At 43.0% G+C, this 288,358-nt stretch overlaps 3 protein-coding genes and 1 pseudogene across 8 annotated transcripts in view; 1 reads left to right on the top strand and 3 right to left on the bottom strand.

The window, feature by feature from the left end:
* Lmo1 (LIM domain only 1) overlaps positions 1–1,026 on the bottom strand; it is a 79,456-nt gene extending 78,430 nt beyond the window's left edge. Inside the window, exon 1 of the mRNA XM_060367080.1 lies at positions 813–1,026. The gene's annotated coding sequence lies outside the window, so the exon portion shown is untranslated. The remainder of the gene's footprint in view (positions 1–812) is intronic.
* A 59,520-nt stretch (positions 1,027–60,546) lies between these two features.
* On the bottom strand, positions 60,547–236,926 carry Stk33 (serine/threonine kinase 33). 4 transcript variants are annotated; one of them, XM_060367074.1, is made up of 16 exons: positions 232,353–232,596; positions 172,805–172,848; positions 166,324–166,466; positions 130,976–131,332; positions 130,200–130,307; positions 129,940–130,053; positions 127,100–127,213; positions 124,648–124,752; positions 118,626–118,764; positions 116,511–116,599; positions 114,666–114,753; positions 112,297–112,372; positions 107,667–107,779; positions 107,002–107,087; positions 95,902–96,102; positions 60,547–62,124 (listed from the first exon to the last, which is right to left on the bottom strand). In XM_060367074.1, exons 4-16 carry the CDS (start codon positions 131,186–131,188, stop codon positions 61,933–61,935), a joined length of 1,638 nt encoding a protein of 545 aa, XP_060223057.1. In that variant the 5' UTR covers positions 131,189–131,332; positions 166,324–166,466; positions 172,805–172,848; positions 232,353–232,596; the 3' UTR covers positions 60,547–61,932. The 4 variants fall into 4 exon arrangements, with proteins under 4 accessions (XP_060223057.1, XP_060223055.1, XP_060223056.1 ...); XM_060367072.1 differs by lacking the exons at positions 172,805–172,848; positions 232,353–232,596 and adding an exon at positions 236,723–236,926; XM_060367073.1 differs by lacking the exons at positions 166,324–166,466; positions 172,805–172,848; positions 232,353–232,596 and adding an exon at positions 236,723–236,926.
* On the top strand, positions 218,886–219,488 carry LOC132646975 (ubiquitin-conjugating enzyme E2 C-like; annotated as a pseudogene).
* Positions 236,927–244,584: 7,658 nt separating the features above from the next.
* Trim66 (tripartite motif containing 66) lies at positions 244,585–287,921 on the bottom strand. Of its 3 annotated transcripts, XM_060367071.1 has the most exons (22): positions 287,671–287,921; positions 286,964–287,132; positions 286,642–286,744; positions 280,852–280,955; positions 279,359–279,506; positions 278,414–278,549; positions 277,963–278,079; positions 276,803–276,917; positions 276,155–276,301; positions 273,075–273,192; positions 270,779–271,689; positions 268,460–268,621; positions 256,262–256,783; positions 255,923–256,115; positions 254,301–254,361; positions 253,731–253,905; positions 253,150–253,439; positions 252,648–252,774; positions 251,789–251,863; positions 251,373–251,525; positions 250,756–251,004; positions 244,585–249,932 (listed from the first exon to the last, which is right to left on the bottom strand). In XM_060367071.1, exons 4-22 carry the CDS (start codon positions 280,858–280,860, stop codon positions 249,873–249,875), a joined length of 3,768 nt encoding a protein of 1,255 aa, XP_060223054.1. In that variant the 5' UTR covers positions 280,861–280,955; positions 286,642–286,744; positions 286,964–287,132; positions 287,671–287,921; the 3' UTR covers positions 244,585–249,872. The 3 variants fall into 3 exon arrangements, with proteins under 3 accessions (XP_060223054.1, XP_060223053.1, XP_021491956.2); XM_060367070.1 differs by lacking the exon at positions 287,671–287,921 and having other exon boundaries at positions 286,964–287,664; XM_021636281.2 differs by lacking the exon at positions 287,671–287,921 and having other exon boundaries at positions 250,786–251,004; positions 286,964–287,664.
* Positions 287,922–288,358: the final 437 nt, after the last annotated feature.

Here is a 288,358-nt window from a genome sequence, read left to right as displayed (position 1 = left end):
CGCCCTGACTCTCCATCCTCTGACGTGCATGCTCTTTCTTGGGGTTGTCGCGCACAGCAGGTACCTGTGACTTTTATGTCAGAGGCTTCAGACTTGTTTGTGTGGGGAGCTGCAGCCTAGGCCTCCCGCCTAGGCCTCCCGCCTCCCACCACCTCTGTGCCTTGGGTAATTGGATTGGGGCAAAGGGAGTATTATTTACTGGGCATGAGGACATGTTTCTCTTAAGCCCAGCCAGCTTCAGCCCCCTTTGCACTGCCTTGCCAAAGAACAAAGATTGGGGATGAAATAAATTTGATAATAACCAATAAGGACCCCCAGAGAAAATAAAATGGCTTTTATTAAACTTCTTCCAAGACCTTTTGTGCTGAGCCTCCTTGGTGGAACCCTCTCAAGCCTGCCTCCTTTCCTGGCCAGCAAGGGGAGCCCCTAGCCCCTAGTGTCTCCCTGATGGCCAGCCCTAAAAACAACCTCACGGTAACTCAGGGCCTCTTTCTTCCTAAGGTTGTCCCAAATCACCTTCTTGAAAGACAGGACAACAACAACAACAACAACAACAAAACACTCTCTGAGCTAACTGTGTTCTGAGGTTCTGGTTGGAGGGGCCTTCCATGCCAGGCCAGGCCAGGTCCCCAGCTCCAGAAGAGACCAAGTAGAGGACTGAGCCTGCTGCCATTCATCCCAGGAGCCATCTCTCCAGGTTGAGTATGGCACGATTTAATGCCCCCCATTCCTCCATTCCTGCTCTGCATGACAAATTGTTTTAATAAACATAAACCGAGTAATAATAAAGTCATAATAAGCCCGCGACTCACCTTATATCACTGCAGTTAAATCCTCCCATAAGCCGGCGCTGGTTACAATGACAATTATGGCCGGGCCAATCCGCAGGCAGGCCTGCGTGTGGACAGATTTAATATCGTTTGTAAATATGATTAGTGGGCTGTCATGTTATTGCGAGCTGCTATTTACATTTCTCTCCGGGGTTATACACTCCGCCAAATCAACATTAAGTAGTGGGTCTCTCTTTCCTCCTTAAATCATGCATTCCCTTTGCCTGCGCGGATCCTGCGTAATGAAGAAAGGGAACCTGACAGCAAGCTGGGCAGGATGGAGCAGAGCCTGGGCATTTTCTGAAGATGGATGGGTACCGGCGTCCCTATGAAAGCTCAGCCCGAAGACTTTGGTGGGTGCCTGGGCCTGGCCTCAGCAGCCGCCCCCTCCCACTGCCACCCCTCTCCCTGCCTGCTGGCTTATGAAAAATGTTCAAATAATGAATGGTTGTTGTTTACAGAAGTAATTTCATGCTACATTTCCATTATTGCCTGGATTTGTTTAGCTTCGCACACTACCCCATTGCCTACGATGAACTTTTAAGGAAATATTGCCTGCGCTTCCCTCTCTGCCGTTTCGCTTCTAATGGAACCCGCTTGCATTGGAGACATATCGTGACACTTCATAACTGTGTGCAAATAAGCATTCTTAAACTGCTAGGGCCTATTAATCATTGTTGCAGAAGCTGGTGTGCTCTGGGGGCAACAGAATCCACCCTAGTGGAGAGCCAGGGTGGGCAGAAAGGGCTGAAAAAAAAATGGATGCAAGGAGCAGGGTAGAGAGAGCCAGGTGCACAGGTGTGCTTTGAGATCCATCCTTAGTCAGAAGAGGCATCACAGGCGGGCTCTCCTGCTTCCACAGTAGCTTAGTTCCTAGGCCTGAGGGTGTAGAATAGCTATAGTGAGGGCCTCCTGGAGGATTTAGATTAAAAAGGAAGACCACAGACTTTCCTAAAACAGCACTCTAGCCAGGACCTAATCATCAGGTGCTGGTTAAGGTCATGAAGCGATGTGCACTTATGTTTGAGGCCATCCTGTCAACAGGACTGTCCTAAGTAAGGGTTGCTATTGCTGGGCTGAAAGTAACTTGGGGGGGGAGGGTTTATTTGGCTCTACATTTCCCCATCACTGCCGATCATCAAAGGAAGTTGGGACAGGAACTCAAGCAGGGCAGGAAGATGGAGGCGGGAGCTGGTGCAGAGACCAGTGAAGGGTGCTGCTTACTGACTTGCTCCCCTTGGCTTGCCGAGTCTGCTTTTTTATAGAACCCAGGACTACCAGCCCCGGGATGGCATCACCCACAATGGGCTGGGCCCTCTCATGGTCATCACTAACTAGTAAAATTACCTACAGGCTTGCCTACAGCCTGATCTTATGGAGGCATTTTCTTAATTGAGCCTCCCACTTCTCAGATGACTTTAGCATATGTCCAGTTGACATAAAACTAGCCTACACAAGGGTTATACATGTGTTCAGAGAAATGGCCCAGGGCTACGTTTTTGAGTTCTGCAGGTGGACACCTACATGGTTTCTTTTTTATTTTTAGATATATACTGGGCCCCAGGCCACAGCTGTCAGGGCTTCTGCCCCTAATGTCTTCACTCACCTATGCTCTTCTTGATCCTGAGGGCTTAGAGACCAGGAAGTCAGCTCTGGAGAATGAGGACCGGAAAGCAACATTGGGACTTATATGTGAAGAAGAGGCAGTGGACTTCAGCTGAAAGCACTGGAAAGGCCTGCAAGTAAAGCTTGGGCCATTAATTTCATTCAAAGCATTTTGTTTCTTTCCTGGTTCTTGGCTGAGCTGGAGCCAGGAGAGGAGCTGGATGGCTCTGAGAAGCTGTATCTGCAGGCAGTTCCTGCATTTATTCAACAAACACTGGGTATTTTGGGCACTGTTCTGAACATTGAATCCACTCCTAGTACTTAGTAGAGTTTAGACTTTAATGAAAGAGCGCTTTCTGTGTTGGGTCACAGGGGTTGCACACTACGCAAATCTGAGACATGGATCCAGGGCATTAAGACTGTGATGTGTCTAGTGCTCTCTGAAATCATGCGGTACTGGAGCCCCAAATGCAGATGAGACAGAGTCTGATGGTTTGCGAGCAGGATAACCACTACAGAAGGAAGAAACCAAGTGCACAAAACAAAAGTCAACTGGGAGCATGGAGTCCCTTCCTTCTCAGAGAAGGTGAGGTTTCAGCTCAGATTAGAGCCTCCACAGGGCACGTGTGCAAGTCCTCACTGAGCATACACACATGCAGACATGTGCACATTTTCTTCTTTATTAATGACTCCTGAATGACAAGATTTCTCTTAATGTCCACAGTTGCCAAGCTTCGCATAATACATATTTATTGTTTTAATAAAAAGAAATGAAGATACAGGGTTTGTTAAGGTCAAGAAAGAGTTAGAAACATTAGGGGAAGGGTTTCATCCTAAGGGTTAAAATGACAAAAATGGCCATGCGGTTCACTTTCTGGAGGATGTGGGTGCATCCGCCCAAAAACAGGATGGTAGACCTGGGGGTGCCCCAGGTTAGAGGCAGTGTAAGACAGACACAGGACACAGCCCCATGTCAAGGGACCTCCAGGCCCACACAAGCTAGAGCAGAGTCCATTGCCTTGGCCTGTAATCTTCTGGTTCCTAGCAGCAGGGAGAAAGTTTGAGCCTTCTTAGTGAAGGAGTTTCTTGAGCACTAGAAGTAGAAAGCGGTATTGATTTTCCAGTGCTTGGATGCTCTAAGACCATGACTGCCAGGCAGACTCTGCAGGAACCACTCCTCGCCTGGAGTGCCCCCTGCTTGTTCTGCACGGTCACTCCTCAAGGCTGCCCAAACTACCCTTGCTGCTGAGAACCTAGTGAGAGGCCTTGCCTTTGGCCACCTGAGAAAGTCACCCCCCAGCCCCCATTCAGAGAGTAGGACAGAAGTACCTTGGACTGGCACAGCTTTGAGTCTGGCCGTTCTGCTTCCCCTGACCCAGTTCTGCATTTGTTCCCTGAACTACTACAGTGGCCACCAGGCTCCCTAGCACTCAAGCCTGAGAAAAGGACAAGTTCTGCTTATCCTCAAGGAAGTATCACTGTGGGTTGGGAGGGTATGTGGGGGTGTTCGAATTGTTGATATAGATAAATATATATGTCTATCCTGTTTATTTTCCTAAGCAACTTAAGACAGCCGAGAAGAAAGAACACATAGTGGAGTTAGTTTCTATCATGATCCCCTAAATCAGTTAGTTCACTTCCAAGACCTGTGGAAAACAGACCCTAAGCAGGTACAGAGTAAGATCCCAGCAGTGGTTAGAGCTGGCTGAGGGCAAATCAGAGTGAAGATGCATTGTGTGAAGTCAGGGTGGGTTATAGGCGTGGGGGAGCGGATCAGGGTCAGATGAGACAGGGTGGAGATATAACTGGAAGGAGGGAGATGGAGAAATGAGATTAGGGTTCATAAAATCCCACAGGGAGCAGGCTAAAGTGAGAATTACTCTGGTGGGGGGGGGGGGTCAGGGTGGAGTCCGAAAGGTGCAGGCACTCCCTCTTGGTGATGGTGTTGAGAGCCTCCCTGACTGTTGCCCCACCTCTGTGTCTCCTGAGTACATTTATGCAGTGTGTGACATGGACAGTATAGGCGTGTGGCCTGTCTAGTGAATGCACGTGTGTGTTCACTTGTGAATGTGGCACATGGGAGCACATTTTAGACCCTGTTGGTGCACACGTGTTCTTCTTTCTTAAAATTATAAAATGGATCAAGAATTCTGCTCCAGAACATAAGCGGCCCGCAAAGGTCTGACTGAAGGTGGAACCCCACAGCTGCTCAGTATTGTTACATTTCTAGGCTGTTTATTGAAGCCAAAGGCCTGCTGCAGCAAGGCCAAGAGGTGCCCTCTGGCCCTTGATGGCTTTAGAGGGTTAATTCCCAATCATTGGCTGTGGGGAAGGCAGCAGCTGGTGAAGAGCTGAAGTACCTGGCTCTGGAACTTTCTGCTCATCACCTTACCCTGCAGCTCTCAGGCTGTGATGGGGGGCGGGGATCTTGATTGTCAACTAGACTGGATCTAAAATCAACTAAGAGGCAGCCTTCGGTGGGGCTCTGTGAGGACATTTCCAGGAAGGATTGACTAAGGAGTGGAGAACCTCCCCTAGAGAAGGCAGCACCCCTGCCAGTGGCTCAGATATAGCCAGAGGTCCTTGGTGAAAGCAGAGTTGCTTGCTCGTCTTGCTGCTGACATCAAACCTTGCCTCTTTGGCCTTCCATGTAGATGGAAGATCAGCAGATTTTCAGGAATCCCCTAGGCCTTCATGCTTGGATCTTCTGTGTGTAGCTGAATAGAGTCCCTGCTGGCAGCAACGGGTTCCCATCACTAACAACTCCACGTCTGGGTCACCAAGGAGCAAAGGACCTTTACAGTTTTCCTGGATGAGGCACAGATAAGCTACATGAGTTTTCAAAATTAGGCAGGTTCTGTCCAGGCTGTCCCACCACCCATTCTGACCCCACACTTTGCTGTGTAGCCACTCCTTGACATATTTTGCAGGTGTCAGATGTTGCGGGGCCTCTGTGGGCTCAGTTTCTGTGGATTTGAACACTAAGAAAGCTCTTAACAGGGCTGGTCATGTAGCCCAGCTGGAAAAATACTTAGCAAACATCAAGCCCTAGATTCAGTGCCCAGAGCCTGGAGGCAGGAGAATCAGAAGTACAGGATTATTCTTGGCTACACGGTGGGTTCAAGGCCAGTGTGGGATGCATAAGACCCAGTCTTAAAAATAAAGTAAAATAAATGGCTATTGTGCCACCGCTGTGACTTAAGTGCTTTCTGGAACAACTGAAGGTTTGACCCTGCTGTGCAGCCTCCTGGGACCCTAGGCAAATCATTCAACCTTTTCTGAGCTTCTGACTGTCTGTTGAAGAGGTTTGGTAATAGCACTGACTGCTTGACATTGTTACAAGGATTAAATTAAACCCTCAAATTTGTTTCATACAGTGTATGACATTGATTGGACCACTGAATAATGATAATTATATAGGCAGTCTTCTGAATCTACAAGGTCCAAATCTGCAGATTCAACCAATGATGGGTGGAAAATGCTTGGGGGAAAAAAGCAAAAACACAAACCAACTACGTCTGTACTGAACAAACACAATCTTAATTTCCTTACATTGCTCCCTAAACAATACAGAACAACTATTTACCTAGCATCTACATTGGCTCATGTGTTATAAATAGTGTAGAGATGATTTAAAGCATTTGGGGGGATGTTTGCGGGCTATGCGCAAACATTGTACCATTTCACCAAGGGACTTCAGCCTCTGGAATTCTGACATGTGCTCTAGGCTGCTCTCTATACCTGTGATAGAACATTTGGAGCAAAAGCACACTGAGAAGGAAAAAAGGGTTTGATAGGCACAGACCATGATAGAAGGAAGTCATATCAGCACAAATCCGGAGGCAGGAACTGAAGCAGAGGCCACAGAAGAGTGCTGCTTACTGGCTTGCTCCCCATGGCTTGCTCAGCCTGCTTTCTTACAGCAAGAAGGACTACTGCTCACGGTGGATACCACCCACAGTGACACATCAACCATCAATCAAGAAGATGACCTTCTGATGAGACCTGATAGACTAGGGTCAATGGAAGGGGAGAAGGACCTCCCCTATCAGTGGACTTAGAGAGGGGCAAGGAGGAGATGAGGGAGGGAGGGTGAGCTTGGGAGGGAATGAGGGAGGGGGCTACAGCTGAGATACAAAGTGAATAAACTGTAATTAATATAAAAAAATAAATATTTAGTTAAAAAAAGGAAAATGACAGATTTGCCTAGAGGCCAAATGGGGGGCATTTTCTCAGTTGAAATTCCCTTTCCCAGATGTCTCTAGCTTGTTTCAGGTTGACAAAAACAAAACAAACAAACAAACAAAAACAAACATCAACATAGTATCCACAGGGGTGGAAGAGAAAGGCCCTGGAACTAATTTGTATAAGAGTAACTGTAATGACAGCTGGTGTTGTGTCATGCCTTGTCCTGTTTTAGTAATATAAGTATGTGTGTGTTTTATGTATATGTATACACACACGTATAAAATATATGTCAATCCATTTCATCCTTATTATTGCAAGGTAGGACCTATTCTTTTTTAAAAAGTTCTCTCTCTCTCTGTGTGTGTGTGTGTGTGTGTGTGTGTAGGTACCCTCAGAGACCAGAGGTGTTAGATCCCTTGGAGTTACAAGTGGTTGTGAGCTACCTGACATTGGTGCTGGGAACTGAACTCAGGTCTTCTGGAAGAGCAGCAAGCACTCAACTCCTGATCCATCTTTCCAGCCCTAGTCTAGTCCTATTCTCTTGTTTGTTTGTTTGTTTGTTTATTGCTTTTCTGCGACAGAGTTTCTATGTAAAGCCATGGCTGTCATGTCACTCTGTGGACCAGGCTGGCCTTGAATCAGAGATCCACTTGCTTCTGTCTGCCAAGCACTGGGCTAAAGGTGTGCACTACCACAGCCTGGCCTAATGTTTGGGTTTTTTGTTTGTTTGTTTTGAGACATGGTTTCTCTGTGTAGCCTTGGCTGTCCTAGTACTTGCTCTCTTGGTCCTTTTTCTTTCTTTCTTTCTTTCTTTCTTTCTTTCTTTCTTTCTTTCTTTCTTTCTTTCTTTTATTTGACCTAGAATCCTTACTTACTTTTTTAATTTTTTTTAATTTTTAATGTTAATTTTTATTAATTATACCTTATTCACTTTGTATCCCCCATAAGCCCCACCCTCCTCCCCTCCCGATCCCACCCTCCTACCTCCTTCTTCACGAATGCTCCTCTCCAAGTCCACTGATAGGGGAAGTCCTCCTCTCCTTCCTTCTGATCTTAGTCTATCAGATCTCATCAGGAGTGGCTGCATTGTCATCTTCTTTGCCCTGGTAAGGCTGCTCCCCACTCAGGGGGAGGTGATCAAAGAGCAGGCCAATCAGATTATACACAATAAGGACATTTGCTCAACCATGTTTGTAGCAGCCTTATTTGTAATAGCCAGAAGCTGGAAACAGCCCAGATGCCCCTCAACTGAAGAATGGATGCAGAAATTGTGGTACATCTACACAATGGAATACTACTCAGCAATGAAAAATAAGGAAATCATGAAATTTGTAGGTAAATGGTAGGACCTGGAAAGGAACATCCTGAGTGAGCTGTCCCAGAAGCAGAAAGACACACACATGGTATATACTCACTCATATAGACATGTAATATAGGATAAACCTACTAAAATATGTACATCTAAAGAAACTAATCAAGAGAGAGGACCCTGACTAAAATGCTCAATCCCCATCCTGAAAGGCGAAAAGGAAGGACATCAGAAGAAGAAGAAAACAGGAAACAAGCTAGAAACTCAACACAGTGGGCCTCTGAAAGGCTCTGCCCTGCAGACTATCAAAGCAGGAACTTATGGCCAACTGTTGAGCAGTGTGCATGGAATCTTATGTAAGAAGTGGGAAATAGTAAGATCTGGAGAGGACAGAAGCTCCACAAGGAGAGCAACAGAACCAGAAATTTGAACACATGGGTCTCCCCAGAAACTCATACTCCAACCAAGTACCATACATGGAGATAACCTAGAACCCCTGCACACATGTAGCCCATGGCAGTTTAGTGTCCAAGTGGGTTTCATAGTAATGGGGAGAGGGACTGCCTTTTTTTTTTTTTTTTTTTTTTTTAATGTATACAGTGTTTTGCCTGCATGTATGCTTCAGGCCAGAAGAGGGCACCAGATCTCATTATAGATGGTTGTGAGCCACCATATGATTTGCTAGGAACTGAACTCAGGACCTTTGGAAAAGTAGCCAGTGCTCTTAACTTCTGAGCCATCTCTCCAACCCCACATGGTCCTATTCTTAAATACCCATTTTATAGATAGGAAGCCAAGAGCCAACAACATTAAGAATAAATCTGAATTCATGGAACTGGTAAATGGAGAACCAGGCTCATAACCATAGGTTGTTTGGGATTTAATTAATTAATTAATTAATTAATTAATTAATTTTTGCTGGGCTTGGTGGTGGGCACCTGTAATCACAGGACTCAGGAAGAAGAGAAAGGTTCCAGCAGTCAGGACTCCCCTAGTAAGAAGTAGGCATTCTGTGAGGTATACCCTTTACTTTCTCCCAGAACTCATGAGGCAGAGGCAGGTGGCTCTCTGTGGAGGCTAGCCTGGACTACAGAGTGAGTACCAGGACAGTCAGGGCTACACATTCTCCTTGCTCAGAACTCAGAGCAAGAAAAATGCAAACCTTTATCACAATGTGGGATGGTTAGGGAAAAGCCCAAGTGCACGCTTCCAAGGGGAGAGTAGGAGACAGTGGATGTGAGCCCCTTTCAGGGTCCCAGTTGACCTGTGTTCTGGTTAAACTCCAGTGACAGGGAACTAGAGCCTTCTGGAGAAACAGCAACAATGCAATTTGTCCGCCTGATGTCCAATCTACTTTGCTGCTGTTACCTTCTCCGATCTGACAGGGTCCCTTGCAACCTCTCAAGGCTTCTAAGATCCTCCTGTTGCTTCCTGGGATCGGTGGCTCTCCTCCTCCACCACCAATTCAAGACCTTCTGTCTTTTACTAGACCTCCTCAATGGGGTCATTCTTACAACAGGAGCTTGAAACAGGAACACACAGGGCCCTGAAGACAGCAGTCCACTGGAGTCAGAAATTCTGCAAGCTGGTCATCAAATGTTTAAGTCCTTAAATAAGTTACTGTGGCAGTATAACACCAAGGAAACTGGCAAACCAAGGCTGTCCCTCCTGGAGGGTTGGTTTAGTAATGTCCCACTGCCAGAGGAGGCCCACTGCCCGTGAACTAGATGCACAAGTTGCTATGCATGTGTATGTATGCATGCATGCATACCTTTAAGTGTGTCATGTGCATATGTGTACATACAAATTTGCTCGTGTGACTTTTTCTGTATGGATCTGTACCTGCGTATGTGTTCTAGCAAGGAGCTGTACATAGAGAGTGTGTCCACGACTGCAAAGACTCATAGCACCCACACACAAAGGTCTTAACACATATTTTAACTTTTAAGGGTTTGGGTAGTTGTACAGATAAATCAGTTTGTCCAGTAGCTACTTGCTCTGTTTGGCCATTCTGTTCTGATGATATTTATTTATTTATCTATGTGGAGCTGGAGATGAAATTTAGGACCTTAGACATGGTAGACAAGCACCCCACCATTGAATCATATTTTCAGTCCCATGATGTGTGTGTGTGTGTGTGTGTGTGTGTGTGTTTTGAGATAGTTTTGCTATGAAGCCCAGACAGGCCTTGGAAGATGGCTATGCTGTCTACTATCCTCACCACTATACCACCAATGCAGATCCAAACTGGCCTTGAACTAGTGATCAGCCTTTTGAGTGCTGAGATGACAGGCATGTACTACCACACTTGGTTATTATTTTTGTTTTTAACTTAGCAGTCACAGGGAACAAAGTTTGGTTCCTTTGGAAAGTCTTAAGTAGGAAGCAGAAAGGAAAATGAGACTCCTGGAAGTTAGTTAGGGGATAATCTAAGCTCCCAAATCCAAAGCTGATCAATGGGAAGGTGGGGATGGACTGGTTACTATGGCAACAAGCTTTTCTGCTTACTAGAAGAGCAGGGGAGATGGCAGAACTCAGTCAGGCCTGGCACAGGGAAAGACTGAAAAATTTTCTCTAGATCAAAACAGGTCAACAGACACAGCTGGAGTGCTCAACCCTGGGAGGGCTGAGGGACTGGCCATTTCCCAGCATAAGAAAAGGCCTTGGTTGTGTTGTGTATTTGGCACTTTTGTTGTCTATATAAGGAAGAGACAAAAGGCTGAGATGCCCCCATACCTTGGGTACCCAACCCTGCTCCGAGTGCAGGATACTCTGCTCTGTACTTCATGCTCTGAGTGCATGAACTCAGAAATCCAGCCTCCTCATCTACCATCTTTCCCAAGAACCTTGGAGGGAAGCAATTTGTTGCTGTGGCCCTGTAAGAGTCCAAGTCTCTACCTGTAGAGGACAGGGACCAAGAAAGGGTGTAGAGAAATTTTAATCCAGAAACATGGCTGCTGTGCAAGGGATCACATACAAAGACCTGTGATCCAGCTGGAATGTAGACATGCCACACACTTTTAATCCCTCTGTCTGGAATATGGACACCTTTTATACACACCTTTAATCCCAAACAATGAAGGTAATATTAGTTTATAGAAGGAAGCACTGGTTTTTGAAAGTGATGTCTAACTGAGGGGCAGACAAAGTGACAAATCAGAGAAAGATTTGACAGAAGAAGCCAGATATAGAAGATGCCCAATTCTCACTAGAAGAGACAGGAAAAAAGGTCTTAGGAGAGCAGCTGGGGGGGGGGCACGTTTTATTGGAACAGTTGTACAAAGACAGATTACAGAGAGAGAACAAGCTAGACACAGGTGAAGACAGAATGAGCTAGAGAATGAGAAGGAGCCAGAAGATTAGAACATATTGCCAAAATTAATAATTAGTACGAAGCCAAACAGAGCAATTTAGTCAGAAGCTGAGAGAAGCCAATTTGAATCAGTCAGTTTGGAGAGAAGTTTGAGCCAGAACAGCTGAGTTGAACCAGCCAGCCAGAGTTCAGAAAGAGCTAGAAAGGGTGAGCTTATTCAGCAGGCTCAGAGACTGAGAACATTCTAGGCCTACATTAGATTGTATGGAGGCTAGAAGCTTCCAGGACAATTAACTCTGGTGGATAAAAGTTGCTTTTACAGTAAGGACCCTAGGCCGGGTCCTTTAAACCCTTTAAACTCTTGCTAGTAAGTCCTTCTTGGGAACGCTCAGAGAAACTAGCTGTAAATTTCCTGAGAAAGAAGCAAACCCCCAGCTGGAGCCACCCTCCAGTCTGCACATATGGTCCTCAACACTGTTGGAGTGGTTTTGGCTCTGCCTCCATCAATGAGCACCCCGAACTCAGCATCACCTGTACTGTATCCACAGAGACAGGCTCTCAAGAGGGGCAACTCCAGGGAGCTCAAGATAGAAGATCAACTTCTATTGTCTGCTCTTGGTGAATGATGCTATGGGAGGGTCCCCCAGAGGTTACTCAGATTTTTGGGGAACAAAGAAGCAGTAATGAAGGCATGTATCCTGAGCTTTGGTGTTACTTGCTTTGTAGGTTTTTTCCTGTGTGTGTTGTGTATGAATGTCTGTATGAGGGTGTGTATGTTTGTGTGAACTCATGTGAAGGTTGGAGGAGGACATCAGGTGTCCTGCTCTATCATTTTCCACCTTAAGACCTTTCTCTAAGAGTCTCTCACTGAATTTGGAGGAAGGCTTGGAAAACCTTCTATCTCTGAGGCTGGGGTTACAGGCCCCGGTGGTCTTTTTACATGAGTGCTGGGATATGAACTCAGGTCCTTGTGTCTCTTACCTACTGAGCCATCTCTCCAGATCATTGCTTTTAAACATTGGCAAAACATGGAAGAGCAGCAGCCTTCCAAGGGCAGTTTGGTTAATGATCCTTAGGACACCGTAGGTTTGTGTCCTGGGACACAGGTTTACATACAGGAACATGCTCTGTAAGAGGTTCTCAGGAGACTCTCCTATACCCTGTTTGTGCACAAATAGCCTAGCGGTCAGAGGAAACTGAGGCAGGCAGGTTTTTTTAATGTCCTTGTTTTTACTCCACTCAAATTCCCCTGCTTGAATTACTGGCCTTAAGGCCTGCCCCTGTGCCCCATGTTTGGCTAAGCCCTCCCACACTGGGCAGAAGCCACTGCTTCTCTCCCCTCAGGGGTGCCTTCACAGGGAGTGGCTCCAGCTGGGGATGTTCCCAGGAGCACCTGGTCCACTGATACCTCAGCCAGCTACGAATGGGAAAAGGCCTGTGGAGTGCATTGAGGACGTGTTCTGAGCTTTCCATCTTCCCTCTCACAGCCAGGATTTAAAAACTCCAGAAAGAGAAGCTGGGTGCGGTGGCGCACTATACTCCCGTACTATAGAGCGAGGCAGGGCAGGCCGAGTGCTGTGAACTTGAGGCCAGCCTGGTCTACAAATCGAGGCCAGGACAGCCAAGGCTACACAGAGAAACCTTGTCTCGAAAGACAAAAAGAAAAGAACAAAAACCCAAACCCCTACAATTAAGGAGATCCCTGAGATAGAGAAAGCCAGGGGTCTGCTGGACGAGGTTGCCACCAGGCCTAGACTTGGCATGCTGAAGGGGCAGGAGTACAGGAGTGCCAGACTTGAAGGTCCTGACTCAGCTCTCCTCTGAAAGCCTGTGAACTTTACTTGACCCCTCTGCACCTACAGACCCTGTTCCACCAGCCCATTCCTGACAGGGCTTCCTCCTGTCTGCCTCTACAACTGTGCTGGATTGGAAATGAGCCTATTCCGGAAACCTGTAACCTCTAGGAGGCAGCAGAGAGCACAGGCTGAACTGCCAAGCAGCTGTTGGGCATTTATTTCCGCCCTGCAGTGCTGGGTGCCAGGGGACAGCCCATAGGCCTCTCTGGGCCACTGATTCTCCTTCTTATTGGGACAATGACGCACAGTCCTGTCTCGGTCGGACGGCAGATGGGGAGAATCTTCTGAGAATCTTGAGAAGGGGTGGGGAAGAAGGTAGGCAGGAAAAAAAAAAAAAAAAAGAGGGAGGCCCAGCCCTGTGTGTGTGTGTGTGTGTGTGTGTGTGAGAGAGAGAGAGAGAGAGAGAGAGAGAGAGAGAGAGAGAGAGAGAGAGAGAGAGAGAGAGAGAGAGAGAGAGAGAGAGAGAGAGAGAGAGAGAGAGAGAGAGAGAGAGAGAGAGAGAGAGAGAGCGCAGAGTTTCACAGGAGGCCAGCACCATAGCCCGGCCTGGACAGCACAGTGGCTGTTGTGAGGGTACCAGCCTTGAACTCTGGGACCTGATCATCAACCCTGGCTCTGTACTAGGAGGAGGAGCCCAGCATCCAGGGGCCTCGCATGCCAAGAGCCACTTTTGTACTCCTGCCCCCCCACCCCCATCTGCCTGACTTTACCACTAATAGGTTTAGGATTTCTCTTCGTAAAGAAATACAACCTAGCATGTGGGGGCTGGGATCCCCAGCCCACCCAGATTTTATGCCCCACCCAGGTCTCCCCTGGGAGGGTTGGAGTTGGGCTCTGCTCTCCCCAAGAGGGCTGGGAAGTAGAAGAAGCTGGAGGGCCCCATTCTGGCCTCTGACAAGCTTCATCGGGACGCCCGGAGGGGTTTATTTGGATTTTTTTAATTATCATTTTTTACTTTTTTTTTTCCTCCTCATGAAAAAGTTTTAATATACACAGTAAATTAAGCCCAGAAAAAAAAGGAGGGGGGCACATTTCATCTTTAATCTATTTACTTCTGAATATTTAACATACAATTCTGGCACCAATCACCAAATTTAACTGGAAAATTACTCACTAATCTGTTTGCTTATTTGGAATAATTGGGTCGGCTGCCAGCGCGAGGATTTCCCCCCCTGTTTAATATCTCAGTTAGTAGTCCAATTTCAGCTTGGCGGCATAATTACTCTGACAGAGCTGTAGCCACGGGGCCTGTGAGTGGGGCTGCTTTTAAACCGTAAATTATGAAGGATTAGCATTTATGAATTTTAAATCAGGACTGGGGTAGGAGACACTAAAGCTGCTTAACGCTGGGGAACAGCAGCCTCCACTCAGCTGCATCTGCCGTAACCCTTCCGCTCCCAGGACGTCTGAATGATGGGGAGCCTGGAGTGGTGACCCGGTGGAGCACAGCGATCTGCAGGGTGGGACACCTAGGGCCGGAGAGGAGTGATGAGGTAGTGATGGAGCTCCTGAGGGCTGACTGACATAATGAGAAAAGGGCTCAGCCTATGCCATCTACTCCTGTAGGTAGCAACAAGGTTTTACTCTTCATTGTCCTCAGGAGAGGCTAGGAGTGACAACCCAGGACCTGAGGTCAATCCCTGCATTCCCTTGCCTCCACATAGACCTCCAACCTGTGGTAGGGTGGGCTTCTCTTCTTGAAATTCTTCTGCTAGCTGGTGTTAGTTTCTGGTCTACTAGTTCTGGGTGACAAGAGGACCGTCTATGCCTTCCATAGCCTGTCGTGGCAGTTTTAACCACCCCTCCTTCTCTTTCTCCTTCCACATATGCCCCTTTCTGACACCTGGTGGCATGTACCCAGCTGTGAAACTAGACCTAGTTAGTCTGAAACTGAGCCAAATCTTTGGATAGCTGTGTGACCTTAGATAAATTACCTCATCTTGCTGAGTCTCCATCCTAGCTTAATGGATACAGTAGTGCCTACCTGTGGGACTGCCAGCAGACTTGTGGGAAATTCCACAGGTGGGGCTTGGGGCTTTGTGACTGGCACATGTAAGCATGGATTCAGTTGACACAACACCTTTTGAGGTCTTCATCCAGAATGGGAATCAATGTGCTGTATACACTGCCCTCTTCTTGTCCCTCATTCATTCGAGAGGAAACCTCAGTGGGGGCCCCAAGTCTCCACAGGCTCGAAGGGGTTCCTCGGTGGGGGTCTGCCTCTCTGCCACTTGACCTGGTGGGGGCAGTATGTCTCCTGCACAGGTCAGTTGGGCTTGAACCAGTAGGATGACCTTGAGCAAGCTGTATGACTTTCTTGGGCCTCGCCTTCCTTGCTTTGAGAACTTGGAATGCCAGCAGAAGCATCCCACCGCAGTACTGTTGAGAGTTAAACCATTACAGCATCCCAAGTCACCCCTGGGCACAGGAAGTATCAGCTATGCTGGCTATTGATTATCCATACAAGGTCCCCTCAATGGAACCTGCTTATTCTGAGTCTCCAAGGTGACTTTCCTTGGCTTTGGGGAAATCCTTCCCCAACTTGTCAACAAAACCAGAAGGAAAGAGGACAGGACCCAAATGGGTGGGGCTCGATGGAGACCTGTCTGGAATACAGGTCCCACTGTGTCTGAGCTCCAGCAGTCTGCACAGAGACAAGACCTTCTCCTGCCCACATATGGCTTTTAGGACCTTCCTGTTACTTGTAGTTCTGGTAAGGGACCTCTGAGGGACTTGGTAAGGTCACCAGGATCCAGGAGAGAGGCAGAAATGAAAAAAGGCACATTCTCAGCCTCGAGACACCTGCGTGTGAGCCAGCCCTCCTCAGACAGGCCTGGACTTCTGTGCTTGAGGCTTCCAGGCCAGAGCTAGCATAAAGTCAGGCAAGGAAAGGAGAAGAGCCAGTCCAGGGAGTCCAGGGAGAATGGGGAGGCTGAGCTGCTGAATTGAAGGGCCTACTCTCTAAGTTTGTTTGATGAGTTCTCCAAACCTCACCCATGTCTGCTGTCTCTTGTCCTCCCAGCCTCAACTATAATGCTGCTGGATTATGATATATACACAGAGTAACAGGCTGCCATTGCCTTAACTCTCTTCTGGCAGTTCATTTCCCTTTCTGGGCCTCACTGTTGATCATGGGAAGGGCCTGCCTGTGTGTAGGCCTAACATTTGAGTGCACAGACTGCCCCTCCCAAAATGGACTTGGCACACCACTTGCTCTCTACAGAAGTCTCATGGTCCCACCCCAGGACCAGACTGGAAGGAGTTTGACTTCAAGATGTCACTGGATGAATCTGTCTGCCCAACATCATGCTTAACCTCAGGCCTAATGACTAGTTAAACACAGTCCAAGTAGCCCCAGCATGGCTGGCAGTGGGAGCCCTGGAACACATTACAATACATGTGTGCATGTGCTTACACAGTCATACACACACACACACACACACACACACACACACACACACACTCCACTGATGTCCACAAGCCTCACATGCTGTGCTAATGTTTTTTGTTTAAAGATGGCCTCCACAATCATTTTACTCTAGCAAATACATCTTAGGGGGTCTTCCCTTTGCTTCCTTATACCATGTCCCCAGAGGTTCTGGCTCTCCAGGGCCACAGCATTTGGGGGAATAAGCAAAGAAGGCAGGGGGTGGTCTGCGCAGTTACGCATGTGTACATCCATGCCAAGGCGAGGCTGCATTCCCAGTGTCCTCACAAGATTTCTGGCCCTGCTGGTCTCCAACCACGCTACGATGCTTGATGGATGCGAAGTGCCCCGTTTGTGAGTCCTTGCTGGGCTTTGTGATAACTCATTATATTTCTTTCTTTACAAATTGCCCCATTAGCACTCCTGAATTGAATAGAATCATAAAGCCAGGAGCATCCCAGCCTGGGCTGAGCCTGGGCTATGAATTACCTGCAGAGCAAAGGCTGGAAGGCTGCGTTTTGAGGCAGAGGCTACAGGGGCAGATGGCTGAAGTGGGTCCTAAATCCTGCAAGGGAAATGGGTTTGTTTTCTTTAAACTTAAGAGAATAAAAGAGTTCTAACCAAGCCCTGCTGGATTTAAATAGCAAGCTCTGCCTTGCCGTTCATTGGCTTTCAAGCTGGGGGCGCTGATCCCTGTTTGAGGGGTTAAACTCTAACCCCATTAAGCCATTTATGGAAAGCTGACCACAGGGAGGTAGGTAGGGAGCCCCTCTTCCTGCAGCCTCCCTAAACCCCACAGATTCTGAAATTGCTTGTCACTCTCAGTCAGAGGGTTCTAAACAAGTAGGCACTAATCCTCTCTGTTAAGGAGATACTTATTTTGTCTGAAAAACTTCAAAGAGCCCATGACAGACACTCAAAATCAAAATTAGCATTCCAATGAGGATTTAAAAAATAATAATTCTTACAGTGCTGCAAAGGAGAGGGGGAGAGGTGAAGAGACTTGGCCTGGAGGCTGAGGAGGGAAGTGTGGGGGGGAGAGCAGCTTTCATCTCCCACCCCCAGCCCACAAGCAAACCAGGAGCTTTTGGGGTCAGCCCTGTGAGCTGAGATGCTGGAGCCCCCACTCCACCAAGGGGCAAAAGCTGCACCATTGCCCAGGCCCTCCTGGATGAATAGGCAATGGCTGGGGCCCCCAAAGGATGGTACAGATGAGAAGGTCAAGGCTTAGAGGGAGCTCCAGGCTTCTGTGGACTCCTGGTGTCCACCCTCAGGGTGGCTTGTCTGAAGGCCAATGGTGTACTCTGCTCGCAGGGCTTGGAAGAGTGAAGGGATGTCAACAGGTGTCCTGGGACAGCTGAGTGGCAGAGAGCATAGGGCCCACACACCTTGCTAACACACTCCCATGGCAGGGCTTTGGCTGAAGGCAGATTTCAGAGTCCTACCACTCCCCCTGAGTCCTGCACCTACCCTCAGGCTGTTCCTGGCTCTTAGCACAACTATTTCACCCCACCCTGCCCTACCTTCTCACCAGAATCACTGGAATTTTCAGTTTTTTCATGGGATCTTACTCCTCCACATTCTAGATCCCAAGGTCATTAGGAGCTACTGGACCTTGGACAGACTGTTCCTCCCTCCTTCTTGGTTCCTAGCTTCTTCCTTTCTGAAGTTCTTCAGGTGATACAGGGCTTCCTGGCCCCTGCACCAGCTTCCCTAGCTCCTCTGTTGCCTCTTGCTGGGGTTGCCTCAGGTGTCATGGTCCAGGCCAGGGTGATCCTGAGGATGTTTCAGGGATCTGGGTCTCACAGCTTCAGAGAGGAGTTGCTAGGTGAGACAAAGGACAATCTCAGTTAGTGAGCCAGTGAAGTTGTGGAGAGGACAGATGGGCTGAGGGGACCTATCCCAGCCCAGACAACTCTGCTGTCCCTTTTTTAGCCCTAGGATGGGTTGCCAGGCCTTTTCTGTTCTATTAACAGTATGATGGTTTGAATGAGAAATCTTCTCATAAGCTCATTGTATTTGAAAATTTGGTGCTCAGTTGGTGGTGATGTTTGGGGAGATAGCAGAACCTTGAGGAAATGCAGACTTGCTGGAAGAAGCATGTTCCTGGGAGTAAGCTGTGAAGGTTTATAGCCTCACCCTGATTCCTGTTCCTTTTCATAGCTTCCTGTGTGTGGAGCCTCCTGCTCTTGCCACCATGATGTGTCTCCCTCACCATTATTCCAGAGGCTCTCTCTCTAAGACTGTAAACTAAATTAAGCCCCTCTTCCACCCACTTCCTTCCTTCCATCCACCTCTGATGCCTATTCTATTTCCTCTTCAAGCAAGTGTGATTCAAGCATCCTCCCTTGGGCCTATTTGTTACTTAGCTTCTTTGGGTCTGTGGATTGTAGCATGGTTAACCTATACTTTATGTCTAAAATCCACTTATAAGTGAGTACATTCCATGTGTGTCTTTCTGGTTCTGGGTTACCTCACTCAGGATGATCTTTTCTAGTTTCATCCATTTACCTGCAAATTTCATGATGTTGTTGCTTTTAATAGATGAATAATATCCCATTGTATAAATGTAACATATTTTCTTTGTTCATTCTTTGGTTGAGGGACATCTAGGTTGTTTCCAGATTCTGGCTATTACAAATTAAACTGCTTTGAACATAGTTGAGCAAGTGTCCTTGTGGTATGGTGGAACATCTTTTGGGTATGTGCCCAGGAATGGTATAGCTGGGTCTTGAGGTAGAGCTATTTCCAATTTTCTGAGAAACCACCAAATTGATTTCTAAAGTGGTTGTACAAGTTTGCATGCCCATCATCAATGAAGAAGTGTTTCCCTTGCTCCACATCCTCACCAGCATGAGCTGTCACTTGAGTTTTTGATCTTAGCCATTCCGACGGGTGTAAGATGGAATCTCAGAGTCATTTTGATTTGCATTTCCCGGAGGACTAAGGATATTGAACAGTTCTTTAAGTGCTTCTCGGCCATTTGAAATTTCTCTGTTGAGAATTCTGTTCAGCTCTGTACCCCATTTTTTAATGGGTTTGTTTGGTTTGTGGCTGTCTAATTTCCTGAATTTACACACACACACATACCTCATTGGATATTAGCCCTTTGTCAGATGTAGGGTTTGTGAAGACCTTTTCTCAGTCTGTAGGTTGCTGTTTTGTCCTATTGACAGTATTCTTTGACTTACAGAAGTTTTCAGTTTCATGAGGTCCCATTTATTAATTGTTGATCTTAGCACCTGAGTGGTTGGTGTTCTGTTTAGGAAGTTATTTCCTGTGCCAATGAGTTCAAGGCTCTTCCCCACTTTCTCTTCAGTTTAGTGTATCTGGTTTTATGTTGACCACCTCCTACTTCCTACACCATCTAAGGAAGCCATCATGTCATGAAAGCATTGATGGGATGTGTCACAGGACTGATCCACCGATAAAGTCATAGATTACACCCCAAAAGTTTCCCCTCAGAACGCTACTTGACTGGGTGACCCAGAGTTACTTGGTATCCAAGTTATAACATGATCCTTATACCTTCTTTTTGCCTTGCTGGGGATAGAATTCAGACACATCCCTGTTTTAGTACAATATCTTACATTCTCTTTTGTATATGTGTAGTTAGGACGTAGGGATGTCGTGGGGATTTTATACTTTCACTTACCTCAATGTCAGCTAGCTGGATTTAACTTCCACAGCTGGGCTGTCATTCGGGCAGAAAGTGGCACAGAGGAAACTGGGAAGGGAAAACATGGAGACACATATGCAACTGGGCTTTGAGATAAAGTCTAATGGTGCCAGCTTCTAGCCCCACCTCTGCCCTGGCAGACCCTTATGGGACCATTGGCACCAAGATAGAAGAGCCCTGAGCTGAGGCTACAGCCCACATGACATGAATGGCCAAACGCATATGACCTCTGCCTATCTGACCCCAGATGTCCTCACCCTCATGCCATGAGGCTAGGGAAGGAGAAGCCATGAAGACGGTAATAGCACCCACTGCGCCAGGCTCCGTGTATATGCTATGGGCAGAGTGCCCGACCTACAGGAGCTTGCAGCTAGAGGGTGTGTCAGCAAAATGTCAGTGTTGAGAGCGCTTTGACTGGGAAAGAAACGGCTGAGGACAGGGTATTTCTTTTGGTTGTGGACTTAAAAGGAAAGCTGGAGTGTCTCATGTAGGTCATCCCCAAACTCTATGCATCTGAGGATGATCTTGAACTCCTGATCCACTTGCTAAGTGCTGAGATATCAGGTGTGTGCCACTATATCTCTCATGGGAAAATGACCACAGAGATATTTGAATTGAGTCTGTGGAGAAAAATAGGGAATCTGCCTAACATGGCTTTTTCTGCAGTAGGGACCCATTCAGATTCTGGAAACTGCCCCAGGACTCTAGCATTTCCTGTCAGGGTAGACAGTCCAGATGAAAGAGTTCCTTAGGCAGCACCAAAATGGATGGCTTAAAGTCTGGCTAGGCTATGCCCCATCTTACTTACTAGCCACATTCTCAGTAAATCCTGTGAGAGAACTGAACCCAGACTTACTGTTCACAAATCCTTGGGCTTCGAAAATGAACTAGGTCTAGTCATGGGCCAGGCCATCCTGGGTCCCGTGGGCCACATCCTGAGTGAGGGAAGAACCTGCTTGCCTCCTGGGCCTTGGTGTATATGCTATAAGGCCCACAGTCTGCACACTGGGCCTAGCTGCCGCTTGTCCCCACCTGGTCACTAAGCTCCGCTGCCAGTAATGAGCATCTCCTGCTCCACAGAAGCTCAGAGGAGGCCTCCTGGCAGTCTGGCCTTGTTCTCATTGTCCCGCTTCAGCCCAAATGCACCAGGCTCAGGCCTCAATCGTGATCAATGGGCCGAGGATGTGCTGACTCGGCACTTTCATCTTTTCTCAAGGCCCGTGTTTGAACTTCTCCGAGCTAACGGCCTTCCCAAACGGGCTTGTCTTCTAAGAAGGCGGCCAATCTCTCTTCCCTTGCTTCCTAAGCAGGCTGATCCTGAGAGTTATTGAGGCACAAAAAGGAGACGTTCAAAGGCAAATCTAAATTACCGTCCTCTTCAAACTGGGGGAAAAGTCTTATTAAGTCGCCTGCGTGTGAATCCCGGCCTATTTCTGTCTGCAGACCTTTCTTCCTTTGTGCCACATAAATGGACACATCTTATTGATTTTCTTTCAACCTGGATCACCTCCATGGCTGTGAATATGGGCAGACAAGTGCCGTTCCTTCCTTCTCTGTGAGGATGAGAAAGAATGGGGGAAGGATAGTCAGAGGGGCCCAGCCTGCTGGGACCCTTCCTCCTCCTCAGCACCTGCTCTATGCCTCCTTCCCACAGGACTCCACAGTGCTGCTTGGGAGCCAGCACTTTCCTCAGAGGAGCCAGGGGGCCTGTAGAGAGGCTTGGGTTGCAGGGACTTGAGGAGCATACAGTCTAGAGAGGAACCTGGAAGTCCCCTCTTCCCCTTCACCTCCAGTGTGTGCTGCACCTCCTCTTCTGTGGCTCACACTTTTCTTGCTGTTCCCAGCCCTAATCTCTTTGCTGAATAACACACACACACACACAAACACACCTATACACACACACTCTTGCACACTCCCACCCAAGATCCAAAGCCCTCTTGAGCATGGCCCCTGGGCTCATTCTCTGTCTGGGCTACTTCAAGTCTCCTCTCAAATGCCAACTACTTGGTGACAGTAACACTAGCCACTCTACTTCAAATCTCCCCACATCCACTGTCCTCCCTAAAGGACCTGCCCTGTTCATCTCAATAGCTCTAATTGCTGTGTTTTCTTGTTTGTACTGTCTGTCTTCCTTACCAGAAAGCTCCATACTGGGTTGGTGTGATGGCTAATCTTTATAATCCTAGTACTTGGGAGGCTGAGGCAGGAGGATTGCTATGAACTGGAGGCCAGCTGGACTACGTAGTGAGTTCCAGGCTAGTCTGGGCTATAGAGTGAGGCTCTGTCTGAAGAAATGGAGAAATCACAAAAGGCCTTCATATCAGCAGGGATCAGCATTGAGTACAAGCAGGGGCTCCATATATAGTTATTTAATGAGTGAGTGACTATGACAGGTCAATCAAGAGATGCTGGTCACTCCAGCATATCAGTCTCCAGGCAGAGGGTGCCACACAGACTGTCTAGAGCGAACTTTCCTAGGCCTGAGGCTTGGCCTGGATATTGACTGTACCCCCTTTCATGTGGGACAGATGGCTTCTAAGTCCAGGACAGTGAACACCGTCTACCAGGGAGATAGCCACTGTGGTGGTATCTCATCCCATGGGACCCAGCTGGCTGGCCAGGAGAGCATCATATAAATGTTTTGATCCTTTAGCTGCCCTCCATAAATCTTGTCCAAGAGGATGAAGTATCTTGTAGAGATCCAGGTACCTGTGGCTGGGGAATTAGGTATGGTGGTTAATGTGCAAAGAGTCCTGCTCCCCAATTACTCCCTACATGACTCTCTTTCCATCTGTAGCACTCCAGTTTCCTGGGTGAAATAGTGAAGGGCTGGGCCTGAAGGTCAATGGCCTTTTTATATGTCCTCCCATTGGTCTGAATCATTTTTGCAAAACAGGGCTATATCTGATTTTTCTCCGGATCCAGTCCAAGGCCTGCCTCCCAGGAAGAAAAAAAAAAAAAAAAGCTTATAGGTGTTTGTTAACTGAATGGATGGACGAACAAAAGAAAGAACCCACAAGTATGAAGCCCATAAAAGAATGGGCTTAGTCCCAGTACCAGTGTGAGGTCCCAGCCGGAGAAACCCTTTGTGGAAACCCAGTGCAGATGTTTGCTGGAGAGGAGAAGACAGACAGATGGAAGCAAGGCCTAGGAATCCTTAAGGGAAAAGAAGCTCATTTCCAAACGGGAAGCTATAGGCTGTGGGAAGACAAAAAAAAAAAAAAAAAAAAAAAAAAAAAAATTCTCAAAATTAAACTAAAGGAGGGGTTTGGGGAGCGATGGGGCTCCGCGGGATTTATTAATGCACGCCTCCGAGTGATTCTTCCTCTTGCAATCTAGCCACTGGGTTAGCACCGACTTCCAAATTATATTTAATTGGACAATTATTCAAACTGAAAAACCTGCACAGGAAACGAAGGCGGTCCTTAATAAACACCTTGTCTGCTCAGCCCCAAACAGGCAAGTCGTTTACTGACCCAAGAGGCACAATTTTGTCTTTGGTAAATTTATTTTGAAGTAATTGCCGACTCCGGGAGTAACCATTTTTCAAAGAGAAACTTGGCTCCAGCTAGCAGAATAATAAATTGTTCCCTGACCTGTGTGACGCCTTATCCCATTAGAAAGATGTGTGCTCTGAGGGCGAAGGGCGGCGCGCAGTGGACCGGGATGAACCCGCGCGCCGCCCCCTGGTGACCGTGGGAGCCTCGCGGGCTGACCTGGGAACAGCCACCGGCCTGCCAGGCTTTCTCTACAGGAGGCGCTGCAAGACCAAGGGCGGGAACTTGTTATGAGCCTAAATCACCCTGCTCAGAGGTGAAGATTTCTCCACAGGGTCCCCTCCCCTCCGTGCCCATCCCTGCACCTGCTTAGTCCTCCTTGCTGCTCTCTATGGCCCCGTCTGGACTTTCTTGATGCTGCCTGTGACAGCAAGGCAGATGCTCCTCAAATGGCATACCAGGGTGGCTAGCCCCTTGTTAAGCAGCCCCTTGAGCATTGGAGGAACCTGTTCCCAGGAACAAAAGGGTGTTTCCATATGCAAATGCACACCTCCAACCGCGGGGGACCAGGACAACCTCTGGTTGCTTCTTTTCAAGCAATTATAAAAGCTGGAGGAAAGTGAAGGGATTCCAAGTGGGTTTTCTCTGGGGATCAAGATACTTTCCTTCCGTGCTCAGGAATACTCAAAGGTCCCCAAATGTATGCTTAGCTGACTGACGCCGTTTCTGTAAGGCAGGACACCCTCTTCTGCAGATATGTCACACCAATGTCACAAGACTGCCCTGAGACGACAGGCCCCAATGCACCTTGACACAAACTCCTTGAGAGCCTTCTCTGGACAAGCCAGATGCCCCTCAGCAGGTGTCCTTCCTTCAGGACACACAGGCATTTGCAAAGCCCCTCACCTGCCTGTGACCATTCATCCTTCCTTCTCCAACTGGAAAAACCAAAGCCCTCAGAAGTGGAAGGAAGTACTCCAACTTCAGAGCAGGCCAGGGGCCAAGGCGGGGTGGGAAGCTGGGGGTCTAATTCCTAGGGCTCTTTTCTCCAGGCCAGACTCCCTCTGAGGGGAGAGCAGGCCCTTAGAAATCAGTTAGGTGAGCCATGCATCCCATTTTATAATCTTGGAAAACAAGGCTCCCAATCTCTCTGTCTTGCCTTGGGCCAAACTTGGAGGATCTGTGTTTCAGGTGTTCACACAGCAGAAGAGCTGGAGCTGGCCCCTCATCACCATCCTTCGTCCCTTCAGAGGTCCCAAGACTTGGCCCCTTGGGTCTTGAAGGCTACTTTGAAAAACTTGGGCCCCGTGGCCTGTGCTGTCACCCTAACAATCTGGGCCCTTTCACTGTCCCCACCCACCCAGGCAGCCTCTGGACAACGAAGTGGGCCACATGCCCTCCCAGTGTCCTTCTGCAACTGTCTTTGATCCTGTCTTGGGTTCCAAGAACAGTTCGCTACAAGTCCAGGGTCATATGCCATGTGATGACTTCCTTCAAGAGTCAATGACTCTGGATTCCCCTGGGGAATGGGAAAAGAAAAGTAGCAGACATAATTTCAGTGTCCCACTAGAGGCCAACCACAGGAAGAACTGCAACTATTTCACTTAGAGAAGGGCAGATTCTAGGAGACTGTGTCCAGAGAGGCCATAGCGTGGAACAGTTTATCTGGGGTGAGGAAAGTGGATTCTGAAGTGAGACCAGCTGTTGCCACTTTCTTTCCTTTAATCACTGATGTGACTCCCCAAACCCACATTGCCTCCCAGAGACTATTTCTATGCCTGGAAAAGGGAATGAACAACAATTTGTTAAGTTGTACTAATGAGAGCATGGCTATTTTTAATATTTGCTAGATCACCAAGAGTGATTTTTTTTTTTAAAAACCTTTATGTCTACTCATTTAATCCTCACTAAAATGCTGAGGTAGATATGAGTTCTGTATTTAAAAAAATGGGGACAAGACCTGGGGAGATTAAGTGACTTGCTTAAGGTCACACAGTTAGTAACCCCCTCCTCCTATTACGTATAATGGGCCTGGCACACTGTACGTGCTTGATAAATACTGGTATAGTTACTATGCAAATCTGACTTTTAAGGAGCTGGGGGTAGGCCTCAGTGGTAGTACACCTGCCAAGCATGAGTTCTATTCTAGCACTAAAGAAAAAACAAAAACAGAACCACAGCCAAACAAATCCAGCTTTCCCTGAAAGCACCTAAAGAGCTGAAGATAGCAGGTATTTGGGAGACGAAGAAGGCAAGGTGTGTGTCTGGAAGAGCATGATGGGACAGGAGGTGGGCAAGAGCTGCCTTGGGCACTCACTGTGGGGTCAATGCATATGCATTCACTGACCCAAGCCCTCAGAAAGTTATTGGGGAAAAGACTGAACTTAGACCACAGGCCTCCTCCTCGGCTCTGGCCAAAACCAGAGCGGAAGAGTATAGGACCACAACAGGTCCTATAGTATAGTATAGCCAAGCACCAGGGGAATGGCCCGGCTTTGTAGAGTTCTGTTGGGCAAAGAAGAGAAAGAAAGAAGGGCCAGGCCTGGGGCACTCAGAAGACGTCCTTGTCACAGCTAGAAGGCTGTGTTTGTTTCTCGCACCTGGACACTTCTGCCTTCTGTAATCCTAAGGGTGACCTCATAGCCAGCTCCTGTGCATCGGTTCCTCCTTTTTACTTGAAAAACCCCCTCTGCACTTTCCTCTCCACACACACATGTCTGGACCCTGGCATCGACCTTCTGGAAGCTTTTTAGCCACAGCACAAGGGCAGCGCCCCAGGTTGGTCTCATCTCCCACAACAGTGCCTTCCTCACTGGCAGCACCAACCACCTCACACCCCTCCTCATTACCCCCAGAGGACAACCTAATTACCCACTCAAGCTGTGTCCTCCGCTTTGAATATCCTTCTCTCTCTTCCCCTCCACGGGGAATTATATTAATCCTTCAAAGCCCCAGCGCATGGCTCCTTCTTCCATGCAGCCTATTCCAATCCCCTTTCTTCTTTAGAGCTTCCAGGCAATCATATAAAAATAAAAGGACTCATTTCTATGGTACTTAACATCTTCCAGCACCACTGGAAAAGCTTTGTACCTTTAACTCCTCTCACCCTTACAGCTGTATGATGTAGTGGCCATAGTCCCCAAAACCCCTGCATTTTACAAGTCAAGGTGTAGAAAGGTCATGTAGCCTGTCCAGGGTACACAGCTTCTAAGGAGTGAAGGTAACCCCCAGACCCGGAGAGCACAGCTATAGAGCCTTAACAGTGGCAGTAGTCTCTTTTTTTAATTCATGGTTTCCCTTCCCATGGTTTCTAATACCCGTGGTCAGAAACTATTACACAGAATATTCCAGAAATACAATTTATACGGTTTTGTTTTGTTTTGTTTTCTCAAAAAAAAAAAAAAATTCTTTCTGTGTCTCGGTCTTTTGCCTGCATGCATGTCTGTGCACCACACCCGTTCAATACCCATAGAGACCAGAGAAGGGCAGAAGATCCTCTGGAACAAGAGCTACAGAGGATGGTGAGTCACCATGTGGGGTGCTGGGAACTGAGCCCTGGTTCTCCGGAAGAACAGCTACTGCTCTTAACTGCTGAGCCTCTCCAGCCACAATTCATAGGTTTGAAGCTGCACCTGTTTTAGGTAGCATGTGAAATCACATGCTCTATTAGTTTCTTTTCCTTTGGTTGTGACAACATTCCTGACAAAGGCAGCTTAATCAAGGAATGGCTCTTATTTTGGCTCATGGTCCGAGGATGCTGTCTATCATGACACAGAAGGCATGATGGCTAGGGCTACTTTATCTTCAGCAACAGGCACGAGGCATGAGGTTCATGTTGTATCCACAGTCAGGAAGTGGGTGTGTGCGGATGCTGGTACTCAGCTTGCTTTTTCCTTGCTCTTCAGTCCAGGACCCCAATCCATGGTACAGTGCTTCTACCTTCAGAGTGGGTCTTCCTTACTCACTTAAATTTTTCTGGAAACAGACACACACTCACACACACACACACACACACACACACACTCACACACTGTGCTTCCACAGTTGATTCTAACCCAGTCAAGAGGCCAATGAAGATTGCACATCCATAACATTCTGCTGTTCCAACTAGGACAGGAATTAATGAATTCTCTCCTTGTTCGATGTGTTCGCCTTGTGCTCACCACCTGTGCATCAGTCTTTCCCTAGCTGTATTGGTTAAGAGATTGTCTGCTATCAAAAAGCCTGTGTTGAGATGACCCTTATTTACCAGGCAGTGGCCCAAAGCACGATAGCACTGATGCAAAAGAGACACCAGGTTACCAAACCTGGAAGGACAGAGTAACTCTGGAACTGTGCAGCCATGCAGTGGGGCACATGGGGGAAGTAGTACGTATATGGAGGCTTGGACTCTTCAGGGTCTCAGGTATCTGCTGGGCAGTCTTAGGACACACTCCTTATGGATGTGGGGGTACTAGTTCATATTTGTAGGTTTGGATATTAATGTATGGCCTTGTTTCTTTCTATGGTGTGGAAAGGAAACTTGGTCTCAGTGGGATTAAGTATCATGGTTGATTGATGACCCTGGAAACAGGAGTTCTGTGATGTCCTATTCCCAAGGTTGTACTGTCCCACTAGCGGGATCCTATAAGTCAAGGCCCTCCCCAGGCACTACTTTCATCCTCCCTCCAGCTCCTAGGATCTCACAGTTCTCAGGGGCCCCTGGAGCTGCCTTGCCCCAACCTGGCAAGACCTCTTAGGTTGGACAGCTTTCAAATAGGTACAAGCAGAAAGGTCCACCTGGAGACTGCCCCGAGACTAATGTTCTCTCTCCAAACCTCTCTCTTTCTCTACCTTACATGCTCAACTTCAAAAAAGGATGAGGTCAGAGCCCAGGCTTGTAGGCGTGCCCACGGTATCTCCTATAAGGCTGACTTTCTCAGGCCACCCTTCTTTCAGTGGAGACATTTACAGTGTGGGAGCAGAGTAAGTCTTGGTGGAGCTGAGATGCAGTTTCCCCTGTGGGGCTGGTGCAGAAGTTCCTGGGCTGGATAGATGAGCCTAAAGAGAAGCCAGGGTTCCCTATCTAGTGCAGGAGGCCGCATGGGCTTGGTTCCTGGAGCAAACTTCCCACTCTCTGTGGGCAGGCTAGTGCAGGAGGCTGAGAGGCCTGCGGGCTCTCAAGTTTCACTCAGCCATCTACAGTTTAAAGTCCCACTGCTAGCCTTCTCCATCGTCCAGTGTTAACTTCATTTGGAACTTGGCACCTAACAGCAGGCGTGAAACTGCTGTATCTATGATCGCATTATTAAAGGCCAGGCAGCATTCTCTAAATGGAAGACCATGTACCTAGGGCCTGGCCCAGGGGAGAGGCCATTCTGCTTTCATCTCTCTTGCTTTCTTACACAAATATGTGCTGAACATTTGAGCCAAGGCCTCTGATGAAGAAAAAAAAATGCTGAAAAGACATTATCGCAGACTTCACTGTGTTAGCGACCTGTGGGAGGCAGTCAGGAAAATCTACTCTGCAATCACTTCAAGAGCATAGGCTAAGGAGAAGCTCAAGGGTTGTAGCTCATGGTACCACAACAGGAGGGATCAAGGAAGGCTTGTCCAGGAGAGGGCGAAGAGTCAGCAGGGCCCTGTAGGCTACACAGAAGAGATCTGGCGCCCCCAGGGTACTCTATACAGGGAGGCTCGTGGGACTTGAGAGATATGAGTTTCAGCATGGAGAAGGCTCATTCCGCAGAGAAGAATGGGGTGAGCCTCCAGGCAGGGTCACCCAGAGGACAGTGATGATGAGTAGGCTGAAGACTAGAGACCTCTCCCAGGGGAGTGGCGGCAGGGGTGGAGAGGAATGGAGCTGTATGGATGAGGTGGCCGCTGACTGTAACTTCTGCAGATTCAGTGACTCCTGTGCTAGTACCTGATCTTCACTTTGAGGTAGATACCAGCTTCCTTTGCAGAATCCTTTGTGAGAGCTGGTATCTGTTCCATCCTGGCAGAAAGCAGGTGGTGTCCTGCTAAGTGCCAGGTGAGGCATTCTGACCACAACTATGCATGGGGCCATAGTGATGTATTGTGCCCTGGGGTTAGGAACAGTGGAGAGCTGGGAACCAAAGGAAGGAGCAGCTAGTGCTACAGAGAATGTGTGGCCCTTCTGCTCAAGACACAGTGAGCCCATAGGACCTTGCTGGGGTGGGAAGCTAAACTGGGAGAAAAGTGGCAACAGTGTTGAGGCCATCAATGCTAATTTTAGTTTCCTGGGGACTTGACATGGTGAAAAAGCAGGACCCTGGACATTCTAGTTCCTGGTTCCTGAATGTGAGGGCTGTATATATAAAGAGAAGTCAAGACTGACCTGGACTTCTGACATGAGAGATGGTAGGAGATGATGGGTGATGTTCTGAGGCAGACTCCCAGAAAAATGAGGGTGGGCTGAGCAGAAAGGCCCTGTGTCCACCCTGAGGCTCTGTGGCTCTGAAGAGCTGTCTCATTTCCCCCAGTCTCTACTTCTAGAACAGAGAACTTTATGGCCTCATAAAAGGGAATTCCTCCTGTCTTTCCCACCCCTGGACCAGCTATCTCTGTCTCTTTTGCTGTCACGTTTCTGGACCAGGCACAAGATCTCTTGAGCTCCTCCTCCATGGGCCCAGCACTTGGCTGAATATGAACTATCTGGGGCTAGTAAGAGATAGTCAAAAATAGATGGGCGTCAGACCCACCTGAATTCAGCAAGCACAACATTATGAGATTCCACGTATCCAGTTTTGCAAGATTGTGGGCCTCTCTTTTCTATAACTCATCTCGCTCTTGTATTTATATTCCTGCAAGCACTATGAAGGGACAGATCTTTCCTGCTAAGAGGGTGCAGCATGCACTTTCCCTAGTTCAAAACTAACTCAGCATCTTGTGCATTAATACTTTCTTTAAGAACCCAATCTTTCCTTGAGGACTGTTTCTTCATTCGTGTGTGTGTGTGTGTGTGTGTGTACATGTATGCATAGGTCAGTGTCAGTATTCTACATCTAGGAACCAGAGGTCAATGCCATCCACGTTTTTATTTGTTTGAAGTGTGATCTCTCACTGGCTTGGAAATTCCTAACTAGCCTGGGTTAGCTGGCCAGTGAGCCCCAGCAATCTGTCTCTGCCTCCCCAGTCCTGAGAGGTTTTTTGTTGTTGTTGTTATTGTTGTTTGTTTGTTTGGTTTTTTTGGTTTTTTTTTTGTTTGTTTTGTTTTGTTTTCAGCCTGAGTATGAACTTTGTGCTTGCAAAGAAAATACTTTACCAACTGACCTATCTACTCAGCCCTGTTTTATCTTATCTTACTTCCTTCTTTCTAAGAAGGCAGCCACCTGCAATGAGGGCTTGTGGCCCTCTTGGCACAAGGGAAAGGCCTCAGGCTTGCATGCTACCCTTTGTGTATCACTTGTGTTGCCCAGCACCTGGCACCCACTCTGTGCTGCCACTTAGAACCCTGTCCACACCTCTGGCTGTGGCTCTGGTGACAGCCACACATAATCCAGATCATGCCGTGATGACATGCACTCGGTTATATCATTCAGAGGTTAATTTCTTGTCGTGTTATGCCTCAGCATGAGTCAGCTTTGGGTAGACCGTATTATCAACTTCACCTCAGGTCTGGCTGATGAAGCAGCTCAGATCTGCCACACTGGTAGTGGCCACGGCAAAGGGAAGGCAGAAAACATGAAACATGGAGGGCTTCAGGTCAGAGAGTAAATGTTCCACCTGCAATTGGCCCATGGCACTTCTGCTCATGGTGCCATGACCAGGGGTTGTCATTGGTGCCCCACGGTGGAGTAGAAAGCTCAGTCTTGCTGTATGCCAGGAGAAGAGGAAAATCATAACTGACACTGACAAGCAGGGCTGGGGCCGCAGCTTCACAGCAGAGGGGCCATGCTAGGCATGACAAAGACAAATAAAAACAAACACAACAATCTAACAACCCAAGCTGCACACTTCTATCTGTTCTGCAGCCTCTGATACCTGACCTACCCCTGACCTCCTTGAATCCAACATCCTTATCCCCAGGGCCTCTTCAAAGCCTGGGAACACTAAGCCAACTGTGAGAATGCCCAGGGCTCATCACCTTGACCTCTTCTTCCACCATTTCTAGACTGTTGCCCAGAGCGACACGTGGGAGTCCTTCCCTGGGCAGGGTTGCTTCACCAGGGTTCTGGTCTCATTCCTGAGTCTCCATCCAGACTGATAATTAAGCAGGTATCTCCTGAATGAGGAGCCCCACGCCCAGATATACACATCACCCCAGGACAAGATGTCTTCTTCCCTGTCCCCACTGAGCCATTTCATCAGCCTCTCTCTTTACCCTTCTTAGTCAGTCTTACTCAGGCCATATCTAGGGGCACTCAGTTTTCCCTCTTCAGTTATATCTTTCTGGAAACACCCAAATAGATATGCCCAGAGGTGTGTTTCTATAGTGACTCTAAATCAATGAAGATTAGTCCTCACATCCACCCTGGGTCCTGGGTCCTGATGCAAGCCTGCAATCACCAGCTGTCCAGGTCAGGCTTCACAGCACTGCCTGGCAGCTGATGGTTCTTTGTGCCCCACCCCGATGGTTGTGTTGTCCCATTAGGCTACAGCTGTTCTGAGTGGTTCTGGCCATCCCTGCATGGGTGATGAATGAGCTCCAGGGTTATCAGCACCCTGGGAGGGAGTCACCAATTTCCCGCCTGTCATTTCACCATAATTTCTAGGGCACAGGAAGCTGATTTCATCTCTGGACATCATTTGACTCTGTTTCTGCCCCCTATAAAGGGCTTTCTTTTGTGGCCAGGCTTAGAAGGGAGGTCCAGGAGTGTGAACATTTCCCAGATGCTGACAAGCGCTCTCGGCTGGCCTTTTGGACAGACAGCATACTGGGTCCACCGGAACCTGGCCTCAGCACATGTTCCTGACTCACCTGAGACCTGGAAGTCACTGTGAGAACCAGTATCCGTGTTGCTGCAGTAGACAGGTGAGGCAAAAGGCCACCAGGGCCATCGCTCTGCACAGGCTGCCCCTCTAGATGTGACAGAAGTCCTAAATCCTCCAAGGGACCAAGGGAAAAGACCTGTCAGGAAGGAAGGCTTGTGTGACCCATCACAGTGGTCTCAATAGACAGAACTTGAGTTGCCTCTGCTTCTATCAAGGACCCCAGGGCAGAAGGCAGAGCTGGTGGCTAGAGGCAATGTAACTCCCCTCCCCTTTAGAGCTAGGCATTGTTTGGAGGAGACATGGTAGGAGAAGCCTGCAGGTTCCAGGCAGTGAGGATCTGCAGCTGGCAGGAGCAGCCCCCAGGTAACTGAACGGGCTGAAGGCCCAGCCCACCTGGAAGACTAAAGCTGCCAGGACAACTCCAGAGTTTCAGGTCCAGGCTCAGAAGCAGAGACTCACAGGAAGAGAAGAGAGGGTCTCAGGGGCCAGGACCTCACTTTGTGTTACCTAGCCAAGGTTCAGGTTGGGAGTTAGAATCCAGGCCACCTCCTCAGGCCGATAACTGAGGAGACCAGGGATGGCAGGCTGGCACAACAAGGAATAGGGGTGTGGGTAGGGAGACTTCATCTCAATACAAGATAAAACCTCCAACTGTCAGAGCATCCAATTTAGCAGAGACTCTAAAAGGAAGACATCCCATCAACCCTCTGATTGTTTGCAAGCTTTGAAGACTGCCTGTAAAACCTCCTCGGTAATTAAGTAGAATGACTCCATTTTGCCACGTAAGTATGGTTATTGCTCCTTGGTGGCTGCGATTAATATAAAAGCAGATTAAGGAAGCCATCATCAAGCCATAATGAGTTTTTAAATATTAATTAATATGTTAATAACCATTCTAGGTTGAGGGTGAGGTTTGGGGGCTGTTAGAGATTATTTCTGCTAGGGACCCAGGAATGCTAGCATCCTTCCCCCCTCCCCAGCCCACACTTCTCATGGGTTCCAGAGGGAGCATTAGAGGGATGGAAATCAGGGCTCTGTTTTATTAATAGCCACGTGCATGTCCAATGTGTCCTCCCAGAGTTCTCTCCAGCTCGTGGAACATGGAGCAGCATGTGCTGAGGATCCTCGTTGGTGCCCACAGTACCCCGACGCTTCACTGGAGTCTGCACACCTCCAGTGTGGTCTGCTTAAAAACGAGAGCCCCAGGAGAGGTTCCAGGGACACTTTTCCCAGTGTGGTGGCTTGAATAGGTATGGCCCCCATAGATTCGTGTGTTTGAATGCTTGGCCCTTAGGGACAGGCACTATTAGGAGGTGGTGTGGCCTTGTTGCAGAAAGTGTGTCACTGTGTAGGTAGGCTTTGAAGTTACATGTGCTCAAGCTATGCCCACTGTAAGACACAGTCCCCTTCTGCTGCTTGTGGATCAAAATGTAGACCCCTCAGCTCCTTCTCCAGCATGTCTGCCTAGAGGCTGCCATGCTTTCCACAATGATGATAATGGACTAAAGCTCTGAGACTGTAAGCCAGCCCCAATATGTTTTCCTTTATAAGAGTCGCCTTGTTCATGGTGTCTCTGCACAGCAATGGAAACCCTAACCAAGAGATCGAGCAACCTGGAACCAAAAGCTGTAAGCAGAGTGAGCTGGCAACACAGTTCAGAGCTGCCTGGGTTGGCAAGATGCCATGAACCCAAAATGATGCCCATTGATGCCATGCCTGTAGTCCACACAGCATTGCCAGTTCTGACCAGCAAGAGCTAAAAGCAAAGCCACCTTTGGATGGAGCAAGGAGGGCAGTGATCAGATGATATGTGACATGAGGAAAGGAATGATTTCTCCATAGGACTCTTGATATCTGGCCTTAGGACAAGCCTGTGAGACAGTTATGTTCCTAGCTGGGTAAGGTTTTCCCTAGTACCTGAAGCCAGTGAACTAGGCTAGATCAGGACTCTCACTGATCTCAAGGACATCTACATACTTGGACCAAGATTTCACATTCTCCCCTTTCTTCTCACCTCTCTCAAGTAACAACCATCCACACTGTCCACATCCTGGCTAGTTCATCTGTGTCACCCACCATGAACCTCACAGACAGCAGAAACTCAGTGCTTTTCTAGCACTAGGAAAGGCCCTAGAATCTGAGCTCTCATCCTTAGTCCATCATTAAGTTTCTACAGAGAAGCTGGAAGTAAAATGAACTCCCTTTCTACATGTTCACTCATGCTCAAAATTCGCCCTTCCCTGTTGATTTTTTGGATATCTCAGAAAGAAGCCTTTCCTTGGACAAAGTTTGTGTGTTCAAGGTAGGTACCTATTTGTCTCTGCAGCCTGAATAGGATTCCCTTAGGGTCATATTCAAGGCTGATTTGAGTCCACCACATTCTCTTATCTGTGCCAGAGCTAGAAGCACAGAGTCCTAGCAGTCCAACATTCCAGAGCATGTTTGTGAAACTTCATTTGACAATGCCCTCCTCAGGTACCCACATTTTGCTTAGTCCGGCTCAGGTACATAACCAAGAGAGCCCTGGGGAAGTGACTCCAGCAATCTGTCCTGGCATTCTGTGCCAGGACATGATGAAACTCTGGATGCAGTGAGCACAGGACCACCTTGCGTCGAGATGGTTTTGACCTTGCTGGGACTTGAGATTGAGCTTCATCCCAAGAGCAGCAACTGGGCTTAGTGGAGGCTAGAGGAATGCCGAGAAAGACCTCTGTATCCATTAGAAGCTCATCAGCAGGGAGAAGGTAGGTGGGCTTCTGGATGGACACCTGCCTCTCCCTAACTTAAGCCTTCTACCACAACCAGAAGCTTCATCTAGCAGGACAAGGCACAGCTTCCTGTGACAGCCAGGCCCTGCCTGAATGCTTCTTTCTAATCTCTTCTTGCAGCACAGGGTGCCAATGATTGAACAGGGCTGTCCCCTGCTAATTGCTGCTTCTGAAGTCCAACTGCGAGGTAGGTATGAGGGTGATTCTAGCCACTGGCTTTCAAGAGCATCCCCCCTCACTATGCCCATTATGAAGCTACTGCTCAGAGGTTCTCTGGATACAGACTAAAAGATCCTTAAAGGTTTAGGACACAAAGTTCTGCCAGGCATTGGGAGGCCCACACATGCTCAGTAGGAGTTGGTCAATGACCTAAGAGGCTAATATTCTGTGTGACTATTCAACACGGAAATGCAGCTGGTGTGAATGAGGAACCAAGCTCGCAAGCTTATTTAATTCATGTAAATACTCCTGCAGGGTCTGTGGCTATGAACAGGGCAGCATAGCTCTTGGCAGAAGTGAGGAAAGCTATAGCTGCTGCCCTCCTAACCCTGTCCACCTCACCAAGTAAACCAGAGGAGGGGAGGAAGTGGCTCAAAAACACCGAGGAGGGAAACTGCGCTGATCCTTGCAGGACAGAGGTTTTTCTCAGATGGGCAGGAGTGCAAACAGCTATAGGAGCTGCTGGCGGGTGCATGTGAGAGATTGGAAGGCAGGTTCAAAGCAGGAGAGTGGTAGGGCCCCAGTTGCTCTACAGGCCTGTCCAGCCTGTAGGTCACAGGCTGTAAGCATCTCGGGGTAGTCATCAGCATGTCAACACAGCTATGGATGACGTCATGCAAGCTGCAATGTTAAAGCTCACACACCCCTGAAAATGGATGGACGATTTAGGTGACATACCTTGGAAATTGTGCAGCCCCATTAGCAAGACCCCTAGACACCCTGTTGGAGTGTTCTTGGACGCTCTTTTGAGTCGTCCTGGGAACGCCTGTCTTGACCCACTGTGCTAGAGGAGCCCTTTGGAATTGAGCAGGAGCCTGGGGTTAGCAGGTGAGGCAGAGGAAGCCGCCTCTGGTTGGGGCGGGGCTCACACGGCGGGGTGGCACCAGGACGACCAAAAAAGCGGCTCCACAGTGCCCCCTAGAGGCCGGGTACGGGTCCAGGTGCTCAGCCCCCTCTCTGCCCTCCTCCCAGCAGGGCTGTCGTCAGACTCATTGGCTCCCAAGTTCTGAGATGAACTCTGCTCCAAGTAATTACAGCTCTTCAAGTTTCCCGTCCTCTGTTTAAAGAATTCGTCCTCTCGCCCTCAATGCCCCATCAGTTCCCTAATTAGCACCGCGCGGCGCGATTACACATTCTCCGCAGCTCGCTGGGTCCGGCCCCCCTAATGAGTGTTTGTGGACAGCTGGGAGCCCAGTCGGCCGCCCACGAACCAGGAGTCAGGGCCCAGGAGTGTGAGCTGTCAGCTCCGTGATGGGGCTGGAGCTGGTCGCAGCCCTGCGGGCCTCCAGGAGGAAAAGCCTTGAAATATAAATGAAGATGAATATTCATATTTGGTTCAATAAGTGCCAACTATTAATATACATGTCTGTCGGGAAGAGGAGGTAGCGCAGAGCCAATTGTGCAGGGCATAATTGGGCTCCTAATTCACAATTAGCCTTGAGCTCCAAGCCTCTGCACAGCCAGAGCCTGGGCTCAGGACCCGGGAGGGTAGGGGCTGCCTGCAGGGAAGGCCGAACACCCCGGGGCCTCCCACCCTTAAAGCCCTCTAGAGAGAAGAGGAGGAAAGAAATGAGGCCAGAATCCCTTTCAGGAACTTTTCAGGAGTTACTGGGAATGCAGCCATCGGGTCACACACACACACACACACACACCCCTTCCTGGGTCACCTTTGACCAAATACAGTGCTTCTGAAACCTGGTGGCCTGCGCGTGGTGCTGTGGGCTCAGAGGCCCTGGTTCTCCGTGTGCAAAAGCAGCTCACACTGTGTGCGGAGATTCGTGGGAACCGAAGCCAGAACACTAGTGCTGGTTTCTGCTTGGCAGCTGCACACTCTGAAGTCTGGCTTTACAGAGCCCAGCTCTGGTAGCCAGAAGGACGCTAGTACCTTCCTCATTCAGATTCTGCTGTTACTCAGCCTATCTCTCTATCAAAGATGGCTTCTCTTGGCTCCCCAGACCCTGCCCACTAGCCCTCCTCCACCTAACTATGTCTATCTCTTCCTGTCACTGCCTGCGAGTGGCCCGTACTAAACACTGCCCTCTCCCTTCCCACACTAGCTGATGTCTATCCGAGTTTGGGGCATGGGAATCACAGCACCGGGGAAGGGTGTTTCCCACCATGGGCATGAGCTAAGAGCCTAAGTTGCCCACCATTTAGGAAACTGTGTGTGTGTGTGTGTGTGTGTGTGTGTGTGTGTGTGTGTGTGCGCGCGCGTGTGTGCACACATGCGCACGCGCATGTGAAGGCCTGTAATTGATGTCCTCCTCAGTCATCCCCACCTTTAATTTTTAGCCAGGGTCTCTCACTGAATCTAGAGCTTGAAATTCCGCTAAGATCCCCAAGGACCCTGTGTCACTGCCTCCCGAGTGCTGTGATTATAGGCATTTGCTGCTAAGCCCTTGGCAAGAACTTTTATTGTGCCATTTCCCCACTCCCATCTCCCACCCCTACCCAGACGACTTTTGAGCCAGAAGCTCATGTATCTGGACACTTGGACACCAGCTGGCAGTGCTGTTTGGGAAGGTTGTGGAACCTTTAAGAAGTAGACTTCCTGGAGGAAGAGGGTCACTGGGGAGTGGGCCAGGACATTTTATAACACGGCCTCACTTTCCCTCTGCTCTCTGCTTCCTGGCTATAGGTACACATGACAGCCTCTTCATGCTTCTGCCACATTCTTTCCCACCAGGTTAGGCTGTATCCCCTTGAACTGTAAGCCAAAAGTAACCTCTCCTTTCCATGAGTTTCTTGTAGGACAGTAAAGTAAGGAGCACAGACTTTTCCTCAGGTGGAGCTGGGCTGAGCAGTGGCATCAAGCTGGACCTGGCAGCCAGTCCTGTGATCTGGAAGGTAAAGACTGGTCTTCTAATGTGCATGATGTGGCTAAGTAGCAGGTTTGGAGGTCTGGTGTGCTAAATGCATTTTCCTCCTGTGGCATCTCCATGAAAGCTACATTTAACAAGCTGAGGAGCCACTACAGAGCTAGCTTGGGTGACAGAACAAGCAGAGCCGTGACACAGGTCTAGATGAGAGAGCCTGTACTGATATGCTCCTTAACATGGCCCGCTGAGAGCTTCCAGAGTGCTGTTACCCCACTGCCAAAAAGACCCTGTACTCAGGTCTTGGTTTTCTGAACATATGTACACATTAAAATGACCCAGGGCCTTTTACGGAAATGGCTGCCTTCAGAGCCTGGGTGGGAAAGTAGAGCCATGATGCCCTGAAAGCAAGGACACAGGATGTAGGCACTGGCTTGAAAGGAGGTTTAGAACCTCTCATAAACATAAGCTGATTCCGTGCAGCCACGAATGAGTACGCTGACAATTGAACAAGGAACAGGACGGTTACATGAACCTGAGATCTCCCTGCAACTTATTCATTGCAAAGGACGAAGAATCATTCCACAGGAGAGAAGCCAGGCAGACACCACCTCAGTCACACGACCCAAATGGGGCTCCAGTTACAAGAGCCCACGGTCAAGCTGCCTTACACAATCCAAGTAAGATCTTGAGAAAAGCTTGTGAACCTCAATTGAGGGGCATTCTACCAAATAACCAGCCTGCCTCCTCAAGCGCAAAGTCCAGAGAGGCCAAAGAACTGCTCTATACTGAAGAATGAAGAAACAGGACAATCAGTCAAGACATGTGATGCATAAACAGGCCCCTTTCGCTGCAGAGGCTATTGCTGGGACAGCCAGCAACACTGGACAGGGCTCAGCACCAACATGCAGATCTTGTCAGCCACATTGAAGGATGATGAGCTAAGGCATGATGGGTGGTGGGGGTGACAGGGGCACAGTGCAGGCACGTCTTTCTTACGTGGCTCAGATGAAAGCAGTTAAGTGTACTGACCTGCTGCTTTAAAGCTCAGGTTATTGCAGAGTGAACTGTAGAACATCGGGAGTTGGTTGGTCTTGGTCTGAGCTGAGGCTCAAAGCTTGGAAAACAGAGACCTGGATGCCCACATCCTAAGGCAAGAACTCCAGGAGTGGCATAACAGGAGGAGCCACTCCAGCCCTGGGCCACTTACCTAGGCATTTCCTCCAGGTGGTGGAGGACAAGGGCAAGGGCAGTTTTATGGGACAAGATTTCTCAAGTGAGATCAAGCCTGAGGTGTCTCTTCTTCATCTCCACTGGGGTATGGGGAATGTTTCCCGGCAAGCAGAGAATTGGTTGGTTGTTGGTTGGTTGGTTGGTTGGTTTTAACTTTTCTTTCTTGTTTCTTCTCCTCTCTTTTCTTCTTTTTTTCTTTTGGCTTTTTGATATGGGGTCCTGCTATGTAGCCCAGCTTAGCCTCACACTTAAGGTCCTCCTGCTTCTGCCTACAGAGTGCTAGGACAACAGGCAGATGTCATTACCTTAAGCTGGAGTTGGGAGGTTGAGCAGATTTGACTTGGCTCCTCTGGGCTTAGGGATAGGCACCAAACGACATGGCCAGAGGCCAAGTGGAACTGGTGTGGTGTTGGCTGCAGAAAGAAAGGAAACCTCTATCCTGGGGTGAAGGTGGCTGTTAGCCCGGCAAAGTTTGCCCAGGAGGAGATAAGTGTGTCCCTAGAAGCAAGGTGAAGGCCTCAGAACTCCAGATGTCCTAAAAGAACCCCCGTAAGGAGGCTGCTGGTAGCACGGACAGTGACTTCAGGAGATGGCACTAGATAGCCCAAGAGGTTGTGAGGGCAGTGGCAACTGCATGCTCTAGCCCAGGCTCCCTCAGTCTTCCTCTTACTGAGGATTTCCAGGAAGGATCTATGGGGTCTCCAATCAGCTTTCCCCACTGCTTCCATCTGCTTCTGGCTGCTGCTTGCATGAAGGTGTCTAGAAAAGTCACTAAGTGCTGCAACATTACTGTGTGACAGACCCCCCCTACATTCCCCGCATAGAATCAGAGCATGATTCTGTTCCCAGGGCTGTAGATCACCTGGGCAATTCCTCCTCAGGACACTGGTTGGCTGGGTACGGCTGCAGGGTTCAAGGCTGCTCCTCCAGCTCAGCAGAGGGGTCATTAATCCCTGAGCATGAGGTCCTGAGACTGTCATATGCTGTCGATAGAAGTCTGCCCAGACCGGAGGCAGGTGCCCGTTGGCTGCATCTAACTGGAAATGGGACTCCTCATCTAAGCTTATGCCTGCTACTTTGGCAGCAGAAGCATCCATGCCCCTGCAAGACTGAGGTTCCCATGTCCCTGCTGGCTGTCATCCAGGGGTGCTCTCAATTTCTGGAGTCTGTCCTCATTCCTCACTCTATGGTCTCTCTGTCTTTCAGTTAATTAGAGTGCAAAAAAATTCTCAATGTACTTTAAATCTTTCTGATTTTTTTATTCTTTATTATTATTACTGCTGCTAATCAGAGAAAAGGCTTCCATCTTATAGGGCTGAGCTCACCTAAAGGCTCAAACCAAGAATCTCTATTTTAAGTCAACTGACAAGTGACTTCAGTTGTAATTTAAAAAAAATTATAATGGAAGTTTTTTTTTTTTTTTTGTAAATTCAGTTAAGTTGTGTAAGTATTTTTTTTTTGTTTTAATAACAAGTGTGGGATTTTAGTTGAGCTACAGTTTGTCCACACAAACTATAATTTAACTGTCTCATGCGGGGCATGACTTTTGCCAAGCTGGTAACAGCCTTCCACACGAAGCACGGAGAGGGGCGTGGTCTAGGACTCTGAGGATATAAGTGGAGACGGATGGTGCGGCAGTTTGAAGCAGAGAGATGGAGAGAAGAGCTTTGGGGCGCAGCAGCTTGGAAGAGACTGCTGGCTATATCTGCTGTTGACAAAGATTGGTCTAGAGCCCTAAAAGAACCCACTGACCCTGAACAACTGGGAGAAGTAAAAGGCCCCTCTTTCCTCACTGCCCTTCTCTCTCCTACATAGGGTTGGGGGTTGGAAAGGAGGTTGAGGCCTATACACCCCAAATAAAGTAGAGTTATAAGAATGAGTGTTACAAATGATCCCTATAAAGATTAGGGTTTCACTGGGTAAGTATGAGCCAGCAACCTTGGGGAGGCATCTGTGGGTAAGAAAACATACTATATTCCCAAGGGAGAGGGAAGTGAACAGATATGATGTATTACCCTATCCATTTCAAGGCCCTGGGACACCTGAAGATGCACTCAGCAGCCAGCACTACCTGGCTAGGACCCAAGGGAAGCAGAGGACTCTGGGCTTCTGTCAGAGAATCTGTCCTGGTGTGTGACCTCCACCCCAGCAACAGAGACTCTCCTGAGCTTCCTTCCTTGGGCTTTCTCATTGTGGGCCACTGTCCAGCCTTCACTTCAGCTCACACCAAGTTTTCATATGCTGTTTGAATATGAAATATCCCCCAGAGCCTCAAATGTTGGAATATGTGCTCTCCAGGTGGTGGCACTGTTGGACCCACTGTGGAACCCAAAGGAAGTGGGTCACTGGGGGTGAGCCTTGAGATTTTCCAGCAAGGCCTTTTGTTCTGATCTCTCTGCTTCCTGGGTGTGCATGTAGTACCTCTACTCTGGCCACTGTACCTCTGTCTTAGAGTTTCTATTGCTGTCATAAACAGCATGACCAAAAGCAACTTGGGGAGGAAAGGATTTATTTATTTACATGTCCCTATCACAGTTCATCATGAAGAGAAATCAAGGCAGGAACACCAGGCAGGAACCTTGGGACAGGAACTGGAGACCGTAGTGGAGGGCTGCCTACTGGCTTGCTTAGGCTGCTTTCTTATACGCACCCAGGACCACCTACCCAGGAGTGACCCCACCCACAATGGACTAGGCCCTCCCACTCAATCACTAATTAATAAAATGCCTCATAGGCTTGTTCACAAGTCAGTGTTGTGGGGACATTTTCTCAAGTGATGCTCTCTTCCCAAATGACTCTAGCATGTGTCAAATTACATAAAAGCAGCCAGCATGCCTTGTCTGCCTGTTCTCCTTCCTATCACAATAGGCTTTGTCTTCCTAGAACAGTAAGCCCAAGTAAACCCTTTTTTCCCTTGAGTTGCTATTATCAGGACATTTTATCACAGCAATTGGAAGAGAGCCTGAGACACCCTCTCCCAGACAGCTACCATCCCAGGCTACACTAGACTCCTTCCTGCCCTCACATGTCCCCAAAGTCACTCTACCCAGCTCTGTGCTAGAATATGAAAGGGACTCTTTCTCCCTTCCCCACTCCGCTGCCCTCCTTCCAACAGCTACCCTTTGCTCTGCCCTCCATGAAGACTCTTACCTTATCTCAGACTCTTTTAAAGCATCGGGCACCTTCTGGCCCCTTGGTCTATTATACCCTGGGCTGTGACTTTGAGAATCTTTCCTCCTGTTTGTGTCTCCAGACTTTCCCTAGCTGCCAGGGCCTAGTTAGTCTGCCTTGGTTCTTCAGCCAACTGTGTCACCTATGCCCCCGTGTCCCCGCAAGACCTCTGTTGAGGAGTGAGCTGCCTCATGTCCACATGTACATGCCTACCTGCTAGGGCCACGTTTAGGTCACCACACTGCACTATAGACTCGGGGGCATCCCCAACAATGGCTCAGAGAGTGGTAGCACAGGCCTGGGGCTGGCTAGGTGTGAGTGGAGCAGGTCGCTGGCTCCTCCAGGTCTCCCCTGCTGATCCCTGGGCAGCAGAAGCACAAGCAGGGAAAGGCAGAGCAGCCGAGGGGCTTCGAGAACAAGGTCACATCTCAGCAACTGAAACCAGCCAAGCTCCCTCCATCAAGTTTTTAACTAGAAAAATAGTGTGCCCATTTCTCTGTAATACACCTCTGGGCTTTTTTATTATGACTTCATTTCCCCTTGTAATATTGGAACGCCTCTATAATTGTAAAAGTGTAATAGAATCTAATAGAATTTCATTTGGCGCCCGGACTGCTCCGTGCCATGGCCGCTCATTCGGAGTGAAATAATGACGTCTAATGCCCACACACGGCTCCCCGTGACCTTATTCAATCTTGGGGCTGATCGGGAAATATATTGATTCAATTATACACTGATGACAAATGAACTCAAAGAAAGAGGAAAAAAAGGTCAGCATATATTTGAAAATGTAAATCTTAGCAATGTCTTTGGGGTTCGCCCAAAAAGAAAAAAAAAAGTCATTTCAAAATGCCATTTGTGGCTAATAGTATGGAGTTCCAGACTCCATCAGGGAAACGTAGGGTGGCTGGGAAGGCCTTAATAGGGTGTCACTTCCCTAGAGCTGGGATCAGGCCGAAATCCTCTCTGAGATCCTCCTGCCTGGCTTGATTCCAGTCCTAACTGCCTCCTCCTGCCCCATAGTTTGAACCTCCTTCTCGTTTGCCTTGCCTCTCTCCCACCTCCCTTCTTTCTCCTTTCTTCTCTTTGCCCTTCCATTCCTCCCTGCCTTCTCTCTTTCGCCACCTTTCCTTTATTTCCTTCCTCCCTCCCCTCTCCCTCTCTTCCCTTCTTTCCTACTTTGTTTTCTCCTCCTCTAACCCCCAGCCTTTCCCTTCCTTTGAACCACTAATCACATACAGACAGAGCCAAGCTGAAGGGCTACAGCCCTAGAGCAAGGGTGTCTTCAGGTAAGGCAAGTTCAGCAAGGACCAGTGAGGAAGGAAAAGATGAAGAAACAGATGAAGTCTCAAAGGATCAGACAGTGAGACAGGAGGAAAAATAGAATGAGGCAAAGAAAATTCTAGAAGAAAGAGAACACCAACTATATTTAATGTTTAACAGAAGGAGCCATACAAACCCCCAAGGCACTCTAAAATTTCCCCACTTTAAAACATACGGGTGGCTGGAGAGATAGCTCAGAAGAGCACGGGCTGCTCGCCCCGAGGACATGGGTTTGATTCCCAGCACCTACATGGCTGCTCACAATTGCCTGCAACTCCAGCCCCAGATGATCTGACACTGTTTGATGGCTTTTGTGGGTACCTCACATGCAAGCGGTGCCCAGACTCCTGCGCAGGAAACCACCCATACATGGAAAATAAAAACAGGGCTGGTGCTGTAGATCAGGGTATTCTCTGCTGCCCTGTGTTGTTTGTTTGTTTGTTTGTTTGTTTTCCACCAGGTGGACCCCAGAGATCAATCTCAGGTCAATAGGCTTGATGGCAAGCACCATTTTGTTGCCCTTGGGCTTTGTTTGTTGTTTTATTCTCAAGACCTGATCTCTCACTGGGCCTTGAGGCTCACTGGTTAGGCCTGGCTGGTTTGCCAGTGAGCACCAGGGACATCTGTCTCTGCCTCTCCAGTTCTGGGATCGCAAGGTGCCCCCATACCTAGCCTTAAAAAAATCAGTATTTATGTTCAAATGTCTGGGTATTTTACCTGCCTGTGTGTCTGTACATCACGTGTGTGCCTTATGCCTACAGGGTTTGGAAGCAGTTATTGGACACCCTGAATTACAGATGGATGGATGCTGGGAACTGAACATGGGACGTTTGCAAGAGCAGTAAGTGATCCTAACTACTAAGCCATTGCTCTAGCATGGCATCTGGAGTGGTTTTGTTTTGTTTGTTTGTTTGTTTTTACATGGTTTCCAGACACCAAACTCAGGTTCGCATGCATTCAAGACAAGCTCCTTACTTTCTGAGCTATCTCTCTAGCCCTCTCCCCACACCCAGACTCATTTCCAACATTTTCTCCTATGTGTCTTCGATGCTGTGAAGGATTTCTGAAAGCCAAATGGTACTTCCTGGGACATCTTCATCTTTCTTGTCACAACCACACTCCTTGTAGATGCTGGAGGTTTCTTCAAACATCTCCCAAGGTGTGGCAGCAGCGACACTGCCAATTCTCTCATAATCCCACCAACCTTTAATTCTTCTGTCACTTGTAGCATTGTTGCTTTTCATTCCTTTGTTACACTTTAATCACTGCTAATTTAAATTCTTCTTTCCCCTAACCATTTCTGTAAATTACCACATGAGTTTCTGACTTGGAAAGAAGGAGGCAACACAGCCTCACACTTTGGTGTTCAGGTATGAAGTGAACAGTGGGGACCCACTGTCCAATCACAGTCTTTAAGAGATGTGACAAGATTGGTCACAGTTCATGACCATAAGGAGCTTGTCTTGAGTGCATAAGAACCTGAGTTTGATGTCCAGAAACCACATAAGACAAACAAAACCCCACAGGTTGCTATTTCTGTGGTAACCTGTGAACTGAAGAATTATTGTGGAAATTTGTGTTTTATATCATTGCTTGTGGTTAATAATGCCCCGTGCTGGGTTGGTGATAAAGCTCTGTGGGCAGAGTGTTTGCCAAGCATGCACCAAGCCATGAGTTCGATTCCTAGCACTGCATAAAACAGGCATGGGGATGGGTTTCTAAAATCTCAGCACTCAAGAGGTTGAGGTAGGAAGATGAGGGAACCACAGTTTCTTCGTCCCTTCTTGTAGTATTTTAACACTATTTCCAGTTTGATTCTGTTGTGAGTGATACTGCTTTAAACTTTTCTCAGCATACACACTTATTTATGGAGGCTGAAGACTTCTTTACTTGAGTCCTGTGGAGCTTTGCTGGATTAGGTTGAAGTCTGACATCTCCAGATAGCTATTTGTTTGCACTCTGTTTATGATAGTGGACTCCCTTTTCTCAGTGGGGTTCTAAAAGCCCCCTACCCAATCTGGGCACTGCAGGTCTTGGAAGGAGCATCATGTAGCCCTCAGGGAAGATCACAGGCCAGACCCTTTCCTGATGAGAAAATCAATTGCTCCAGCAAGCATCTGGGAATTCCTAGAAATGTCCCACCCTGCTAAGGATATTAGTTTTTACCAGGACATTCAATAGTACTTGGAGATTCCCCCACCTCTAGGACAGTTAAGTACTGTGTTTTCCTTGTGATAGGACTGTGCTACTGCATGGAAAATGAGGCTCTGTACATGTAAATCAAGTATCCCTGACCCTTTGACCCCAGCAAATCAAACACATTCACCTTCAAAAAATCCCTCACACTGCCCAAGGTTTATAAATTCCTGATTTCAAATAAACGTGCTGGCTGGTTGCGTGCTGCCTGACACCACCAATTTTTCGCCTGAGATTCATCATTTATACTCCGCTGGTCTGACCTGCTGGGCTTGGGCCTCACCAGGCCTGTGTCTCCGCTGCAAGCTGACCAGGCATGGGCTTTTACCTGCACCTCTGTGGTGCTCAGCACAGCAGCTTAACCAAGAGCAGTAACGCTTTATTGCCATAGGCTTTGGACCGCTGATGTTGATCTCGTTCTAAAAAAGCTAAACTGTAACACTCCTTGGAAAACGTTTCCACACTCCAGCCTAGCTCACCAGGGCCTGGCCCTAGAGTACTGTAGCTGTTCCTGAGACCCTCCCGAAGCTGAGTTCTAGGCCCCCTCCAAAATCCAGGCCCCCACTTAATGGAGAATGACAGAGTTCTCCAGTTATTTCAGGTGACCCTATGTAAATTGCTACCCTCGAAGAACTGAGGGCCACCTGAGCCACCTGTGTAAGGGGAGAAGACATAGTCATGTTCAAATGAGAGTGGACGCCTAAGAGGCTGTGTTCTTTCTCTGGAGCCACTTCACAGATAGGAAGACAAGACTCTGGATGCAGAGGGAGTTGCACCAGGTCACACAGAGTCAGGCTCAGTCTCTCAGCCACTGTCTCCCTCTTGAGGCATCCATTTGTAAGATGAGACCTTGACTTGTTCTTGAATCATAGGCCCGAGATGCTTATTTTTCTTCAACAGAGATATTCTCCCTAACATGTGAGGACAGAGGCCAAATCAGACTTGAATTGAGAAGCAAGGGCACTTCCTTCCCCCAGGTACCCCGGAAGTTTTCATCAAAGGCTTAACTTAGCCCATCCCTTAGCCCAGGCTGGCTGCCCTATTTAATTCTCATAATTAGCTGACAGCTCATTACCAGCTCATTAGAAGCCCTGGAACTGTGGTGACAGTAACAAATTCAGTGTATCCAGGCGGTCTGGGGGTGTCCCTGGAGGCACGACCCAGGCTGGGCTTCAGGGAGGAGCTGGGGATGAGCTCAGCTGGGGCTACTGGCTGGATCCTTAGAGCTCAGATCCTACCTTGTGAACATCATGAAAGGCCCCTGTTACCCCCACCACAACCCCCAATATGCTATTCTAGCCTTGGGGTTCTTGGCTTTATTCCTGGGAGGGCCAGATGAAATGGGGGATCCTGGCTTCAAGAAAGGTAGGAGGAGCCCAAAGCCTTGAGAACCCAGACTTCCAATGTGGACACCAACTAAGCCCCTGTGGTCCCGCCCTCCTCAGTCATATCCTGGCTTCTGGGTATTTGATCTGCCCCCTCTGTGCTCTTCCTCTCCATCTGTCCCTCTGTCTCAGCCCACCTATGTGTGTACACTTTCTGTGAGGCAGTTGCACTTGTTTGTCCTGGCCTAAGTGTGAAGCAGCTACAATGGTTACTAGACAAAGTCTACCCAGAAGAGCTGTGGCACAGGGGAGAAGGAGGCCATTCACTCCACAAGAAGGGGTGGGGAGGAAGCAACCCTTAAGGCATCAAAGGAGGAATGCTGGGGAAAAGGCTGCAGAGCTCTTGGTCTGTCCTCCTGAGGACATCTTTGCCTCCATCCTTCACACAGGCGAGGCCCTCCAGCTTGTAGTCTCAGGCCACTGAAGGCAGAGGACAGAGACTAGCCAGGGAGTTGCTTAGGGCCTGGGAAGAGAAAAGGACTTGAGTGATTTTGTCCACAGAAGGTAAAGAAACTGGACTGGAAACCAGAAGAGGGAGGAGAACCAGGAGAGTAAGAGGAGAAAGGGAGGGGCCAGGGAATGGAGAAGAGAAAAGAGCAGGAGGAAGGGGAGGAAGAGGGTCGAGTGGGCGAGGCTGTGTCCTGCCTAGCCAGTGATACCCAGTCTCTGGTAGCCCAGTGGTCATGGGTAAGTTGCATACTGCCCTGCCTCTACATTCGCATCTCCCCTCTGGGCTCTGACTACAGAGTGGACCCCCCCCACACACACACACTGATGTGTCAGAGGAACCAAAGGTCAGGCGCAGCAAGGGAGGCCCAGACCCAGATCTGAAGCTCCCAGCTCTGGCCATACATCTGCCACAGGGATCGATGGAAGTCATTATCATTGCCACATGTTAATGACACCAATTAATTCTCCATCTGTGGGTCCAATGCAGCCTTCAGCGCTGAAGGTTAAAGAGAGGGGGCTCTCTCAGGGTGAGTTTCCCCAGGGTGCACCATTCTTGCATGTGTGGCTGGTGAGAGGTGAGAGACGGGGCCTTGCATCGGGGGCTAAATTGTATGTGCACACACCATGTACTATCCCCCCTTGCCTCTAGTATAATTAATAGACACATGACGTGCGTCCACACATGTTCTAAGTATGTCTGCATTGTGCACACACAGAGTTTGCGTCCAAAGTATAAATTCTGTATACATGTGTAAACAAAGTGCTGTGTGTCCAGTCTGTGTAAATTGTGCACATACAGAGTTTGCGTCCAAAGTATAAATTCTGTATACATGTGTCCATAGCATGTGCATATACAATTTTGCCTGTCATACTTATTTGTTCACAGTGAAGGGCTTAGGTTAGTAGTATACAGCCCATGTGTACAGAAGCTGCCCCACGCCTACAAATGCTGACGATCGAGTCTTTCCTACAAGTGAATGGTACCTGGGTGTCCATCTTGTCTACATGCCTTGTTGCACAGGTGTGCGTAAGCCCACACCCATATGTTTCCTTGTGCTATGAGACTCCTCTCAGCTTCTTTACATTCTGAGGTTCTGCCATGGGGCTCAGGGCTCTAATAAGGGATCTCCGTGTGCTGTGGCATGGACTTGACACTGCATGATCTTCAGATGAGTCTTGTGGGGTGAATAGGAGTTTACAGGATGGAGTCAAACAGGAGGGAAGGAAGCCCAGGCTAGGGACATGGTTCAATCAACCAATAATGGCAGGTGCTGCTCTATGCTAGGTGAGTTCCTACGCGTGTCTTTGCTGCTAGGAAGTGTATCCAAGCAGCGTTCCCAGTTTACAGATGAGGGAAATGTGTTGCAGGGATGTGAGTGACTTGCCCGACCACACAAGCCTGGAAAGGGTACATACTCACGGGCATGCCCTTGCACACACACAACAGCATGCATACCACGGGTAGAGACTGTGAACATACACTTCACTCAGACGAAGGATACATTGGCACTCTGACACTCAGGATGTCTCTGCTGTCTCCGTCTTTTCAGAGCACTGTAGGGCAGCACCCAAGCACAGCCCTAGTTTCTTTGGGACAGCAGGAAGGGGAAATAATCATGTACAGTAACAGAAAGAAGTATCTAGAGGAGGCAGCTCATCTTGAAATTCTTCCCTAGAACCAAGAAGCAAAGGGCACACCCACCTACCCATATTTGGTCATGTTTGGGTGCCCTTCGCTCAACCTCAATATCTTCATCTACTGAGGGGGAGAAATGTTGTCTGCCTCCTCTTGGATGAGTCTGTGGAGGTTACTCTGAGAAATGGTGGGTCCCAGGTTCTCACCAGGCCTCATGTGTGTGCAGCCTCCAAGAGGGCTGGGAGCCACTAGTAGTCACAGAGAGGAAGCTTAAATTTAGCTACGCTCTGTTTCTGGACAGGGAGGCTCCCTGAGGGCCAGGCTGTCCCTGGCCTGTGCCATCAAGGTCACACTGTACCCTGGTGCCCCCAGAAAGCTCAGGATAGGCAGCTTGCCAGGCCTGCCAGTGCCAGAAAGCCTGGCCGGCTGCCTCCCCTGGGCTCTAGCGCTTCTTAATTAACAGAACGCCATTGTGAATACTAAAGAAGAAATTAGCACATGCCAGTCATTTCTGGGTGTTTATAGATTTCTCAATCCATCTTTAATTAACCCATCCAGTCCTGAAGCCTGGCACTGCCCCAGGAGAGTCCTGAAGCCTGGCCCTGCCCCCCAGAAGCTGTGGGCTACCCAACCCGGCTTTCCTGCTTGCAAGTGGTTCCCATACATCTTACGACCAGAGGAGATTTCCTGGCCCCAAACAGGGTCCAACCAGCCCAAATATATAACAGTCAAAAGGTGGTGGGAAAAATATACACCTTCTGACCTTCAAGGTGATGAGAAAGATGCACACCATTTGATCTTTAGGAACTGATGGAGAGGAGGTATTCACTAACAGGAGCAGCATGGAAAAGATTTGAGCCTGAGTGGATTATTACAGCAAAAGCATGACCACCTACGTCATGCAGCCCCAGAGTAGTGGGAAAGAAATATGTGTATTGATACAGGAGAAGAGCTTTTGGGCACTATTGAGTAAAACTGTAGGTTACTAATACAGATTTATGAGCTGACATAACACACAATCATATTCACTGAGGGGTAAAGAAAGCACAGGAGATGGGGGTTTTGAAGTCACCCAAATAGTGTGTCTTTGGGAAGAGTATGGGACTCTAACAGCTAAGGTGACCTGGGTACTTCTGGTGGCTGCTGAGCCCACGGTGCCTTCCCTGAAAACCCCAATCCTCAGGAGTGTTGAAGCCTAGTGACCTGGCTAGGTTCTTTCCACACATCCCAAGCCTCGTTGGGCATGGAGGGGACCACTGAGCTCTGTGCCACATGATCCCCCACCCCACAGAAGATGTATCTGGCTTTTCTCATTAAAAGGCAGAACCGTGGTCTGGGAGGCCTCTGTAGGTTTAAGCTCAGAGGTGGAGCATGTCTCAGCCACAGCCCTCCAGGAACTACAGAAGGTCGCGAGCCTGGCCCGGATGCAGATGGACTCCAGCACTTGCTGAGAGAAGTGTTTCCACCTCACCTAGGCAGGGAACTGCCTTCTGATGTTACATGGTCCCCACACCTTCTGGGAGGCCCTGGGTTAAAGGCGGCCTGGGAGTCAGGAAGATGGTGGAGGGGTGGCGGCGTGAAGACCACGATGGTGACACAGCTGGGAAGCATATGAGAGAAAAGTAGGACAGAGTAGGCGATGGTCTCTGCACATAGTCCATGTGACCCTACCATCCTCAGCTGCATCATGGGTGACTGGTCCCACTGTCGCCGGGTCAGACTCAGTCACAAGCAGATCCACTATACCCCGGAACTATCCTGAGACCCAAGTTGAGGGATGAAGAGCCTAGAGACCCTGAAGAATATGACTAACTGTGACCTCCCAGGAAGTGGCTCCCCAAGAGGGGACTATGGCTTTACTTTTGGGGCCTGAACACCCCACCCTAATCTCATACTCCTCAGCTCTTAGCTAGTCACAAACCTGCCCTTCCTCTGGGGTCTCCTTACTGACACCCAGTTTTTATCTAACTGTCAGAGGCTCTCATAAACAGAGTCCTGGTGAGCATCTCTGGCTGTGCCCTAAGACCCTTTGCTGCCATGCCACTGCCACTGTTACATAACCTATGGTGTTCCAGAGCTCGGTTGATTTCTGAGTTTCAGGGCTGGCTTTGTGTTTCACTCCATGTGGGCTTACCCACTCCTCACCTGCTCTGCAGCCTTCCTCAACTGCCCAGGAGCCTGCCAAAGCCACCCCCCTCTCCACAGCTCTTCCATGCTTTCTCCACAAGCCCTTTGAGCCTGGGCATTTCATGAGGCAGGAGACGGCCGTTGGTTAGGTGTAGGGAACTGTCTTCATCAGCTCAGTAGCTGTAATGGAATACCACACTGGTGGCCTAAATCGTATGCATCCGTTTTCTCTCAATCTGGAAGTCCAAGGTCAAAGGCCTACAGGCTCTTGTTTCTTCAGGGCCTTTTCCTGGTTGGCCGACAGCCTTCTTGTGGTACGTGGATGGGGAGTCCACAAGCACACAGGAGAATCCTCTATTATCATTTCTTTTAAAAGCATTTAGTGTGTGTGTGTGTGTGTGTGTGTGTGTGTGTGTGTGTGTGAAGGTCAGAGGACAGCTTGCAAGAATTTGTTCTTTCCTCCCACTACACAGATCCCAGGATTAAACTCAGGTCATCAGGCTTGAGCCTTTACTAGCTGAGCCACCTCACTGGTCCTAGCATCTCCTCTCCTGTTGGCTCAGGACCTCATACTTATGACCTCACTCAAGTGTAATGACCTCTGTAATTCCCCTGCTTCCAGGAAGAGTCACATTGGGGGTTGAGGCTCCAACTAGGATATTTGTAGGAACACAAACATTTAACCCCTATCAGATCTCTACACAGAGGCCTCAGCAGAGGGGAGGCTTCAAACACCTCTAGTTCTTCTCTGCTTCTGCTTCATGTCTCACATCAGTGGACACAATATTCCCACCCATGACTCATCTCCCTCAGCTCCAGCCTGACTCCAGCCTGCTGAGCCTAGGACGCCATACACACTGTTTTGCAAGAAGTATGGTTCCTTTCTAGAAGGCTTTTTGGTGTTTATTATTTTTATTTTTAATTTGTTTATTGTGCAGACAGTGGGTTACATGAGGACATTTTCATGTAAGTACTTTAAACATATCCCCCACCCTGTCCCACCCTCTTCTTCAGCCCCCCTCCCGTTAGTCCCCTCTGTTCCCCTACACAGTTTCCTTTCTCTGTCATGCCATATGTACACGCCCGGCTTTACAGATCTATATAAAATCTAGGATCCACAAATGAGAGAAAACATGCAATATTTGTCTTTCTGAGTCTGGCTTAATTGGCTTAATATGATGGTCTCTGGTTGCATCCATTTTCCTGCAGATACAGCTTCGTTCTTCCTCATGGCTGAAGAGTTCTCTTGTGCATATATGCTGCGCTGTCTTTGCACATCCTCTGCTGATGGACACCTAGGCTGGTTCCACAATTTAGCAACTGTGAATAGAGCTGTAAAGAACACTGGGTGTGCCGGTAGCTCTGGGATGCAATGGATTGGAGTTCTTAGCATAAATTCCCAAGAATGGTATAGCCGGGTCATCTGGGAGATCTAGTTTTAGGTTTCTGTGGAACTCTGGAGTTTTGAGAAATAACACTTCCATCATATAAAACGGACTACATGCCCCATGCTTCCAGGGCCTGTGGAGAACTGTGGCGCCAAGCCTTCCTAAGACATCTGGTAGCACTTGGGTCCTGCGGCGCTCTCCGTAAATGCCCGCTTGTGGGGTTTGAAGGGTTACATCGTGAGTGGTGATGGCTTTAATCAGCTGCCATTGCTATTCTGTCTTTTAATTAAAGACTGCTTTTAATTTAGCTTCATCTTTATCCATTTCGTTGTCAGTTAACCCTGCAACCTGTAGAAATGCTTATGAATGTAACAACAGGGCCCCCAGGGTGGACTTTTGCAACCATGAGCAGTGGAGGTGGGTCTTCACGGCCTAAGGTGTGTCAGAGGTGCAGAGTCCTCCCCTCTCTCTCCACCACTGTTCACACAGAAACACATTATTGGTGATAGACTCGGAATCCGTGTTACTTAAGGAGCTAACAATATTTCATCAAGGTAAAAATAATAGAACTACTAGATGATTTTCAAGTTTCCAGAAAATTGCTTTATAATGTGTTTAAGCTTCTATTCTTCAGTACTATCCAAGGAGCTCCTGCCTACTGCCCACAGCAAATTGTGCATGGCTTACTTTTTTACAAATTCTTTGTTCTGAGAAGTAGAAGCAGATGTGTGAGCCTGGACTGGGGGGGTGGGGAGGTCAGTGTCAGGAGAGGTATGAGAACACAAGCCTGTCCCCTGCAATTGAGACACCCTCAGATTTCCAGACTTCAAACAGAGCGAATGCATTTTTTGCTTCCTTCTGTCCTGAGCCAGACACCTATGGAACATGCAAAAGACACCCCATGGAATGGGATTGTAATGCTGCACAGCCAACCCAGGAACTGAGCCAGTCCCAGGAGGGCCAGGCTCTTGGAAACAGAAATCTCAGAGGAGCCAGAGACACTGTATCCTGGGAAGGATAAGAGTTCTTGCAGGTCCAAGCTCCAATCTGTCCCTTGTAGCCATGATAGCTGGCAACTGCAAAAGCGTATGCTCATGTATGCTTTTGGTGGATAGCAAATGCTGGAATCTCCAGCCGGAACTAGGAGGCAGGAAACTGAGGGCACGTGGCAGTCCTTGGAGCTCCGAGTGGCTCTGATCTTGGCAGGTAGAGAACAGCTGCAGGAAGCTGGGCTTTGTTTCTGCATTTCTTTCACAGAAACAAGGTGGTATCTTCTGGATGCTGGCACCCACCCCCGGTGCCAATGGACAGCTAACATTCTGTCAGCCTCAGGACAGAGAGGCCTCTTTCCTGGTGGCTAAGGGTTAGGGTTTCCCCTGCTGGTCCAGGGAATGAAGTGGAGCCAGCTGCTGGGCTGTAGGACACTAAAGTATAGGGGCTGGCACCTGTCTTCACTCTGTGTAGGGGTCCAGAAGGTCAGCTCTCAGGTGACATACTGAACGCTGAGCCTCAAGACACTCCCCGGGAACCCACTATCCCTTCCATTCTTGCTCCTTGCCTGGCTTCTGATCCAGTCAGTACTGAACCACATAAATACTTCCTCCACTGAGCCTCGCTCTATGGGGTACAGACCACTGTCACCCCATTCATAGCTCTAAATGTACCTTTATTATTTCCACTATAGGCTTTGTCTTTTGAAAGATTTTGCATCTCCCCAATTGAGCTAGCCATCTCAGATATGTATTTTCTACTGTGTTTCTAGGAATTTGTATAGAGCCTGCATGTTTCTGTGCTTTGGGGTCCTAAATAGGAAGAAGACCTATTGCATATCAGAATTACTGGTGGACCTTTGGGGAGCAAGAAGCAGAGCTGGAAAAGCCTGAGCAATTTCTAAAGGTCCCTCCCAACTCCTGCCCGTGTACTCATAACCCACATGGTAGGTACATCCCATGCACCTCAGGATGCCCTCACCATTTTCTCACACACACATCCTACCTCATATGGACCATCCATGGGAGGGACTAAGAGAGTGTCTGAAGGCCCAGGAGGCTGCATCATCCATGCTGGATGGGATCTGTTCTTGTCATTTTGAATACATGGCAACTTTAAATCTTGGCTGTTGTGGTTCCTGGCCCAGCAGAGTCTACACTACACAGTAGCTTGAAAAGCTGAAGCCCTGGTGATAAAAACGAGGGTCGAGGATATCAGAAACCACGCTCTGTTCAGAGAGGGTCACACTTGAGCCTTAGGCAAAGCCCAGCACATCAGGTGAACAAGGCTATGCATGGTCATATGGGAATCTCTGGACTAGTTGGGTAGAGCTGGGGTCTTCAGGCACAGACATCAAGTGCCTCTCAGCATCTACACTGAGGATGCCTATATACAGATGACACCCCACTTGTACTGCTGAGGACACAGAACAGGTACCCTTGGAGTTTTCAGGCCTTAACTGTTTTCTGACCACTTCTCCACAAAGGCAGGGCAGCTAATGTGTTCTCTGGCAAGCTGTCTATTAATTCTGCTTGTGCATCTCCTTGCGTAATTAGCAAGATAGACACTTAAGGAAAATGAGTCTGTCTTCTTGGGTAATCTCAGGGCTCTGTGACTCAGATCCAACCCAAGCAGGTCAAAACTCACACAGGCACCGCACTGTGAAAAGGCCCTTTAGTGGTCACAGGGAATCTGCCACAAGAACACTGATAAAATAGGCATGCCTCGGGAAAGTATCGTAAGCCTGGTTGCCTCAGACCTTTGTTGACAGGGTTCCACAGGCCACCCAACAGAGACAAGGTGGATGGAGTCCTGAAGCCAGATGCATTTGAGAAGGCTGAAAAGTGTCTGAGGGATCCTGAGAGCGTGAGGGTGAGTGGGTAGGAGAGGGTGCAGAGGTGTAATCACTGTCTTGTGTTGGAGGCCATGTAGCAGCTTCTACATAGTCCCAGAGGCTGCCCCAGAGGTGACCCATGTTTCCAGAGTGAAGTTCATTGCCTCTGGAGAAAGGCAGCTCCCCTCCCAGGAAGCAAGCCCTAGAGGTGGGAATTGATAGGACAGTCCCAAATGCTCCAAGTTTGAGTTTAGGAGAAAAGATAAGGTCTACTACCTTTTGATTGATTTCACTTTTTGTGTATATGTTTAGGGTGCTCATGTCTGTGTATGTGTACGTGTAAACCTGCATGTTTAGGCCAAGGGTCAACATGAGCATGTCTTCCTTCTACCATTCAAAACCCTATTGCTTGAGGCAGGGTTTCTCCCTGAGTTCAGAGGTCACTGATTGTCTAGAATGACTGGCCAGAAAGACTGAGGGATCCACCTGTTTTGCCTGCTCAACACTGGGGTTACAGGTGAACCACCCCCCCACGTACAGTTTTCACATGAGGATCTGAACTCAGGGCCTCAGACTTGCCTCCCAGCAATTCAATTGGACTTAGTCAATATCATCTGTTGTTTGTGTTGCTTCCACAGGGCCTGATGCTGTGTTTGGGGGAGGAGGACCTCTGAGGCCTTCGCCCTTTCTCCAGTGACTAGCTCATATGTTTGGTACAGCTCTGTCTGGGCAGCATGGTGCCGGGGACGGAGCCTGGGCGATGGCACTCTTCATCTTCCTAGTAACCTGCATATACTTGTTCAAAGTGAGGCTGACCACCAGGCAGAGGTGGGAGGTCCCACCCTGTGCCCTGGAGGGCTGCACTGGGCAACTTAGGGAAATGCTGAGAACTGGAATAGTGAGGCACACACAAATGCAAGACAGCCACTCAATGTGGCTTTCCTTTGAAGAACAAAGGCAAAGAAAATTGGCTCACCGACAAGAATTAAGTGGTAACAATACATGGCACAGAAATCAAAATCAGTTCAAAACTGGCTCGCTTGGAAAAATAAGATTCTGAGGAGGAAAGCTGAATGATGTGAGGCCTTTGAATAGTGGTGTTTTAGTTTAAAAGGCTTTTGTAAGGAGATTTTAGTGTCCAGAGAAAGGGAGAGGTGGTGAGGCCCAGGCCAGGCTTCTGTCTCACTGCAAGTGCCCCAGAGTCCCTCTGTAGGCAGTGCACATCCGTGGGGGCTCTCTGTCTGTCTGTCTCCCTCCTCCCCCTCTCTGTGTATATGTGTGTGCATATTTGTGTGAGTACATGTGTGTACATGTACATGGCAGTACATAAGTATGGCCATTTTAGATCTCAGAGTCACTGGTCTGGCTCCAACCCCAGTGACACACCCCCGTCTCCCTCCTCCAGCCCCTGTGGCTACCCAGGTATAATGTGTCTTCAGAAAGAACTCATCTGGGCTCTGTGCTTCTCACTTCCCTATAATTTGGTAGGAGCCTGGCATCCAGGGACAAACTGTCCCAGGTCAGGACTCCTGAGGGGTGAACAAGGGCTGGGTTGTGTTAGATCACAGAAGGTGGTACACTAGAATGGGAAAGAGAATGCTGGGGGAAGAGATGGTTTATGAAGGGACTGAGGAAGTTGTTGTTCCCAGTTCATGATGCTGGCCTTTCCCTGAAGGCTCTCACCAGCAGCATGCCTGTAAGAGAGTGGCAGAACGGGCTTAGACCATCAGAGGAGACACACAAAGCCCAGCAGCCCCACAGGAGGGACATAGGCAGAGGTAGGGGAGGTACCAAAGTCTGGACCTCCAATCACCCTCTGACATCCTATTGATACCTCTGCTGAAAGAATCCCAAGCAGTCCAGGGACCAGGATAGTCCAACACTGCTATCCCCAAAGGTCAGCAGAGATGACAGAGTGGGGAGAAGGTTTTAGAAGGGCAGGTCGAGAACATCCAGCATTAGTGACTTTCTTCCTTGCTCTGATTGAAATACTTGGTAAGAAAGGGAGAGAAGGTTTATTCTGGCCTCTGGCTGACAGCATAAAGAGACACACAGCACCATAGCAAGGGAAGGCACATAGCAGCGAAGGGGGCTGGCTAGACACACTGCATCTGCAGTTGGGAGGCAGAGTGAACAGGAAGTGGGGCCAAGGTATAAAGCTTCAAGAGCTGCCCTGAGTGACTTATACTTCCTCTAGCAAGGTGACAGGACCTCTTAAAGGTGCTACAACAAACAGCACCACCAGCTGAGGACCAAATGTTCAAATGCTTGTCACTTGTGGGATATTTCATATTCAAACCACAACAGCATCCCAGGGTCATTTCCCAGAGGCCACAGCTTCTTGGCCTCCAGCCAAGTGCAGCCTTTATAAGACACAACTTCTCTGGCCAATTTCAAAGTGAGGCTTCCTGCTGGGAATACCTGTTTGAACAAAGCCTTTATTGTCTGTTCCAACAGCAGGGCTGGAATTTAAAAAGCTTCATTTTCAAGACTGACTGGCTTTGGTCTGTCCAACCTGGAGCTTACATTTTAGAGTCAAACAGAATTATTTAAACAAAGTATTTCTATGATAAGCACACAGTGCTTTTTTTTTTTTTTTTTTTTTTTTTTTTTTGTCTGCTTCCTCCTCCCCAACATTTCAAATAAGAAATTGAGGCCCATTCTGTGGCCAGCTCTTAAAACCCCAGTTTCTCTCAGCTTCTTTTTGTCTGGTCTTTGTCTCTTTGGCCTCTGGCTTTGCTTGTGATCAGACTGTGGAGGGGCTCATCTGATGCCACCTGGCCCCCCAGAGGACACACTGTCCTTGAGCACTGTTCCTACCTCTGACATCTGCCTCTGGGTTGACACAGCCACATGCTGGCATCTGATTTCACAGACTATGTGCTTTCCCTCTTGTTTCTTGTCCCTCTCCTTCCTTTCCTAAGTTCTCTTCTTTGATAGAAGCTTCCATTTTCAGCTGCATGCATACCCAGCTCCTGGTCTTCATTCTTTGGTTTGCTATTCTTTGTCCCTAACCTGCCATTCAACTAGGGGTGCTGGTTAGTATTTGCTCTCCTTAGAAACTACACTTGCTCTGTACTGTCCTAGGTAGAGGGTGTCCCTTTAGGTAACAAGCAAATTCAATTCTCCATGCCATGAGGCCCAGGAGGTGTCAGAGAGATCGATGTTGAACCTGAGAAGTGACCCACTGGTCATGACACGAAGGAACTGCTTTTCCACAGCTGTAGAGGCAAGTGCAGACAGAAAGGCCATGGAGCTCAGACACTAAACAGGTACATCAGATGGAAACAAAGTGGCTTCCATGCAAATAAATAAATAGAAGTAATGTGAACACTCTCTCTCAAGAGTGAGCTAAATTCTATCATAATGCTCCACACGAGTCTGATGAAGGCATATGATAGGTTATCTTCTATTTTTAGAGGGCTGATGGAATGTACGTTACGAGAGAAGGACACCAGCCTTGTCTGGGATGTAGTGTGAAAAGATGCAGACACACCGGGCAGAATCAAAGCTGCTGTCTTTCCTACAGGGAGGCCCACAGCTGGCCCTTCAGAGATCCCCTGTCCTTGCTCTTCCCGTGAGGGTGAAGTGTGCAGCATTGCCTCCACCTCCCAAGGAAGACAGCCCTATCCTGAGCAGGGTCCTCCACGGGGGACACAGTCTGTCCCTCCAAGGCTGCCTCACCAGAACCTTCGAGGATACATCAGGGTCAGGAGATGGTATATGGGCTCCTAAAGGACTGCAAAAATAACCTCCAAAGCAGGTTATCCCTTGAAGATGCTGAGTCAAATCCCAATTTATCTTCTTTCCCTTTTTTCTGTGTATGATATGGTGTGTGGTGTTTATTGTCACGAGTGTATATATGGTCATATGTGCTGGTACACTTATGTATGTGTGCATGTGTAGACCCAAGGTTGACACTGGGGGGGGGCATACATGCCATGTTGGTGAGGGAATCAGAGGACAACTTCTAGCATACAGAATGTTAAAATCAGGTTATCAGTTTTGGTGGCAATACCTTTATCAACTGAACGATCCTGCTAGCCCTTTGCCTTATTATTTTTGCAACAAGGTCCCTCAGGGACCTGGAGCTTACCAAGTTGGTTACACTGGCTGGCCCTAGGGATCCTCCTGTTTTTGTCTCTCCAACACCAGGACAACAGGTTTGTGTCCCCGTACCTGTTGCTTTGTTGTTATTGAAGGTGAGTGTAGAGAATCTGAACTCAGGTCTTCATGTTTGTGTGACAAGCACCTTGCCAAATGAGCTATTTCCCAGCCATTAACTTCAATTTTAAATAAAATCCAGTTTACATTGGATGCATTTGAATGGTAGTTTCCCCAGGGGAAGTGTGAACACACTAAGAAAATACTGGCAGAACTCAGCCAGAATAAGAGTGTGGTGATTTGAATGAGAATGCCTCCCACAGGTTCATATACTTGGTCACTGTTGGTGGAACTGCTTGAGAAGGGTTAGAAGGTGTGGCCTTGTTGGAGGATGGATGTCATTAGGGGTGGGCTCTGATGTTTCAAAAGACTAGTGCCTTTCCCAGTATCTCTCTTTCTCTGCCTCCTACTTGTAGATCAAGATGTGAGTTCTCAGCTATTCCTGCCACCATGCCTTTGCTCTGCATCATGGATTCTGCCCCTTGAAACCATAATCTTTCTTGTATAAGTTGCCTTGGTCGTGGTATCTTTTCACAGCAATAGAAAAGGAATTAAGACAACGGGCACATGCCAGTGTGATCTCTGACCTGTCTGACCCCAGTGGTACCTTGGTGAACTAATAACAAGAGGTGCACGTACCTCTTTTAGCTTTTGAGTCAGTTTATAGGTGTGTTTCATTCTAGAGACAAACTGACAATCCCACGGGGTTCAAAATGAAACTAGGTTATTACTTTATCAAGATAAAAACAAATTTAAATTTTTTTTAAATGTTTGGGATAGTGAGAGAGGCATCTGCTTACCCAGCTTAACCAGTAGTGGCAGAGCTGTTAATACCAGAGGAAAGAGAACCCCCAATACCAACTCATGATGTGCTTCCTGTCCAGTCTCAGTCCTTCCCCAGAGACAACAGACCAGCATTAGCTGTCTGGGGAAACACTCAGAGAACTTGCTAATGTCACCCTCCCTTAACATAAAATGGATATGCGTGGAAGCATCTGGGTTTATTGATTTAATCAATATGAGAATACAGCAGCAAGCCAATTCAAGCAATTATAAACTGTCCCACTTTTCTGTGTTTAAAATAAGTTGTCTTAAATAATCTATAGCAACTAGACTCACAGTGACATGTAAGGGGCTGTGTCACTTCTGCCACAATGCCTGTGGCCATTTGATTAGCAATCATCTAACAAAGTCTCCTAGTGCAAAGTGCACATAATCATGTAGAACCTCCATCACTGCATTTGGCTTCTTGTATTCCCTTATCAATAAATGTGCCTAAATATAAGAATTTGAGTAGAACTGAACAAGTAGGCCCAGCCTTGCACTGAGAGCACTTGTCTCTTAAACAACCCTGGAACGCCTCGAGTTGGTCAGGGCAGCAGCCTGCCCCAAGCATGTCCACGGCTGTCCTCAGTGCCCTGTGCAGGCTGTGCTGCTTGGAGTAACTAGCTTCAACTTTAAACTGGTGTAAACACATGCAGTGCTCAGCAGAGCCAAAGGCTAAAGCTCATGCTGTGCTGTCCCCTCTTGTCCCCTTCCTTCAGTGCTGGAGGAGCGGTCTGTTCTTACACTGTTCAGCACCGGACAGACCTTACAATTTTTTCTTGCCTCGCACCAAGGAAGCGGTTTTCAGTGTGCTCTTAACCACTGCTGCCTGGCTTACAGGCCCGGAGGATTTCTCTGATTCTTCTTTGAGTCCAGAAGAAAGGAATTTGCTGGATGGTGAGCTTGAGGTGCTCATGTCAACATCATCTAAATCAGACTTCTTGGCTGCAGCAGTGGCCTGTGAATGAAAGAAAAGGCCTGAATTAATTTTCAGGTATAAAAAAGTATGTGTAGTAGCTGAAGGGAGCAGGAGACAACAGAATTCCAGAGATTGTGAGGCATGGGCATGCCCCAGATCCTGGTTAACAGCGGTCAATCTGTTAAGTTATCACTACATGCCTCAAAGGCTCTTTTACCACTGTCAAGAGATGCAAGGCATTTAGAGCTTGCTGTGATAAAACCATAGGCTGTTTAAGCCTCTGCCATGGGAAACTCACTAAAGGCCCTTGAAAGTCTGCACAGGGCCATCCACCCGGACACAAATGGACAACAAATTCCACTTCTTCAGACTTAACATATATCTGCAGTGTGATCACTCTTCCTAACATGAACAAAAGTTGCTACAATTGGCCCCCTCTGCATTCTCAGACCCTCTTCTGCATTTACTCCAGGGATTGGCTTCTTTTACCAGTCAAGCAGGCACCTATGCAGACTTCTTTGAGTCTTAACTCCTTACTGGTGGAAGGGGCAAAACATTTGAATGTTCACTTCATGAGGTGACGGTGGGAATGAATTGAGGAAGCGGCGAGAGAGCTGCATGGGGTTTACAGCAGGAAAACACCAGTCCCAGGTGACCTTGTGCTCTCAGGTCATTCCATGCTGCAGGACAGGAAGTAGCAGCCTAGAATCCTGCAGTCACAGGGAGGCAGTGTTCACTTTGACTGTAGGTTCATTTAAAGAGTGATCATTTTAATTAAGTGAAGCTGAGCAGAGCGTTCTAAAGAGAACTGTCCCAGGAGACCTGCAAAGCAGGTTAGAGCAAGTTTTCATCTACACAGAGTGGCAAGGCAAAGGGCATTCATGTAACATTTTAGGTAGCTGAGAACTGTTTTCAGAGTAGAAAAGATCACACACGGCACTGGACAAATTGCTCAGGTGTTTTCTTGATCTCCCTGGCTTTTGAGATAGGAATATTTGTACTTATACATTTGTTCAATGAAGAGAAGTTCCTAGGGCTACAGCAAAACTTCAGGGCATCTTTACTCTGGAAGCTATATCTCAAAAATGAAAAGATATGCCAACAGGTGTTTATTGCAGACACCTCTGCAGTAGGGCACCCTCAGAACATCCTCCGTGCCTGACTCTCCAGGAGTGATTCTTGCTCAGGCAACACTCTAAGAATGTCCTATACCTTTAACACAATTGCATAAAATTTGGAATGTAAAAGGTCATTTCCCCTAATCTTTTCCTCAAAAAAAGTGCAAGATGCCCCCCTTGAATTCTTTCAAGAAACAGAAAATTGAAAAAAAATCATTTGATAGAGTAGTTACTGTAACCTGTTGAAAACTCACAGGCTACAAACAAACCAACCTCATGTTTTGAGGTCTGGCTGGGGACCACTTGCTTTCCTAAGACACAGAATCAATCTGAAACGTTCAGCTCATAAAATTTAACTAACTTTACACATACATACTACCTAAAGGCAAGGCTAAATGCAAACCTTGTCGCATTAGACATGCCAACTTGGATTCTGAGCAGTTAAGGAAATGCATTACAACGTGCCCACTACAACTAGCGCTCTGCGAAAGAGGACAGAGGTCCAGCCATCGGCTTTCACACGGATATCACGTCTGCTTGAATGCTTCCATTCTTCATCTGTGGGTTTTCTAATTATACTTACTCATTCATTTGTTTGTTCATTTACTTACTTATTTACTGTTTAATTAAGTGATTGATTGTGGGATTGCGTGTGCATGTGCCACAGTACGTGTGCGAAGGTGGAGGACAACTTGTAGAAGTCAGTTCTCTCTTTCTACCCATGAGTTCCAGAGATCAAGCTCAGCTCACCATATTTGGTTGGAGGAGCTTTACAAGCTGAGCCACCTAACTGTCCCCAGTGGGCAACTGTTAATGTACACGCTCAGGGGTCAGTCAGCAAGAACAAATGCTATGTTTCTACATGCTTAAATGGCAATGTTGATTTTTCTCTCCAACTCTATGTGCTCTAGAACTTTTTTTCTAGAACACAGCATCTCAATGTAGTTCTTGAAATTTTGTGAAAAAAAAATAACTGTGGTAGGAGAAACGAAACAACCAAGATGTCTAGTTGCTATTGATGTAGAAACATGATATTTCTGTTTCCTTATGTAGCAAGTTGAGGAAAATTACATCCCTCAGCCACATGTGTTTATTTAAAATTTTAGTAATCTTAAAAAAAAACATAGAACATATGTATTTTTTAATAAAGATTTTTAATAAAAATCTCTCTCTTGCCTCCTAGTTGATTCAAACCCAGCCATCATAAACACAGCTAATGCTGTTGATTTAGAGTTGTGCGTCTTCCCCAGGGTGTCGCATACACCAACAAGCACATTTGTACAACTGAATGAATTGCTGCCATCCAATGGTCACCTCCAGGGGAGCAGGCCAACACCTCCCCCGGCTCAGCCTAATTTATCCCAGCTTCATTTTACCCTTTCACACAAATGGTATTGCACTGCAAACATACCTTCACACCTGACGTCTTTTTTAATGAACTGAGGGTTATCTTGCAGACCCTTCTTATCTAAATTTATGCGATTTGCTTCTTGTTTCTTCAGGTTGGGCAGTGAATCTCTTGGTTTCGGATCGGCCATAGTTAGTCGGGTAGACCCTTCACAGCAGATGCTGCAGTTGTCTCTACTCTTTCACTAGCATTAACAGTACTGAAAAGTACAATTCTGAGGCAGATGTACCAGTTCATACTCTCCCCCTCAGCAAGACTGTTTGCTTTCTTTGCATATAAAAGGCCAAGGCAAATTTCAGCTCCCAAAGTTTTTCTAGAATTGTGCCAATCTTATTTTTCAGACATTTCTTCAGTTAGGTTAGGTTGTTTCATGTATATTAATGTTGCTATAAAGATAAAGATTTGTTCTTATTTATGTGTATATGTGTGTAAGTGTATGTGGCATGTGTGAGGGACTCACAGAGCTGGAAGAGGTCACTGGATCCCCGGCAACTGAAGTTACAGTCTCTGTGAGCCACAAGGGTACTGGATACGCAACCCAAGACCCATGAGCAGCAAGATCTCTTAACTGGTGAGTTGTCTCTCTAGTCCCAGCAGCCATATTTTAAATTAGTCTGAGAATTTGCCAACAGCCATCTGCACTGAAATCATGGAATCTGTCCCTTCACTCCCTGTTAGCATGGATGCAAACACACTTAACTGTATGCAAAGGCTTATTGCATAGACGCTTCTGTGTCTATGGAAGGAATAATCTGTGTCCTCACCACTTCTCTTGCTCATTGCAGCTGCATCACAGCTAGTGGGCAACTGTTTAGGAAGCAGAATCCTAAGGGTTCTATAGAGTCTGAGCCTCTGCTCTTCCTTCTTTCTGGAATCATCTCTGATGCTAGCTCATCACAGGTGCAGAACCACCATTGGGCAGGTTCTCTTCACAGGGAACCAAGCCTCTTAACTCCTTGGAATATAAAAGGCCAAGGCAAATTTCAGCTCCCAAAGTTTTTATAGAATTGTGCCAATCTTATTTTTCAGACATTTCTTCAGTTAGGTTACAGACCATCTAAGTCTGGGGCTTCCTCTTCTCTTCTCTCATGGATGCTGGGATTCCCTAAGGAATCTTTGTTGTCACTGATGCTATTTTACAGTATTTTAAATAATAGGACAAAGAAATGAAAAGTGAAGTTGTCAGGGCTATGAGATCTTACAGGTCACGAAAAGCAAACAGAAGGAGAAGTGGTCTTGGAAGCTTGCACAGAGCAGGAGAAAGAGGGCAGAGGAATCCCTTATCATTTCCAGGGGAACGCTCCTAGAGGACCATCATGGGACTGCAGGCCATACTTGTCAGCCCATGAGAGGACTGAGAAATCACTGTCAACTGCATACTATAGACAGTGCACATACAACAGCTCCAAGAAAACCTGCTGCCATGAGAAAGCATCTGCAGACTCAGGAGGAAACCCTTCTATCCTTATATAAACCATGGCGAAGTCATACTAGCCTACAGAGAAGGGGCCAGACTCATTTTAACAACTGGCTACTAAAATGACTGCAGGTGGGACTATCTTTATAGATTCTTCTCCCAAAAAAGATACAGAAAAGACTATATAAAAAAGGAAAGAGAGAGAGAGAGAAAGAGAGATGGAGGGAGGGGAGAGAGAGGAGGAGGAAGAAGAGGAGAGAGAGAAGGAGAGGGAGAGAAAACTCGGGGTTGAGGAGATTGTTGCACAAGTTTGAGAACCAATGTTTGGGTTCTCAGGAGCTATGTACAGGTGAACAGCCACCTATAATCATGGCAATTGGGAGGCAGGGTCTGGGGATCCCGGGAGCGAGCTGGCTATCTAAATTGAGCTCAACAAGAGGGTTGAACATGACCAAGGAAGATACTTGATATTAACTTCAGGCACCTGCGTGCACGCATACGCACACACACACACACACACACACACACACACACACACACACACACACCATCCCACACCATGTCACATAAGCATGCAAGAATAATAATAAAAGAAAAACAAAACTATAGCATGGCACAAAGGGGCAGACCCAGCACTATAGAGCTACATGCCACTTCTGTGTGCTGTGGTCAGAGTGGTCATGCTAGGGCTGCTCCCAGCAGCATTTTAACTGTTCATCTGTGACAGAGTCTTAGCATTGAGACAGCTGGAGAGCAGCTGGTCTGACTGAATACAGAGAGATGGGAAAGATGATCCCACAAGTTCTCCCAGCCCCCAGTTTTGCCTTTTCTAATTCAGCACCCTTGGCCTGATTTCTGCAGTTCATATTATTAATCATGAAAGGATCCCTGTGTTTAAGGAAAGATATGTAACAAGAGACTGGGTTGAATATACACATTTCACTGCTCACTGGTGTAACTTCAACCTGATGAACTTATTTGGCGATAATGGATGCAAAGCCTGTGAGCCTTCAGCACATCCTGTAAGTTAATACCAGAGTGTGATTACTAGAAACTGTTACCATTCCTCTGAATTTTGAGTAAAATACATGCTATTTAAGTAAAGTGGTTTATCACCATGGCAACCACTTCTAGAGTCACACATTCAAATTACAGGCCTGCATAAGGTCCAAATGACAAAATCTGATACAAGTTTTCTGCTATAGTTTTGCTCACAATGGTCACCCACCTTATCCCATGTTCCTGTAGTTTTCCGAAGACACAAGAAAAGGAGAGGAAAGCGGGAATGAGAGAAAATCTGCAGACTTTCTTTTACAAGGTTAGCCACATAAAGATCTGGGTCTTGCATTGGAGTTAATGAAAGTAAAATTTAACTTGCAAATTAGAGAAAGATGTAAATAGCTTTCTTTTCTTTGCAGTGAGGGTATAATTTATATACAGTAGAATACACGAATCACAAATATGCTCTGAGGAGTTCTGACAAACACACGAACCAGGTAACTGACAGCACAGGAGACAACTCAGGGTGAGAGGTGATCCTCGGGTGAGCACTAGGGTACCCAAGGCTCTGGGCTCTATCTCCTCCCCAAGACTAAGCCCCTGTAAAGATCCTTTGTGCTCCCAATCCATTCTCTTATTTTATTCTGGGGCCACAAGTGTTCTGATATTTTTAGACATAATTAGTTTTGACTCTTAAAACATCATATAAATGAGAGAAGAGTACAATGTGTGAACCTTTGTGTCTGATATCTTTTGCTTAAAATTGTTAGCTGAAATTTAATTTGAAACATTTGTGTGGCTGGGGCGATGGCTCAGGGTTAGGAGTGCACTGTTCTCATGCACAAGAGTTCGCTTCATGCCGTCCATGGGAGCTGGCCCCAGAGGATCACATACTTTCTCCTGGCCTCTCTGGTTACTCGCATTCACATCATATCACATCACATGCACACATACTCACATGTGCACACACATGCACACATTAAAATTAATTTTAAAATCTTAAGTTTTTAAATTGTGTGTATGCATGTGTGCACATTAATGCAGGTCTGTGTACCCATGTGTGTGCCTTTGAAGGCCAGTGTTGACTTTAGGTGTCTTTATTGCTCCTCACCTTATTTTTTATATAAAATTTTATTTTATGTGTATGTGTGAGTGTCTGCTTGTGTGTATGTGCACCACTTGTATGCAGGTAGTCAAAGAGGCCAGAAGAGGGCACTAGATCCCCTTGAATTGTAGTTACAGGAAATTGCAAATTGTCATGTGGGTACTGTGAACCAAACTCAGGTCCGCTGAAAGATCAGACAAGTGTTCTTAACTTCTGAGCCATCTGTCCTGCCTCCACATTATTTTTTGAGATAAGATTTCTTACCAATTAGCTATATTGTTATTCCAACAATCCCCAGAATTCTCCTGTCTGTTGGGATTACAGGCCACCACACTTGAATTTCTACATACCTGCTAGCGATCTGGGTTCATTGTTTTATTTTTACATAGCAAATACTTTACTGACAGCACCATTTCTCCATCCCTAGCTAAATTCTTTATTAATATATTTGCAGATTCTTATATTATTTTAAGGTTTTAAATATTCATCCAGGCATTGGTAATTCATTTTTTTTCTGGCCAAGTAATTTCTATTATAATAACATGATATATTCCATTATAATAGCATACCACTATATGTGAACCTGCTCTTCAATTAATGGACATTTGGATTGCTCCTGCTCTTAGGCTATATAATAATTTGTTATAAACACATTCTACATATCTTTTCAGGTAGTTTACAAATTTCTCTGTAAGTTTAGAATCACTGGATGAATGGCAAGTGAATGTTTAATGTTGTAACTAACAACTATTTGTATTTGAAAAGATTCCTCAGATGATACAGCTGAATTTCTATCAGCAATGTAGGAAAAATATACTCGCTCCACATCCTTGCCAACATTTAGAGTGGCTGGTCCTTAATTCTGATAAGTATGTAGTGGTGTCTTGCTGCTGTACTTACATTTTCCTTACAGCTGTGATGAGGAGCATCTGTAAGATGCTGTTGGCTCCCTGTCTGAACTCCCTGTTTAAGTCCTGTGATGTTTTAAAAACTTAGTTGTCTTATCATTGTTCAGTGATAATAACTGTCTTAGTTATTGTTCTGTTGCTATTAAGAACTAGCATAACCAAGAAAACTCTTATAAAAGAAAGCACTTAATTGGGGGCTTGCTTACAGTTTCAGAAGATTAGTCCATTATCATCATGGTAAGAAGCAGACAGGCATGGTGTTGTAGCAGTAGCTGAGAGTTTTACATCCATATCAACAAGCAGGAGGCAGAGAGCAAGAGACAGTGGGCCAGGCTTGGGCTTTTGAAACCTGAAAGCCCACCCCCAGTGACACACCTCCTCCAACAAGCACACACCTCAGCCTTCTCTAAACAGTCCACAAACAGTCCATTTCTGTCTGATTGTCTGAGAAAGTGCCAGATTGATTTCCAAAGTGGTTGTACAAGTTTACATTCCCACCAGCAATGGAGGAGGGTTCCCCTTTCTCCACAACCTCTCCAGCATGTGTTGTCACTGAGTGTTTGATCTTAGCCATTCTGATGGGTGTAAGGTGAAATCTCAGGGTCGTTTTGATTTGCATTTCCCTAATGGCTAATGACGTTGAGCATTTCTTTAAGTGTTTCTCTGCCATTTGATATTCCTCTACAGAGAGTTCTCTGTTTAGCTCTGTTCCCCATTTTTTAATTGGATTGCTTGGTTTGCTACTTTTCAGCTTCTTTAGTTCTTTATATATACTGGATATTAGCCCTCTGTCAGATAAAGGGTTGGTGAAGATTCTTTCCCAATCTGTAGACTGTCATTGTTTTGTTTTGATGATGGTGTCCTTTGCTTTACAGAAACTTTTCGGTTTCATGAGGTCCCATTTATTGATTATTGCTCTTACAGCCTGTGCTGTTGGAGTTTTGTTCAGGAAGTTGTCTCCTATACCAATGAGTTCTAGGGTCTTCCCCACTTTTTCTTCATTAGTGGGTTCATTTAGTGTGTCTGGTTTTCTGTTGAGGTCTTTGATCCACGTGGACTTTAGTTTTGTGCAGGGTGATAAATATGGATCTATTTTCGTTTTTCTGCATGTAGACATCCAGTTGGACCAGCACAATTAGGACTAGTGCTTCCCCAAGATCCAAAAGATGCTCAAGTACACAAGGACACTTGCTCAACCATGTTTGTAGCAGCTTTATTTGTGATAGCCAGAACCTGGAAACAACCCAGATGTCCCTCAACAAAGGAATGGATACAGAGGAGTTGTGGTGCTTTTACACAATGGAATACTACTCAGCAATTAAAAACAAGGAAATCATGAACTTCGAAGGCAAATGGTAGGATCTAGAAAAGATCATCCTGAGTGAGGTATCCCAGAAGTAGAAAGACACACATGGTATATACTCACTTATAAGTGGATACTAGACCTATAAGGCAGGATAAATATACTAAAATCTGTACACCTAAAGAAGATAAACAAAAAAGAGGACCCGCGATAAGATGATCAATCTTCACTTAGAAAGACAAATGGGATGGACATTGGAAATAGGAGAAAACAAGTAACAGGACAGGAGCCTACCACAGAGGGCCCCTGAAAGACTCTACCTAGCGATGTATCAAAACAGATGCTGCAACTCATAACCAAACCTTGGGCAGCGTGCAGGGAATCATATGAAAGAAGGGGGAGTTAGTATGACCTGGAGAGGACAAGAACTCCACAAGGACCAAATATATCTGGGCCCAGGGGTCTTTTCTGAGACTGTTTCTCCAACCATGAATGGATATAACCTAGAACCCCTGCCCAGATGTAGCCCATCGCAGCTCAGTATCCAAGTGGGTTCCTTAGTTAGGGGAAAAGAGACTGTCTCTGACATGAACTCAATGGCTGTCTCTTTAACCTCCCCCCACCCCACCCCAAGGGAGGAGCAGCCTTGTTAGGCCACAGAGGAAAACATTGCAGCCAGTCCTGAAGAGACCTGATAAGCTAGGATCAGATGGAAGGGGAGGAGGACCTCCCCCATTAGTGGACTTAGAGAGGGGCAGGAAGGAGATGAGGGAGAGAGGGTGAGGTTGGGAGGGACTGAGGGAGGGGGCTACAGCTGGGATACAAAACAAACTGTAATTAATATAAAAAATAATAAAAATTTAATTAAAAAAACAGTCCACAAACTAGGGATTAGGCACTCAAATATATGACCCTGTGGGGACCATTTTTATTCAAACCACCACAGTAACAGCCAACATATTTTGAACACAGTCCTTTATTGGATAAATTTTTAAAAACATTTCTCTCAAAGCTCGGTCATTGCTTTCCTCATATGTTTTCATTGATCAGGTGTGCTTACTTTTTATGAAGCCCATCCAATTAACTTTAAATTCTTTCTGTATCCTGAGGAATCGTTGACAACTGGTTGGATGAAAATAGTCTCATAATTTTATAGTTTACTTTCAGATTTATGTCTACCTATCACAAACTAATTTTCATTTTCAGCTAGGAGATCAAATTTTCATTTTTTTACATGGCCTAACACTGTAGCACTATTTATTAAAAACCTACAGAGTAAACTAACCTGGGCCCAAGGGTGCTCACAAAGAAGTACCAACAAAAGTGCCTGCATGGGCTGGACCTCGGTCCCCACGCATTATTAGCAGATGTGCAGCTCTTTCTTAATGTGGATCCCTTCACAACTGGAGGGTGGGCTGTCTCTGACTCTACTGGATGCCTTTGGATCTCTTTCCCATAGCTGGGCTCCCTTCTCTGGCCTTAGTTGGGATGCACTTGATATGCCGGGCTGGATTGGTGCCCATGGAGGGGCAGCCCCTTCTCTAAGAAGTGGGAAGGGAGATTTGGGGGAGGGAAAATGTAAAGGTGGGATTGGGAGGGGAGGGGTGAGGAGCCTGCAATCAGGCTGTAAATGGATTAAACAAATAAATTAATAAAAAATAAAAAGACCATTTCTTCTCCAATGAATGTTTTAAAGACCTTTACTCAACTGGTCATGCAAGAATGAGTTTGTTTCTGTATACCTACTTTTATCCATTCATGTACTTGTCTGTCCTTAGACAAATGCAACATGCTATTGACTATTGCAGCTACATAGCAAGTGTCGAAATCGAACCATGTAAATAAATCCTGAAAATGTAGTCTTTTTTTCAGTTTAGTTTGCTGATCCAGGTCTTAATGTACTTACAAATAAGTTTTAATTAGAAAAATGTATTCCAATTTTAATCAGAAAATCACACTTAGACAATATCAGTTGGGATTAGTTTAAAGTTACAAATCAATTTGGGAAGAACTAACAGCCTAACCATATTATTTCAATCCATGAACATAGTATATCTCTCCTTATGTGAACTTGGATGCAAAATATTTTGTGAATAGTTTGTCATATTTATCACTTTATTTTGTAATAGTATTCCAAATGGCATGCTAAGTTTTTGCTCAGGGTTTTTGTGTCTGAATTAAAGAGAGATAATGGCTAACAGTTTCCTTCTCTTGTAATATCCCTATCCTATTGTATTAATGTTGTTCTTACCCTATACAATTATTGTGCAACAGTCTTAAAGGTTTATGTGAGTTTCCTCATTTCTTTATTAAACATTTAATAAAATTAACCATTGAATTCATTTGAGAAAGAATTATTTATAAAAAGAATATAATTTAAAGATTTTATTTATAAATAAATACAAAACAATTTAGGTTTTCCATTTTTTGCATATCTGTCTTGGTAGTTTCTAAAATGACATTGATGATTTCACTTAAATTTTCTAACACAAGTGGTGGTGGTGCACACTTTTAATTTAAGCACTCGGGAGGCAGAGGCAGGCAGATCTCTATGAATTTGAGTCTAGCCTGGACTACAGAGTGAGTTCCAGAACAGCCAGAGCTACACAGAGAAAACCTGTTTCAAACAAAAGAAAACAAAAATTTCTAACCTGGGTTGGTGATTTATATCTGTAGTCTCAGCATTTGGAGGTAAAGGCAGGAGAATTGCTACAATTTCAAGGCTAGTTTGTTCAATGTAGTATGTTCAAGATCAGCCTATCTCAAGGACCTCAACTATCCAAAATTCCTCAAAACCAAAATTAAAAAAAAAAACCTTCTACTTGATGATATCATTTGTGAGTCAGTAACTTTAACACTGATTGATCAGAGCCAAGGAAAAGAACAGATGCAAAGTGACAACCTGCATGGAGCCTGAGGGAACCATTAGAGCAATCACAAACTGTCCCGTATATGAATACCTGGAACTGGAGGGCATGAAAAAGAATGGCAAATCCTCCCCCAAACAGCTGAAGATCAAATCTACACATTCATGATCCACAAAAAAAAAAAAAAAAAAAAAAAAAACAAAAAACAAGAAGGATAAATAAATGTGTGAAAAGCATGCTTAGCAATATCATAGTACCAAAGATACAGAGGAAATCTTAAGAGTCCAGAGAAAGGAGACATCATAAACAGAAAGAAAGATTATCTTCATTTAGCAGACTCCTAAGAAAACCTGAGAACCAGAAGACACAGGAACAGCCTTTAAAATGTGGACCATTGGTACTAAAGAAACAACAGCATTTTCAGAAACTTTCTATTCTTTTGTGGGTGAAGACCAACTCAGTTTGGTATACAACTTGGAAAAATACCATCTTGAATTATGTAAATGTGGAATACCCTAAAGTTCCTGTCATGAAAATGACGATAAATTTGATGTTTTTTTAGTTGTCAAATTGACACAACCCAGAGCCACCTTTGAAAAGACCCCCAGGGAAGGGTTGGTGCTATGTGACTTTTGGGTTTCTGTATTGTGACTTCTACATACAATGGATTGTAATTTTGAATTGTAAGCTGAAATAAACCTCCTCCCCTAAAATAACTAAATAGACAGATAAATAAATAAAACAAAATGTGGACAAAAAAAATCACCAACCAACAAAACCAACCAAGTAAACAGACAAAAATCTACTAGACCTAAAGTTCCACAAAGAATCTCCTAAAACACACAAGGCAAAACAGAATTTTCCAGGTGAAAGTCAATGGAGGGACTCAGCAGCAGATAGTGGCAGAGGGAATGCAAAGGAGCCATGGAACTGAAGGGAAATGAAGCCAGATGGAAACCCAGACCCTCGGAAGGAAAGAACAGCATAAATGCAAATAGCTGGGTAAACAGAAAAGACATTTTTGTTCTTAATTTTTGGAAAATAGACATGACAGTTTAAAATTAAAATGATCCATTTTCTGTGTAGTTTATAATTGTATAGATGAAATACATGCAACAATGATAGTAGAAAGGCAGAGATGAAGAGACCAAAGGAGTACATGTAGAAGGGAAGCATTACCCTTTAGAGTCAGCTTTCTGTGCACAGCCAAACAGCCATGGGCCCCTGGGACAGCTGAGCAAAAGGTGGGCTTCGGAGGGAAGGAAACAAAGGATTCTCCAATATGTCCTTCACCTAGGAGATGGTGGATAAGAGGCAGTAAGCCTCAGCCTCATCCAGAAAGTGCTTGGGTGGAAGGAGGAACAATGGTTCCAGTTCCTTTGTCCAGTTCCTTGACTTGCTGTGAGCAGGAGTCAAGTTTGCTTAGTCACAAGGTGACCAGATGCAAAGCATAACCAGAAAAAGAAAAAGTATACCAGGCACAGCAGTGCACAATTGTAAATTCCAGCACTCAGGAGGCAGAAGCAGGAGGAGCCCTGTGAATTCAAGGCCAGGCAGGACTACATAGTAAGTCCCTCTCAAAACAAAACAAAGTAACAAAAGAAAGAAAGGGGGGAAGAAGGAAGGAAGGAAGGAGAGAGAGAGAGGCAAAGAGGGGGAAGGTAGATGGAGTGAAGTCTGGTGACGGAAGGCTCCTGTTCTCTACCACTGGAGTCATCCAGGCCGTTTGTCACCTGTTGGATGTCAGTTGTGACTGTGCTTGAAATATCTATCTGCACGCTTTGTAGACAGAGCCTGGGGTTTTTACTATGGACTGGTCACACATGCATAAATAATGTTGTTTTCACAAATAATTTCACAATAGTATTATAGCAACCACCTAAAATCCAAGTTCCCAAATATCAGCTGATAACAACTTCAAAAGTAAGCCTTTCCAGTTTAAGCAAGGAATATAGCTCTTACATGCATGAGCCCCGGGATCTGATCTCCAGGAGCCCAAGGAAATAAACAGAAAGTAGCCATTTGACCTGCTGTATTAACTCTACTATATAATAAGCAACTGTAAAAGTGTCTGGAACAAATACTCCTCCTTTATAAATTGCAGGGGTTGGCCTTGCTAGGCTAGACTTAAGGCTGTGGATAGAGTTCAAATGTGTTTCAAAAAAAATCTTCATAACTCAAAGACCCATGGCTTCCTGTGGCTGGTAGCAAGAAACCCAGAAAGTACATTACATCATGCAGGCACTTGGGGTCTCTGCTTCGATCACACTCCTTAAGACTTGTTACTTCAGCTAAAGCACATCACACAAGCACCTACATTAGAGGGAGGAGAACAGCCACCCTCTGGTTCTCAGAGACCCACAACAATAGAGGCAAGGACATTAATGAGACATCCTTCAGGTAAGGATGGAAAGAATCAGAACAATAACAAAGCCCTACAGGACTCACAAACTCCGAATGGTCAGAAGTATCGCTTCACTTCACATTTTTCTGTTTACTAGTTTATCCATAGATATGGTCAAAGGAAACTGATATAATCAGGAAAAATAAAATTCTGATAATATTCTATATAAAATTTCTAGTAATATGATAGTTAAGGCAATTGTAGCTAACATTGTGTCAAGAGTGTTACAATGCCTGATTTTATCACCTCAGTGGAGGACGTTACTACAAATAAGAGCATGGAGGCCTAGAGATGCCCCACATCAAAATGCTGGAGGTGGTAAAAACAAACAAACAAACAAACAAACAAACAAACAAAAAACAGGGTCTGAGTCCCAGCAGCCATCATGGATTGCCTGCACATTTCATTATTAAGATACTCCACATTATTAGTCACTGTCCAATTCAGGGGTCCATTGCTATGATGAAAATTGGGGAAGAAAGGGTTTATTCAGCTTACATTTCCACATTGCTTGCTATTTAATTTAAAGGAAATCAGGACAGGAACTCAAACAGGGGCAGGAATCTGGAGGCAGGAGCTGATGCAGAGAGCATGGAGGAGTGGTACTTACTGGCTTGCTCCTCATGGCTTGCTCAGCCTGCTTTCTTATAGGACCCAGGATCCAGCCCAGGGGTGGTACCTCTCACAGTGGATCCAACCCCATCAATCACTAATTAAGAAAATGCCTTACAGGCCTACTACAGCCTGATCTTATGGAGAAGTCCTCCTTTCAGACGACTTTAGCTGCTGTCAAGTTGACTGACAGAAAACTAGATAGTACAGACAAAGATGCCCTACTGCAATCCTTCAATACTATAATATGAAAATGGACAAAAATTATAAAAGTAACACCAAATTTTCACAATATAATTGGTTCTTTTGGACTCAGAAGGCTAAAATTTAATTTTTCAGGAAAAATGTTTTATGCTATTCAGCTAAAATTCAAAGAAACTTGATTTTTTTTCACCATGTTATGACTCAGTGGTTAAACTTAGGTGTTACTAAGTTTACGTACTTTTTCTTTGGAGACACACCACGAGAACACCTATCATCCATCAAAATAACTTTTCTGTTTCTGAGCCTTGTTAGAGTATTTGCTTCCTGCAACCATGAGGCCTATACAAAAAGTCTATACAAAAATATCACAAAAGAAAATAATCACAAAATAACTTTCATTGACCAAGGCCAAGATTTAAGATTGTGTCCAATAAACAACTTAATGTCTAAGAGATTTCTCCATTATGAAGCAAGAGTTCAGGTTTGCAAATGACTCTGTTCCATCTAGATTCTAGTCCTTCCTTCACTGTATGGGAAGCTCCATTTTAATTACAGATGTTTGTTCCCCTCCAGTTGTTTTATGAGGTTATGTGTAATAAAAGAGCGATGCCCCACATCAGGACTGACTAAGGGACTAATGTTGAAAGTCGTGCTACTGTAGTAAGCAGTGCTCTGCCAAGTGTCCTTTCTGAAGATGAAAAAACACTGCTGCAGGAGTGAAAGTTGAAGCTATCAGATAAAGCCAATTATGGCTTTGTTTCTGCAGTTAGAGCCTTGCCTTGATGTTCTTCACACATACAAAACAAGATATACACAGGAGAACATTGCTGTCCCTGAGTATCATCACCTTGAAAAGGGGGGATAATGAAAAAGGACCTTAGTGTGGGGTCCTTTTGGTGAGGAACAACCAACAGTTAGGGAAGTTTGAGGGGCCATATGTAAAACGTTTACCATAGAAGCTTCCAAAAATATACACACATATGAAAGGCATCTAAGGGAAAAAACTAAATAGTATTGTTCTGCTAAAGGAACAGAGCAATAAAATTGCTCCTAATGGCATTCTACTATTCCACAGAATCAATGCCTCACTCAGCCATCACCAGAGAAGCTGTTTCTTTCAATAGATTGGAACTAACACAAGAGACCCCAAACTAGATAATATGCAGAAAGCTAGAGATTTTAGGGCACTCAGTCCTTAGTGGGATGTCTTGATCAAACCTTTCCCTCAGAGCTCAGGGAGCCATGCTCTGTGAAAGAAGATGTGGAAAGACTGTGAGAGCCATTGGGGTAATGACTCAAGGAAACAGTGTCTTCCAGACACGACAGGACAGATGTACATATGAACTCATATGGACTGTGGCAGCATGCACAAGGTTGGCACAGGTTCAAGCCAGATGGGGTCTCAGTGCTTAGAGGGGGAAATGAACACAGGCTCCCACCCTCAGCCAATAAGCTATCTGCAATTGATACACACTGGCAAAAAAAAAAAAAAAAAGAGTTTTCTCCAAGGGAGTCTCACTGGGTATATTCACCACACTTCAGGGCAGGTCCCATGCCCGGCAGTAAATGGCCAACACAAAATGAACTTTGGTATTTCTATGGACTTTTGTCTCAAATTGCTTTTTCTGGGCAATTTGTAAATTTTCATTTCTGTTTTTGTGGGTTTGTGCATTTTGTGTATGTTTCTTGTTTTGTTTTTTGTTTGTTTGTTGGTTGGTTGGTTGGTTGGTTTGGTTTTGGTTGTTTGTTTTTCAAAGAGAAAAAAGGGTGTAGTGTTAGGTGGGTGGGAAGGATTTGGGATGAATTGGGGGAGGGGAACAGCTATGACCAGAATATATTATTTAAAAAAAAATCACTATCAAGAAAACGAGCTTTACTCAAAGGAAATGCTAAACGATATATATTCAGGAGACAATTTCCTTGCTATTTCAGTGATAAGTTACAGGTTATATTTGGATGCTTTATGTAGGTAAGTTTAAGGCCTAGCACTCACTTTCATTAGAATTTGTATATACAAGTTGAATTAGAAATAATTTGCTTTAATTAAATCTCACATCATTGAATATACACATAATATATAGAGGGCCTTGTCAAATGCCACCCATTTAAAACAAATTTGAAGAAGTATAGGGTGAGGCCTCCGCTGTACTGCATCTTCTCACTGTGCCCAAGGTGAGTGGAGGCAGGGCACTGTTCCTCAGGGAAGGAGGGAGGCCCTTAGTTCAGCTGTTCTAGTTTTAAACAAATTCTCACTTTCTCTGCTCGGCCAGGAACTTAAAGGTGTGACTACACTGGCTTCTGAGAAACAGGAATTGGGAAACTCTAAACAGACTTCTGAGACTCCCCAGAAAGAAACAATGACAGAATGGAAGGCAACAAGCTGGGGACCTTCTTTTTCAGCTAAAGAGAATTTTCAATTACTTTAATGAACATAAATTATACATATATTTCATTAATTTTGTAGGTTCAAATTATATGCTTAAGCCAAATTGTCTATAAAATCTAATCTCAATGTGCAAAAGTTTTTCTATAAAAATATGTCAAAATTCATAGAAGATTTTTTTCAGATTGATGGTTTATTTTTCTTTTTTGTAGTACATTTTTAAACACAGTTTTTTATTTATTACAATTTATTCCCTTTGTATCCCAGCTGTCGTCCCACCCTCGTTCCCTCCCTCATCTCCTCCCATGCCCCTTCCCCAGTCCACTGATAGAGGACCTCCTCCCTTTCCATCTAACCCTACCCTATCAGGTCTCATCAGGACTGTCTTTCATAGTCATCCTCTGTGGCCTGATAAGGCTGCTCCCCTCTCAGGGGGAGGTGATCAAAGAGCCAGCCACTAAACATCTTCTGCAAAGTGGCTGGATACAAAATTAACTAAAAAAAAAAAATCAGTAGCCTTCCTGCATACAGAAGACAAATGTGCTGAAAAAGAAATTAGGGAAACAACACCCTTCACTATAGCCACAAAGGACATAAAGTACCTTGGCATAACCCTAACCAAGCAAGTCAAAGACTTGTATGAAAAAAAAAAAGTCCAGTCTCTGAAGAAAGAAATAGAAGATGTCAGAAGAGGGAAAATCTCCCATGCTCATGGCTTGGCAGGATTAACATAGTGAAAATGGCCATCTTACCAAAAGCAATAAACAGATTCAATGCAATTCCCATCAAAATACCAACACAATTCTTTACAGAGCTTGAAAGAAAAATTCTCAATTTCATATGGAATAACAAGAAACCCAGAATTGCTAAAACAATCCTGTACAACAACAGATCATCTGGAGGAATCTCCATCCCTGATCTCAAGCTGTACTATTTTTTATTCACTTTACATCTTTGTTGTAGCTCCATCCCTCCTCCCCTCCTATCTCACCTTCTCCCCTTTCCTTCTCCCTCCCCCTCACTTTCCTCTCAGAAAATGGGGGAGGCACTCCCTTTCCCATCCAGCCCAGCTCATCAAGTTGCATCAGGACTAAGCATATCCTCTTCCCCTATGGTCTGGTAAGGCAGTCCTGCCATGGAAAAGTGATTAAAAAGTTTGCAAGTGAGTCTGTGTCCCATGCAGTACCCACTTACCTTACTAAAGAACCCACATGAAGCCTAAGCTGCCCATCTGCTACATCTTTGTACAAGGCCTAAGTCCAGTTTGTGCATGGTCCTCCGGTTGATGCTTCAGTCTCAGCAAGCCCCTCTGGGCCCTGGTTAGTTGGCTCTGTTGGTCTTCTTGTGAAGCTCCTGTCACCTCCAGGTCCTTTTCTCTTTCCTCCCACTTTTCCACAAGACTCCCTACACAATGCCCGATGTTTGGCTGTGAGTCTTGGCATCTGTTTTGAGGCGCTGCTGGGTAGAGTCTCTCGAGGGCCAACTTTGTCAAGCTCCTGTCTGCCAGATGAGCTACAGTATCATTCATAGAGTCAAGGGTTGGCACTCTCCTATAGGGTGGGTCTTTGGTTGGGCCAGACATTAGTTAGGCATTCCCTCAATCTCAACATTGGGTTCAGGGACTGCTTTCAACACTGAAATCATTTTAAGAATACTATTTTTTTTTCAATCCATGAAGATGGAATAGCTCTCTAATGTCTTTGATTTCTTTCTTAGTGTTGTATACTTTTCATTGTAGAAATATTTCACCTCCTCGGCTAAGGTTATTCCTAGGTCTTATAGATTTATAGATTTAAGCTATTGTGAACAGGACTGTATTACTAATTCCCTTTTTAGAATGTTATAGTGCACAGAAAAGGTACTGATTTTTGTATACTGATTTTATATCTTGTTACTTTGCAAAAATTGTTTATCAAACCTAAGTCTTTTAGGGTCTTTTGGTACAGGAGTATATCAACTGTAAACACGGATAATTTAAATATTCCCTTTCCTATTTATATCCCTTTTATTGTTTTCTTGTGCCTAACTACTCTGGCCAAAGTTGCCAACAATATTTTGAACAAGAGTGGTGAAAGTCAACACTAGAGTCTTACTCTTGACTTCATAGAAAGGGTTTCAGTTTCTCTCTGTGTGGTAGAGTGTTGACTATATATTTGTCATACACAGCCTTTATTTCATTCATGTATAATCTTTCAATTCCTAGCTTTTTCTAAGCTTTCATCATGAAAGAATGTTGAATTTTGTCAAAGGCTTTAAAAAAAATCTATTGGGAATTGTCATTTAATTCACCCCATTCTGTTCATGTGCCACATTACATTTGTTGATCTGTGCATGTTGAACTATCCTTATACCTCTAGAATGAGACCAACTCCATCATTACTATGATCTTGATATTTTTTTTCTTTTTCTTCTTTTGTTTTGTTTTGTTTTGTTTGTTTTGAGACAGTGTTTCTCTGTATAGCCTTGGTTGTCCTGAGCTCACTTTTTAGACCAGGCTGTCCTTGAACTCAGAAGTCTGCCCTATCTCTGTCTTCCTGAGTGATGGGATTTAAAGGTGTGTGCCATGGTATCTGGCTGGCTATCATCTTTTTAATGTGATGTTAAAATTGGTTAATGAGTATTTCCTTGAATATTTTAAATCTATATTCATCAAGCACACTGTTCTATGGTTTTCATCATTGCCATTGTCTTTGTTGCATCCTTATCCAGTTTTGGTATGAGAGTAACACTTGGTCCATATGAATCTTCTGGAATTCTTGGCCTTCCTGTTTTATAAAATAGCATGAAGAATATTAATGTTAATTACTTTATAAAGGTCTGGTCCAGGTTTCTCATTGATGGAGGACTTCATTACTTCAGCCGTATTGTTAACTCCTGATATATAGGATTTTATGTCTTTTTGGTTTGATGTTAGAGAATCGTATTTACCCAGAAATTTGTTCAATTCATCTATATTTTTTCAACTGATTGGAATATAAATTTAAAAAATTATCTCTAACAAACTTCTGGGTTTCAGGAGCATTTTTTTCAGTAAATTTTAATTTTATGTGTATGGAAGGTTTGCCTAAGTATATATCTGTGCACCGTGTGCATGCTTGCAACTATGGAGGTTAGAATAGGGCATCTGATATCCCGGAACTGACATTACAGACAATGTGAGCCACCAAGCTGCTGCAGGGAACTCAACTCTAGAAAAACAGCAAGTGGTCTTCACTACTCCAGCCCTGCTAGCTGTCTGATTAACTCTCTTTCATCTCAATTTTATTAACTTGGGCTTTTTTTTTTTTTTTTTTTTTTTTTTTTTTTTTTTTTTTTGGTGAGTTTGGCTAAGGGTTTGTCCTTTGTTTCTCTTTGTTTTCTGGTTCCTTGTGCTATTGTTTTAGTTTCCAGTTTATTACCTTCTGAGCTAATCTCTATCAATTCTTTCCTTTTACTGGTTTTGGCTTTGATTTCCTTCCATTTTTCTAAGACATTTAGATAACTCATTAGCTTACCTTTTGATATCTCTAAGATTTTTTTTAATGTAGCCACTCATATCTATAATCTTCCCTCTTAGAACTGTCTTCATTGTATCCTAAAGATTCTGGTATGCTGTGTTCCTGTTTTTATTTAATTATAAGAATTTTTAATTTTCTCCTTTATTTCTTCAATGGCCCATTTATCATTCAAAAATATATTGTTCAGTCTTCATGTGTTTGTGTAGTTTCTATAATTGCTATCACTGTTACTTTCTAGTAATGGTTCATTCAATTATGATCAAATAAGTTACTGATATTAACAATAAGTTACTTCAATTTGTTTGCATTTGTTCAAACTTATTTATTTCCTACAATGTAATCTGCATAGTGAAATTTCTATGAGCTTCTAAGAAGAATGTGTACTCTGTAGCTTACTGGACTGAATATTTTGTAGCTGTCTAGCAAGTCCATTAGACCTATAATGTAGGTCAGTTTTTGTTTGTTTGTTTTTTCTGTCACAATGACCAATATACTGGTAAGAGTAGATAAGGAATTTTCTACTTTTGTTTTATCAAAATCTCTCTCTCTTTAGGTCCAGTTGTTTTTGCTTTATGAACTTTGGTACACAGATATTTGGTGCATACATACTCACAATCATCATGTTCTCTTTAGTGGATTCTTCCCTTTGCCAATATGTAATGACTTTATTTACCTCTTCTGACTATTTGGCCTTTTCATAGTTCTTATCATGTATTTGTATAGCTATTTCTGTTTGCTTTGATTTTTAATTTGCTTGGAACATTATTTTCTATGCTTTAACGTTTAGCTAATACATGGACTGTCCCACAAAATGAGTTTCTTGCAGACAGCAAACTGTCGGCTCCTTTTTCTTTTCTAAATCTAATCCTTGTCTTTTAATTACATTTCTGTTTATTATTGGGAAGGATTTATTAGTTCTTGGTATTTTGTTACTCTCCTAATGTTTGATTCTTTCCTAATTCTTCTCATTTGCTTACCTATTGCTTCAATGGAATTTATTCTTTCCCAATTTCTCATAATGTGTTTATCTTCCTCTTCAAAGTGTAACATTCCATAAATATCTTCTGCAATTCTGACTCAGTGATCATGAATAACTTTAGTTTATACCTAGAAGGTCTTTATTTCTCTTTGTACCCTGAAGGATAATTTTGCCAGATAAAATAAAATTTGTTGAGTTATTTTTTTTTGTAGAGTTTGAAATACAATGTTATACCTTACTGACCTTTAGAGTTTCTTCTCAGATGTTTGTTGTTACCCTAACATGTTTGCCTTTATAAGCAACTTTACAGTTCTCCCCTCTTTCTTTGTACTCTTGGCATTCTAAACATAATATGGCATGAGGAGGTTCTTCTTCTAGTCATGTCTGGTGTGCTTAATACTTTCTGTGTCTGATTGTACATATTGTACCCCCAACTTGGGAATCTGTTTGTTTGTTTGTTTGAGACAGGGTCTCTCTGTGTAACAATCCTGGCTGTCCTGGACTTGCTTTGTAGACCAGGATGGCTCAAACTCATAGAGACCCACCTGCCTCTGCCTCCCTGACTGCTGGGATTGAAGGTGCCTGCCACCACACCTGGTTCATCTTGGGAAATTTTATGTGATCATTTTACTGAACAGATTTTCTTTTTTTTTTTAATTCTTTATTAATTACACTTTATTCACTTTGTATCCCTCCTGTGGTTCCCAATCCCTTCCTTCCTCCACCCTCTGCACGCAAGCCTCTCCTCAAGTCCACTGATAGGAGAGGTCTTCTTTTCCTTCCTTCTGATCCTAGTCTATTAGGTCTCATCAGGAGTGGCTGCACTGTCTTCTTCTGTGGCCTGGTAAAGCTGCTCCCACCTCAGGGGAAGGTGATTAAGGAGCAGGCCAATCAGTTCATGTCAGAGACTGTCCCTGTTCCCATTACTATGACACCCACTTGGACACTGAACTGCCATGGGCTACATCTGTGCAGGGGTCCTAGTTATCTCCATGCATGGTCCTTGGTTGGAGTATCAGCCTCAGGAAAGACCCCTGTGCTCAGATTTTTTGGTTCTGTTGCTCTCCTTGTGGAGTTCCTGTCCTCAACAGATCTTATTGTTTCCCACTTCTTTCATAAGATTCCTTGCACTCTGCCCAAATGTTGGCCATAAGTCTCTGTGGCAGGCTCCTGACTTGCTCCCTCTTTTCTCCTTCTTCTGATGTTCATCCTCTTTGCCTTTCTGGATAGGGATTGAGCATTTTAGCAAGTGCCTCCCTCTTCATTCGTTTCTCTTTTTTTAAATTTTTTATTTAACTTTTATTAATTACACTTTATTCCTTTTGTATCCCCCCATAAGCTCCTCCCTCCTCCCCTCCCGGTCCCACCCTCCCCCCCTTTCTGCATGCATGCCTCTCCCCAAGTCCACTGATAGGGGAGGTCCTCCTCTCCTTCTTTCTGATCTTTTTTTGTTGTTGTTGTTGTTCTTCTCAATGCAGTATATTCAGGAACCTTGAACAATCTTCTGACCCTGGGGAAAGCCAGCCCACAGCTTAAATAGCCTCTGGGTAGCCAACCCCAGCGTGCCTCGTGGGCAATGAAGATAGGTCCACATACACGGAAGCAAGCCAGATCCTCAGCCTTAGCCCAATATGGAGTTGTTTGTGACAGAGAGCACTCACCATCGGGAAGGTGGAAGGCGGAAACCAGCTCCATCTTTAAGGCACGGCATTACGCAGCTCTCTACAGTTCCCACTTTTTGTTTTAGACGCATCAGGCAAGAGTAGAGGTCTGATCTCTGATATTAAAAATAAATTGGGACTTTGTACCAATGTTCATTTAGGTGTCATCCACCCAAAGAGCATCAGACCCGTCCGATACCTTTTTCTCAGAGGCGGGACCTGGGGCATCAACCCGCATGCAATCAGACATGCTCTTCTCTGGGTCAAAAGCAGCTGACCCTGAGTGCAGTGCTTAGCCTCCCATCCTGAGCATAACATTTCAGCTTTTTATGGTAGCCAACCATGCTTGGGGAGACTGTCCTGCTTCCAGATTATCATCATGGATTGCTGCAGCCATGAATCATCTGAAGGAATGGGCGAGCATGGGAGCATTAGCAGGCCTTCGGGTGTTGGTCTCCTTGGTTTGCCTATGGTGTATATGCAAGATTAGAGTCTCACAACAGCGTAATGCAGCCATGATCATTCAGGCCTTTACAGCCATTGAAGCAGGACAGTCTTCATTCGTTTCTTTAGGTGTACAGATTTTAGTAGGTTTATCCTATAGTATATATCTATATGAGTGAGTATATACCATGTGTGTCTTTCTGCTTCTGGGATAGCTCACTCAGGATGATCTTTTCCAGATCCCACCATTTACCTGCAAATTTCATGATATCCTTGTTTCGTTTTGTTTTTTATGCAGTGTTTTTTGTTTTATTTTGTGGGTTTTGGGGGGTGCTTTTATTTTGTTTGTTGTTTTTTAATATGGGATCTCTCATTGGCCTGGAACTTGTCAGGTAAGCTAGGCTTGTTGGCTTGAACAATGAGCTCCAGGGAACCATCTGTCTATAGTTTTTGATGCTGGGATTATAAGCAAAAGACACACACTCTCTCTTTCAGTGGGCACTAAGGGTTGAATTCAGATTCCTATGCTTGCAAGACAAGCACTTTGCAGACTTTTTTTTTTCAATTAAACTACCCTCCTACCCATCCCCAACCCCCATTATATTCTCCTTGAGTTTGTTGGTTTTTAGGTTCATGTTAAAAATTCTTTGTGTAGTAGTTTATCCATATCAGTATCATTAGATTTAAATACTACAGACAGTCAATATTGTGGGGTAGGGGATGGTTATGTTGCCTTGCTTTTTTTTATTTCTTATATTTCTACGTTGAGATTTGCATCCCTGGGGTTAAGGCATTATCTGGAAGTTTCAATCTTTTGTAATCCTTAAATTGGAGTGTTTGCCACAGTTCAGGAGGGATTAAGTTATAGCTGGTTGGGGCTTGTCATAGCTGGGCTGGGGTGAGCTCAGCAACAAACTCTCCTTAAAATGCTCAAGGTACTAAGTTCAATCACCAGTGCCACCACTCAGAAAGAAGTAGCAAACTGTAGTAATGGCATATATATTAAAAATACAATATAAATATATAATCACCATTTAAAAACAAAAATTATCCACCTTACCCACCACAACACCAATAATAATAAACAAGGGGCAAAGATAACATAGAACAAATTAAAAAGATGCTAGTCAATAAAGAATAAAGCCAGGGAGGAAAAAAGAAAAAAGAAAGGAAAAGATAAAAGATGGATAAGGAAAAGAGAGAAGGTCTGCTTAAAAGATGTAAAATGAAAAAGTAGAAAAAGAAAATAAAATAACAAAGGGAAACGAAGAAAAGAGGGAGTGATTCAATTAAAAGTGTTTTTAAAGGGGGGAAAGGAAAGAATTTAAGGCTGGAAAAGTGTTAGAATTAAATACTGAAAGGGATAAATAAGAGAAAAAATGTTAGATATGAATATTCAAAGTGAGCAGGTATGGCCCAGGAGTCTTAATAATTATATATAAAAAATACACCTCATCAAAAAAACCCTGAACCCCAGGTTTCCTTTTTAACAGTGAGGTCAAGTACATGGTAAATATGAAAATCCTGTCTGTGCTAAATAGACCTCTGTAGAGTCTTGGGCTAGGTGCTGTTTGGACAGCACCTATGGGCTGAGTTCCACTTGTCATTCCCTTCTTTGGCTTGGAGCATACCACTGCAATCCCCATTCAGCTCTCCTGGCTGAGACTCCACCAGCAGTAGTTCCCTTTGGTTTTCTTCTCACATTCCTTCCTCAGGGAAGAAGAGTATCTATGGAGTTGCAACCATCCACATTGGGTCCAACATAGCACTCTCATCTTCTGACTGGAGTTCTGAACTTAGTTATCACATATAATAACTTGCAATGTTTCATTCTGGGTGTGTCCCAGCTTCCTTAATCAAGTTCTAAAATAAATGGCCCTAGATGGCAAGGGATCTTTGTTCCCATTTGTCTCTCTGTCTAGCTTCCCACTACAAAGAGCTTTCAATGATTCTGATCCCAAGTATTTCTCCCTTAGCCATACTAGACCTCTAGGCCATCACTCACTAGATCAGTTTATGACTGTAAGCTCCTGGAGATGGAGAAAAAACAGAAACAACAGTAACCTCAAACAAAACCTTAAAATGGCTTCCTAACTCTGTAGGAAATGCTGTATCAAAGGGACTTCCCCAGAGTCAGTATGCAAATCACAAGTCCTCAGAGACTCCCTCCCTTAAAGGGTTAGCCTGTTTTGTTTGTTTTAGGATTTATTTTATGTATATGTGTCTTTTGCCTGAATATCTATATGTGCACTATTTGTGTGCCTGGTGCCTGCAGAGCCAGAACAGTTGGATCTCCTGTAACTGGAGTTAATGGAAGTTGTGAGTCACCATATGGGTGCTAGAAAGCAAACCTGGGTTCTCTGCAAGAGTAGAAGTGTACTTAACCACTGCATTATCTATAGCCTTTTAGCCTTCATTTCTGCAGAGTGAAGAAAACAGTGCTAACTGTATTTAGTGAGTCTCTCTCTTTGTCTTTCTTTTATCTCTATCCCCCACCCTCTAACATACTACTGGTTCTGGGGCACTTTTTTCTGCTCTGTTCCATTTTTTTTCAAAGGCTCTGATTTTTCTCAAGCCTGTTTACAGTTCTTCACAACTTTCCCACCACCCAATTCAGATGATAGTTGCTTTCCTGCTACAGTGACTCATTCCTGCAAAGAAATGGCATTCATTGTGTGCTCTGAATTCCATCTTGGAGCTTCCCTAGAATTTTCTATAAACAAGATCATGCCATATGCAAACTGGGCAGTTTGACTAGCTCCCTTCTGTTTTGGATGCCCTTTATGTCTCTTCCCTAGTTTCTCTGGTAAGGGCTTCTAGTACCATTTCAACAAAAGTGGGCATGCTTTTTAGATCTTAGAAAGTTGTTTGCTTTTCCTCATTTGGTGTTTCACATAGAGCCTTTATTGTGTTGGATTCATTTCTACTATATATTTAATTTGTTGAGTTTTTAATCACAAAACTATTGATTTTTATTAAATTATTTTCTGCATCTATTAAATGATCACTTTGTTATGTGCTTGATTATATTAATGTCATGCATCATCTCTACTGATCTGTATATGTTGAACCATCCTTGTATCACTGAGATGACTCCTACTTGATCATAGTGAAAGATCTTTGTAAAATACTGTTGATTTAGTTTCCTACTATTTAGCTGATTTTGCATCTATTTTCATCAGGAATTTAGCTTGTAGATTTCCTTTTTATTGCATCTTACTTGTTTTGGGTTTTAGGCAAGGGTTGGCCTCAGAGAGAAAGGATGGAAGAATTCCCTTGTTGAATTTCTGTAAAGAACTGCTATTAGTTTCTCTCTAATGTGTAATATAATTCAGCAACAAAGATTGGGCTTTGCTTTTATTGAAGACTTTTATTACTGATTTGATTTTGTTCTTGTCTTCTGGTTTTCTGAATATTTAATGATTCATTTTGGTAGTTTGTATGGTCTGGGAATTTATCCATCTCTTGGATAGCTTTTCTAATTTGTTGGTATACAGCTGTTCATAACGGTCTCTTATGAGCCTCTATATCTCTGTGGTATCAATTGTAATATCTCTACCATTTCATCTCTGATTTCAAGTTTTCTTTTTTCTTACTTTAGCTAGAAATATACCTATTTTAGCTTTCAAAGGAATAACTATTTCATATTTTATATTGCTTTTGTAATTTCTATCTGATGTCTAATATTTCTTTCGTTTCTTTGCCTACAAATTTCATGATTTCCTTGTTTTTAATAACTGAGTAAATGTGTAAATGTGCCACAATATCTGTATCCATTCTTCGGTTGAGGGACATCTAGGTTGTTTCCAGATTTTGGGTATTTTGAACATTATGAACATATGAACTATTATGAACATAGCTGAGCTATGTCCTTGTTGAATGGTGGAGCATCTTTCAGGTATATGACCAGGAGTGGTATAGCTAGATCTTGAGGTAGCACTATTCCAAATTTTCTGAGAAAGCACCAGACTGATTTCCAAAGTGGTTGTACAAATTTACATTCCCACCAGCAATGGGGGACTGTTTCACTTTCTCCACATCCTTTCCAGCATATGCTGTCATTTGGGTTTTTTATCTTAGCCATTCTGATGGGTGTGAGATGGAATCTCAGAGTCATTTTGGTTTGCATTTCCCTGATGACTAAGGATGTTAAGCATTTTAAAGTTTTGGGTTTTTTGTTGTTGTTGTTATTGTTGTTGCTTTTTTTTGCCATTCAATATTCTTCTGTTGAGAATTCTGTTTAGCTCTGTACCCCATTTTTAATTGAATTATTTGATTTGTTAGTGTTTAATTTCTTAAGTTCTTTATATATTATGCACATTAGCCCTCTGTCAGAGGTAGGGTTGATGAAGATCTTTTCCCAGCCTGTAGGCTGTCATTTTGTTCTGTTGACAGTGTTCTTCGTTTTACACAAGCTGTTCTCTTTCATGAGGTCCCATTTGTTAGCTGATGCTTTTTCAGCATCTAAGTTGATGATCATGTGTTTTGTTTTGTTTTTTTTCTTTCTGTTTGCTTATATGGTGGATTACATTGTCGGATATCTCTGATAATAGGAACCACCCCTGCATATTTGGAATGAAGCCTACTTGGTCATAGTGGATGATATCTTTTTATGTGCTCTTGGATTCAGTTTGAGAGTACTTTATTGAGTATTTTTACATCAAAGGAAACCTGGTCTGAAATTCTTTCTTTGTTGGATCTTTGCGTGGCTTAGATATCAAGGTGACTGTGGCCTCAGAGAATCAGTTTGGTAATGCTCCTGTTTCTATATTGTGGAATAGTTTGAAGAGTATTGGGATTAGCTCTTCTTTGGAGGTCTTGTAGACTTCTGTGCTGAAAGCATCTGGCCCTGGACTTTTTTTTTTTTTTTTTTAAGGGAGACTCTTGATGACTGCTTCTATTTCCTTAGGGGATATAGGACTATTTAATCTGTTTACCTGATCTTGACTCAACTTCAGTAAGTGAAATATATCAAGAAAACTGCCCATTTCATTTAGATTTTCAAATTTTATGGTGTATAAGACCTAATGATTCTTTGGATGTCTTCAGTGTTTGTCTTTATGTCCACCTTTTTACTTTTGATTTTGTTGATTTAGATAATGTCTCTCTGCCTTTTAGTTAGTTTGGCTATCTTGTTGATTTTCTCAAAGGACCAGCTCTTGGTTTTGTTGATTCTTTGAATTGTTTTCTTAGTTTCTAATTTATTGGTTTCAGCTCTGAGTTTGATTATCTCCAGCTGTCTACTCTTCTTGGGTGTGTCTGCTTTTTTTTTTTTTTCTCCTAGTGTTTTCAGGTGTGCTGTTAAATTGCTTGTATGAGATGTCTCAAATTTCTTTATGAAGGCACTTAGTACAATGACCTTTCCTCTTAGCAGTACTTTCATTTTATCCAATAAGTTTGGGTATGTTGTGCCTTCATTTTCATTGAATTCTAGAAAGTCTTTAGTTTCTTTATTTCTTCCCTGACCCAGCTGTCATTCAGTAGAGAGTTGTTCAGTTTTCATGCGTGTGTAGGCCTTTTGCTATTTCTGTTTTTGAGATTCAGCTTTAGTCTATACAAAGGGATACAAGGGATTATTTCAATGTTCTTGAATCTGTTAAGGCTCGCTTTGTGACTAACTATATGGTCTGTTTTGGAGAAGGTTCCATAAGGTGCTAAGAAGAATGTATATTCTTTTGTGTTTGGGTGAAAAGTTCTGTAGATGTCTGTTAGGTCCATTTGATTCATGACATCTGTTAGTGTTATTGTTTCTCTATTTAGTTTCTGTTTTGTTGACCTGTCCTTTGGTGAGAGTGGGGTATTGAAGTCTTCCACTCTTAATGTGTGGGGATCTATGTGTGGTTTATTAATGTTCCTTTTACAAATGTGGGTTAGGTCAGTCTCCCTACGGAGACAGTTGAGCTTTGGATCAGTGTCTGGGGCTATTCCCGTGGCTCCACACATTTGAAGGCCTGAGGTTGGGGCTCCATGCCCCAATATACAGAAAGTATCCACTTGCTGATGAGCACAGCACACAAGTATGTGGAGAAATGCTGGATACCTTGTGCCTGCAGGAACCCAGGAACTTTTCCGGGGATTAGCTAGGTGCCCTGAAATTAGACCTCATTTTTTCCCTCATCATAGGGTTTCTCAACTGGGAGACCCAGTCTCCACTGTTTTGGGGCCCACAGTTCAGTCTTTTGGTCACTATGCAGTCACTGTTGCCCTGCTGTTTAGACACAGTCTCACTGTTAGATTTCTACATCTTAATAGACTCTTTGCATATTTTCCCCTCTCCTCTATCAGCTATTTCTTTTGCAGTTAAGTGATTTTTCTGTACACTATACTTTAGTTCTTTCATTATATTATATTATATTATATTATATTATATTATATTATATTATATTATATTATATTATTATGGTTTTTATTCTGTGGTCACAATGGGGCTTACCAAACACATCTGTTAAGGTTTGGATCTTAAATGTTCTCTGTAGGCTTATTTGTTTGAACATGATCCCTAAGTGGTGGTGCTATTTTAGGTGTTTACTGAGACTTTAAGAGGTGGGGCACCACTGGTGTAAGTAGGCTATTAAAGGAGAAGCCTTGAAGGTTTTCTTCTCCTATGGTTTGGGTCCAGCTCTGTCTACTTCCTGTATGTTGTCATTATCTGACCAGGTCTCATTGCCAGCAGCAATACTACATCAGTTACCATGCCTTCCCTGCCATGGTGGACTGTGTTTTCTGAACCAAGGACCAAAATACACTTCTATTTGCTTCTGTAAGGAATATACTCAAAACAACAAGAAAAGTAACTCTGAGTTCATGTCAGAGACAGCCCCTGTTCCTCTTACTAGGGAGCCCATTTGGAGATTGAGCTGCCATGTGACTACCTCTGTGCAGGGGTTCTAGGTTATCCCCATGAATGGTCCTTGTTGGAGTATCAGTCTCAGAAAAGATTCCTGTGCCCAGATTTTTTGGTTCTGTTGCTCTCCTTGTGGAGCTCCAGACCCTTCCAGGTCTTTCTATCTCCCCCTTCTTCCATAAGATTCCCTGCACTCTGCCCAAAGTTTGGTAATGAGTCTCAGCATCTGCTTTAATACCTTGCTAAGAAGAGTCTTTCAGAGGCCCTCTGTGGTAGGCTCCTGTCTTGTTCCTTATTTTCACCTTCTTCTGATGTCTCTCCCATTTACCTTTCTGAATGAAGATTGAGTATCTTCCCAGGGTCCTCCTTCTTGCTTAGCTTCTTTAGGTGTATAGATTTTAGTATGATTACCCTATATTATATGTCTAATATCCACTTATAAGTGAGTATATACCATGTGTGTCTTTCTGCTTCTGGGATACCTCACTCAGGATGATCTTTTCTATTTCCCACCATTTGCCTGCAAATTTCATGATTTCCTTGTTTTTAGTTGCTGAGTAGCATTCCATTGTGTAAATGTACCACAATTTCTGTATCCATTCCTCAATTGAGGGACATCTGGGTTGTTTCCAGATTCTGGCCATTACGAATAAAGCTGGCTCTTTGATCACCTCCACCTGAGGGGGGAGCAGCCTTACCAGGCCACAGAGGAAGACTGTGAAAGACAGTCCTGATGAGACCTGATGGGCTAGGGTCAGAAGGAAGCGGGGGAGATCCTCCACTATCAGTGGACTGGGGAAGGGGCATGGGAGGAGATGAGGGAGGAGGGGAAGGTGGGATTGGGAGGGGACAAGGGTGGGGCTACAGCTGGGATACAAAGTGAGTAAATTGTAATATATAAAAAATTATATTAAATATATATAGATATATAAAGAAAAGTAACTCACAAAACAGCTATAGTTACAATAGGCTATTTTAAAAAAATAATTTCACCGATCAGAGAAAAAGTATCCTACACTTTAACTCTATTATTCAATTTCTGATGCCTCAATTTACATCTCTTTGATGCTATTAAAAAGTAAGTATATGTGCTTTGTCTTCTGACATCCTCATCTGGAATATGAGTGGCTCATCTCACAATCTTGGTATAGAGGGTTGGTTGGCTGGCTGAGTTTTTCAGGTGTGAGGGCTGTGAGTTTTTACTTTGACACGTGAATTTCACATCTTCAGATATTTTGCTCTGTAGTTAGGCTGGGCTGCTGGGTGGGAAACTGCCACTAATCCAGCCGAGCATAGAGTGCATTTCTTGCCATTGGGGCAGTCCTGCTATTCGCTGCCATTTTTTTTTTTCTCTAAGCTCCCTGAGAATGGAGGAGGGGGCTTTCCGTCAGTGTTTCAGAATGCCATGGAAATGGGCTTCTTCTTTTCTGGTTCTCTCTTCCCCTGGAGAGGCTGTGGATCCTGAGGACTTCTGGGGGGTGGGGAAAAGCAGTGTGTCCCCTTGAGAGAGGAGGAGGGTGATATGGTCCTAATAAGACCATTTTCTTTACCATACCAATGAAGGTTTGGGTTTTTGGTTTTGGTTTTTTTTGTCTGTTTTGTTTTTTCCAGTTTTGTGGAACATAGAGGTTACAGTCTTGATCCCACACTTTGGGAATTCCACTTAGTACAGGATTTTCCCACTCTGCTATTTATTGTTAATAAAAATTTGGAAGACTAGAAGTAATTTTTAGCATAAAGTTTAACACAAATTAAATACTATATTTACTTATAAAAACCAATTAAACAATATGCATGAAAAAAATTGTCTCTTTTAAGGCACAACAAACTTCAGGAAAATTCCCCAATGTTAAATTCCTCCCAAGATATCACAGATAAGCCTAAGAAAGGGAAAGTTCCTTAGAGGACACTGAAGGCAAAATGCTGCCTGCATCACAAGAACAGCTACAGAAGTATTTTAACCAGCAAGTTTTTCTAAGTCCATCCTGGAAGGGGCTGGTATGGCCCGGCCTGATCCCTGAACAAAGAACAGCTTTTCCTGCTGAAATAAAACGTCATTGTCTCAGGCCTGTGACAGTTAAAGTCCTAGCACTGCATGACAAAACTCACATGCTAGTCCCTCTCTTCCTCAGGTGAAGCACAGAAAAGGTTACCTTAGCCCATGATTTGCAGGATGTCTGGGAGAGAGAAGAAAGTATGACAGAGCAAGGGAAAAGGAGATGGTGTGCATTTGATGTCACATTCATTGATAAGCACAGATATAACCCAGCACTAAAAAATTTGTATATATGTATGTATATATGTTTGTATATGGGTATGTATAGATGTATGTGTATATTCATTACACAAGCATGCGCACATACTGTATGTATGTATGTGCATATATGTAACTATGTGTATGTGTATGCTGCCATGTCAACCAACAACAAAATCTTCATACTATGTTCAACAATAACAAAAAATGTAAACATGGGTTTAGGATATTATTTTTAAAGAGAATATAAAGTACACATTGTGCTAAGCAATGTAGCAGTTGTCAGATGAGACAAGAAGAGAAAGCAATAAGCTTCTGTTTACATTATGGTGAAAGTATGATTCTTTCACACAATCTAAGTCACTATGTTAAGCTTCTTATGCACGTTTTTACTATCCAGTAGACACAGAACTTCCCAGGCTAGCAAGTCACTCTCCCAGGTCCTCTTTGCAAGGTTCTGGCAGAATCCTGGCTGGGAGGGGGCCCAGCAGTCCTGTGCACTCCTGGACATGGATCAGAGCTCACTGGCCAGTCCCCCTTGTGCTCTGCCCACCTACTGGAAACAGGGAACTGAAAGGCAACAACAGATGGAGAGCAAGGGCACAAGACAAAGGAGAGCACCCCCCCAAAAAAAAACCCAAACAAACAAACATAAAAACCTTATACTGACATTTATAAAAAAATAGGGAAGTGGTTTCTTGCGCAAACCATCAGGGTATCCAGTTAATAGACTACACGTAGAATAAAAATGTTAACAAAACTATACCACAGACATGAGACTGTGCTCAGATCTAATCAGGTAACACAACAAACCTATGTAATTTGGGTTTTTATAAAACAATACAGTAATAACTGGATAATGTAAAAATTACCTTTTGCATATAACATATAAACCAGTTGTAAAATCTGTAGCTGGGTAGAGTACAAAACTTATTAATTTGGAGCCATGGGCCAAATCTGGCATCCCATCTGTTTTGTTAGAAAAGGCTTAGCTGGAATGTAGTCATGTTGACTCATTTGCTGGCTGCAGCAGTGTCTGTGCAGCAACGTCAGAACCTAGCAGTCACAATCGAGGCTAAGAGGACCCTGATGCCTGCAGACTTCACATGAGTGTCCTTCATGTGAAATTTCTGCATGTTCAGATTAGGGATGTTCAATCTGTATGTGTTTTCTCACAGAGACGGGTCTGACAGCCCCACTCCTAATAACCACTGGTCCTAAATATGAGCCCCATCACCCCTCCCCACCCCACTAAATCTCATGGCTGAGAAGGCAGAAGGCCCTCACCTGCTGAGTAATGCAGGCCTTTGTAACCAACTAACAGTGAAATGACGACGCTTCACAAAAAAGGTGTCCTGTGGGTGAAGGTACTGAACAGTGTGGAGCCCTGCCACAGTGCTTCTTCCTACCTGCTTTGCTGTCTTTGCAGATGGCAGGCTGTTATTGGCATCAAGGGCCTTTCCCGCGATTTTGACACTTTTCAAATTTTCTTTAGTGGGGGGCTTAGTCTTCTCATCCATCTTGGAGTCCTCATCGCTTTCTGGGTTATTTTTCCATTCTTTCATCATTTCTAATACATTTGTTGTTCTAGATGAAGAAAGTGCATTGCCCTAAGATTAAAAACAAATGTTTGTGTTATAAACAGTTCAGAAAGATTCTTAAATCTCTCAGTAATATATTCTACCCAAATCAGCAATAGTCATAAGGAAATATTTTAATGCCGAGTAAGTAGCAAAACTTTTGGTGTCTGTTGGAGCATGCTTCCTGTCCCACAGTGGCTAACTGCCACATACTATCACTTATGCTTGAACAATGGTAGAGGGAAACTACTCATAATTTATTAAGGAGTAAATGTAGCCTGCCTGTGCCAAGTACACAACATGGTAATTCTGTGGCAGCCAAGTCTCCTTCTTAGGACACTGCCCAAAAGCTAGTAGGTCCAATGCTAATGGTGAGTCTACCCAATACCAAATGTCTAGGAGAAGCATCCATACACAGCTGATTAGATAAATAGTATGTCTAGGAATATAGATAATTGATAACTTCTATGTAGTGTGGTCATTTGGCTATAACTGACTCTGTGCTGTTCCTATCCAAGCTCTGAGTGCATCAAGCCAGAATTGGCCATTTCACACTATATTTCTCAGGCAGCCCATCTAATGTGCTGAGGCACACAGGTGTAGACTCAAATGCCTCCTGCTTGAATTATGTTGTTGTGGCTGTTGTTGTTTTAAGTTTTTAAATTCTAACTCCAACTGGTAGAGAACATTTGGACAGGCTATCTGGATCCCTGTCAGGTTGAAACGAGACCTTCAAGTGTGGGCACGGGTATGTAGAAGTTCTAAGTAGCCTCTGTATGTAGGTAGATTTAAGTGTTATGCAGTAATGACATAGAAAGCCAGGAAAGAGGGCACATTAAGGACAGCCATCTGAATACACTGTGGAGGATTTATTGAGTTCAATATAGTCATGGTTAAAACAGATCAGCATCAAGAACAGAATGGTAATAACAAGAAGAGATCATTGGGAGATCTAATCCGATGGCTTGTCTGTTTTGCCCCCAAGAAGGTTAAAGCCTTACCCTTTTCCTAGCATCTGGGTACTCTTTACACTGGCTGTGCTCATTTCTCCTCTACCCTCTAATTTATCATCCCTTTCTGACAATATGGCCCACACTGCCTTCAAGGACTAGTTTAAAAGTCATCTCTGTTAGGTTTGCATAACTGGGAGCACACACAGGGCTAAGGCAGCAGCAATGGAGGGCTAAAACTATCTAAAATGCCAGATTGCCTCAGAGCTCTCATCAGATGGAGTTCTGATCTCCAGGGCTTGCAACTTCTTAGCTCCATCCTGACTTCTGTCAGAATTCACAGTACTCAGGCTCCTAGACTTTAAATGCACACATCTTGGGCTCAGTCTGATTCTCTCATTAGCAAAGAGTTATCATTATGTGTCTGTAACCTCAGTCCTGTCCAAATAAATGTTTCCCAGCATAACTCCTTAGCTATTATGAATTTCACTTCCTTCCATCTTTGAATAGGATTGTGTGACTTTGTCAGGATAAATAAATCACTTTTAGGTATAATGAAAGTTTTGGTTTCTTTGTAGTTTATGTAAATATGCTTTTGTTTTAATCCCAAGTGTGGGATTTTAGTTGGGCTAGTTTGTCCACAGCTGTTAACTGTCACATAAGGGGCTAGGCTTTTGCCAGCTGGTAGCGGCCTTCCACATGCGGCACAGAGGATCATGGTCTAGGACTGAGAGTATTAATATGAGAGCCCAAAAAGAGAAGGTGTGGCGTTTGCTGTTGGTGTGTGGTGTGGAGCAGTTTGGAGAGACAGAGACCAGAGACAGTGTGGCAGTTTAGAGCACACAGACAAAGAGAAATGCTTTGGGGCGCAGTCTTGTGGAGGAAACTGCTAGCTGTGTCTTCAATTGACAGAGATTAGTATAGAGCCCTAAAAGAACTCCTTGACCCTAACTAGCTGGGAGAAGTAAAGGAGTCTGGGTCACCTCTCCACACTAACCTTTTCTCTTTCCTACTTAAGGTTGTGGGGTTGGTGGAAGGGATGTAGAGGCCTAAACACCCCAAATAAAGTAACGTTAAAAAAAAAAAAACTACTACAGGTGGCTTTCCACTACATTTAGATGATGCATTTTGGGAGAAGAACATAGTTCATGACATTCCTGGTTCCTACTTGGTCCCTACAAAGACCTTGAGCCTCTCTTAGCCAGATCTGTGACTGAGAACAAAGCAACTCAGACTTCAGTTGAGGCAGTTTGCAATGGAAGATACTAAACACATGTTCTTCACCACAGAGTATGCACCCTGTCCTGATAGAAAGAATAAAGTAAGTGCTTGCACCCTGCAAGTCACCTCTAAGAAGCCTTAGAAAGATGGACCTCTCTGCGCATGACTATGCCCAACCAACTGATAATCACCGTTTGATTGCGATCTGTACAATATGACAGCGGTTCATTACAGCAATCTTTGTGTTGCAAAGTCCTGATAAGCATATATTCAGCTTCATGATTCAACTAACAGCATCAGTCCCTCAAGAGTGTAGCTCATTCTTCACTCACCTTGGTATATTAAATGTCATCATATAAATTGCAAACCTCACCACTGGCTTTGTAGCCCACATGCTACAGGTGTCCATTACAATCAGTGATAAATTGTTCAAGTGTATTGGTCCCTGTATACAAGCTGTCTGCTGGATAGTTCATCCATGTTTTTCCTTGTCTCCAGGGAATTAGTCAACAAGGATAAAAGCACAGCAAAGAAAAAAAATGTTAATACTAGAACTGAGATTTGAATCAAACAGAAGTGGGAAAACAGAAGAAACAGTTTGAGATGGGGCCCCTGACACTCCCTGATTTTCATACAGCCAAAGAGAGCAGTGGAGGAAAATTTGACAAGTGAAGGGGTTGTACCAGAAAGGATGGAGATGCTGCTGAAGAAAGGTGTCTGCAAAGAACTCTCAGAGGTGTCTCAGAACAGAGAAAGTACACAAATACAATACTAGAAGCATAAAAAAAAAATATAGCAATCAGTGGAAGAATTTGCCAGACACAACACTGACCTTCACGCCATAGGTCATTGCTAGGGCAAGAAAGCAAGACTACATAAACCAGTCTTGGTGAATGTTTACCAACCGCAACGCCACCACCAACCTGGCTATCTTCATGTTTCTAATATTCTATAATATATTACATGAACATTGGCCTGAATTTATTTCACCTTTATGTATATCTGCAATAAATAGAGCATTTTTACATTTAGGGTTTTAACAGAGATGTTTCGACATGGATTTTTACCAGTTATTAAGATCATCTTTCAGTTTCACCCCTGGGCTGTCATTTTACATCCCTGTATTATCATGTGGAGTAAGGCTTGCCTATGTTATCCTAAATCTCTAGCAAGCCTTCAAGCGTCGGGATCACCTATATGCATACCCAAGAGCTCAGTTGCTAACACTATATGGTAAGACTCACTTTGTACTGAAAAAAAAAAAAATCGTCCTATTTCTCAATCCAAAGAGATTTCAAGGAAGAGAAAGGGATCTAAAATAGAGTCATCATCACAAACACTCCACCACTTAGAAAGTTAACTCTTTGCCTCCTGTACTCACTTGTGCTAGCAAACTTGGACTCTGGATACCCAGAAGTGGAGTCCACGCTGTCTGTGGCTAAAGCCCACTCAGAGGCTACCCTGACTGTTAGCATTTGAAAAAGAAATTGCATCAGACATTCAGACTAACCAATAAATAATGGCCCATAGTTATGAGCCTTTCAGCCTAACAGAAATTACAAATGAATCAACCAACTGAAAACACAAACAAAGATGGGCTAGAACTGCCAGCAGGCACTAGATGACATAACACCTCAGCACAAGAGGCTAGCCTCTGAACTCCCTTTGCTAGCTGAATCTTGGTCAGACACTGAAATCCTCACTTCTGCGGCAAGAGTGACCATTTCATTTCACTCTAGGCTGCCTCAAGTGGAGAACTTTTGGGTTATAACATTCCCACAAGTGTAGCCAACATGTAGTTGAGGCTAATACATTTTAGTTTGGAGATTAGGTGGAGGTGTATACTGGGGAGGAGCAATGGTCAATCATTAAGGCAGATCCTGCATCTTAGCAGGAAGCCCCAGAGATGGAGATGCAATGATATTTCCTCACCTAATGAAGTCTGACTTCCAAAGAGTGTCATTGTTCTGTAAATAATACCTCTTCAATAAATATTTATTTTTATGATTAAACATTTAAGCTGGAGTAAGAAGCTAAAATGGCAAAGCTGGAGAACACTCTAGAACTTTAGCATATCATTAGTTTCTGCTTTTGTAAACAGCTAATGTACATGCATTGGTGATGTTACTAGGAATGAATTTTTCAACAAAAATGGAACTTTACTGAAAACATATAAAGGGATATTCAAATTTACAAAATTTGTAAAGCTCAATCCAAACAATGAGATGCTGATTTTTACATAACAATGTGAATAAGTTAAAATGTGTTAATCTGTATTCATGAAGGTATAGTCAAATCTTATTCTTTTCGTTAAGGATTTGTCTTTAGGTGTGTGTGTGTGTGTGTGTGTGTGTGTGTGTGTGTGTGTGTGTATACATGTGTATGTGTGTGTGCCTGTGTGTGTGTGTACATGTGTGTATGTTTGTGCAGGTTTCCAGAGTCCAGCAACATCCAGGAAAGGGTACTGGAGTTCCTGGAACTGGATTTTTTTTAAAATTAATTACACTTTATTCACTTTGTATCCCCCCATAAACTTCCTCCCCTCCTAATCCCACCTTTCCCCCCCCTTCTTCATGCATGCCCCTCCCCAAGTCCACTGATAGGGCAGGTCCCCCTTCTGATCTTAGTCTATCAGATCTCATCAGGAGTGGCTGCATTGTCATCTTCTGTGGCCTGGTAAGGCTGCTCCCCCCTCAGGGGGAGGTGATCAAAGAGCAGACCAATCAGATTATGTCAGAGGCAGTCCCTCTTCACATTACTATGTAACCCAATTGGACTCTGAACTGCCATGGGCTACATCTGTGCAGGGGTCTTAGATTATCTCCATGCATGGTACTTGGTTGGAGTATGAGTCTCCAGAAAGACCCCTGTGTTCAAATTTTCTGGTTCTGTTGCTCTCCTTGTGGAGTTCCTGTCCTCTCCAGATCTTACTATTTCCCACTTCTTTCATAAGATTCCCTGCACTCTGCCCAACTGTTGGCCATAAGTCTCAGTGTCTGCTTTGATAGTCTGCAGGGCAGAGCCTTTTAGAGGCCCTCTGTGGCAGGTTCCTAACTTGTTTCCTGTTTTCTTCTTCTGATGTCCATCCTCTTTGCCTTTCTGGATAAGGGATTGAGCATTTTAGTCAGGATCCTCCCTCTTGATTAGTTTCTTTAAATGTACAGATTTTTAGTAGGTTTATCCTATATTACATGTCTATATGAGTGAGTATATACCATGTGTATCTTTCTGCTTCTGGGACAGCTCACTCAGGATGATCCTTTCCAGGTCCCACCATTTACCTGCAAATTTCATGATTTCCTTATTTTTTCATTGCTGAGTAATATTCCATTGTGTAAATGTACCACAATTTCTGCATCCATTCTTCAGTTGAGGGGTATCTGGACTGTTTCCAGCTTCTGGCTATTACAAATAAAGATGCTACAAACTTATGTTGTTAAGTCCCTTATGTCAGAGACCATGCCTTTTATGTATTTACTACATTTTATTATCTAGCACAAGGCTTGACATATGTTGGGTACAAAGCAGTAAAGAAAGAATATTATGATTATAGTAAGGAGCTGACACATAACGAATGACCCATGAGGATAAACTTTTGCAGGAGAGAGGGCCTCACAACCATTAGCAGCCATGATCCAGTTTTGAGTTGGGAGAACATTAGACAGAGCATCAGACCATACAATAAGACCCTGAAAATGGAGTCTTCCCTTCAAACCCCTAGAGAAGCTATATTAGGAGAAACAATACCATGTGTCCTGTGACAGGGAGCCTAAAAGGACAGGCATATCCTTCAGTTCTAAAGAACAAAGGGAGTTTCTGAGGCTGGGCAGACTTCATACCACATGATCTATGCTGGCCTGGCCTAGAAGTCAAGGACAGGCACAGAGGCAGGGCTAGTTAGGACCACAAGCATATCCTGTAGCTCTAAGAGGGAGAGATTGAGTATATACCATGTGCATCTTTCTGCTTCTGGGACAGCTCACTCAGAATGATCGTTTCCAGGTCCCACCATTTACCTGAAAATTTCATGATTTCCTTGTTTTTTATTGCTGAGCAATATTCCATTGTGTAGATATACCACAATTTGTGCATCTACTCCTCCACTGAGGGGCATCTGGGCTGTTTCCAGCTTCTGGCTATTACAAATAAAGCTGCAAACAAACATGGTTGAGCAAATGTCCTTATTGTGTACTTGAGACTCTTTTGGGTATATGCCTAGGAGTGGTATATCTGTATCTTGAGGAAGCGCTATTCCTAGTTGTCTGAGAAAACACCAGATTGCTTTCCAGAGTGGTTGTACAAGTTTACATTCCCACCAGCAGTGGAGGAGGGTTCCCCTTTCTCCACAACCTCTCCAGCATGTGTGGTCTCTTGAGTTTTTGATCTTAGCCATTCTGATGGGTGTAAGGTGAAATCTTAGGGTCTTTTTGATTTGCATTTCCCTGATGGCTAATGAGGTTGAGCATTTCTTTAAGCGTTTCTTTGCCATTCAATATTCCTCTATTGAGAATTCTCTGTTTAGCTCTGTACTCCATTTTTTAATTGGATTACTTCATTAGACATATAATATAGGATAAACATACTAGAATCTGTACACCTAAAGAAACTAATCAAGAGCGAGGACTCCTGCTAAAATGCTCAATTCCTATCCAGAAAGGCAAAGAGGATGGACATCAGAAGAAGGAGAAAAGAGGGAACAAGTCAGAAGCCTGCCACAGAGGGCCTCTGAAAGGCTCTCCCCTGCAGACTATCAGTGCAGATGCTGAGACTTATAGGCAACCTTTGGGCAGAGTGCAAGGAATCTTATGAAACAGTAAGCTCTGGAGAGGACAGGAACTCCACAAGGAGAGCAACAGAACCAAAAAAACTGAGCACAGGGCAGGGCCCTTTCCTGAGACTGATACTCCAACCAAGGACTATGCATGGAGATAACCTAAGACCCCTGAACAGATGTAGCCCATGGCAGTTCAGTATCCAAGTGGGTTTCATTGTAATAGGAACAGTGACTGTCTCTGACATGAATTGATTGGCCTGCTCTTTAGTTACCTCCCCCTGAGGGGAAGCAGCCTTACCAGGCCACAGAAGAAGACAATGCAGCCACTCCTGATGAGACCTAATAGACTAGGATCAGAAGGAAGGAAAAGGAGACCTCCCCTATCAGTGGACTTGGGAAGGGGCATGCATGCAGAGGGTGGAGGAAGGAAGGGATTGGGATGGGAGTAGAGAGGGAACCACAGGGGGGATACAAAGTGAATAAAGTCTAATTAATAAGAACTAAAAAAAAAAGAGGGAGAGATTGCAAGGTCACAGAATAGCGTCCTTTCTTGCCAACTCTGTTCCAGAGGGAGCCACAGGGGGAGCTGGACTTGGTTTCTAGGAGAGGTAGAGGGGGTCTGTGATCTAAAGCATGTAATAAAAACATGTTGAAGGATTTACCCATGTATGAAAAAAATCAAATAAAGCTTATAACTGGAAGCTACATTTTTACAAGCCACAGAAGGAAAATAATGCTACTAATTTACATCAGTAGTTTTAAAATGTAAATTCTTGGTGTTGACCTGTGACTTAGGGATTTGAGGAAAACGAGAGGCTGTGGCCATTAGGGCTCAAGGCCAGGGACAGCTTCCAAGGATGTGACTTGGAAGCAGTCAGGCAGAAAATATGTGACCTGGTGACCTTATGTTGGAGAGTCTACCCAGAGATAAACAACCAATGGCAGGCTTGGAGATGGTGAGGAGGAACCTGATTGGTCACCCAAAGTTATATAAACAGCTGTCTATTCTAGAATAAATGAGTCTGCAGCTGCTCGCCCTCAGATTGCTTACACCTGACTCCAGGTGACTCCCTGCCTCTCACCCCCTTGACCTGGAACCCTTGGCCTCACCCAGGGGCCGGACCCTTGGGAGGAAGACCAACAAGAAGCCACTGAAATAGCCTAGTAAAAAATGACCATCTCATGATCCAAGCTGATGGGAAAGAGGAAGGGGGAAGCAGCTGACATAGAAAATAACCACATACTCCCAGCCAGCTGAGATCTCTTCAAACCCTACCCCTGCTGGATGGTCATCTCAGCTGTTTTTCTGCACATCTACTTTTGTGATCTCAGCTTTTGAAATCAGGATGGCACTTAGAATTTATTTGAAATTCTATTCACTTACATGTATATAGGAAAATAATTCTTTTTCTTGGAATACTTTTATGATATGAACCATGCTTCAAAATGCACAGTACACAGGCTAAGCTACAGACACTTTTTGTCCGATAAAGCTCTTTGAAAAGAAAATGTTACCAACCATTAGATATTGAGGGAAAAAAAAGGCTCTGATATGAAGCAGTGAGGCTCTTAGGGAACCATCTTGCTTGCTTTCAACTATTTCAAACAGAGGACATGAATTACAGGAAGGAAGTCTTCAACTGTTAGGAAGAAACGAGTCATGCCTTTCAGAAGTTTGTAAAATGCCAGCATTCTAAATTTCATACACTGAACTTAGGAAAGTCCAATATAGTACATAATATCTGTCACTTTTTATCCTTTTGGCAAAGACTTTAGAGAGACAAATGTTAGAGGCTTGAAAATGGAGACTTCTGAAAAAATGACCAAAGCCAGAAATAAAGCTGTACTAATTAGAAAACAAATAATTAAATGGCCAAACCCGAATGTTGTGTGATACTGAAAAGAGATAAATTTCTAAGGCATACCATCTGTTTTACAACTTTTTATTTTCCTGTACTACACATCTACTCCATATATTTTTACAATGATTTTGCTGCTAACTCATTTGCACAATTACTTTAGGCCAGAAATAATTACACCACAGAATCCCAGAAGAGATGAAAATAGTTACAAAAGAGGGCAGATATAATACATTCTTGATTGAAAACTATGTTTTAGCCTTAAAGAAAAAGAATTGTTATTCAAAGAAACGATTCGAAATTATCAAAGGAAAATTAGAAAATATAAAACCTGATATCATAACATACTTATGATATCAAAACATATCTGTGCCTCTTCTAAATGTTGTAGCATTAAAAGCATATTGTGAAGTCTATTCTGTCTTTGTTTGCCTCCCAATTTATCTCTTTCGCCCAGCGGTTTAACATAGCATGTATGTACTTATCATTCTCCATTATAACTACAGTTTCAGACCTATATCTATTTAGCTATTTAGATATTTAGACCTATATCCATTTATCGTAATAAATGGAACCACTGTTCAACCAGCTGTTGGAGCAAAATATAGATTTCATTCAGTATTCTTCCTATATCCTTATTATTCATGCAATCCATCATCAAATTCTGTGGTTCAAATTTCCTCATCCCACACCCCATCTCTCTCTTTTTCTTCGTGCTCAAGATCAAACCCAGGGTACAATATTCAAGTACTCTACTGGTGAGCTATAGCCATGACCTTTCATTCACATTTCTAAAACTTGTATCTCTCACGTGTATTTTTCTTCATTTTGTTGTTACTATGCTATCTAAACTGTCACCACCTCTCAGAAATGGTACCTCACTATTTACCAAATTATCTATCTCTAAGGCATTGCTCACCTAAGGGCTGGAATGACTTTTCAGACTATAACTACAATAATTTTCATTTCAAATATAATTGTGTTTGTGTCCTTGGCACCTAAAACAGTGTCTAACTAAATATATACTTAATTTTAATGAATAATGTCAATAACTATCTCATTTAGTGTTAGTAACTTCTAATATCAAGTCTCAGACTTTTCTTGAGAGCTCTAAGGACCTAATGACTTAGTAAATTGCTCACTCAAAGGAAATCCCTCAGTATTCAGTAATTCAGTGTTTACTGATAATTGTAATAACTAGAATTAGGCTTGCTTGCATATTTTAAAGTATCCTAGAGATAAAGGAAGTTTACTTTCTGCTGAAACAGAAAAGTCTAGAATGGGTTGGCATGGTGACTTTGTGAACTGTAAACCCCGGTGCCCTGTGTTTCATTGTTCTTTACCAGCACCAGTTTATAGTTCTGCTTTGTTCATGTCCCAGGTTACCAGGAAAAAGGAAAGAAAGAATGTCATGGCTACTCCATTTAGGAGGAGACTTTACACTTCCTTTACATCTCAATAGATAGTGACTAACAGAGAAAACTGGGAAATAAAGACACACAACTAGATAGCAATGGTTCCAGCTAAAGATTCAATGCAGCTTCACCCAAGTTCTGGCTCTAACTAGTTCCTGTTCTGGGACCTGTCCTGACTGGGTGCAGGGATGCAGAGGCCAAAGGATCTATGCCCAGGATTTGTAGTCTAATGATGGTGAGCAACATGCAAACAAATGAAGACTAAATATGTCAGCCCAGGAAATAAAGACTATCTAGAGACATGTTTTGCAAGGTTCCCCAAAGACTTTCAGTACCCAAAGAGCTGAGTGAGCCATAACTGGGTCTAGAACTTTACATCTGGAACCTGTCCCTCCTGCTTCACTCTGCATTGATTTCATAAGACATTTCTCGGTTCTGTTCTGCTGGACATGAAGCCTCCATGACAGAGAACAAACAAAGTTCATTTGAATGTCTATAAATATATCTGAGCAACTGTGGTGATAGTCGTAACCATTTGGGAATGCCCATTTCAGAAATGTGTCAAGACTCCTTTTAAACTTCTCAGAAGATGGAACTAATTGACGATTTTAAGACTACAAGACTGTATAAAACTAAAACGAGTGATGTCAGAAAAAGTGGGTTTTTTTTGTTTGTTTTTGTTTTTTTTTTTAAGGAGTGTCATAACTTACTGTCAACCACTGGCTATCTAGAAGTTCCTTAGCTGTGATTCTGTGAGCAGGATCTACTTTCAGGAGTTGTTTCAAAACATTTTTTGCTGCAAATAAAGAGGAGAAAACCTTGAAATCTTACATCTTTTGACCTCAGTTAACATCATACAAATCAGCTGGTCATGGTGACACAGGCTGGTAAGTCCCAGCTCCTTGAGAGGCTGAGACAAGAGGATTGAGTCCAAAATTTTGAGATGAGCCAAAAAATTGAGACAACTCAGAGAGCTAGACACCCCAACACCACTACCAAAAACAAGGCAAAACAAAAGTTATACATTTTCCCATTTACTGAGGTTATTGTTGCATAGTACAAAGGGCGCCAAGTATCACCAATACAATGGCCTAATAAGTAAGGTTGAGTGCCTTTTATTGCCGGATTGCCTAAATCAATGATCTACGGGGAAAGCTGATATTGTAATTGATATTTTTTTTGTTTTGCTTTGTTTTATTTTCTAGAATTTTGACCATGAACAATCACAGTGAATATACCACTATTTGCACAAGCAAATACTGTTTAATTCTAAAGTAAATTTTAATAGTAGACTACTCAGAGGTTTACAGCAGTTTTAGTAGTGGCAAATTCCCTTATATTAATTATCTGTTTTGGTAAATAATAACAAACTCACCAGAATCACTTATGGAATCCCAGATTGGATCTTCAAACCTCAGCTCTCCCTTCCTTATTAATTCAAAGAGCTTTTCTTCTGAATTTGCCAAAAAGGGTGGTTCTCCACACAGTCTAAAGAAAGGCAGTCATTTGTTCAAATGTTTTCAACATAAGACTATTAAAATTAACTTTCTGTAAGACTTGGAAGCAGTGATGCTTTAGGTAAGGGGAGGAAAGTTACAAAGGGGAAGAGAGAGAACTGCTGTCTGGCTGGATTGTAGAAGCAATGGGACAGTCCAAACTCAGTGCTGGGCTCAGCTCAATGCCAAGAGAAATGACATCATAGAGGAAGTACACTGAGACCTCAGATCTGCAGGTGTCTGAGGCTTCTGAAAGTTGGGGAGACACTAGGATTAAGGAGTTAGAGTACATGAAGGTGTGTGAGGGTGAGAGCTTAGAACAGTGGCATGAGCAAGGAGAGGCGGCCGCTTAAAATTCCGAATTATGGAAGCATGGTGGTGAGGGGTATCAGAGACTGCAAAAAGTCATCAGAGTTTAGTGGCCATGCAAGATTTTGTCTGTGGTAAAAACTATATCAAATGTTAGCAATGGGAACATAAAAGAAAACTAAAGAATAATCCTGGAAATTGCTGTAGGTTCTGAGCCAAAGCTGAAAGCAATTAAGACAGGCACAGGTCTTCAACAATAGTATCCTTTTTTCCCAGCATGACCATCACATTTTTATTATTTTTTAATATATTTTTTTATTTATTACACTTTATTCACTTTGTATCCCAGCTGTAGCCCTACCCTCCTCCCCTACCAGTCCCATTTCTCCCTCCCTCATCTCCACCCATGCCCCTCCCCCAGTCCACTAACAGGGGAGGACCTCCTCCCCTGCCCTCTGACCCTAGACTATCATGTCTCATTGGGACTGTCTTTCGTAGTCTTCCTCTGTGACCTGGTAAGGCTGCTGCCTCCTCAGGGGGAGGTGATCAAAGAGCCTTCCACTGGGATCATGTCAGAGATAGCCCCTTCAACAATAGTATTTAAAAGAAGAGAATCAAGATGAAAATCATCAGTGAGAAAGGATGGATGCTGGGTAATCGAGGACAGCCCTAGCACTGTGGGTGAAGTAAGCATGGCCTTGTCGCATCTATAACACAAGGACCATTTGATTAGCTTCTTTTCAACAGAGACTGGGGCAAGCCAACCAAGCTGTTTCCATTAGCTGATCTAGGCCAGAACTGTAACAGTACACTTCCGAATTGAATTCAGTGCCTCAGAGGATATTCTCAGTAAATGTTATCATAGTCTTCATCCACAACCCCAACATCTAAGGACACCCCCGAAGACAACTGGCAGATATGCCCAGGGACACTCTGGCAGAAGGCAGCACAGCAAAGGCAACTTGGCATGTCAAGGACTCAACTCTCAGGCACAGACCTTCCACCTTCACCAAAAACCAAAACAGCATTACTCCATTATACCTACCAAGGTGCCGTCTATTCCCAATCTAACAAAGCCTGAGTCTTTTACGCTTTGTGTCTTTATGGTTTTCTTCAGTTATATTTTCTAAGCTTTATTCTAAAAATCTGATTGTGAATATTTTCTGATCAAGCTAAATTTTGGTAATTTTCATGATGATTAATATGAAGAAACTTTCCCAGAAGTGAGGGACTGAGGCGTGGAACTTCTGCAAGAGCTTCTTGTTAGGGGATCTCAAGTCGTCAAGCTGTTGTACAAATTCTTATTTTAATACTTTGTATTTCTCAAGCTCATTCTGACACTTCTTTATTCTTACTTGCTTTACTATGGCTTAGTTTTAAAATGGTATTTTAAAAGCCATAGAACACACACAAAAAGAAAATAACCAGAGGAATGGTTGTATGGACAATTACTATCTATTATAACAAGTACAGGCCAGTGAAGGCCCAGCTCATTGAGCCTGTTATCAAGCAGTGATATGCATGGTCCCCAATTTCTTTGCAGCCTCTGCATGCAACTATAGCTTAAGGGCTACATTTTAAATTTTCCACTTTTCCCCCTTCCTTTGCAATTTTATTTACGCAAAATGTATCTAATGGTTGGTCAATCAGCAGCATATGGAACTTTATGACAGCAATTTCCTAGCACATCCAGAAAAGAAAATCCAAGACGTGAAAAATGAATGCCTCTTGAAGCTTTCTATTATTTTCTGTGGCATTCACAGGAGTCAGGACAGCAGAGGAAAGGAACCATAAAGGCTATTTATTTATGCTAATTTCACCTTGAGTAAGTATGTTATCATTGCCCAATTAAGTAGAAATGAATCCAAGTTAACTGATAAACAAGGAAATCGCCCTCATGGAGAATGTAATGTATTGTGCTCAGGGTAAAGGGAATTATCTATAATGCCACCAGGCTCAAACAGATTAATAAGTAGGCACCAGTGAGCTAAGTTAGAATCTTCTGTGAAGAAAGGAAGATGCCATTACTAAGAAGCCACACTCTGGAGAAGAAATATTCAAACTACATATTTAAGAAAGAGGGAAAAATGAAGGGTATGTAATACACTTGACTTCCTTAACAGCAAGCTCAAAAGGCAGCAAACGCCGTGCAAGTCATGTGATGATCCATTATGCACATCAATATGGATTTTTATTGTGTAGACAGTCTTAAGACTATGAAAAATACATTTAAATAGTTACATTTTAATTAAGGACTAAACTGGATTTTTGCATCATGATTCTAATCGGCACAATGCAGTGATGATCAAAGCTTTATGAATCCACCCACAGTTCATGCTGTCTCCGCAGGGATGCATGTGGACCAACCCAGGAACAGCTGCAGTCACACAATCTGGCTTCTCCTGCCTGTGTCTTCCATTTCACACAACTGTGGAAATGTAACTACAGTGATGTTAGTATTTAGACAGGATATGGAAGAGGTGGTGCACAGCAAATTTTCCAACATGACCACAAAACTAATGTTGCATCAACATTAAAGTGTTCAGATTCACTGAAAGGCAGAGCAGTGGTCACTGACTTTTCAGAACACCTCTTAGACAATTCACTTAATTCAATTTAACAAGTGTATTGAGCACTGAATATGGGCTGAGTATTGCATCAAATGCTAGAGATGCAAAGATGAATAATTTGAACTGTTTTTCACAGAACTTAAAACAAGGAAAACAGATACAATAAAAAGAAAATTGTAATATTACCATGTAATTTAGTTTTTAAAAGTATTATTGTTTTTATATCACAATGTGTGCTATCAAAGACACACATGTGCAAACAAACCTTACTGCTTTAATATTTCTATAACATTTCTATATTAGTGTTGTTGTTACATTGAGACAGGGTCTCATGTAGCCCAGGCTAGCCAGGAACAGATTATGTAGCCAAAGGTAATTCTGAAGTCCTGCTGCCTCCATTTCCCCAATGCTGAAACTGCAGGCAAGGACCACTACACTTGGTATATACAATGCTAGGAATCAAACCAGGGGTTCCTGGGTGCTGGGCTGCACTTTACCAACTGAACTAACATCCCAGACATATGTTGTTGTTTTTGTTGTTTTTAATTTGCATGATTTTTTTGAATGAGGCCTTAAATACTCTGTGGAATGCAGAAAGTTTATACATAATAAATGTATATCTGCTGTGGTAAGGTAAGAATTAGCAAAACAGAAGGCCTTAGTGTAAGGCCCACCTAGGAGAAAAGTTCAGAGAAGAAAAGAGTATGCACTCATGGCACATACATGTGTGCATGCACACATAAACACACACATACAACATGCAATGCAGAGTGCAGGTAATTAAGAGTAGCCTGGAGTCATCACAGAAAAGGTAGGTATATAAAAACACACATGCAGCCCAAGACTGGAAAAGCAAGCTAGAGTTAAGTTGTAAACAATTTGCTAAGACACACCATGTTAAATGTTAAATGTCCTGATAACTTTCTAAAGCAAGAAGTAACCATTGAAGGCTTTAGTGCAGAAAGAGTGTGATACAGACAGACAACCTTGAGAGCAGAGTAAACAGCAGATGAAGTGGAGGATAAACAGAAGCAGGTAAGACAGCCAGAGAGATGAAATCATAGGGTCAAAGAGAGATGAAGATGTTCTCAGTATGCATAGGTGAGAACATGTCACAGGCAAACTCTTCAGGACTTAGGATTGACTTAATCATGAGAGCAAGGGTAAAGGAAGAGCAAGAATCGCTGAGGCTTTTGGGGTGTTAAGGGAACTGATAAATACAAAACACTCCCTAAATCCTGAACTTCTACCTAACTGTGCCCACTCCCCAGTGTGCTAGCAAATCTAGGGCCAGATGGCCCTACTTCCCGTTCTGATGGACTAGAGGTGAAGCTCTAAGCTGTGGCAAGTGACCAGGAAGGACATATTTTCACTTATCTCGGATCATGTGAGACATGGCTGCATCTGTAGATTGGCACAAAGCAAAACTGAACATTGTGAAAGTATAGCATAAAACAAATACTTAGGACATGACCCTGAAAACTAGTGAGAGGACACTCAGGACAACATCTCAACTGGATTTTAAATGACTCCTTTTAAAACATATTGCTTAGTTTTAATTTAAATCTATGTCAATCTACTGCCAAAGACTTCCCTTTTATTTACACTGGACATTCAGTAAACTACTTACAAGATGTACATTATGACACCTATGCTCCAAATGTCGCACTGCTGGCTATAGTCGTGAGCATTGATAACCTCTGGTGCTGCCAAATAAGCACAAATAAAATAATATTAATAATATAACAAATAACTCTTAAATGCTTAAACACGAAGCATGAAAAATTTGCTGATATGTTGTAACATATTCCTCCAGAGGGAAAAAAAGAGCCAACAGCAGATGCTGAATGAATAATGTACATGCCTTCCAACTGATGTCACCAAATCCTCACTCCTATCAATTAGCTCCTAATGGGATGACAGCATAAACTGCATCACTATGTGCAGCTCTTTATTCCTGTGAAATGACTAAGTGATTTTACAAAGGTTGGATAGTTACAATAGAAGGCAACAATTTCTTAGACCCTCCCCAAATAGAAGGAAACACACAACTTTAGTAAATATTATTTAAATCAAGACCAATATGCACAAATCTGAACTCAAATCACTTTAGCAGCATCAAATGATAATGGTTATAATACCATAGAACTCTAATGACAGAATATATCTTTCTCCCACATTTTTTAAGCAAGAAAACTGAGATAGAGAGCATGCTTACGCAAGACTGGGGCAAAACACCCAGGAGTGCCAGTGCAGGATGAGGGCTAAATATATGTGACTCAGTTCTGTGCTCTCTGCTTAGCAAAGGTGTTCACAACAGGCTTCCTTCAAACAGCCTCTCAAAGCTTCACCTTTAACCTTAAGATGGCACTTGCTTCAAAGAAGAGGTTGTAGGATTTTAGTTGCTGGCTTTTTAAAAAGTCAGGATGATACTGAGGAATAGGTCTACTTTACTTTTACATATGGGTATCTTTCTTTAAAGAAAAAAAAAGTCACAAATACAAAAAAAAAAAAAAAAGGACCAACCTGCAGTGTATAGATTTCAAAAGAACACTAAATTTTATAAAGTGTTTTTACATAATAAATTGTGTTAGAAATCCTATGAGCCAGTCATGCCGGCATTTGATGCCCTCTGTCAATGAAGGTGGAAAACAGTGAGACTTGACTGCAGCTGCACACTCCAATGTGTTTCCTATGGGAAAGCTGTGTGCTTATTGAGAAAGCACTCCCAGTTGCCTCCACTAAATCACCAGCTATGTGCTTGCATGCTACACACACACACAGACTTTTTTCACTAGGCAGGATTTCTCTTTGTAGCCCTGGCTGTCCTGGAATTTGCTCTGTAGAACAGGCTGGCCTCAAACTCAAAGATCTCCCTGCCTCTGCCTCCTGAGTGCTGTGTTTAAAGGCATGCACCACCACTGGCCGGCTGACACACACATGCTTTTATAACAACTACTAAAAGCAAAGAGAATTTTAATTTTAATTTTCCTGCTCTCTATGATTAAATGAATGGAAAACAACAAAAACAAACCAAACCAAACAAACAAAAAAAGAGAGAGAGAGAGATTGAGAAAAGGCTAAACTATACTAGTTCATAAGTTGAACAATTTGCCCCCAAATAATTGAAAATTTACAGCATTTCTCCTTTAACAACTACTGCATGTGCTTGGGCTCGAAGTGCATGTGAAGCCAGCAAAGCATCAGTTGTTCCATGGCCGTGCATCTTTCATGAGGTAGATTCTGAGGTGAGATTGAGTGGAGGCTGCTGTACTGCTGCGCCACACAGCAGGGACCTAGGACTCCTGGCCTCCGCTTTTTCAGTCTTCCTAATTATCAGGGGCATTTCTACTTGCACCGTCATCCCAGCCCTCAGGGAGGCAGAAGCCAAAATATCTGTGCCAAGGAGCCATTTAGGAAGTCAGCAAAGCTCCACAAACCATCTGTCTTCCCTCTTGTTTTCTCACTTGTTATCAGTGTAGACAACTAATAAGCAGGCATAAAACTCAGGGTGCTTGGATATATTTTCCCAATGTAACTATAGACCAGATGTCTTTTGCCAATAGGAGGATATGAACAGAATCTAAAGTAGCCTTTTCCCAAGTAAGGTAAAACAATTTAAAAACTTTATGCATCAAGTAGGCAAAAACAGCAATGAATGAAGTATACTTTTCAGCAATAAAAACAGATAAACTACTGATACAACAGCATGCATAAAATAGCAAAATCATTCTGTGGAACAGGAGACATAAATGAGTAACACTATATGATTCAAGTACAACTGAGTTTGGTGATGGAAAGCACTGGTAATTGCTGGGACATGAGAGGGGAAATTGATGGAAAGAGACATGATAACAAAAGTGCTATGGACTCACGAATCAGAGCTCAGTATGTAGCCCATGGCAATCCTCCCGCCTCAGCCTCCTGAGTGGTGAGATTCTATGTGTTGGCTACCACACCCTCTCGGTGTTCTAATTTTTTTCAAGTGTCCTCACTTACCCATATAGATGGGAGTGCCACATGTGGTCTGCATCATGCCTTCGCTCCTGGAGCCGTGCTTCCTCACCGCTAAGCCAAAGTCACTCACCTAAGAGCAGATACACAGGCTCATTCATCCAGTGACTCTATCCACTGTAACTGCAATTAATCCTCACTTCCTGGAGAAGGGTTTTTTCTTGTTATTACCAATAAAGACTTCACGTTTCTTCCCCTCTGCGCATCCTCTCTGGGTGCAGAGGAAACTTGATAGAGACAGCCCATTATATTGACCATTCACACCTTTCGCTAACTCTTTTTGAGTAAGTTCTTATTGCAAAATACAACCTCGCCTTAGAATGTGTTATCTATTTTTCTGATAGTGGAGTTATGGCCCCCTGAAAGCACCATTTAAATACAAATAATTATCCTTATCAACACTCACTGAGACTCTTTTTAATATATATAACAAGTAAATACTTATTTTTCATTACTATTTGTGAGTATAACGTATACTAATTAAAACATTACACTATTCAAAATGAAGCAAATTAGCAAGGAGAAAAAGGCCCACCCCAACACCACCTGGCCACAGAGGAGCCGAAAGCCTTTTGCTACAACTTCAGTCTCCTGCTCCACTCTAAATTTTGGTAATTACACCTTCAGTTACTATTTGGCATGTACCCTTGATTATCTCTCAAAATGGAACCCCCTTGGACCCAAAGCAGAAACACAGGCACATTTATGGATCATCCAAGCAAAGTTCTTTGCTCACACTAAATGCAGCACCTTACAATGTATAAGGCAATGTTTTTAATTAAGAACATTTGAGACATGATCTTTCTCTGCAGCCCAGGCCAACCTAAAACTCACGATACAGCCACACTTGCCTTAGACTCATGGCAACCCTCCTGTTTTGGCCTCTCATGATGCATATTGGGACTACAAGTGTGCATCAGCATGCCTTGACTCAGTTACTCCAAGGGCACACACAAATGTCCCACTTGATGGAACATCTATCCTCCACAGAATACTTCTACAGATACAAACTATGTTAAAGCCTTCATGATCTCATTCTATTATTTGGAGATCACTGAGTCTCTTGTTTACCAAAGTTAATGGAGCATATTCTGTCTTAGGCACTCCTCACAATCCAACAAGGAATAAAATGGGAGAAGTTCCTGCCTACATGGAGTTTACAGTAAAATGATGAAGAACATTCACCAAGGGACACCAGCAGTGTTGCTGAGTCTGTTTATACTGCACACAGATTTAGCTTCTGCAACAGCAACTTACAGACACATTTGATTCTAAAGTTAACACTTGCACACATTTTGAAAGCAGCCACTATTAAAGTGCTAAGTAATAAATAATGTATTCTATCATTTATTTGACATTAAGGAATACTTAATTTGAATAAAATCTTCAAGAATAAATACTTGGCACATTAATTGTGGTTAAGACATAAATATTAATACCCAGGAAAAATTTCAATGAGAAATACAGACTGTGGCATTAATTTAGTATCAAAAGCACAGCCAAGGTGTGTTTTTCTCTAAATCTGTAATGCATTTACATCAAATTACCAGACATAATTTTGAAATTAATTAAAATTCAGAGCATCTGTTTGCTTGCTATTAACTAATGATTTAGAACTATCTGAAGGAATATGTACTTTGGAAAAAACATTCAGTAGTATCATTTAGCTTATAAAATTATTTTCATCAGTTACAACTTTTGTGAATTTTTTAACATCTTAGCACAAATGACTTAGATTCAAAAGTCACCAAGATGTGTCTAAGATGTCTATAGCTACTTTGTTGCTGGTCGTTTTCAGGAAAACATTGAGTAGTATCTCTAGGGTCTTACCTTTATGCTTAAGTTCATTTCATTGTTATCATCCATAAAGCTGCTTTTAACCATTATGTTTTCCAGCTTTAGATCTCTGTGCACTATATCTACCAAGAAAACAGACAAGCAAAGTGAATAACAGAAGAATTGAGAGGACACAAAAAGGACAGATAAGTACCAGGGTGAGTGTAATGCGTCTCTGCTCTGTTTTTACCTACACCCTCTTCTCCACACCTCTATTAGAAGCCACTGTCTCACCTCTGCATGCTCCCCATAGTGCCAACTTAGTGTCTCAGCCTGGCCAATGCAGAAGGGGATCTGTCCAGGGCTGTATATTCCCAGGAGAACGGAGGCAGTCTGGGTGACAACACAGGCCCAGTAAGGTTTTCTGTGACCTTAGGTCTCTAAATAGGTGATTAGGCTTATGTATAATGTTACTGTCAGTATAAACATTTTAACACATTGTAACATGACTGCATGTTATGCAAAAACTTATTTCAGTGTATTTTTCTAAATATCAGCATATATTTTCCTAATGTTCATAGGTTAAAATAAAAAATCACAAATCTTGGGACACAAATCTTTAGCTGAACAGGTCAGAGTTGAAGTGAGATTTCTATGTGCATTGAAATAATATATCAAGGAGGACCTCCCCTATCAGTGGACTTGGGGAGGGGCATGCATGAAGGGAGAGGGAGGGTGGGATTAGGAGGGGAGGAGGGTGGGGCTTATGGGGGGATACAAAGTGAATAAAGTATAATTAATAAAAAATAAAATAAATAAATAAAAAGAAATAATATATCAAACCTTCCTCTGCAAATAACTGAGTTCACATCCACAACAAACATTTCTCAAGTTGTAGAAAGTTAAGTGAATAATGCTTAGAGAATGCAGCTGAACTAGATCTGGACTAGCAAGTGCAACTGATAACTGACAGTTCTCATATATAACCAGGCTTTGGCTTTGGAAGCCTAATTGATTCTGTTATTCTATCAGACTCTACTTACATAAATACCATACCATTTTAATTAATATATTTTTATGATATGTTTTTATCCCTTAATGGGGCATTTTTTTATCCTTGATGGTTATTCTCATCCTTTTTAGAACTAACTAAAAAATGCTGTTAGTTTTATAGAAATATACTGGGAAAATGTATCACTTGACAAGGGCATGGCATTCAGCCTCTACAGGCCTTTCCTCACATGAAGTCATTCTCTTTTGTTTGAGTCTGTATTCCTCAAATCCAATTCTGACACACCCTGCACTTTACACAGTTCTTCATTAAAAATTGCCTCACTGGCTTACAAGCTGTTTACCATTCTCTATCTGTCAGTAGCCTAAGCAACTGGAGGTATAGGGGCCTTAAATCTTTCATCTTTGTAACTCTGGTGCCGAGCGCAACACGGTAGGTGCTGAGGAAGCTGAGCTCTGAAAACCTGTCACTGACCTTTGTGAGCTAAATACTTTCTCATCTGTAAAGTGAGAACATTCCAGAGCCACACCTAAGAACCTCAAAGAAGAGAGTAGCATGGGACAAAGTGGCAGCCGTAACACTGGAGACAACAAAGCTATTTGGATAATGTTACTATACATTTGTCAATATGTATAGTATAAAATATGCATAGAATGAAACATAGCAACAACGAATCCTAATGTAAACTATACAGTTCAGGGGACCATAATGTAGTCACTCTGCAATGTGGCACCAGGGTGCACACTGGAAACTTCTGCCTGTTCTGTTTTGAGCCCAAGCTGCTCTAAAACTGAAGCCTACTATTTTATGAGTTAGAACATACACATTTTAAAATATTAGTATACAAACATTTTAGGAAAATTCACTTTGATTTTGATTTATCTACTTTAATTTTTATCACATTAGCCAGTTTTAAACTTCTAGAATAAGAATGTTCATGACTGTTTGCTTTTCATGGACAGTGTAATTATATGCCTGCATCGTTGCTAATTAAAATGTCTCTAAATACAATTAAAGGAAGACATGGAAAATGTACTTGTTATCTGCTTACATTACCAAGTTCTACCACTGTGATTATGAGTTCTAAGGACCGTCTCCCTTAAACAACATTGACGTATTCGTTTATGGAATGGTGAGGTCCATAGTCCCCTTCTTACCCTTGTTATGAAGATATGCGATGGCTGATGCAAGACTTTGAATTATCTGCCTTGTCTCATTCTCTGAGAAGTGCCCTTTTTTACCCAAAACTTCTTTGAGTTCTCCATCCTCACAAAGCTCCATCACAAGGTACATTTTCTGACATTACAGATTTAAAAGGCAGAACAAGAGAGTTATGAAATTATATGTGTTATACATCACAAGTATGATCACAATCTTAATTTATTAATGTGAAAATGTCTTATCTTCTATATACAAGCCATTGTGCTGAATACAAGAGGAATAAAGAGGAAGGAGACACAGTGCTGACCTTGGGAAGCTCAGCAGAGTTACAAGACATGTGGCATGTACTAACATAAAACAGAGCTGGAAGACAGGCAGCCACTGCATACAGAATGCTCGCCAACAAGAGTTCAGACGGAACGTGCAAACTCACTTCTGGCCAGGTAAGGTGGAAGAAAACCAGCAGAGCCGGCAAGCAGCATGCAAAGCCCCCAAAGCTTGTAACAAAACAGTCACTAAAGTAACACAGAAATCAGTGTTACAGTACTGGAAGCTGTGAGGTAGGGAAGAGGAAGTTGATGGAGGGCGAAGCTAAAGGGGGGAAGTTGGAACAAGTCTATAAAGAGCCTTGGATGGCACGCTCGAGACTGTGGATTCTCCAAGCCCCCATGAAACAAAGTGCTGGCGGTGTTTAAGCCAGAGTTTCAAGGTGAAAGTTGTATAATGATTTTGCATTTCTAGGTGAACAATAGTCGTGTACAACAGGGCTCAGCAAATTTTTTCTATAAAGACCAAACCCAAGAGTCAACCTTACAGTCTCTGTGGCTGACATGGTCTCTTTTACAACAACACAGCTCAGCACCTGCCTTGACATCAGCCATTAACAATACAATACTGTACTTACAGACTCAGAATCTGAGTTTGGTGCAATTTTAATGTTATAAAATATTAATCTTTTAAATTTTGTCATTGATTTGGAAATGTACAAAATTTATCTTATGGACCCTATAGAAACTATAAGCAGGTCAGACTGAGCTCACAGGCTGTACCTGCTAACAGGGGGAATCTGTGAGGCACAGACTGAACACAAGAAAGGGGTGGGTTTCTGTTGTGAGAACCTATCCTGACAAAGATTATTTAAGGAAGATAAGGTGTATTCTAGTTCACCATTCAAGGACAGTCTATTATGATGGAAAAGCCACAGCAGCAGAATCTTGAGGTGACCAACCACACTGTATTTCTAGTCAAGAAGCAGAAAACAATAAAAGCTAGCACTCAGCTTGCTTTCTCCTTTTCAAAAGGATTTAAAATTTTTAAATTGAAATGTGTGTTGCATGGTGTGTTTTTGTATGCTCCAGCACATCTATGGAAATCAAAGGATAATTTGTTGGTTCTCTTCTACCATGTAGATCTAACTCATGTCATTAGGCTTGGAAGCAAGCACCTTTGCCCATCAAGCCTTCTCAATAGTCCCTACTTCCCCTTTTTATTTGGTCTGAGATCCCCCAGCTCATAAAATAATGCTGCCCATAGTGGGAGGGTCTTCCAACTTCAATTAAAAGACTCATTTAATCTAGATAAACCCTCACAGGTGTGCCAGAGGTTTGTCTACTAGGTGATTCTAGACTCTTATCAAGTTTATAATATTAGCCATCACAGCGTAAAGAAAAATATATGAGAAGCAGCAAAGAATACACAGTGGGACTCAGTGGCTAAGTGGGTACCAGTGACAAGGAAGCAAGGATGATGCCTCTTCTGTGTCTGTCATTTCTTTTGAGGCATATTAAGATGTCTTTAGATATCCCACAATAAAGCCACTTACTGAGTCAAAGATTTCTATTCAACTAAAAGGCGTGCCTTTTCTATAGGCACTGCCATCAGACACAATTACCCTCCATGTTTCTATTCTAACACATATTCTAGAGTTCTGTTGCTCTGAAGATTTGGGGGTCTGATTCTGTTCTCCTAACAGCTGCTAATCCAACTTCTGTGTTCAGTCAGTTTGCATTAAAGCAAGAAGAGAAGTAAATATCTTTCTTCCTAGAGCCACAGTTCTGATTCACTGAATTTCAGCTGCTTTAGGATTTCAAAGTGTCTGAGATATCTGACAAATAAGTTTTTGAACTGGGGTATTTTTTTTTTTCATTGACAATGCTACAGGGTGGCTAGGAACATGAAAGCATGAGTGAAATATTTAGAAGGAAAAGTTGCATTAGCAATAGTTACAATATAAATTGACAACCATTTTTAAAATTCATGAGGGGTTGGACAGATGACTCAGTTCTTAAAAGCACTGACTACTCTCTTCCAGAAGACCCAGGTTCCAGTCCCAGAACCCACATGAGAGCTCACAGGCTTCTATAACTCTAGTTCTAGAATCCATTGCCCTCTTCTGGATGCTGAGGGTGCTGCATACATGTCAGACACAGATACATAAAATACAAAAATATTTTTAAAAAACGTTAAATGTGTGTTGATCAAAGTTATAATGATAGAGTGTATTATTCAAGTCTTTTACACTTATTGGAAACAAGTGTACATATCTAGAGCACAGTTAGACTTATAAGAAACCTCTGCACAGTCTGAGTGGTGGATCAGCAGTATCCAACCAATTAGACATCCATTTCCTTAGACTACTTTCAGTGGAAAGTCTAGACATGTGTGTGTTTATGGGTAGACCTGGTTCATTTGAATCAAAATCAAGCAAGGCAGAAAAAAAGAGAACCACAGATGAACATTTCTCTTGCCTTCAAACACTTTTATATTTGGGCTCCTGTTTGTATACAAGGTAGGGTAATAGACTAGTTTGCCCCTCTACTTAAATAAGTTAAGAACTGGAAATTTTTATAAAACAATTAATTTTCAGGCAGTAGACACTAGTAAGAACAGAGTAGTATTCTCTGAGAAAGAGAAACTCATGAGGACAAGCTCCTGATTGTCTTAGCTTCTGAAGAGTTGCCGCACCCCAGGGCAAGAAGAGGTGTCAATCAGAGATGACAACATGAAAAGGATATCTGTGGAATTCCGTGGCATCATAGGGCCTTCAGGGCACAGCAGCAATGAATGGGGAGGAAGCTGCTTGGAATTACCAAAGCCAACTGTGAGGCCTGCAAGAGTACATGTTGGAGAACTTGTAGATCCAATAGCCTCCATAAATTCAAGAGCTGGGAGTCCAGAAAAGCCAAGACAAATAAAGTTTCTAGGGAAAAATATCAGAGAGGAAAATTCTGTATACTAACACACACACACACACACGCAGAGAGAGAGAGAGACAGAGACAGAGACAGAGACAGAGACAGAAACAGAGAGAAATTCTTCCTCTAATCTTCAGCAGAGTTATAGTCAGCATGTGCTTTGTTGCAAAGCTGGGGAACTAACCATGTGAAAGCCAAAGAGGGCAGCACTGAAGCTCATGCTCGTTCTGTGTTTCCATTAGCCAGAGTGAGAAATCTCCTAATTCATGTTGCACTGGAGACAGTGTGAGGATTCAGAAGGCAGCCCCTCAGTGGATGGGGAAAACTAGTTCTAGAGAGGATACTCTGTTGCCCCTCTCAAAGAATAAATCAAGCACCAAAGGCATCACTAAATTAATGCTTCTAACTCACTTACGACATCATAATATAAAGTTCAAGAGCTGTTGCTGTTGTGGCACATGCCTATCGTCCCAGCCACTGGGAGCTTGGCAGAAGGGTCACTGATTTCAGGGCTATCTAGTGAGACCAATTCATAGCTCCTCAAAATAGTTATAAGAATATAAAGTCCAGGACCTAAAACGGTAACTTTTACAAATCTGACAGCCAGGTATGGTAGTGCACACCTGAAATCCTAGCACTCGAGAGCTGAGGCTGGAGCTTCACAAGTTCCAGACCAGCCTTGCCTAGGGAGAACTTCCAGACCATCCTGGCCTACATTGTGAGACCTTATATTAAAAGACAAAAATAAGTAAATAAATATACAAGCAACAGACTACAAAGCAGGAAAATATAACCCAGAATGAAAGAGTGAAGGCCCATCAAATCTCAACTAACAAAGGCCTACACGATACAATTAGTAGAAAAAGGAGTTTACATAATTAGCTCCTATCACTGTATTTATTTATTTTTTTATTTGTTATATTCTTTTTTTTATTTTTCTTTATTAATTACACTTTACTCACTTTGTATCCCCCCCCATGGTTCCCTCTCTCCTCCCATCCCAATCCCTCCCTTCCTCCACCCTCCGCCCTATCATTGTATTTATGAAGCAGGGAACACTGAGTATGTTAAGGTCATATGTTGAATATGCATATGAAGGAAATAAAATTTCCAACAGGAAAAGATGATAAAACATTACAAGTTATTTTTAAAAATTAGTGAATTTCAAGTCATAGTAAAATACAATCATACAGAGTGAACACAGAAAAATGATGAAAAAAGAGCAGAACAGCAGTGGACTTGAATAGTATCAAGCAACCTAGCAGATGTACTAAGTCCTTCAGAGTGGGGAAATAAAATAAATACTTGAAATAATTACCAAAATTTTCCTAAATTAGGTAAAAATCAAACTCACAGACCCAAGAAGTTCCATGAACCCCATGCATACGAAACATGAAAAGTTTATCAAGATTCATCAAAATCAAAGTAAAACTGATGGGTAAGAGGCTGGAAAGATGAGTCCATGCTTAAGAGCACTTGTTACTACTGCAGAGGACCTGGCTTCGATTCCTAGCATCCACGTGGTGGCTCACAGCTGTCTTCCCCAGACCCAGCCAATCGGTAGCCCTCTTCTGCCTTCTCAAGCACAAGGCATGCACGAGAAACACAGACATACATGCAAATAAAGCATTCATGGAAATAAATAAAATTTTTAAAACTGATGATAACGAACAGAGTTATTCAATATACATTTGGAGATAAAAGAAATCACAATTCAGAGATGGAGGTGTAGCTCAGTGGCAGAAGCAGAGCGTCATGTTGGCCTTCAGGATCACCAAAAAGGATAACTGTCGTCCTTAGCCAAGCACTTGCAGTTAATGAAATGCAATGTGTAACCTGAACTGACACTTAGTGGCTACTTTTGCGTCGGGCAAAGAAAATGAACAGTAGCTAACATCTGATGAGATGGGTGCATTATAGCCACAGTCTCATTAATCTCTATTTCTTCAATAATCAGATGAGTCATCACTTCACAGGTGAGACAGTAACACAGAGAGAAGTTGAGAAACATGGCCATGTTCTCATGGACACGGGTAATGGAGTCGGATTTAAAGAAGCCTGCCATCTGCTCACATGCTGAACCACACAGTGCACTGTTCCCAGGTGGTGGAGGGATGTCCAAGTTCACGCACTAAAAACAAAACAAAACAAAAACCTACAGGCAGTTAAGACTAGAGAGTGATAATGTCTGAGAAAGAATAAAGACAAAACACACTGGAAAGACAAAGATAAGAACTTGTTATGCTGTGTTCAGTTGGTAGCCCTGGGAGGGCTGCTCTTCTGAAGGGAAGTGGAGGAAAGGTGGATACGGGAGAGAAGGGAAGCGAGAGAGACTGAGAGAAGTGGAGGGTGGGGAAACTGCACTCAGGATATATTTCTTGTATGAGAGAAGAATAAATTTTTAAAAAATATATTATCTACACCATTCCAAGTAAGCCTTGTCAATTTGATCATGACACTAACCTTGCAAAATCATGACAATAATCAAATGGTCTTTAGTAGAGAGACTAAGAGCAAATGCAAAAGGATGCCATCTCTGAGGAAGCTCTACTCGCTATTTGATTTGCATGAAGTTATCCTAATCTTAAACATTTGTTTCTAATGTGCCACCCAGAACGTGGAACTAAAGACATCAATCTAATCATTACACACCTAATTATACAATCAATAATAAAAGTCCTTCAGAATGTTCTCATCAATCTCTAGTGACAGACTTCTGCCAAGGACATGAGCAACTGTGCCCCAGAGGGCTACTTCAGAATGGAATGATATTCATTTTGTAATAATAACAACCTTCAAACTGGAGCACCTGGTGGAACGTTACCTGAGGCGTCTCAAACACTTGTTCCAGGTGGATGATGTGTTTATGTTTGACACTCTTCAGGATGTTCACCTCCCGTTCAAGTAACTTCACCGCAGAGCTTCCAGCCTTAATCAATGAAGAAACATATTGCTTGTGAGAATGCCACTCCTACTCTCCTCAATATAAGTTAGCTATTTTATACCTTTTCCTACAGTTTTGAATAGTGTCTTTCTTAAAATACACTGGAAAGACAAAGAACTTGGTATGCCTGTTCAGCTGATAGCCCTGGGAGGCCTGCTCTTCCCGGAAGGAAAACAGAGGAGCAGAGCTTCTCCCATTCCCTAATCAGATCGAATTCTTTTCTTTGTCCATTTTCAAGTTGTATTTTATTTGGCCTCATTCAATCTTTTGAACTGCTCCCATAAATTAGCTAAACATAGCCTCTGACCCCTCATTTCAATTGATAGTTCCTTCAATCACAGAGATCTTTTGCATTAGCATAACAAAAACAAAATTTTCTAGTGATATCAACCAGAGATGACTTTACAACAGAAAAATTTTCCTTTGTTGTTTTCTTGTTTTGATTTAGTTGATATGTATAATACATATGTGGTAAATAATATAATGTACATTATATTATAATATGCATATACTATGCTATACTATTATATTATATATACAGTCAACCTTGTATTTATGTTATTTCCTGCTCTCCCTGATTAACTGAGCAGAAAAAGACAGAGGCCTTGCCTTCAGACTAAACCAACTCAGCTAACATCTAAGCCTTACCATGCCTGGAACAAAAGATAAAATGAAGAGATCTCCAGGGAGCACATCCTTCAGATAGGCAAGACTGTCTAATCATCTAGAAAATTCAAGGCTGCTCTCTACCTTCTCCAGCTCTGTCCCAGATCATTAGTTCCCTGATACTGAAATTGCCATTAATATTCTCCTCTTTTATGGGTCTTTTTTTCAACATTAAAATATTCTTGAAGGAGGTGACAAAAGATCTATTTCTGCACACACCTTTAGCCCGAGTTTAGAAAAGTACATAATAGTTCTTAAGAAAACAAACTGATCATAAAGCAAACATATTCTAGTTAAAATGTTATTTAGGGACATTCTTGATTGCAATTTCCTTTCCTGTTCAACTTTCACTGTCTTTGGATAAGAAGGATACTGGCTACTCTGATACATTCCACCCATGTAGAAGGAAGCACATTTTAAGCTTATCCTGGAGGCTCAGAGAAATAGTGGCCACTAGGAGTGTGAAGAGTAGGTCTGGAAAGTTATCACAATTTCTCCTGCAACTCATCTCAGTTCTGTTCCCACCTCTTTTCCCAAACAGCTTGACCTGTGCATACTGAAATAATATATTGTCTGATTCCTGTGTTGACAGCATCATTTTATTTCACTACTTGGGTCTACTATACTCCCAATATCAGTACATGAGGGAGAGAATAATTCCTAAATTTGCAAATATAATCCCCCAAATGAACCTTTAGGAAAGAAACAGCATGCAAGACAGCCCTTTGGTATGCCACATAGAGTTCAAAAGAATTGCAAAAGATGCTAAAAAGGCTCTTAATTGCTTTATTAAAGTTAGTATGTCATCTCATTAAACTCAAGAATTTGCTACAATTTAAAAATAGATATTGCTTACTGTTTATAATAGATCCAATACTTATCACAACTACAAGAAGAAAACACCACAATAGTGTCATTTTGCTTCTTTATCCAAACAGAGAAATTTCTAAAGGTTGGTAATGAGCTGTTTGAGGTCTTAAGGCTGGGTGTGGTGGCACAAACCTGTAATCCCAGGATTCAAGGAAGCAGAGGCAGGTGGGTCTCTGTGAGTTTGAGGCCAGCCAGTTCTACAAAGTGAGTCCAAAACAGCCAAGGCTACACAGAGAACCCTGCCTTGAAAAACAAAAAACAACAACAGAAAAAAAAAAAACACAAAAAGTTTGAGATCTTAGATTTTCCCTTAAGCAGAAGCCCAGTCTTCTGCCAACAAGTAACACAGAGGGAGTGAGCAGATTCACAGGGACAGTAGACTAGATTGGAAGGGGGATTAGGCAACAGTAAGAAAACAGAATTAAATGAGAAAAGAGAAGAAAAATGTATCAAACAACTCAGGTGGGACCACAGGACTTACTTCCAGCTAAGACATCATGCTTACAGCCCTATACCTACATACATCAATTCTGACTTCAAATTCACTCATGAAGATTACATGTTTGGTTATACTGGTTAAGTCAATACTTTTGAATTTTTCAGACAGCACTTGTCTGCCTGAGACAGGCAGTAGTCCCCTCGCAGGAGACTAAGTAGTCCCCACAATTCTCCAGCAGTTGGTCCAGCCATGGCCCTCAAGGGAAGACACAACTTGGGTTAGTGTGGAAAGCTGCACTGCCCACCCCCACCCCACCCTGGCACTGTACCCTGGAAATGCCGCACTGGGAAGCCTTACCTTTTCTTTATTCACTTTTTTAATTGCCCACTTAGCTCCTGTTTCTTTGTCTATAGCTTCACTGACCATTCCAAAGCTCCCCTGTCCCAATATTCTTCCGAAGGTATAGAATTCCTGGAGACAAAACAAGAGTTCGTCTGTCCACAGTGGCATTCATCAGGCATTAGGAATGAACACACAATACTGAAAGATATCCACTAAGGGAAGAGGAATTCTGTTCTAGGGTAAGAAAATATCAAATACATAGAGACACTATGTATTTGCTTCAGTAGTAACAAATACATTTTAACTACCCACAGTCAAATTTTAATGACTTTTATTAATTGTATGTCTTTTTCAAGAAAACCATAAAAGTTCTAATAGCAAAATGTGGAAGAATTCAAAATTACAGAAATTGATTTCTTTCGATCTACACATTATAAAGTAATACTAATATAAACTTTCATAATAAAATGAAATATTTTCATAAGGAAAAGATGTGAAATATTAATATACACATGAGCTTGATGCATACATACATACATACATATATATGCATAAATAATACATTCAGAAAATTTTCACCCCAAAACTCAGAGAGTCACACTATGAAATCAACACTAGCAACTACCAGATAGGCTGCAGATGTAGCTCAGTGGTTGGGCATTTGTCTGTCATGCACAGGGCCCTGGGTTTGATCCTAAAACAATAAACAACTGCCTTCTTCTTTAACTACAAGTGCTTTTAATCTCCTCTATTTCTGGGTTATTTCTCTTGCTTTATTCACTTTATTTTAGAAAAGAAAATACATAACAGAAAATTTAATAAAAATCAGAAGCAAGAAGAAAATACACTCTAGCTACAATACCACTATCTAAACCAGCGGTTCTCGACCTTCCTAATGCTGCAACCCTTTCATACAGTTCCTCGTGTTGTAGTAACCCCTAATCATAAAATTATTTTCATTGCTACTTTATGACTGTAATTTTACTACTGTTATGAATTGTATTGTAAATATCTGATATGTAAACCCAAAAGGGATTGAAATCCATAGGTTGAAAACCACTGATCCAAACCAAGAATCTTTCTGATTTATCATTTAACTTTTGTTTACAAATAAAGAATGAACTGGTTTGGTCAAAGGAGTGTTCTGGTTCACAGTGCAAAATAAAAACCACACAACTATGTTTGCGTTTCTCAAGAATTGGCAGAAAGAGTCAATTTTTATGATGCAAATATCAGCAGATCAGTTTCTAACCCATCATGCACATGGGACAACAACTGAGTCAGTGCCACAGATGAAGCCTCTGTGAGGCCGGGCAGCCAAACCCTCCCCTAGAGGCTTTAGAGGTCAGACGTGGAGCCACCTTCACCTGCACAACGAAGCAGGTGGCTGCACTGCCCACATTTCCTACTGCTTGTATTTCTCTCTTCCTCTTCTCCAGCACTGGAGTGACAGGTGCCATTGCACTCCCATTTCCACATAGGTGCTGGGGACCCAGATTCTGAGCCTCATGCTTGCCCTGCAAACACTTTACTGAATGGGCCATCTGTGCAGCCCTTAACTCATACTTTATATTAAATTAGAATCCTGAAAAATGGTGAAGGTATTTATCAAAACTGGAAAAGTGGAGAGGTCACCAAAGCAGTGAGCAGATGAGCTATGTAAAAATATCTGGCCTCTGAATCATCAAAAAGTCTGAACAAAGAGTGTACCAGTGCCTTTAGGAAAAGATTTTTAGTCCAAATACCCACACTTTAGGTGAAGTCTCTTGGCTCTCCATGAGCAAGAAATAGTCTGTATTTCCTTCAGTAAAAACTTTAATGTGCTTGAAATTTTTTGCTATGGTCTCTACTTCCTTTCCTCAGAGGCTGACTTCTCAATTGTCTCTGTCACAAACCATTGGCTTAGAGGAAACCTAAGTTCAGGTCTAGGGTGTCTTTTTCCTCTGAGCCATCCATCACCTCTGGCTCTTAAAATCCTTCTGCCTCCTCTTCCACATAGCTCCCTGGGCCTTAAAGGGATGAATTTAATGAGGACACCACAGTAGAAGTAAGTGCTCCAAACTGTCTCAGCACATTGTCCAGTCATGGGTCTCTGTGTTAATTCCCATCTACTGCAAGAAGCTTCCCTGATAAAGGCTAAGCAAGACACACGTATATGGCTTTAGCACTAAGTCATTAGAAGTCATTTTAGTGCTATATTCCTTTTGCAGAATAATCGTATTAAGTTTTCCCATATATCCCATAACCTATCTAGTCTTAGGTTCATATACCCACTTACTGGGACTGTGGCAGCACTCATAACACCTGCACAGGCTCAAGCCAGACAAGTCCCAGAACTAGAGGGAGAAGTGGACATGGAGATAACCAAGAAGCTATTTGCAGCTGATACCTGCTGACAAGTGGAAAATCCGTTTTCTCCAATGGAATGTGACTGCGTATTCAATCACACTCCAGGGCAGGCCCCATGCCCAGGAGTAGTTGGCCAAAACCAAATGGACTCCATAGTTTGATTTTCAGTTTTTGTTTTTGTTTTGTTTGTTTTGTTTTGTTTTGGTGTGTGTGTGTGTGTGTGTGTGTGTGTGTGTATTTTGTTTTTGGCATTTTTGTCTTTGTTTATTTTTAGTTTTTGTGTTTTGTGGGAGTTTATTTTTGTTTTGAAAGAGAAAGAAGATAAAGTTGGATGGGTTGGAGGTGAGGAGGATCTGGGAGGAGTTGAGGGAGGAGAAACATGATCAAAATATATTGTGAAAATGTTTAAATTAAAATAAATAAATTTTATTTAAAAGATGAAACAGAATGTTTAAAAAAAAAGAAACCTGAGCTTCTGTAGTAGCCTTAGTTTGCTTCCTGCGTACCTCTATATCGGCTCCATTCTCCATTCTTATGTGTGGGACTTTTCCTTCTGTGATATGGCTTCTACTCCACTGTCCCTGAGAACTTTTTCTCTCCACATTTGAAGTTCTTATGGACTAGAACCAAAAGAGAATTTTGAAAAACAACACTTAAGATGTAACATTCTTTTAATAATGAACTCAGAGTGTGATAAGCTTTCATGGATGCCATAGTATTTACTGTATACAAAATAGTTTACTGAGCTGGGCATGGGGGAGCATACCTGTAGTCCCAGCACTCCCGGAGGCAGAGACAGGCAGATCTCTGTGATTTCAGGGCCAGCCTGGTCTACAGAGTCCAGGACAGGCAAGGCTACACAGAGAAACCTTGTCTTGAAAAACGAACAAAACAAAACAGTTTACTATCTTTTTCAAATCAAGAATGCAGTACAAGTCATTGGTTTATTAGTCTAGAGAAGACCTTAAGGTAAGGGCACAAGTGTCAAAAGGTTCAGGTAAAGAGGGCCTGATTTTAACTAAACTTACCATTCCTTGTCACCAAAATTGTACTAGATTAACTATAGTCTCCCAGTGTGCTCTTCACAGATGAATATAGCCAAATCAGTTTGATTGGCAATCCACACATTATTTGAAAATCATGTGAACCAACCTTTTAAAGTGTATTTTATATTCTAGATAGATAACTAGAACTTCTTAGATAATGAGGCTATAGCCATATTTTGACCTTTGTCATAAATCTCACTCTGCAACAGTTGAAGAAAATTATCAAAAAGTCCTATTCAGTTAAACTTGGAAAGGAAGTTTTTCTTCTATAAATAGCTTTTTAGAGCTGGAATGTTAACTGTTTGGGATTCTGATAAATAATTTTGACAGTGACTGAAAGTATCACAAAACATGTAATCAGCCAACTTTGCTCATCTCTGCTGTGGGAAACAAATAGTTCTTTAAAAACTTTAAGAAGGCCGTGAATTAGCTGACAAGGGCCCATGGGAATAGAGAATGGGCTGCCAATCTGTGTTGTAGAATCTTCAATATTTACCAAATCCTTCAAAGAAGATTCTCTGCTGGAAATTCTTTCTTTTTTTCTCTCTTGTGAAGCAAACATTTCTGAACTAGCAATACTCGATGTCTGTGACATTTCCACCACCAAAACTGGAGCCTGGCTTGGTGAGCACAGGCACAGCAGGCCAGCCTGAGAAGATGCACAGTTTGGGCACTTTGTAGGTTTTTCACCCAAATCATGGTCAGCCATTTGCTTAGATTTGCAACAAAAATAACTTGAAAGAGATGTTTCTACTTTTTGAAAAAGAAAACCAGATCAAAAGGGATGTGATGGATTGCTGGTAAAATCTACTGCTTCTGGTTGATGAGGACCACTGTGCTTCATGCATGAGATCTGTGGGCAGAAAAGAAGGCACCGTTTAGCAAACTTCTACCCAGTCACCCTCCTGACAATCACAGGAAAACCAGCAACTAGAACCAAAATATTCCATCAAGAAAAGTTCCTACATAAAACAAAACTGAACCATAATGTGGTTACAACCAGCAACAATAAACCTAGTTTAATGTTTCTTAATGTGAATTATGCCTAAAAATTGAAAAATATTGGTGTGGAACATATTGGTTTCATAATTTAAAGCTTTAGCCTTCTAGATAATGGCCTAAGAGCAAATATCTTACACACTTCACTAAAGAAAAGAATAATTTGATTGTATAAAGCTATCTAATTGTTCAGGTTCAAAGCTATCTAAAAGTTCAAAGGCAATATTAAAAGTATCCTCACTTTTAGAGGGGAATAAACAGGTACAAGTTTTTCTTGAGTTTAGTATTGCTATGTACAGAATTCTGCCAAACTGGGCACATAGCTTGTTTGGAAGCAAGCTGAAAAGATATGAGCTGATGAGGAAAGAAATTATGTGATCCATGGTACACATTAGAGATTACCTTGGGAAATATGCAGAGGCAACATGGAGCATATTGTAATGGCTTTATGTCATCCTAGTTCAGATACTTTTTTTTCTGTAGTCATTTTTTTTAATTTATTACAATTTATTCACTTTGTATCCCAGCTGTAGCCAGCCCCCTCCCTTGTCCGCTCCCAATCCTGCCCTCCCTCTCTTTTCTCCTCCTGTGCCCCTTCCCCAGTCCACTGATAGGGGAGGTTCTCCTTCCCTTCCATCTGACCCTAGCCTATCAGGTCTCATCAGGACTGGCTGCATTGTTTTCTTCTATGGCCTGATAAGGCTGCTTCCCCCCTCAGTGGGAGGTGATCAAAGAGCAGCCACTGAGTTCATGTCCGAGACAGTCCCTGCTACCCTTACTAAGGAACCCACTTGGACACTGAGATACTCTTTTTAAAAAATTATTTTTATTTTACATTCATTGGTGTTTTGCCTACATGTATGTGTGTGTGAGGGTGTCAGATCTTGGAGTTACAGACAATTGTGAGCTGCCATGTGGGTTCTGGGACTTGAACCCAGCTCCTCTGGAAGAGCAGTCAGTGCTCTTAACCACTGAGCCATTTCTCCAGGCCCCAGATATTCTTTTAAAGTATATTTTATAGACAGCTTCCCCTGACTTAGGAGTTATAGAACATATTTTGTCCTTTGAAGTAGAATAAACTTGCTAGCATAGAAAATTAAATATTTGGATTTTACTAAAGAACTATATTTCTAGTTTTTGATACCTAGGACTAGTTATTTTTATTAATTACATTTGTTTTTGACAATTTCATATATGTACAAAATACATGATAACTATACCCCTTCTCCCCTTCTCCCTTTTCCTACAACCTGCCTCCCCTCACCACTTCCCTACAAATTTATTTCTCTTGTTCATGCCTATTCATGTTTTTCTATGACCCTCTCCTTTCCCTGAGTTTAACCAGGGTTGTCTGTGTAACCATGAGTTTGGAGATACTTGTTAGAGCCTGCCAGGCTCAGGGGTGGCTACTGAAAACAAGAGTTTCTCCTAACCCCAGAGTCTACCAAAATCCAACAGTTCGGCAGTAAGGGTCAGGTCCCATGCACCCTTCCATGAATGACTGACAGGGCTAGTCACATGCAGGTTAACTACAGTTGTGAACTGATGGTTGCAATGGTTGCACTGAGTCGAGGATGGCGTTTCACAGCTCCTTCACCCTGTCCTTCAGCTCTTATATCCTATTTCCGCTCCCTCCTTTGCAATGTTTGCTAAACCTGAGGAATGGTGTAAATATCCCATTTAGTGCTGAACCCACAAATGTCACTTATTCCCAGTAACTTGGACTAGAAAGAGAGGCTTCTGCAATTAGGGTTGGTGGGAGCTTTTGTCTATGGGCATGAACAGAAGTTTAGAAGGTAAGTTGATGCTAGGTAAGATGATTCTTAACCATAACTAAGTGCTGACTTTCATCAACTCCTTTATCAATTTTACTTATCATATTTTTCTTCTTACTGAGCCTTTGACATGTCATATTATATTTAGATTTACATTTAAATTTTCCTAATATTAAAGCATTCCTGCTTTTATACTATGGACCCTAGGTGGTCCTGATGAATTATTTTTTAGGGTACTAGAGAGATGACATATTTATATTTTGAATTTTCAGTTATATTCATAAGTTAAGTTATTTTTCCTTTAGACATGTCTATTAGTTTTTAAGACAAGATGGTGGCTCACTTCATAAAATATAATGGGAAGATTTTCATTTTGCTGTGCTTTATAACACTCTGTATAACATGGGAATTCCAGGCCCACAGGGTTGTATGAGAGGTACTGCCAGCGGTTTATCCAACATTTACTCTCTTTCTTCCTTACTAAGAGAATCCTGCTTTTGTTGGAGGTAGCATTGTGCTCCTTAACATCTTATACATATATATTTTATATGTGGCCTTAAAGATAGCCACATGACTTATACAATAGAGTCGCCACTGCTCTCATGCCTTAGTAGGTAAAGCCATGTAGGTGTAAATACCAGGGATTAGACCTCCAGAACCTACATAAATCCAGACATGGTGAGGCACACCTGTAACCCTAGTAGTCCTACTGCAAGATGGGAAGTGGAGACAGGAGAATCCATGCAAGCACTAGGGCCTCTAGCCTAGCATAGGCCACAGTGAACAAGACAGCACCTCAACTAAGGTGGAAAGCTGTTGACTTCCACACATGCACTGCAGCACATGTGTGCCTGCCCTAACACACAGAAACATGTACATAGACACAAGCATTAAAAAAATGAAACTATGTTCTAAAACCTTTATGAAAAGCCAGAAAAAGAATATGCTATGCAAGCAGTCACATTCTTTAAAAGACAGAAAACTAATTAAAGGACCAAATTTAATATCTGTTGAATCAAATAAATAGCTCCATTGCTACCTCTCAGACTTGCTTCTTGTCGCTTGCTCACGCTGCTGCTCCTGGTTATACTTGGGGTTTTGCCTGCTGCTTCCTCCGCAAGTATGCTCCTCTCTCAAACTGTCACTTGCTTCACTGAGGCTTCTGTTCGCTCGAAGGACCTTTCTATCCACCTCACTGAAACAGAAGGCCTGTGCCCTCAGTCCCCTCACCTCACTTTAATTTCTTTAAAGTACTGATCACCCGGCTCAGGGAGTGTCACAGCAGGGTTCATTCCCACATTAGTGAGTACGTAACATTCATACAAACTTCCAGAGCAAGGTTTAGCCAGTTAGCTTCATTCTATGCAGTTCACACAACCAAATTCTTACCACGGCAGTGACCCTCAGAAGGGGGAAGGGATTCTATTGGTCATTCATTTGTGAATGAAAGCAAAATTATTTTAAGTGCTATCCTTGTTTTTATACCATGTAACATGTACGACATTCTAAAATTATTTAAAGTAATAAACAATCAGTCCAGTAAGTGTGTCCTTCCATCAAAGCAGGGTATCAAAGCAGATGCTGAGACTTACAGCCAAACTTTGGGCAGAGTGAAGGGAATCTTATGAAAGAAATGGAAAATAGTAAGACCTGGAAAGGACAGGAGCTCCACAAGGAGAGCAACAGAACCAAAAAAAATCTGGGCACAGGGTCTTTTCTGAGGCTCATACTCCAACCAAGGACCATTCATAGAGATAACCTAGAACCCCTGCACAGACGTAGACCATGGCAGATCATTGTCCAAGTGGGTGTCATAGTAAGGGGAACTGGGACTAGTCCGTCTCTGACATGAACTGATTGGCCTGCTCTTTGATCACCTCCCCCTGAGAGGGGAGCAGCCTTACCAGGCCACAGAGGAAGACAATGCAGCCACTTCTGATGAGATCTGATAGACTAGGATCAGAAGGAAGGAGAGGAGGACCTCTCCTATCAGTGGACTGGGGGAGGAGCATGGGTGAAGAAAAGGGAGGGGTGGTGGAATTAGGAAGGGAGGAGGGAGGGAGCCATAGGTGGGAAACAAAATGAATAAACTGTAATTAATAAAAATATAAAGAAAAAAACTAAAAAAAAATTAAAACTCATAATGTCAAGTGTGGGTAACATAAACAGCGACCACAGGGGGATGGAGAGGCAGAGAGAGGGCTCACGGTAAAGTGGTTGCTGCACAAGCAGGGGGACCTGAGCTCAATCCCCAGCGCTAACAGAAAAATCCATGTGTGGTGGTGCATAGATAATCCCAGCTCTGGGGAGGCAGGAACAGGAGAATCCCTGGACTAGGTGGCCAGACAGCCTAGCCTAATTAGAGAGCCCCAAGTCCCAGTAAGAGACCATGTCTCAAAAAAAAAAAAAAAAAAAAAAAAAAAAACCCAAACAAACAAAAAACAAAAACACCTGGAGGTGACAGGGCCCAGCCTGAGGAGACTGACGCACCAACCAAGGACCATGCATAGACTGGACCTAGGCCCCACACACAAATGTAGCAGATGTGCATCTCAGGCTTCATGTGAGTTCCCTAGAAGGGGGAACAGGACCTGTCTCTCTGACATGGACTCAGTTGCCTGCTTTTTGATCACTCTCCAGTGGCAGGGCTGCCTCACCAAGCCAGAGGAAGAGTACTTACTTGCTCAGTCCTGATTCTGCTTGATGAGCTGGGGTAGGTTGGTGAGGGGGCTCCCCTTCTCTGAGGAATAAGGGATGGGGAAAGAGGTAGGGAGGGTGGCACCAACAAGAGAAGAAGGATGTGAAGTGAACAGATACATTAATTAAAAAGAAAGGGAAAGTGGACGACCCCTGAGAACAGCGCCCAAGGCTAACCACTGGCCTCCACACGCTCACTTGTGCACACACGCACACACAGACACACACACAGACACAGAGAAAACAATCTTACAAGTGCTTGACTTTGTTTTTCAAGTACATGAAGCAAGACAAAGATAATTTGGAATGTTTCTTCATACATTTTATGAAATGATTTAACTTCAGGCCTAGAAGAAAATGCTCTGTATTACAGGATAAATATAAATCCCATAACCATCGATGACTCAGAGCAATGGAATAGATCTGCAAATGGTATCTTTATGTTCAGAGCAAATAGTGCTTTTTCTTGGCAGGTGTAGAAAAGTCCCATGTCAAATACATAAGACATCATTCTATGGATGTGTTAATAATGATGATGGTGTGGTTCTTTTTTTAATAATAAAAAGCAGAAATTTATTATAAAATCTGTAAGATGTATTTAGACTGTAGATGAGTTTCCTCTCTATAAATACTACTCCTAAAAGCATGTTTACAAAAAGGTAAGGAAATGGCTTGCTCTGCAGGCATGAGCACCCGAGTTCAGCTCCTCAGCACCCAAAGCCAGGTTCAGTGCAAAGGATCTGTAACCCGGCTGCTATGGGGCGGCGGGGGGAGGGGGGAAGGAGGCAGGTGGATCCCCAGAGTTCTTCAGCCTGACGGTCTAGCCCAGTGAGTAATAGCTCATTCCGGTCCTCAAAACATAAAAGTGAAAAGCAGCTGAGGAAAATCCTCCAAGTCGACCTCTGGCCTCCACGGGTGAACACACCCACATATTCAGGGGTACACCATGCGCAACACACACAAATGCTTCTGTTAACTCGGCTTTGTTAATTTCTTTTTTTCTCTCTTTATTGAAAGCAGCTATCTTTTTGTTTTTTATTGTTTATTTATTATTTATTACAATTTATTCACTTTGTATCCCAGCAGTACTCCCCTCCCGGTCCCACCCTCCCTCTCTTGTCTCCACCTATAACACCCCCCCCCCCAGTCCCCTGATATGGAAGGTCCTCTTCCCCTTCCCTCTGACCCTAACCTATCAAGTCTCATCAGGACGGCCTTACTGGTACTTCCAGTATATGTTGAACAGAAATGGTGAGAGGGGGCTGGTTAGATGGCTCAGTCAGTAAATCCTGTTGATCTGAGTTTGGTTCCAGGACCCATGAAACGGTGAAAGAATATGTACACCCCATATACTTTCTCTCTCTCTTTTGCTCGCTCTCTTTCTCTCTCTCTCTCTCTCACACACACACACACACTAATAAAATAAAACTTAATTTTAAAAACTGTGGGAGAACTGGTTGCAGTGGCACACTCCTGTCATCTCAGCACGCTGGGAGGCAAAGGCAAGCAGATCTCTGTGAGTTCGAGGTCACCCTGGTGGACAAAGTGAGTTCAGGACAGCCAAAGCTTCATAGAGAAACCCTGTCTTGGAAAAAAAAATCTGTGAGAGTGAACATGCCTGCCCTGTACCTCATTGTAATGGAAAAGCACTGTTGCTTCACATTGGTTATGTTAGCTGTAGTGTTTTCATGCCTTTCATATAATGAAAAGCTTTCCTTCTATGCCTGACCTGTTAAGAATTTTTATCCAGTAAGAATGATGAAGTTTTGCCAAATGCTTTTTCTATATCAATGGAGACAATGATGTGATTTTTAACTTTCATATGTCAATGTGACAGATCACTGTGACTGGTCTGAAATGTTAAGCCACTCTTTTATGCTAAAGTGACCCTCACTTGGTGATCATGTGTACGCGTTCCTAAATTCAGTTACTAATGTTTTAGTGAGAAGTTTTGCATCAGTATTCAGACACAGTGTTTTATAGTTTTCTTAGAATATTTTTGTCTAGCTTAGGTCTGAAGATGATCTTGGCCTTATAAAATATACTTAAAGGTATTCTTTTTTTAAAGAGTTTAAGAGGCATTAGCAAACAAATGGGGTCCCAGCACCGAGAAGGGAAGTAGACACGGGTCTCCTCCATAACTGAGAAGCTATTTGTTATTGATAACTGTGGCAAAGGCAAATCGGTTTTCTTCAATGGAGTGACCGTGGGTATATCAAGCACACTCCATGCCCGCAAAGAGTTGGCCAACACAAAACAAACTCCATTGTTTTGCTGTACATGTTCTGTTTTATTTTGCTTTGTTTTATCACATTGGTTCTTTTGCTTGTTCACTTTGATTTTTATTTTTGTGTATTTGGTGGGACTCTTGAAAGGGAGAGAAAAATAAGGTTGAATTGGTAGAGTGATGAGAGAAGCTGGGAGAGGAAAACATCAAAATATATAAAACAGTTTTTTAAATTAAAAAAAAGAAACATTGGCAATGATTTTTTCAGTGTTTGGTAGAATTAAGGTATGAAGTTTTCTGGTTGTAAGCTTATCTTTTTGAAAGGTTGTTAAATCCCATTATTTTAGCTTAATTTAAAAATGAGTAAAAGCCTTTACTTATCTTTACATAAAAGGAGAAGGGGATGGGGGAATGAGGGAGGAAGGGTGGAAATGGAGGGAGTTGAGGGAGGGGGTTTCAATTGGGATATATAATGAATAAATTGTATAATGAAAAAAATTAAAATTAAAAAAAGAAAAAAATGAGTAATGGCCTGAAAAAGTATTTCTTCAAAAAGGACGTAAAAATTGCCAACAAGAATATGAAAATATATTCAACATCAGTAATTGAAAAAGAAATAGAAACAAAAGCACAACGAGCTATCATTCAACATCTATGTGAAAGACAATAGATTGAATGTGTAACATCTCCTACAGGCTCCTCATCCCTGGTCTCTAAATGGTACCATTTGGAGGGTAGTTGAGAAAACATCTAAGAAAGGACTGAGAAGGGGCTGGAGAGATGGCTCAGCAGTAAAGAGCAATGTCTGCTCTTCCAGAGATCCTGAGTTCAATTCCCAACCATCTATACTGAGATTTGATGCCCTCTTCTGGCATGCAAGTATACATACAGATAGAGCACTCATATACATAAAATAAAGAAATCTCTTTTGAAAGAAAGAAAGAGAGAGAGAGAGAAAGAGAGAGAGGGAGGTAGGGAGGGAGGGAGGAAGGAAAGAAAGAAAGAAAGAAAGAAAGAAAGAAAGAAAGAAAGAAAGAAAGACCGAAAGGAGGCCAAAGAGAATAGGTCCTGCCTGCTTCCTGTCTCATTCTCTGCTGTCTCTCTGCAATGATGTACACAACTGTCTTTCATAACATGATGCTTTTGTCAAAACACATGGAGACAAAAAACTATGGACAAAACCCTCTGAAACCATGAGCCAAAATAAATGTTTCTTCCCCTAAGTTGTTCTGCCAGATATGCTAGTCATAGCAACACAAAGCTAACTAATACAATTCTAAAGATAACCATTACTTAAAACAAACAAACATACAAAAACCTTAAAAGGCTGGTTAAGGAAATGGCTCAGCTGGTAAACCTCAACTGAGGACTTGAGTTCAATCCACAGAACCCAAGCGAAAATGCTAGGCTTAGTGGTTCTGGCTTGTAATCACAGTGCTGGGAAGGTAGAGACAAGAGTATCCCTAAGGCCCTCTGGCCAGCTGCTCTAGGCTAACTGGTGAGGTCCAGACCAATGAAAGTCCCTGTCTAAAAAAAAAAGGATGATGTTCCCAAAAATAACAACTGAGAGTGTCTTCTGGCCTCCACACCTATGCAAACACACATATAAATGTGTACCCACATATAGAAAGATGTACACACATGTATACCTATATGTATTTTTGTAAGACAAGGATATAACAAAGTAACAAATCGTGCTGAGGATGTACAGAGGAGTGAGCCCTAGTATACCACTGGCCGAAGTATAGACTGGCACATGCAGTATGACAAGGAGTATGCTATGATGTTTCTAAAGAATTAAAAATAGAACTACTACACAAGCCAGCAATGTCTCCTCTGTGTATAAACACACAGGAGATGAGATCACCAGCTCCTAATGAGGCCTACTGACTCCTGCACTTAGTAATACTGTACTACTATTTACAATAGCCAAGAAGTGAAAAAGCCTAAATGCCTGTTGATAGACAAGAGAATAAGAAAAGGTGATATATAGCTATAATTCTCCCTTTTAAGAAGGAAATCCTTTTATCAGGTTTAGTGTAGCTGGTCTTTGATCCACTTGGACTTGAGTTTTGTGCAGGGTGATAGATATGGATCTATTTGCATTCTTCTACATGTAGACATCCAGTTAGAGTAGCATCATTGTTGAAGATGCTGTCTTTTTTCCATTGTATAATTTTGGCTTCTTTGTTAAAAATCAAGTATCCATAGTTGTGTGGATTTACTTCTGGGTCTTCAATTCAATTCCATTAATCAACCTTTCCATTTTTATGCCAAGACCATATTGTTTTTATTACTATTGCTCTGTAGGAAAGCTTGAAATCAGGGATGGGGATACCTCTAAAAGTTCTTTTATTATACAGAATTATTTTAGATATCCTGGGTTTTTTGTTTGTTTGTTTGTTTGTTTTTCCTATAAAGGAGAATTGCTCTTTCAAGGTCTGTAAAGAATTGTATTGGAATTTTGGTGAGAATTGCATTGAATCTGTAAATTGTTTTTGGTAGGGATAGCCATTTCTTCTAAGTTAATCCTATCTATCTATAAGCATGGGAGATGTTAACATCTTCTGATATCTTCTTCAATTTCTTTATTCAAAGACTTAAAGTTTTACCATACAGGTCAGAGTTACACCAAGACATTTTATATTATTTATGACTATTGTGAAGGATTTTGGAAGGAAGAGGGAGGGAGGGAGGGAGGGAGGGAGGGAGGGAGGGAGGGAGGGAGGAAGAGAGAGAGAACTGGAATAAACAACTAGAACGTGGGGGGTGGGCATCTCTGAAACAAGCTAAAAACCTAGGTCAATAGAAAATCTATGAGGGTGACCCGAGCTAAGACTCGTAGCAATAGGTAATATAGAGCCTAAACCAGCCATCTCCTGTAACCAGGTAAGATTTCCAATGGAGAGATTGGGACACTAACCCAGGCACAAAACCTTTGACCTACAATTTGTCCTGTCTACAAGATGTGCAGGGGTAAAGATGGAGGAGAAATTGAGGGAATGGCCAATTAATGACTGGTCCAGTTTGATACCTATGCCATGAGAGGGAGCCCACCCCTAAAACATTGATGATATTCTCCTATACTTGCAGACAGGAGCCTAGCATAACCATCATCAGAGGCTTCACCCAGCAATGGATGGAAACAGATGTAGAGACTCACAGGCAAACAGTAGGTGGAGTTTGGGGAACCCTAAAGAGGGAGAGAAAGGATTGTAGGAGCCAGAGGGATCAAGGACACCACAAGAAAACCTACAGAATCAATTAATCTGGGCCCACAGGGACTCAGAGAGACTGAACCACAAACCAGCATGCATGGACTGACCTAGTCCCTCTGCACATATCTAACAGTTGTGTAGCTTGGTCTTCACATGGTTCGACAGTGGGAGCAGGGGCTGTCTCTGACTCTGCTGCCTGCCTTTGAGACCCTTTTCCCTAGTTGGTCTGCCTAGTCTAGCCTCAATAGGAGACATCTTACTGCAACTTGATATGCCAAGGCTGGTTTATTTCCATGGGAGGCCTTCCCTTTTCTGAAGAGAAAAGGAGAAGAGTGGATAGGGGGAGGAGAGGTAGAGGGAAGAACTTAGAGAAGAGGAGAAGAGAGAAAACTGCAGTTATGATGTAAAGTAAATAAGTTAATTAATTTAAAAAACAAAAGAAGGAATCTTGCAATTTGCCACAATGTGGATGGATCTAAAAGATGTTATACTAGATGAAATAAGCCAAACACAAATAGTCCCCATATACATGGAGTGAAAAGCAAAACTACACAGACAGATATACAGACAGACTAAAAGGCTGATCAACACAGTGTTAGGAGAGAGAAAATGGGTAAATAAAGTTAAAGGATATGAAGCAGATGTACAGAATAAACAAGTTTGGAGTAGAATTCAAAGATAATAAAACTGTGTTGTATTGGGGAATTCTGTTAAAATAAATCGCTTTCAGTTGTTTCTTTCACAAAAACAACTACATAAGATTATAAAAATGTTAAAATGCTTCACTATGGTAAATATATAATATTTATACATTATACATTATATATTTCCTATCATTATGTTGTAATCCTCAAATATACACAATAATATATGTTAAGTAAGTGAATAATTTTCCATTTTAAGATGGATGTGGAGTATCTAAGAGCAGTTATTCCTCTAGATTTGTTCAGACAGCTTTTCCTTAATGTGTTCACCAACCCTCAGTAAGTCAGCATCACAGTGTCACTCACACTGATGTCCACTTCCGAGAACTTTCTTATTCAAGCTTTCTAATTTGCCTGTTACATAGAGGTATTTGGTAACTGCATCCAGGAAACAGAGGAGTTCTATGAGTGGCCCAGGAGTTTCTGTTCCCCAACCTAATAGTCAATACATTTACCAAAGTAATGTTCTTCTCACCACAGCAATTCTGAAATAATAGATTGAAGAGCTAGAACTAGGTTTCAAAGTTAACTTTGCGGAGTGGTGGACAGCTTAATTCTAAATGTGTTAGCTTAACAAAAGCCAAAATAGGAACGTGTTTCTTCACGTGCATCTATTTCTCATTTGTAACTGATCTAACAAATTTATTAAAACAGTGAATCAACAGTCTGACCAATCAGATGTCATTCACATTTTAGGATCATAAAATCAAGCATTGCAAACCTTTCTTTATATAAACAAGCAGACTAATAGACCTTTTCTATAGAATCATGGAATTACATTCAAATGAACATAAATATAAAAATATCTATTAAAAGCGAAAGATGCTTCTAATGTAATGTTTCATTCTGTCCTCAAAGACTGGACATATGTAAGAATAAAATAAAGAAGATAAGTCCAGAATGAGGATTGATCTTCTTACCCAGGGTACTCCTTGATTAGCTTCTTTAGGTGTACAGATTTTAGTATGATTATTCTGTATCATATGTCTAATATCTACTTATAAGTAAGTATATACCATGTGTGTCTTTCTGCTTCTGGGATACTTCATTCAGGATGATCTTTTCTAGTTCCCACCATTTGCCTGCAAATTTCAAGATTTCCTTGTTTTTAATTGCTGAGTAGCATTCCACTGAGTAAATATACCCACAATTTCTGTATCCATTTCTCAACTGAGGGACATCTGGGTTGTTTCAGCTTCTGGCTATTACAAATAAAGCTGCTATGAACATGGTTGAGCAAATGTCCTTGTATACTCGAGCATCTTTTGGATATATGCCTAGGAGTGGTATATCTGGATGTTGAGGAAGCACTATTCCTAATTGTCTGAGAAAGTGCCAGATTGATTTCCGAAGTGATTATACAAGTTTACATTCCCACCAGCAATGGAAGAGGGTTCCCCTTTTTCCACATCCTCTCCAGCATGTGTTGTCACTTGAGTGTTTGATCTTAGCCATTCTGATTGGTGTAAGGTGAAATCTCAGGGTCTTTCTGATTTGCATTTCCCTGATAGCTTGGAAGAGGGAGAAAACAGGGAACAGGACAGGAGCCTACCACAGAGGGCCTCTGAAAGACTCTACCCTGCAGGGTATCAAAGCAGATGCTGAGACTCATAGCCAAACTTTGGGCATAGTGCAGGGAATCTTATGAAAGAAGGGCAAGATAGAAAGACCTGGAGGGGACAGGAGCTCCATAAGGAGAGCAACAGAACCAGAAAATCTGGGCACAGAGTCTTTTCTGAGACTGATATAACCTAGAACTCCTGCACAGATGTAGTCCATGGCAGCTCAGTGTCCAAGTGGGTTCCCTAGTAATGGGAGCAGGCACTGTCTCTGACATGAACTCAGTGGCTAGCTCTTTGATCACCTTCCCCTGAAGAAGTAGCAGCTTTGCCCAGGCCACAGAGGAAGACAATGCAGCCACTCCCGACGAGACCTGATAGGGTAAGATGGAAGGGGAGGAGGACCTCCTCTATCAGTGGACCTGGGAAGGGGCATGGGAGAAAAGAGAGGGAGGGTGGTATTGGAAGGGGACAAGCGAGGGGGCTACAGCCAGGATACAAAGTGAATAAACTACAACTAATAAAAAAATAAATATTTCTTTTTAAAAAAGAACAAAAAAAAAGTTCAAATCCTATCAGCATTTAACTAATGTATGAGCTTTCTTTTGTCTAAAGATTTTCCCTTATTTTCAGAACCAAGCCAAGTCAATGGAACATTTCTGATACTAAAAATCTGAGTTTTTATTTAATCATAAAAAGGTTTCTTACATATTGGCCCTAGAAAATTCACTTACAGCAATTTCCTCAAGAAAATGAACACAAGAATGGTTTTATGAGATATAACTAGCTGCAATTTTCTTTGCCAAAAGCAATTTTTTAGTTTTCTTTGCTAAGACTGTGTCTACAAGAAATCTAAACAGTCAGTCAATTCAGTCAAAAATGTGTTCTATTCAAGTCAAGAAGAAGAACCTTATAGGCTGCCTGACCTTCCGCAGAGTGACTGACTGGATACTAGCTGCTAACTCTACACCGTCTAGCATGTTCACAAGCCTAGAAAGGAGGCAGAGGAGCTTTCCACACGTTCTTACATCTGCAGACACCAGCTTGACCACCATCCCACTGAGGGCATGGCTACAGAAATCATATTGTATTATAAAATTATTCGTAGTATATATAAATTTTGCATTATTTCAGAGATTTAAAAAAACTAAATGAAGGGCTGGAGAAATGGCTCAACAGGTAAGAGCACTTGCTGTTCTTCAGAGGACCTGAGTTCAGGTTCCAGCACCCACATCAGGCAGCACACATAACTATAAATCTAGTTTGAGGAGATCCAGTGCCCTCTTCTGAACTCTGCAGACACCTGCATGCATATGGCGCACATACATGCACTGAGGCACACATAGATATAAATTGTTTTTACATTGTAAATAGGTGGTGTGAACTATTACTTGTGTTTAGTTTTGGTTTTTTTCTATGTTGAGTCACATAACACTCTCACTGATTAAGCTACAAAGTGGAAGACAGTATCAAATGTGGTCCCTAACTGATAGTTAAAGGTAAGAACAGAAGTGTTATTAAAGATAGTGTGATGGGGCTGGAGGGATGGCTCATACTGCTCTTGCAGCAAATCCACGTTCAGTTTACAGAACCTATGTCAAACAATCCACAAGCACCTGTAACTCCACCTTCTGCTAGACTCTGTGGGCACTTGCATTCATACATGCACATTACATACACAGACATGGCTGAAAATAAATAAATCTTAAGGTTTTTATTTATAAAAGAAAGCTTAGCTTGAAGCTGGATAAAATCAGAAACCTCTGTCTCTGTCTGTTTGTCTCTGTGTGTCTCTGTGTGTCTCTCTCTGTCCCTTTTTCTGGTGTCTTTTCTCTATATCATCAGTACTAGGAAATTTCATATGCACACAGGCCCTTCTTTGCACACACTAGGCACTCTGTGGAAATCTAAGTGTGGATTTTGTGAGAAAGGGCTAGAATTACAAATAATCTATGTAAAAAAAAAAGCCATCAAGGAAAAAGAGGATTGTATAGGGTAAGGGCTTCTCAAAGTGAATGTTGAGGGCTTCCTCATGGATCTGAATAATATTGGGCACAAAGGATTAGAACTTTCTCTGTGGCTTGGGGAGAAGATCTGAGCAACTTCAACTTAACACAAACGGCTTCCTTGGTAGGAAGGCCAAGTAGTTGGGAAGCCATAAAGGGGATTAAGACTGGACTATCTTGAGGTCCCTGCTATTCCTAAAATCTGTGAAAATGAGTTATTTCTTCTTGAGTCCCCTGAGATGTAGCAGCCAGTGTGAAAGAATGGAACAGCAGTGAAGCTCACCTCTACTGTAGAGTTCCACTATTACAATGGAGATCTGCTGTCCCCTTCCACAAACAAAACCAGTCACAAGCCCTAAAGCTTGCCTTGGCCAGTCTGAATTCATCTGTAATAAAGTAGTGGCTTTAGACTTACAATGTGGGCTGGGTGGTACTACGATGGAGAAAGGAGCTGAACTGAAAGCTATGTGTGCTGACAAGTGGCCCTGCTAGAAAAGACATGGTGAAAGAGTAGAAGAAGCTGTAAGGGAAAGGAAAGAAAGGCACTTTTTCTTGTCAACTCAAAGAACAAAGAGTGGCTCAGTGAGTGAAGGCACTTGCTGCCGAGCCTGATGACCTGAGTTTGCACTCAAAACCCAGATGGTGGAAGGCAATAGCAACCCACTCCTAAAAGTTGTCTCCTGACCTCCAAACACATGCTGTGGCATGCCCACATCTACCCACACATATATTTACACAGATATAATAAGTAGATACAACTGAAAATTTTTTAAGGAGTGAAAAAGTAGGCCCAAATATGATTGTTAGATAAATAGATAATTATTAAAAGATGCATACAATATAAAATTTTGAGGTCTCTGCCTGTCATCTATATCTTGAGTGCTCTCAGGAGCTCTACAATAAAGGAACTTCCAAAAGGCAGCAATTTTGAATGAAATTACTTTGTTGGCTAATAAAATGTGATATTAAGGGTCCAACTCAGATGTGAGAAATGTATTCTGACCCTCAATATCAGGATCAAATATGAAAAGCATAGCTCAGAGGGGTCAGACTCCACAGACCTGGCAACACCTAACTGCCTACAACAGACAACATACAACAACCAGTTTTAGAAAAATAACATTAATAAAATACAACCAACAGCAAAAACTACTTGTGGTGGTTTGAATAGATTTGGCTCCCATAGGCTCATGTGTTTGAATGCTTGGCAGATAAGGAGTGGCACTTATTAAGAGGTGTGGCCTTATTGAAGGAGGTGTGGCCATCTTAAGGGAAGTTTGAATCTGTGTGGTGGGGCTTTGAGGTCTTAAATTCTCAAGCTATGCCCAGTGTGAACATATCCAGTCTCCCCCCGGCTGCCTTCGGATCAACATGTAGAAGAACTGTCAGTTCCTCCAGTACCACGTCTGCCTACATGATGATAATGTCTTCCTCCATCATGATGATAATGGACTAAAGCTCTGAAAATGTAAGCCAATCCAATTAAATGTCCTTTATAAGAGTTGCCATGGTCATGATGTCCCTTCACAGCAGTGGAAACCCTGACACTTCTTCTCTAAAATATCAGCCCCTCCAAGACAGAAACCATTTCCTTTTCAGTTCATTTTCCCATTTCCTTTTTAGTTCATTTTCTTATGGTCAGCAAGATGCTTTCCATTAAATAAAGATGACTGTCAGTGATTCACTGATAGAAATAGTGCTCAGAGCTTGCAAACACAGTATACATTATGACATACAAAGTCAGAGCCTGTGAAATTCCCTCACCAAAAACACTGCACCACAGTCTAGCCTCTGCTTCACTTTGTAGCAGTATTCCAAAGAGAAACACCCCAAAGCCTATAAAATCTAGGCTTCAATCAGGCTGAATTTGCACCTGATTCTGAGGTTTCCTCTCACACTATTCTCTTATAGTTATGTCCTACTCAAGACATGTTCTTCAAGCATCTCGAAGAACATATCAGTGACATTTCTTGTTTTCATTTTTTCTGGGTTTTTAAAATTTTGGTTTATTTGTTTGTTCAAAAGATGAAAAAAAAAGTTGGGTAGGGAGGTGAGTAGGATCTGGAAAGAATTGGAAGAGGAGAAAATATGGTCAAAATACAGTGTATGGAAAAAAATCTTCAATTAAAAAGAATAAAACCTTAAAAAAAAAAGGAGGGGAGAGAGCTTTTATATGTGTCCACAGGTACAACAGTGGCATGGCTGTTGGGGTGTCTAACTTTTTCTGATTGGATTTCAGGTCTGCTCCATGGGAAGGAATTCATACCTGGTACGCTAAACCTGTCAAAATCTCATGTATGGTGATATGATTTGAATAAGAAATATCTTCATGAGCTCTTATATTTGAACACTTGGTTCCCTGTTGATGGTACTGCTTGAGAAGCTTATGGAGCCTTGCTGGAGGAAGTATTGTCACTGGGGGAGGAGTCTGGGGTTTTACAGTCAGGTCCTGCTTCCTGTTTTCTTTTCCTTTGAGAGAATGAAATGTGACCAGTCTGCTACCTGACTGCCAGCTGGATTCATGCTCCTGATGCCATGCGTTTTCCACCATGATGAACTATGGCCCTTCTGAATTGTAAACAAACAAAACCTTTGTTTCCTAAACGTGTTTTTGTCAGCATATTTTGTCACAGCAACAGGAAAGCAAGGAATACAGATGTAGAGGTCATAGGCAGAGAGCCTATTGTTTTTGCTATTGTTATCAACTACCTTTTACATATTTCTGTCTCTACTTAGAGATTAGTTCTTCTCTAATCCTGATCAGAGAAAAATCTTTCTGTAGTTGGCAGCAGTCAATACAGACTCATAACTGGTCAAAGTGCTGAAAATAAGTGACTCTGATGTGCTCATCCCTAAAGGAGACATCTATAGCGACCACACAAGTCTCAGGGAGCATCACAGAAGCAAAGACAAGAAGGACTGAAAAGGCAGAGGATGAGAGGGGTGCTGTGAAATGCCTTCTGGACAGGGCTTGGCTGTTGTGCTCATGAACTCACAGCTGCTATGGTTATCTGTACAAGACAGACACAAGATCAAGCTAATAATTCCAGCATGGATTTGTGGGGATTTCATGAGGTTCCACACCTAGCTGAGGTGCTCTTAGCAGTTAATGGCTGCTGGGAGACGCGGATCATTTTTCTTCAGAGGTGAAGCACTAATAGATCGCTCATGCTTGCGCAGGCAGCACTAACTGGACTCAGTGGGTTATTTAAAATAAATGAGGACGAGAAGGTGAGAGAAGCAAATTTCGGGGATCAGGAGGATGGGGGGAGAAATTAGGGGTTAGATATAATCAAGATGCATTGTATATACACATAAAATGATAAAAATGAATGAAAATATTTTAAATAGATCTTACTAAGAATGACTCAAATAATAAAAGTATTGCAAAGCACACAAAAAAAGAGGTAGAAAAGGGAAGTAACTAAAAATCAATTGCTAGACTAAGACAAACAAGGTTTTGAATTCGACTTCCATCACTAGCTCAGGTCTCACTTATAGTGGAGACAATAATCCTAACCAGGTTATGCAATTTTTGAAAGGATTAACAAACACTGTAAATGCCTCATATTTTGACCATTTAATTGCTTTAAAGATCATTATTACTTCCATCACTAACACAGGTTGTTTCTTTTTGTGTAACGTTGTTTTGTTGTTCGTTTTTCAAGACAGGGTTACTCTGTGTAGCCTTGGCTGTCCTGAAACTCCCTCTGTAGACCAGGCTGTCCTAGAACTCAGAGAGATTCACCTGCCTCTGCTGTCCGAGTGCTGGGATTAAAGGTGTGCATCACCAACACCCAGCTCACAGGAGGTTTCAAGAGGCAAATCTTTTTTCAGAATTTCTTCCTTTTTGTTTATTCTTCTCTCATATATTATATCCTGACTACAGTTTTCCTTCCCTCTCCTCCTAGTCTTCCTCCCTATCTCCCCTTCTACCCCCATCCATCCTTCACCCCTTCATCTTCCCTCAGAAAAAAAGCAGGCCTTCCAGGGACATCAACCAAATACAGCATAACAAGCCACAGTAAGACCAGAAACATATTCTCACTCAAGGCTAAATGAATGAGGCAATGCAGTAGGAGGAAAAGGGTCCCAAAGGCAGGCAAAAGAGTCAGAGACAGCCCCTACTCCCACTGTTATGAATCCCACAAGAACACCAAGCTATACAACTTATAACATATATGTAGAGGACCCCATAGGTCCTGATCCAAGGTCAGACCCACACAGTCTTCCTGATCTCTGTGAGCCCACTTGAGTTCCAGACAGTTGATTCTGTAGGCTGTTATCATGGTGTCCTTGATCACTCTGGCTCCTCTAATCCTTCTTCCTCCTCAAACAATGGCTCCTAATATCTCCACCTAATATCTGACTGTGGGACTATGCATCTGCTTCCATCAATTGAAATTTCTCTGGTCTCTCTGACAACAATTATGCTAGGAACCAGTTCCAACACATCTTGTAGGCATGACAAAATGTAGGTTGGAAGTTTTGTGACTGGGATGATGTCTCAAGCCCCATGAGGCACATCTTAAAAGCATGAGTTAGAGTCCACATGATAAACAAATCAAGGCGAGGCTCTCCAATCAAACACCAAAGCAAACAAGGGGCAGGGCCTGTGCCCCTAGAGGAGTAAAAGAAGATAGTTTTCATTTGAGATCAAGATTTTAAAAAGAGGGAGAAATCTATGTCTTAGTTGAAATAAAGTTTAAACAATGGTATCTCCACTGAGAAAAATTCTACCAGGCACGAAAAGGGGGTATGATAATGACGCAGGCAAGCACAGAGAATAGCTTAGCAACCTGGGACTCCACTTGACCTGAGCTATGCACACACCCATCTCCTAACGATGCTCTACCAATCCAGGATCTCAACTCTGGACAATGGAATAAGATCCTCTTTCCCCTAACAACTGTCAAAAATGCCCCCTATGTGGACAGTTCCTAAGATGTATTCTAGCTATATGTCTAGGCATGAGGGTAAGGGGTCCAATCTAACCTAAACTAGTTTTTGGACACATGCACAATAAGGTAAGCGGTGTCCTCTGGGTGAATTTTTAAGGACAATTCCCTATTTATCATCTTAAGCCTATTTATATTTGGGACTGCATATGACTAAAATCAGACACATTATGGACAGGGCATATACAGAAAGCAAGAGCTTATGTCACCTAAACCTGTCAATCAAAACACAGAACTGTCCATACTATACCTCCTAACAACCAAACACCTCCTTCCTTTAGACCCTATAAAAGACCTTTGCAATAATCTCCTGCTCATCTGGCCAGATATCACTCTTGACAATGTATCTGATCAGTGCTATCGTTTGCTTTTGAACAGTCTCCTTGCTATTTGTAGTTTGTGTGCACCTTTACTTAAATTCTTTGAACAATATGCCAATAACTTGAAATCACTTAGCCCAGATGCCAACCACTCTGAACAGCAGTATTGGATGTAAAGCTCTTGTTCTGAGACTGCTGCCATGAAAAAATGGCTGCAAGAGCCTAATCTTCAGGCAGTATGTCCATCCCTGACACTAATCAATCAGACTTGAGGGAACAGAGTGGCTGCAAATTGCCTACAGTAACTTTCAGCAAAGAGAAGCTCAGCAGTAGAGTACCTGCTGAAAAAACACATTCAAAAGTGTTGAGACTAAGCTCCAGCTAATACCATCAGTCCAAATCTATTGCCATATGAGTACCTTATTATTCAGACAAGTCCACTGAAGCCAATGTTTCAGTGCCATAAAATATATGGCTTATTTCTAATCTGTGTCAAAATAACAAAAAATGCCAAAAGGAGAATACCACTGTAACTTTCATGATAAAATATTAACTTCTTTGTTTTATATATGCCTCTATTTCAAATTCAGTATCATTGTCAATAAAGACACATCAATCCTAAGTATTGTACTACCATCTGGGTGTCAAAACCCCCAATTCTTAAAGCAAATATTTGAGCATTAATACCAGAAGCTGTCAGGTGCAATAATCTCATGTCACATGTACACAAACTGAAAAGCATTTTCTGTTGTTAAGGGAATGAGACACCAAACTTAGCACTAGCCTGACAAGACTCCAATTGTGCATGGGCCCTTTACCCACATGCTCTCAGCTGCCTTACATGCAACATACACAGGTTGTGCCTGTGTGCCCGCATAGCAGAACTGTCACAAACGTATAATGCAGGTAAGATCCTGACATGGTTTGCACTCTCAATAAATGGAGGCAGTTAGTACTATCGTGCACCTCTACAGAACCCAATGGATACTAGTAGCAGAAAATACTGCGCCAGTTTTAATATCTAAACCTATCCTCTATATGGATTCTGGAATACAAACCATCATCTAATGAGCTCATAGCAAGTTTAGAGTAGAACCTGAGGGGAGTCTGTTTTAGATGTGTGTAGCTGAGCTGCATAGAAAATGGCTTGATGAACTAACTCACAAGCTACTTTTCTTATGCTAAATTAAAAATGCATAAGGCATTCAAATATCACATTTATAAGAATTTTAATTTTTAAATATGTAAATATTCAATAGGAAGGGTAACATTTTAGCTTAGCTAAGACCACAGATTATTAAACAAAAAATGTTGTTAGCGTATATTTTAACTTAGCCACTAGTTGAGGAGCACTATGCAAATGATTGGGGTTTGAGGGTAAGAGTCATCAACCCACAGAGTTATGTATCTGGTGAGTCTCTGAAGCCCTGCAATGGTTCTGTAGAGCATGGGTTGAAATCAATGGGGCACACCATTTGCAGACACTGTTGCCCAAGGAAAGACAATAAGCTCTGGGCATGCTATTAGTAGATTGTACGATTTTACTGACAGCTTCAAAATCTTTAAAGCAACTGAAAATAGAGCTTTCTCTTTTGGAGACAAATAATTTTTCTTTTCAGTTGAAGGAAATAATTATTGTCCTTTTCATTGTGATGATTCAAATGTTCTCTGTAACATTTGAAGGCTAGTATTAATATTAAACTTTATTTTAATTCCTAAAATGATTGTCAAGCAAGCTGACAATTATCTGTAGTCCTTACTATTTGAGAGGCTGAAGCAGGAGGATTATCTAAGCCACAAATCTGAGGCCAGTCTGTGTAACACAGAAGACCCTATCACACACACACACACACACACACACACACACACACACACAAGATAATCCTAATTAAAATTAAAGCCCCTTTTGTTTGACAGAACTTTACTTAATTTCAACAAATTTATTAATTTCAACAAATACAATAATTATTTAGGAAAGAATGATTACAGCAAATTAATATAAAAATCCAAAAAAATCTGAGTTCCCAAACTTCTCAAAAAATGACCAGTCTCATGCTTTTCATACGCTGATGATGGGATGATAACCTTTGAACCAGCACTTCAGATTCAACGGCTTCAGTGTGAGCAATAGTCCTACATTTGGTAGCTTCTCCCAGAGTACAGTGGTTAGTTAAGAGCATAGGTAGACCTTAGGCATGGATTCTTTTATTTTTTAATTTATTTATTCACTTTACAAGCTGATCATAGCCTCCTCCTACTTCTCCTCTCAGTTCCACCCTCCCTCCATCTTCCCCCATCCCCGCTCCCCTGTTCCTCAGAAAAGGGGAGCCCCCTACAAATCTACCGTAGCTCACCAAGTCATCAAGTCATATCAGGACTGAGCACCTCCTTTCTCTTCCCCTGTGGTCTGGAAGGGAAGCCCTACCAGGGGAGAATGACCAAAAAGCAGGCAATGGAGTCCATGTCAGAGGCATCCCCTCCACCCACTCTGCTTACTAGAGAACCCACATGAAGCCTGAGCTGCCCATTGGCTATATCTATGTAGGGAGCCTGGGTACAGTCCATGTATGGTCCTTGGTTGGTGCATCAAGACTCCTCTGGGCCCTGGTTAGTTGGATCTGTTGGTCTTCTTGTGGAGTTCCCTGTCACCTCCATATCCTTCTACCCTTCCCTCCACTTTTCCACAAGGCTCACTAAACTTCACCCAATGTTTGGCTCACCATCTGTTTTGATCTGCTGATGTGCAGAGCCTCTCAAAGGACAGCTATGCTAAGCTCCTGTCTGTGAGCATAGCAGAGTATTGTTAGTACTGTCAAGGGGTTGGCTCACGCCCATGGGGTAGGTCTTGGGTTGGGCCAGGCATTGGTGGACATTCCCTCAATCTCTGCTCTATCTTTATACCTGCACATTTTGTAGGTAGGATAAATTTTAGGTCGAAGTTTTTGTGGGTGGGTTGGTGTCCTGTCTAGTTAAAGGGTGTCCTCTTCAGTCTCCATGACCCCTTGCTACTAGGAGTCTCATGTAGAGTGACCCCATATTCTCTCAGAAGCCTACCCCATCTTAGGTCCCCAGCTTGTCACAGGCATGCCCCTGCCAATGGCTTCTCTTTTCTCTGCAGGACCTCTGTGTCGTTCTCCTTTCCCCAGGTCTGATCACCATTTCTCACTGCACTCCCTCTCCTACCTTGTTCCCTCTCTTCAGCCACTTCCACTGTATCTAAAATATATAAAGAACTTAGGAAATTAAACACCAACAAACAAAATAATACAATTAAAAATGAAGTACAAAGCTAAACAGAATTTTCAACAGAGGAATCTCGAATGGTTGAGAAGAAATATTCAGCATCTGTAGTCTTTAGAGAAATGCAAACGAAAATGGCTCTGAGATTTCATCTTGCACGTGTCAGAATGGCTAAGACCAAAAACTCAAGTGACAGCACATGCAGGTAAGAATGTGGAGAAAGGGGAACACTTTCCATTGCTGGTGGGAGTGTAAACTTGTACAAACACTTTGGAAATCAATCTGGCACTTTCTCAGAAAATTGGGAATAGCTCTACCTGGAGATCCAGCTATACCACTCCTGGGTATATATCCAAAAGATACTCCACCATACAACAAGGACACTTGCTCAACCATGTTCATAGCAGCTTTGTTTGTAATAGTTAGAATCTGGAAGCAACCTAGATGTCCCTCAACTGAAGAATGGGTAAAGAAATTGTAGTACATTTACACAACGGAATATTACTCAGCTATTAAAAACAAAGAAATCATGAAATTTGCAGGCAAATGGATGGAACTAGAAAAGATCATCCTGAGTGAGGTAACCCAGATTCAGAAAGATACACATGGTATAAGCAGATTTTAGTACAGGATAAACATACTACAATTCACAGATCCAAAGAAAATAAGTAACAAGGAGGAGCCAAGGACAGATGCCTAAAACTCACTCAGCAGGAGAAATAGAATAGATGGTATGAGTTCTTTTTACAGAGAAAACTGCAGGGCTGGGCATAGTGGTGAACACCTGTGACCCAATAACCAGTAGCAGAGGCAGGAAAATGGATCTCTGTGTGTCCAATGCCAGCCTGTTCTAATTAGCAAATCTAGGCCAGGGCTACATAATAAAACTCGGTCTCAAAAAATAAAAAATAAAAAATAAACAAAACAAAGAGAAAACTATAAAATATCATCTACTTTGTCACATATATATGTATATATAATACAAATATATATTTATAGTACAATACAGAATATTTCATGTTCTAAATAGATAGCTGCCAATAAAGCTTTATAAATGGAATAATACAAATAATTTTCTCTCATTTAGTCTCCATATTCAATACAGATCCATTCTATTTCCAAACCCTTCTTAAACCTACCAGTTGGTTGTTTGGATTTTGTTTTGTTTTGTTGTTTCTATTCCAAATGTTATATCCTGGTTCATATCACTGTCATCTGGGAGCTCTTGGCAAGGTATTTCTAAGTAGCCATCCCGAGCCCACCTGAGGCCTCTCATTCAAACTTCACATACTCTAACCAGGAAACTCTCGCTGACATGCAAAGCTAGTCAGTCCCACCAAGGCCACTTCAAAAAGTTGGCCCACAAAAATACTAAGGCCAACTCCCTAAGAGGGCATGGAAGAGCCTGTGAGCTATGCCTTACCTGCTTGACACAGAGTTGCAGAATTTCATGATTGCCCTGAGAGAGTAAAGTCTTGCTTTTGTCCAATAGTTTCTTGCTAAGTCCCATTTCTCCATTTTATTTATTTTATTAATTACAGTTTATTCACTTTGTATCCCAGCTGTAGCCCCCTCCCCTCTCCCAATCCCATCCTCTCTCACTCTTCTTCTCCTATGCCCTCCCCCAATTCAATGATAGGGGAGGTCCTCCTCCCCTTCCATCTGACCATAGTCTATCAGGTCTCATCAGGACTGACTTCTTTGTTTTCCTCTGTGGACTGGTAAAGCTGCTCCCCCCTCAGGGGGAGGTGATCCAAGAGCCAGCCCATGAGTCCATGTCAGAGATGGTCCTATTATTGGGGAACCCTCTTGGATACTAGCTGCCTTGGGCTACTTCTGTGCAGGGGTTCTAAGTTATCTTCATGCATGGTCTTGTTTGGAGTATCAGTCTCAGAAAAGACACCTGTGCCCAGATTTTTTAATTCTGTTGCTCCCCTTGTGGAGCTCCTATTCCCTCCAGGTCTTCTATCTCCCCCTTCTTTCATAAGCTTTTCTGCACTCTGCCCAAAGTTTGGCTATGAGTCTCAGCATATGTTTTGATACCCTGCTGGGTGGAGTCTTTCAGAGGCCCTCTGTGGTAGGCTCCTGTTCAGTTCCCTGTTTTCTCCCTCTTCCGATGTCCATCCCATTTGCCTTTCTGAATGAAGACTGAGCATCTTACACAGGGTCCTCCTTCTTGCTTAGCTTCCTTAGGTGTACAGATTTTAGTATGATTGTCCTATATTATATGTCTAATATCACTTCATTTCTCCATTTTAGAATGGGAATGTTTATTCTCTGCAGTTGCATGTTGGAAGTAAAAAATTTTCTGTTTGTTTTTACAAGGGCTCACAGCTAATCATATGCCTTGAGTCTCAGAAAAAACTTTGGGCTTTGTACATTTTGGATCTGATGTTGGGAACTGCTGGGACTATGTAGACCCTGATAGTTAAACTGCATACACTCTGCCTCCTGAGATGGCGATGAGCCTTCTCTGCTGCCAGTCACAGAGGGCACAGTCACAGAGACACTCCACACCACCTTCCCTACCATGAGTAGAAGTCTCTCTGGAACCATGAGCTTAGCTAATCAAACCTTCTCCTCAAGTCACCTCTGTCAGGTTATTTTGTCATGGCAATGAAAAAAGGAACATAACAGATACAATAAAATACGCTAATATATGCACCATGGGGGAGGGGTCTTAAAAGAGGAGAGAGAAATAAGGGGGCACAAATAATGTTTGAAGAAATATCCAAAACTTTCAAATTTAATGGAAAAATTAAACTATACCTCAGAATTTAGAGTAGCCTAAGTTAACAAAACAAACAGAAACAAAACAAACAAAAGATACCACTCCCCAAGAAGAAGCAGGAAGACTGTAAGAGCCAGAATACTAAGAAGTCTCCTGAGAAACAGTCTCTTCTACAAATGGCTACTCAAACAAAGCCAGAACAATAGAAATATCAATGGAGATGTTAACATGGGGTCCCGTGTCCTGCAGTCCTACCCCTAGACAAAGAACTACAGCCAACTATTGACTGCCTGGAAAAGAAAAATTAGTATCTCCTGGGGATGAGCTCCCTTACTGGCTGTCCAATGCAAAGTGGTTAGCCTTTAAACTATATACACGCAAACAACAAAAAGGACTCAGCAGGTTGCGTGTGTGTGTGTGTGTGTGTGTGTGTATGTATGTATGTGTGTAACAGATATAATCAAAGAAAAAGAGGCTATCATCTTGAGAGTAGGAAGGCATGAAAGGAAGGCTTGAGGGAAGGTTGCTGGGAGGAGATTGAGGAAGGGAAGTGATATAATTCTATTTCAACTAAAAACATTAAAAGAGGTTGGCGGGGCAAGATGGTGGTGCCGGGAGGACTCTCATTCTGAACAGCAGCACAGCAGGATCGGCACAGTGACCAGCAAGCAGAACTCGAGGCCATAAAACACAAAAGATTGTGTTTCTCAGGTGAGAGGATGCCCCACGGTGGGGGATTCAATCAGCTTTAACCCAGCTAAACCTCGGAAGAGATCCTGCCAGGCGCTTGGTCGCCAGCCCAGAGCCACACGCCAGCATTATCTGGTCACTGTCCCAGACTGAACTGTGGGCCCACAACATCACAGACTGGATTTTCCAGTCGAGAGATAACCCCACGGAGCAGGAAACGATTGGGACCGACCTTAGGTCACCCAGACATCCCCTGGAAAAGACTCGGGTTCCACGGGCGCCCCAGGAGCCAGCCCGGAGCCAGAGCCAGGGACCCAGGTGCCTGCACAGAGCCCTGCCTGCCTGCGTGCCTGATTCGCTGCTCCAGATAGAACTGTGGGCCCCAGGGCACCAGAGTCTTAGTTTCACTGTCAGGTGCAAACACACAGGGAGGAAAACGGCTGGTCTGATCTCAGAGCACTCAGCTGATACCACCACCCCGAAAAGGTCTCGGGAAAATTACCCAGTTTAGGCAGACACCCAGGCTCCCAACGGCCAGAAAGGCAGAGCCACAAGCGGGCGTCTGTGCCTGTGAGTTCTACTTGCTGCCACCCCAGACAGAACTGCAGTCCCCAAAGCAAAGACTGAGTGTCCCTGGCAGGAGGAAACCCCCAGCAGCGGGGGGGCGGGGGGATCATCAGGTCTAACACCCAGCACCAAAAGACTTTCTGGATTCACGCAGACTCTAGGCTCTAGCTTTCTACTGTAGGCAGGAGCGCTGTGCTCAGCTGCCATTATTGAGTACCCCTAGGGCACTGGGGCACACAAGCTGCATCCTCAGACCTACAAAAGCCAGAGAGCCATTACAGCTGCCCTCAGATACTGTGCCAAGGATCAACCTAGCTAGACTGTCAAAACTGTGGTAATCCCTGGTCCTTCAAGAGGGCTGCACCCACAGCGTCCGGACCAGAGCAGTGCCTGCATCCAACATCCCAGAAAGGGACACACAACTTCTGGTCCAGACTGAGGCACCCAGCCTCCAGACCAGAGCGGCGCCCCCAGGCGACAACTCAACCTAGGTGCACATTCTCCAGGCCCAGAGCAGAGCACTCAGCCTCTGGCCCAGAGACTTGCTGGGCGCTCCTCTCACTTTCCCGGACAGAACTGTGTGCCCCAGGATAACAGACTAAGTTTCCCTGTTGGGAGAAAACCCCACAGCTAGGGAATCAGCAGGTTCTTCAAGAGGACTGTACCTGGAAAACTGTAACAACAGCAGCAGCTCACTAAATTTATAACGAGAAACCCAGCAGTGGGGCAGCTGTCTTGAGAACTTCTATGGGTAAGAGGAGAGCCCCCCCCCCCCCCCGCATAACAAAGACCACAGCTACTACTCAGGGCTATACACCTGAGTTGAGCAGTGGCAATTCCTGAGAAACACTGGCCATACAGTGACCATAACCAAAAAGCAGAGGAGGACTCCTTCAGGAAAAATCATCTTCCGGCCGAGGGGATTCTCCCTACCTCAGGACTCCAGGAAGCACAGAAACTAACAGCCAACACCTAAAACAGCCCAATGGGTAGAGGTCAGCGTAAAAGCTCAACCAACAAAAGACAGAGCAATATGGCATCTCCAAAACCCAGCCATCCAGGGGCAAACAGCCCTGGACAAAGCAGCATAATAGAAAATCAAGAAGATGACCTTACATCTATGCTGATGAAGAGGATATTAGAGGAAACAAATAAAATACATAAAGAATTAGAGGAAGATAAAACCAAACAGATCATGGCTATCCGTAAAGAAATGGAGGAAGTTAAAGACAAGCAGATTATGGCCATCCGTGAAGAAATACGGGAAGATGCAGCCAAACAGTTTGTGGCCTTCAGAGAAGAAATAATTAAATCACTGAAAGAAGTAAAAGAAACAGAGTTGAAGGAACTAAAAGAAAAAGAGGAAAATACAATCAGACAGGTGAAGGAAGTAAACAAAACAAATCAAGACCTGAAGACAGAACTGGAAAAATTAAAGAAAACACAAATGGAGGAAATAATGGAAAGGAAGAATTAGGGAAGAAAACAGGAACTACAGAGGTAAGCATAACCAACAGACTACAAGAGATGGAAGAAAGACTCTCAGGTGTAGAAGACACAATGGAAGAAATCGATGTATCTGTCAAAGAAAATGTTAAATCCAAAAAATTCCTGACACAGACTGTCCAAGAAATCCAAGACAGTATGAAAAGACAAAACCTAAGAATAATAGGTATAGAGGAAAAAGAAGACTCCCTTCTCCAAGGCCCAGAAATATTTTCAACAAAATCATTGAAGAAAATTTCCCCAAGCTAAAGGAGAGGCCGATTAGAATACATGAGGCCTACAGAACACCCAACAAATTTGACCAGAAAAGAAAATCCTCCCGCCACATACTAATCAAAACAGTAAGTATACAGAACAAAGAAAAAATACTAAAAGCTGCAAGGGAAAAAGGCCAAGTAACATATAATGGCAAACCCATTAGAATCACACCTGACTTTTCAACAGAGACTATGAAAGCCAGAAGGACCTGGACGGATATCATGCAGACCCTAAGAGAACACAGATGTCAGCCCAGGCTACTATACCCCGCAAAACTCTCAGTCCTCATAGATGGAAAAACAAGATATTCAATGACAAAAACAAATTTCAACAATACCTACAAACAAATCCAGCATTACAGAAGACACTAGAAGGGAAAATACAACCCAGGAAAACTAGCTACAATCAAGAAAACACAGGAAATAAATAACCTCACTTCAGTAAAACAAAAAGCAACCAAGCACACAACCTGATGACCACAGCCAACATCAAAATCAAGGGATCTAACAGCCACTGGTCATTAATCTCTCTCAACATCAATGGACTCAACTCTCCAATAAAAAGACAGATTAACAGAATGGATACGTGAACAAAACCCAGCAATCTGTTGCATACAAGAAACAACCTAAGGCACAAAGATAGACATTACCTGAGGGTAAAAGGTTGGAAGACGACTTTCCAAGCAAATGGACCCAAGAAACAAGCAGGAGTAGCCATTCTAATATCTGATAAAATAGACTTTCAACCAAAATTAATAAAAAGGATGGGGAAGGACACTTCATACTCATCAAGGGAAAATTCCACCAGGAAGACATCACAATCCTGAACATCTATGCCCCAAATACAAGGGCACCCACATTTGTGAAAGAAACATTGGTAAAATTTAAACCACATATAGATCCCCACACATTAATAGTGGGAGACTTCAACACCCCACTCTCAACAAAGGACAGGTCAACAAAACAGAAATTAAACAAAGAAACAATATCTCTGACAGAGGTCATGAATCAAATGGACCTAACAGACATTTACAGAACCTTACACCCAAACACAAAAAAAATTACCTTCCTCTCAGCACCTCATGGAACCTTCTCCAAAATAGACCATATAGTTGGTCACAAAGCAAGCCTCAACAGATACAAGAAGATTGAAATAATCCCTTGTAACTTGTCTGATCACCATGGAATAAAGTTGGACTTCAACAACAACAGAAATAGCAAAAAGCCTACACACACATGGAAACTGAACAACTTGTTACTAAAAGACAGCTGGGTCAGGGAAAAATAAAGAAAGAAATTAAAGTCTTCCTAGAACTCAATGAAAATGAAGACACAACATACCCAAACTTGTGGGACACAATGAAAGCAGTGCTAAGAGGAAAGTTCATAGCACTAAGTGCCTTCAAGAAGAAATTCGAGACAGCTCATTCAAGCAACTTAAAGGCCCACTTAAAAACCCTAGAAAAAGAAGAAGCAGACACACAAAAAAGGAGTAGACAGCTGGAAATAATCAAACTCAGGGCTGAAATCAATCAATTAGAAACAAATAAAACAATTCAAAGGATCAACAAAACCAAGAGCTGGTTCTTTGAGAAAATCAACAAGATTTACAAACCTTTAGCCAAGCTAACTAAAAGGCAGAGAGACACCACCCAAATCAATAAAATCAGAAATGAAAAGGGGGACATAACTACAGACACTGAGGAAATCCAAACAATCATTAGGACTTACTTCAAAAGTCTATATGCCACAAAATTTGAAAATCTAAATGAAATGGACAATTTTCTTGATTGATTTGACTTACCAAAGCTGGATCAGGACCAGGTAAATCAATTAAATAGTCCTATATCCCCCAAAGAAATAGAAGTGGTCATCAAAAGTCTCCCATCCAAAAAAGCCCAGGACCAGATGGCTTCAGCACAGAATTCTACCAGACCTTCAAAGAAGAGCTAACTCCAATTCTTTTCAAACTATTCCACAAAATAGAAACAGAAGGAACATTACCAAACTCATTCTATGAAGCCACAGTCACCTTGGTACCTAAACCTCACAAAGACTCAACAAAGAAAGAGAATTTCAGGCCAATCTCCTTTATGAACATTGATGCAAAAATACTTAACAAAATACTTGCAAACCGAATCCAAGAACATATCAAAGATATTATCCACTATGACCAAGTAGGCTTCATCCCAGGTATGCAGGGGTGGTTCAATATATGGAAATCCATCAATGTGATCCACCATATTAACAAATTAAAAGAAAAGAACCACATGATAATCTCCCTAGATGCTGAAAAAGCATTTGAAAAAATCCAACATCAATTCATGTTTAAAGTATTGGAGAGATCAGAGATACAAGGCACATACCTAAACATAGTAACGGCAATATACAGAAAGCCTATAGCCAACATCAAACTGAAAGGAGAGAAACTTAAAGCAATCCCACTGAAATCAGGGACAAGACAAGGCTGCCCACTGTCTCCATATCTCTTCAACATAGTTCTGGAAGTCCTTGCTAGAGCAATAAGACAGTTGAAGGAGATCAAGGGGATACAGATGGGAAAGGAAGAATTCTGTCAAATAATCACTATTTGCAGATGATATGATAGTATACATGAGTGACCCCAAAAACTCTACCAGGGAACTCCTACAGCTGATAAACACCTTCAGCAAAGTGGCCGGATACAAAATTAACTCAAAAAAAAAATCAGTAGAACTCCTGTATACAAAAGACAAAAGGCCAGAGAAAGAAATTAGAGAAACAACGCCCTTCACAATAGCCACAAATGACATAAACTACCTTGGTGTAACCCTAACCAAGCAAGTCAAAGACTTGTATGAAAAAAATTTCAAGTCTCTGAAGAAAGAATTAGAAGAAGATATCAGAAGATGGAAAGATCTCCCATGCTCATGGCTTGGCAGGATTAACATAGTAAAAATGGTCATCTTACCAAAAGCAATCTACAGATTTAATGCAATTCCCATCAAATTGCCAACACATTTCTTTACAGACCTGGAAAGAAAAATTCTCAACTTCGTATGGAATAACAAGAAACCAAGAATTGCTAAAACAATCCTCTACAATAAAAGATCTTCTGGAGGTATCTCCATCCCTGATCTCAAGCTGTACTATAGAGCAACAGTTACAAAAACTGCATGGTACTGGCATAGAAACAGAATGGTGGATCAATGGAACCGAACAGAAGACCCAGAAATAATCCCACACACTTATGGACACCTGATTTTTGACAAAGATGCCAAAACCATACAATGGAAAAAAGATAGCATCTTCAACAAATGGTGCTGGTCCAACTGGATGTCTACATGTAGAAAAATGCAAATAGATCCATACGTATTACCCTGCACAAAACTGAAGTCCAAGTGGATTAAAGACCTCAACATAAAACCAGACACATTAAATCGGCTAGGAAAAAAGTGGGGAATACCCTAGAACTCTTTGGTACAGGAGAAAATTTCCTGAACAGAACACCAACAGCACAGGCTCTAAGAGCAACAATCAATAAATGGGACCTCATGAAATTGAAAAGCTTCTGTAAAGCAAAGGACACAGTCATCAAAACAAAGTGACTGCCTACAGATTGGGAAAAAATCATCACCAACCCTTTATCTGACAGAGGACTCATATCCAGTATATATAAAGAACTAAAGAAGCTCAACAGCAGCAAACCAAGTAATCCACTTAAAAAAATTAGAAACAGAACTAAACAGAGAATTCTCTGTAGAGGAATATCAAATGGCAGAGAAGCACTTAAAGAAATGCTCAACCTCATTAGCCATTAGGGAAATGCAAATCAAAATGACCCTGAGATTTCACCTTACACCTATGAGAATGGCCAAGATCAAAAACTCAAGTGACAACACATGCTGGAGAGGTTGTGGAGAAAGGGGAACCCTTCTCCACTGCTGCTGGGAATGTAAACTTGTGCAACCACTCTGGAAATCAATCTGGTGTTTTCTCAGACAACTAGGAATAGCGCTTCCTCAAGATCCAGCCATACCACTCCTAGGCATATACCCAAAAGAGGCTCAAATACACAAAAAGGACATTTGCTCAACCATGTTTGTAGCAGCTTTATTTGTAATACCCAGAAGCTGGAAACAGCCCGGATGCCCCTCAAGTGAAGAATGGATGCAGAAACTGTGGTACATCTATACAATGGAGTATTACTCAGCAATGAAAATAAGGAAATCATGAAATTTGCAGGTAAATGGTGGGACCTGGAAAGGATCATGCTGAGTGAGTTGTCCCATAAGCAAAAAGACACACACGGTATATACTCACTCATATAAACATACAACATAGAATAAACCCACTAAAATCTGTACATCTAAACATACTAAGCAAAAGAGAAGACCCTTACTAAAATGTTCAATCCCCATCCTGAAAGGCAAAGAGGATGGACATCAGAAGAAGAAAAAAACAGGAAATAACCTAGGAACCTGTTAGAGAGGGCCTCTGAAAGCCAGAAGAAAACAGGAAACAACCTCGGAACCTGCCACAGAGGGCCTCTGAAAGCCTCTGCCATGCAGACTGTGAAAGCAAATGCTGAGCCTGATGGCCAACTGATGGGCAGAGTGAATGGAATTTTATGTAAGAAGTGGGAAATAGTAAGAGCTGGAGAGGACAGGAACTCCACAAGGAGAGCAACAGAACAAGAAAATTTGAACACAGGGAACTTCTCAGAGACTCATACTCCAATCAAGGACTATTCATGGAAATAACCTAGAACCCTGACAATGCAGCCACTTCTGATGAGAACTGATAGACTAAGATCAGAAAGAAGGAGAGGAGGACCTCCGATATCAGTGGACTTGGGGAGGGGCATGCATGCAAAGGGGGGGAGGGTGGGATCGGGAGGGGAGGAGGGAGGGGCTTATGGGGGGATACAAAATGAATAAAGTGTAATTAATAAAAGTTAAATAAAAAATTTTAAAAAACATTAAAAGAAAAAGGAATACTTCTACATACATACAAAGCAAACTGTTAAAATGAATATAAAAATTTTAAAAGCAGCAGGAGAGAAGCAACTCATCATAAGTGAGAGCTTTTCAATATCCTAATAAGATTCTCAATTGAAACCACAAAGGTCAAAAGGAAATTAGATGACATATTAAAAGTTCTGAAATGAATAAACAAAGAAATTTGTCAACAAAGAATTCTAAATGCAATTATCACTCAAAAATTAAGGATTACTAGTATACCAATAACAAAGACATCACACACACACATATACACACATTAATGCACACATGTACACACATCCTTTTACTAATAAAAAAAAAGAAAACTCAAGAAAATAATATCAAACTGAATTGAGCAAGATTTTAAAATGATTATGTACCATGAAGGAGTGATGTTTATTTGGGATACAACATTGATTCAACATATAAAAGTCAATGTAATAACCATATTAAATAAACATGTAAAACGAACATGGCCATCATGACACATGGAGAAAGACACTTGATAAAAACCAATGTCCTCTCATGACAAAAACATTCAACAAACTAGTAACAGAAGGGGCCTTCTCAAACTGACACGGGCTGTACAGCTCAGTGCTAAGAAGCTCAGTGCTGAAAGGCTGAGCATCCCTCACAGCCAGGAGTGAAACAGGCCTGTCTATCCTCACCACTTCTATTTACCACTGTGCTGAGAACTATGCCACTGGCTAACTCCTCATCAAAATAAAGAGCATTTACATTATAAAGGAATAAGCAAAGAGTCATCTCTATTTTTTAAATGAAATAAAAAAATGTTGTGTATATAGAAAAACTTGAGAAATGTACATATACAGCAAATAAATGGCATAAATTACAGGTCAGAAGGTCAATATACAAAAGCACTCATATTTCTGTTTACTTGCAATAAACAAGCAAAAAAATCAAGTTAAGAAGACAGCTTAATCCAACAGTATTAAAAAAGCAAAACTGACCAAATAAATCTAACTCTTGAATGCTGACAACTGTAAACTTTGCAAAAAAAAAAAAAAAAAAAAGTGAAGAAACAAATAGGAGGGTATTTTGTCTTCATATACTGGGAAATTTAGTATCTCCCAAATTGATCTATCAATTAAATGTGATCCATTCCAAATATTTAAGAGCCTTTTTGTAGAAACTGATAAACTAATCATAAAATACAGAAAATATAAGAAAACCAGAATAGCCATACAAACCTTAAAAATAAGTTAAAATGGGCAGGGTGAGTTTAAAGATAGCCTGGGCTCCATAATGAGATGTTCTTTTAAAAAGGAATTTGGGAATCCATACTTTGTCATGTCAAAACTGTAATAATTAACCTGGGCACACTGGCACACAGCAAACACAACCCGCCTGCGTGAGAGGCTAAGGTAAAAGAATCAATGTTGCTCACCTCTTCAAAAAAAAAAGTAGCCTCGTAACTCAAACATTGGTGTGGTACTGGTCACTGGCACAGCAGATCAACAGAATAGAACTGAAAGTCCAGGAATACACCTATGCATCTACAGTGAGTTGATTTTTAACAAGGTACCAATTCTATGAGGAAAGAACAGAAGATTAAACAATTAGTACTGAGGCTAATGGATATGAATCTCAACTTTAAACCACACTTCTAGTGAAAAACAAGTCACAGACCTAATTAAGAACCACAGCTTTAAAAGAAATACGGAGACAAATCTTATATGTATGTGTATGTGTGCCTGTGTCACTCAAACAAAATAAAGGAAATACCCAGTTTGTCAAGCTCTTGTCATTTGCCTATCTCCAAACTGATCACTTTCATAAGCGAATGCAGTATTCACTGTTGAGGTATGAGTTGTATGCTATGTTTCTGAGGGGAGTCTTAGTAACTCAGAAGGAAAAGGTGAATCCCCTAAAGGAAATCAGAAACTGTTAACAGAGAAAGGAAAATCAATTCTAGGCAGGCATAAACAATAAAGGTAGTCTTAGTTTCTGCCTGTGTTGAAACATTTCATTACTTGTAGAAGGCAAATTATACATTTGTGGAGAACAAATGGAAATTTCTATACAGATTATAAATGTTTGCCTCCTATAGCCTATACTTCCACTGGTAGGACTATAGAAATGTCCATAAATGCAAAAACATATACTGAACTATTGTTTCAAATAGTAACTTGTGGAGGTAGAAACTAATAAAATTTCTACCTATAGAGATGGTTAAGTTAATTTTAGTAATTTATCCATACTGTGTAATAAAATTATTATTGGTGGGCACATCAAAAGATCACTAATAAATTAATTTTATCTTAGTATTAGTTTTTTAAGTTAGCAACAATACAATGAATTTCACTATGACAGTTTCATATGTACCTTGTTCTTTTTTATGTATAATTTTATCTTATTTTTTTATTAATTACACTTTATTCACTTTGTATCCTGCCATAAGCCCTTCCCTCCTCCCCTCCCAATCCCACCCTCCCACCCCCTTCTTCATGCATGCCCCTCCCCAAGTCCACTGATAGGGGAGGTCCTCCTCTCCTTCCTTCTGATCTTAGTCTATTAGACCTCACCAGGAGTGGCTGCATTGTCTTCTTCTGTGGCCTGATAAGGCTGCTCCCCACTCAGGGGGAGGTGATCAAAGAGCAGGCCAGTCAGATTATGTCAGAGGCAGTCCCTCTTCCCATTACTATGAAACCCACTTGGACACTTAAACTGCCACTAAACTGTGCAGGGGTTCTAGGTTATCTCCATGCCTAGTACTTGGTTGGAGTATGAGTCTCTGGGAAGACCCCTGTGTTCAAATTTCTGGTTCTGTTGCTCTCCTTGTGGGGTTCTTGTCCTCTCCAGCTCTTACTATTTCCCACTTCTTACATAAGATTCCCTGCACTCTGCCCAACAGTTGTCCATAAGCCTCAGCGTCTGCTTTGATAGTCTGCAGGGCAGAACCTTTCAGAGGCCCTCTGTGGCAGGTTCCTAACTTGTTTCCTGTTTTCTTCTTCTGATGTCCATCCTCTTTGCCTTTCATGATGGGGATTGAGTGTTTTAGTCAGAGTCCTCTCTCTTGATTAGTTTCTTTAGATGTACAGATTTTAGTAGGTTTATCCTATGTTATATGTCTATATGAGTGAGTATATACCGTGTGTGTCTTTCTGCTTCTGGGACAGCTCCTTCCCAGGTCCCACCATTTACCTGCAAATTTCATGATTTCCTTATTTTTCATTGCTGAGTAATACTCCATTGTGTAGATGTATCACAATTTCTGCATCCATTCTTCAGTTGAGGGGCATCTGGGCTGTTTCCAGCTTCTGGGTATTACAAATAAAGCTGCTACAAACATGGTTGAGCAAATGTCCTTATTGTGTACTTGAGCCTCTTTTGGATATATGCCTAGGAGTGGTATAGCTGGATCTTGAGGAAGCGGTAGTCTAGCTGTCTGAGATAGCGCCAGATTGATTTCCAAAGTGGTTGTACAAGTTTACATTCCCAGCAGCAGTGGAGAAGGGTTCCCCTTTCTCCACAACCTCTCCAGCATGTGTTGTCACTTGAATGTTTGAACTTAGCCATTCTGATGGGTGTAAGGTGAAATCTCAGGGTCGTTTTGATTTGCATTTCCCTAATGGCTAACAACGTTGAGCGTATCTGTAAGTGTTTCCCCGACATTCGGTATTCCTCTACAGAGAGTTCTCTGTTTAGCTCTGTTCCCCGTTTTTTAAGTGGGTTACTTGGTTTGCTGCTTTTCAGATTCATTAGTTCTTTATATATAATGGATATGAGTCCTCTGTCAGATAAAGGGTTGGTGATGATTCCTTCCCAATCTGTAGGCAGTCGTTTTTTTTTTTGTTTTTTTTTTTGATGACTGTGTCCTTTGCTTTACAGAAGCTTTTCTGTTTCATGAGGTCCCATTTATTGATTGTTGCTCTTAGAGCCTGTGCTGTTGGTGTTCTGTTCAGGAAGTTGTCTCGATGACCTCCTCTTGATCCCTTGACTCTCCCTAAATAGGCCCTCCTTCTGTCCTCCTATCACACACATACCACTCCTCCTGCGATCTAGGATCCACATACGATAGAAAGCAAGTACTGTTTCTATCTGCCATATTTTACCTAACATAATGATTTCCAGTTCTATTCATTTTCCTGTAACTGTCGTGAATTCATTTTTATTTTCTTTAAGTTTGTATTAAAATTATTTATTTGCTGTGGGGTGGGGGGTATGGAGGTCAGGGGATAACTTATGAGACACTTGTTCTCAAGGTGAAGCCCAAGTAGTCAGGTCTGGCAGCAAGTGTCTTTCTTTACCTGCTGAGCCAGCTCACAGGCCCATTATTCCATTTTTCTTTATGGCTGAATAAGATTTCACCGTATATACATAATCATATGTTCTTTTTGGTTTCTTTTTGTTTTGTTTTTTTTGTTTCTAAGACAGGGTTTCTCTGTATATCTCTGGCTGTCCTGGATTCACTCTGCAGACCAGGCTAGCCACAACTTACAGAGGTCCGCCTCCCTCTGCCTCCTGAGTGCTGGGATTAAGGGCATGTACCACCACACCTGGCTTTTAACTATATTTTCTTAATCCATTCATCTGTTAGTGGTCATCTAGACTGGGTTCCGTGTCTTTGTTATTTTGAATAATACACCAATAAACATGGATGTGTAAGTATAAGACACTAATTTTAAGAAAAGAGAAGCAAATAGAATATAATACTCATAGTCTATATATAGACACTTATATCTGTAGACATACTTGGAAAATTCCTGACACTGATCACCAACCTGTTAAAAACTGCTGTTCTAGAAAAAGAAAGAAACTGTGGGCTGTGAGTATGAAGAGGGGAGAGTTCATTACTTCTCTATCATCCACTTTTATATTATTTGTTTTTATTTTTATTTTTTAAAATAAAAGTATCCCAGCTGTAGCTCCCTCCCTCATCCCCTCCTCACATATATACTGAAACAATGTTTCATGAAAAATACTGTAGCATTTGTGATATGCACTACATTTTATTCTTTCTCAAAAAAAAAAAAAAAAACCCTGTCACTTGTTCCAACATTCTCCATCCCACCAAATTACTTTCACTGCCCAATCCCATGCTTCCTCCTTCATCTCTTCCCATGCCCTGCCCCCATCCACTGTTAGAGGAGGTCCTCCTCCCCTTCCCTCTGACCCTAGCCTATTAGGTCCCACTTTTAACTTTTTATAATGAGAAGGTATTTGTGTTCTCACAAGTTGAAAAAATAAAGAGGATGGCCTTAACTCACTTTCTTTTGTCACTGTGGATAAGCTCAGTGCTCTATGTGCAGGTCCTGCAGGACAGCAAGCAGAGGCCCTGCCTGAACCTGTTCACCAGGCTCATCTGTTTTTCCAGATCAGAGCTGTATGTTTAACCAGCTTTCCAGCCAGGTCCACTTACTGCCTACTCTCTTCCCTGATGAAAAGGTGCTTTTTAATTTCTCCCCTTCTACACATGTCCAGCTCTTACAATGATGGTTTGAGCCTCTAGACCTCATTCTTTGATATCTCTCTTATCAACAATCTCCTTGTCTGTAGACTAAAGGCACTCAGAGGGGCTCCCATCTCTTTATATGATTTTTCTTGAACTTAAACTAAATTTCTGTGTTTGAAATGGGCAGGAGCCTCTTTTTTTCCAGCAATTAAAAGACATCAATGGAAAGCAGTAGTTTTAAGGAAAATCACATAGAAATGATTTTAGAATAAGCTTCAAAACTTTATCTAGTTCTCAGCAGCTGAAAATAATTATTTGTCTGACCCACCAAGAACTCTGTAGGCTTTAGGCAAGCACATATTTCTTTGACAAATTCTCTACAGACAGAAAAGGCACTCCAGTTTTAAGGACTTGTGTGAGTAGATCAGACCCACCTCGATAATACAGGCATCTCACCCATCCCTCTTTGATCAGCTCTATATATCCTTTGTTGTGCAACACACATAGGTTCAGGATTCTAGCCTGAACATCTTTGGAGAACCAATATTCTGCCCACCACAGGCTCCCTTGGGACCTTTACTGCAGCATGCTCTCATATGTGTTTACATAATATACCCTAGAACCATAATTTTATTTTTTAAGTTGGTACAGATACAGGACTAAACCATAATCAGACTCCTCACAAAATGCCCAGCAAAGATTCTTTGGTGAGTCATGTAGCAAAGACAGAGAAGAAAGGGTGGGGGTGTGCGTGTTCAATGTCAAACCCCTTTAAAACTGAGAATAATTAATACCAGTGGAGTACTTGTAAAGAGACTCCCCAGTGCAGACTTGGACAGGTGGCTTAGCAGTTAAAAGAGCTTGCTGTTCTTTCAGATGATCTGAGTATGGTTACCAGAAGCTATGCTTGGAGAATGCTCACAACCCTGTATCTAGTTGCAAGGGAGATGATTCCCTCTTCTGGCTTCCTGAAAACACATGGCACATACACCCACTCATGTTCACACACACACACACACACACACACACACACACTACCCATACCAGAAAAAAATCAAGCTATAGGCCAAATCAGAATTTATTTGTGTAAACGAGCTCTTTTTAAATGTGTAACTCCCTGACAACTGAGAACTATATCATAATTCCACAAGCATTAAAGCATCTGTAGTATAAAATTGATTGATGAATCCAAAGATAACTCAGATTCTTATCACAGGGGTCTTTCAGTCAAATTGAGTGTTTCTCAAATTCATATAATCTGATAGACAATAACAAATGCAATTTTAGGGTATGACCCAATACACATTCACATATATACTGAAACAATGTTTCATGAAAAATACTGTAGCATTTGTGATATGCACTACATTTTATTCTTTCTCAAAAAAAAAAAAAAAAAAAACAAAACCCTGTCACTTGTTCCAACATTCTCCATCCCACCAAATTACTTTCACTGCCCAATAATAGTCACTGTCCCAAGTCTGACTGAATTGTATTGAAAAAGATCAGTCTGAACATGTGAATAATTAACAAAAGAGAGTTAAGTGCTAAATAGAGAGGTTATTACCATGGAAACAGAAAATGAATAAATAATTGTAATGGGCATCCAGAATCCACTGCATAAACTATGCACACAGATAGAAATTTAACCAATAAAGATTGAGGATGGGTCATTCTTGGTCTCTTTTTCACTATTTTCCTAGTCTAAGTGGAGAACTGTCTTAATTACTTTTCTATGACTAAGGTAACTTATAAAGGAAACCATCGAATTTGGCTTACAGCATCAGAGAGTTAGAGAGAGTTAGAGTTAGAGTTAGAGTTAGAGTTAGAGTTAGAGTTAGAGTTAGAGTTAGAGTTAGAGTTAGAGCAAAGGACCAACTAAGAACTCACATCTTAATCCCCAACTATGAGGCATAGAGAGAGCAGCCTTGGCATCTCATGAATCTTTTGAAACCTCAAAGCCTGCCCATTTCTCTAACAAGGCGACAACTCCTAATCCTTCCCAAACAGTTCTACCAACTGGGAACCAAATATTTAAATACTTGAGCCCATGGGGCCATTCTCATTCAAACCACAAGGACAAAAACGTATTTGATGCAAAGTAGCATCAAAGCCGATATATAAACTTGGGAGTTGTCTGACTCTCAGATACTCCTGTGTATCTTGTCTTAATGTGCACTATTACTCTCAGCAGTCAACATATACAATCCTAGTGTTCAGATGCACTCACTCTCCAGGCTGCCTGCCTCTGCATCTCTTGACTCCCACGGTTCCCAGGTCACTCTGAAGTCTTCAGTTTTGTCCCAAGTTTGTAATATAATTTCCCTGTTTTCCAAATGCTATATAGCACTTATTATGAGCATTATAAAAATTAAGCCAAACTCTGGCTTACACGTTTTAAGGAAACAAAAGAAAAAGTATTATTCCATTACAGAAAGATGCTTTATCTGCATTCAAGTACATGTCTGCTTACCTCACTGAGCCAGCTACGCCCAAGACTTGCTATGCTCACTGATCCTGTCAGAAAACAAGAATTATCAAGTATATAAATATTTGAGATGGGTAACTCAGTAAGTATCATAGACTTTAGTCTTCTGTATACTTCTGTACTATATATTTTTATTATTAGAATATATTTTTCTCTAACAGTATAGTATACATAATCAAAAATAGTAACTATGGTAATTTTGTAAGAACTGGTACCAGAATACTTTTATTATTATAATGATAGTTGCATCTATTTATTCAATTATTTATTTACTACAGGTTCCATAATTCCTACTCTGTATAAGGAACTGTTGAACCCACAAACAAGACCTAGCACAATATTGAGTCTCTCAATATAAAAGGGATTAATATGACAAATTAATTAATTAATATGACAAAGCAGAACACAAAGGTATAAAGAACAAAGTGAGGGGAAAATGTGGGTGATCAAAACACTCTAATATGTCAATCCCAAACTTTTATTTACTAAAATTTCAATCATGTTTAAGTGATTTAAAATCTATGAATATGAAAAAAATACCTCAACAGGTCACTTAAGCAAAATTTTCCTTAAGACATAGTAGGTGGGACATGGTGGTTCATGCCGGTAATCAAGAAGCTGGGCGAGAGGACTGCTGCAAGTCCCAGGACAGCCTGGGCTACACAGAGTTCTAGACTAGTCTCAGCCACAGGGTGAAGAGCAGTCCAAATCGAATGAATGAATGAATGACATAGTAAAGCATTTTTGGCTAAGGCAGTAAGAAAGAAAACCCACATGATTCTTTGAGAGGGAAGAAACTGCACAATGTGAGGAATGAGTTCCTCCCTACATAGAAGCTTTAACAGCCATGGCTCCAGCCAATACAAAGGTGTGCATGTTCACACCTAAATGATCCAGTCTGACTGCAGAGAACAGACCTCATCTGGTTTGGGGCAGTGGCGTTTAGTTGGGGAAATGTGCTTGTTGTTCATGCATAAGAACATAGTACTCAGGTCAGAAGCTTGGTGCTGCTGCACACACCTGTCACCCCGGAACTGTGCAAGGCTGAGACAGCATCATCACTGCCAGCCTAGCTCCAAGTTCAGAAAAAAACATTCTTGAGGAAATAAGATGGCAAGCAATAAAGGACACCTGAAAGCCTGCTCTGGCCTTTGTGTTATACACAGACATCCACAGAAACACACATACATGTGCAAACACACACACATAAACCTAAATTTAAAAATATTATTTTGGGGAAAAATACATAGAAAGATATTTTAATGAAAACCTCCTATTGACAGGAACTGATTGGCCTGCTCTTTGATCACCTCCCCCTGAGGGGAGAGCAGCCTTACCAGGCCACAGAGGAAGACAATGCAGCCACTCCTGATGAGACCTGATAGACTAGAATCAGAGGGAAGGAGAGGAAGACCTCCCTTATCAGTGGACTGGGGGAGGGGCACAGGTGGGGAAGAGGGAGGGAGAGTGGAATTGGGAGGGGAGGATGAAGGGAGGTACAGGGGGGATGCAAAGTGAATAAACTGTAATTAATAAAAATAAAAATAATTTTAAAAATTAAAAAATATTATTTTGCAAGAAGTGGGAAATAGTAAGATCTGGAGAGGACAGATCTGGAGAGGACAGGAACTCCACAAGGAGAACAACAGAATCAGAAATTTGAACACAGGGGTCTTCCCAGAGACTCATACATAACCTAGGTAGCCCATGGCAGTTTAGTGTCCAAGTGGGTTACATAGTAATGGGAAGAGGGACTGCCTCTGACATAATCTGATTGGCCTGCTCTTTGATCACCTCCCCCTGAGGGGGGAGCAGCCTTACCAGGCCACAGAAGATGACAATGCAGCCACTCCTGGTGAGGTCTAATAGACTAAGATCAGAAGGAAGGAGAGGAGGACCTCCCCTATCAGTGGACTTGGGGAGGGGAATGCGTGAAGAAGGGGGTGGGATTGGGAGAGGAGAAGGGAGGGGCTTATGGGGGGATACAAAGTGAATAAAGTATAATTAATAAAAATAAAAATTAAATTAAAAAATATTATTTTGGGGAGAAATACATAGATATTTTAATGAAAACCTCCTATGTAACTCTAGTTTATTTTTTAATAATTAATAAATAATATTTAATACAAATAGCAATGCTTCTTTCCAAACTCTGTAGTGAAGTCAACACTTTGAACAACACTTAGACCCATGAAAGTTTGTCCAAATAACACAAAAATAGGTACCTTTTTTGAAACATAGTATCATTCTATAGTCCAAGTTGGTCTGGAACTCACTGTGTCACCTAGGCTGATCTCAAACTCACAATGATTCTCCTACCTCAGCCTCCTTAGTGCCAGAATTACAGCTGTAAGCACTGTACCTAGTTTTCGAAGTAGAATTTTTTTTTTTCTGGGGAGACAAGTCTTTACTCACTACAGAGTCCCACACAATTGTTTGATTTAAACAAACAAACAAACGTCTTTAATATCTCAGGCAGGACACGCTTTAATGGCATCAAGGCCATTAAAATCCCTAAGCTCCGTCCATTACAAGCCATGATAGCTCTCAGTCACCAAGAGGGGGTTCTCGAAGTGAATTTAAACAGACACTTTCCAGGAGATTCAGAGACTGATAATGATCATGTTTTAATACTCTCATAATCTTCAATTATTATAAAATAGTAGCATTTCAAATAGTTGGCTCATTTAAGAGAATATATAACTTTTAAGATACAATTTCACAAAAAAATTAATTAAGGAAAGCTGCTCATATGGAATGCAATAAGTACATGTGTCTTTCTGAATAATCTATTATTTCAAATAAAGTTCCAGGTGAAAGAGCAGTCCTCTTTCTTTTGAGTAGCTAATGATCACAGATACAACAAACTAATGAGTTTCATAATAAAATAATAATAAAATAGCCTTTTGTTTGGCCCAAAGTCTATAGATTTCTTCCTTTATTTCTAATGACCTCAGGTTTTCCTTTATATTCATACTTTCTTCTGAAACACAAAGATTAATATAGCAGCATGTATGTTCATTTCTTCATGGTTCAGACTTATTTGACATCTATTTTATGTAAGCATCTGTGCTTGAACTTGTGGAAATAGAGGGCAGAGATACAAAAACACTGGCCCACATCCCCCAAAATACAATCCAAAACAAAGGCTGAGAAATAGGCAAAGTATATACCACATTACTATTTTTCAGAGAAGGGAAAGATGATTTTCAATACAGTGGAAATTAAAAGGTTTGTAACAGGCCAGGCATAGTGGCACACACCTTTAATCCCAGCACTTGGGAGGCAGAGACAGGAGGATCGTTGTGAATTAAAACACAGCCTGGTCTATATAATGAGTTCCAGAACAGACAGGGATACACAATAAGACACTATCTCTAACCAAACAACAGCAAAAAAGAGATCATAAGGGAAGTGGTACTTGATCTAAATCTTGAAGGCTAGTATGGCTTCACTGACAAAAGCTGGAAGGAAAAGTATTTCCAATATAGCCACAAAGGGTCTTCAGGCAAGTTGTAGAGAGAGTTAGCCAAACATTCAGAATGTTGTTGGAAGCTTACTTGAAAGCTCCTTGAACCTCTGATTTTTAAATGTATAGCCCATAAGATACTTGCTAAACAAGACCTGGAGAGGTGACTAAGCTGGTAAGGGTGTTTGCAGCTGTTCCAAAGAACCCAAGTTTGGTTCCCAGCACCTGTATCAGACCATCTCAAAACCAACTATAATTCCAGCTCCAGGGAATATGACTCTCTCCTAACCTCCAAGGGTACCTCTCCATACATACCTGACTCTTATACCTGATGTAACTATCATTCTTCAGATTTTGCCTAAACCGTGCTGAGATATATACTTGTACAATCTTGTTCCCTGTCTCCCAGACTTGCTAATTCAAGTGGGAAGCCACTATCCACCTGTGACTAAGTTTTTTGCCTATGGCCTGCTTTAGGTACACTACCAACTAACTACTTCTCTGTTTTCCTTTGTTCTTAATGTGTCTCATAAGTACTTTTGCTATTCAGTGTGCCCAGTTTAGGAATAAGCTGCCCTTTGCATCAAAGGAGGGAGTGGAGTTATGTGCTTCGTGTATTCATATTCACTCCTTTGGTCTCCAAATAATCAGGATCTGTTCGTTTCTACTCTGGTTGACCTCTTAGCAATGGCGTATATAAGTTCATGTATACTATTACTCTCTCCTACAACTTCCTCAGGACTACTGAACAAAGTTAGCAAGGAGTCTAAAGTCTTCCCACAGTTAAGCATTCAATAGCCTTTGCTCACAGGACTGAGGAACATGGTGTTTCATCTCTGACCATTCATGCCTGACTTCTCTTTTATCAGAAAATCAGCTAATGCCACCCAATAAAACTCCTGATGAACCTCTTCTAACCATCTCACTTCAAAATGCCGAATGATGCCACAGGAAGCATTTCCTTCTATACATTTGCTTGTAGTCACAAGAAAGACCTGTTCCCAAGTGCAAATTTATCTATAGTGCCACACACAACGTCAACCAAAGCAGAATTAGTAGTCTAACTACAATTACATTCCAATGCTATTAGTTTAGTGCTCCATTTAGTTTTTCTGCATCCTGAAATCATGATTGCTTATAAAACTCAAAGATACTCAAAATTTTAAATGTTACTTCAGTTGTGATGTCCTTGTAATAAATTACTGTAATCACTACTAACACATTTTGCACAAATCTGTAACATTTCATTTTATCTCAATGGTAGATTAAATCATCTTTGTGGGTTAGCTCAGAAACTTGGCCATCAAGAATAAAAACAACCTGCAGGGGTTCTGAGTTATAAAGTTTATATTAAAACAAATACACAGATTCTATTTGAAATGTGAAACTACCTGTAAAGAAAATAATGGCTCCTTAAAAAAGGTTTAGAAAATCTATTGAAATAACAAATTCAAGAAAGAAGATCACAGTCTTGGAAGATTGTTAGTGGTGACAGAAGAACAGAGGAAGTGTAACTAAGGCACACATCATTTGTAATATATGCTATTTATTATAAGACTGTGAATAGAACAATTAATTCAGCCTAGAGAATAAACGTATTTCACAAAGAAAGTGACATTTGGGTGGTGCATTACAGTGTAATTCAGACTAACTAGTCTGCTGAGGACAACTAAAGAGGCAACCAAAGAGGGAAACTATGAAGGCATAGAAGAGCTAACATAAAAAGGACACAGTTACTAGGCCACACATGGGAAAGAATGGCAGTCCAGAAAGGAGAGCACTGTAACTTTCTGAAGAAACAGCTGGTAGACAGAGATGTTTCTGATATCCTCCTGGGATACAGGGTCAGCTGCACGATAAAGCCTATGAAGGCTAAACACTCCAGGAAGCCTCACTGCATTGAGGTAGAACTCAGAAGGATTTATAGCCTACAGCAGGAGGCATCAAATCTTCTCAGTCCGTAAAATTGATCCTGGATTGGTTGTGTTCCCAGGTGACAGCAAAAATAAATATGATCCTCTTCTAGAGGAACATGACCTCAGATTGTTTCTCCAATTTTGCAAAATATAATATCTGACACACCTGGCATTAAAATAAGAAACCAAGTACCAAACATGAATGAAACCAGGAGTATAAACTCATCAACTGAGACTTTAGACATTAAATTATGAGGCAGACCTTGACTCAAAGAGATAAAAACAAGAGAAATTTGGTTGACAATAAAATGATTACAAAAATTAGAAAAAAGAAAGTGTTGGTACAAAACATAGCTCTCATATTAAAGGAATGTGGTATAATTATTCTTGAGCCAAATATGAGTGACAGTGGCCCAGGAACACATTCAACCTGCCCTAAATAACATGTTCAATGGAAAAACATGGAAATGGCTTCATGAAGATTTTTAAATTATATAATGAAAGGAGGTTGCCAATCATGGGATATTTCCAAGTACACTGGTAGGACATTCAGGCAGGCAGGAAGTCTCTGCTACAGGCCTCTTTGGTAGCTGAGGGCCTTGCTGGTCCAGGATGGGAAGAGCTGCGTGGTCTAACAATGCATTCCAAAGCTTTGTGTAAGAGTCAAAGGCTGTAAGGCAGACAAAGGTAAGATGAATAATGGATGGCTATTAAGAGAGCTACAGATAATCCAAAATATTTTTTTTGCTCTGGACTTACAACATTCCATCTCTCTACAATCCTCAAATTCTAACCAGTCAATCTTGTTGCAATCTTGAAGTTAGGCGTACATGGTTGTTTTTTTTTTCCTTCTAGAAACTTCAGTTCACAAAAGAATACAGGATATGAGAATTTCAATTACAAACGCCAAAAAGAAATGAGCCTAACAGCCAAAGAAACTCAGCTGAGCTGTAATTAGGAAATTGACCTATCACAAAAGTCCATCAAGGGACAGTGAGATGTCTCAGTGGGTAAAGACATTTGCCACCCAATCCTGACAGCCTGAGCTTGATTCCAGAAGCCAAGAAAAGAATCAAATCCAAAAAGTTGTCCCCTTACCTTCATATATATACCAAGTATGTATGCACCACATTCTCTGTGTCTTTGTTTGTTTGTCTATCTGTCTCTCTCTCTCTCACACACACACCCCAAACTTTTTCAAAATACATTCAGACTGAATCAAAAAGAAAATAAAAGCTACCAAAAAATGAAATACATGGAATAAAGATATTTGACTCTTAATAAACTAAGAAAAACAAACATTTAAATAAAATCAGAATGCCACCAAAAATAAAGAGAAGCATAGAAGGTCAGTAAGAATAATTGCATACCAACAGACAAGTTTCCTAGAAGAAAAGGGAGAGATTCCTAGAAACACATAACTTACTAATACTAAAGCTTGAAAAAACAAAAAGTCTAAACTGAAACTACACATTTGGCTAAGGCTGAGGATCTGGCTTGCTTCCATGTATGTGGACCTATCTGCATTGCCCACGTGGCACGCTGGGGTTGGCTACCCAGAGGCTATTTAAGCTGTGGGCTGGCTTTCCCCAGGGTCAGATGATTGTTCAAGGTTCCTGAATAAACTGCATGAAAAAAAAAAAAAAACTGAAACTAGTGAGGAGATGGGGTCACTAGTCAGTCACCTTCTCAAGGACAGAATGGAGGAATGAGGAATTCATGAGGAATTCTACTAAATGTTTAAAGAATTAATCCCAGCCTCTTTCAGACTCTTCCAAAAGTGCAGCAAAAGGGAGTCTTCCAAATTCAAGTTGAAAGGCAGCATCACTCTAATAATAAAACCAAATATACCCCAAGAAAATTGTACACCAATACCCAGATAAAAGTAGGTACAAAAACTCAACTACAAAATACTAATAAATTGAATTCAACCGGACATTAAAGGGGTAACATTGGGCTGAGAGTGTGTACTGCTCTTGCAGAGGACCGGTAATTGATTACTACTTACTCACAACTTCCTGTAAGTCTAGCTCCAGGGAATCCAATGCCTCTGGCCTTCAAGAGTACCTACAAACACACACACACTTGACTCTTAATACACTAAGAAAAAAGTAAACATTTAAAATAAAATCAGAATGCCACCAAAGTAAAGAAAAGCCTAAAAGATCAGTATGAACAATTACATACCAAAAGACAAGATTCCTAGAAGAAAAGGGGAAAATTCACACAGCCAACTGAATATTTTCCCTGGGATGCAAGAATGGTTCAACACATAAAAATCAACTCATATTAACAAAAGAAAGGATAAAGAAATCACATAAAAAGTCTCAAGAGATGCCAAGCACAGGATAAATATATAAGATACAATATATATTAAAAATCCAAAATAGTCAAAACCACAGAAGAGAATAGAATATTGGGCTGGAAGAGAAGCAAGGAGGTATGAGTTAAAGCAGACCAAGTACCAGTCTGTCTTACATACAGGCTTCTTATGAGCTTAGTATTGTATGCATCTGTAAACTTCAAACAAATGTTCTAGGCTACAGACAATATTAGATTTATGAGCCTTTATGACTAAAGCCAGAGCCTAAAAAACAAAGTTTATCACCAAGACAATGAGAAAGGTCTCTGGTCTATTTGGTCACTCTGAGTTACCTTCTGATAAACATGTGATTCAACTAAAAACACCAGTCGGAAGTTCTGTGATGTGGCTATGTATAGAGCAGCACATAAGCACAAGTTAGGATTACATGCCTGTAATCCCAGCACTTGGGAAGCTAAATCAAAAGGAACATGAGTTTGATGCCAGTGAGATGCTAGCTCAATCCCACCCACCCACCCCCAAACATGGAAAACAAACTGAAACTTTTGCACATAATCCCATTTTCGTTTTCTTATAGAAATAACATATACAGGGCAGTTGTCTGAACACTCTTATATGTAATCTTAGCCAGGGGTATGGTGGCTCAGTTGGTAAAGCTGCCTTCTGTCAAACCTCAGGACTTGAGTTCAGTCCCCCAACGCTCAGATGATGTAAAGAGAGAATCAACTCTCTCAAGTCACCTTCTAATCCCTAGGAGCAGCACACGATGGCACACACGTGCCCTCCTCCATACAGACACATAAGTAAGGAAACAAATAAAAAAAGCTCATTTAACATAATCTTTCTAATATTGTTTGGGGTTAATATAATTTATCCCTATTATCTAGATAAGGAAATTAAATCAGTGTGTCTATGTGACTTGTCCAAATTCACAGGCAGTAGAATAAAAACTAGGATTTGAACACCAAACTGAATTTCTCCTAAAGCCTCAAATTAGTGTGTACAAAATGTCTTTGATTCAGTAAATACTGACTTACTGTGCAGAGAGAAAAATTCCAGGAAAATGGTAGCTGAAAAATTAGGTATGGTCTTTTTGCCTAACTTTGGTCCAATTATTTTTCTTAGTTTCTGAAACCCATAGGCAAATAGGACCTGGAGAGTGTGAGGCAACAGTATATCTGTTCTTTTGTATGGGCTCAAATAGAGGAGGCTAAAATGGAACTTTTTTCCTAAGCCAAAGTGTAGATAGAGGATCAATGGCAAACAGCTATGAATAAGATTCAGTACTAGAAAAGACCCCTGTGCCCAGACTTTTTGGATCTGTTGCTGTCCTTGTGGAGCGCCTGTCCTCTCCGAGTCTTACTATCTCCCATTTCTTTTGTAAGATTCCCTGAACTCTGCCCAAAGTTTGGCTATGAGTCTCAGCATCTGCCTCAATACCCTGCAGGGTAGAGCCTTCCAGCCAAAGACCACTCATAGAGATGGCCTGGAACCCCTGCATGGAGGTAGCCTACGGCAGTTCACTGTCCAAGTGGCCTCCATAGTAATGGGGACAGGCAATGTCTCTGACATGAACTGATTGGCCTGCTCTTTGATCACCTCCCCCTGAGAGGGGAGCAGCCCTACCAGGCCACAGAGGAAGACAATGCAGCCACTCCTGATGAGAACTGATAGACTAGGATCAGAAGGAAGGAGAGGAGGAGCTCCCTTATCAGTGGACTTGGGGTGAGAAATGGGTGGAAAAGAGGGAGGGAGAGAGGGATTGGGAGGAGAGGAGGGAGGGAGCTACAGGGGGGATACAAAGTGAATATACTGTAATTAATAAAAATAATTATTAAAAAAGGATTCAGTTACTAAAGCTTCCTAAGAAAATCTTGGCCTTGAGAGACTTGTGATTCAGTACTGTTGAACAATCGACCCTCAAAATATCCATGCTGTAATCCCCAGAACCTGGGAATGTGAATTTTGATGATTGGATTGAGTTGCAAATCACAAGATGAGTGAGATGGTTATCCTAAACCTAGACGGTCTGGGTAGATACTGAGGAACCACAGGGGCCATTAGAAGTTATGTAAGAAATTCCCACCCAGAGAGCAGTAGGAGACACGATGACAAGAGTGTCAGAGTGACACTGGGGCAGACTGTTAAAGATGTAGAAGAGGCTATGACATCAGCAACTCATGGAGCCTCAGAAGCTGCAAAAGCTAAGTCAGTTGATTTGTCCAGAGAGCCTCCAGAAGGAACCTGGACCTTGCTGACAACTTGTCTTTAGCCCATTGAAATTGATTTCAGATTTCTGACCTCCAAAACTGTATGATAATAAGTTCATATTGATTTAAGTTTGTGGTAATTTGTTATAAAGGCAAAGGGGGTAAGCTGGTACATTAATCAAGAAGAGTGGCAGAACCGGGGGATTCTCTGTGGACATGCTGCTCTCCGTGGCCACAAATAAACTGGTAAGAGTGGAGCTGGAAAGTGTGAAAAGTCCTCCTTGCTTAGAGTTGAAGAGAGGCTTTGCATCTATAACAACAAGGACACAGAGAACATCCCACAATGCATGAAAATGAAACAAGAATATTTGCATACTAGTTCTGTAAGACCTGGGGTCTGAAACAGATTGGTACCACAGAAATCCAATTGATTGGCTGCCTCATGGCAGCCATCTCTGACAAGAAACAGATTGGTAAGACAGAAACAGACTAACCTGTTCCGAGCTCGACCTCCGAGTTCAGTCTGATGAGGGTTGGGGAAGGGGCACGCCCTTTCCCGGCCAACGCACCAAAAATATAAGACCTGGGGTCTCCCAGCTCAGGAGTTCAATCGCGCCCTTCCCAGAAACTCCCCCAGACCAAGACTCATTGCAAAAGCAAGAGGTTTATTAACCATTGTACAACGGGGTCACCCTTGCTGGTCAGCAAAGAGTGGCACCGGGAGACAAAGGCCTTTAGGTTTTTAAAAGAAAAATTGCGGGAGATTTGAAGTTTTAGTTTTGGCAATTTATGATTGGATGAGGAAGCTATAAAGTAAGAAAATTGGTTAGTCTTAGGTGCTCAAGCTTGGCCAGTCCTGCCAAGTGTGGATGCAGCTGCAATGCAATTTAAGGTGGGGGTGGTTAGCTCATCCTTGAAGATTAGGGCTGCGGGCTCTTGGCTGGAGGTCAAAAGCTACTCAGAAGAAGTCTAGGTTTGTTGCTAAGAAACGCTATCTCAAGGACAAGGGTCTGGTCATTCTTTTGCTGAGTGAAGGTCATTGCTTGCTTGCCCTTTTTTTTATATCTGTCCTCACAGATAGGGTCATATTCCTTCACTCTCTGGAAAGGTACTAAGAGGATTTAGCTTAACCTGGACCTAAAACTCAAAACTATAGGCTTTAGAGGACATATAGGTTACAAAGTTAGCCTAACCCTTTCAGTTCCAAGTATAGAAAATCCTCCTAGTCTGAAACAATGAATGGCTAATCTATTTTTCTTTACACTTGGATGTTATGAAAGGGGTCATAAGTATTAAGATCAGGCATGGATGCAATGCAGCCAGTCCTGATGAGACCTGATAAGTTAGGGTCAGATGGAAGGGGAAGAGGACCTCCTCTATCAGTGGACTTGGAGAGGGACATGGGAGGAGTTGAGGGAGGGAGGGTAGGATTGGGAGGAGATGAGGGAGGGGGCTACATCTAGATATAAAGTGAATAAACTGTAATTAAAATAAAAATTTAATAATAAAAAAGATCAAAGTTCCCTAAAGTAAGATAAAATTTGCTAGTAAGAAAAGAGAAAGTCTAAAACGCTCAATCCCCATCCTGAAAGGCAAAGAGGATGGACATCAGAAAAAGAAGAAAACAGGAAACAATCTAGGAACCTGCTACAGAGGGCCTCTGAAAGCCAAAAGAAGAAAACAGGAAACAACCTAGGAACCTGCCACAGAGGGCCTCTGAAAGGTTCTGCCCTGCAGACTATCAAAGCAGATGCTGAGCCTGATGGCCAACTGTTGGGCAGAATGGAATGGAATCTTATGTAAGAAGTGGGAAATAGTAAGAGCTGGAGAGGACAGGAACTCCACAGGAGAGCAACAGAACAAGAAAATTTGAACACAGGGAACTTCCCAGAGACTCATACTCCAACCAAGGACAATTCATGGAGATAACCTAGAACCCCTGCACAGATGTAGTCCATGGCAGTTCAGTGTCCAAGTAGGTTCCATAGTAATGGGAACAGGCACTGTCTTTGACATGAACTGATTGGCCTGCTCTTTGATCACCTCCCCCGAGGGGGGAGCAGCCTTACCAGGCCACAGAGGAAGACAATGCAGCCACTCCTGATGAGACCTGATAGACTAGGATCAGAAGAAAGGGGAGGAGGGCCTCCCTTATCAGTGGACTTGCGGTGGGACATGGGTGGAGAAGGGGGAGGGAGAGTGGGATTGGGAGGATAGGAGGGAGGGAGCTACAGGGGGATACAAAGTGAATAAACTGTAATCAATAAAAATTTTTAAAATTTTAAAAAGAAAAAAATTGGAAGACCCCATCACTACCACTTCCAGGAAAAAACGATTTAACTACTTAGAAATATTTTCCAAAATGTTTTGATAAAAATAAAACTGAAATTATCAATGCTGAAAAAGAAAATGAAGCACATGTTTCTAACAAACTTATGGATGAGCTGTCCTCAGAGGAAACTTACAGCTTCAGAAGAATTTCTGGTAGAGAGGGATGAAAACCAGAATTAATCTGGTGTTCATCTTTTGCAACTGGGTTGAGAACAATTTACTAGCAGTAGGTAGAAGGAAAAAATGAATAAAGGTAAATTTTCCATTAGTGAACCTAAAATTCTCAAAAGGTAAAATAAACAAACCTAAAAAAATGATTCTTTGAAAAGATTGTTCTTGTCCTCTTTCCTGTATTCTCCTGTTTCCGATCTCAGAGGGCCTCTGAAAGACTCTACTGATTGAGGTATTAAAGCAGAGGCTGAGACTCATAGCCAAACTTTGGACAGAGTGCATGGAATTTTATGAAAGAAGGGGGTGATAGAAAGACCTGGAGGGAACAGGCGCTCCAAAAGAGCCAACAGATCCAAAAAAAAGGAAAAAAAGAAAACTAGGCTTCAGAGGCCCTGCAGAGACTGATATCCTAACCAAGGACCATGCATAGAGAGACCTAAAACCCCTGTTCAGATGTAGCCCATAGACTCAGTCTCCAAGTGGATTCCCTGGGAGTAAGGGGAACAGGGGCTGTCTCTGGCATGAACTCAATGGTAAGCTCTCTGATCACCTTCCCTGGGGAGTGCAGCCTTGTCAGGCCACAGAGGAAGACAATGCAGCCAGTCCTGATGAGACCTGAGAGGCTAGACCTGAAAGGTAGGAGGACCTCCCCTATCAGTGGACTAGAGCAGGGGCACAGGAGAAGAAGAGGAAGGGAGGAGATGAGGGAGGGGGCCACATCTGGGATACACAATGAATAAATTGTAATAAGTAATTTTTTTTTCACTCGGAAAAAAAAATGTTTTATTTTGATTGTCACCAGAGCTACACAGCAGTCCTGAACCTAAGAGTAGGTTTTAAACATGTTTTGAGTAATTTTGATCAATTTTTAATCATTTTGACATATTTTACAATAATTTCCAACAGGCATTCTTTTGCTGGGAAACAATAATTTTTAAGACTTTAATAAATTAACCTATGCAGCTAAAAGAAAATCAGGTTATATTTTCAGTTCCCAAATTTGGGAACTGTAATAAGTAAATTTTTAAAAATTTAAATAAAAAGAAAACATCGTAATTTCTTTAATTCTGATAAATGAATACTGAAAGCAAAATACATAAAAGATTAGATAGAATGAAAGAAAGTGATATACGCCAATACAGAAGATATGAAGACAATTAATAAAATAACACTTGGAATTGTGGGTCCTAGTTACTGCTGTTTAAAATTGTCTTAAGACACCAAGTGCACCTATATTTTCATACATGCTGTAACTCAGGCATTCGAGGAAAGCTCTCCTAACCTCAGGTCTCCAGCAAGGCTGCAGAGAGTTGACAGTAGGGTTGTAGTTATCTGAGGGTACAGGGTAGAGGCCCTGTCCAATATGGCCCTCAAAGTTGGCTAAGAAAAGAAAAAAAATAAAACAGAAACAATGCTGCTCCAAGCTGAGGCACCAACAGAGACGCTTTCACGGAGCCTCTGCAGCACACTGGCTCAGATGACTCTCTGACATGGCCACAGCTTCTCCAGAGTTAAGCACCCCCAGAGATGGGGAAAAGCCTCTACGGCCTTTTCCAAACCAGCTTGGGCAGTTACACAGCATCATTCTGTCATATTTTACTAGCAGCTTACATTCAAGGAGAGTAGCCAAAACCCTGTTTTGATACAAGAGTTCAAAGTTTTACAGAATTGTGAAAACACCTCAGAAATCAGATTGATATTAAGAGCAAATAATTTTCTTCCTTTTTTAAAGCTATAGTAGCAATTGATTTATGAACTATAAAAATGACTGAAATTATTTTTAATTACTAGCACTTTTCATGTTATATTGTATTATAAATAATCTTTATAAATAATTTTGTAGAAAAACTTCAATTTCCAAATGTGACTCAAGGAAAAACAGAAAATTTAAAATAGGAAAAGTGATTCAAGTTCAACTATAAGAGGAATAACTTGGTATTTCACAGCTGAGTTCTGTGAGTTTCAACAGTAGAAAGAATGTGATTTCAACAAGGTTCTTTCTAACTTCACTGGGCACCAGCATCATCTTTTCAGCTGGTAAACATGCAGCACCCCAGACCCCATTTCCAGACTCTGAAATCATAAAGTGTGAGACAAGAATTATATCCTAACCATATGAGTAATATTGCTAACACTGTTCTTGGAAGATGCTTTGAGTAACAGTGATTTTTCTCTAAGAGTCAGACCAAGAGTTCACACACTATGGTCCTGGAGACAACTCTAACTTGTGGCTCATTCTTACAAACCAGGTTTTAAGTAACAGAGACTTGCTGATCCATGCCTATGCCAACCTTTACAGTTGTAAAGCAGCTCTACAGCGACTGAACAGCCCACAGAGCCTAGAATGTTTACCATCTAGCCATTTGCCAAAAGAGGGCTACCATCAGCCACCACCTTATTCTGTTTATACATTCCCTCTTCAAAAGTCTATGCATCTTCTATTTATACATACACACACACCCTCAATTTGAATGGTTAACGTTTAAACAGCAAGTAACTTTCATCTAGACTCTATGCTCAGTTTTAGCAACAAGTTGGATCACTGTGTTGAAGAGGGTATGAGGGCGCCATAGATCAGAGGTATCTGCCACAGGCACTGAGAAGGGCGACTTGCAACATGCAGACTGTGTGCTCACTGAGCCAACTATAAAATATACAAGGTTTAAGATTTTTTTTTCAAAAGATGGTTGGATAACAAACTATGGAAGTAATGTATCCATTTTTAACTGCACCATTAACAATATATAGCTTTTGCTTCAATGGCTGTGCAAGTTATTATAATAATATGCAAATGTTTCACATTCATAAAAATGTAGAGAAAATAAGCCACTTTGTGATTTTATCAGAGTGTAAGACAGACCAATTTTGTCATGTTTGTATACAAGATTTCTGAGATCGATGTCTTCCCTTGAAAGAACACTAATAGCATTTTGAATGCATGAGCCTATATTTTATCTATTGAAATTGTCCCCATTATTAAGACATCTTTCAAAGATCCTAAGTCTAAACTTTGGGGGTGATTTTTTGCACATTAGCACTATTTTCACATGATGTTAGCTCCAAAATAGTGGCCCAAAACATATCAACAACATAAATTGTGCTTTATGATTTGCATATTTATATGATTACTTAAAAAGAAAAAAACATTGTTTTTTCCGGGCAAAAGAAAAATTGCACAAGAAAATTTATGTTTGTGATTGTTGTCCTGGGCAGGTGGGTAAGAAACAGCTTACACTAAAACCTAGACAAGCCAGAACAGTAGCAGGGTTGCCACTGGGGGCACTGGAGGTGCCACAGGCCAATGAGGCACTTCTAGGAAGGTCCTAGAGGAATGAGGGCCAACTGCCACATAGCCAGACATGGAAAGTTCTATCACCAGGGCATTACCTACATGAGCAAAGTCTGGCTCACAGAAAGAACTTTATGGAGGTAAAGATAAAAAGCACAAAAGTACAAAAAGAGGGAACATCTAAGTTCACACCAAAAAGGCGGAATATTCTAAGCCTTCCAACAAGGCTGTGGCTTGTATCTAACTAGAAATGGCATGTGTACAGAGCAGTAGGACAAAGTAATAGAGGAAAATGAGGTTCTCAACCAGAAACAGAGGTAGCCAGAGTGTGAGCTGCTGTTAAGGAAGTAACTTGTTAAGGACTAGGGCAGCTCTGTGAAGGACAATGGCTCCTGACACACCAGAAGTAAATCCATCTCTCCAGTCTCAGGCATGCTGACTGTAAACACAACTGAATACCAAGGAAGAACAAAGAACTCCTGATAGTTTTAACCATAACAGTTATTGACTTATTTCATATGTGCATGTATATACCATAGCACACATGGGGAGGTCATATACCCCAACAACTTTTGGGGTTCTTTTCCTGCCTTTCACCATGTGGGTTCAGAATTCAAACTCAAGTTATCAGACTTGGTGGCTAGTCCTTCACCTGCTGAGCCATCTTGCCACCCCCTACCTCCCAAGACTTTTAACCCTAATGCACAAGATGAAGTTGTATTTATTTCACAGATTTGTTCATGGCTTTATTTATTTATGAGTTTTATTTATTGCATGTTTTTTTCTAGCAACCCTTTATTAATTCTACTTAGCAAGAGGAAGAGTAGAATATCTGCTGTGCAGTTGATGATATTTGTCCAAGCATGCTGAGTGAAATATGTCAGCAAAGCAAAATAATTCTAAGAGAGAAGCTTTGGAAATAGGGAGCCATGTTTACACCTAGAAGTTGTAACTCTCCTAAAAAGGAGATATGTGTGTGTATAGACCCATGTTCTTCTGAAGAGAGATTCTAGTACTTTCGTTAAATCTACAAATGTCACCCCACTGCCCAAGAATGGAGTGTCTTATGAACTCTAGGTTATTTGTACGGCATATGGTTTAAAATTAAACCACATAACACAGCCATTGGATGCTTTTTCTTCAAACTTGCTTAAGGTGCAGTGTGTGTGTGTGTGTGCGTGTGTGTGCGTGTGTGCGTGTGTGCGTGTGTGTGCGTGTGTGCGTGTGTGTGCGTGTGTGCGTGTGTGCGTGTGTGTGTGTAACAATGTAATTTTTCATACTGTTAAGTCTGGATGAAAAAAATTTAAAAATCTCTACTCTAAAGCATACAAATGCGTCATCATCCATCAAGAACAATTGATAACTGAGGTTCCAGTGGGAATTGCATCATGCTGCTTTGAGAGACATATGATCCAGCAAAATGAAGTTGCTCTTACTAGAGGAAATCTGTCTGCAATGATCAGAAACAAAAGAGCATCTCTGTGTGGGCATGCTCAGGATCTGGAGACCAGCGGCAGGGGCTGCCACTGGAAGGATATTGCACACTCACTTTCTCTGGGAAAATGAAAATGCTAGGGGTTAAAAGAGAATAAATATTTCCATGGAGTAATTAATTGAATTCCCCAAACACCTTAGAAGGAAACAAAAACATGGAAATTCATCCTCCTCAACCTGGAACAATAATGAGCTTTAGGAAAAAAAAATAGCATTTCCTTTACATAGAAACAGGGAAACAGTAGATCATGGAGATTCTGCCATGACTACTTCATAGGAGTGTCATCTAGTCCCAATTTTAAGGGAGTGTCTTGTACTGTCATGCACTCTCTTCTAAAAGACTTATACGGTCATGCATTCCCTTCTAACTCTATGAAAGAAACACACAAGGCCCAGGTGCTGAGTTACTGAGCTTTGTTACAGTTTGAATCTGAAATGTCCTCCCACAGGACATGTCTTCAAAGTTCATTTCTTGATGACAGCCCTGGGAGGTATGGAATCTTCTGGCTAGTAGAAGGGGTCACTGGGAATGGGTATTTGGGGTATTTGGGGTATTTTCACATGCTCTCTTCTGCTTCTGCCCCAATTGCTTTTTGCCTTTTGGTCCACACCATATGAACAAGACTACCTCTCTTGACACTATGACTTCCCCTCTGCTATGATGGCCTGAAATCCCCCTGAAACTATGAGCCAAAATCAGCCTTCCTCCATTAAGTCATTTTTGGTCAAGCTGCTAATCACAGCAGCACAGTAAACAACATAAACTCATTGTGTAAAGTATTATGAAAGCAATCATTACCCTTCCCCTACTTACAAAACTTATTTTAGAAATCACCCTTCCAAATACGTCCTAACTTGAGTTTCAAGAATATCTACCGTCAAAAGCAATGCATTGTATTGACAGCCCCCATAGTCTTCCCCTTTTTGTCTCCCAGAGCACTCACTGCCTGGTCCAAGAAGAAACATGTGCACACACATATGTGCCTGCTGCCCCCAGGAGATTTAGATGCTATCAGGCCCCTGCACTATCTGATACTGTTTATGGTGAAATTTTAAATAGAAAAGATAGTCAAGGGCAACTCAACATTTTAGGAAAGAAAAGTAAGAAAGAACAAAACAAATACTAGAAATGAATATCAACACAGAAAAGAGGACAGAACTACATAACCACAGAGTATCCTCTGGTAGCTAAACAAGGCCCCATCACCTATGAAATAAAAACCACAACAAAAAATTTCAGAAACTAGGAAAAAAAACTGTAAGTTTTACTTAGTTTCTAACTGACTTAAAAAACTAAACATACTGATTGGGCATTAAGTGATATTTCATTATGCGTACACCCGCTGCTCAAGTCCAAGTAAGTACATCTATCTCTGCAAGCAACCTTTCTTCCTGCTCCTTTGAAATATACAGCACATTATAACTAAGAGTAGCCACTTTCTGTGCCATAGACCTCTAAAACTCACTCCTCCTAAGTGTAGTGATTCCTTAAATTTAAAACTAGAATGCTAAAAAGTTAGAAGGTAAATTTCAGGAATAGAATAAATGACAAAAAGGTAGAAAATGAGAGTTAATACACAAGAAAAATTTAAAACTTGGTCCAGAAGGTCTAATATTTGCCTTATTGGAGTTGAAACAAACAGAGAAAAATGATAAGGAAGAAATTATGAAAGAAATAACACAAATAGATCTTTCTGGTATACATAATATGAATTAACAAACTGAAATACCCACAGATTTGACAGCACATTAATGGAAATGGACACACATCAATAACTATTGCATAGTTGCAGAGCACCAGGAATAAAGAGACAAAAACACAAAATTAGGGAAGACACTGTTCTGTGCTCGGGACGTGACTCCAGAGGAAACCCAGCGATGAAGTACTGCTGCCTAAGTACCCAGCTAGGATCAAATCAAGCCTGACTATATACACGATCTTACTTTGATTGGGCCACCTCTCGGTATTTCCATTTCATGTGGTTCTTCCTTACATTTCTCTACTTAGACATTAGGAACTTTTCTTTTGTTTCAAGTGTGTTCTGAATTATTCATTGAAGTACTTTATCACGGCTTTCTAAATATTACCATCAGTGATTCCAATATCTATGTCATCAAGTGTTGATGTCTGCTGCCACCTTTTATCATGAAACCTGAGTTTCCCTACACTTTGGTACAATGAGATACTTTATATTGAATACTGGACACTACCATTTTAATGAGAAAAATGGGCATGAAACTGATGGAGGTGTAGTTGATGAATGGATATGCAACTGATGAATTAGGACAGTTTTGTCTATTTGTTCATGTTTCAGCTTTTTGATACAGGGTCTCCAGTAGCCCAGGCTTACCTCAAACTCACTATGTACCTTGAACCTAAGGAATTCCCTAAGTAATTTAATTCTGTTATTACACCTTTAAGACTAAATTGTATCAATTACTTCAAAAATGTGTACATTTTCAATGAGCACAATATTTTTAAATTGACCCAATTTAATAATGAAAGAACAAAAAGAGACTTCCATCACTGCCTTCCCATAGCAGGAGGGAGACAGAGATGGAGAGAGAGAGAGAGAGAGAGAGAGAGAGAGAGAGAGAGAGAGAGTATGTGTAATTCATGCAAGGATGCAACCATGAACATGTATGTGCATGTGATGTCAGAGGATAACCTCAGTGTCGTTCCTTGGGTACCTTCTACCTTTTGTTTGAAACAGGGTTTTGCATTGGCTTGGAATTTTGCCTTGTAGCTATACTAGCGGGTCAGCAACCTGCAGGGCTGTCTTTGCTTCCACCTCCCCTCTCACTATTGCAGGGATCACAGGCACAATCCACCATGCCCAGATTTTTATGTGGGTTCTGGAGACCCAAACTCAGGTCCTCACATTTTCAAAGCAAATACTTAATGAGCCATCTCCGCAGCCCCAGTTATAAATTCAGTTCCAGGTCTCTGGATTCAGTGTTTTGATGCAGAGTTATACCTTGTGCTTTATCTGGTGAAGCAAGACACCTCAGCAGCTACTGTCCAGGAAGTGATCCAGTTCACCTAAACCATAGTTTTGTGGGGTTTTTTTTAAGTATATTTTATTTTTATTTTTTTTATTAGTTACATTTTATTAACTCTGTATCCCAGCTGTGTCCCACTCCCAATCCCACCCTCCCTCCCTCATCTCCTCCCTGCCCCTTTCCAAGTCCACTGCTAGGGGAGGTCCTCCTTCCCTTCCATCTGACCCTAGCTTATCAGGTATCTTCAGGACTGGCTGCAAAGTCCTCCTCTGTGGCCTAGCAGGACTGCTCTGCCCTTCAGGGGTGGGGAGGTCAAAGAGCCTGCCATTGAATTTGTATCAGAAATAGTTCCTGTTCCCCTTACTAGTTACTGAGCTATTACGGGCCACATCCGAGCAGAGGTTCTAGGTTATATCCATACATGGTCCTTGGTGGAGTATCAGTCTCAGAAAAGACCCCTGTGCCCAGATATATTTGGTCCTTGTAGAGCTCCTATCCTCTCCATGTCATACTAACTCCCCCTTCTTTCATATGATTCCCTACACTCTGCCCAAGGTTTGGTTATGAGTCTTAGTATCTGCTTTGATACACTGCTAGGTAGAGTCTTTCAGAGGCTGTCTGTAGTAGGCTCCTGTCCTGTTACTTGTTTTCTCCTACGTCCAATGCCCATCCCATTTGTCTTTCTAAGTGAGGATTGATCATCTTACCCCGGGTTTTCTTTCTTGTTTATCTTCTTTAGGTATATAGATTTCATTATGTTTATCATATCTTATAGGTCTATATACGTGACTATATACCATGTGTGTCTTTCTCCTTCTCGGATACCTCACTCAGAATGATCAAAACCACAGTTTTATACAAAGCAAATGTCCTAACTTCAGAGAACATAGCAACTCCTCCTGATCAGAAACTCTTCAGTAGCTCCACAAGAACCCAGTGAAAGGAGGTGCTATGTGGAGCATAAGAAACTCCTTATAAAATAGCCTTTCTCACCAACCAAGTATGTTTCATGCATATCGTTATATCATCAGATATTTTAAACATAAAAACACACAATTGTAAGTGGTAAGTCAGTTGCTATTTTACTTTTCATTTGTTTCAAATGTTTCACAAGTAAAGTCTGTGATATTACAAGCCCCATCCACAAACTTAAATAGTATTAAAACACTACTTTCAATTTAAAGGGCAAAATATCTGGAAAATTAAGGTCACGGTGTTAGAGAGTCTAATGGAGTATGGATTTCTGCTTGAAGTACTTCAACCAGAAACCTCAGCAATCTTCAGTCTGTCTCTCCTGGATATAATAAGTTTTAAAGCTTGGAATGAATTTTCAGAATATGTTTCACATCTCTCATAACTTCAGGAAAGGATGCAGCAGAGTAGCAAAAAGAACATACTCTACAATAATGGAATTTTTATGCCAATAAGTTACAGGCCCTTTAAAACAAAAGATGGATAGGATCACTCCTAAAGGAGAAAAATAACATTCATTCAAAGGATTCTTTGTAAAAATTTGTTCTTAGGTACAAAGACCTTTTCAAAAGATCAAGGAATAGTAGGTCTTTGATTCAAAAGGTTATTAATGTTATTGGATCATGATTAAATCAACTATTAATTTCAATAGGTCTGTGGTAAATATGGCAGGCCTCATATGCCATTAAGAGACTGAAGTCACTTTCAGATAGGTGATACACAGGAAATACTGACAGAAGCCACAAGATCATGTCCAAATCTGAAACAGGAAAACAATGCAAAATACACTTCAATTTTCTCTCTTTTCAAATGTGTATTATCTATGAAAGTAGAAAGGGGGACAGAAGGGTATAAATAGGAAGCAGGCAAGGAAATGTGGGAGAGGAGTAAAAGCAGGAGGGGCAGTGTACAAATGCCATAAGGAATCCTTGTTACTTTGTATGCTATCTAAAAACAGTAAATAAACAAAGTGTGCCATCTAAAACAGGTTTACAAGCAGAGATGCTATGTCTTCCAGGGGACATTTGGGAATATCTGGGGGCATTTTTAGCTATCACAATTGGGGAAGTGCTACTAGCAACTAAGTGATAAAGATCAAGGGCATTGTTCAATACCTACAATAAACAGGACAACCCTGTGACAAAGAATTATTCAACCCAAAATATAGACAGTACCAAAATCGACAGAGTCTGACCTAACATGCTACAAGCACATCACTGAGTATGCTTAAACAATGAGCAAATATTTGCTGATGAATTTTAATAAATAAAACCTGTGGTTTCCACTCGCTGCAAGATCTTAATACTTAAGTCCTTTGAAGTGGCTTAATAAGACTATTTCTATTCTTTTTTTTAAAGTAATTAATTTTTTATTCACTTTACATACTGACTGTTGCCCCCTGTTCCCCTCCTGGTTCCACCCTCCTTCCCCTATTCCTCAAAAAAGGGGAGCTGCTCTTTCCCATCCAGCCCAGCTCATCAAGTTGCATCAGGATTGAGCATGTCCTCTTCCCCAATGGCCTGTCAAGGCAGCCGTGGGAGTGATCCAAAAGCAGGCAACAGAGTCCATGTCCTGCTCTGCTTCCCCTACTAGGGGACCTACATGAAACCTAAGCTGTCCTTTGGCTATATCTGGGTAGGGGGTCAACATCCAGCCCATGTATGGTCCTTAGTTGGTGAACTATTTCTATTCTTAAGGTTCTAACTTGTCATCCATCAAATTCTCCTATGCTGCTAAGTAGGAACAAACAGGTAGGAGTCACATGTACATAACCCACACATTTCTACATGACAAAAGAGAGACAGGATGTTGGCCATTTAAGTGCCATTCAGGTTAACAGATGACAATATTTTTAATGACTTCACTGATTTAAAGTTCAAAATGTAGGCTTTTCAGCCAGCTCTTTGTTTGGGGTGTGTGGGAATGTGGGTGCATGAGCACACCCGCCCGTGTCCCAGTGTAAGTTCAAATTTGCAGTTCTCCTGCCTCAGTGCTTGGATCATGGTCATGCGCAACTATGCCTTGCTAAAAATATGTACATTTTTAAGAATCATAATTAAAAGGCTATAATTTTATTTGGACCCATTTGTTGGTAAGTGGGTTTTCTTTTCAAATTCACAAGTCAATAAGACAAAGTAACTAAAATTGAAATATTCTAAAAAATATTAACTGTGTACACAATGTACCTGGAAAATGTTAAAGGGACCCAGAGGGTCTTTCTATTGTTCTCTAAAGTAATTTGCAATTTTCTGTTCAAAACAATCTTAATGAAATTTTTAAATTCTGATGTTCCCAATTTAATCACATTTGAAATTTCCCTCAGAATAGAAGTCCAATTTTCCTATCTTTTTATCCATACTTTTTAATTTTTATTTTTCCTTTACAGCTTCTTTAATTTTTCAATTTTGTTTTACTATATACATGTTATAATAATTTTCAAAGGAAAGTAAATTATTCACTAATAAAAGCCTTTTATAATTTACATTTATTCATTAAGTTATATAGAACTATATGTTATTTTAGGACTAATTTTAAGAACAGCAGAGGCCCCTAAGATGGAACTGACCTGAAAGCATCCTCCATGAAAATTAGCTTTATGATACCAGAAGTACCAAAGAAGGGAAGCCACACCTATGAACCACAATGAGCAGCATCACAGCAACCCTAGGAGTGCCACAGCAGTATACCTATCTTGGCAGTAATCAACAGCTCTCTAGCTGGACTCAAGACCCACTCAACAAGAGGTAAATCATACCTGGTACTGGAAACCTAGGCAACAACCAGGGCTAGTAAAGTCATGGATCATGGAGAAGAGCCTACAACCACTACTTTCTTGAACAAGAATAATCCCTAAGTACATTCTAAATATTTATCCTAATACCTACAGATGAGTATAGTCTTCACCTTTAACTGAAGAAACTTCTTTTCCACAAAAGAAGCCATTACATAAAACTACTACCAACCAAAATTCAGAATTGTAGAGCCCATTCCCAAAGAGATACATCTACAATTCAACCCCCACATGTAAGTCTCAAGGATCATTGTGAAAAAGGAGAGATTATAAGAGACAGAGGAACAGGGAGTTGGCTGTCTCTCCTAAGAATATCAGAAGTGACACCCATAAAGTCTCACCAACATGACAGTGTAAACATGAGCTGAACAAGTACAACAACAACAGGCACGCTAATGTGGACAGAAGTTCGCTAGGTCTCAGCCACACATAAAAAACAAAACTACAAACAATGAAAGAGTACTGAAAACAGGAGAAACAGTCCTCCCAGGGAAAAGCACATTGTTACTCTAAAACTAAATGGTCAGGCCTGAAAGCATGCATACAAGTAACATTATACTGACTGATTACATTAGAAACAAATACATCTATATAAATACATGCATATAACAATAATTAATTAAAATGAGGCCATAGATTTGAAAGAGAGCAAGAATGTTTATATGGAAGGATTGGCAGAAGGAAACAGAAGGGAAAAAATAATGTAATTATATCATAATCTCAAAAAGGAAAATAAAAAAATTACAAAAAACAGAGTTAATCATAAAGATAAAAAATTCCTGAGCAATTTCCTTTTAAATATTCTATTACTTTACATAATGGAAAAACAATGTAACTGAAAGAGACTTACAAAGAAATGATTCTAATAGAAACAGTAACATTCTCCTAGGCATCTATCCAAAGATGTTCAAGTACACAACAAGGACATTTGTTCAACCATGTTTGTAGCAGCTTTATTCATAATAGTCAGAACCTGGAAACAACCCAGATGTCTATCAATGGAGGAATGGATAAAGAAATTGTGGTACTTTTACACAATGGAATACTACTCAGCAATTAAAAACAAGGAAATCATGAAATTTGCAGGCAAATGGTGGGATCCAGAAAAAAAATCAATCCTGAGTGAGATATCCCAGGAGCAGAAAGAGACACATGGAATATACTCACTTATAAGTGGGTACTAGACCTAAAAGATAGGATAAATATACTTAAATATGTACAACTAAAGAAGATAAATAAGAAAGAGGACCAGGGGTAAGATGATCAATCCTCATCTAGAAAGACAAAGGGGATGGACATTGGAAGTAGGAGAAAACAAGTAACAGGACAGGAGCCTACCACAGAAGGCACCTGAAAGACTCTACCTAGCAGTGTATCAAAGCAGAGGCTGAGACCCATAACCAAGCCTTCGGCAGAGTGTAGGGAATCATATGAAGGAAGGAGGAATTAGTATAACCTAGAGGGGACAGGGAGCCCCACAAGATCCAAATATATCTGGGCATAGGGATCTTCTCTGAGACTGTTTATCCAACCAAGGACCATGCATGGATATAACCTACAACCCCTGCTCAGACATAGCCCATGGTAGCTCAGTATCCAAGTGGGTTCCCTAGTAAGGGGGACAGGAATTGTTTGACATTAACTCAATGTCTGGCTCATTGAGCTTCCTCTTCCCCCGCTCCCCGAGGGAGGAGCAGCCTTGCTAGGCCACAGATAAAGACATTGCAACCATCCTGAAGATACCTGATAAGCTAAGGCCAGATGGAAGGAGAGGAGGACACCCCCCCTCCCAATGGACTAGGAAGGGGGCAAGGAGGAGATGAGGGAGGGAGGGGAGGATTGGGAGGCAAAGAGGGAGAGGGCCACTGCTGGGATACAAGTGAATGTATAAAATTATTTTAAAATAAAAATAAACAAATAAAAATAAAAAAGAAACAGTAACATTACATAAATTACAAAGAATATAAATCCATCATATACGTTTATGTGTTGTTTTGCTATGTACTTTGGTTTAGCTATTCTTAGAGAAAACTACTTCCATGAAAAATATATCATTGCCCTGTATGGTTAAATACTGTCTGAGATAACATTATTTCACTAAAAATAATCCAAGAACTACATTATCTGAAGCCACAACCTGGTCCTACCTATCTCTTTTAAACTGAAGAGCAATCTAAAAGCCATTCAAATGTTTATTCAGACAGAAGTAAAGGGCACAACTTCTAAAGAGAAACAGTTTTTAATAAAAACTTACAAATAAGAAGTTGTCTACCAGAAGCACAAGTCCAAATGAACCAATGAATAAGGAAATTCAATGTGAGGTTATTCTAAGCCCATCTAGACAACATGCACAGAAAAACCAAAACAATCAGAGTAAATACATTACCAAGATGTGCTTTCAAATCTATTTCTCCCCACAGGGAATCAACTAGCAGAGAGGATGCTGATTTGTTTCTTTCGTTCTTTTTACAGCTAAATGAGCATGTAAGCCTTCCAAAGAGAAGCAACAATGGAAATGACAGCACCATTTATAAATCAAAAATAACCTCTATGAAAAAGTGTCACAGAAATGGGCCAAAAAGGCACATGGATTCCCAATGAAGGAATAATGCTATATTTTAAAATAGTAATTTTTAATCATTAACATTACAAAGAGGCCATGTACATAATTAGGCTCTTGGTGTATTTATTAAAATTTATTTTTGTTTAAAAAATCAGCAACTGCTTTTCCAGAACAATCTAGCCAGGACTGGAAAGATGACTCAGCCGTTAAGAGCCCTGGCTGCTCTTCCAGAGGACCTGTGTTCATTTCCTGCACCCACACGGCAGCTCACACCTACCTGTCTGTGACTCCACTTTCAGGGGACCTGATAAAACACCAATGCACATAAAATAAAAATATTTTTAAAAGAACAATCCAGCCATGAATAATTAGCTTTTAAGTTCCCCCCACCATTTTTTATTTAAAGCCTAGTACATACAAGAGAGTGTAACAAGCACAGTGAGAGAAGCAAAGGTTCAGCCAGGGATTTGGCCATAAGCACTAATCTAGTTAGAAGAATACAACTTGCTAGTAATGATTTCAAAACAGGAAGAAAGAAAAAAACAATGTAAGTGGAGGGGAAGATAAAAGCTAGAAATATCATAATCCTTATTTCAAAATACATTGGAGAGTCACTGTAGCTGAGAAAGCATGAAACTGCTTAACTGAGAAGTTATTGAGAGTTGGCAGCTTCTGGTGGAGGAGAGTTGATTTTCCTTAAGGGTGTGGCCCTGGCAGATTTCAGTGGATGACCACACCCCTAAGAGTTATTGGAAAGCACAAGTTGAATTAACAAGACTGCATCTGGTTTTATGTTGAGGTCTTTGATCCACTTGGGCTTTAGTTTTGTGCACGATGGTAAATGTGGATCTATTTTCATTTTTCTGCATGTAGACATCCAGTTGGACCAGCACCATTTTGTTGAAGATGCTGCCTTTTTTCCATTGAACGGTTTTGGCTTCTTTGTTGAAAATCAAGTATCCATAGGTATGTGGGTTTATTTCTAGGTCTTGATTCGGTTCCATTGATCCACCTTTCTGCTTCTATGCCAATACCATGCCGTTTTTGTTACTATTGCTCTGTACTACAGCTTGAGATCAGGGATGGAGATACCTCCAGATGATCTGTTGTTGGACAGGATCATTTTTGAATTCTGGGTTTTTTGTTTCTCCATATGAAGTTGAGATTTTTTTTCTTTCAAGGTCTGTAAAGAATTGTGTTGGTATTTTGATGGGAATTGCACTGAATCTGTAGATTGCTTTTGGCAGGATGGCCATTTTTACTATATTAATCCTACGGATCCATGAGCACGGGAGATCTTGATATCCCCAGGAGCAGAAAGACACACATGGTATATACTCACTTATATAGACCTATAAGATAGGAGAAACATACTAAAGTATGTGTACCTAAAGAAGATAAATAAGAAAGAGGACCTGGGGTAAGATGATCAATCCTCATTTAGACAAATGGGATGGACAGGGGAAGTAGGAGAAAACAAGTAACAGGACAGGAGCCTACCGCAGAGGGCCTCTGAAAGACTCTACCTAGCAGCATATCAAAGCAGATGCGGAGACTCATAACCAAACTTTCAGCAGAGTGCAGGGAATCATATGAGAGAAGGGGGAGTTAGTATGACCTAAAGAGAACAGGAGCTCCACAAGGACCAAATATATCAGGGCACGAGGGCCCTCTATGAGACTGTTTCTCCAACCAAGGACCATACAGGAATATAACCTAGAACCCCTGCTTGGATGTGGCCTGTGGTAGCTCAGTAACCATTTGGTTTCCCTAGTAAGGCGAACAGGAACTATTTCTGACATGAACTCAACGACTCACTCTTTGACTTCCCCACCCCTGAGGGAGGAACAGTCTTGCTAGGCCACAGAGGACATGCCAGCCAGTCCTGAAGATACCTGATAAGCTAGGATCAGATGGAAAGGGAGGAGGACTTGGAAAGGGGCAGGGAGGAGATGAGGAAGGGAGGGTGGGGTTGGGAGGGCATGAGGGAGGGGGCTACGGCTAGGATACAAAGTAAATAACCTGTGATTAATATAAAAAAATAAAAATTAATATTAAAAGAAAACAAGACTGCAACCCTTAGTCAAATTAAACAGGAGAGATAAGGATGGAAGATCTAACTTATTAAATAAAATTAGAGATGAAAAGGAGACCACACAGCAGACACTGAGGAAATTCAGCATAAGGACATACTTCAAAAATCCATATTCCACTGAATTGGAACTCAAAAGAAATGGTTTAATTTCTACATGTATATGGCCTACCAAAGTTAAATCAAGATGGATTAAATAATTTAAACAGACCCATGACAACTAATAAGGTAAGATAGAAACAGTAATTTAAAAACTAAAAAATGCCCAGGGCCGGAAGGACTCACCTCTGATTCTAAATATACTTTCAAAGTATATTTAGAACTAACACTAATCCCTCAACTCATTCTATAAAATAGAAAATGGAGGAACACTTACAAATTCTTTTTATGGAGCCAGCATTACCCTGATACCAACACCAGATAAAAACTCAACAGTCAAAAAAAAAAAAGAAAAAAAAAAAAAACTCAACAGTCCTATTCCCAGTTTTCTGAGAAAGCACCAGATTGATTTCCAGAGTGGTTGTACAAGTTTACATTCTCACCAGCAATGGAAGAGGGCTCCCCTTTCTCCACATCTTCTCCAGCATGTGTTGTCACTTGAATTTTTGATCTTAGCCCTTCTGATGGGTGTGAGATGGAATCTCAGAGTCATTTTGATTTGCATTTCCCTGATGACTAAGGATGTTGCTATTTCTTTAAGTGTTTCTCTGCCATTTGATATTCCTCTGTTTAGCTCTGTACCACATTTTTATTGGATTATTTGGATTGTTGGTCTTTAATTTCTTGAGTTCTTTATATATTCTGAATATTAGCCCTCTGTCAGAAAACAGGAATAGTGCTACTTCAAGAGCCAACTATACCACTCCTGGACATATATCCAAAAGATGTTCAACCATACAACAAGGACATTTGTTCAACTATGTTCATAGCAGCTTTATTCATAATAGCCAGAAACTGGAAACAACCTAAATGTGTCTCAACTCAAGAATGGATACAGAAATTGTGGTACCCTTACACAATGAAATACTACTCAGCTATTAAAAACAAGGGAATCATGGATTTTGCAGGAAAATGGATGGAACTAGAAAAGATCATCCTGAGTAAGGTTTCCCAGAAGCAGAGAGACATGCATGGTATATGTTCATTTATAAGAGGATATTAGCCATGTTTTATAGGATAAACATATTAAAATCTACAGACCTAAAGAAACTAAATGGCAAGGAGGACCCTAGGGAAGATCCGTAATTCTCATTAAGAAGGGAAAACAGGATAGACCCGGAAGCAGTAGAAGAGAGGGAACAGAACGGGAACCTACCACAGATGTCCTCTAAAAGATTCCAACCAGCAGAGAATCAAAGCAGATGCAGAGACTCACAACCAAACTTGGGACAGAGCACAGGGAGTCTTATGGAAGAAGGGGGATATGAAAAGACCCAGTGGGAACAGAGCCACACAAGGAGACCAAAAGAGTAAAAAAAGGAGACCAAAAAAGTAAAAAAAAAAAAAAAATTCAGGACCCAGGGGGGACTGCAGAGACTGATGCATCAACCAAAGATCATACATAGAGAGGACCTAGAACCCCTGCCCAGATGTAGCCCATAGACAGCTCAGTCTCCATGTGGGTCTGCTAGTAAAGGTAAAAGAGACAGTTTCTGACATAAACTTGGTTGCCTGCTCCTTGATCACTTCTACCTGGTGGGGCAACCTAGGCAGCCCACAGAGAAAGAGAGTCCAGGCAGTCCTGATGGGACCTGATTGGCTAGGGTCAGACAGCAGGGAAGGAGGACTTCCCCAATCAGTGGACTAGGGAAGAGGCATAGGGGAAGAAGAGGGACAGAGGGTGGGACTGGGAGGAGATGAGAGAGGGGGCTACAACTGGAATATAAAGTGAATATACCATAAATAATAATAATAAAACATACCTCAAAACATAAATTTTTAAACCCAACAGCAAAAAGGTGAAATAAACAAGTCACAGAAAGACAAGAACTGCACGATCTCCCAAGGCCAGTAAGATGGCTCAGCAGACAAAGGCACTCACTGCCAAGCCTGATGGCTGTGTAAGGAGAAAGCTGACAGGTGGACCTGGTCCTCTGACACACACACACACACACAGAGAGAGAGAGAGAGAGAGAGAGAGAGAGAGAGACTTTTTTGAAAACTTATATAATCTTACTAAACTGTAAACCTGAACAAGTCCAACTCACAGAGGTAGAAAGTCAAATGATTAGCAGAAGCTGAGAGTGAGAGTGGGAGAAGGAGGAAATGGGAATTTAGTTATTGCTCAAAGTGTATTTAAGTATCAGACAAGAGTAGACATGAATTGCATATCAGGGTAACTACAGGTTGTAACACTGAAGTACAGACTCCAATATTTGGCTAAACTTCATTGTTTCACCACACACACACAGATAGGTGCTGGATTTCTTTATTAGTTTTATTTAGTCATTCCACACTATATCAAAACAAACACTTTACCTTTTAAATGTATAAAATCATGATTTACCACTCAGGAAGAAATGCCTAAAAGCACTGAAAAATAAATTATACAAGTGAGAAGGAAAAGATGTGATTTCTAGCTGAGTGATGACAGAAGGCCTGGAGATGGAATAGCAACATAGGAGGTGGCCTGGGAATAGCCACAGATTTGGACATTTTTAGAAGGGAAGTAAACTGGAAGGGCTGTGAGCAAAGGTGGGCATGGAAAAGCGGCCCTTCTGCTTCAGAAGTCACACAGCTGAGACAGGAGTAATTAAAGCTAAGCTAGCTATGGAGACCAGGGCCAATTTGGGAGGACTTGACCAGGAGCTGAGAAGTCTAGATTTTATTGGGTAATTGGGGAGCTGGTAAAGATTTCTAAGCAGGAAAGAGCATCATCAAAGTTATGCTTTAGAAAGATCAGTCTAGCAGTAATTGAAGTAACTGAACATCAATCAAATGCAGATGATACAGCACAGTGAATATAATCTAAGCCTGCAGGAATTCAGGAATTCATTTATAAAAATGTAATTTATATGCATCTTTTCAGTAACACAGTTCTATAAACTGTCTCACTCATAGACTAGTACCTAATTATATAAGCATCTAAAAAGGTCATAAGTACTATAAAATGATATCACAAAGCCTCTTGCCTCTGCCTGGAAATCCTTCCACCCCCTTTCCCTTCCGGTAAACCCTTCATCCTGTAGGTCTCAGCTTAAATGTCACTTCCTCAGAAAGGCCTTTTTTAAGGCCTTTTTAAAATCACTTATCCAAACCAAGTCCTCCTGGTTCTCTCTTTCAAAGAAGCTTTCACTCTTCTTCAAAGCACTTACACAATTTGTAATTAGATAATTTGGTCACTAATTAATTAAAGTCTGTGCTCTTTGCTAGATTATAAATGAGAGGACTGTATTTTTACTTATCATGGTGTTCTTCATAGTCTAAATTAATATAACATATCATAGATACTTAATAAATATTTGTTCTACTAACAATGAATAAATTTCTGGGTATGGAGGAAGATCGTGAGATGGAAGCCAGTCTTGGCTAGATAGTGAGATCCTTTTAGGGGAGAATAAAGAAGAGACTTTATGCTATCCTTGATAAATGTGCTGTTGTGTCACATTATTTCAAAAAGGAAATCTTACATTTCAACTCAAAGCCAAATTCCTGTGTGCTAAACTCAGAGTGAAAGCCTGAGCTTCCACAAAGAAAACAGTAACACAAATGTTCAAGTTATGGTGTGCTTCCCTATCACCCAGGTTTTAATGGAGATAATCCACAGTGCAACTACTACATGAGCTACAATAAGGAACAGACTGGAGTAGAAAGGAAGCATTGTGGTTTTGCTAGAAAGACAGCGATTACAGGCTTGTGGATCCTTATCTGTGAATACCATGTCAGAACCACTACAAGAACTTCAACATTCAATTTGATTTTGTTTAATCTAAATCAGTGAAAGAGAGGGTGAGAGGAAGTGGGGGCTGACTCAGACATAGTTTTTTCACAAATAGTTCAAATAAATCAGTTTCCATTACATGCTGCTTATGTCTATGTAGCATGTGCCATAAACCTGGTGGACAGTTTTCCTTGTGTGGTAAGCATGGAGAAGACTAGCAACATAATGTGCTTTAAGTCACAGGAGTCTAGAGGAGTCCACAGAAGTTCAACCTGAGTCATCTGAGGCCTTATTTCAAGGTGCTGCCCTTCACAAAACTGTAATTTAGAAAACTCACTCAATCCGCTGTACACATGAACTTGGAAGGCCAAACCAGCTGTCAGGAAGGATCTAGAGAAGTTGATATAAAATTGAAAATGCTGAACTAACTTGGCACAACAGAGTGCCTGCACCACAGGAAAAATGCAATTTCCATCACTCATTTAAGGGTGTCTGGGCAATTGGATTTTATACATCAGATTGAATACATAAACTTCAATTGAAAAAAGAAAAGGACTAGCAGAAATTTGTTCAAGAAAATAGTCAGCTTAGTTGTAAACAGATACCTGATTCCAATAATCATTACATTGTGCAAAAATCACACAGTAGAAACACAGGACTCATGAGGGAGGCAGTTAGGAGCACAGACTAGCGGAACACACATACTAAATAGGAACTGAATAAAATAACACCACAGCTTTAAACACATTAAATGGTTAGGAAACAAACAAAAAGATGTGACGTTTATGTTGGGTGTGGGGTGAGTTCATTGTGAAGTGTTGGAAGGCGATCAAGCTACATGAAATCCAAGGGAAGGGCCTAATATCAGAGAAGGAATACACAGGCTTACAATGTGCAATGAGCTGAGTCCTCTTGTAGAAATAGTGTGTGTCCCTGTAAGTGTGGGGTTTGTTCTCTCATTGTTGGGTTCTACCGGGCCCAGTATTGTGTATTCAGCTGAAGTTTACTCACTGAAGAAACTGCATATAGGCAAACCTTAAATTCATTTAATGTTCAAATTGTTTCCTAATACATCAGATACACTAACAAAGTCACAATTAAAAAAATGTATTGAGAGTTTCAAATTCAAACTACTGATTCCAAGTCGATCCCACAATTATCCCTGTGCTCTGACATCATGTCCCCAATGGAATCACCAAGCTTTGAGGAATAACAGGCTCTCTAAATGGAAAAAAGTCAAATTCCTAAATAGTTTTGTATAGATCAGATAGGCAAATTCTAGAAAATGCTGAATCTGCATTGCGAAAGCACACTCTTCATCAGGCCTTGCCTTGACTGTGCCAAGTACACAGCCTCAAGTAGTTCAAACACCACACGGAAACAGCATTTGATCAACGCTAGCTTCTGCTCAGGAAGACTGATCTTCCTTCCCTAGTGCTCCCTGTGTCATCAACCAACATACCTGGTCAAATATTTCCAACACCTTGAGCAGCCACTGTCACAATAAACCAAGCACATAACCGACAAGTAGCAAGGCCAAGCTCACAAACCTTGGCAGTAGCTTTTTCCTGACCTTGGTGTAGGTTGCTAACGTAATAGCACTACAGTGGTCAAGCAGTGAAAATACTGCTCACTAGATCTCGCATCATCTGGTTTTAATTAGGAAAGCTAACCTCCAGGGGACATACCTGCACCTCTGTTTACAGAATTATGAGGTATGATCTGCAGCACAAGTATTAAGAACTTTCACCTGAGTGCTTCATGCAATGTAGGGTCTTATTGAATTGATTCATTTTTATATTTAAATAACTTTATTCCCCAATTTCAAAGTCAGCACAGACACCACCAATTGCAGTACCATATTTGTTTGGTTTGGGCTGCCATAAAGTTAGAATTCCTATAATAAGCGTCAGAATAGTCCAGAATGAGACAATAAAGTGCTTGACATGTAACTATGAGGATCTGAGTTTGATCCCCAGCACCCACATAAAGAAAGGCTGAGTGTGGCAGCACATGTCTACAACCGCAGTGCTGGGAAGGGGGGCAGGCAGAGCCCAAGATCTCCCCAGCCAACCCATCTAGCTGAGTTGGTGAGTCATGTCTCAAAACAAAAGGTGAGAAATGATTGAGGAAAACACAGGATATCAACCTCTAGTCTCTACATGTACATGCACACACACTGTGCACTCACACTCATACAAGCAAACAAACACAGGGAGAGACAGAGAGATCCAGAGCACATCAAATGAACTCTTCATTCTTTTTCATACCTCAGAGATCACTACTTTCCCTAGAACTCATATAACATTCTAGAAATTTCCTATATTTATATAAACATAAATTGTGTTTTATTTTAATGAATAAGTTCATGTCATACCTAATCTCATGTAACTTTTCTTCTAGACATTAAAGAATAACCATTTTACTATTATCAATATACAGTCATCCCTCAATATGCATGAAGAATTCCCTCTAACAAAAATCTATGAATGTTCAAGTCCCTTATAGAAAATGATGCAGTATTTGTATCTTCCAATATACCTTAAATATTATACTGGATATTTGTAATGCCTACCATAATATAATACTATATAAATGCTTGCTACACTGTATTAATTAAGGAATAATGACAAGAGGAAAGTCTCCACATAGTCATTACAAATACGACTTTTTCTCAAATACATTACATCTGTATGTATGCAGGATTCATAGATATAGATGACACAGATACAGATGGTCAACTGAATGTAATTACATGTTTTAAGGTCCCTAACAAGTCATCTCAACGGTCAAGTAAGTTGTTTTCAATTTGCTTCTGTTACTAATAATCCTTTATCTGCATCTTTGTACATTAAGATGAATGTATTTGGAGAATTTATTCTTAGCAGTACCATTGAAGAGATTTTTTTTTAAAGGATTGTCTTCAACAAAGGATATGAAGCCACGGCTGGTGGTGCAGGAATGTAATACCAGCCACTGGGGAGTCTGAGGCAAAATGAATTCAAGGCCAGCCTGGACAACTTAGTGATACTCTGCCTCAAAATAAAAAGGAAGAGTGCTGGAGCTACAGATCAGCAATAGAGCACTTACCTAGCATGCATGAGGCCCTAGGTTCTGTCCCTACCTCCACTTTTTAAATAGAAAGAAAGATACAAATGCCTCTTTCACAGCACCCTTAGACGTACCCAAGCATGTTCATATTTATCAATGTGAGGAATGAAAAATAGCACCTTCTTAATTTTACCCTTCTTAAATTTCTATCTCCTTCATTATAAGTGAGACTACTTTTTCAACTTTTCATTTTCTGTAAAACATATGTTCCCATTGATTTTTGCTCATCTTCTTGTCAAGTTATCAGTGATCCCTCAGTATTAATGATACCAATTGCTACTCTGTCAAATTCATTGCAACTGTTCTTCCCCACTGGACTACTTGCTCATTGATTTTTATCATGGTGATTTTACCATGGAAAAGCTTTTCATTTTTGAGAAGTCAAATTATTAATCTTTTACTCTATTTCTTTCTTACTGGGTTTAGTGTTACACTTTACAAAGGTCTTCTCTGTCCCAAGATTACAAAACTATCAATCCATATTTTATTCTTAAAATGAAAATACTAAAGTAATAGCTTGTTATTGACTGGTTACTGTGGGCACAGTTCCAAGCACCTCATATACATTTCTGCGTCTAATCCTCCCAACTCTACAAGGTATAGAGTCTGTAACTACCCACGCCTCATGGGATTCACAGCCTGGTCTGTAGCCATGCCACGATTTTCAACAAGCAAATTCATCATCATTGAGCTGTATTTCCTGAGTCCATAACCTTAATGAAAACTTCATCATAACCAAATCTTTACCTGTTCTGTTTCCTCCACTTTTTATCCTATTGTATAAACCTTTTCCTCATTGTTAATTTTCTACATTTTCTACATTTTCCTGTTTTCACTGATGGTAGCTATACTTGAGTTAGTCAACATCTAAATAGATTCCAGATGCCCTGAGAGTCCTTTCATTCTTCTACTTCTCTATTTCCAAGTGTCTCTTCCTAACCCTTAGACTATGAATTTTATTCATGAAGGTGGTTTTTTTCAGAGAGTAGTGTTTGAATGCTTGGGAACATTGCTTGCTACATTTGTGCATAAACAATAGCTTGAATGGATATCAAATCTGTGATATCTCCCTGCCCATATACCCCACACACACCGAGAGAGAGAAAGAGAGAGAGAGAGAGAGAGAGAGAGAAGCAGTGGAGACACTATGTCACTGACCCCTGCTTTGATTAGCTTGAAATGTGAATCCATGTGAGTCTGATTTTCCTCAATTTTTCTGCCTGCACATCTATAAAATTATTTACAATTGCAGCTTACTTTACTCAATATGCAGTTTCTCTAGAACACTCTTTTCTTTTGCCCTGAAAACTATTTCTTTAATTTCTGGAGATTTTTTTCCTCCATCATGTATCCAAAACCTTGCTGTTTGTTTGTTCTGCTCTCTTTGGCCACTGTAGCAGTGTCAGATATGGGTTCCATGATATTTATGTTGTATTTTTTCTTCCTGTCTTTATATATGTTACATTTATCTGTGATATATATATATATATACACACACACACACACACATATATATATAAAACATCATATATGTATGTTCTACTATATATAAGTAGCACTCTTAGCTATTCCCACAGCAGAAGCCTAACTTAAACTCATGTTAAGGACTTTATTTGGAAAGACACCTGAGTACCTCATATGACTCTTAGAAATGCAAACAAGCAGCTAGGCCTTGGGGCAATGAGAAGTTCAGATTTGAAGATCACCTCAAGTAAGAACATTTAATCTCTTATTTCTATCACCTCAAGTAAGAACATTTAATCTCTTATTTCTGTCTGCACTGATATGATTGGATCTCATTGCCCTCCTCCACGATGCATGGCTTGTGGCTTCCAACAGTTCTGAACCCTCACATCCCATGATTCTCATCACCTTGCTGTCCTTGATTCCAGATTTGTTTATTTTTTCCAAGTTTTTCATATAATGTATTTAATCATGTTATTCATTTTTCCCACCTCTCTACCCACCAATTTTATGACCTCTTAAAAAAAAACTAAAAACATAAAAAAATAAGCAACACACAAAAAATTTTCACAAAACAGAAATCAAAATAAGCAAAAAAAAAAGCAAGATTAAAAAAATACCGAAACCAAAAAAAGAGAGAGAGACAAAATGTCTACAAAAATACCATTGAGTTTATTTTGTGTTGGCCAACTACTCCTGGGTATGGGGCCTGCCCTGAGTTGTAATATACCCAAAGAGACTCCATTGGGGAAAAAATTAATATTTTCTTTGCTAGTAGGGTATCGATTGCAGATAGCTACTTAGTTAGGGTTGGAAGCCCATGTCCACTTCCCCCTTTCTTTACTGGGATCCCATTTGGCTTGAACATCTACATGCTACTACAGTCTCTGCGAGTTCATATGTGAATCAATTCTGTTGTGTCTAGAAGACACTGCTTCGTGGTGTCATCCATCACATCTGGCTCTTACAGTCTTTCCACCTTCTCTTCTGCATAGATCCCTGAGCCTTGAGAGCAGGGTTTTAATGAAGACATCCCATTTAAAAATGAGTATTCCCATATTCTAAATACAAGACCAGTTACATATGTAAATGAAACATTATTAAAACTGAAATCACACATTGATCCCAACATCTTAATAGTGGGAGACTTCAACACTCCACTCTCACGAAGGGACAGATCATCTGGTCAGAAGCAAAACAGGGAAATAAGGGTACTTACAGAGGCCCTAAATCAAATGGACCTAATAGATGTCTACAGAACTTTTCACCCAAAATCAAAAGAGCACCTCATGGAACCTTCTCCAAAATAGACCATATAGTTGGTCACAAAGCACGCCTCAGCAGATACAAGAAGATTGAAATAATACCTTGTATCCTATCTGACAATCATGGTCTAAAGCTGGACCTCAACAACAGAAATGGCAAAAAGCTTACACATACATGGAAACTGATCAACTCGCTACTCAATGACAGCTTGGTTAGGGAAGAAATAAAGAAAGAAATTAAAGACTTCCTAGAATTCAATGAAAATGAAGGCACAACATACCCAAATTTATAGGACACAATGAAGGCAGTGCTAAGAGGAAAGCTCATAACGCTAAGTGCCTTCAAGAAGAAATTTGAAACATCTCATACAAGCAACTTAATGGCCCAACTGAAAGCCCTAGAAAAAAAAAGAAGCAAATACACCCAAGAGGAGCAGACGGTTCGAAATAATCAAACTCAGGGCTGAAATCAATCAATTAGAAACAAATAAAACTATTCAAAGAATCAATGAAACCAAAAGCTGGTTCTTTGAGAAAATCAACAAGATAGACAAGCCATTAGCCAAACTAACTAAAAGGCAGAGAGAAACTATCCAAATCAGCAAAATCAGAAATAAAAAGGGGAACATAACCACACACACTGAGGAAATCCAAACAATCATTAGGTCGTACTACAAAAGCCTATATGCCACAAAATTTGAAAATCTAAAGGAAATGGATGATTTTCTTGATAGATTCCATCTACCTAAATTAAGTCAAGATCAGGTAGAAAGATTGAATAGTCCCATATCCCCCAAGGAAATAGAAGCAGTCATCAACAGTCTCCCTTCCAAAAATAGCCCAGGGCCAGATGGTTTCAGCACAGAATTCTACCAGACCTTCAGAGAACAGCTAACTTCAATTCTCTTCAAACTATTCCACAAAATAGAAACAGAAGGAACATTACCAAACTCATTCTATGAAGCCACAGTCACCTTGATACCCAAACCACACAAAGACCCAACAAAAAAAGAGAACTTTAGACCTATCTCTCTTATGAACATTGATGCAGAAATACTCAATAAAATACTTGCAAACCAAAAATCAAAGAACACATAAAAGATATCATCTACAATGACCAAGTAGGCTTCATCTGAGGCATGGAAGGGTGGTTCAATATACGGAAATCCATCGATGTAATCCACCACATAAACAAACTGAAGGAGAAAAACCACATAATCATCTCCTTAGATACGGAAAAAGCATTCAACAAAATCCAACACCCATTCATATTTAAAGTTTTGGAGAGATCATGGATACAAGGCACATACCTAAACATAGTAAAAGCAACATACAGCAAGCTTATAGCCAACATCAAACTCAATGGTGAGAAACTTAAATCAATCCCACTGAAATCAGGGACAAGGCAAGGCTGCCCACTGTCTCCATATCTCTTCAACATAGTACTTGAAGTCCTAGCTAGAGCAATAAAACAACGAAAGGAGATCAAGGGGATACAAATCGGAAAGGAAGAGGTCAAAGTGTCACTATTCGCAGATGATATTATAGTATACATGACTGACCGCAAAAATTCAACCAGAGAACTCCTTCAGCTGATAAACATCTTCAGCAAAGTGGCTGGATATAAAATCAACTAAAAAAAAAAAAATCAGAAGTCCTCCTGTATACCAAAGACAAAAGGGCTGAGAAAGAAATTAGGGAAACAACACCCTTCACAATAGCCACTAATAACATAAAGTACCTTGGTGTGACTCTAACCAAGCAAGTGAAAGACCCGTTTGATAAAAACTTCAAGTCTCTGAAGAAAGAAATTGAAGAAGATATCAGAAGACGGAAAGATCTCCCGTGCTCATAGATAAGTAGGATTAACATAGTGAAAATGGCCATTCTGCCAAAAGCAATCTACAGATTCAATGCAATTCCCATCAAAATACCAACACAATTCTTTACAGACCTTGAAAGAAAAATTCTCAACTTCATATGGAGAAACAAAAAACCCAAAATTTCAAAAATGATCCTGTACAACAACAGATCATCTGGAGGTATCTTCATCCCTGATCTCAAGCTGTAGTACAGAGCAATAGTAACAAAAACGGCATGGTATTGGCATAGAAGCAGAAAGGTGGATCAATGGGACGGAATCAAGACCTAGAAATAAACCCACGCACCTATGGATACTTGATTTTCAACAAAGAAGCCAAAACCGTTCAATGGAAAAAAGGCAGCATCTTCAACAAAATGGTGCTGGTCCAACTGGATGTCTACATGCAGAAAAATGAAAATAGATCCACATTTACCATCGTGCACAAAACTAAAGCCCAAGTGGATCAAAGACCTCAACATAAAACCAGAAACATTAAATCGGTTAAAAAAAAAAAAAGTGGGGAAGACCCTACAACTCATTGGCACAGGAGACAACTTCCTGAACAGAACACCAACAGCACAGGCTCTAAGATCAACAATAAATAAATGGGACCTCATGAAACTGAAAAGCTTCCGTAAAGCAAAAGACAGTGTCATCAAAACAAAACGACAGTCTACAGACTGGGAAAGGATCTTTACTAACCCTATATCTGACAGAGGGCTAATATCTAGTATATATAAAGAACTCAAGAAGTTAAAAAGCAACAAATCAAGTAATCCAATTTAAAAAAATGGGGTACGGAGCTAAACAGAGAACTCTCTCTAGAGGATTGTAGAATGGCAGAAAAACACTTAAAGAAATGCTCAACGTCATTAGCCATTAGGGAAATGCAAATCAAAACAACCCTGAGATTTCACCTTACACCCATCAGAATGGCTAAGATCAAACACTCAGTGACAACACATGCTGGAGAGGCTGTGGAGAAAGGGGAACCCTCCTCCACTGCTGGTGGGAATGTAAACTTGTACAACCACTTTGGAAATCAATCTGGCGCTTTCTCAGACAATTAGGAATAGTTAGTGCTTCCTCAAGATCCAGCTATACCACTCCTAGGCATATACCCAAAAGAGGCTCAAGTACACAACAAGGACATTTGTTCAACCATGTTTGTAGCAGCTTTATTCGTAATAGCCAGAACGTGGAAACAACCCAGATGTCCCTCAACGGAGGAATGGATACAGAAATTGTGATACATTTACACAATGGAATACTATTCAGCAATTAAAAACAAGGAAATCATGAAATTTGCAGGCAAATGGGACCTAGAAAAGATCATCCTGAATAAGGTATCCTGGAAGCAGAGAGACACACATGGTATATACCCACTTATAAATGGATACTAGACCTATAAGATAAGATAGCATAAACATACTAACATCTGTACACCTAAAGAAGCTAAAGAAGAAGGAGGACCCAGGGTAAGAAGATCAATCCTTACAAATAGGATGGACAAATAGGATGGACATCGGAAGTAGGAGAAAACGAGAAGCAGGATAGGAGCCTACCACAGAGGGCCTCTGAAAGACTCTACCCTGCAAGGTATCAAAGCAGATGCTGAAACTCATAACCAAACTTTGGGCAGAGTGCAGGGAATCATATGAAAGAAGAGAGAGTAAGACCTGGAGAGAACAGGAACTCCACAAGAACCAAATATATCTGGGCACAGGGGCTTGTCTGAGACTGACTCTCCAACCAGGGACCATGTATGGATATAATCTAGAACCCCTGCTCGGACATAGCCCATGGCAGCTCAGTATCCAAGTGTCTTCCCTAGTAAGGGGAACAGGGACTCTCTGGCATGAACTCTATGGCTAGCTCCTTGACCTCCCCAACCCCCTGTGGGAGGAGCATCCTAGCTAGGCCACAGAGGAGGACATTGCAGCCAGTCCTGAAGATACCTCTCTCACCACTGAAATACCACACTGACTCTGTTGTGGCTTTTCCAGTTTTCCCTGGGACCTGCCTCAACTCATACTTCACAAGATGAGACAATCTGTCTTCTCACTTAGTTTTAATAAAATTTTCACTATTTACAATCTAAAGAAGCATCAGCTTTTAGCCTCCTCCATGGATCTGATCCACACTTTACAGGCTCCTAATGTAATAGTCTATAGAAACTAGCTCTTTCCTAGTTTCATGGATTATATTTTTTGAAACAGAATGAAATACATGTTCATTCCATCTGCTGATTTTGTATTAGTTTCATAATAGGAAATATGACAGAAATGCCTTTACATTTCTGAATATTTAAGGCATCTTAGATTGTCTACTCTGAAACTTAGAGCCTGCTCTCTATCACATACACCTGGCATGCTAACGATGCACAAAGCACCCCGTTACGGGCACTGAAGATGCAACAATGGAGACTAGTCCCCATATTCCGAGAGCTTTTACTGGAATGGAGGAGCAGAATGCCCTTATAGCAAATGATCACAAGGATACCAGGAGAGTGAATACAAGGTGGTGGCTTAAGCTGAGATTAGAATACTCAAGAAATGGAGCTGAGATGACGTTAAGGGGAAATCCTAACTTTTCTCGGTTCCAGAAAAGGAAAGTCATCCTGAAGCTCATTTTCTTTATTTTGTAAAGAGTCATTTAAAAGACCTTCCCACCTTGAGTAACTGCCTGAAAATTGAAAAGGGACCCTGTCTCTGAATGTCACAGTACCTTTGCTGGGTGTCCAACCCAGTAATAACTACATTCATTCTTGGACTGCACCACTCATTAGCCTTGTGGGAATGTTCTTGGGATTGAAAACTAGAGAAACCTGTTCAGATAAACATGACATGGCCCAGACCAGTGAGTCATGGCAAGAGACACAAATGGCATGAAGTTCTCAATAAGTCTGAGTTTAAACCAGCACAATGGTCATGAGGAGAAGAAACTCTAGCCCAGAATGTAACTCCCATGACACAGACTATACCTTGGAAAAATGACTAAATATGTTAATGTAACTCTGTACAAATATGAATGCAAAGTATACATTCTATAGCTCAGAAAGGTCACCAGAAACAGTGCACAAGTGTTCCTTTGGGTTTTAGGGCCATTTTTCAACAGCAGTGTGGTGGCTTGAAAGAAAACAGACCCAATAAGCTCATAGGGAGTAGCACTATTAGAAAGTGTGGCCTTGCTGGAGTGGGTGTGGCACTGTTGCAGGAAGTGTGTCTCAGCTTTTTTCCTGCTGCCTTTGGATCAAGATATGGAACTCTCCGCTCCTTCTCCAGCACAGGCCTGTCTGCATGCTGCCAGGCTTCCCACCATAAGATCACGGGCTAAACCTCGGAAACTGTGAAACTGTAAGCCAGCCCCAACTAAATGCTTTCCTTTACAAGAGTTGCTGTAGAGCCAGGGAAGGTGGCCCATGCCTGTAATCAGAGGCAGAATCCTGTGATTTCAAGGCTAGCCTGGTCTACAAAGAGAAACCAAGGCTACACAGAGAAACCCTGTCTTGAAAAAAAAACAAGTTGCTGTGGTCATGGTATCTCTTCACAGCAACAGAAACCCTAACTAAGGCAAGAGGCAACCTTCCCCAGCAAGTCATCTGAATTTGCCATATTCCTAGTTCACTCTCCACATGGCACACAAGCTTAGCCCTTCTTGGAATTTCCAGGTTCTTACAAAGCACACAGAGAAGCCTCAAAAGATAAATTCTGAACTTGTGGTCAATAAAAGCATGTGGGACAAATGGTGCTGGTCAAACTGGGTGGCTGCATGTAGAAGAATCCAAAAAGATCCATACTTATATAGATCACCCTTGCACAAAACTCAACTCCAAATGGAGTAAAGACCTAAGAATAAAACCTGATACACTGAACCTCATAAAAGAGAAAATGGGGTGTGGCCTTGAACTCGAAGGCATAGCCCAGGCTCTAACTATCAGTTAATCAATGGGACCTCAAAACTGAAAAGCTACTGTACACCAAAGAACACCATTGTTCAGACAAAACAACAGCCTACAGAATGGGAAATTTTCATCCACTACACAGGTGGTAGAGAACTAATACCCAAAATATATAAAAAACTCAAAAAAGTTGATATCAAGAAAACAACCCAACTAAAAATAGGGAACATATCTTAACAAAGAATTCTCAAAAGGGAAAACTCAAATGACAGAGAAACACTTAAAGAAATGTTCAACATTCTTAGTCATCAGTGAAATGTAAATCAAACTACTCTTGAGATTTTCTCTTACACCCATCAGAATAGCTGAGATCAATAAAATAAATGACAACTCATGTGTCAAAAACATGGAATAAAGGAAACACTCATCCATTGCTGTTGGGACTGCAAATGTGTCCAGCCACTATGGAAATCTGTGTGGCAGTTCCTCAGGAAGATGGGAACCAATCTACCTAAAGATCAGCTATACTGTCAGGCTGTGGTGGCACACGCCTTTAATAACAGCACTAGGATGGCAGGTGGCTCTATGTGAGTTTGATGCCAGCCTGGTCTACAGAGCTAGTTCCAAGACAGCTAGGGCTACACAATGAAATTCTGTCTCAACAAACAAACAAAAAGATTCAGCTATACCCCACTTGGACATATATGCAAAGGAAGCTTTATCCTACCACAGAAATATTTGTTCAACCATGTTCACTGCTGCTATATTCACAATAGCCAGAAACTAGAAACAACCTAGATGTCCCTCAACAGATAAATAGATTTTTAAAATGTGGAATATTTACACAATGGAATATTACTTAGCCATTTAAGAATTAAAATCAATCCTCAGGCAAATGGATGGAACTAGAAAAATTCAACCTGATTGAGGTAACCCAGACTGAGAAAGACAAATATGGTATGTATTCACTTATGTGTGGATATTAGCTGTTAAGTCAATGATAACCAAGCAGCAATGCATAGAACCACAGAGGTTAGGTATAGAGTGAGGGACTCTGGGGAGGAGGGTCCAGATAGAGCTCCCCGGAAAGGAAAATAGAATAGTTATGGATAGAATCAAGCAGGGAGGGAAGAAGAGGACAAAAAGGAAATATAGGGAGAAGCAGCTAAAATTAAAGGCCAATTGAAAGGTAGTATAAAAACCTTATAGAGTAGAAAGTTTATAAAATATACATACGTGTGTGTGTGTGTGTGTGTGTGTGTGTGTGTGTGTGTATGTGTGTGTGTGTGCGTGAAGGGGATCTAAATGAAATAATCAAATAGCACAGCCCCCAATGGACATCAAATGAAATTTTCAGTACAAGAATTGGGTTAATCTAAGTGAGTTGTTGGCCAAAGGGGCCCCCAAACAACCTAGTCTGTTGTCAAGGGTATTGGGTTTTCTCCACAAACTGAAGCAAGCTCCCCATTGCTGAAGACAACACCTACACACTTCACAGAAGGCCAGCTGGCACCTACAAAGAGCCTTCATCCCTACAAATTAGTGTCTTTGGTACAGGAAGTTACTCTGCATGTTACCAAAGGAGAAATGTAAACACCAAGACATCCACAAACCGTTTTATCTACAGTTGTGTCCTGCCTGTAAGACAGGACGTAATCAAACAACATCTGATTTGACTTAAGGCCCACTCTGTGAGATGGAACCTATACCCAACACTGCTTGGGGAACCAAGCACCTGAGACTAAGTAGCCCAGGGTCCTAGGGTAAAACCGAATGCTACTTTTCTTTAAAAAAAAAAAAAAAAAAAAAAAAGTTATGTGAATGGGAGAAAGCTACTTTCAGTAAAAGTAAAAAAATAAAAGCATATAAGAGTAATGCAATGAACCTGATAATTATATGGTTACACCTGATCACAAATTGATCACAAAAGTGATCAATTCTCTTCAGGGAAAAAAAAATGCGGCAGTTGTCCTTTCTGTCTCCGCACTCCTGTCTAGGTGCCAGCAACCCCGGGGTGGCCTCACAAAACCGCGACCCAGCCACTGCCAGCATTGCTGCCCCAGCATCGCTGCCGTTGGCAAGGGAGCCGAGCCCAGCGGGGGCGCCGCCCAGGGCCCGGTGGCCAAGAGGCTACAGCAGGAACTGATGACCCTCATGACATCTGGTGACAAAGGAATTCCCTGAATCAGACAACCTGTTCAAATGGGTAGGGACCATCCATGGAGCAGCCGGCACAGTATACGAAGACCTGAGGTATAAACTCTCCCTAGAGTTCCCCAGTGGCTACCCTTACAACGCGCCCACAGTGAAGTTCCTCACGCCCTGCTACCACCCCAACGTGGACACCCAGGGAAACATCTGCCTGGACATTTTCAAGGATAAGTGGTCCGCACTGTATGACATCAGGACCATCTTGCTCTCTATCCAGAGCCTGCTGGGAGAACCCAACATCGATAGCCCTTTGAACACACATGCTGCCGAGCTCTGGAAAAACCCCACAGCCTTTAAGAAGTACCTGCAAGAAACCTATTCAAAGCAGGTCTCCAGTCAAGAGCCCTGATGCAAGCTGTCCAGCCTCTCTCTTGAGTCATCTTCCTTCCTAGGTGGTCTGTCCTTTCCTTGATTTCTAAGCTGTAGTGTTATTTTTTTTTAAATTAAGTCTGCTTGAACCCTTACAATGTATATTAAATAAATACATGATGATTGTTTTGTATAAAAAAATGCTTTTGTAAAGGAGCATGGCGCTGAAGAAGTCAGAGATGCCATGTGGACTATGAAGAGACACTACAGACTACACTGTTTTCAGTAAGACAGAAGGACCAGATATTTAGGGATCATAAGCTTACGTGCCGCTCTACTGTAAGAGAAATGCTAACTGACAAATCAGTTCTGCAAAAGGGATGGTATGGTCAGATTTATGTTTGTAATATGACCTTAGTTGCTGGATGGAAGTAAGGAAAGTGTGAGGCTGAGGAGGGTTGCAGGTGGAAGTCAGTTGCCAGATCAGCTGTAGAGAACTTAGGTATTTCATGTGTAACTGCCTCTTTCCCTGTGAAATAACAAAGAGAAAAAAGAAAGACATTTGGGTACTGGCAGATTAGAAACAGATCATTTCCATCCCCAACTCCTCCAGAAGAAAGCAGGCACGCTGGCCTTAGGCTTCATCTGGGCCTTCTCTGCTGAGAGGTTCTGGCACCTGGGGATCTGCTGCTTATATTGTGAGGTTAAGAATTCTGTGTTATTTTGTCAAAACAAATCAAAGTTTTGACCAAGAGATTAAAAGCTATTTAAAGAGAAGAACATTCCATTTGCTTGCCCTGGAATAACCCGGATGTATTCCTCCTAATATCACCTGCAAGCAACTTCAGGAGAAAAAAAAGTGAAGAAAAAAAAAAAAAAACTTGGAAGAGACTTTTTGCAGTTGACCGTAGATAGACCTTAACTCAACCACAGAAAAAGAGGGCCTGATTAAAGCATTCTCAGCTGATAGACCTTTTACCATTAACAAGTCACTTGGGTCAAAAAACAAAAGATCAATGCTATTCGCCAGGTCTAGTGTAACCATCAACATGGAGGGAATGATGAAAGTCCTGGATTATAGGGGAAATTCAGCGACCAGTGCCTTTGGGAGAAGAAAGCTGACATTCTGTCCTCACCTCTTCAAAAACATATCCCAAGCAGAAAGAGATCTAGGATCAAAGCTATCTTTAAAAGACGAAAAGGTCTCAGAAGCACTGCTGCCTGCAGGTGTAAAAATAAAGTGACAAAAGTACACCGACAGCCCAAACCCGTAATCCCTAAACTTCCCTGTTGGCTGGCCCACTATGCTGCCTATTAAGACTCTGCAAAGTCCTTGAGAGGCACCTCCAGGAGTGTCATTTGTGAAAAACCAAGCCAACAGAGGGAACACCTAGTAAGATAATTAGAGGATTTCAGAAGAAGAAGAAAATAACAAAGTGGTGAGAAGTGCAGGCAACAGATCCATCACCATCTAATCAGAGAACAGAGGTCTACATGGTGATTTGTAGGCAAAGGTTGAGACACTTCCAGTTTTTAACAAAAATATCCCCAATCTGCCTCTCTGGAAGTTATAACCTTCTGCCTTTGTTGTAATTTAGGTTTACCTGTGGGGTTAATTTCACACTGGATGTAAGCCTGCAGCTATCTTTACACTGCAGACAAGAGGTGGGGGGGGGGGGGAACTGGACCAAAAGAAAAAAGGGACGAGGCAGCAGAGTTTCATAGTTGGGCCACAAGGCCTGGGTTCAGATATCAGTTTAGTAAGTTGTTGAAACTCCTGAGCCTCAGTCACCATGTCTGTAAAGAGGGATTCGTATACCATATAGTTACTGGAAGGAGAAAATGGGAGATCACTAAAGCTCCTGGCATAGTGGCTGGTCTATAGTAGTTAACAGTGCAGGGGTAAGCCTGCTGAGAAATCACTAGCTCCTGCCTTCCTCTTCATTTGTTCTCTGCTGCCTCTGGAGACTTCTTGATCTTAAGATCTTGATCTTAATTCTTTATCTATAATTCTGCAGATTTCTGTCTACAAGATGCCCTCATTCCTCACTCCACTCAAGATCCCTTGGGTTTAACTCACTGACTATCCAGTACAACAACCTGTGCCAATCCACCCTCCTGTGTGTACTTTCCCTCCTTGTTCAAGCCTCTTCTGCATGCTGCCATTCACCTTCAGTGTGACAAATCTGGAGTCAAGTGAAATTGTTTCAGTTAGTTTGAAGGCTGACTAAAGGATTTATTTAACCTACAGTAGCCAGAACCATTACTAACATCATGAGCCAAATGGGTAATTACTCTGTACCAACTAGACTTACAAATAACTATGTGTAATGCCTCCACAATAAAACACTGCCTTCACAAGCACAGAGGAAAGTTCAAAATGTTGCTTCTAAAAGAGACTGTTAACTTCTTAATCCAACACCATGTTATTTTAAAACCTAGGTGCTGAGAAATAAAATTCTCTAAGCTATTTTAAAGAAAAAAGCCCTAAAATTATCAGAGTATCTTTTAGTGAGCACCAAATAATTTCACTGCTTCAATACCCTCTGGGTATGTCCTACATCCTTGAGTGAATCAAATGAGTCAAGGAAAAGAATTTGAAATACTAGTAATGAAAAACTAGTTTAATATTTAATGTGAATAATTTATAGAAAACAAAGATCAAGGTCAATAAGTAGTCTTTCTATCCCAAACGTCATTTCACCAGGGTATCTTGATTGAATTCTGCAAATATAATCTATTGAACCAATATTGGATCTTATAATAGTCATACATGCTTCTGTTTCTGTAGAGATGACTCTGAGGTCTGGGGACACAGCTCCATGGCATTTGTAACGCTTTGAGTTTGAATCCCAGCACCACACATGAAAAATTATTCTTTGACTATATTTATAGTTCAAAATTTATTCAGCTACATTAGTCCCTTCCATAACACACTGCTTAAATCAACAAAAATTTTACTTTCACAACTAGACAGCAACAATATTTATATTCCAAGGTGATAGACTGACCTCTAGTGGAAATTTTAAAACTTGCTGAACAAGCTTCTTTTAATGTAACATTAATATATATAAAAAAAAAAAAAGCTTACAGTAGTGAAAACACTGAGCCTAGTGGCTCAGGCCTGCAATCCCACTATTCCTATTCTGGGGTTGAAGCAAGAGGACTGAAATGTCAAGGCCTGTCTGAGCTACAGAGTCAGTTCAAGTCCAGCCTGGGCAACTCAGTGAGACTCTGCCTCAAAATAAAAAATTAAAGGGGTGGCAGGGAGCTATACCTTAGTGGGAGAGGGTTCATCCAGTGTGTGTGAGGCTCTAGATTCAATCCCCAGCACTAAGACAAAACAAAACCACTGATAACAAAAGTTCTTTTTTATTAACAAGGTAGCATAAAATAGGGTTAAAAAAGTGATTCTGGTCTATAACTTCCCTCCATCACTGTCTAGCTGTGTAATATTTGTCAGGCAAATGTCTGTAAAATATGAAAACTAGTATAACTGACTTCATGAGATCTGTGCGAAGATCCAGTGAGTCCAAATATGCAAAATGTCCCTAACACAGGCTCCAGAGCCATTATTGCTCTGGCTGTAAGAAACTATGGCCAGAGTAAGGCAGTAGTTTCAGAAAATATGAGAAATGACAAGAGTGTTAATTGGAATACAGTTCTTTAGAGGTTTAGCAACAGCAAACCCACAAAGAGCCAGTTCAGTTAGCTGTCCCATTTCCAAAAGTAAATGAGCTATGCCCGTATATTACAGAGCACGGCCCTATGTGGGAGTGTTTTGAGGAAAACTCTGGGAAGTTTATATGTTGTCCCAGTAGGAGCATGATGAATATCTCCAAATCCTGTTGCCTACACCAAATCAAAGCAAACGCACCGCTCCAGCCCTTCCCAGGCTCTGAACTCTTCCTGTATCTCCTACTGACAGCACACACAACTAGCACTCACTGTACAGCACCCCATCTCTGGTTCTCTGAATCATGCAACATATTCTTTTTTCTACAATTAACTTGTCTCTCTGAAGCTTTTTGTTTTGGGGGGGGTTTTTTTGTTGTTGTTGTTGTTTTTTTGTTTTTTTTTTTTTTTTTTTTGAAGTTTAGTTTTCATTATGTCTGGCTGGCTGGCTGTTTGCTTGCTTACAGGGTTTCATATAGCCCAGGCTAGCCTCAAATTCCCAGTGCTCCTGGCTCCAATGCTCAAGCATGGGAAAGATAGACTTGCACTGCCACACCTAGCACTTAACAAGTATTTATCTCTTGCCTGAGCTTATATTACAGGATTTAAACCTTTTTGTAATATTCTACTGCTTCTAAGCAATATATCTGATTAATGACCTAAAAAATGCTTTCTTACAAAGTTAATAATATAACCTTCACCTCTTTTCCCATGGAAAGTCCAAATCAGCAATTATTTTAGGCTGACAAAAATGCATATAAAATTGAAAAATGACCTATAATTTCAAGATATTTCTTCACTACAAAATAATTGTCACATGGAGTAAAACAGACTGTTTTTACCATAAAACAATATGATCACTCAAATAAAATGAACACCATTTAATTCCTTCCATCACTGTCCTGAGGTGTGCTGATTCATTTCACTATTTCAAATTCTTTATTCCAAGCTGAAATTAAAAGTTGCAATTCAGCTATCCAATACATGCATAAGCCCATTAAAATGACATAAAAGTTCCTCTCAAATCTTATTCATAACATTTACACTTACTCAGTACAAGAGAAGAAAAAGGAAGAGATTTATGTAGCTGCAATTGTAAGCTGTGGATAATATACTATATTTATTAACTAGGACTAGAAAATAATTACAAAAATACTACAATATGGTGAGATAAATTCCAGAGGACATACAGACTGTAACATAATTCTCTCTGCCATTAAAAGCCACTAACAAATGTAGTACTACTCAAACATGTATTTCAACATAATAGCAGAAAAGATTCTGGAAAATTCTTTTATATTTGGGAGTATAAAAAAAACCAATAAACCTATTATAGTAGGATTTGGTACTTCACTAAGTGCAATGCTGTTAAACTACAGTCATCAATATCTCCTTAATGCCTACTAGGAACTCCGCTCAGTAGAAGCAGATCAGATGTGACCCCACAGAGGAAAAATATTCTCCTCTGCATCATTTGCAGGCAGACTTAATCAATGATGTGTGATGACCTTGATGTTTTTCTTGTACTAAATCAACACTTAGAGCCTACCAGCTGTACAGCCTATAACTGGGAAAACAATTCCGTTCTACCAAAAACATATAAATGAGTAAGAAAAAGTCAAAGACCTGAAAAGTATTTACTAGTCTAATTCTCTTTTAGAAGTACATGATGCCATGTACTCACAGAAACTAATATCTACAGAAAAGGTCCACATGAGCCTCTGGCTTACAGGCACATGTGTAAGACCAAAATCACACTAAGTGAGATAGGCTAGGTCCAAAAGGATAAATTAAGGTTTCAATGATGTAAACTACAGAAAAGGCAAACGTACAGGGAAGGAGGTGGGAGGTAGATGGAGTGCTGATTCTCTCCTTCTACGATATGGGACCCTGGAATCCAGCTCAGACTGGCAGGCTTGGCAGCAAGCACCTCCACCTCCTAAGCCATCTCACCAAACCAAGCATAAGGACTTTTTAAATGGAAAGTAAATAGCATTATAATCAATACAAAAGTCAAAAGTTTTAGAAACACATTCACAGTGGCACAGAATCTAATCGTGATGACTGTCCAGGAACCAGGTTAGCTTTCCTCAGAAATGGCCAAGTAGGCAGAAAGACAGAGACGCTTCTGTTAATACAGATAAGAGAGACTGTGGGCAACGGTACCTCCACCTACGCCTCTGGAGGCAAACATACAAAACTTATCATAAGAGAGCCTTTTAAAGCTGGCCTTGGTGACGCACACCTGTGATCCCAGCACTCAGGGAAGCAGAGGCAGGAGGGTCTCTGTGAGTTTGACGCCAGCCTGGTCTACAAAGTAAGTCCAGGACAGCCAAGGCTACACAGAGAAACCCTGTCTCAAAAAGAGACAGAGACGTTAAATATAGAAAATGATACTGCAAACTCCCAGAGATGGCTGTAAGTTGCCCAACACTGCCATGAGAAATCAATGCGCAAAACTCATACAAACTGAACTATACTGACAAGCATCAAAATATTAATTAAATATTAAATTCCACCTCCGTCTCAATAGTCAATTCCCAGCTCCCTTATGTCTCCTGCCTCATATACAAGTCAGTTCCTCTGTTCCTCTTAATGGTATCTCTCTACATGGCTCCAATATCACGCTTAGCCGTAATTACTTAGTACCATTCTTTACTGTTAAATTTATCATATTCAGTCATCGTTACCCAGTACGGCTCCCTGCCTGACTCGTAGGACAATGAATGCAGTAGGTGATCAGTGTTTGTTGAAAGGGAAAAAAAAAGGGAAGGCAGAGTATAATCTAGTTATACAAATTAGCCAAAACTTAGCAAGTAAAGCAGTGAAGATTTCCTATGCTGGCCCTCTCAATACAGTTCCCATACATGATGAAAGCAAGCCTAATAAAAGAAAAATTGCTGAAATAAGGTAATTCAAGAACTTTATGGATTAGTCACAGAAATAATGGGCACCCAGCCCCATTCTTCCACCCCTGCACTCTATGAAGAAGCACACAAGGCTCTGTAAATTTTGCATACAATCTGTAAAAGCAGAGGCCACAAAGGAGTGGAAGGAATGGGACTGCTTCCATAGCCTAGCTAGGTGTAGGACCTAACAGACCCAAACACTCACAAAGCATTGTTCCACAGTCAATCTTACTATATTTTCAGAAAAAGATGTAAGAAAAAATATGTTGGATATTTTCAACAGGAAGGTCTTTTGTCATATCTTTACTTTGCAATGTGATTGAAATGTTCAGTATAAAGCGAGAAAATCCTCTGCTCAGTGTTCACATCAGATATTCAAATATTTCAACATTAAAATCACTGTTTATATTGCACAGTATTCAGGCTAGAATTCTAAGATCACCCATGAAAGATAAAGATGATTTTTTTTTTATTGGAAACACAAAAATGAAAGAAGGAATCTGTTCACTCTCTAAGGTTGACAAGTATTTCTCTCACTCTCCAGTGATTTTGAAGATATTTCTCACACTCTCTAGTACCAATAGCCTGGGCTATATAGGTGTTCAGGGAAGGAAAACTGATCCATCATAATAATGTTTCGAGTTCTTTGAATGAAAAAAATAATAAAGAATTCTAAAGAGGTCTATAAAAACCTGTATCCTTGTCACTAGGGAATATCTCCCAGCCAGTGATCTCCTCTTTTACAATATCAAATCAAAACGTTAACTTTTTTAAAATGGGGCTTCAAGTAGCCCAGACTGGCCACCTGTGCTATGCAGCCAAAGCTGACCTTGAACTCTTTATCTTCTAGCAATCCACCACACCAAATGCTAGGATTACAGGCACCCGCCACCATGCCATCATCTTAAACCTTTGATAGCATTCACACTGAGCTCAGGCTCATCTCAGAAAACAGATTTTCCACTGATTTAGGAAGAGGACCAAAGATTTAGACAGAGCCTTACTACTTAAGAAGGAAGTCTGCCCTGAAAGAGAGCTCTCTGTCCCTGAAGTCTGGGTCCTTATCAAAGAAAAAATAGAAATCTTCTCTTGCTTTATTAATCTAATGGCTTGATAACTTGAATCAATTTAAAAGGCATTCATCTACAGGGAGAAACTGTTTGAAAGCTAAATGCACTAAATCTTCTTTCCTGGGGCCCTAAGTATTTTCTGAACTCTTACTGGTTTCACTTTCTGCTTTATTTTAAAATCAGATTGAATCACTTTGTATAACCAGTCGTTCTTCATGAAGATGGATTTCACTTTACCTGCACATATATTACCCCTGGTCAGAACTGCAATGAATTGTGCCGTTTAAAGCACTCACACAGTACTCTACAATCCAATTAGTAACTGACTCTGAAAACACAATTTTCAAAAATGACTGTAGTACTCCCACTTCCTACTCTTGAATATCAAAGCACTAATTGAATGTTCGTAGTATTTCATTTATAGATCTTCCTGAAATCACCTCATAGTATACCAGCAGTTTTTAATTGCTACTCCTACCATTGAGAAGACTTAGCAGAGGTGTATTTTAAAGAAAATCAATGTGATCAATAAAATAAAGAGCATTTTCTATGATACTCAGAGAATTCTGCAGCCTATTACTACCCCTCTATAACAACAGGAACAGGTGACAAAACTAAAACATAAGTCAATCCATTAAATAAATTTATATGGAACAACACATATGTAGCACCAAGTATGGTTCCAGGGCTGGGCTACCTACCAATCAGTCTATCTCTCTTTGTCTCTTTGTCTCTCTGTCTCTGTGTGTGTCTCTGTCTCTCTCTCCCCATCTTTTAATTCCACAGATTAAATTAAATTTGTCAACACAGTCAATTTGTCAATACACTGGAAGCTGGCACCTAGAACTAAACATTATATACACAAACTGATCAACATTTACTTACTAGTGAATAGGAACATGGAAGTCTCAAACTCAGGGACCCTGGCTGCCAACATGGCATGTCTTCATAAGCACTGTGAAAAGTCCCAGGAGAATACACACACACACACACACACACACACACACACACATATTAGGCAAAGACAGCAATAAAAAACAGGGGAGCCTAGCATGGCAGCACTCAGAAAGCAGAGGCAGGTGGATCTCTGTGAGTTCAAGGCCAACCTGGTCTACAGCATGAGTTCCAGGAGAGCCATGGCCACACAGAGAAACACTGTCCAGAAAAAAAGAAACATATGGGATTGTACTAAGTTACAATGTCAATATGCTATTCAACCTGAAGAAAGTTACCAACCCTTATGCTACTCCATAGCCTAAGTTAAAGGAGTAATGGGAAAATGTTATGTCCAAAAGTTTCTAAATTTGTAAGAAATGTAGTTATATAAAAAGTATTCACTTCTTTAAAATAAGTTACTTTTGAATCTAAAAAATCAACTATATTAAAAAATACTAGATGTAATTAAGGCTTTAGTTTCCCTGAAGAGTCTCACAACAAGCCATTTTAAACATTCTAGTGATGAAGCATCCAGTATAATTTAAGGAAATCCTACTAAAAAACAAATTAGCCTGTAAAGCAGAGATAATACAGGACCAAGGAAAGGCTTCTTAAGAACTCGTTTGGAACTGGTATAATAAATACAGCCATTACAATTTCAGTTCACTGGTGGCTGAGCTCAAAAAGCTGCCATGCTGCTGCTCAGTCTGCTCAGGAACCCGGATCTCATCGGACAGGCACTGCATGCTGTTTCTGAAACACAGAATCAGTTTATGCTGAGAGGAATGCAGACAAAGAAAACAGAGCTGCTCAGTGACAGGCCAGAACATAAGACCAAATCCTGGGTCTCTGTCAAGTGTATTTGAACAACTCTTCAAATACTGTATAATAAAACAACTGCCTTGCTCTCTCTTTCCACAGCTAACCAGTCTCTTTAGGACATTTCCTTCAATGCCTGTTTGGTCTTGAGGCAGGGTCTTACTAAACAAAACTGGATGACCCTCCCTATGCAGTCTGACCTTAAAACCCCAGCTATCTTTTGCCTCTGCCTCTAAGTCCTAGGGTTATAGGTGAGCACTACCACACCCTGCTCCTTCAACAACTCTTAGCACGGAAAAAGTCTAGGTCAGACTTCTAGGTAACTTGAGGGTAGTGTTAAAGTGAAGTCCTAACTTCCAGAAAATCAAGAAGGCAAAAACTCAAAGAGCAGATGTGGGAGAAAAGCTAGAAATGACAGATAAAAAAAAATCTTTTTCTAGAGATGATCTTAGAATAAAAAGCATAAAATGAAAGCGAATGTTAACCCTTAAGTACAAATAGCATTTCTATGTTCTCCATCACAACAGACTTTCAGTTTGAACCCAGCAAAACACTCCACAGGCTGGCACTGCTAGCCTAGCCAGTCATTGTTTCCCATTATTTTGTCAGTATCAACTTCCTCTGAGAGAAACGGGTCCTTGAAAATTGCTGGAAAAATGTAAGACAGTACAACTGCTTTGGGATAGGGTTCAACAGGTCCTCAAAAAGTTCCCAGAAGACCAGCAATTCTACTCATGCATATAATACACACCCAGGAGAACTGAAAATACAGGCTCGTGCCAACACTTGTACACACACACTCATTTAAAATACACAAGAAAAAAAATACAAATGCCCATTAACTAATGGTCATTAGTTGTAAATGAAGTGTTATGTACACTATGAAAGAAACACACCTTGAAGACACTCTGGGAAATGATATATAAGTTGTGTTGGTATACATAAAATAAAGGATGTTTATTTTTTATTATTATTATTATTATTATTATTATTATTATTATTATTAAGAAAGCTGTTTGAGGGTAAGTGAGATGGATCTGTAGGTAAAGGCACATGCCACCTAGCCTGAAGTTCTGAGTCTGATCTCCAGGACCCACATGGTGGAATGGAAGAACTGATTCTCACACGTTGTTCTCCAGCCTCCAGATGCCTGTGCTGTGCAGAACTCTGTAAGTTCTAAAGACTCAGTACATTCTGAGGGGAAGCTAAGACTCAGAAAGTAACAACTCCAGAGACTCAGGAAATCCCTGAATGCACTAGGCATCTCCCCTACCCCCCCCCCCGAGCAATAAGGGCTGCTAAGAAGGCAGAGACCAGCTGAGCTTCCTGCAAGAGACACTCCCAACCTGTCATGCTACCTTAAAGTCATCCAACGGGCTCCAGGTTCCAAGTGAGCCGTCTCCCATGTGAGGGTGGCCTCCTGGTGTTGTAGGTGCTTCTGAACCATCCCTGTTCCTCTAAGTTTCTCAAAATACTCCTGTTAGTAACCCAATAAAAATTCATTGGTTCATCAAATTGAACTCTGGTGGCCTTATGTTGGTCTGTTAACAGTTCCCCATCTTGGGTAAATAAAGGTTTGTTCACATCTCCCCAGAATAGTTGCACACAACTCTATAAACCTTTTTAAAAACATTGAGCCAATAAAACCACAAAGACTTGGAAGGTGATTCTTATACACTGTACAATTTATTTAAGTTAATAAATTTGGAGTAGATATATTAATAGAGTTTAACAACAATGTGACGATTATTCACATCCTACAACCCTAAAGATAAATCCAAGCAAAACATAATTAGCCTCAGGAAGATGTAGTGGCATTCAGAAGGTGGGAGAAACACGTCCTATAAGTACACCAGAAAGGCAGCAATTAACTGTCACATTTTTCCATATTTGAGCCCCTATTTAAAAATAAACATTATTCCTCAGCTTGTAGCAACTGTGAGTACAAAATACTATGAAAGATCATCACATAGATGAGAGCAGAAAATACCTTCAGGATTCTATCTTCTCCTTCAGAAAACACTTCTCGGAGTCCCACAGATAAAGAAACAACATCTGGCAGCCACGTCAACAGTCTTCCTTACCCTGCCTACAGAGCACAGCTCTTCTCTTCCCTCTTCAGTGAGACATGAAGGTGCAATGAGCACCAGCCTTCATCATTTGGTGGAATTTTCTATAAGTACACTGCTCAGCTCTGTGTTGGGGCTTGGGTGTGGGTAGGTGTGATGTGTGTGTGTCTGTCTGTACATATTCCATATATGTATGACCGTTTGCACACTCACAGAAGCCAGAAGAGGATGTCAGGTGTCCTGCTCTATGGAGTTCTACCTTTTTTCTTTGAGACAAGATCAGCCACTGAACCTGGAGCTAGGCTAGCAGCTAGCAATGATTCTCCTGCCTCAGCACACATACCCCAACTCTGTGAAGTTACAGACACTCCATTGACTACAGCCATTTAGGTAGGTGCTGGTACCTGAACCCAGATCCTCATGCTTGTATGAAAGTGCTGTTACTACTGTGCCATCTCCCTAGACTCTCAACCGTCTTCTGCCTACTGTCACTACCTCTTGATTTACCAGTATCAGAAAATACATTTTTTAAAGAAAATATGTTAACATTTAAAGAACGTGTAGGTTGTTGTCCAGCCTCTACATACCATAAAAAGCTAAAATGATACGCTCAGGATGCGAGGCTAAGCACTGCACTCAGGGTCAGCCGCTTTGGACCCAGAGAAGAGCATGTCTGATTGCATGCGGGTTGATGCCCCAGGTCCCGCCTCTGAGAAAAAGGTATCGGACGGGTCTGATGCTCTTTGGGTGGATGACACCTAAATGAACATCGGTACAAAGTCCCAATTTATTTCTAATATCAGAGATCAGACCTCTACTCTTGCCTGATGCGTCTAAAACAAAAAGGGGGAACTGTAGAGAGCTGTGGAATGCTATGCCTTAAAGATGGAGCTGGTTTCTGCCTTCCACCTTCCCGATGGTGAGTGCTCTCTGTCACGAACAACTCCATATTTGGCTAAGGCCGAGGATCTGGCTTGCTTCCATGTATGTGGACCTATCTGCATTGCCCACGTGGCACGCCTGGGTTGGCTACCCAGAGGTTATTTAAGCTGTGGGCTGGCTTTCCCCAGGGTCTGAGGATTGTTCAATGTTCCTGAATAAACTGCATTGAAAAAAAAAAAAAAAAAAAAAAAACATTCTAAGTATAAAATTACATAGGAGCCAGGGGATGTTGAGTACATGATATGAGGCCCTGAGCTCACCCAAGACTCCCCAGAACAAAAAGCCATTATAAATGGAAAAGCAATTGTGGAGGAAAAAAAAAAAAACACTTCTATGACAAGCAAAGGGTTAATATTCTTACTCTATCAATAGTTCTCAGAGTGCCCACAGCATCCCTGTACTTCCACAGATGAATCTGCAATGTTCCTATGAAAAGGAAATGAATCTCCTCCCAGCTTTGAGCCACACCCCCCCATCATCGCACCGTCAGCCTCTGCCATCCACCTGGATGTCTTCTTTCTTCCCACCCGATGTACTGAAGGTCAGCATTGCCTAAACTTCAGATTTCTCTCAAGACTTAGCCTCTGAAACATTACTTTCTACCACACTCAGTGTTAGGATTTTGGAACCAAACCTGCTTCTGGGTTGCCTAGCAACTTATGATGTCATCACATGTCACCAGCCAGGTGGCCACACCTGGAAGGTGTGGTTACCTTGCCCCTTAAAGGGACCAGCTGGCCATGTGGTCCCTCTCTTGGTCCTTTCTCTTTTGGTCTCTCCTCTCTTCGTCCCTTCTTTCTTGCTCCCCTTTTCTTGGCCTCTCTTGGCCCTCTCCCCTTTCTCTATCAGGACGCCCCTCTCTCTTTCCCCCCATCATGTCCTGCTCTCCCTTCTCCTCCCTCTCTTCACCTCCACCTAATAAACCTCTTTTATATAAAAGATCTGCCGTATGCCTAATCATCTTTATTTAATTTGTCCCATAACATTACACTCAGTAGCTGTCTTAGGATTTTCTATTGCTGCAATGAAACTTCATTACCAAAAAGCAAGTTGGGGAGAAAAGGGTTTATTCAGCTTACACTTCCACATTGCTGTTCATCTTAAAAGAAGTCAGGACAGGGACTCAAACAAGGTATGATTGTGGAGGCAGGAGCTAATGTAGAGGCCATAGAGGGGTGCTTCTTATTGACTTGCTTCCCCTGACCTGTTCAGCCCACTTTCTTAAAGAATCCAGGCCTACCAGCCCAGGGATGGCACCACCCACAATGGGCTGGGCCCTCCCCCACTGATGAATAATTGAAGAAATGCCTTACAGCTGCACCTCCTGGAGGCATTTCCTCAAAGGAGGCCCCTTCCTCTATGCTGACTCTAGTCTGTGTCAAGTTGACACAAAAGCAGCCAGTACACTAGCCTACAGACAAGTAACAACCTGCCCTGGGCCCCAGTGACACATTATCTAATTCCTGCCAAAGCCCAGGATACTGGTTCCTGCCTAGGCCAAGAAAGACAGAAATCAAACCATAATAAGAAAAACAAGGCAGGGTATGGTAAGTGGGTCAGGGGTGCATCTGAATGGGAGAAATAACTTTTAATATGCCCAGCACAATAGGAAATCTATAGTCAACGACAAAGATTTTAAAACTGCTAATTTGAAAGGATAAAATGCTTGAAGTGATAAATATGTCAGTTGCCCTGATCTGATCATTACAAGCTATGTGCACGTTTTCAAACTGTACAACATAAATTACATAGCACAATTACTATGTCTAGAAAATCCTTCAAAGAGTTTGTATAGGTGATTCAGGTAAAAGAAATAGCTAACAGCTAATAATAAGGTTTTTTAGTGCTTAAACAAATGAGTTAAAATAAAAAGGAACTTTTATCTGTGAAATGGACAAAGTTTGGAGTTGTTGCTGTTTCTAAACAATGCTGGCAGGAGCATCACCCAGCCGGTGGCGGGGCTGAAGACTGTACCAGCTTTGTGGAAAGCAGAGCAGCCCTGTGATTTAAGAACACCACAGCATTCCTGTCCTTTGTCTTTTCATTTTTGAGAAACTGATTTAAGCAGCAAGGACACAATGAAGAGATTAAATTATGAAGGCATTCATCATTACACTTGGTAGTTGGCATATAAATATCCACTAATAATAGCTAATTAAGCTTCATTCATAGTGTGATTACGGAGCTAAGAAAATGGCATAAGAGCAGAGCCTTAAACACATTGCTGACTAAGCACCATTCACTGTTCCAAGCAGTTAGCATGTAGTAATTCATTTACTTCTCAAAGCAATGTGATGTTGGCAGACTAGTGCTAACATCATGTCTGACTTCTGAAAAACTGAGGCACTGAGATAACTGAATAGGGTTACACTAAACAAACTCTGACATTCTAGACAGAAATTCAAAAATCCAAAAAGCTATGGAAACAACAAGTTTTCACAAAGTTTTGGTAAATTCGCTTGCCATGAAGTGATTGATGCCAAATTATGTATCACTTTTATCCCAATTAAGAGTGGATTCAGGGGCTGGAGAGATGGCTCAGAAGTTAAGAGCACTGGCTGCTCTTCCAGAGGTCCTGAGTTCAATTCCCAGCCACCACATGGTGAGTCACAACCATCTATAATGAGATCTAGTGCCCTTTTTGAGAATGTATGTGTAGATGCAGACAGAACATTGTATACATAATAATAAATAAATCTTAAAAAAAAGAGTGGATTCAGTTTACTAAAGAGAATTTGATTATACTTGACGACATTATTCAGGGTCAGCTTGGTCAGTGTTCTATTGCTGTGAAGAGATACCACGACCACTGCAACTCTCATGAAGGAAAGTATTTAATTGGAGCTTGCTTACACTTTCAGAGGTTTAGTTCTTTATTGCCATGGTGGGGAGCATGGCAGCATGCAGGCAGACATGGTGCTGGAGAAGGAGCTGAGAGTTCTACATCCAGATCCGCAGGTAGCAGGGAGAGATACTGGGCCTGGCTTGAGCCCAAAGACCTCCCACCAGTGACACACTTCCTCCAACCCTGCTACACAAAGCCACACCTCCTAATCCCTCTCAAGCAGTACCACTCCCAGATAACCAAGCATTCAGAGACATAAGCCTATAGGGACCACTCTTATTCAAACCAGCACAAGGGTAAAATATATGTACATTCTAAAACCCAGAAGTGGTACCGTGTATACACCATATCACCCTTCAGTAAAATGCAACATCAGCCTGACAGGTTCCAGGTATGGAACTGTGACAGAACTCGAATTGACACGTAAACCATCCGTCTGTTTCTGTAGCCTGTGCTTGTAACCACAGCATATTTTCATACACCATTGAATGCAGCAAGAAAAGTTATAATTCAAGTACCCATTTAGTTATTAATGGCACACTATGTGCCAGACACACAAATATTACTAAAAAGAAATGACTAGTGTCAGAAGAGCCAATGTTGAGGAGGTGTCCCCCAGACAAAGCAATCAAATATAGTTTTCCTGAGAAAACATTTGGCCTCAGAGATTAAGGGTAAGCAAGACTTAAGAGAGGAGCGACGGCAGGGAGAGGCATGTGCAAAGATCCTGAAGTGAGACAGAAAATCATGATGGAAAACTGAAAAGGAGTCTATCAGACCCAAGCACAGGGGTCCACACTTGTAATCCCAGCTATGTGGAGACTACATCAGAAAGAAAAGAAGTTAGGAGCTAGCCACCATGCCTGGCCTAAATTACTTTCTTTTTCTTTTTCTTTTCTTCTTTCTTTCTTAAGAGGACTAGGGATTTAATCCAGGGCCCCCCTGCATGCTAGTTTTTTAACCATTTGTTTATTTTGTGTGTGCATATGTAGGGGTCAGAGGACAACTTGTGTAGTCTGTTCTCTCCTTCCAGCACATGTGCCTTGGGGATCAAAGGCAGGTCATCGGACTTGGGGGCAAGCACCTTTGCCCAAGGAGCCATCTCTCTGGCCCAGCATAATCAATTTGTACATTTTAAATATCGTTCCCACTGCAGAATGGGGGAAAAAAACAGATGGGAATACTTTAAAATAAGATGATGACCTCAGACCAATTAACAGGTAACAAGAGACAAAAAAAAAAAAAAAAAATGGTAGCCCTGTCTAGGGTGATAGAAGAAGAAACAGAAGTGGTTAGTTCTGATATTTGGTATGAAGAAAACATGATCACAAACTGATGACAATATGGACATAGAAGAAAGGGAAGTAGGTACTGATGAGGGCAAGATTCCCAGCTTGAAAACTAAATAGATGTCTGATTTACTAGGAAAAGAACACTGGTGGCTTACACAGACTAGAATTTTAAATGTGTAGTATCTCTACGTAGTGCTCACAATTTGAAGGCATGGCCTGGAGAACAAGCTTAAATTCAAAATCTGTTGATTTTGCTTCCCACTCACAGATCCTTCCTCCTATGTATGACGGCTGGCAGGATCCTGGTCTGATGTTGTAGGTGAGTGCTCAGGGCCTCCTCATCTGTGCTGAGGAATGAGGAGCACCCCAAATGTACAATTATCCTCTACAACTAACTTGACCACTTTCCATTTGTCATTCGCCAATACCGCACACAGGCTCATTTTAACCCACAACTATGTGATAAATTCTAACGTGCATCTAGAAAACTGAGGCAGCGGGTTTAAATCCCCTGTCCTCTGCTCTTAACATGGACCTATCTCCTGAGTACCCTAGTGCAAGGAAGTGCCCTAAGAAACCACATAACGAGGTCCTACTGGGTGGTAAACTCTTAGGAAATAAAAAGAAATCAAACCCTTACAACTCTACAGCTTTCAAGGACTTTACACACACACACACACACACACACACACACACACACAAACACACACCACTTACCCTTAGTTAAACTTTCAAAAATGTTTCCTGTGGTGAGAGTGGGATGGAGGGGAAGGAAGTGTAGATGGACCCAAGCAGCCAGGGACCACCCCAAGGGAAATGAAGTCCCAACTGCTTACGAACCCCCGGGAAACTCCTGAAGGGTCCGTGATCATCACCAGGTCCCTCCTTGGCGCTGGCAGCCAGTCAGCCCGGCAGCTGGAGGCCCGGAGGCCGGTTTGCCCGCGGTTGCCGTAGCAACGGCGGCGCTCGGAGGCGGCCTTCCCCTCCCGCCCACCCGTTCCCTCGGGCGGCGCGACTGTGCGCTGTGGGGCGCCCCGGCGGCCACTCACCGCGGGCGGGGTTGGGGCGACCCCCAACCAAGGCGCATACTCGACGCGGGTGGTCGCCGGGCCCCGAACGCCACACCTAAAGAAGCTTAACTTTTCTGAGCCGCCCCCCCCCCCCCCCGGGAGCCGACCCAGGAGGCGGACGGGGTCCGCTCCGGGACAAAGCGCGACGGCAAACGCGGAGCCCCTGCTCTACGCGCAAGGGAGGCCTGCGAGGAAGAGCGCGGGCAGCGCAACGGCGCCCACGTGCCCCGGAGCCTGCTCCCCGCGGGCCGCTCCCGGGGAACCCAGCACCGGACGCACGCAGTCTCAGCTAGTGCTGCCAGGCTCGCCCGACCCGTTGGCTCAAAGACAACGAGAACGTGGTCCTGCCTAGAGTGGCTGTGCGCCTTCGCATAAAGGCTGAAGTGGCCCATGACGAGTCAAAGAACACATCTCTGGATTTGTCCCAAGCCTCTCTGGGGCCATCCCAATGTGCGTCGCTGGCAATGGAGACTTGAAAAGCAGGCTCCAGCTGTATGCTAATGTTCTGTTATTGACCTGAACTAGGAATGGCTTCAGTGGGCCTGCTCTCCAGCAGCTGTAGGGAAGAAATTCAAGTCTACTTGGACTAGCGTAATTATTCAACGCAGATGTCGTCTAAAATTAGGGTGATTGATGTCCAGTAACAGTACAACAGAGCAATTAATTTTATTGCTTACAGGTGTACATTTGGCAACTTCTTAGTTCATCCTGTTCCTTTCATGGGAGGAGGGGGGGAACCTTCCAAATGATCACGAGTAGTTAGTAACTTCGTTTTGGAAACCATTTTTCAAACACAAATACTCCCCGCCAGGTACTGTATTAGAGAACTTTGGGATCTTGGCCAAGCAATGTCCTGGAAAATTACAGAACTATTGTCTAACAAGAGCCTGGAAGGGAGGTGAGAATTTTTACTCTGTATGACCTCCTTGCTCCTATGGGAAGATGGCATGACCGCCCATCCGAGCATGGGTGTTCTACCACAATATCCTCTAGAAGAGGAGGTAATCTGCTTCACGGAACTGTGACAGGCATGGATCTGCCCTTACTAAACCACTGTGAAGCCTTCTACACGCCACACCCTTCCAAAAAATAACTGCAAACATCTGACAAAGCCTGGGTTAAGGGAAAACAAGGGAAGAATTGTTGAAAAGGCATGCAGATGAGGCCTCCCCTGCAGTCAGTGATGTCCAACCTTGCTAAACATCAGAAGCACCTATGCATTCCTTTTGTTTTGCTTTATTTTGTGTTTAAATGTGGATTCACATGTTATACACTCAGATTCTGATTAAAAAGATCCTAGTTTTTAAGGGGTGTGTGTGTTGGGAACCGGTGGACTTGGTTTTATTCTGAGTTGGGTCAGACCATCAAAAAACAGTGTAGTCTGGGGGTAGTTCAGTTGGTAAAATACTTACTATCCAAGCATAAGTATCTGAGGTTGATCCCCAGAATCAAAGTAAAAAAATAAAAAACTTAAGAAAACTGGGAGGTAGACTCTGAGGAGGTAGACGCAGGAGGTTCCCTGGGGCTTGCTGGCCAGCTCTCATTCGCTAACTGATAGGTTTCAGACTGTGAGCAGTGAGGGATCCTGGGTCAAAAACCAAGGTAGACAATTCCTAGGAACAACACCTGAGTCTGACTTCTGGCCTAAACACACACACACACACACACACACACACACACACACACACCTATGCCTATTTAGTTCTATTATTTTTGTGTGCCTGAGAATGTGAACCTCTGCCATGGTGTTCAGAGGTGGAGATTAGAGGACAACTCTTGGGACTCAGTTCGATCTGGGGTTCAAACTTAAGCTCAAGACTGCATATGTGCAACCCCTACCCACTCAGCTGTCTCACTGGCACCCTCCAAAATCTTGAAGGCCGTATGTTTGTACCACTTTATCTCCACCCTTGTACCTTTGCCTATTGCCTCTTAGCATCGGCCTTATTTTGCCTCCTTATATTAAGAAACACTATTAGGGGCTAACAAGATGGCTCAGTAGATAAAGACACTGTGACACCAAGCCTGATGGCCTGTTCCACTCCCAGAACCCAGGCAAAGGTAGGAGAAGAGCAACACCTGCAAACACACACGATGGCACAAGCATGTGTTCGCACATGTGCACACACAATAATAAAAACAAATAAATTTTAAACAAGAATGGAGTTCTTTCCCTGGCTGTCATTAAATATTCATGACACTTCTGTATTTGTGAGAGGGTTTGTCTTGTTGGTGTGGTAGTTGGGTTTTGTTTTGTTTGAGACTATACAAAAAAAAAATTTTTTTTTTTGGTTCATAAGTCACTAAAAGAAATGTCTTATAGTACCATCCACTATCCATGTATTTAAAATCAGAAACACTTGTGAGATTTTGTTGGCCTCTATTCCATCTGGGGAAGGCTCTAGGCTCTACAGGATCCATTTGAAGGCTGGGATATAAACTCAGCAACAGAGGACTACAAAATAAATAAACAACCCAAGTGATTATACTAGGCCCACCCAAAAATTCAGGACAAACCCACCCTCCTATAAAGAAAGGAGGGTAGAGATCTCTTGCCACACTAATTCAATTACTCTATGGCCCATGTAGGAAGGTCCATGTACCACACTTTATTCTGTTACAAAAGCAACGCGTACCTTATCTCTGTGAAGGAAGAAAACCCTGAGATCAGTTCCATTTCCCTTTTTAACACGGATTCCAGGGCATGGGGCTCAAATGTGCCGTTCAGTTTTAATAATTTGATTAAACTTAGCGGCTTGTGTGCCACATTACAATTCTCTTTTGTTGTGTGTGATACAGAGCCTTTTAGCCATTTTTTTTCTATTTGTTCAATGCTGAACAAACTTTGCTAAAATATTTTTAGATAACAGATAAAACTTAATGTGTAAATTGCTGGGCCTGGTGGCACTGGTTTCTGCTCTCAGCACTTGAGAGGCTGAGGCAGGAAGATCAAGAGGTAGAGGCCGCCCTCAATGACTTAGTGAGTTTTTCTTCCCTTACTAGAAGTAGCAGGATATTAAGAACCTGACCTCTCTGACTTCTGCTTGTTTCAGTGCTGTGGAGGGCCTAGCCTAGCTATCCAAAAAGAAAAAGAGAAAGAAAACACCAAAAAAAACAAACAATTCCTTTAGTAATGGAAGGAAGGGAGAAAGGAAAGGGATATTTTTATACAATATGGTAAAATATAGATGGATAGGTAAATATGTAGATTGATAAATAGACAAATATTCATTTCCAATGTGTAAATGTCACTAACATTTATAGAGAGAAACCAATGAAGCTACAGAAGAAATGATGCATCCACAAATCTGTAAAATACACACAGGGACATCCTGGATCTTCTTAGGAAACCCTAGTGTTATGCCAGATAAAAACATTTTTCAGAGTATTCAAGTAGCTCAAGGCAGCCACATTATATATTATGGCTAGTTACCAGAGCCCAGGCCCTTGTTCTCAGAAAGGTGAAGAATGGCAACACCGTGACCATTAACACAGCAAACTCTAGACACTGCCAAGGACCTCACTCTATTCCAGGGGTCACCTCAACAACCACAACATGCTCTCTCCTCCTGTTCCTGTAATTATTAACGTCACCATTGGCAGCAAGTATTATATGCCATTTACTTAAACGCTCCAGGGTGATGTCAGCCACCATGGATTATCAAATTGCTGACATTTAAGGAAGAGAAAACAGAACTGAAGCGTGGAGACATAACAAATGCGGGAGAACCAGCACAGCTTGTTCTGGCCTTAGTTGACCCTGTTGATAAAGGTACCAGAGTTTGGGCTTGGGCAGAAAGGTAACTTTTTGTTGTCTTAAGTCAAGGACGGTTGATGTGTGTGTGTGTGTGTGTGTGTGTGTGTGTTTAGTTTCTGTTTTATTTGAGATGACGATCTCCTATGGCTCAGACTGACCTCACACTATGTAATTGAGGCTGGCCTTGAACTCTTTCTGATTTCCCTGCCTCAGCCATCAAGAGCTGAGACTATAAAGCTGTGCCACCAAACCCAGGTGATCTATGCATTAATTAAATTTTATCTGCTTTTCAAAATATGTCAACACGTTGCTTAGGTACTATTCTAACCCTAGCACTGCACAAACACAAAACGAAACCACAAATACTTGAGGTTTTAATATTACAAGAAACCACTCAATTTTTCTGTTGTAACAAGTTCAGAGATGTTTAGATTATGAAGATTTTTAAATGAGACTTGTATTTGGAAACGTGTAATTTAAACTAAGTTTTTCCTAGTGGAAACTTTTTTTTTTCTAGTAGATTCTAGCAGTCTGTGTGAGCCTTTTCATGTTTATTCAACAAATAGAACAAATAGTCTACAAATAGAACTTATCCTCACAGCTCAATGTAACATAAATATACGTCCATATACTCTGTGCCCTCAATTCAGTTTTGAATGTCTGGTCCAGCTTCCTTCATCATTAGATAAAACTAATCAGAGTTCAGGTTGGTACATGCTGGCCCTTTGACTGGACATTTGGGGTGGTTAAAATGGTAGTACTCCCTAGTAGACCTACAATGACAACATGGCTGCTATCCAAAGTTTTAGTCTCTTTGTGTTGAATTTGATATCTGCTCCGAAAATCCATATGAAAATGAAATGAGAGCAGAGCAGGCACTCTTAAGAGGAGGAGGAGGAGGAAGAGCAAGCTGGAGGATTCATTCTTCTCAAACTCTGCTCTGCCAGAGAACCAAAGCTCAATTCCCAGCCTGTAACTGCAGTTCCAGGGAAATCTAACATATCTGGCCTCCTCAAGCATGTGTACACACATTCACATATCCACACTTAGACACACACACACACACAATTTAAACTAGTAAAACTAACACATTTTTAAAAAGAATCCAGTGGCAGGTCCCCTGCCTTCATTCAGTATAGCATGTTTTTCTGATTTTTCTCTGTGATAAAATTCAGGTCACTCATTCTCAGCCACAAGACTTCTTAGGGTTCTGTGCAGGAAATACTACTCTGTGTGGAAAATGCTACATCCTCCTCTGGGTGTCACACCTGGATGCACACAGTGTGTCCACCTGTTACTGATTGGTAATGCAATTTTGATCACACAGTCAAGGTATCATCTGTGTCATTTTTCCTCCCTCCAAGCTAAAGAACAGTTGTAGGGAGCCGTTTTAAGACTACGTTATCCTTGTGGGGTTCCTGTCCTCTCCAGATCTTACTATTTCCCCACAAAAAGAGCAACAGAACCAGAAAATTTGAACACAGGGGTCTTCCCAGAGACTCATACTCCAACCAAGTACCAGGCATGGAGATAACCTAGAACCCCTTCACAGATGTAGCCCATGGCAGTTCAGTGTCCAAGTGGGTTACATAGTAATGGGAAAAGGGACTGCCTCTGACATAATCTGATTGGCCTGCTCTTTAATCACCTCCCCCTGAGGGGGGAGCAGCCTCACCAGGCCACAGAAAATGACAATGCACCCACTCCTGGTGAGATCTAATAGACTAAGATCAGAAGGAAGGAGAGGAGGACCTCCCCTATCAGTGGACTTAGGGAGGGGCATGTGTGAAGAAAGGGGAGGGAGGGTGAGACCGGGAGGGGAGGAGGGAGGGACTTATGGGGGGGATACAAAGTTAATAAAGTCTAATTAATAAAATAAAATAAAATTTATTAAAAAAAAAAAAGACTATGCTAATGCCCTGCTGCTCAGCAGTCTTCACCTAGCTTTCCAGGCCTTCCATGGGCGCTAACAAAATGCCTCAGGCGCCATCTACAGGGCTGTCTACAGCACTGCAACAGGCTATGAACCAAGAACTTTGTCGGACCTCCCTGATGTTTTGTCTGATACTGAGCAACAATTTCAGCATCAGACATTTTGAAAGAAGAGACTACAGATACAGACTCCTGTGCCATGCGGCCGAGTTCTAGTCCAACACTACCATTAGCTCGTGATGTTTAGGAAGCTTTTGGCTTTCCATTTTCTATTACATGTATTTAGTGTGTGGGGTATGCATGTGAGTAGGTACACACACTGTAGCATGCATGTGGAAGTCAGAGGACAACTTGTGGAAGAAGTTCTACCAAAGGAGTCCAGAGGACTGAACTCAGGACAAGGGCTTTCACTCACAGAGCCGTCTTACCAACCCTTGCTCTTCCATATTTTTGTTGTTTTTGTATAGTCCCTGAAAAGCTCTCTTGTGCCTGGATACTATGCTTATTATATAAAATAATCCACAGGCCAGGTGTGGAGATGGAGGGCATGCTGCAGGCCTGTGAGCTGGGGCAGGAGAGGACACTGCTAGAAGCTTGCCATGGAACCAAGAATCAGGGAGCAAAGGCTCAGTGTCCGCCCCAGGGACGTAGAAAAATAACCCTGAAATTAATAAGAACAAAACACGGACAACAGCACAGGAGCAGAGGGAGTGTCAGGCTCTTGTCAGGTCTGGGAGAGGAAGGGCTGAGATTTCCAGGCCTCCCCTGGAACATTAAAACCCATCAAAAGCGTGAGCTTTCTTGCCTGACAGCACACTCCTACCTTCCTCCCCATTGCCTGGATGCTATGGCAAGATGGGGAAAGAATATGTTAGAGAGGAGGGCTAAAGTGTCAGGTAAAATTGGGGTGAGCGAGTGAGTGTGCAACTGTCATAGGGTGTGCAGGTCTGGAGCTCAGAAGAGTTTGTCCCTGACTTTTATCAGAGGCTCAGGATTTCTGCACCAGGGTGGTTAGGAACAGGGCACAGAAGCCAGTTCTAACCTAAACAGAAAATGAATTTATTAAAAGGGCTTTTTAGTTAGTTCACAGGTCAAGACTGTCAGGGTCACACTTGGATCCTAGGCCAGGATCCTGGAATCATGCATAGAACTGCTCTGCCACCACTGCCACCAGCACCTACTGCTTCATCCACTGCTACCATTTAACCCCACCTTGCTATAGCCACTCCACCACCAGGAAGATGAGTTTCCAGAATGGCTGGACATGGGTGGGAAGGGGGAGAGCACGGCTGCTCTTTCTGCATGAACACATCCTCCTTTTCAAAATAGGCCTGAGGTGCTTAGGAAAAGCACAATATGAGAACCTTCTTCAAGAAAGTTCTTTGTAGCTGGGTGTGCCTTTAATCCCAGCACTGGGGAGGCAGAGGCAGGTGGATCTCTGTGAGTTCGTGGCCAGCCTGGTCTACAAATCAAGTTCCAGGACAGCCAGGGCTAACAGAGAAACCCTGTCTTAGAAAAACAAAACATAACAAACAAAAAAGTTCTTTGTGTCTGGTATGGTGGGGCACACCTATAATTCCAACACTAGGGAAGCTGAGGCAGGAGGATTGGGCTTTCTAGGCCAGCCTGGGCTACATAGTGAGAACTTGTCTCAAAACAAACACTAAATCAAATAACACCCTCACAAACCCTCTCCCCTTCCCACTTCCAGATGGTCTTCTTTAGCCCATGCGCTTACTGATGTTGGAATCCAGGCTCCAGAAGGATATGAGGCAGGTTCAAGAATTTTCACTAAAAAAATACTCTAGACACAGTTGCTGGTAAAGGAAAAGTGCTATTTTTTTTATTTGATTTTGAATGTGAGTGTTTATTTAAAATCAATTATGCTTCCCCTTACATCCCTTCCTTGTGCCCCCAGCCACTGTGGATGAAATGAGCACTCTAGGAAGGACATGGGAGGAACATGTCCAGGCACCCAAGAAGCATACAGCTCGGGGTACGGGCATATGGCTCAAGAAGCAGCACCAGCCAGTGAAGACTTTCTTCAGAGCAGCGCACTTTGGCCTGTAGAGACTGTTGCCCTGCCTGGCTGGGACTTCCCTAGCTATGTCCCCACCCACAGAGTTCCTCTGTTCTTCTGTGGCCTGAACTTCAGACTTGGGATTATAGTTGTCATGTTTAGAACTGTAGAACCTCTGAGAGGTCCCTAACTTTGTAGACGAGAGAACTGCACTCAAGATCACACCTCTCATCACTGGCGATGCCAAAACCCAGATTCTCAAACTCAAGTCAGGTGTCCTTCTACAATGTCTCCAAGAAAGCAGCTACCGTCTGCCTCCATAAGGATGGGAGATGACCAACACAGGTGAGAAAGACCCATGGGAGGGGTCTGGGGGAGCCAGGCTCAGCTCAGGAGAGGAACCGCAGCACTGCTCAGTCTCCCCTCCCTCGAAAAGGTCATGGTGGCAGACACCCCCCAACACACACTAGGACTGTCCTACCACGGCATGCAGCCATACATAGAAGCATGCCTTCTCATGATCTTCAGCTTCCTGCTGACTGAGGCAGCTTCCATCTGGTGTGGATCACAGTGGTGAGTTGTCCAGATGGCAGGTTGCAAGCTGCAAAATCCAGCCCCCACTTAGGCTGACTGAGGTGGGCGCTCTTAACAAGCAGGTCTGTCTATGTTCTCCTGGGAGCAACAGAGGGAAAGGCTCAGCTGCAGAGCTTTCTACAGGTGCTCATGAACAAGCTCATCAGAGGAGAACCAAATCAGGAAGAAGGGATTCATAAAAAACAGAGAGGAGTCAGGAGCACCTATGAGTCTTCTTGCTTACCCAGGCCCTGGAAAGGAGAAAATGACAAGAGCCAAACACATTCCTCTGTCTCGGTTTCAAACAAGCCCATCCTTTGTGGCTGAGCAAGAGCTAATGCAGCAACCCCAGATATCCTAAGTGATGAGTGAAGAGAGTGCAGCATGAAGGGAGGGGAGGTGGGTTGAGACGTTGTGAGGGGTTTGAGACAGTTGAAAAGTGAAAGGCCTTCATTTCATTTGGCAACTGTATGGCCACTTGGTGCCTCCTATGGAAACCTATAGAGGACTAAAGAGGAAGGACAATAAAAGGAAAATATTCTTTTGTTGTTTGCTTTTTGAGACAGGGTCTTACTGAGTAGCCCTCACTGGCCTGGAATGCACATGTAGACCAAGCTGGCCTTGAACTCCCAGAGATCAACTAGTCTCTGCCTCCCAAATGCTGGGAGGGTGTATGCCACCACACCAGCCAAATAGTCTATTTTAAAAGAAAAATGTGAGAGCCAGGCATGGTGGCATATGCCTTTAATCCCCAGTGCTTAGAAGGCAGAGGCAGACGGATCTCTGTGAGTTCAAAGCCAACCAGGTCTACAAAGAGAGTTCCAGGACAGCCAAGACTGTTAAACAGAGAAACCCTGTCTTAAAAAAAAAAACAAAAAGAGAAGAAAGAAAGAAAATGATGGACGAGGGAAAAGTCTATGACACAGATGTGACATTTCTGTTTTAATCTTTACAGAACTTTTTGATAGGCTAAGTAGAGGTAAGCAAAGGAGAGAGTGCATGCAGAATACAGTAAGTGAAAAACAGACATCCTCAGAGAACACAGTCAGAATAAGAAAAGTGCAAAAGAAGAAGGAAAGGAAGTGAGGCAGGAGACTCACACACTGGTCAACAGGAAGAAGGAGAGTGGGCCGGAAGCCCGGGCCATAGGAGCTCTTTTCAGGGAAGCAAATGGTGAGCTGTTGTTGGCTAATAGCAAAGATGAAGGACATAGATCAGAGATACAAATAATACCAATTCCAAGAACTTCCAGTCAATACTGAGGCTGTGGCTCTGAGCCTGCCACGCTTAGGAGCCGAAAAGGCTCCAAAGCAGACTGACGTGGAAAATGGAGAAAGTGGAAGCTGGAGAGGTTAGGAAAATTCCAGGTGCTAATAAGAAAATAAGGGCCCTGGGTGCAGGCTGGAAAGAGGAGGAAAGCCTGGATAAGAATGAAAGTCTGAAAGAGAAGAATACAGCCATGGAGATGGACAAGGGAGGAGGAAGTGCACAGGAGTGTGAGTGAGGCTGGAGAGACACAGGTGCGAAGACTCCGCTCAGAAGTTCATTCCAGGACCAGCACAGTAGGAATGGGAGTGGAGCAGAGTCCAGAAAAAGAGGCATACAAACACCTGTGGCTAAACTCGGACGAGAAAGCCAACATTTGTTGGGTTTCCAACAATGTCTCACATGGAGCAATGTCCATGGAGGGCCTGGTGGCTGCTATTCAGCAAGGTTCCTACAGCAGGTGTGTACCTGGTATTAGAATTCAGGAGGCTCAGCCTACCCATGTTCTGTATGTCCATCCTGTGTCTGTTTTCATACTAAAATCCCCTTTGTGTCCACTGAAGCCACCCTACTCTCGAATTTCTCAGCACAGCCAGAAACAAATTTCTAACCTTCTAGGGCTGCACCCGACAGTACAGTAACCAGAAGTCAGTGCATTTCCATCGCCTGACTTTGTCCACGACCAAAGCGCTTAACTGACTTTACAATGGGACCATACGGGAACTGCAGGATCCAGTGAAAATGTTAAAGAGCCGAAGATCAAAAGTTACTTAGTGAACAGGCATTTGGTTTTGTTTTTAATTTTTTAAACTTCCAGTTCCGTTTTTTGCATGCAAAAAAAATATTTTAAACATGACTTTAAAATTTTGGTTCCAGAAGGAATTCCACAAGCTAACCAGTGTAGGGAAGGAATAGTGGACCGGGGCTTTACATCCTTGAAGAAAAGGGCAGCCCTCTTCCTTATCTGCCCTGCCCATGTGCCCAGAGGGGGCATCTCCGCACAGAGGGTCTCTAAAATAAGAAGGGAACAGATGAGTGACCACATTTTCAAGATCTCTGAGCCTAGAAACTGGTCCTTGCCCTAACAGGGCACACTCAAGCCACAAGCTGTATCAAGACAAGAGAAGCCAAGCTTTGAACCAGGCATTTCTGTTTTACGGCCACAATCTCCAAACGGTCCAGGAAAGCCTGTCAGGCTATCATAGCATTCAGTGGCTTTCCAGTGCCAAATACCATAAAGCAGTAGGAATAGGGGTTACAGAAAAGTAAGATGTTCAAAGGCAGGTCAGGACAGAAGGAGCCTCACCAGAACAGTCAGAGAAAAAGATGCAGAAGTCAAAAGAGAAACAGCCGAAGCCCCAAACCAAAAGGCTATGTGAACACAGGCGCAAAGCCTGCTTTCAAAGGCTACCGGACTACCAGCACGCTGAAGGTCCCACTGCTGGAACTGGACAGCAGGATATGGAGGCCCAGCTACTGGGGAGAGCTTGGGAGCTCTGCTGAGTGACAGTGGGCAGTGGGCGGGCCTTGCCTCAGGTGAAGATATTCCTTCAGTCCAGTAGTGCTTTTGTTGATTCACAGGGAAAGAAGAAAAGTTTTCTGGTAAAAAGAAAATTGCTTCCCAGCAAAGGCCCTATGAATAATCACTTCCTTAAACTCTTTGCAAAAAAAAAAAAAGTCCCCTGAAATCAGCCAGCTGTGCCTCAGGACCAGGCCACTGAAATGCCAGGTCCACAGCTCCACCAGCAATACAATCAATAGGTCCTTCCCCAACCAAGCCCTTGTTTGGGAAGAAGCCTGTATGTGTCTCAGAAGCTTTCTCACAAACACCCTGCCTATGGCAGATTTCTGTAAGTTCGAAATCTCACACTAGTCTACAAAGTGTGGCCAGCCTGGTCTACAAAGTGAGTCCAAGACATACAAGGATACACAGAGAAACCCTGTCTCGAAAAAACCTAAAAAACCAAACACCCTGCCTACAGTGTACTGATCTGTCTACAATGTAGCCTGCAACTCTATTGCCACCTCTCTGTTCCCATGCTTCCAGAATGCCTTTCTACGTTCTGTGAGAACTATAACCCTAACGCTGCTTCAGGGTCACCAAAGGATACCAGCTTCTCACCTCTCCATTTTCCCCTTCTCTGCCCTGAGCCTGTGAATGCCTAAGCAGACTCCTGCGGGACACTGAGCCTTCTCCAGCTTCAACAGAAAAAAAAAAGGGGGGGTGGTGACAGTGCTGGCTGCTTCTGGGCCATGAGCAACATGGCCACAGTTCTGATCTTTGGCTGTATGAAAAAGTAGAAAACTAGAACTGTGGGCAGGAGAGGCCTGGCACACTGCACTGGCTGTGGCTCATTCTTGCCAGGGAACCCTGTACCTGCAGCAGACACATCACACTTCTCCCAAGTAGAACTGGAGATGCCAATGTCTGAACAGAGAGGATCAAAGAAGAGCCACTGTGTGTCATAATAGTCATGTCTGGGAAGGCAGGCTCTGGAGTGCTATTAGCCCAGAGTCAGGACACAGAGGGACAGACTCTGAAGCTGGCATCTTCTGGGTGTGAGTGGGGACTGGTCTTTGCACGACCACCCAGCAAGAGTGCCAAACCACACATAGCATTTCACAGTGACCACCTAAGTCCTACTTGGGAAAGCAAACATGAAAAGCAAATACCCTGAAAACCGTTAGAACCCAAATAGGCACCAATTGAGACCTAGGGCCTCGAGAAGCCTCCATTATTCTGCCAGCAGCAGATGCCTCTGTCCCAACAGGACGAGCAAAGGCAAACAGTGACAGTCTTTGGCTGTGCTGGGACAGGGACCACAGGCCTGCCATATATCCAAACCTCGCTTCCTTTCTCATACCCCCATCTAAGCCAGGAGAGTTCAGACGCGCACAATGCTCCTGAGTCCTGGCCGCTGAGAGGTGAGCAAAGTGTGCTCTCCACAGATGAGAGCTCATCAAGGAAGCCAGGTCCTCCTGAGCCTGAAGAGGCACAGAACCTCTATGTCCGATTACTCTGGCAATAAGGAACACCTCCCTCTTCCCTGTTTTACTAAAATCTTCTTTATGGTAGATGTACTATGGCTCCCAAATAAATGCTGGCGATGCAAATGATGAAGGGAGCGCTACACGCTCAACAAGACTCATCTCACAGTCACACTCTGAAGAGAATAAGCTGAAGGGTGGGGAGGGTTGGTTGAGAGGATTGGACATCAGCCACCAGAGTGCCCCATTTCCTTCCAGCTCTCACACCTGCGAGATGCTGTTGCCCAGGCGAAATGGCATTCTCTTTGTCTTTTCATTCTCCTGAGATAAAAGAAAAATCAGAACACTCAAATTTGGATTTATTAAACTGAAGGGGGACAGGGTCAGGATTGGGGCTCCCCACACTGGAAAAGCAACAGAAGAGCTCACTATATATTCTAGACACAAGTGTTGTAAATAATCAGGGAGTGCTGGCCAGACCTTGGCACACAGGAGGCCAGCAAGCACATTTCAGTGGAATCTAACAGAATGGCTGTGCGTAATGGCACATGCCTGCAGTCCTAACACTTGGGAGGAAGAAGTAGGACTGTCACAAGTTTAAGGCCAGCACGATCTCTAGAGTTAGTTCCAATCCAGCCTTGACTACATAAGTAAGAGCTTATTTCAAAAAGGGAAGGAAGGATGGAAAAGGGGTAGGAAGAAGTAGGGAGGGAAGGAAGGAAGGGGGAAAGGGAGGGAGGGACACAAGAAGGGAGAGAAGGAAGGAGGAGGCTGATCCTTCAGGTCCACACAGATGAGAACAGCCAGAAGGTGTTAGAATTCTCTCTGTTGCAAGCAACCCTCTGCTTCCTTTCTGTATCAAGGAGCTAAAGTGGTCCCTCTAGCCCAGGGAGGCCCTGATAGTTCTTTCTATGGGTATCACATTCATGGTATAGTCTAGCCAGTACTGAGCTGGGGGTAGAACACTTCCTCAGTCTAGGTCTGTGAACTTGCTAGAGGACCCTGGGCAGGACCATGGACGCCTTGGAATGCCAGGCTTCGCTGATAACTGGAGTTGGTGGTCTCTGTGCCGCCCTCCCTTTCTCACATGCTATCCTGTGTTCTCTGCATGCTGCTCCAGTGACCCTTGCCATCACCCACCCACCTTGCCTGCTGGCTGGCTGAAGCTCTTTACCATATGCCGCCTCCGCCTCTTGGGCTGGATGCCTTCCTGCGTGTAGGGAGGCCACGGGAAGCCCTGAGGGGTGGAGCAGCCACTCTCGCCAGATACGTCCTCAGAGTCCGAATCCTCTTGCTGGGGCTGGGCAAAACATTTGTCTGGGTAGATCTCCTTTAGCCAGCCCTCAAAGAACACTTCCAGACAGCGACCAGCCTCTGCAACCTCCGAGTCAGGCTGATGAGGAGAGACAGAAGTGTTCAAGCCTGCTTCCACCGGGCCCTCTCCTCTATGCCCTCCACCAAGAAGGACATAGGGAATACAAGCCTGGCTGGCCCAGGAAGCTCATCCTGAGAGGCCTGCGGCTTGGCACAGGCCCTAGGACTCAGGATTAGGTAGCAGCTCATGAAGCAGAAGTGAGCTTGGTAGGTATCCACAGTTGGCCAGTTACTAGCACCTCCCACCCCCCATTCTTCTGAGTCCGAGCTTAGGGCCCACCTTTGGGAGAGGGATTTTAAACCATAGCAAACCCCAGGAGCCTGCCCCACCCCCAGCTGTGACAGTCTGGGGGTCACTGTGAAATAGAGAAAACAAACGGAACATACATAATTGAACTTAGCACAGTTCCAGAACATGAGTCGCACGTCTGACACCACTTCCTCTGGAGTGGTGTAGTGAGCTGGGTCCTTCTTTTGCAGCTTCCTCCGGATGATGGATAGGTCCATGGGCCTCTTGATAATCTGGTAATAATGCCTAGCCTTGGTGAAGGAGAGAAGGGGAGGAGGAGATGAAGAAGAGAACATTGCTGTAGGAATAGACAGGAAAGAGGAGGAGGTGGGGGATGAGTTGAAATATAAATGGATGAATAGAAGAGATGAAGAAAAAAAGAGGAGAAGCTGACACTTGATAAGTCAGGTCTTCTGCAGTAGCAGCTGTGAGGAGGAGGCCGCCATGACACCTAGGGGTCCCCTGAGCAGAAAGGAGAGCAGCAGGCAGAGGCAATGGGGGAGGGGCTCCTTACCAGGGGGCTGACTGGCTCGTGGAAGGGCAGGCTGAGGCTGTTGCAGCACAGGGACAGGATGAGCTTCTCACACTTCTGCAGAAATGACAAGGGGCAAGTAGCACACTGTCCTGGCTCCACCTCAGTAAGAACTAAAGATAGCAGCCCTGGATAAGTATCTGGCTCTAATCTGATGGCAAGGGTGCCAGCCACCCTGAGAATGCAGTTTGTGCTCTCAGGCCAGGGGAAAACTGCTGGGAAAAGAACTGTCACATAATGGCCACAGGCCAAGTCCTTAGGCTTGGCCCATGGCAAGACCTTAACCCCCCATCCCTATTTCCCCTCCCAACCCCCACTCCCACCCCAACCTCCCCCCCCCCCACCAAAGCTCCTGTGTTGAAGCCTTGGTCCCAGGGCAGCAGTTTGGAGGCAGGGCACTGGAAGGTGACTTAATCAAGGCTCCGGATCAATCCACTTCTGGACCACTGGGAGCTGGGGAACCTTTAAGGGGTGGCGGCAAGTAGGAGGAAGTGGCTCAGCTGGCCACATCCCCGCAGGGCACATGCTCCCCCGGGGCCATGCTCCCTCTTCCTGCTTCTAACAGCCATGAGTGAGCTCCGCTCTCTCACATGTTTCCCACCATACTGTTTCTGCCACACACAGACCTGGGAACTATGAAGCCAGTGACCATGGAATGGAACCATGGGTCAAAACAAACCAGTTCTGCTTTAAGTTGATTCCCTTGGGTATTTTGTCACAGTGATGGAGAGCTAACCAACAAAGCCCACCCTCCCGCAAGGTTTGCCATCCCCTGGAAAAGCATTAGTCTGGTGGTGCAAAGGGCTGCCTCACATGGAAAACTCTGCTCCCCAAACCCTACCTTCTGGTCCCACATGCTCAGGCCGGGAGGTGCCCTCATTCCAGGCTGGCCAAGGCGGGCATTCTCACAGTCGTACTCCACCTCAGGCTGTGTCAGGCTGCGGCACAGGGTGCACACCCACTCTCCCCTGCATAGCACGCAAGGCCATATTAGAACTCAGCATCCTCCCCCATCTCTGCCGAGACAGGCATAGAGAAGTGGGGAGACTGTCAGAAGGCCTGCATCCGTGAAGGGAATGGCCTAGCAGCCACAGACGTGAAAGAAGTAAAATAAATGAGAATGCCATGAATTCAGGGGAAAACAAAACAGGAGTCAGGGAGGGGATAGGGCTAGGTATGGGACAAATGTGAAGAGAAGCACTCCGCTGCAGTGCCCACAGCCTCACAGAACTGGAGTCGGTGCAGGCCTGCGTAAGCCCATCCTGGGAGAGCTGTGGGACTGGCCAGAATCACAACATGGCCCTGAAGATTACCCTGCTCGGCAGGTGATGGGTGTGACTCACCCTGGGAAGCTGAGCAGGGCTGGCACATGGCAGGAAAGGTGGTACACTTTGGGGCAGCGGTCACAGCACAGCAGCTCCCCACCATTGAGGCACACAGCACAGAAGTCCTCATTCTCTATGGGGACTGGGGTGCACTTTTTGGCTCCTGGAGCTCGCGGAATGAGTCTTTGCTCTTCAGAAGATGTGCTGTCCACCTCTAGTGGCCGCTGCCCAGTCAGAGATGTGACAGTGACTTTTCTTCCCCCCAGACCTGGGCCTTGGGTGGCATCAGGCAGGCTGTTCTGGCTGACCTTGGGGAAGAAGGAAGTCTGAGCCATCGGAGCACAGCACTGACAAGTGGTTGGCAGGGTTGGGATCGGGGTGGACTGACAGAGAGTGAGAACTCACTCTGAGGACCTCTTACTCCAGGGCCACAAGCCTGAAGAGCCAGCTAACCCTGCTGTGTCTCACAGATCCCATGCAGCAGAGGACAGGGCTAGCTACAGCCCCAGTGAGGTGCACTGAAGGCCCTAAAGTGAGTATTCCAGCAACAGCAAAGGAAAAGGGACTCGTCGCTGGGACCAAGGAGAGCCAAGCAGTACCTTAATGGACATACTGGAGGACTCCGTGCCACACTCGATCACCAGCAGGAAGCTCCCATCCTGGCTATTCTTCTGGGGCTTCAGCTTAAACACGGGCATCTCTCCTGATGAGGCAGCACAGATCTTGAGTCGCTCCAGTCGTACATAGGGAATCTTGGGCTCACTACTGAGGGCTCTGTGGTAAGAGAGACACCCTGGGTCCCAGCAGGAGCCTCAATCCTCTAAATTAGGCTCTTTATGATCCCACAACTGAATAGCTATTCAAGGTCTCCTCAGTTAACCCTTTATAGGTCCACATTCTGCCCCTGCCAAGCTCTGCCCAGCCAACCCTGTCAGACACTGGAAAGACTCATAGTACCATCTGCAGTCTCTTGGCAGGCCCTACAATGCCTGAGACTCTCCCACGACTATTACAGGCACCCACCACACAGACCCCACTTGAGGCTCAGCAGGGGGTAGCGATGGGTACGGACAAACTTCTGCTTCTAGTTCTCATACAGGATTATTTCCTGTGCCAACTTCTCAGGACAGGAAGCTGAGGGTAAGAGGGCTGGGCCAAAAAGTCATTACCTGATGCTCGAATTCTCTTTTGTCTCCAGTGCTAGGGCTCCTTGTTCAAAATTCTCACATTCTAAGACAAAAAACAAATTAAATAGTTCTGACATACATTTGTGGCAACAGTCTCTGTCACTTAGATCTTTCACTCATTTTTTTTTATTTGGATTTTTGGTCACACATCTGCCACACAATTGTTACCAGCAGTGTGTTCATTTGTGGTGGTAACAATCCTACTCTGGGTCTCCTTCCTCAGAGAGGATGAAAGCCATTATTCTTTTTGGCAAAGATGAACACAAATAATTTCAAAGGCTGTCAACAAGTAAGAACAAAGGCAGGCACTGAGCTCCATCTTCCAAGAGCTCGGGAATAACCTGTTTCCCATGCACTAGTCATTCTCTGCACCTCTGCTAGTGCTGGGATCCTAGCAGCACCCATAGGGGTCAGAACCTATGCCCTAGGCACAGCACAGTCAACACAAATGGACAGAGAACAATGGTGAGGCACAAACAGGAACTCCCATTTATTAGCACTGTCCTATGCACGTTCCTAGAGCAAAGCTAGGTCTAAAATTTTAATTTAGTTCCATAAAATATAGGGTTATTACTATACATAATAAGAACCTATATTTTTTTGTTTTTTGTTTTTTGAGACAGGGTTTCTCTGTGTAGCCTTGGCTGTCCTAAACTCGTTTTGTAGACCAGACTGGCCTTGAATTCACAGAGTTCCACCTGCCTCTGCCTCCCTGAGTGCTGGGAATACAGGTGTGCACCCCCACACCTGACTCAATAATTTTTCAGTTGGTCTGTCAATATAAAGAGAAAAATAGTCCACTTGGTGGTATTGTTGTTCTTGTATGTACTGAATATCTATGAAATAGACTGGGCTATTTCAAAACAATAACATTACAGATAAAAAAAAAATCCTAAGAGACCAGTATTTGACTCTATCTTCTTGACTAGCCCTGAAACAAACCACTGAACCACTTTAAGAAGGGATATTGGTGGGGCTGTCAAGACATCTCAGCAAAGGTATAGTATAGGTTTGTTATAGGTGTGGGTATGGGTGTTTGTTGCCCAGTCTGACAACCTGAGCTTGATCCCAGGATCCTCCTGATGGAAGGAAGAAAACCAGAAGAAATTCAGAACCTGTCTCCAGTGGTCCAGATTCCCTTCACTGTGAGATACTGCCCAAATCCACATGACTGCCGAGTACACGGAAAAGTCTTGCTGTTATAGACTAAGCAGCCGAGTCCCATTTAGCTGAGGCAGATGGCAAATACTCATTTCACAAAAAGAAAGAGCTGCTGTCCTAACTAGATCCACCAGACATGCCTTTTTAATCAACATTTTGCCAAGGCTAGCTCTTCTGGAGTGATTCCTTCCATTGTGCTTACATACAAAGCCAGACTCCCTAGAATGTATTCTGTGGGGAAGGTTGCAAGGTGGCCACACAGATCAGTGCTGCCTATGGCTTGGGAAGTAGGAGTATGGGCTTTAGGACAGAAGTTAATTCAGCCTTATAAGCAGCATCCCCCAGGCTGAGCCCATCCCCTGCCTCCAACTCACCTGGGGGTGCTGAGTGGCCTGCTCAAGTCTATGGCTGACAGGAAAGGCAGCCACTTCCTCAAGGCTCACCTTTTGGTTTCCGGTACTGTTGCAGGGCAGTAGATGTGTTGGTCACTGGCGCCAGGAAAGGTTTTTTCACAGAGAGGTTAATTGGTTCCTCCAGTTCTGAGGGAATAGCTAAATCCTTTGGACCATCCAGACTGGAGGCTCTCGGGCCTTTTCCTACTGAGTCTATGAAGCGAGTGCAATCCTCAGTTTCCATCTGTCAAAGGGAAAGGTCAACAAGAATCAAATCCAACATCCTGGCCATCAGCAAAACCAGTAACTTAAGGCTAAGGTAAGGCAGCTGGTGGCCAACATTTTGCTTCATAATAAGCCAAAGTTGAATGCCACTTTCCCAAGACCTACCTTACACAAGGCATTCTCCAGGGAGGACTCAGCCCCATCCCTGGGGCCCAGGCTCTCAGCAGGTTGGCCAGAGCCAGGACTGGAAGTGGATCTAGTCTCCACATGCACATCAGAAACCGGAGGCATGCCCTGCAGAGAACAAGCGGCCAGACTCGGCACAGCCTGGGTATGCCCAGACATTAGGCTAGGCCCGGCCTGTGAGTGATTGCTTGGCAGGCTTGTGATGACCTGGGAGGAATCACCCCTCAGGTTGGGCATGGGCTGGAATGTGCTGCGCACAAGGTTTGGCGCTGGCTGCAGGTGACTGGCGGGCAGGCTTGGCACGGCACGGTTTGAAACATTCAGCAGGCTGGACACAGTTTGTGGTGGGCCACTCAGCAGGCTCGGAATTGAGTGGGAGGGGCCAGCTGTCAGGCTGCTCACCCTGTGGACTGGTGGCTCTATGGCCCTCGACAGCCTGGCAGATGACAACTCCATCTCCAGGGTGTTGGAAAAGCCCATGATGCTCATGGAGGTGGAGTGCTGCAAAAAAAAGGCCACAGGTAAAGCTGGGCTAACAACCAGGAATGTAAGAAGAGGGGAAACCCATCCCCAAGAACTCTGATTCCATTTGCCTACATTTAGGGGCTGCCACTAAGGTAAGGTAAGGTAAGGTAAGGTAAGGTAAGGTAAGGTAAGGTAGGCATGAAATCCTGCCAACTCCCACCACCAAAGAAGCTACTAGGTATGACACAGAGGGATGCACAAGCTAAGGGGGGGGGGGGTGTTTGTGTGTGTGTGTGTGTGTGTGTGTGTGTGTGTAAGAACAAGACAGAATGAGAAAAGGAGAGAACCTACTTCCTCACCTGAAGCACACAAATGTCCCATGGGCTATATCTCCCACCCCTATTCCTGTACTTAAGCAAAGGGTTAGTAGGACTTTCTCATGTCATATTTCCAGTCTTGACTAATGCTATCTGTGGCTTCTCTTCCTTCCCTTTAAGAGGTCTTGTGGGATCCCTTCCTACCTCAAACCGGCCAGAAATTAAAAAAAAAAAAAACAACTGTGGTCTACTTCACAGCACGCCAAGGTTCCGGGGGCTCTCGTCCTGTCCAGGGAAACCAGCACAAGTCCAGAGCTTGCAGCAAGCTTGAAGCTTGTCTTAGCATCAGATGAGGGGGTTCATTCAAGGTAGTGGAAGGTCTTTTCTAGCCCTGGTATACCTGCCAAAGTCACTCCAAACCACAGGAAGGGAACTTCAGGGCCCCACCTGTGCAGCCATCAATGAGGCAAGACTGGTCCAATCAGAAATCTAACTACTCAGGATCCTAAGAAGAGGGGACTTGAAACTTGAAGGAAGAGGAGTTGAAGATATGAGTGATTTCAGTCACTGTATGTTCTCTTTCAGATTTGAAGAAAGAAATTTGATGGAGGTGAAAAGGCAGGAGACCAGGTTTTAAATGTAACTTTCATGAATTTGGAACTTTGACAAGCCTGCTCTTGAGGAAAAGAAAGACTAAATATAAACCAATTTGTCTGCTTTTTAAAATCAAAGGGAAAACACTAGAGCATGCAGCTCTAAACTTTCAAGATCAATGTCCCAAATCCTTCTTTTCCCCAGGTGTTCAAATTTCCTGACGGCAGTAAACACTTCAATACATTCTTGGGTTTCAATACAAAGGCAGTAAAGCTATTCCCTAGTAAAGAAGACTGTCTTCCTCCCCAGGAATGTCATGACTGGTCACCCAGCTCTGCAAGTCAGAAGCTAAGAGGAAACATCATAGGGGCACCCCTTCTTGCTCCCAAGCTAACACCAGGCGCTGTAGTTAAGATCTACCATTACACCCCCCTCTACTGACAGAGCCAAAGACTAACCTACTTGCCTATCTCCCTAGAAAACAAGAGTGGGTTCTCTGCAGAGAGGGAACACACATCAGACCATATCAGATCTTTTCATTAAACCCTGCAGTGTGAATACAAAAATGCTGATGAGACTCCCAAGACCCAGGTGACCTGTGCCTTCATCCTTAGCAGCCACAAACAAAGAGCAACCCCCATTCTATTCTCTGTGATCCAGAGCAGCCCTCACCCCTCCAGAGACTGCCTTCTCTGCACAGAACATTCTCCTTGCTCCATTCCCCTGCTCTGCTTGCCTGTCAGAGCTCAGCTCCACTGCCAGGATATTGTTGCTGCTTGTTTTTTGTTGTTTTTTGGGATTTTTGTAACAAAGGTTCTTTCACCTTCCATGCCCTTGAATCTCCCAAAATATGGCTTTCAGCTTCATGGCCCATCCATTGATACACTGATCACTTGCTGTTCCCCTGTGAAACTAAACTCGATGAAAGCACAGAGTTTGGTCTATTCTGTTGACCCATGTTATTCCTAGACCCAAGAGTAGTGTCCTAGGGAATAGGTGACCTAATGAGCTAATTGAAATTTCAAAACAATGGTGTGGGACTGTTGATTCTGCAAATGCCCAGCTGAGTAAGCAGCAACTCTGCTCCACTCACAGCTGACTAAGTTTTCCCTAAAATCATGATTGGCTTTGGGGAGCTGAAGAATTTATTACATTCAAGGTAACTGGCCAGGGCTTTTACACACACTGTTCAGCTAAGCCCCACAACAGCCATTAAGAAGCTCTTGTGGTGAAGGTTAAAATATGCAATCTATGCAAACACCTAGAACAACCTCTGGCGTAGTACTGCAGGCCCTGGACATCTTGGCTGGCCACTGCTGTTGTATTTTGTTGCAGAGGAACACAAACGAGGCTCAGAAAGTCATCTTCAGATTTTTAATGTTTCCATATAACACGGTCTTTAATGTTTCCCATGTCTCTTGTTTATTGCATAAAGAAATACAATTGATTTTTGTGTTGATCTCGTACCTAGACTCCTCATTGGACTCACTCTGGATTTTCTCGGCACACCTGTTATGTGATTTATTATAAATAAGACCATTTCTTTCCCTTCTTTGATGTTTTTCTGCCTTTTGCCAATAACTGGTCCCTTCTGGATGAGTTTGCATCATTATCCTGGTAACATTCTGATGCAGAGGCATCAGTGTTTCAGTGTTTCACCTACAATGCTTAAGGCTTTTCTTAGATGTGAGTGCAGATCTCTAACACTCCAAGCCATACTCAGTCAGGGCCTGACTACCTGACTGCTGTTTCCTCTGCAATCCCATTTCTGTATCCCTCCCTCAGTTGTCCTCCTTCTCCTTTCCATCACCCTTCTTTTTTTCTCTCCATTGGTGTTATCAACCTTTTTCTCTTCTCTCCCTACCCTGTTCCTGTATAAAAGTTAATAGCTTTTAAAGCTTATGTTTCCTTATTGTTAGTTCTCAGTTTTCAAAATAGATGATTTAGCCAGGCAGTAGTGGTATACACCTATATCTCTGAGTTTGAGACCAGCCTGACCTGCAGAGTGATTTCCAGAACATCCAGGGCTACACAGAGAAATCATGTCTCAAAACACAAAAAACAACAAAAAAAGATTTAAGCACTTTTAATTTATCTTTCCAAAGAAAACTGTGATTGTGTGTGTGTGTGTGTGTGTGTGTGTGTGTGTGTGTGTGTGTGTATGTTTTGCTGGTAGCTCAATGTCTTTAGTAGAAGCTTTCAATTCAATAAGAAGTTTACATTCCAACAACAACAAAAAAAAAAAAAAAAAAAAAAAAAAAAACACTACAGAGCAAGGATAAAAAAATGTTCCAACCAAAGGGAGTTAGGCATAAGCACAGAGCCCAGAAAAAGAGACCAAGGCCAGAATCCATTGGCTTTCTGGCTCGTGAGTGAGTGTGCCTGAGTCCTCCATGTGTCCACTGGCTCTGCCTTGGCCCTCTCCTCTTTTCTGCTACTGCCTTTTCTGAGCCTTTTGGTGAGACTACGGCTGGCTAGCCTTGTGGGACCTGGGAGATACTGCAGGGTGAGCTGTCCCCTAGTGGTCCTGGTTGCATACTACCACAGCTCTCTAACAGCCTGTACCTTCCTTATCTACCTACAGACAAGAATATCTGGTGATTGCACTTTATAATATAGAACAAACAAACCCTTTCGACTGGAATATTCCTTTTTCCTCCATATGACATTATAGTTAACGTAGTTCTGACGTTCATTTTATTTACCCATGACACACATTGAGAATTACATAAACATGTAGCTGAGAGTGACCTTGAACTTCTGATCCTCCTGCCTCCTCCCCCCACATGCTAGGATTAAAGTCATGTGCCATTAGGCCCAGTTTTATATGGCAGTAAGGATTGAAGTCAGGGCTTCGTGCATGCTGCAGAACCCATTTAGAGCAGGCACTTAATCATTTGAGTTCTGCACAAAGCCAAGTCTCAAGGAGCAGACCTATTAGAGGACAATCAACTACTTTCTCCCAATTTCTAACTTCATGCAGTGACACATGAGTTCATAAAATGACAGAGTAAGAAAAGGACAGGCAGACTGAGCCACAGAAGAATTATGCAAACTGTCACAGTTTATTCTGAAGCAAGTCTGCTGGAGATCTGCTCCTATAACTCATCTCTGTCATCTGCACATCTATAGCCAATCATGAGGCAGCCAGTGCCAGCAAGAGTGAAGTTCTGCTGGAGGTCACCAAACCTGGGAAACTTCCATGGGAGAAGGAACTCTGAAAGAGTGCTATGAGCAGTCTAGCACTGACCCCATTTCTACAGGCCGTAAAAATACAATGGCAAGGCTGGAAAGATGGCTCAGTGGCTAAGAGCATTACTGGCTGCTCATTCAGAGGACCTGGATTTGAATCCTAGCACCCATATGGCAGCTCACAACTATCTGCAGCTCTAGTCCTAGATGATCTGATGCCCTCTCCTGGCCACCAGGCATACCATGGTACACAGACATTATATGTGTGTGTGTGTGTGTGTGTATGTGTGCGCGCGCACGTGTGTTTGTGTGTGTGTGTACATATATAAGTAAAACACACATATACATAAAATAAATAACTCTCAACACACATGTGCACATACATGCACACATGCACAGACATGACATTTCCAGAAACTATGTACACCATGTTGATGACTTTTTGATAGTTTTTTGTCTCTATGGAATATAGTGCTACCAACCACTAAACCAAAAAGTACTTATTCCATGTGTAGAAAGAAAGTGAAGAATCAACAGGCTTCAGGATACTCTGCTGCCAATGCCACAAATGAGCATAGGTGAGAGCAAGCCCAAAGGGGCAAGTAGAGCCAGGGAGGAGGGAAGGGCTTCTAAAGAGCATGCTAGGGCTGGAGAAGGGCTTGACAATGTGGCCACATTGTCTGGTGTTCAAGGCTTGACTCAGAAGGGGCTTCTGCCGGGGGAAGAGTGCCTGCTCTCTGCAGCATCCAGTGGGTTCAGAGGTCAAACAAGAGAAAACAAAAGTGCATTTCCTGCCATAAAGCTTCACAAGATGATGGCTTACTTACTATCTGAGCTGTTAGCAGGGAGCTGACACATCAACTTCATCACACATAAAACCTTCAGACTTCATAAAATATGTATTTTGAAGTTTGCTAGCTAAAGTCAACCATTTTCTAGTTCAGAAAGGAAGAGTCAAATCACCAAGAAAAAGTTGCCCTGATACTGAACTCAGGTCTTTAGAGGATGAGGGGAGACCTCCCTGAGCCTAAGAACCTATTCTTAACTTCCTTAATTAGCATTGCCTCACTTGCTCCTAACCGTCCTGTCCTTCCTCCTCCACACCTGTATGTTTTGACTCTTCAGTCCCTTTCCTCTCTTTTGCCTTTCTCCTTATGTCAATGTATTTGTTCCTTTGTTTTGATGCGGGGTCTTGCTATGTGGCTGAGGATGACCTTGAGCTTCTGACATTCCTGCCTCACCTCTCAACACCACTACTTGCACCCAGTTCTTGAGGCACTGAAGGTGGAGCTCCAGGTGCTGTGCACACTAAGCAGGCACCTGAGCTCCAGCCCAGCCCTGTCTCCCCTTTCTGTGTACTTGTGTGAGCATTCATTGGTCCTTTCCTGTGTCCTTACCACCTGACTAGCCGCCTTGCCTGAGATTCCCCCTAACTTTCCGTCTCTGCTGATACTCACCCATGCAGCCCTCTGCCCAGCCCTTGGCCTGTCTTGTTTTTCCTGGAACCTGCTGCCCACCCTCTCCCCACTTCACCGCCGACAACTCCTTCTCGAGTTCAGTGTATTGACATTACTGTTCTAGTGTTTGCCACATATATTCCCAACACTCAGAGAAAGCATTGCTCTCTCACTTAACAGGAAGGAAAATTGAGACACAGAGTGATTACCCAGCTTTCCCAAGTCCATCTAGGCTTAAGACTGGGAATCCTGGTCTGGCTGGGAAAATCTGCTGCCTGGTCTTAATTTTGTGCCATTGGCTAAAAATCAGGTGCTCTAGTGAGAAGTAATTGTGAAATAATAAACAGACACATAGTACGCATGGCCTGAGTTTATTGTGTTTCTTTCTGGTTCTTCCAGCAAGATTACATTTCTGGGGATAAACAGGGAACAGGGAAGATAGCTTGGTGTTCCTTGTCAGCTCATTCCCAGATATCTGAAACATACTCTTTTAAACAGAAAAATGAATCAATTTAAGAATATTATTTTGTCAGGGTGGTGGTGGTGCACTCCTTTAATCCCAGCACTCAGGAGGCAGAGGCAGGTGGATCTCTGAGTTGGAGGCCAGTCTGGACTACAGAGTGAGTTATGGGACATCCAGGACTTCACAGAGAAATTTGTCTCAAAAACAAAAAGCATTATTCTGGATGGGGTGACTTGTAAACTCTGCATAGCCTCATTAAGCAGAACAAATAGAGCCTAACATGTAAATTGACAGCTGAAACTGAGCCCCGTGATGACTTCAGAGCCATTTAAGAGTGGAGGGCTGAACTTGTCCTTTCAAAAATCTCACATGCTGGCTTTTCTTCAGGCTTCCTTCTTGGGAACTTCTAGTGTATAAATCCTAACTCCCTAACTCAAGCTCATTGCTTGAATGTAGAAAATTAGTAATTTCTTAAGTTGGGCATGATGACATGCCCCTTTAACCCAGCACTCAGAAGGCAGAGGCAGGAGAATCCCTAAGCCCTGAGAGTGTTCCAGGACAGCCAGGCCTACACAGAGAAATCCTGCCTCAAAACTTAGCCCCTCAAAAAAAAAAAAAAAAAGGAAGGAAGGAATGAAGAGAAAGAAAGGAAAAAAAAGAAAGAGAGAAAGAAAGAAAGAAGCAACTTGAAAGAAAACTTGCATGATAAAGCATGTTAAGTATATGCTGCATGTAGGTCTATAATCTCATACATGATAGAAAGCCCTGGGTTTGTGCCATTTGTCTCTGTTGTTGCTCCAAGGCTTTGCCTGCTCATTACTTGTTTCAGGATGTTTCCCAATGGTTAATATCACCAAAGAGCACCGGGTTATGTACAGTTGGAAACTGGACCAATGACTTGGGAAGCGTGTCTTAGACATACTGAGGGCTCTTGCTCTGGCTGAGTGTGCAGGTAAGGAGAGGCAATTTACCTTACAGAGGTAAGCTGACTTAATTCAGTGCTGAAAAGATCTGAGTGCTTCAGCAGCTTCATATAGGCAGGCTGGATGAGCAGTAGACAGCAAGACAGCCAGACAAGGCAGACGAGGGAGCAACTGCCTAGTCTAGTAACCGGTGTCACATACTGGCTTTTTACAGGTTGATTCTGAATGATAATGTTGTTGCTCTTACTGTCAATGCGTGCTTGTCTACCTCAAAAGGCTCTTGTATTCATTAAGGCTACTCTAATAGGCACACAGACATCCCACTAACCAGAGTCAAATAGGGTCATTGGAGATAAAGAGAAAAGATGTGAAAAGTACCTAATGCCTTGATGAACTGAGAAAAACAAAGAGGCAAAGGGGACCTAGAGACTGATGTGGGGAGGAAAAGGAAAGGCATGAGGGGAATTCAGTAAGTCTGAAGTGAAAGCCAGCAGAGTGAAACTCACAAAAACCTTGGAGGCTTGGGAGAGTCTTGTCAGGACGCTGGAGGAAAACCTCAGCCTATGAATAAATGCCTGCTTCCTTGAGGACCAGGAGATGTGGGCAAAGGTGAAGGAAATCACTAGAGAGTTAAAAAAAGAGCTCTTTAAAGGGGACACATTCAGTATTTGGCTTGACTCTGAGGGAAGAGAGCAGCTCAGAGCAGTTCTGCAGGTGCCGAGCAAGGCCCAGGACATGCCTTAAGAAAGCTTCACCAGGTCCTGGGAATATTCTGGCTAATTTCAGGGCCATTTTATGCGATTACTAGATCATTGCTGAAGTTGAGTGTCCAGGATCTGGTCAACAGCAGTGGATTCAGGGATGTGAAGGTAAGATGGATTGTTTCACATATGCCAGGGTTACAGCAAGAATTTAAGTTCGTAATGTCTCATCTCTGGGCTAGAATTTCCTCTTCCCCAGGCTGATAGAAATCTCATGGTGCTGTTCTAAGAGTTATGAAGAGTTCGGGCGTCAACGTGCTTGGATAATGGTGTAAGTGCTTCCCACCTCCGCCGTTATCCTTTGTTTATCCGTATCTCCCTTAACAGTCTGGGTCTCAAGAATGCCTACTGCTTCTGCGTCATTTGGTGGAAATACAATCCAGATTCCTCTTAAGCCATGAGCAATACCCCAGGGACCTCGAAGTCCTTCGTGGAAGAAGTGGTGCTGCACTGTGCAGCAGAGAGCTCACCTGCAGGGGATGAAGGACCCAGCTGGGCTCTCTGTGGTAGCTATGGTCCCCTGAGCATGCTCTAAGGACATGATTGTGTGTAGTCTTCATTGGGTACTTAGTTCAGAAGTATGAAAAGAAGCCATTGGAAATGTCTTCCAGATTCACCAGGGACTTAAGGAGATTGTGTGTGGAGCTGAACCAAGACTAGGGAGCTTGGGCAACAGCCAGTGCCAGGGGGTTAAAGTCGAATCATCCTGCTGGGTACATGGAAGGTGGCAGGACAAGCTGAGAGTGCACGGCTTCTCTCTCTAGAAAGCTCATTCTAGAGCTTTCTCGTCTCATCTTCAGCTGCAACGTCTTCACCATGAGGCCATTTAGCAGCAGCAGGTGCTCTGCTCTAATCAAAGTCCTCCTAGTGGCAGTAGAGTACATGGAACGCACACAAAGAGCCTAGTGCCACCAGATGCCTCTGGTCTAGGACTGTCAGGTGGACATTTCACTTCCCTGGCACCCATTTGGCCAGCACATGCTGAGTGGCTGCAGACCCAAACATTTTTACCAAAGACAACAAAGGCCAAAGGAAGCTGGATCCTAAGGACTCTCCCCAGCAAAGTCCCAGGCTACTTCAAAGACAAAATCCAGCAGGTGAGAGGCTAAAATGGAGTCCTCTTTCTCCCACTGCAATACACACAGAAGCCACTGAACCCAGTCACTAAGTCGGGAGCCTGTATTCTGGTCCTAACCTTGCCCATAGGCAGCTGTATGAGTATTAGGCGGGTCACTTAATCTCTCTGTGTCTCAGTTTCCACATCTTTCAAAGGGGAATAAGAAAGTGGTTTCCTCATAGCATTGCTAGGATAAACAAAGACACAAAGTGGAATCAAAATGTAAAAAAAAAAACAAACTTGTGGAAAATTGTTCTGTTTTTAAATTCATAAAGTATTATTCAGTAATCCAGTGCTCAAAATATTTGGTCTCCTCAAGCTCCATATCTTTTATTCCACTCAACCCCAACATAAAAGCAATAAATTCCTTCAAATTAGAGCACTTTTCTTTATGGAGGCCTCCCTGCCAATCCAAAGCTCCCTCTGGGCCATGATAACAGCCCTTCTCTGGGAACCTCAGACATGAAGCCTTATGAAAACACCCTTGACAAATGCCAGGCTGCCTGCCTTCCCCTTGCTCCAAACCACAACACAAACCGATCATGAGGACCAAGAATTTATAGTTACCAGAGCTGACCAACCCCATCACCAACCTGTGGCCACCCAGAATGTCCCCAGTGTCCCCTTGTTATTCAGAAAGCCCTAGAGCCACTCACACAGGCCACAGTTTCTGTACTTGAATGTGGTTCCCTCCCTTCCTCCATACTATATATGGAAGAACACAGCTGTGTGTGCCCCACCCTCACTCCCACCCCACCAAGAGGCAGTGTTTCCTGCGTGGTTTCCCCACCACTTAAGCAACAGAAAGTCCCAGTTTTCCTGATGAACTCTAGTCACTAAAAATGGCTGCCTAGGCTCATCGTCTAATGTGGCTTCCATGGGAAACCATCAGCAATTCAAAACAATCCCCACTCCCAGTACATTCTTTATCCCATGTTCCCATTCTCTGGACCAAGACAGATCGGGGTTTTTGAGCCAAAGTGTCTGTCATCGATCAGACACTGAATTCAAAGCTCTTACTATCTGATCAACCTTGAAATCTTAGCTTCCTTTTCTTTTGAATGGCTACTAGTGTCATTCAGCTTCTCTCCTCAGTACTTTCCTGGTCTCTCTTAGCACTGATCTCCAGTTGAAGTGACCTTTCAAATTTAATTCAAGCCATATCCCTCCTAACTGAAAATCCTTCAGGCAACTACACCAGTCCCAAACACTGAACCCCAAATCCAAGCATAATAGACAAGGCCTTCTAATCACTTCCATTCCCAGGTACATCTCCTGTTTATGCTAAGCCAATTCATCTGAAACCACTAAGAAAGCCTGGGCTTTTTGTCAGCTTTGACCTTCCAAGACTGCCATTCCTTTCCACAATATCCTTTCTCCCTGGACTAGCCCAACTTCTTCACATCTTAGTGTAAGATGAACTTCCAGGAGGGGTCCTGTGAGCAGCCTCCTCTCTCAGAGGTCAATGCTCCAGGAAGGTACACTTCAAAATGGCTATAGCACGCCATCATAACTTACTTGGTGGTTGTTTATCTCTCCCTAGGCTGCAACTCCACAGTGAGATGGACCACCCTACAAACCAGTATGTACTGATCATCTACAACATTTGAAATTCTAGTACATATGTGTGCATTTGTGTGAATGTGTATAACATTTGTTAACATCAAATAAATAAATAAATGGCAAACAACTAGGACCTACAAAGGGCCTATTTGCAGTACCTGTAGACCAATGCATTTTCAACAGAGTAGGTAGGACAGGACAGGACAGGACAGGCACAGACCAAAGGCCACTCGTATCAGAGGTCTTCCCAGGCTTTGAGAGTGATCTGAAGCTTCCAGTCAACATTTCATTTCTGCCATTGCTTCTTTTTCTAAACTCTTTCCCCTTGAGCACAGTGAGATTGACTGAGTGTGCCCTGAAGACCTCAGAACAGTGGCGTGTGTTGACTGTGCTGCTTGTGACCTAAGATGGTTTGAAACTGACTCTTGGGAAAATGAGGGGTGGTACATGGAGCAACTAGCAGAACGAGGCTGCAAGCAGAGGAGATACTAAAGGCCTGATGGGCAAGCTTGGAGTTGTACAGCCAGAACTTGGAGAGGACCAGGAAGATTGAGGGCATTGGGCCCAGGAGGGCAATAAAAGGAACAGGGCCCTGGGACACAGGCTAGGATGGAGAAGATGGCAGGTTGCTAACAGTCCAGCTAGAAGGAGGAGAGAGTGGACAAGAGAAGAAGACAGAGGCAGACAGCTTGGGAACTGTGGGGGCTAGGTTACTGCCAAGGCTAATGAAAGCTCCCAGCAAATGAGAGGGTGACCAGACAAGAGGCCTCTGCTAGCTCATCTCTAGGAAGGTTTCTGTGTAGGTACTCAACTGCCTCTGCAAGGACATCTCTGCCAACCATGCACCCAACCAATCCCACTGGTTCTGATTCTAAGCCCAAGGTTTTGGGGTAGTGGGGAGCCACATAAAATATCTTTCCCCTCCCTTAAGTTTCAGAAAGGTTAAAGGCTGTGCCTTGGGTTCTTAAGTAAAGCTCAGCAATTCTGGAAGCCATAGGGCTCCATGCTTCAGTGTTCTTGCTAGTTGGTGGTGATGCCCACCTCAGACAGCCATTAGGAAAGTGAAGTCAGATCATGGTTGTGAAGTACCACACACCATCTGGGCACTGACCCTTCTACTCTAAGTGAAGGCCAGCAAGCCCATGCAGGGAGTGTGAAGGAAGATAAAGAAAGGCCTTCATTGCTCATTCATTGGGGGGAAAGGCACAAACCTGGGCTGGGTAGCATCAGATAGAACATGGATACACGCCCTGCATCCCATCAGGCTCACTCAGGTGCCCGGTGTCCAGGCTGACAGAAAAGCCCACCTTACACTGTGTTAGTACCTTTCTCACCACATTTGGAGAGGAGTGCTGGGAGGCGCCATCCACTGGCGGGACACTGTGAGGAGTCTCTTCCCCAGATGTCTGGGGCAAGGTGGCAGCAGTACTCTTATCAACAGGTAGAGCTGGCTTTGGGCCCTCAGATGTTGGTGGCTCCTCTGTAACCTAGAAAAGAAATAAGGACCCTGGATGGGTTCCACAGAGAATAGCAGCAGGGACTAATGGGCCCTGCCCATTGTCACTGTTTACACACCATGAATGGCTTAAACTTTCTCAAAAAGAAAAATAATCTGTGTTGGGGAAATGTCAGTCAGTAATGTGTCTGGTATATAAGCAGAAGACCTGAGTTCAAATCTCAGCATGCACATAAAACTTGAGAATGAACCCTAGAGCTAATGTAGTGGGCAGAGAACAGCTCATAAACCCGCCAGCCTCGCGAATCTGTGAGTTATAGCTTTAAAGAGAGACCCTATCTCAAAAAACTAAGGCAGGAAGTGATCAAGGAAGACAGCTGATGTCAACCTCTGGCCTATATGCACACATGCACACAAATGCATGTGTACCCTCACATACACATCCCCAGACATCCATATACCCACACAAACATGCACATAACACAAACACACACACACACACACACACACACACACACCTACCCTATCTAAACTCTTTCTGAAACAGTATTCTAATACCATAGTCTTAGAATAGAACCTAACGCAAGAATTCTAAGCTAACTCTTTGTTATTCACTTTAACAATTATAACATGGGATTTTCGTTTGGTTGCCTGGCTGGTTGGATGGCTAGCTGATTGATTAACTGGTTGGTTAGTTTGGTTTGGGTCTGAGTTTATTCCATTATTGTCATTGTTGCAGTGCTAGGAATCAAAGTCAAGGTCTTGTGCATGGTAGCAAGCACTCAACCTACCACAGAGACACACCCTCAAATCTGTAACACAGTTTGTACTTATATTTAGGTTGTGACCCTCAATGGTCCCTGCATTCTGTCCTGCCATCACAGGGATTATTTTGCACCTCTTCAAAGGAACCAAGCTTCAGGAGATGACACCTGAAGCATTAGCTAAAGTCATCCATAATGAAGCATGAATGGGAAGCCTTATGTATAGTAAAACAAAGGTCTCTGGAGTGTCTCTGAAGGTGTGTAATCACAGACTTAAAGGAGACAGACATCACTGTGGGAAATGTGAGAAGGGATGGGAAACAGGCTGGGACAGGAGATCTACAGGAAAAAAAAGTCAGAAACTAAGAATTAAGACATGGAACAGCAAAGATCCCAATGTTACAAACAATCACCTTAGGTGAGAAAACAGAGGCTCAGAATCCAGCACTCCAGTATTCCCTAAGGAGAGATCAGAGCCTCTTTGTGGCATTGTAGCTAAACCAGCAGACCCAGACCCCAGTCTTAGCTCCTCTCTCAGCACTGCATGGTCTCTAGGAAGACTGCTTGCCCTCACCAACCCCACTACAAGCTACAGACGGCACCACCTACAGAGCACATCTGTTGATATAATATTCCAGATGTGTACATAAAACATATCTAGCTTTGCAGATATGAAGCACAGTTGAAATCATCCTTGGAGTGTTGTAAACGTGCCACCCACTAAGGTCTGATGACTCCTCATTTGACTCCTCATTCGACTCCCGTTTCCCCACTAGGCACACCTAACTTCCCAGCAAGGGAGTTCAAAGGATGTGCACATAGGAGAGATGGCACCCCTTTATCCTGGCCCTGGTGGCAGGGGCCCAGCACCATGCTGTAGTACCATCTATTGGGCTTGAGTAAACTGGTGCTTTCCATAAATACATGAGAGTCTGAGTTCAATCCTCCAGAGCCCACATAAAAAGCCAAGAACATCAGTAAGTGCCTGTAATGCCAGTTGCTGGAAATGTGGAGACGCGTGAATCCCTAGGGCTTGCTGGCCAGCGAGGTAAGCCTAATTGGCAAGCTCCAGGTTCAGTAAGACTCTATTTAAAAAAGTGAAAAGCAATAGAGGAAGATGCCTGATATTAACCCCTAGCTTCTACACAAACTGACTCTCTCTCTCTCTCCCCCAACCCCTACCAGTATATTTTGGTTTTCAAAGGTACTGACTATGGACAAAATCACCAATGTCATCCCAGGGGACAGGGCTAAGCCAGGACGTAGAGAATACTAAGCCCAGATCTCTATAGAGACCATGTGCTATGTCCACCACAGCGTTACTGAGCAGGGAGAGCTTTCACATGTGAGGGTTAAGCTGAGGCCACTCTTAGACGAGGGAAGAGCTGCTGTACACCCTGAGAAGCCCTGGGACGCCAGCTCACCTGCAGGGTGTCCTCCTGGTTTGGGGGCTGCACAGGTGCTGGCTGCCTCACGATGTAATTGATCTGTCCGACGATGGTTTGTTGAAGATGCTGAGGAGACTTGGTCTGACTCAGCTGCAGGCTGGGCTGCTGGGCCTGCAGGAGAAGTTCCAGATCCTTTTGCATCTCCTCCAGCTCAAACTTGTGGTGCATAATGTCCACGTTCTGGGAACAGGCAGGCCCGGGAGGGCTCTCGTGCTGACTGGAAGCCAGGTGCTGGGATGAAGGCAAGGGCTGGGGTGCATGCTGCGGGGGTGGAGGAGGCGGAGGTGGCGGGGGTGGTGGCTGCTGCTGTGGTTGCTGCTGAAAGTGGCTGAGCTTTAGCTTCTGGTGGTGGCCCAGCTGAACCTGGATGGAGGGCGTCTGTATGGTGGGCGGGGCATGAGCTCCTGGCTGAACGTCCTGTGGAGGGACGATGCACACAGGCTGGGATATCAGCTGCTGCCCTGGACGCTGGGGTGTACTCTCCTGTTCTGCAGGAGGCGATGTTTCCAGCCAGGGCTGCAGCAGTTTGGGTGGCTGAGGACTGCAGGCCAGCTCTTTCTCTCTGGGCAGCAGAGTGGAACACTGCAGGGACCCCAGCTGGTGGGGCACCATTTCGGAAGGCTGCCGGAAACTGTGAGCTGGGTGGATGCTGGGTGGGTGGACCTGGCCTTTGAGGGACGGCGAGACTGGGGAGCAGTGGGAACAGCAGACAGATGAGGAGCAAAGTGCTGGAGGCTGGAACTTGTGTTGGGGGTGGCTGAGAGCCTCCTGCTGAGCCAGGGGCCCCTGGTGGCTCTGGTAGAAGGACGACTGCCCCTGTAAACTCCCATAAGCAGCAGAGGCTGCATCTGTCCGGGTCACCTGTCCTCCTTCAGTGGTTATGCAGCCTGGAGATTGAGAACAGAGAGATTCCCAAAGGTAAGGCGCAGCTGCTCCCTTTTGCTGCTTTCCACTCCCAGGACCAAAGAACACCATTCAGCAAATCCTGTCAGCTACAGAGATGAAGGACTTCCACCCCTGACCTCAAGACTCGGTCTAGAATGCTGCTAGGAGGCTGCTTTAGGAGACCACAGGCGTTTGAGGAATTGGGTCAACTTTTTCTAAATGATCAGCCCTTCTACGCCACTGGGAAATCCACTTGTTCTTTATACTCCTTTTAGTCTAACAGCCCAGTGGAGACTCACTAAAAGAATCCACATGGGGTTGGGGAGGAAGTGTGTTGGAAAATAGTGAAGTGACACCGAGAGCCTCTAGGTGCACATCTGGAAAACTGTTGGGCAGTGTGATGGAAGATCCCATGCCAGGTCAGTATCAGACACCAACCAGCACTGCCCTTGAGTTTCTGGGTGAGAAACCCCTGTGGTGAGATCGTATTTAGTGCTCTCTCTGTCTACCCCTCCTTCACTCATTGTCTTGACGTCCTTTTGCTCAGCACCAGGCCTCACCCAGAGCAATTGCTAAATTAAATCAAATGGGAGAGGGCAGCAAACAACTAAATCTGGGGCTGGGGATATGGTTCATTCGGTGGAGTGCTGGCCTAGCATGGCTTTGATCCCCAGAATCATAAACTGGGTAGTGACCCCTGCACCCCAGAAGGAAGGTAGAAGTTCAAAGCCACCCTCAGTCATTTAGTGAACTGGAAGCCAATCTAAGCTACATGAGACCCGTCCAAACAAACAGAAACAAATCTAGTGTCATTGATTTGCCAAGTTAAAAAAAAAAAAATCTCAATGAGATTAACAGCCTCAGGTCAAAGTGGCAGTCAGTAGTTAGCTAAATAAGCCAGTAGGCTGGCAACATGGGCACGTCTTCACACTGTCTGCACTCTGCCTGAAGACTGGTTGACAGAAATTACAGCAGAGAAGATGAATGCACAAGAGGCCGTCAACCTTCCGTTCGCATGTCAACCTCAAAAGAGGAGTGTGTAGCTTATACCACACATATATGCCCTGTGTAAACACAGAGATGTGTTCGTTTGAACCGCCATATGGCGTTCAGAAGAGGAGGGTCACTCTCTTGTCACCCTCTAGCAATGAAATAGCCAGTCACATCCCAGGGAGTGACATTGAGCAGAATGGGAAGCTAAGATTTCGGGTGGTGTTGCCGAGTCCCAGGCTGCCATTATTCAGCCCATCCTCACCACATTTACTCAAGAAAAGGCTTAACTGAGTCTCTGAGAGCGCTTTCTCTTGGACATATGCTGACCCACCTAAAGAGCACAGCAGATTGCCTATGCTTAATCTTAGCAGACAGGCCAAAGGTCACAGCTCACCAAGGGACGCCAGCTGCTTGGTCCAGAAGTTGGGCTCCCAGGTGAATCTGATGTTCCAGGGAGAGCCAGGGTCTGTGTCACAGCTCGTCTCCAGCAAGCGCTGCATCTGAGACACAATCTGACAACAGGGCCGAAGGTCACTGATGCGAGCATCTGCCTGCTCCGCAGGTTCAAGGGCCCCAAGTCAGTCCCTCTGGTCTCTGGTCATACTCTACAGTCTCAGTTCCCTGTGCTCAGGACCTTCCAATCTTCCCAGAGAATGTTCTTCCTGTTCCCAACACTCTAGAATCCTAACGGACGTATCACTTCCAGGCAGAAGGTAATTTATAATTTCCTGGAAGCCCCATTCATCCCACCATTGCCTACTTTAAAAGCTGTGCAAACCTTCTCTGAGCTGGCCATTGCTCTGCTTCCACCAGCATGTAAAGCGTCTTTCATCCTCTCCAGCTGCCATCTTCCTCTGCCGTGGCTCTCACCTACTGCCCTTCAGAACTCTCCCATTACCTGGGGCTAGCCACACCCCACCATCCCTGGGTTCTAGATATGGCCCAATCGACATCTTGACCTCTTAAGTTCTTGATGTATTTTTTTAAGTTTTTCTTTTTTTTGAGACAGGGTCTCACATATCTCAGGCCTTCTTCAAATCTATTATATATCCAAGGATGACCTTGAACTTCTCATCTCCTGCATGCACCACCACACCTGGTTTATGGAGTGCTAGGTATCAAATCCAGGGCTTCATACATTCTAGGCAAATACTCTACCATTGAGATATATCCCCAGTGCCCATTCTTGATTTTGTTTGTTTTTGAGATTATATTTTAATTACAAAATTTCTCCCTTCCCTTTCCTCCTTCCAAATACTCTCACATACTCCTCCCTGCTCTCCTTCAAACTTACAGATTCTCCTCCTCTTTCTCCTCTTCCTCCCCTTTCTTCCTTTCTTCCTCCTCCTTTTCTTCTTCTCCTCCTCCTCTTCTTCTTTTTCTTTTTTGGTTTCCAAGATAAAGTTTTTCTGTGTAGCCCTGGCTGTCCTGGAACTTGCTCTGTAGATCAAGCTGCTCTTGAACTTACAGAGATCCACCTGCCTCTTGCCTCCTGAGTGCTGGGATTCAAGGCATGTGCCATCACTACCCACCAGGGCTTCTTTTCCATCATTGTTACTGCATGCATATAAGTATTTGTGTATATATATATATATATATATATATATATATATGTATTCTGTAATGCCGTTGAGTCCATATGTTATTTGCATCACTTTTATTTCTCTAATGTCAATCAACTTCCATCTGTTTCCATTCAGTCACTATACCTAAACTCTATTCGTCACCTGGACTCATTCTAGCCATGAAGCCATAGACTCCAACAACCTACTTCCTGATTCTAAGGTGCTCCTACTCCCCCGGGACATGTCTTCAATCTCACTGAATTCCAGGAGTGCCATTCCTGACGTCCACAGTCTTCCCGGGTATTCCATCCTCTTCAGGTCCCAAATCACTAGTGCCGTAAGTCTCTCCCCACTACCAATTCTAACCTCTGGTCAATCCAGGCATCCGAAAGCCTGTTATCTAAGACCATGTAAGTGAACATTAGTTTCGGGGGCTCCCTTGGAAGGACTTCCGTTTTAGGTGCTTCCTTGATCACCTATCTCTTCCATGAGAGGGCATTCACCCTGCCATTTCACCCATTTTTTAACCCTCTCATTATCTAGTATCTTGTAGTTTGCTCCAGGAACTGACACTGTAGTCCAGTGAACACAGCGTTTGTTGCGCAGGAAGCCCTAGGTCCAATAAACCCAGCAGAGTGGTGCATGCCTGTACCACCTGCATTCGAGAGAGCCAAAAGTTCAGGTCACCCTGAGCTACGCAATGAGTGTGACACCTGCCTGGGCCGAGTTCCAGAAACAACAGAAATCCAACTCTCCAAACACAGATTCCCTCCCTTTGCACACTGAACTATGTACACCATCCTCGTCTGAGGCCAACCAGAGCCCGCTGGATCTCACTTTCTACCAGCTTTCCCAGGATGTGCCCACCTCTCTTTGTTTTACTGTCAACTTTTCTCCCATATAGAAGCCAGACTTAGAAAGAAAACACTTCCTCCAACTTGCATCCTTCCAAGTTACTTGTCTCTTCTTTGTTCCTATCTCTACCCCATCTCTCCTGCTCATGCTCCTCATCTGACTTCTGACTCTGCCTGTTTTCCTGGAGCTTCCCCCTGTAAGATCGCCAGGGGCCTTGGGACTGTCGGCTCTCGAGGCAGCTCGCCTTTGTCCACTCTGCCTCATTTCTGTAGTATGGCCAGCACAGACCTGTTGCAACTCTGCTCTAAACTCTAGTTGTGTTCCTCTGTAAAAATGATGGCACTCTCTAGTTTCAGATTTGCTCTCCTCTTCTCCTCCATGATGCTCCCATGGTGACTGTCCCAGTAACGTCACAACATCTTAATCTCTAGCCCTGACTCTTCTTCCTACTTCCAGACCCATTTATCTGACTAGCTATTTCAACAGCTCTTTTCAAATACCCTCCAGGCACCTTAGATTTAATATGATCATCTCTCAAAATTCACCCTCCTCCAGCCTGGAGTGTTGAGCTCAGAGGAAAAGAGACAGGAGGATCTCAAGTTTGAGGCCTGCATGAGCTACCCAACAAGACCCTGTCAAAAACCAAACACCTCCTTCTCCAAGGTATCACCATGCTCCCAAGCCCAAAATTCAACTCCTGCTCTTCTCTCATTCCCCTGCTTGGACCCAGTAGCCTCCTGTGAGATCTCTGCACACTGCCCATGCCCAACACAATATCTGACTCCACAAGAACTACAGGCTTTCCTGGCCAGGTTATAAGTGAGATCATTTCTGCAGCTAGGTCCCTTGTACTATGGAACTTGGTTAAAAAAAAAAAAAAGACATTCACTTACCAACCCCAAACCATGGCCACATCAGAAGGATAGCTGCACCTGCTATCTTACTCTTCTTTCCTCCCCAAAACATGCACTTCCAGGGATGGTCCCTCCCCTTGTGAAGCATGAGCTGTTCTGATCTGTTTTCAGACAAGCTGAAGGGACAGGGTTCCTCTTACCAGCTCTTTGCTGAAAAGGAAAGGGACGCTGGTTTTGCTGCAGACAGCCCAATTGATGAAATTCTGCACATGCTCAAACTGACGGTTGAGAACCATGATGCTCTGTAACTGCTGCTCCAGCTTCTGCTTTCTGTCATTAGTAATGCCCTGGTGCACAGAGAAAAGACAGAGTCCCTGGTGCTGTTCAAGGACCTACATGGGAAGTCGAGTGCCATTGTGCACCAGGATGGACACTGATGGCATCAGATAAGAGAACATCTGAAAACAGCCTTGAGCTGTTTTGCTGATGGAGAAAGGGAGACGAGGCGGTGAGAGATTTTTATGTACAAATGTGGATTGGTGATAAATACAAAAAAAATGAATGAATGAACAAATGAATGAGTGAATGTCTATATCTCTTGCATACAACCCTGTGAAGAAGGTGCAATTAGTCTGTTTTAGGATGTCAACCTGGTGTAGTTAAGGATGGCAGTTACCTGAGAGACATTGTATCAGTGAGAGGTTGAACTGGCTTTCCAGCCCTTAATAAGCCCCTCTCTCAAAATTAGGCTAGAAGTTTTAAAATATAGTGTGCAGGAAAAGGCTACAAAGACTACATATGTGAATCCTAGCCCTGGCTTCTGACCTGGCTCATCTGTGTACACATACCTCCAGCTCCGCTATGAGCCCGTTGGCCTGTTTGTTCAGCTCATTCATGAGGACCATCTTGGCCATTTTGATCTGGTTTTCCACCTTCCTATGCTGATGCTTCACTTCAAAAATCCTGGAAACATGAAGGGACAAAACACAGTGATCCTTTTCCTGATGGCTGAGAGACAGCAAACAGAAAAGCTGATACGTGGGGGCTGCCTTGATCAGGGCCAAGCAGGCACCAAAGAACAAAGCTTTCCTCGGCCCTGTGCGGTGTCTCCAGCCCCGTAACTGGGCTTCCTCTAGGTAAACCTCAGGCCCACAGCCAGGCCCGCCCAGGAGCCCACCAGGTGGCACAGTACTGTGAGATACAGGGGTATGATTTCATATGATGTATTGTCCCAAAGGAAGATGCTCTAAGATGTGAGAGAGAAAGAGAGCATGAGAGCGGGGTCCCAGAGATGAGAGCCTTCTGAGAACTGGGATAGAGGGGGAGGGAGAGAGTGACCAATAGCATACTTGGTGTTTATTTTAGGGGTGATGAAAATGCTCAACTGCACAGTTCTGTAAAATGCCAAAACCAATCAATTATGCATTTTAAAGGCGTGGCTTATCACAGATCATTAAAGCTATTTAAAAGCTTATGGGCTTTGATGTCATCACAGTCCTGGTTTCCAAACTGATTTGCCACATGAGCTCAGGTAAGTCACCTAACCTCTGTCTGAACCTCTGTCTCCTCATCAGTAAAACAGAGAGAAACCTTGACTGAAAGAATTATAATGACTGAACCAAATAGTCCAATGGTTCCCGATTCCTCCTCTTCCTATACAAAATACCAGAAATAGCATGCAGTGATAGCATGCCACTTACATATTTGCACGGGGAACAAGAACAAACAGACTGTGACTATCCCACAATAAACAGCATTTTCTTCTCTAGAATCTACTCACTGTACACCCTTATTCTTGGATACCCTCTTCTGACTGACTCATAAAGCACAGAACTTTGGCCCAGACTCACTCTGGTCATCTTGAACTAGCCTGGCCCTAGTCATCAGCTGATGTCCCAAAGACACCTCACTGGCCCTGAGACCTCTAAGTAAAAGAGGAACGGGGCTTTGCTGCCGGAGGTGGGGGAGCAGAGCATTTCTGCTACTAGCAGGATCTAGGCTGGACTACCTGTCCTCGATTTGCTTTGCAGATGTCTGTAGGCTGGATTTCTTATGCGCCACCTGCGTGGTCACGCTTTCCAGGAGCATCCTCTGGTTTTGCAGAACTTCTTCGACATGTCTGCACCTAAGAGAGGAGACAAAGCAAGAGCTGAGGAGTGATGGCTCCTCTCCTGGGCATTAGGCACACATGCACTGAGTCAATGGCACTGAAGTCTCTTGGTCCACCAACAAGTTTTTAGAGAGGTCCCACAAGAGAAGAAAAACCCCTCAGCCCGGATGCTGCAAGCTGGCTTGGGCAGAAGAAGGTTCTTTTTTCCCCCTTTGAGGCGGAGTTTCACTCTGTAATCAAGTAACCATCTGACTCACTAGGTAGCCTGGGCCGTCCCCTGTCCCCTGATGGCCGTCCATCACCCCGCCTTGGCCTCCCAAGTGATGGGATTACAGATGAACGCACCCACCTGTGCTCTTTGTGGTCCACCATCAGGCAGCTGTGGCAGGTGAGCACAGTGCAGGTCTCGCAGAACAGCTTCAGCACCTCCTGTGTGTGCAGAGGGCAGTACAGGGCGAAGTCCCCGGAGCCACCACCATTCACCCCTGTCCGGGAAGAGAGCAGACGTGGGCTTCTGTTCATGCAGACCTTTCCGGTTAAGTTCTACTGAGCAGCCCTGGGTCTGCAGAGAACATGTATCTCCTCCCCCTAGCTACAAACAGGAGAGAGGTCTCTCTTGGGAAACAGGGAAGAATGCGAGCTTAGCCTGGCTAGATTTGCTCAGCTGTCTGGAAACCCCACACTCTCAGGCCCTAGTGTCCCACCACCTAGTGAAGAGAGCGCCTGCTCCTGCTCCAGGTGCATCTCTGGCACAGTGGGAAACCCTCCCAAAGGAGCCTAAGCCTCCTCACTAACCAGGACTCTGTGTTGATGGCGCTAAAGCCATCTCCTCAGACTTGCTGGGCTTCAAGCTAGTTCATGGGACGAACTCTGCTTCCTGTGGGCCTGACAAACATGAAACCCCTCCTGCCAGCCAAAGGCCTTAGGAGAAGATGTTCTAAAAGGAGGTTGCTTAACACAGGTAGTGCGGGATGGACAAAAGGGCAAGAGTGGTCCAGAGTGTTAGGCCTCTGCATGTGAGACATACTGCTCTAACAGAGTGGAAGGTAGGAGTTCAAGTAGCTCCCATGATTCAAGATCATGCTCCCAGCTCCAGCTCACCCACACTTACCCACCCCCGGCCTAGCAGTGAAAGGCTGGAGTGAGTCACCCCTCTGACTCTGAGGGAGCCATTCTTCCTTTACAAAAGACCCAGGAACCATCCCCACTGTCTCCCTTGGCTGGGAAACAAGGTCAGAGAGCCATTCCCTAGGCACGTGAGGGTCAGCATAGAAGCAGGGTAGGGGGCTGGTACCTGAGGATCCCCTCTGTGCCCGAGAGAAGAGTGGGCTGCTTGGGGCTGGGACATGCCGGTGTTCCTCTGTACAGGAGCTGCACAGCCATCGATTGCAGTAGGTGCAGAGAATGTGTGCTGCCCTCTTCTCCTTGCACTCAGAGCAGTTCTGGAAGCAGAGACCTTATCATCACTGAGGCTTGCAGCTGCAAGCAGCAAATGCTCTAGGGAATGGGGTCCTGATGGACTGTATCCCCAGGACTGAGGGGTGTAGTCTATAGGAAGGCTGCCTGGCAGGGTTTGTGCAGGAAAGCACCTTGTGTGACTGAATGAACAGTGTCTATCCTGTGCTAAAGCTAAGGAAACCCAGTAAGCCAAGGCTCCCCCATGAAGGCATGCACAGCAAGGGCAGGGTGTCACCCTTTAAATGGGTAAATGTGTAACAATAAACACCTGACAAATGCTAAGGATATTTGGGGGGGAGGGGGAGTTTCCAAGAACTAGGCCTAAGAATGGCTGGGAACTTTTTCACCAATAGAAAAACATCTAAGTTGAATGCTGAACATCAAGTAGGTAGATGAAGGGAAAGTTTACAACAGAGGAAAAACTCAAGCAAAAGCAGAGCATTCAGTTTCTTCAAAGGGAGAAAGCCTAAGATGTCAGAGCACCCAGGGAGGTGAGTCCACAGAGCCAAGAGAGCGCATGCAAGGCTTCAGAGCTGTGTCTCCACACCTGGAGGCTGCCGGCCCAACCTCCTCCTCTCCTAGTCCAAACGTTGGGTCATGTCATCATCAGATATAATGCTAGGTCTGGTGAGAACCGTCATGAAATGATGCAGGCAAACAATCTACCTATTCCATGCCTAACTCTAAACCAAAAAGCTCTATGAATTTTCCTATGAATGTCTTAGAAGTAGAATCAATGAGTCATCTTCTTAGCACCAAAAGCCCCAGAGGATATGACCATCAGTAGGAATTAAATGCAGGAACAAGTAGATAAATGAGCAAATGAATGAAATATAGTGGTAAAAATATGTTAGTAGAGAGAAAAACAGAAGGCATGCCAGTCTGTAAGAAATGTGAAATTCAGGAACTTGGGGGAGAGGTTGAGAGTTGTTACAGAAAAGATTAAAGAGGCCATTAAATCTAAGCCAGCGTGTGAATTTTCAACTCAGGGGGAAGATAAAGGGAAAGAAAAGCCTAGTTCTGATATTTTCAGTAAGAGCCATGAGAAAAAGAAAAACACTAAAATATACTAAGTAATGCTTAATGTGCCTGAAGAAACTGTCACCTTCCACTCAAAGCATGTAATTTTCACCTAGTAGAAAACTACTCTGCTTCTCCCTATTCAAACATTTTTTTATTTCCTCCTGGGTGGATGGGTGGATGAATGGATAGATAGATGGGGAAACTTACGGTGAAGTCACAAGTCAGTGATAGGAGGCTAGACCTATAGACAGGGGTCCCACAAATTTCTGTAAACCATCGCCTTCCAATTCCCTTGTCTTCACTTACCCTGGCCATTGTGGGTTGCCTAGGAGAAAAGGACTGAAGAAAAATATGTTCAGTTACATCTCTGGTAAGATAGACTTGCCGACATCCTGGACAGGAGATGAGCTCTATTGGGGAAAAACAGACAATGGAGTCAAGGCAACAGAGAAGATTACAATAAGGCCGAGGAAAAGGCTGTCTAATACCCAGCATCGAGATATGGGCAATATTCCTGCAGTTACATGAATATGACAGTCCTATCAGAGGCCTTCCCTACAGACCATCCATCTAGCCTCCTTCCATCCCTGTCTTTGCCTAACCTGCCTTCCTCTCTTCCCCAGGAGCCAGCTACCACAGCTCAGGCTCCTCTGCTTTTGGCAATCAGGTGCCTCCTGCTGCTCCAGTCCCTCACTCTAAAGCTGTAAGGTCTCAGTTCCTGGGAAGATTGGAGTAGTGCAGAGGGCAGCACCAGTCATTCAGGGTATCATGTTACCCAGATTACTTCAAAGACCTCAAAGCTAGAGTTTCCAGCTCTCTAGCGATGAACCACTCACCCCTCCTGCCTGCCACCAATTGCTTTTGCTTTAACCAACACCAGTAAGTCTGCTCCTGGGGCATTAGAAGCCTGTTGCTGGGCTGCCTCCACCTACAGTCCTAGACCATGTTAGGCGCACTGTATGCACCACCAGTGAACAACCTGACTCACTCCCTCTTCCGGAGGAACGCAAGTTTCCAACACATTCCTTAGTAGAGTGGGCAACTGAATTACATAAGCAGCAGGAGACTCCCACCCTGGAGACAACGTGACTTTTCAGACCCACAGAGCTCTGGGAATGAGTCTCGTGGAGAGGGCAAGGTACCTGTGTCCGCAGATGAGGCTGGTGTGAAAAAGAGCTGGTGGTAACAGGGCTTGTAGCAATGCTGTCACAGTCTTCTCTGCCTCATCTCATCAACACGGTAATGAACGCCACAGAGGCAAGTGCCCCACAGTTCACCCAGAAAAACGAAAGCCCAAACACCAGATTTGCCACCCAGTGACTTTGGGCAAGTTGCTTCCTATCAACTGACTCACCCATGCCTATTTCGTTATATGTGAAACTGAAAGGGAAAAGAGGGAGTTGCTTTGATGGTGGCACACACCTACAATCCCTAGCACTTGGGAATCTGAGGCACAAGACATCACAAGTTCAAGGCCAGTGTGTGTGCATGGGGGGAGGGTGCTACATAGTAAGACCCTGCTGCAAGTTGCCCTCTGATGTGTGCAATAGTGCACATGCACACACACGAGGGTTGCCATAAGAATTAAGTTAGATAATAGTTGAGAAAAACATAGTTCTCCTTGAATGTTGATTTGAATTCAAAATATTTCTCACATCCTATCCATGGTATGATGAAAAGCATCATCTTCCTCTTCCCCAAAGAATTCCTTGTGATCACTTTTGTTTTTTAAAGACACACTTTCATTATGTAGCCAAGGCTGGCCTTGAGCCCACACAGGTCCACCTACCTCTGCCTCCCGAGTGCTGGGATTGAAGGCGTTTGCCATTGTGCCTGGCCTCTCTTGGGATCCTACCATCAAAAAGGACTCTTGGGATTGAAAAGATGGCTCAGTGGGGGAGAAGCAGGGGCAGAGACAGGCAAGTTCCTGGAGCTCTCTGGCCAGCTAGCCTAACCAAATTGGAGTAGCTCCAGGTTCAGTGAGAGGTCCTGTCTCAGAGCATAAGGTAGAGGGCAACTGAGACAGACACCTCATGTTGACTGGTGCTCTTCACATGTGCATGCCACCCACATACACATGAACACTGAACACACAGAGAGACAGACAGAGAGACAAAGAGAGGGAGAGGCGGACTCTCCATGTCTAAACCTCAGGGGTCTGTACCATTTCGTTCTTTCTCCTAGAACTCTCCAGCTGCTCTGTGGAAAGTTGAACCTGAGGCTCAAGTTGCTGAAAGACATCAGGCCTTGAGGGAGGAGGCCATAGCTGTCTCAAACATTCCTCGTAAGGCTGCTTTTTGAAAGCTATTTTCACAAGACTCCCGACTCCTGGTACCAAGTGCTCAGACATAGAAAACAGTAACACAGCCGAGTGGACAAGGAGGATGAACTGGACAATTCAAAAAAGGCCTTGCTCAGCCTTAAGACAAAACCCTGTCTGGCATTCATCTTCAACCTGGCCTTCCACCCTTCCAGCCTCACCTCTAGCTTTCTCTGTCAGATACCAGAAGTCTGTGGCATGCTGAGTCTGTCTCTGGAACAGCCAAACTTTGGCATGGCTCTCTTCCTTCTTGAAATACTTGTTCTTGCTTCTGTCTTTTTCAGATAAACTCCTATGTATCCTTTCAGACCTGCTCGGATGTTCTGCTTTTGAGAAACAGGACTGATTTCCCCTAGGATCAGTTAATTAGTGCCTCCAGTAGAAGAAGCATCACACTGCATTTTAACTACCTGTTCATATGTCTGCATACAGAAATAATTCACATTTGGCTTTCAAGGATGGGTTTTAGAAGAATAGATAATTGCATTTCTTCTGCTGGTGTTTGCATGTGTACTCCTTGCGCTCACAGCCACTTTTAGTAGAAGCCAGCTGGCCGTTTCTGGATGGTGGGAGAAGTCGCCCTGAGCTGAGAGCCACACTGCGTGTAGACAAGGCTCTGCCTGAGCTGAGAGCCACACTGCGTGTAGACAAGGCTCTGCTGTTATTGTCGGACTCACCCTGGGGGATCACCCCCTTTCTCTGAATGTTACTAAGTTGTTAAACTGAAGGGACTAGGAGTAGCAGGGGTGTGCCGATTATGCAAGTCTTTTCGTGTGCCCTTAGCAGCTTCAGGAAAACTCCCCTAGGCAACAAGACGGGACAGTCAACCAAATAGCACTGAGGCTATCATCCTTGTCGGGAAGTCAAGTGGGCTAGGCACAATGGCACACACCTATAATACCAGCACTTGAGATATCAAGGCAGGAGAATAGCCAGTTTGACTCCAGCCTCAGCTACACAGTGAGAAACTGTGTCAAACAAACAAAACCAAACCCAGAGAGCTGTGGCTAAGGGGAAGCTGGAGGAAGGGGATTAGCCAGAGGTTGACTGCACTGCTCATAAGACACTCTACATATTTAAAGTGTGTTATATGTAAAATGTTATTTACATATAGTCCTTATATTGGAGGGACTTTTTTTGAGACACAGTCTCATGTAACCCAAGCTGGTCTTGAACTCAAAATAGAGCCAAGAATGACCTTGAACTCCTAGGGAGGTAAAATTACGCGTGTATGACACTGTGCCTGATTTCTGCAGCGCTAAGGATTCAATCCAGGGCATCACGCATGCTATGGAAACACTCTACCAACTGAACTGTATGAGGGATGTGGAGCTTTTAAAGACAGGGCCTTATTATGTAGCCTTAGACTGCCTGATTTCTCTATGTAGACTAGGCTAGCCTTGAACTTAACAGCAACTCTCCTGCCACTGCTTCCCAAGTGCCAGGATTAAAAGTGTGCAACACCAAGCCCACCTATTTTACCGCTTATTTCTACTTGAATTATTCAGTTCTCAGGCTTGAGCATTTCTTTTACAACCAGAAACTTTATTCTTGAGACACAAGGAACTATGACACAATGAGGAAGGCCCTCTGTTTCCAGAAAGAAGAAGGTACTGGAGGTTTCCCTATGGAGCCTAGTGGTTTGGGAGAACAGCTCTGAGAATCAAAGTCATTCACTCTGTTAAGAGAGTGGAAACTGAGGTGGGACCACAGTGCAAGCCTGTAATTCTAGCACTCAGGAGACTGAGGCAGGGGACTCTCAAGTTCAAGACCACACTAGACTACATAGCAAGTTCCAGGATAGGCTATCTCAAAAACTGAGTAAGTATATGTCCTGTCCCTCGGAGGTGTAATACAAGCTGGCATCTTCTTAGCAGTATTCTCTGCACTGGCACCACACATGTGATACTTATTCAATCATCAACTCTTAGCAATAGGTCTTGTCTCCATTTTACTGGGGGGAATTAAGGCTCCAAGAAGCTAAATTATATAAGCCTGTGGCAGACTGAAACCTAAGTCTGTTTGCCTTTAGAACCATGTCGTTGGAGCCAGGGAGATGGCTGGACGGTGAAGCACCTGCCATGCAGGCATGAGGACCTAGTTCAGATTCCCAGAGCTCATGGGATGCCGCTATGCTGGCAAGCATCTCCAACCTCAGGACAACGGCAGGCAGGTGGATGGTGGGGACAACAGCATCCCAGCAGCCCACGGACTGGCTAGCCTGGGCTACGCAGCACAGCCACAGACAACAATAACGCCTGCTTCAATCGAGCTGAAAAATGAGGGCAGTCAGTCAACGTTGTTTTCCGACCTCCACGCGTGTGCCATAGCATTCATGTGCACAAACATGTACCTGCACGCGCACACACACACACACATAAAACCATGTCCCTTTCATTATGCTAGACTCTTTCCTAATTCAATAATAAACAAATGATATACTTTTTAAATTAACTAGGCAGTTTCACCATATACAAAATATTTTATAATAATGATCAGACCACAGTTATGATCCAACTATACTAATAGCCTGTACCCAGCTCTGGAAACTGGAATTCTCCAGCTGTGCTTAAAGGTTTAAGAAATACAATATTTGAGGAAAAGCAAATGAAATGAAGCTTTTGTGCCTAAAGAAAATAAATGTGGAGACAGGTGCAGTCTTTGCTACAAATCCTAACTATAAGGGGGAATTTTAAATACCCTGATATGAGCTAGGGATGTGGCTCATGGGTGGCGAGAGCATCAGAGTTTCAGGAGGTCCAGGCATCAACATTCAAAACTAATTCTTCATGTGATTACAGTGCATAGCTCTTTGAGGACCAGCACCCTGGACAGTAGTCTGTCCCTTGTGTCAGGAAGCTGAGAAAGGTAGAAAGTCCAAAACTCTCTCCATGTAGCTGTGGTGGGGTTTCCCTCTGACAGACAAATGGGTATATTCCAACACACAGAAGGAAGTCCTGGTGCCCAGGTACCCTATGACTGGCACTAACTTGGAGGCTACATTTTATCTCCTCTGACTTACAACTCAACTAAAAGACCAACATGTAGTCTGTGGCCTGCTACTGGGGCGAGAGTGTGTGCTGAGCCCAGGAAAAGAAAGGAGGCCTAGTGCAGCTAACTTCCCCTCAGCATGAACAACACACCCAAGGCACTTTGGCATCAGATGATGAGAGCAGGAGAGACATCCCAAGGCGGTCCCAGAAATCAGACATGGGTCAGCCCAGGCCACCCAGTGAGCATTAAGCCCAGTGCTAAGCAACCTTCAAGGCCTATGAAGCTTTCACTCTTCATCTCTTGTCCAGGCTCCATGAAACTGCCGGAGTCCCAGATCTGACCTGGCAGTGGGATCCACAGAAGCAGTCTGAAGTGCCTCTGCCAGTGTCCAAAGCTGGATAGAGCTTCTCTGTTCCCAACATCCAATCACACGGAGGATGACACAAAGGCCTCAACCGAGGCAGGGACATAGCTTCAAACTACATTGCCCTGGTAAAGCTTCAAACCATTGAGCAGCCTTGACTAGCCTCCGTAGCCACAGGTAAGACACCCTGCCTCGCTCTGCCTCTGCCACGCACTAAGCAAGGAAATAGCGCACTCCACGCTCAGGCAGGCTGGCCAGCCTCACCAGTCATTTGTGCCCTCCCACCCTCAGCAGCCTCAGGATGCTGAGCACACCAAGTAAGCCCCCCCGCAAGCCCTTGACACCATCCACTGCCCCATGGCTCAGCGCAGCATTGCCTTCAAGAAACAGGCTGCACCCACTCTTCAGACGTCAGTACCTGTTAGGAAGACGGATTTTAATCCAAGACACACCTAGGTTGGTTGCCGATCCTGCCCCGGCTGCCAGCAGGCTTACCTGCCACCCTGTAATTAGAGCAGCACCTGGGAGAGAAGTCAGAGGAGCGACAGGTGAGACCCCCACCAGTCCTGAAGGATGGTGCTCCCTGGGCACCCAGGAGCACCCACCCGCATGCAGCAAGCCAGCTGGGCCACAGGGCCTAAGGCTCAGGGAGCTGGGTTCTGGATGGGGTTTGGGGAGCAGCCTGGAGCCCCTCCTTGTTGGGATGCATCCTCAGCCAGGGCTGCATTTCTCTAGCTCACCTGAGATGCTCCTGCAAGAAAGAGCGAGGTTGACTCCTCCTGTTCCTGTTTATTTCCAAGTCTCTGCAGCAATTTTCCCAAACTGAGCAGCAAGAAGGAGACCTCAAAGAGGCGCCTCTCTTCCTCGCTGCATCTCCTTCCTAATCCTCTGGGTGCCTCTGAATAGAAGCTCAGAAGGAAGAAAACGAGATTTTCAACTTTCAGGAACTAGCTCTGTCGCCCTCTGCTCAGCTCGGGAGGCCATCACTCTCAGCCTTTTAGGACCCGATCCATAAAAATCCTTCGGCCCTCCATGTTCCCCAAAATGACAGTGCTCATGTGTGGCTGGAACCTGCCCCGATCCGGCAGCTCATTTAAATAGAGCTCATCACAACAACAGTGTTGGTGGAGAAGTGAGTAGCTGCAGGGCCCTGGGGACCCCCTGTTTATACGTAGGAAGAATGATGCAATCTGGGTATCAAAATAGCAATCCAGAATGGAATAACAGGCTCCCGCGGCAGCGGTGCCTGCACAGCCAAAGCTCAAGTTGACACACTCTGTCAGCCCCACACTGCTGCAGCACGCAGATGCCATGCACACACTCTCACCGCATCATTTTCAAACACGGCAGGAGCCGGAGAGATCCCTCCAAGCCCCCTGCACTGCAGGAGAGTGCCGGGGGTGGGGAACCTCCGCCAGACACTAAAATCTGTCTCCTAAACACTCACCTGCTCCTGCTACTTCACCTGAAGTCCTTATCCTGTGACGTCACAGTCAGTTGCCATAGTGACCAATTGTCCGTCACAAGCAGAGGATTAGGACTTCAGCTGGAGAAGACACATATTTTATGATGCACAAAGGTCCTGGCAGGTGTCCCCCGGCAGCTCTCCGTTCCCCAGGGAGACAGTCTCACACAGGCAGAAGAAAGAGGGAAGGAAAACAGGAGTGAGTTGGAGGAAAGACTGAGGCTAGCACAACGCCGAGAGTCACAGGACAGTCACAGCAGCACAGAGCAACTGGGGGTGGGGAGTGGTGGGAGACAGCTGCTCCTGAAGGGCCTTGGATGCTAAACAAAAGATCCCGACCTTAATCTTAAGAAAAGGAAGCTCAAGAAAGGCTCTCAGAGCCCAACTGAGCAAGGCTTTATGATTAAAGACAGAGAAGTCAGAGGGGAAGTTTATCCAGTTGAATGTTAACAAGATCCAGAATGTGGGAACAAATGTCAAAATGTGTCAAAAGAGTTGCTCCACAGAGAATATTAGCGTATGTGTAGTCAAGAGAATGGGTTGTTCTAGGTATGGGAAGAGGGAGAGGGCCTCTTCCAAATCCTTTTCAAAATATCTGTTTTCTCTGGTGTCCACACCTCTAAAGATCAGACAGCATCCTGACTTACTTGGACTAGTGAGTTCTAAATCT

Source organism: Meriones unguiculatus, chromosome 14 (assembly GCF_030254825.1).
Source record: "Meriones unguiculatus strain TT.TT164.6M chromosome 14, Bangor_MerUng_6.1, whole genome shotgun sequence".
In the NCBI taxonomy this organism is placed as follows: Eukaryota; Metazoa; Chordata; class Mammalia; order Rodentia; family Muridae; genus Meriones; species Meriones unguiculatus.
The sequence above is the reverse complement of the archived record's forward strand: the minus strand, read 5'-3'. Positions and strand labels throughout refer to the sequence as shown.

Coding starts and splice junctions, on each gene's coding strand:
- Stk33 (XM_060367072.1), bottom strand. CDS start 131,188: ATGGCTGACCATGATTTGGGTGAAAAACCTACAAAGTGCCCAAACTGT. Junction 130,308..130,975: donor AATCTTCTTTGAAGGATTTG/GTAAATATTGAA, acceptor TCGTTTTTCAAG/ACAAGGTTTCTCTGTGTAGC. Junction 118,765..124,647: donor AAGTGTTTGAGACGCCTCAG/GTAACGTTCCAC, acceptor CTGTAATGTCAG/AAAATGTACCTTGTGATGGA.
- Trim66 (XM_060367071.1), bottom strand. Junction 276,302..276,802: donor GGCTCATAGCGGAGCTGGAG/GTATGTGTACAC, acceptor TCTGTGCACCAG/GGCATTACTAATGACAGAAA. Junction 251,864..252,647: donor TGAGCATGTGGGACCAGAAG/GTAGGGTTTGGG, acceptor TCATTTCTGCAG/AAGTGTGAGAAGCTCATCCT.